Genomic DNA, 220,301 nt, shown 5'->3' with positions numbered 1-220,301 from the left:
AGCTGGTGATAATGAAGCAGGGTTTTCTTCAAACAGGTTTGGTCGATGTCTCTGATTATCATTTGAAATGTGTCGGGATGGGCTGTGACTTGTCTACAGACGAAATTGCAGAGTGTCGCAAGTGCTTGCTTATACTTGGCCACTGGTGGTATATAAACTGCAGTCAGGATCACAGATAAGAACTTCTGAGGCAAATAGAGTGCTTTGCATTTGATCAATGGCTACTCCAAGTCAGGCGATCAAAGTTCGATGTAATTGCCACGTCAGTGCACCAAAAAGAAGGCTGATCCATTCTGAAAATCTTTCTGGAGTGACTGGTTTTCACTCTTTCTCAGTGGGAGACTCACATTACAGCCTCCCTGTGTCACAGAAGAAATCAATCTTGAAGAACATATCAAGGAAGGATCTCTAGCTAGTGAATGTTCAGAGTGCAATGGCTACCATTCATGCCACAGCCCACACTCACACCGGGGAGGAGTGAGTTCAGGGCCCCAAACAGTCCTTCCAGGTGAGGCATCACTTCACCTGTGAGTCGACTGGGGTGATATACTGCGTCCGGTGCTCCCGATGTGGCCTTTTATATATTGGTGAGACCCGACGCAGACTGGGAGACCGCTTTGCTGAACATCTACGCTCTGTCCGCCAGAGAAAGCAGGATCTCCCAGTGGCCACACATTTTAATTCCACATCCCATTCCCATTCTGACATGTCTATCCACGGCCTCCTCTACTGTAAAGATGAAGCCACACTCAGGTTGGAGGAACAACACCTTATATTCCGTATGGGTAGCCTCCAACCTGATGGCATGAACATTGACTTCTCTAACTTCCGCTAGGCCCCACCTCCCCCTCGTACCCCATCTGTTACTCTTTTTTATGCACACATTCTTTCTCTCACTCTCCTTTTTCTCCCTCTGTCCCTCTGAATATACCTCTTGCCCATCCTCTGGGTCACCCCCCCCCGTCTTTCTTCCCGGACCTCCTGTCCCATGATCCTCTCGTATCCCCTTCTGCCTATCACCTGTCCAGCTCTCAGCTCCATCCCTCCCCCTCCTGTCTTCTCCTATCATTTTGCATCTCCCCCTCCCCCTCCAGCTTTCAAATCCCTTACTCACTCTTCCTTCAGTTAGTCCTGACGAAGGGTCTCGGCCTGAAACGTCGACTGCGCCTCTTCCTATAGATGCTGCCTGGCCTGCTGCGTTCACCAGCAACTTTGATGTATGTTGCTTGAATTTCCAGCATCTGCAGAATTCCTGTTGTTTACCAGAAGGAAACCCTGTTTCTGAGAAGAGGTCTCCAACTCTGAACCACTTCCTAGTCAACATCTCGTCTGCTCAGATCATGGGGGTCTTCCATCGAGGATCATGCTTTTCCAATGGTTACTTTTTTCTTCACAATGATAACTTCTTCTTTTTCTGACCTGTACTATCATTCAAAGTTAAGTGGTGTGTACTTATCAGAATTGCATTTGCTCGCATGGAGTGTTAAATCCTGTTTTCATTGATGAAAATGTATTGTATGTACATACCCAGTACTTGTGAAATTCCTACAATAGCTGATGAAGCAATAATCGCCCTATGTATTAACAACCAATAAAGAACATCCACCATTATCAAAATAAACTGAGGAATTTTCCAGGGTGACTCTCTAAGCCCACTATGGTTTTGTCTAGCTCTAAACCCACACTCTAATTTACTGAAACAGATGAAAATAGGCTATCAAATCAGAAATAACTGAATGAATTATACCTTCACACACCTTCTATACCTGGACAATGTGAATTTGTGCACTGCTTCATCAGTAAAGCTAAAGCAACTAATTCAAATAACAGAACCATTTTCTAAGGATACAACTAATGGATGGATATGAAACATGCTGTACATGTATCTGGGATACCAATAGGCAAAGAAAGTAGATCATAGTGCAATAAAGGGAAAACTTTTGACAGAATTTACTTCAATAATTAAGAAAATCTCTCAGAGCTCAGTTATAAAAATATAACAAAGCCAATAAACATTTTCGCTCTACCTATATTAACCTATTCTTTTGACAGAATATCTTGGTCCAAATCTGATCTGGGAAATTTACATAAATTTCTTTAAATTTGCCTCTTCATCTGCATCTTCTGGATGGTGTGTGGCTGCCTGAGTCTGTTGAGCTTCCCCCTGCCCAGGTTTAATCTTACCCTTTGAACTTCTGCACTTTTTAGCTAAACGTCCCTTTTTGCTACAAGCATGGCAGACGGTGCCTTTGAATTTGCAATCATTTGCATAGTGCATCCCTCCACACCAAAACATTCCACCCACTTTGCCTGTTTACCAGTCTCCCTCCTGACTTGGTGCACTGCCGCTGACTGCAACCCCCCATGTCCTTTCTGGATATCCTTGACATTATTAGCAGCCGTCTCCATGCCTTGGGCAATCTCTAAGGCTTTCTTGAAAGTCAACGGTGGGGTTTCCCCTAACAGGCGGCATTGTATGCTGTCATTAATAATGCCGCATACCAATCGATCACGGAGCATGTTATCCAACACCGCTCCGAAATCACAACGCTCTGACAACTGCCGAAGATTGGCCACAAAACTGGCCACAGACTGACCTGGCTTCCTGAAATAGCTGTGAAACTTACACTGTTGGACTATCACAGAAGGTTTCGGATTGTAGTGGTTCCCCACGAGCTTGACCAGTTCGTCATATGGAAGGTCCCCCGGTTTCTGCGGTGCGACTAAATTCCTTATTAGCTTGTAAGTCTTTGCCCCACACCCACTCAGGAGAATAGAGCGCTTCTTAGCCTCCTCAGTAATTCCATTAGCACAGAAAAGGTGTCCCAACCTTTCCTCATACTCCGGCCAGTCCTCCATTAACTCCACAAATTCAACGATAGTCCCAAACGTGACCATCTGAACGTGAGGCCCCTTATCAGCACTGCTGCTCCCACTCGAACCATGCCGACACGTCCACAAAACCAGTTTACCTCGTCGCCAAAAGTATGTGGTAACTTCTACTTTGAAAATGGCACACTTGACAAATTCATACCCGAAGAAACAACTTTATCTCGAACGTCAAAACTGTTATGTATATAGAGAGGCTTTCACAACCCGTATGGCATGGCAGGGACACTATATACAAAGCACACCGGAAGGAAAAAGAACGGAAGTAGAACCCCCCCATTATCCTAATTAGTATTAACTTACTTTTAATAATGCTCACATTACAATATCACAGATAAGAACTTCTGAGGCAAATAGAATGATTTGCATTTGATGGATAGCTGCTCCAAGTCAGGGGAACATAAGTTTGATGTAACTGCCACATTGGTGCACCAAAGAGAAAACTGATCGATCCTGAAAATCCTTCTGGTGTGACTGCTTGTCCAGTATATCCACAGATAGCCAAGTCTCGCTATGGCAAACGTTTGAGGTTTACCTCATCTGCCTCTGATACTGTAGCCTTGCCCTCAGATCAACAATTTTATTTTCCAGTGACTACACATTCACCAACAGGATGGAGGATGGAGGAGACGTCATTCCTCTGCGTTTCGCCCTGGCATGGATCCCCGCTCTCCTGCTGCGCTTCCGCTCACGGCAACGGCCCTTGAAGGTGCCGCACTCGACTGCTCTGCGTTCTTTTGTCTATCGCGAGATCTGAAGATCAGTAACATGATTTCAAAGTCTGTTGTTAAGAGGAAGATTACATGCTGCTGATTTCAGTGGAGGCAATTCAAAAGAAGTATATTTAAGAGGAAATCTAGGACAATTTTGTGCAGCCCACAAAAAGTCACCGATGATCGCTGGCACCATCTTAAAATTCATGATTACAGATAGGACAATGTTATTGGTAGTCCTTCGGATTCGAAGAAGACACTCTGAAACCCGTGCGTGATGGAGTTTTAAGTGGAATAGCTGTAGCACAGGGGCAATCCCACTTTCTGGGCAGAAGAGACCTTGATCCAGTGGCAAGGACAACCGTTCCGGCTGGAGACCTCTCCTGCTGCAGTGGATGACCAGGACGTCTAAGTGCCTTGTCGTGCTCTTAGCGCTCCACAAACTCCAGCTGGGCCGGCCTTCTTGACTGTTGGGCCATTAATTGATCTCCTCCGCTCAATCTGCCATGGCCAGACTTCACACACTGGGACAGACAGATCCCCTACCTCACTGAGGGCCGACAACCCATCAGCTGCCCTCACCTGGTTTGGCCCGTCTGCTGAGACGGTTTACCGGGGTGTGGCCGCTGCGCGTGCTACAGCTACTTGGAGCCACAGGTGAGAGCTGAGCACCAGGTGGGGACGAAAGGTGAACGAGCTGTCCTGAAAAGAGCATGGCAGGCCCCCCCACCAGAGGCACTACCCCTCCCTGGACACCCCATACAGGACAATACATAATAGCCATCAGGATATGATATTACAGGATAAACAAGCAAGAACAATCTACTCAATAGATACAGCCATTCCAAACACAAATAAGATACAGAATTGTCAGCCCCCAACCAACATATATTCCACTCTCCCCTCCTACCCCTCCTCACAGTCCCCCACCCTGCTCTCATGACTATACCCCTTCCCCACACGAAACCACCACTGTGGGCTTCACAGCTCTACAGGTGAGAAGACAGCTGAAACGTCTCAACCCAAGCAAGGCTGCAGGACCGGATGGTGTCAGTACCAGGGTGCTCAAAGCCTGTGCCCCTCAGCTATGTGGAGTACTTCGCCATGTATTCAACATGAGCCTGAGGCTCCGGAGGGTTCCTGTATTGTGGAAGACGTCCTGCCTCGCCCCTGTGCTGAAGACGCCGCGCCCCAGCGGCCCCAATGACTACAGACTGGTGGCATTGACCTCCCACATCATGAAGACTTTGGAGAGACTTGTTCTGGAGCTGCTCCGGCCTATGGTCAGGCCACACTTAGATACCCTCCAGTTCGCCTACCAGCCCCGACTAGGAGTTGAGGATGCCATCGTCTACCTGCCGAACCATGTCTACGCCCACCTGGACAAGCCAGCGAGCACTGTGAGGGTCATGTTTTTTAACTTCTCCAGTGCGTTCAACACCATCCGCCCTGCTCTGTGGGGGAGAAGCTGACAGCGATGCAGGTGGATGCTTCCCTGGTATTATGGATTCTTGATTACCTGACTGGCAGACCACAGTACGTGTGCTTGCAACGCTGTGGGTCCGACAGAGTGATCAGCAGCACTGGGGCTCCACAGGGGACTGTCTTGTCTCCCTTTCTCTTCACCATTTACACCTCGGACTTCAACTACTGCACAGAGTCTTGTCATCTTCAGAAGTTTTCGGATGACTCTGCCATAGTTGGATGCATCAGCAAGGGAGATGAGGCTGAGTACAGGGCTACCGTAGGAAACTTTGTCACATGGTGTAAGCAAGATTATCTGCAGCTTAATGTGAAAAAGACTAAGGAGCTGGTGGTGGACCTGAGGAGAACTAAAGTAACGGTGACCCCTATTTCCATCCAGGGGGTCAGTGTGGACATGGTGGAGGATTACAAATACCTGGGGATACGAATTGACAATAAACTGGACTGGTCTAAGAACAATGAGCCACCTCTGACTACAAGAAGAGCCAGAGCCGTCTCTATTTCCTGAGAAGACTGAGGTCCTTTAACATCTGCCAGACGATGCTGAGGATGTTCTATGAGTCTGTGGTGGCCAATGCTATCATGTTTGCTGTTGTGTGCTGGGCAGCAGGCTGAGGGTAGCAGACACCAACAGAATCAACAAACTCATTCGTAAGGCCAGTGATATTGTGGGGATGGAACTGGACTCTCTGACGGTGGTGTCTGAAAAGAGGATGCTGTCTAAGTTGCATGTCATCTTGGTCAACGTCTCCCATCCACTACATAATGGACTGGGTAGGCACAGGAGTACATTCAGCCAGAGACTCATTCCTCTGAGATGCAGCACAGAGCATCATAGGAAGTCATTCCTGCCTGTGGCCATCAAACTTTACAACTCCTCCCTTGGAGGGTCAGACACCCTGAGCCAATAGGCTGGTCCTGGACTTACTTCATAATTTACTGGCATAATTTACATATTACTATTTAACTATTTATGGTTCTATTACTATTTATTATTTATGGTGCAACTGTAACGAAAACCAATTTCCCCCGGGATTAATAAAGTATGACTATGACTATGACTATGAAGTGAAAAACACCAGAAATATGCTGAATTAAAAAGAGGAAATTGAAAAACTATGGAACATGAACAGGGTACACATTGTCCCAATGGTAATATCCACAACTGGTACTATCCCAAAGTCACTACACAATATCATTAAACAATTAGGGCTACGCAGCAATATTTATGCAAATCTCCAGAAAGCCACAATACGGTTGTGTGAAATGTACACTCTGAGGAGTTTGAAACTATTTGCAGTTTCCACTGCTGTGTCACCGATGTAAAGGTGGGTGTGAGGTCTGCGAGTTCTCCTGAAGTCGATAACCATCTCCTTTACCTTGTTGACATCAAGGAGTTGGTTATTTGAAGGTACTAGGCCTCGAGCTCTTCCTCTGGCTCATTGTAGTTGATGATAAGCCCCACCACTGAGCAGTCAATAGCAAACTTGACAGTGTGATTACATAGAACAGTACAGCACAGTACAGGCCCTTCAGCCCACAATGTTGTGCTGACCCTTAAACCCTACCTCCCATATAACCCCCCACCTTAAATTCCTCCATGTATCTGTCTAGCAGTCTCTTAAATTTCGCTAGTGTATCTGCCTCCACCACTGACTCAGGCAGTGCATTCCATGCACCAACCACTCTCTGAGTAAAAAACCTTCCTCTAATATCCCCCTTGAACTTCCCACCCCTTACCTTAAAGCCTTGACCTCTTGTACTGAGCAGTGGTGCCCTGGCGAAGAGGCGCTGGCTGTCCACTCTTACTCAAGTGTTTGGCCACACAGTCACGTGTGAGCAGAGTATGTAGCAAATGGCTCAGCGCACAGCCCTGGTGTGTGGGGTGGGGGCATCCGTTTTGAGATTGATGGAGAGCGAGGAGTGGTTGTGCATCTTGACCATCTGAAGTCTACATATTATGAAGATCAAACATTGTTGGTATTCTGAGGGACATTGTAAATGAATCACTGAAATTATATATGCAGGTAAAGCAAGAGTTAGAAAGCCGGATTGTATGTTAGTCTTTATTGCAGAAGGGTTTGAAAATGATAATAAGGTCTCCAAGTACATTTGGCTCAAGTAAAACTGTATCAAGAATGTTGTGTTCAGGTCTAGCATGAACTAACAGAAGAAGTGGCCCGCTAGGGATGACAGAAGAAAGAAGAGATTTTATAAAATTTGTCAATAAAGCTTACAAATTTGTCATATATTGCAATTGGCAAGTGGCTGTGTCATGGAACTCTGCATAAAGGGGATAATGAAATGGATAAAGGAAAGACAGAATAGGAAGATAAACCAACAAGATACATAAAACTGCACCGCACAGTAAGATCTTTACCAGAACGTAAAAAGGAAAACACAAGCCAGACAAATATGAGTCACTTTACAGACAGTAATGAAAGAATTTATAATTGAGAATAAGGAACTAACAGAGAAATTAAACAAACAGTGGAAGACTTCATGGAAAATGATATAACTCTGCCAATTTATTATTAATTTAAATTAAATTTTGAAACTCTAGAGAGATGCTCTTGGCTATAGCAAGCCACTATGGGTACAGCTATTTGAAGAACATATTAAGTCAGCTTCCTCCACTACAAGGAAACAATGCTTTAAAGAAGTAATAGGTGCAGTCTGTTCTTCAATTCCTCTGAGGAACTGTTGCATGTTTTCCATTCTCTCAGCAGCTTCTCTTTCTTACTTCTGGTTTTTCCCTGGCTCTGTCACTTTGAACTTAATATGAACGACCAGATGTCTGAATTACAATTCATATTTCATGCATTTCTAGCCCTGTTCTTCCTTCTTGCAAATTGACATATCAAAATTTCTCACTCAGACCGAGTCTTTCTTTATGAACACTGTTATGTTTGCTCTTAATATAGACAAATTTAGCATGGGTAAATACCAGAACATTTTATTACTGAGTTACTGTTAAACACTGAGTGTGTGCGACCAGGTCACCATTGAAGCTTTCAGTTCCGGGTGAACCGCTCACATTGCCCACTGGGAACTGGAGTTCTTTATTATGCACACATAATGACACATCTTTCCCCTTTAAAGAAAACCAAACATAATGCTACGTCCTCATAAACCTGCAAAGAACAATAACCCTTTTCAACAAAGTTATCTATGTGAAAAATGGTCTCATGCTTTCCTGGTGTATAGGAGTAATAAGTTCTTCTCTGGCTTCCAGCTGAGCACAGGTACTGTATCGATTTTAACTGATGTTTTGAAGACAAACTCTGCCATCTTCATCAGGGATGATGCCTGGGCACATGTAACCTGGTGATATTTATACCCGTGCCATCCATCTCTCTTCATTGGTTAGTCCTCATCCAATCAGGATTCCGTTGTCCCATCTTGTTTACAATTTAATACCAACCAATGGCTTTTGGAACTGCCTGGTGAAGGAAGCCATTGAAATAAAACTAGAGGAAAAGAATTTTAATAAAGATAAAAGTCTTGCTCTAAGTGAGAACTGGAATTTGATTGTAAACAAGGTGGAAAGCTGATTGAATGAATACCAACCAATCAGGAGGGACAGACAACGGGGGTGTAAATACCACCAGACTACACATGCCCAGGCATCATCCCTGATGAAGATGGCAAAGTTTGTCGTTGAAATCAATACCCGTACCTGACTGGAAGCCTGAGAAGAGTTTATTCTTCAAAAATATCTCCACTGCCAGCCCACCAACTGGAGAATGTCATGGTTAAGGGTCGAAACTCTTGGTGAAGGTTGGGAACCACCTGATGACATCTGCTCCTGGCTGAAGGCTACGGTTACCTTATAAGGTATCTGGAGAATGCACCCTAACAGGTGTATGTAACAAGTAATCTCTGGTTTGTACCAACGGCTTCCAGGAAAGACTGGATGGCAACCGAGGAAGGTTGGTGACGCTGGAGAGACAGCTGACTTCCAGGAAAGACTGGCACGGGCTCACAAGGCTAGCAACCTTGTGGGCAGAGCTCGCAAGAGGGCACCACTCAAGCTACGACTGAACATGAAGAGCAGTACCCCCCGAGTCTCCCGAGAGGGGGGGAGGATGAGAGACTCAACAGGATGGTCATACTGGCAACCACCAGGATAGGAAACACGACTACGAGGAAGCTAAAGCAAACAACACTGACCGGAGAGGAATTCACGGTAAGATGTCACTGCGGGAAAGTCTGCAAAAACATCAGAGGGCTCAAGATACACCAGAGCAGGTCCAGATGTGGATCGATGGTGACCCAAGTGCAGCGCACGGACTTAGTCTCTGGTGAGACGAAGGAGAATTCCAGCCAGGAAGGAACCCACAGAGCTGAAGATCTCTCCACACTTGAGTTGCCTCAACACCAAACAACAGACCTAGTGAGTTCCTCTTCGGCTACCCCAATCCATTCGTCAAGGAAAGACAGGATCAAATGGTCTAGATCGTCAGACAACATTGCCTGGATGCAGTTCGATGATGATCTTGACGGCATCCTGGAAGTTGCCTTAGCAGGTCCAGTACACAGAAAGATCGACTCACTCACAGCCATAGCACACAATCTAGCTAAGGAACGATTTGGCCCAATGGAGTGGAAAAGCCAGCTGGAGTTACCGCGGCAACCAAATAGGAGGGAAACGGAGATTCGTCGCTTGAGAGGCAAATTAAAGGCACTCAACAAGAGGTTTAAAACCAGCTCACCGGCCGAAAAAGAAGGATCAAGGACTTAACCAGAATGCTGCGGGAGAAGTTGTGCAAACTCCGGAGGGCGGAACATCTGCGACGGCAAAGAAGGAAGAAAGAGAAAAGGCGAGCGCAGTTTGTGAGAGATCCATTCAGCTTCACCAGGACTCTTCTCGGCCAACAAAAATCTGGTATACTATCCAGCTCGAAGCCAGAGGTAGAGTTCCTGCGGGAGGCACACAGCGACGCACGGAGGGGTCAGGGACTAGGAACCAATCGGGCTGTGTGTAGACCGGAAAAACCATCAATTGAGCTGAATGTGAAGGAGCCTACATGGCAGGAAATCCAGGACATCATCCGGAAAGCTAAAGCATCAGCTGCCCCGGGCCCAAGCGGCATACCTTATAAGGTGTATAAGAAATGCCCAAAGCTTCTTCGGAGGCTGTGGAAGGTCATGAGAAAGATCTGGGCCAAAGGTACTATTCCATCAAGCTGGAAATTGACAGAGGGATGCTTTATTCCAAAGGAAGAGGTTTCTTCCACAATTGCCCAGTTTAGGACAATTTCTCTCCCGGATGTGGAATGTAAGATTTTCTTTTCTGTGCTTGCAAGAAGGCTGACTTCTTACATGACGCAGAACCGCTATATTAACACATCCATTCAGAAAGGCAGTATTCCAGGCTTTTCGGGGTGTCTGGAACACACCTCAATGATTAGCCATTTGATCCATGAGGCCAAGCAGAAAAAAGGTGACCTAACAGTTGTCTGGTTAGACCTCGCGAACGCCTACGGGTCTATTCCACATGATCTCATCCCAGAAGGACTCGACCACTACTACATCCCATTGGCTATTCGAGACATGATCACCAGCTACCTAGGAGGATTCAGACTCAGTTTTACAACAGCCCATTTCACAACTAGTTGGCAGGACCTCCAGAAGGGGATTCCAACAGGGTGCACCATCTCCCCTATCCTATTTATTATGGGAATGAACCTCCTATTATCAGCAGCAGAACATGTAACCCGTGGTCCGACGCTGGAGTCAGGCATTGTTCAGCCGGCTATACAAGGGTTCATGGACAACATTACCATAGCAACTGTGTCACATGTCCAAGCAAGATGGGTATGGGAAACCCTGGACAATGTAGCCACTTGGGCGAGGATGTCCTTCAAGGCCAAGAAGTCCAGGTGCATGGTGATCAGAAAGGGCAAAGTTACTAGCAAGTTTAGCCTCCAGGTTCAGGGTATGGTCATCCCTTCCATCGAAGATAACCCGATAAAATGCTTGGGGAAGTGGTTTAATGTGTCACTGACAGATGGGGCCAATGTCACCAATGCTGTGAAGCAGACAGAAGAATGACTGAAGAAGATCGACAAATCCGGACTTCTGGGTAAATTCAAGACCTGACTGTACCAATATGGCATTCTGCCCAGGCTTCTCTGGCTCTTCACACTTTATGAGTTCCCCATGACTGCCGTAGAGGGCATCGAGAGGAAAACCAACAAGCACTTGCGGAGATGGTTGGGAGTTCCCCCAAGCTTCTCTTCAGTGGGCCTCTATATTCGATCTGGGCAACTGCAGCTTGCCCTGTCATCTGTTGTGGAGAAATTCAAGGTGGCAAAATGCTGAGCATTATTAAGCTTGAGAGATTCTAATGACGTCTTGGTAAAGCAAGCAGGCGTTACAACCAGATCTGGGCGTAAGTGGGCAGCCAACGCAGCTGTGGAGGAGGCAGTGTGTCCTCTGAAGCTGCGAGATATCATTGGCAACCCCTGCGTCAGGCAGCAAGGTCTCAGCTCAGTTCACTTCCAGCAGTGGGGAAACGCAAGCATAAGGAACAGGCGAGACATGATACAGGCAGAAGTATGGATCCGTGAGGAAGAGAAGCGGATTTCAAAGGCAGTGGAACAAGGGTCCCAGGGAGCCTGGACAAAATGGGATCTGCCCAAGCGCAAGATCTCATGAGCAGAGTTATGGAGACTGGAGCCCTTCCGTATTTCCTTCCTCTTGCGATCCGTGTATGACACCCTTCCTTCACCATTACATCTGCACACTTGGGGGACGAGAGAGGACCCGAACTGTAAGCTCTGTGGTCAAAAGGGGACACTGGTTCATATACTGTGCGGGTGTAAAACAGCTCTAACTCAAGGACGGTACAGGTGGCGCCATAATAAGGTGCTTCTGGCTCTTGCTGACACACTAGAGCAGGAGAGATGCAAGAAGAGGACAGCTGGCACAGATTTGAGGAAGGCCATCACCTTCATCAAAGAGGGAGCTAGGCCTTTCGTAACCAAACAACCAAAGCCCAATCTGCTGCTAACGGCCAGCTCCTGGGAGATGAGGGTCAATGTGGGAAGGAGGTTGCAATTCCCGGATGTGGTGCACACAACCCTATGCTCAGACATTGTACTGTGGTCAACCGAAGACAAGAAAATCATTCTGGTTGAGTTGACAGTGCCATGGGAGGAGGGATGGGAAGAGGGTCCTCTTAGCGATAAGCTACTGTTGGTGATAATCCATAGGTGGATTCTGTTGGAGTAGCCTGTGGCCACCACTTTGAGATGTCCTGTAGCTGAATTCGGGTGTGGTACCACTTGTGTTGAAAGGATATTTGTTGAAGATCACTGTCGGTGATATTTCGTGTGTGGAGTGGAACAACTTCGGAGATAAAACCTACTACTATTGTTATCTTGTATTGCTGTCGTGTAATCTGTGGAACAGACATTCACCTTTGGATTACAAACATCGCGCATTAATTAACCTGGCCATCACCTTCATCAAAGAGGGAGCTAGGCCTTTCGTAACCAAACAACCAAAGCCCAATCTTCTGCTAACGGCCAGCTCCTGGGAGATGAGGGTCAATGTGGGAAGGAGGTTGCAGTTCCCGGATGTGGTGCACACAACCCTATGCTCAGACATTGTACTGTGGTCAACCGAAGACAAGAAAATCATTCTGGTTGAGTTGACAGTGCCATGGGAGGAGGGATGGGAAGGAATCTGTTATGTACCCCCAGGGTTTGTATTTTCTGTGGACTGTCACTTTAAGATGTCGGGAGAATGAGACTGACTTTCGGACACTGTTTGGAGGGGGAGAGAAAGAGAGAAAGAGAGAGAGAGAGAGAAAAGGAGAGAGAGAGATAGAAATTGAGTTATTTGATGGACAATCGATGTTATGGTTTCTCTGCAGATTGTTTTGAATATACAAGGACACACAGACACACACAGTTAGAGTCAAGATGGATTCAGTCAATAGAAAACACCAGTGAGTCGGTCGCTGGTTTAAAGTTTCATTAGCCCAAAAGGGGTGAGTTGAGATCAATCCTGAGTATTGATAAGTGGCTCTCACAAGTTTTCTGCAACTAGAACAAGTTTGCAGGAAGAGAAAAGAGGAGAGATAGGTTTGAAACAGGAGGAACTTAGTGACAAAAAGATCACTGTTTGGATTCTCTCTCTAAGTAGACCGAGAGGGTGAGTTTGTTTCCATTCGACTACGAAAGTGTGATTGTCACTTAGTTAATCCCGAGGAGTGGGTTCTCTGGTGAGGGGAAAACCTTTGTAATTAACCTGTGCACCTGAACTGAACTTTTCTTACCTGCCGTCATAAGGCTGTATCAATTACCACCTAAGTTTGAAGAAGTTTGGGTTTTGTATTTACACACCTATATATGCATAAACTCTGCTAACCTGTTTGATTTATTTGGTTTCATCCTCTATCCTGATCAAAAAAGCACAACAGTACCTTTATTTCCTGCGGAGCATCAAGAAAGCTCACCTCTGTCCCAGGATACTGACAGACTTTTACCGCTAACACGAGGAATTCTGCAGATGCTGGAAATTCAAGCAACACACATCGAAGTTGCTGGTGAATGCAGCAGGCCAGGCAGCATCTCTAGGAAGAGGTACAGTTGACGTTTCGGGCTGAGACCCTTCATCAGGACTAACTGAAAGAAGAGCTCGTAAGAAATTTGAAAGTGGGAGGCGGTGGGAGAGATCCAAAATGATCGGAGAAGAGAGGAGGGGGAGGGATGGAGCCAAGAGCTGGACAGGTGATTGGCAACAGGGATATGAGAGGATCATGGGACAGGAGGCCCAGGGAGAAGGAAAAGGGGGAGGGGGAAAAACCCAGCGTATGGGCAAGGGGTATAGTCAGAGGGATAGAGGGAGAAAAAGGAGAGAGAGAAAGAATGTGTGTATATAAATAAATAACAAATGGGGTATGGGGGGAGGTGGGGCATTAGCAGAAGTTAGAGAAGTCAATGTTCATGCCATCAGCTTGGAGGCTACCCAGACAGAATATAAGGTGTTGTTCCTTCAACCTGAGTGTGGCTTCATCTTTACAGTAGAGGAGGCCGTGGATAGACATATCAGAATGGGAATGAGATGTGGAATTAAAATGTGTGGCCACTGGGAGATCCTGCTTTCTCAGGCAACAGAGCGTAGGTGTTCAGCTGTACTTTTACCGCTGTACCATTGAGAGCCTACTCACCAACTGCATCTCGGTGTGGTATGGAAATTGTCCCGTATCAAACCGCAAAGCACTCCAGCATGTGGTGAAAACTGTCCAGCAGATTATCGGCACCCAATTGCCTACCATTGAGAACATCTACCATAAACACTGCCTGAGCAGGGCGAAAAGCATTATCAAGGATGCATCTCACCCTAACCATGGAATTTTCACTCTCCTCCCATCCGGTAGGCGCTACAGGAGCCTCCGCTCTCGCACCAGCAGGCACAGCAAGAGCTTCTTCCCTGAGGCTGTGACCCTGCTGAACCTCACATCACAGCGCTAAGCAGTATTGCACCCATATTGTACTGTCTCAGTACTTCTATATTTGTGTGCTGTAGCACTTACTTTTTATTCGCAGTTATCTTGTAAATAACACTATTCTTTGCATTTCTGGTCAGATGCTAACTGCATTTCATTGGCTTTGTATCTGTACTAGGCACAATGACAATAAAGTTGAATCTAATCTAATCTAATCTAAATTTATGTTACTTTATTGCGTAGTTACTAATAAAATAGAGTTAGTAAACAGCAAAACCAGACTCCAAGTGTGTTCATTTCTGCTGGTTCTTTAACCCATTACGGGGTATGTAACAACTCAAATTCACAGCTGGAAAATAGTGGACCACCTCACATGGAATTCCGAGTTGCAAGCACAGCTTTCTGGAAAGTGATTATCACTTTGCTGGACGTTGATTGTAGTTTGCACCTCCGGGTAATTGGAAAAATAGTCTGTTACACAATAGTGTGACTCTTCCCATTACATTCAAACAAATCCACTCCAACTTTGGCCTCTCTGGTGTAGGGTGTGGTGTAAGCAGTTCTGCTTGCTGCTGTGTTCTGTAGTTGAGGCAAATTTCATGTGAAGCAGCAGTCTGGCTGATGTCTAGGCTCACTCTTGACCAGTACATCCCTTCACGGGGTCCACATTTACATTTTTCCTCACCAAGATAACTTTTGGAGTATTTCCTTGCATAGCGTCACTGTAATCACAAACCGGTTCCCTTTGAAGACCCTATCTTTCACTACTGACAGTGCGTCATAGATATACTGATGGAATCTTTCATATGCATATGTGCTGGCAAGAAGCTCTTTCTCTATCCATGCTTAGTTGGCCTCCATACTTGTTAAAGCCCTTGATGTATAGGCCACAGGATGCACTACTGCTCCAAGGCCGTACCAGGACACATCAGCCAAGATCCTAGTACACCTTTCCGCAACGTAAAACTTCTACACGAGCTCTTCAGTTAAGACTCTTTTCAGCATCTGGAAACACCCTTCTTGCTTTTTTAAAAAATATATTTATTCATTTAACATATGTGGGCGTCGCCAGCTAAGCCAGCATTTATTGCCCATCCCTGGTTGCCCTTGAGAAGGTGGCGAAGAGCTGCCTTCTTGAACCGCTGCTGTCCCTGAGGTGTAGGTGCACCCTCAGTGCTATTAGGGAGGTAATTCCATGATTTTGACCCAGTGACAATGAAGGAATGGCGATATGTTTCCAAGTTAGGATGGTGAGTGACTTGGAGGGAGATTTCCAAGTGGTGGTGTTCCCAGGTACCTACGTCAGGATGCTGTACATCGACTATAGCTCAGCATTTATTACCGTCATTCCCACAGTCCTGATTGAGAAGTTGCAGAACCTGGGCCTCTGTACCTCCCTCTGCAAACGGATCCTCAACTTCCTACACGAAGACCGCAACCTGTGCGGATTGGTGATAACATATCCTCCTCACTGACGATCAATACTGGCACACCTCAGGGGTGTGTGCTTAGCCCACTGCTCTACTCTCAATATACACATCACTGTGTGGCTAGGAGTAGCTCAAATACCTTCTATAAATTTGCTGATGATACAACCATTGTTGGTAGAATCTCAGGTGGTGACGAGAGGGCGTACAGGAGTGAGATATGCCAACTAGTGGAGTGGTGCCGCAGCAACAACCTGGCACTCAACGTCAGTAAGACGGAAGAGCTGATTGTGGACTTCAGAAAGGGTAAGAAGACTTGTGTCTGGCCTGAAGGGTAACCTGGTCCCAACATATCGTCGACTGTACCTCTTCCTAGAGATGCTGCCTGGCCTGCTGCGTTCACCAGCAACTTTGATGTGTGTTGCTTGAATTTCCAGCATCTGCAGATTTCCTTGTGTTTGCACAACATATCGATGTAGTTATAAAGAAGGCAAGACAGCAGCTATACTTTATTAGGAGTTTGAAGAGATTCGGCGTGTCAACAAATACACTCAAAAACTTTTATAGTTGTACCGTGGAGAGCATTCTGACAGGCTGCATCACTGTCTGGTATGGAGGGGCTACTGCACAGGGCTGAAAGGAGCTGAAGTGGTTGTAAATCTAGTCAGCTCCATCTTGGGGACTAGCTTACAAAGTACCCAGGCCATCTTTAGGGAGCGGTGTCTCAGAAAGGCAGCGTCCATTATTAAGGACCTCCAGCACCCAGGGCATGTCCTTTTCTCACTGTTACCATCAGGTAGGAGATACCAAAGCCTGAAGGCACACACTCAGCGATTCAGGAACAGCTTCTTCCCATCTGCCATCTGATTCCTAAATGGACATTGACTCCTTGGATACTACCTCCCCTTTTTTAAAAATATACAGTATTTCTGTTTTTGCGCTTTTTAAAAAAATCTGTTCAATATATGTAATTGATTACTTGTTTATTTATTTATTTTTTCTCTGCTGGATTATGTATTGCATTGAACCACTGCTGCTAAATTAACAAATTTCACGTCACATGCCAGTGATAATAAACCTGATTCTGATTCTGTTCTCGTCCTTCTATATGGTAGTGGTCATGGGTCTGGAAGGTGCTGCCTTACGAACCTTGGTGTGTTGCTGCAGTGCATCTTGTAGATGGTACACACTGCTGCTACTGTTCATGGATGGTGGGGGGACTGGATGCTTGTGGAAGGGGTACCAATAAAGTGGCTGCCTTGTACTGGATGGTGTCGAGCTTCTTGAGTGTTGACAGAGCTGCATTCATCCAGGCGAGTGACGAGGATTACACTCCTGACCTGAGCCTTGTAGATGGTGGGCAGGCTTTGGAGAGTCAAGAGGTGAGTTACACACTGCAGGATTCCTAGCCTTTGACCTGCTCTGATAGCCATGGTGTTTTTATGACTAGACCGTGTTTGGACCAAGAAGGTGATAAGGTCAGGAACTGAGTGGCCTTGACAGAACCCAAACTGAAACCATCTTATCTATCACAAAGTTTCTTCTCCCTTCTGTTCCAGAATCCTGAAAATTCTATTTCAACTTTCACATTTTATAGAGAAGTATTTTTAAGGATTTCAACATGTTACTGTGGGAAAGGCCAACTCCCTTGATAAGGAATATGAAGCATACTGGTAGTGAAATCTTTGGTCCAGAGAATAAATTGCATGGCAGAACTGTATTTTGTTTTAAACGCTCTGTGATCCAAAATCACTTTTATTTGGACTGATATTATTGAATGTAGAACAGAACAGCAAAGTACAAGCCCTTCGGCCCATGATGTGCTAATCTTTTAACCTATTCTAAGATTAATCTAACCTTACCCTCCCATATAGCCCTCCAATTTTCTGTCATCCATGTGCCCAAATAAAAGTATATGAAATATCCTAAATGTAACTGCCTCTACCAGTACCCCAGGCAGCACATTCCATGTACCTAACACTGTCTGTGTGGAAAAACTTGCATCTGTCAATTCCCTTTATACTTTCCTTCTAATACCACAAAAGATGGTTCCTTACATTAGCCATTCCTGTTCAGGGAAAAATGTCTCTGGCTATCCACTAGATCTACGCCGCTTGTCATCTTGCACACCTCTATCACCCTCCCTCACTCCAAAGAGAAATTTTGAACCTTTGAAGAGAAAAGCCTTAGCTCATTCATCCTATCCTCAAACACCTGCTCTCCAACCCAGGCAGCATCCTGATAAAACTCCTCTGCACCCGGTCTAGAGTTTCCACATCCTTCCTATAATGAAGTGAGCAGGACTGAACACAATATTCCAAGAGTGGTCTCACCAGAGTTTAGAGCTGCAACCTTGCCTTGCAATTCTTGAACTCAATCCCCCAATCAGTGAATGCTAACACCCAATCGACTTGTGGATTTCCAGATGAAACTCAGTCAAATGCAGAATTTAACCATGCATTTCCAATCACAATCCACATTAACATGTTGACTTTTCCGCAGTGTTTTGGAGAGGCTGATCTGGGTGAATGCTCAATTGTTCTTTATATCTCTTGATGGATTGTGGTTCAAGTACTTCTGATTTTGTCCCAGTTAATACTGATGCTGTATCAATCCACACACTGATAGTTCCTCCTTATTATGTCATGTGGCCTTAAGTATACTGTCCTCATCATAAAAGGCATATGAGCCTTTATTGCAAGGGGGTTGGAGTTTATTAAAAGGGGAATATTTTCACAACTGCAAAGGGCAATGGTGATGCCACATATGCACCACCTTGTGCAATTTTGTTCTTCTTTCAAAGAAAGGGTATGTTAGCACTGGAGGCAGCCCGGAAGGCATTCAATGGTCGATTTCCTGTGGTAAGGAATGGGTAAAAAAGTAAATAGATCTATATTCTTTGGAGTTCAGGAAAATGAGGGATGATCTTATTGAGGATGTTCATGTTTTATTCAGTGATATTTGATTTTTAAGAGTACATTTTATTTAGTTTATTGATTTATTTTTGAATTTACTTTAAAGAGGTTACAAAGGATATGTAACGTGGAACATAAGATCCTATGGGGACTTGATAGGGTAGATGGTAAGGTGCTTCCACAAGATGTTTTTATGCTGTACATTGTAACTCTATAATTTTAAGAGCAAGAGTCTCAAACAAAGAGATTATATGTAGCTACAAACTAAGTGGTGGTCATTTAAAACTGAAGGGCATAGGCATTTCTTGACTCATGGGGTGATGACTAGGAAGATGAGTGCAGTTTTGAAGGACCAGGGAATTGATGGCTATGTGGAAACAACACGCAGTTGAGGCCCACTACAGAGCAGCCTCAATTATATTAAATAACAATAGAGGCTTGAGGGGCCAAGCGGCCTACTCTTCTCTGTTTTCTTGTGAAAACCATAGGATTGAGGATGAATTGCTTCAACTCCAGTTCTATCACATTTGAAGTAATTGATCAGGCCAGTGCAAGAACTGCAGACTCTTCCAGACTTGAGAGGCAGGTATAGAATTGGCAAGATGACGCACCCCTTCACCACTTATGCAGAGCCCCATGTATGGGTAGTTTCAATGCCATCCCCGAATGTTCCTCCTCCACTCTGGGTGATCATAGCCCAGGGATTTCCAGGAGTCTATAAGAATAGCTCATTTTATCAAGGAGACTTTGGTCACATCCTTGAGCCTTTCCAATATTCAACTGGCAATACTTTGTGCAGGTACAATGTTAGCAATTATTTCATTGGTATCTATATGATTCTTCAACCTGTCATCTTCGCTCATCTCTCTAGACTCAAAGACATTAGTGGCATAAATCTTTAGTGTGTGCTAATATTGCTGCCCAGAATGTTAATGAGATAATATATCTACAGACGATGGAAATTATGCTGATCATGTTCCATATTAGGCACCCTTTGTAATCTCTTTGAAGCAAATCCAAAAATTAGTACTCTAGACTAAATAAAACGTATTCATATTAGAAGATTCTGCAAGAGATCACTTAATAAAACATGAACAATTGATCTTGATAACACATGAAAGTCTTTTGTAAATGGACTTTTGCCATTTGAGGAAAAAGTCTATTCTTATTCTAGAGGCACTTTAGGTGTGACAGTGCGAGCTCAGGTATCATGTATATAAATGTGACTCATTGTAATCTCTTGATAATAATGAGGTAGAGCTTGAAACTTTGAGAGTTGAATCAGTAGCAAAGAAATGAACACATGGGAGAACAGAATAATATCCTCTGCACATGTCACATTGGTTTGGGAGAAAGTTCAGTTTTATGTATTCTCTTAATGTAAAATTAATCTAACCAAGGAATATTTGAGCAAACTGCAGAAGCCTTGATAGTGACTTAATAGCCTTTAGTTTAAAATGTTTATAGAGCTAATCAGCATACTCTAGATTCAGTAGTGCTTCATTCCCAGATGGATATAATGATAATCTTACAGCATTAGAAGCAGTGCAGATGGAAGAATTAAACTGAAAAGATAACATAGATGCAAATGAGAAAAAAAACTATGACTAATCAATTTCAATTAAGCAAGTATAAAACAGCAAAGTCAGTGCATTTTCTAAAAGGCTACATTGGCCTTCAGTGCTGTGCCTGTGCATGGTCTTGGTAAGACCCCATTTGCAGAATTGTGTGCAACATTAGTCTCCCTATCAAAGGAAAAATATACTTTTGTCATGGAGGGAATGCAATGAACGCTTACCAGACTGTTTTCTGGATCTGCAGGAAAGATGCATGAGGAATGAGTGGAGACACAGGCAACTGCCCTTCAGGAGGACCATAACCTTGTCGTGGTTTGGAGGCTTGCGTGCCTCAATGAACCAGAGAGCTGTGCTGGCTGGAGTCAGGGCTTTATGCTTTGGCTCTTGATAGGGTCGCCCATGCCAAACAAGTCAAGGGCTAGAGGCCAGACTAAGAGTGGTCTACTAATCCTCCAGGTTCAGGGTTTCAGTTCAGGACTAACAACCTTGACTGGTCAAACAAAATTTATGGAAACAGCAATGAAGAATCCTTCTGGATCTCAGTTCAATGGTATTCCTAATTCTCCACCCGGGATTTGCATTGCTGATGGTAAGGCGAGAGGAAGCTACGGACATGAAGTAATTTGTGAATAGTTCAGGAGATGAAAGACCTTCACTGCTGCCCTAACCGCTAGTGTTGTAAAGGGCAAAAGAATAAGAAACAGGCAACTACAGGTGCTGAAATATAGAGCAAAGATAAACTCCCAGAAGAACTCAGCATCTGTGGAGGCAAAGAGAAGGTCAGTGCTTTGTGTCAAAACCCTAGTTAAGGAATGAGAGTGTAGAGGGAAGGTAGCCAGTATGTAAAAGTGAGAGGGAGGCGCTGGTAGGTGAAGGTGGAAATTGAATAATGGACAGATGATGGGAAGGTGGAACTAGATGGGGAAGTGGATAGAACAGGTGAACCAGAGAAAAGAAACACAGGTAGAGAGGTATGTGAGTGATGGCAGGTGGGGCTGGGTGATGAGTCTAGGCAATGAAGAGCGGACGGGGTTAAAAATGGTGGACAAAGGAGAGAGAATTTAGTTGGGCTTGTGGGATGGGAAAGTGCCAGAGAGGGCGTAGATTTCCCTAACTTGGAAAGTTCAATATTCATACCATTAAGTAAACTACAACATAGGGAGCCCTGAAAGTGTGGAGACCCTGTGGATTTTTTTCCTTTTATTCATTTACAGGGCATGGCTGTCACCAGCTAAGCCAGCATTTATTGCCCATCCCTGGTTGCCCTTGAGAAGGTGGAGAAGAGCTGCCTTCTTGAATCGCTGCAGTCCCTGAGGTGTAGGTACACCCACAGTGCTGTTAGGGAAGGAATTCCATGATTTTGACCTAGCGACAATGAAAGAACAGTGATATGTTTCTAAGTCAGGATGGTGAGTGACTTGGAGGAGGATTTCCAAGTGGTGGTGTTCCCAGGTAACTGCAGTTTGTGCCCTTCTAGATGGTAATGGTCAGAGTTTGGAAGGTGCTGCCTTAGAAACTTTGGTGTGTTGCTGCAGTGCATCTTGTAGATGGTACACACTGCTGCTACTGTTCATGGATGGTGGGGGGACTGGATGCTTGTGGAAGGGGTACCAATAAAGTGGCTGCCTTGTACTGGATGGTGTCGAGCTTCTTGAGTGTTGACAGAGCTGCATTCATCCAGGCGAGTGGCAAGTATTCCATTACACTTCTGACTTGATGGTAGATGGTGGACAGGCTTTGGGGTGTTAGGTGGTGAGGATTCCTAGCTTTGACCTGCTCTGGTAGCCATGATGTTTATGGCTAGACCAGTTCAGTTGCCTGTCAATGGTAACCCCAAGATGTTGATAGTAGGGGATTGAGTGATGTTGATGCGACTGAATGACAAGGGGCAATGGTTAGAGCCTCCATTGTTGGAGATGGTCATTGCCTGGCACTTGCACGCCTCGAATGTTACTTGCCACTTGTCAGCCCAAGCCTGGATATTGTCCAGGTGCTGCTGCATTTGGGTATGAACGGCTTCATTATCTGAGGAGTCACGAATGGTGCAGAACATTGTGCAGTCATCTGCGAACATCCCCACTTCTGACCTTATGACAGAAGGAAGGTCATTGATGAAGAAGCTGAAGACGGTTGGTCCTAGGACACTTCCCTGAGGAACTCCTGCAGTGATGTCCTGAGGATGAAATGATTGGCCTCCAACCACCACAACCATTTTCCTTTGTATCAGGTATGATTCCAACCAGTGAAGGGTTTCCCCCAAATTCCCATTGACCCCATTTTAGCTGGGGCACCTTGATGCCATACTTGGTCAAATGCTGCCTTGATGTTGAGAGTTATTGCTCTCACCTCACGTCTGGTATTTAGCTCTTTTTTTGACCAAGGGGGTGATAAGGTCAGGAACTGAGTGGCCTTGACGGAACCTAGGCTGGGCATATGTAAGCAGGTTACTGCGTGATAGCACTGTGTATGACCCCTTCCATTATTTTGCTGATGATTGAGAGTAGGCTGGTAGGGTGGTAATTGGCTGGGTAGGACTTGTCCTGTTTCTTGTGCATAGGACATACCTGGGCCATTTTCCACATTGCCAGGTAGATGCCAGTGTTGTAGATGTACTGGAACAGCTTGGCTAGTGACACGACAAGTCCAAATCCACTGACTTTGCTGTTCAAGGAGTGACCTAGGTGGTGCTGCCACAGTAGATAGTTGAGGAATGAACTTAGCCAAGTAAGTACCATCCCCAGGAATCAGCTCGCCTCCTCTTTGTTTTGGGGCCTCTCCACATTTTCAATGGCTGACATCTTCCTTGGGTCGGGCTTATCTCCCTCTTCCATTATGGTATCTCCTATGAAGGTCAGTGTCTAAACACCAAACTCACATTTCACTTTATTTAATTTCAAGTTGATATTCCATGACACATCTAGCACCTGCCTCAGTCATGCATCATGTTCATCCTTGATGGACCTCCAGGCAATGATATCATCCACCATGGTCTCAACATCAGGTATGCCCTCGAAGATCATGTGGATGGTTTTATGGTAGACTTCTGCTGTGGACAGATATGGTAGCCAAAGAAAGCGATATCTTCTCTCTGGAGTGTTAAAAGTACACAGTCTCGAACTTGCCTTGTCAAGTTTCATCTGTCAAAATCCGGAGGATGTATCGAGCTTGCAAAAGTTAACTTCTGTTTGATTCTGGGTGACTTACTTTTTTTTATTCTAGGTGACTTTTTTTTCCACTTTATTTTGTAATTATCCATGGATAACAGATTCACTTGGGCTCTGCTATCAAGCTTGAATGGAATTACTGTCTCATTCACAGTCACTGAAACAATCCATTCTGTTTTTCCAGCACCAGCAGTCTGTAGAGAATCCACAAAGACTTCCCTTATTTCCTCATGAACTGTCTGCAGCTTTCTCTTCATAGCCCCAGCTCTGCAGTACTTTGCAAAATGGATTTGGACAATTATTGCAGGACTTTACATAACCAGAACATGTCTTTGGAATGTGACTACTTCCACAGTTGTTGCATTTGCTGTTTGAACCTTTCCTTTTGTTTTACTGTTGCTTTGGAAAATGCCTTGTGCATTAACTCTCTGTTTTCACACCGTGCACTGTTGTATCTTCCCTGTGCAGCTCCTTAGCTTGTGCTCATGTGGTCTCCACTGCCCTACACATACTCACAGTTTCTTCCAGCATCAAATCTTTTTCATGCAGCAATTTTTCTCTGAGCCCATTATCTGGGATTCTGTAGACTATTCTGTCTCTGACTAGTGAGTCTCTCAAATCTCCAAACTCACAGGACTTACTCAGTGTGTGAAGCTCACCTAAGTATTGGTCAAAGATAACATTTTGTATGTTTTTTCCATGTGACCAGAAACATCTCAAACTTGATGTTTTTACTTGGGACAAAATACGCCTCAAATTTTGTCATCACAGAATCCAATGTAAAAGCTGCCTCACCAATTTGAGAGCTGTTATAGATGTTCAAAGCATCTTCGCCAATTACATGCAGAAAGATAGATGCTTTCAATTTTTCATCAGCCCCTCCCCTTTCACCAGACGCTAAACATGTATTGAATCGCTGTTTGAAGTGTTTCCGACTATCCATTAGATGACTGCTAAACTGCAAAGGTGTAGCGGGACTTAGGTTATCCATGGCAGGAACTCTTGTCCGCTCACCTGGATTTCTTGGTGAATTTGGTGACTTCTGGAACACTCACTTCTCACTGTTACTAGCATCTCTTTCTCAGTTGCACACGGTTTTCATTTACTCTGTGTTCAGACCGCATGCTGACTTCTGACCCAATGTTATATTTGTTCTTAATAAAAACAAACTTGGTGTGGGAAAACGCGAGAACATTTTATTACTGAATTAATGTTCAGCGCTGAGCGTGTGTGATCAGGTCACCATCGAGGCTTTCAGTTCCGGGTGAACCGTTTGCTTTGCCCACTAGGAACTGGAGTTCTTTATTATGCACACATAATAACACAAACACAAGTATTAAGAGCATGATTAGGCCACTCATCCCCTTTCACCTGTTCTCTCTTTCAATGAGATGAGGGCTGATCTGATTGGAACTTCATCCAGTTTCCTGTCAAACCACAAGAACCTCTCATCCTCTTGTTTACCAAGAATCTTCCTTACCAACATTCAAAGGCTCCTCTTCTGCCAGCTATTGAGGTGGTGAGTTCCAAAGATATGTTGCCCTCTGAGAAAATTCCACACACTCATCCTCCACACTCTCCCAAACCCAACTCCATCAAAGATTCTTCCACAAGAGGAATCATCGTCTTCACATCAGAATTAAAAACTGGTTTAATATCACTGGCATATATCATGAAATATGTTGTTTTGAAGTAGCAGTATATTGTAATACATAATAAAACATATAAATTACAATAAGAATCTATCTATATACTGTATATTTAAATGAGTAAAAAAAGAAAGAGAATTGTGAGGTAGTGTACATGGGTTCATTGTCCATTCAGAAATCTGATGGTAATGAGGAGGAAGCTGTTTCTAAAATGTTGAGTGTATGTCTACAGGCTCCTGTTCCTCCTCTTTGATGGCAGCAATGAGAAGAGGCCATGTCCTGGGTGATGGGGGTCCTCAGTGATCGATGCCGCCATTTTGAGGCATCGCCTTTTGAAGATGTCCTCGATGCTGGGGAGGCTAGTGCCTGTGATGGAGCTGGCTGAGTTTACAACTTCCTTCAGCTTTTTCCCCATCCTGTGCAAGCCACACAAACCACTCAATACCACTCAGGGGCGTGGATATTTCACTCGAGTCCCTTCCTACTCTTGTCAGCTCCAGCTGATGCAAATTGAGCTTGGCCTACATAAAACAGCCCCATTCATTCCAGGTAATAGTCTAATAAACTTTCAAAGTTCAGAAGTTCAATGTAAATTTATTGTCAGAGTATGGATATTGTATGTCACCATACACTACCCTGAGATTCATTTTCTTGTGGGCATTCAGAGTAGAAGAGACAAGTACAATAGAATCAATAAAAAATTACACACAAATACTGACAAACAGCCAATGTGCATTTCTCTGAGCTGCTTCCAATACATCAACATCCTTCCTTAAATAAGGAAACCAATGTTGTAGACAGAATTCCAGATGTGATTTTGCCAATGCCACAGGTGACTGGAGCATAATTGCACTCTCTGAGCACTCAATTTCTCTGAAACATAGGATATTATACTCAGCTAATCTGGCAACATTTGTGGAAGGATAAAAAGACAGAAGAATACCATTCCCACTTTTGGTGGAGGCTGAAGGCTTGATGGAAGGAAGCCAATGTACAGTAGTCAGATTCGCAAAAGACATGAATATAGATGGAACGGTAAGTTTGTGAGGAGGGTACAAACAGTTTAGAGAGAAATTTCATGGCTAGGTGAATGGGAGAAAGTTCAGCAGCAGGAGTGTTATGTGGAAGTCCTTCATTTTCAAAGGAAGAAGAGTATTTAAATGGAGAGAAAAAGAACTGCAAAAAGTTCCAAACCGACAGGATTTGAAGGTCCTTGTGCATGAAAGATAGAAAGCAAGCACCTGAGTAGCACTGTTAATAGGAAAGGCAAATGGAATATTTGTCCTTATTTCAGGAGAGTTGGAGTGCAAAAGTGGGGAGTTCTAAATGCAGCTCATGAGATCACATAAAGAGAATTGTCAACAACCTTGTTCTCTCTATGTAAAGAAAGATTTTATTTCATTGGAGGCTACTCAGAGAAGGTTTAATTGAATAATATGGAGGATTTATTCAATGGGAAAAGGTTTAACACATTTGGACTCTGCTCATAGGCACTTAGTAGAATAAGAGGTAATCTTACTATTTCAGCCATCCATTTGAATATTGATCTCAAAGTTACACGGTGTGAGTTTTAACAAAGCAGTATGAAAATAATGTATTATACTCACACTGCACAAGCTGCAACGCTGCCACTGTAGATAAATCTAGAGAGAAGCTATTGTGTTCATATTGTTTATTTAACTTTTAACAGTTATACTTCCAAAAATGACAAAGGAGAGCCATAATGGATTCCATTCTTTTCCTTTTACATGAGTCTCTCCGAATGGCTCACTCCATCTGCGTTGATTCTGCAACGTACCAGCATGGCTCATCCCTCCAGTTTGCTTCACCTTCACTCACCCCTTCATTGTTTGCAGTGATAATTTCCTTCAGAAAAGGTGTTTTTAGTTGAACTGCTTGCCTTTTGAACTACCAATGAACTTTTGCACATTTGGTAGCACCATCTTAAACCGGAACTACTCAGACCACTTTATTATTTCCCTAATCCTGAGCCAAACTGTTTCCAATATCCCTGTCCTGCTGAAGGGTCTCAGTCTGAAATGTCAACTGTGCTCTTTTCCATACAAGCTGCCTGGCCTGCTAAGTTCTTTGCATTTTGTGTGTGTGTTGCTTGGATTTCCAGCATCTGCAGATTTTCTCTTGTTTCCAATATTTCTTACTGACTTTCTCCAAAAGTGAACTGAGTCAATCAGGTAGCCACATTGTCTTTCCCACTGTCCCACCCTTCCATGCTTCTGCAGTGAGGAAGTTGGACAATGACTTTGAAACTGTAGACCTCTGATCCACTCCCACTTGGAAAGCAAACCTGCTCCCAGGTCTGCCTTTCTTATACACCCTGAGCTTTGGTCTTTAATCCAACTGTGAACCAAATTCAAGTGCAACTAGTACTATGCACAACTGGGTTGGTTATGTCTCCTTTGATAGGCCAGATTCTATCAAATAAGGGAACTGGAGCAGGAGCTGGATGACCTGCGGATCATTCCGGAGAATGAGGAGATTATAGATTGTAGCTACAGGGAGGTAGTTACGCCAAAGGAGCAGAGGACAGGAAACTGGGTCACTGTCAGGCAAGGGAAGAGGAAAGGGCAGGCAGAGCAGGGTTCCCCTGTGGCCATTCCCCTCAACAGCAAGTATACCGCATTGGATACTCTTGGGGGGGATGACTTACCTGGGACAAGCTGCAGTAGCCGGATCTCTGGCACTGAGTCTGGCTCTGCAGTGCAGAAGGGAGGGTGGAAAAAGAGGAGAGCGGTAGTGATAGGGGACTTGATAGTTAGAGGTGCAGACAGGAGGTTCTGTGGTCGTGACAGGATGGTTTGTTGCCTCCCGGGTGCCAGGGTCAAGCATGTCTCTGATCGATTGCATGACATTCTGAAGTGGGAGGGTGATCAGCCAGATGTCGTGGTGCACATCGGTACCAATGACATAGCAAGGAAGAGTGAGGAGGTCCTGGACAGTGAGTATAGAGAGCTTGGTAGGAAGTTGAAAAGCAGGACCTCGAAGGTGGTAATCTCAGGATTGCTACCTGTGCTACGTGCCAGTGAGGGTAGGAATAGGATCCTCTGGGGGATGAACAAGTGGCTGAGGAACTGGTGTAGGGGGCAGGGTTTCAGATTTCAGGATCATTGGGACCTCTTCTGGGGCAGGTGGAACCTGTACAAGAGAGACGGGTTACACTTGAACTACAGGGGGACCAATATCCTTTCAGGGAGGTTTGTTAGTGCTATTGGGGAGGCTTTAAACTAGATTTGCAGAGGGATGGGAACCAGAGTGCCAGAGCTGACAGTGTGGCTGGGGTGAAAATAAATGATGTTAAAAGTTCAAGCAAATCCACTAATAGAAAGGTTGTGAGTGGTGGTAAAAATCTTCTGAGGTGTATATATTTCAATGCTAGGAGTATTGCGGGAAAGGTGGATGAGTTGCGGGCGTGGATTGACACGTGGAATTATGACGTTATAGCAATTAGTGAAACTTGGCTACAGGAGGGGCAGGACTGGCAGCTTAATATTCCAGGGTTCCGACGTTTCAGATGTGATTGAGGCAGAGGAATGAAAGGTGGGGGAGTAGCATTGCTTGTTAGGGAAAATATTACAGCAGTGCTCAGGCAGGACAGATTAGAGGGCTTGTCTACTGAGTCCTTGTGGGTGGAGCTGAGAAACAGGAAAGGTATGGCCACATTAGTGGGATTGTATTACAGACCACCCAATAGTCAACGAGAATTGGAAGAGCAAATCTGCAGAGAGATAGCAGGCAACTGCAGGAAACATAAAGTTGTGGTGGTAGGGGATTTTAATTTTCCATATATTGATTGGGACTCCCATATTGTTAGGGGTCTAGATGGTTTAGAGTTTGTAAAATGCGTTCAGGAAAGTTTTCTAAATCAATATATAGAGGGACCAACTAGAGGGGATGCAATATTGGATCTCCTGTTAGGAAATGAGTTAGGACAAGTGACGGAAGTCTGTGTAGGGGAGCAATTTGGTTCCAGTGATCATAACACCATTAGTTTCAACTTGATCATGGACAAGGATAGATCTGGTCCTAGGGTTGAGGTTCTGAACTGGAAGAAGGCCAAATTTGAAGAAATGAGAAAGGATCTAAAAAGCGAGGATTGGGACAGGTTGTTCTCTGGCAAAGGTGTGATCGGTAGGTGGGAAGCCTTCAAAGGAGAAATTTCGAGAGTGCAGAGTTTGTATGTTCCTGTCAGGATTAAAGGCAAAGTGAATAGGAATAAGGAACCTTGATTCTCAAGGGATATTGCAACTCTGATAAAGAAGAAGAGGGAGTTGTATGACATGTATAGGAAACAGGGAGTAAATAAGGTGCTTGAAGAGTATAAGAAATGCAAGAAAATACTTAAGAAAGAAATCAGGGGGGCTAAAAGAAGACACGAGGTTGCCTTGGCAGTCAAAGTGAAGGATAATCCAAAGAGCTTTTACAGGTATACTAAGAGCAAAAGGATTGTAAGGGATAAAATTGGTCCTCTTGAAGATCAAAGTGGTTGGCTATGTGCGGAACCAAAGGAAATGGGGGAGATCTTAAATAGGTTTTTTGCGTCTGTATTTACTAAGGAAACTGGCATGAAGTCTATGGAGTTAAGGGAAACAAGTAGTGAGATCATGGAAACTGTACAGATTGAAAAGGAGGAGGTGCTTGCTGTCTTGAGGAAAATTAAAGTGGATAAATCCCCGGGACCTGACAGGGTGTTCCCTCAGACCTTGAAGGAGATTAGTGTTGAAATTGCAGGGGCCCTGGCAGAAATATTTAAAATGTCGCTGTCTACAGGTGAGGTGCCGGAGGATTGGAGAGTGGCTCATGTTGTTCCATTGTTTAAAAAAAGATCAAAATGTAACCCGGGAAATTATAGGCCGGTAAATTTAACGTCAGTAGTAGGTAAGTTATTGGAGGGAGTACTAAGAGACAGAATCTACAAGCATTTGGATAGACAGGGACTTATTAGGGAGAGTCAACATGGCTTTGTGCGTGGTAGGTCATGTTTGACCAATCTATTGGAGTTTTTTGAGGAGGTTACTAGGAAAGTGGATGAAGGGAAGGCAGTGGATATTGTCTACATGGACTTCAGTGAGGCCTTTGACAAGGTCCCACATGGGAGGTTAGTTAGGAAAATTCAGTCACTAGGTATACATGGAGAGGTGGTAAATTGGATTAGACATTGGCTCAATGGAAGAAGCCAAAGAGTGGTAATAGAGGATTGCTTCTCAGAGTGGAGGCCTGTGACTAGTGGTGTGCCACAGGGATCAGTGCTGGGTCCATTGTTATTTGTCATCTATATCAATGATCTGGATGATAATGTGGTAAATTGGATCAGCAAGTTTGCTGATGATGCAAAGATTGGAGGTGTAGTAGACAATGAGGAAGGTTTTCAGAGCCTGCAGAGGGACTTAGACCAGCTGGAAAAATGGGCTGAAAAATGGCAGATGGAGTTTAATACAGACAAGTGTGAGGTATTGCACGTTGGAAGGACAAACCAAGGTAGAACGTACAAGGTTAATGGTAAGGCACTGAGGAGTGCAGTAGAACAGAGGGATCTGGGAATACAGATACAAAATTCCCTAAAAGTGGAGTCACAGGTAGATAGGGTGGTAAAGAGAGCTTTTGGTACATTGGCCTTTATTAATCAAAGTATTGAGTATAAGAGCTGGAATGTTATGATGAGGTTGTACAAGGCATTGGTGAGGCCGAATCTAGAGTATTGTGTTCAGTTTTGGTCACCAAATTACAAGAAGGATATAAATAAGGTTGAAAGAGTGCAGAGAAGGTTTACAAAGATGTTGCCGGGACTTGAGAAACTCAAGAGAAAGGTTGAATAGGTTAGGACTTTATTCCCTGGAGCGTAGAAGAATGAGGGGAGATTTGACAGAGGTATATAAAATTATGATGGGTATAGATAGAGTGAATGTAAACAGGTTTTTTCCACTGAGGCAAGGGGAGAAAAAAACCAGAGGACATGGGTTAAGGGTGAGGGGGGAAAAGTTTAAAGGAAACATTAGGGGGGCCTTCTTCACACAGAGAGTGGTGGGAGTATGGAATGAGCTGCCAGACGGTGGTAAATGCAGGTTCTTTTTTAACATTTAAGAATAAATTGGACAGATACATGGATGGGAGGCGTATGGAGGGATATGGTCCGTGTGCAGGTCAGTGGGACTAGGCAGAAAATGGTTTGGCACAGCCAAGAAGGGCCAAAAGGTCTGTTTCTGTGCTGTAGTTTTTCCACGGTTTTCTAATGATGCTCTTCTCTGCCACAATCAGCTAACAGAATGTAAACAAAAGCAAGTATCTGTGGAAAGAGAATCTTAAAAGAACAGCGCTTTGTCATTTTCTCTGTTATGTCTTCATCATCTCCATAGTAAATTGAATGTACTACTAGGATCCTTACTTGTAAGAATGAGATCATTGGTTGAAGCGCCCCTCCCTCCTACCAAATCAAATTCACCTTAAGGTCACCTGCACTCCGCGTCATCTCCAGCCTGAACTTTCACCCTTCTCCAAAAGAAACCCGTTGATGTTGAAATAAAACCAGGGAATGTGGGAAACACTTAGCAGATCACGCAGCTGACAGAGAGACCCACTTTCACTTCGTTGACTTTACCACCCGACCTATTGATTTTGAGACGGGGAAAGCGCATATCCAGACAGTACGTACTCTATCCTGACTTTACATTCCCGCCATTTGGTAAGGGGCGGAGGGGAGCTTAATAAGGAATTGTTTAGTCTTAAATGAACGCACATGCGTTTCAATGTATGTTAACCGATTCCTAATTAATGTTCTGCCAGCTTGTTTGGAGTGTTTAAGCAACTCACGATGATACAGGATAGGAGGCATTGGGTGTAATAGTTACAGAATAGAGGCGCGTTGGGAGCGCTTCTGGGAGGTGTTTAAGATTTTGGCATTTCAAGGACCCGACCAAAAGTTCTCCAGTTTAATAACCCACTGTAGTTGACTTTCACTCTGAATTCACGCCATGTTTAACATTTGATCAAGACAATGTAGTTCCGATTTTGTCTGTCAGTATATGTGACTGCAAATGGTGGATTGTGCGCAATATCTGGAACAACTTTAAAACAACAACTGGTCTCAACGCTAAGCGGGTCAAGTAGCAAGGCTGTGTAGAAATAAGCCTAGTGTTAGAACAACAACCAAGCACTGAAATCGTCGGTTCCGGTATCTTCCACCTCCGCCAGCGACTGATGGTGGAAAATGGATTGGGATTCGTTCCACGAAAGATCAGAGCCAGAATGAGACAGATAAAACATGGTTCTCGAGAGAAGGTGGTATTGTTAAATCTTTTTCTCTCTTCTACCACTAACTATGCCGGTCCCGGGTCTCTCAATGTGTGGAATTCAATCCAGTGTTGTAAAAACGGCGTGAGCGGCCGTTTTCGTTGTTTCTACAGACTGTGCAAGCTCCGCGGGCGATGTCGGTACACACGGAGTACCTTCGCGAGGGACGGCGTATAAACTGAACTGTCACCTGGAGCTGTAGGCGTGAGTTCCGCTAGCCTGAGCGCTGGGTCTGTGAGTACCGAGCCTTTGACTGTCCCTTTCATTCCCTCGCCTCTTCTCCCCGTGAGTGTCGGATGTTGTGCGCAGAAACAAGGAAGCGCCTCTCGGCATAGCTCACCTCCTCCCCGTTCAGTCACTACAACTTCATCGCCTCAGTCAGCCTAGTGCCCTGATATTCGACCTGTATGCTGACCAGAAAATCCCGAAAAGAGGACTGAGCCTTTACTGAGTCGAGCATTTGGTTGCTTGCGACAGAAAGTGAGGCCATTTCGCCCAGCGAGACCATGCTGGCTCATGGAGCAAATCGGTTCCTTTTCTGTAATTTTTTTCCTGTAGCTTGCTTTCCACATTCTCATCGATTCTGCCACTCGCCCTACGCTCGGTGCAATTCATCGTGGTCAGCTAAACTACCGACCCGCAGATCTTAGTGAAGTGGGAGAAACCCCACGTGGAGAGAAAGAAGAGAGCGCAAATTTCGGAGAGACAACACCCGTGGAGGAGCTGTGAGGCTCTTCTCTAGCAGACGGAAGCGCCTCTTAAACACGGCAAGCATCGCTAGGACTAGAGCCAGTGATAGAGGTGAGTGTCAAGGAGGTAGCTTTTTAATAGAGTTGGAACAATGTCTTCTATGCATTACATTAAATTATGAATCCAGAGACGAGGATTAAGTTTCGATAGGTTATTCTGCAGTTCTTGCTACCATATTGCAATTTTGACTACCAAGGAATTCTCCTTGAATTTCTGTGGAACAGTTTCTTAATTTCTGAGTGTCCACATGAAACATTTTAAACAAAACCCATCAAGGCTTCTCTCTTTATCTCCCTCATACTCGATGTATTTCAAAAGACATGTTCCATAACTGGGCTAAGTCTCAGGTCACCAAATTGTATTCATGTGCATTTAAAAAAAAATCACAATTACAACTTGCGTGTCTTTACCCCCGCCCATTGCTGCCCCTCTCTACCACACACCAGTGTCACCTTGTCACCCTGTCGAATGCTCCAGTACTTTTGATTTGACATGTTGCTCGTCTAGAGTCGAGAATTGATTCAATTTGAAATAGGGAGGTCCAAAGTTACCCGTGTCTCTAAACTATTCCTAAGCAAACACGAGGAATTCTGCAAATGCTGGAAATTCAAGGAACACACATCAAAGTTGCCGGTGAACGCAGCAGGCCAGGCAGCATCTCTAGGAAGAGGTACAGTCGACGTTTCGGGCCGAGACCCTTCGTCAGGACGGATCATTCCCAAACAATTTATTTTCTCTTTCCTCGGCTGAGGTGGAACTAGATTTTTAGCCCCAGACTGCTCATGTAACCTCCTGCTAAACTGAGGCTGCACTGAATATCTATGTCAGCGCTGCGAAGGTTCACCTAAGATGCAGAGTAGAAATCTGAGCCAAGTTATGCCGTGATTTCGGTGAAGTAGAATTTTAATATTGTCGTCAAGCACACATCAAATGAAAAGAATGGAAAATGCCGGCAAATTTTTCAAATGAAATTTAATTGCTAGTGTAAATCAAAGGGGAAAATTAAGCTGAATCATAACATCAAAAAAATGAGAGCGTATTGGAAAAACAGGCAGACTTCGGGTGATTGAAAACAAACATCAACATTAGCTATCAATGTTGTACATGATACTAGGACACTAGGCAATCCTGAAGACGCCTGAGGGAATTTGGGTTTCTCTGCTCTCCAAAAGGACGTTAGTAATAAGATCACACTCTAAATCATACCAACATAAACATCACTAACATAAGAATCAGCAGAGTAATCCATGCCCCAGGGTAACAATGGCTTTGGCGAAGACATTAATCACCAAGACAACATGACAGCTGTGTATCCCAGTGGGTGATAGGTATTTCGCTGCTGCTTTGCAACATTAGCAAAAACTTTATTAATAAATGAGCTGTACATGAAAACTATTGCAATTTGAGATATTGGTTCAAAATTATGTCTGACAAAAGTGATGGAGGAAGAAGGAAATAACGAATTGAATGATGATCAAGAGCAGAGTGATCCGTAGGAGGAAGAGTTGGGCAATTGTAAAATATAGAACCTGGCCTCAAGCCTGCTCTACACCATAAATGAATACTTTTTCCCCTTTGCCTTACCCAATCTTCTTGCTTATCTTCATTGTCCATAGGTTAATGAGCTTATCTCTGAACATAAAAATGCTGGAGATTTATTGTTTGGAGAATTTGGAAGAATTACAGCTTCCGAGTAAAAATGTGTATTCTGGATATTGCATCCTCGTTTTTGTAATCTTGTACTTTCCAGTCAGAGAACATAATCCACATGTATCAGCTTTGTTATTCACTCACAGAAACTTTATTTCTGTTTTTGTCAGGCTACTAACAATTCTCCTGCTAAGTTCTAGAGAGGATTGTCTTAACCTTATTCTTCATGTGTCCATGAATCATATTCCCCACATATTGAGAGAATTCTTGTACTTTGGACAATTTACACCACCTTCCTCCCCCCCCCCCCCCAAAATCACCTTGAGACATAAAAATTGAAACCATTTAAATCTGGTCTTATCAAAGCTCTGTTCTATCATTTATCCACTTTTAACTCTTTTCACTTTATTTTTTTAATGTAAGAGACTCTGCTGATGCTGAAAGTCCAGAGCAACGCACACAAAATGCTGGAAGAGCTCAGCAGGTCAGGCGGCATCTATGGAAATTAGTAAACAGTTGATGGTTTGGGCTGAGACCCTTCATCATTTTATATACTACCATCTACACCTACAAATTTTGTTTCATGATCCTCTGTATATCAGCTTTTCCTAATTTCTCAACTTCTAAACAATTGGAGTTAGAGGAGATAAGTTGGGCTAACCTCATAGTTGCCCCATATTACTCTATCTGCCCCTCATCCACTCACTTTACTTGTCCGAGCCTCTCTGCAGATATTTTACAGCCTCGCAGCTTGCCTTTCTGCTCTGTTTTATTATCAGCAAGTTAATTGCAGGGGTGGATGCGAAATCACAGAAGAACTGTTCAATCCATGCCATCATCAGGGCACATTTTAATCATCATCATCATCAGGTGCCGTGCCCAGTTTGAGCTTTGACTGCCATGGCCCACACACTCCTGTTTCAGGTCAAGTGGGTCAATTCATTGGTATTTATTTCCAGTTCTCTGGTTGCTGTCTCCATCATCATTTGTCATTGTTTTCCTCTTGCTTTCTTCCCTTCAATCTTTCCCATAATTACCATGCATTCTAACTCCTCTTTACTAATCACATGTCCAATGAAGTTACATTGCTGTTTCATGATCTCATACATTATTTCTCTTTTTGTGTTTGTTCTGTTCATGACATCCTCATTAGATATTCGTTTTGTCCATGATGTTCTTTGCATCCTCTTCAAAAACCACATCTCTGCTTCTTCAATTCGTTTCCTCATGTTACTAGATATTGTCCAACATTCTGAGCCATATAATATAACTGGATAAACGTAACATTTTAGTACTCTGAAGTGGGTTGTCATGCCTAGTTTAGTATTGGTCAGTATATTCTTCATTCTTGTAAAGGTGTCTTTTTTCAAGTTTTAATAGAGATCAGAATCTAGCAGCAATAATTAGGCAAAGCTTGGGAATGAAATGTGTTAATATTGTGAAGACCTGTGACACCAATTCATGAGTCTGAAGATCTGAGAAAGAGAAGATCTTTTGACATTATGAGAAAGTTGATTGTAATCACCCCATGAACTCCCCTCCCCACCAGGTTAGCAGAGGTCCATGCAAATTACAATCCAGATAATTAAAATGTTACTATAAAATTAAGTTATAACATAGTCTAACTTATAATTTAAGAAGATAAAAGGTTTTAATTTCTTAGCAAAAGTTTTCTAAGGATTCAGTGTTTATTTCCCTTATATTAGCATATTATTGGTATTTATCGGCATAGACTGCTGAATGGATCCTGACCCAGATCTGGGCCGTACCGTCCAAATATCCGGACCTGCCTCGGTTTTTTTGCACTACCTTACTTTCTCTTTTCTATTTTCTATTTATGATTTATAATTTAAATTATTAATATTTACTATCGATTTGTACTCCAGGAGTGCAAAGCACAGAATCAAATATCGCTATGATGATTGTATGCTCTAGTATCAATTGTTTGGTGACAATAAAGTAGTAGTGGAGTAATCTCAGTTTAGTCAGTGATACGTTACGCACAAACAACTGCACCATTTTTTGCTGCAATTTATACAAATATATGAATTGGGAGCAGAAATAGGCTATTCATGTTTTCTGTTTGGCTGCATCATATAATGAGATCATGATTGATCTGACTGTAAACTTGCTCTACATTCCAGCCATCTTGGGATTAATTTGCTTGCTTATCAAGAATCCATCTTCTGTAAAAAAGAAAAAATGTCAAAGTTTGTGTCTACTGCTGTTTGAGAACTGGGGTTCTGAATGCACTCAATTCTGAGAGGAAAAACAATTTCCTCAACTGTCTGTAATGGGAAACCCTGTATTTTTAAATAGGAACCCAAAGTCCTATATACCTCGGAGGAAACAAATTCTCTGCATTTATCCTGCCAAGATTCCTCAGTACCTTGTATGTATCAATCCAATCACCTTTCACTCTTAACAATTTTAACACCACATTTAGCCTCTTGATTTATGCTTTTCAGAAAAATAGTAAGAAACTGAGGCCTGACACTGATATGTATTTTACACCTGTTGTTACATCTTGCCAAAAATATTATTTATGCATTCTCTCAGATTTCTGTTGCCCAGCCAATCTTCCATCCAAACTGATGTGCTATTTCAGAGACAACACACTTTACAATTGAGAGCCAAAATAATGTCACCGGGCAGGGAGAGTTAATCAGATTGTTTGGGAAAATAATATCATTTTCTCTGTTTTCTCAAAAAATTAGGAAGTTTCTTTTCCATAGGGTATTAGATAATGTAGAGTTTTTTTTAATTGACAATTCTGCGTTCCTTTGGGATCACTCTCTATGTGACTCCCTTATCCTCTCATCCATCCCCACTGATCTCACTCCTGGCACTTTCCCTGGAAGAAGGACCAGTACCATATCTTCCCCTACACCTCCTTCCTCACCACCATTTATGGCCCCAAACAATGCTTCCAGGTGACGTACTCCCGCTGTAGTCTTCTCTACATTGGTGAGACCTGACATAGACTGGGGACCACCTCGGCGAAAAAATTTGCTTCATCTGCCACCCCTTTCAATTCAACTTCCCATTCCTGTATGTCAGTACATGGCCTTTCTACTTCCAGAATGAGTCCAGACTCAGGTTAGGAGCAACATCTCATATTTCATCTAGGTAGCCTCCAACTTGATGATGTGAACATTGATTTCTCTAACTCTCAGTAATTATCCTCTCCTCTTCCCCCATTCTCTTTTTCCATTACCTGTTTTGGTTCCTCTGTCACCCCTTCTCCTCCTCCATATCTGCCCATAACCTTCCCCTGGTGCCCCTCCTTTCCTTTCTTCTGTGGCCGACTGTTCTCTTCTATCCTCCTTCAATCCTTCACCTCTTCTACCTTTCATCTCCCAGCTTCCCACTTGATTCCCCATCTTCCCCTTCACCTCCTTTCACTTATCACCTGCCAGCACGTACTCTTACCCCTCCTCCCACCTCTTTTTCCCCCTTTCTTTCTGGCCTTGATGAAGGGTCTCAGCCTGAAATGTCGACTGTTTATTCTCCTCTATAGATGCTGTCTGGCTTGCTGAGTTCCTCCAGCACATTGTGTAAGGTGCTCTGAATTTCCAGCAGCTGCAGATTCTCTTGTATTTAATAGCTTGAAGGCACCCCTGTTGATGACGTTGACTCAGGCCTGAGAGGCCAGCGTTGGGCATTTTCATGCCTTACAAGGTGTGGAATGAGGGACTGTGTGGCGCGCCACTCCTCATACAGACACAGACACTTTTATTGGTGGCAGTTATATATTTGCAATTTTTATTTAAACTCCCCAAGAGATGTGTTTAGCATGTGTTCCCTGGCTCTTTCCTTTCAAACCTTTGGATTTCTAGCTCTGGCAGGGGTAAGTTTTTTATGCAGAGAGTGGTGAGTGCGTGGAATAGGCTGCCGGCAATGGTGGTAGAGGTGAATACGACAGGGTCTTTTAAGAGACTGCTGGACAGGTACATGGAGCTCAGAAAAATAGAGGGCTATAGGTAACCCTAGGTTATTTCTAAGGTAAGGACATATTCAGCACAGCTTTATGGGCCGAAGGACCTGTATTGTGCTGTAGGTTTTCAACGTTTCTATTAAACCGAGAACGTGTTCAGGCCTTGAGAGCCCCTAGTGAAATGTAAGATCCATTTTCCTAATTTCAGTTTTCAGCCTTGTACACATCTGAGACTTGCTTTCTTGCAGACATTCTCAGTAAATCCATGAACCATAATAGAATGAATGAAAGACCACACCCAAATGGGCAGACAAACAACCAAAGTGCAAAAGACAATAAACTGCAAATACAAAAGAGAAAATAATAATAATAAATAAGTAAACAACAAATATCGGGAACATGAGATGAAGATTCCCGTGAAAGTGGGGCAAGTGAAATTAAATGAAGTTATCCCCACTGGTTTAAGGGGCTGATGGTGGAGGTGTGATACTGTTCCTGAATTTGGTAGTGTTGAGTCCTGAGGCTCCTGTACCACCTTCCTGATGGCAGCAGTGAGAAGAGAGTATGACCTATGTGTTGGGGGTGTCTGATGATGGATGCTGCTTTCCTGCAACAGCACTCAGTGTAACTAGAGATGCTTAAAAAAAATTGTACAGAGTTTCAGTGTATTTTAAACTGGAAAGTACCTCAATGTCTCAACATTGGATGTAAGTGATTCAAATGTCACTGCTGTATGATCACAATGACCAGTTCCAATTCTAGCAGAGGGAGAAAGGCTTGCATCACAATCTCCAAAGACAAGAGTTTCTTTCTCATGAGAACCCATGAGAACTGCCTTCTCATTCAAACTTTGGGTTAATTAAGTTCCAATTTAATCCTGTACCATTAGTTGAGACAAAGAGGATTGTTATGTTCAGGGATAATAGATGAGCTTGGATTTGGCACAAAGAAAGAAAAGATTATGCCTGTGGGTGGAGCAATAAGGAGAAGATGCACACTAGTATAGTTCAAATAATTGATTTTTGTCTTTTTGTCTATAGAAGGATCTAAACTACGAATTGGTGTGTTCTCTTTGCAAAAGTCAAAGAAATCAGCAAAAATTCCTGAAGAATGTCCACTGACGGCAATCAGAAGCAGCAATATCCTTTCATGAATACATGTTTAGCATTAAGGGGTACTACAAAGAATCACTTGTGCTTAAAGTTGTCCATGTGCCTTTTGTTTTCATTGAAGTTGTTTATTTTGATTATATTAATGCTTTACTACAGCAACAAAGGTGATTTACGATTTCAGGGTGTGAAGTACAAGGTATCCAACCACATCAAATGTCCACCCGTTGACATTAATTTTGGGAGAAATGCTTCATCTCTCACTAAAAGTAATACGACTATTTTCTTTTTGGAGACCTCCAAACGAACCAACCCAACATTTTTGACCATGTGTTCTGTGGAATCTGCTGCAAGGTCTCACCCCAAAGCCAAAGTTGTCTTTTATATGAAGGGGCTTACAGCTACAGGTGGTAAGCAAACCCTAGAGATGTCTCTATTGAACTGCTTTCCAAATGTTGAGATCAAGCCAATAGATCTGAAAGAGATTTTTGCAGATACTCCATTGTATTCCTGGTATTTGCAACTGAATACATGGTGGCAACCCTATCTTATAACAACTATTTCTGATGCAGCAAGGCTTGCTGTAATTTGGAAATATGGTGGAATTTACTTGGACACTGATATTATTGTTCTTAAAAATCTGCTAAATCTTACCAATTCCATTGGGAGAGAACAAAAATATTTAGTAAATACAGCTTTTCTGGCCTTCAATCAACACCATGACTATATTGGACGTTGTTTGAAAGATTTTGTTGAACACTATAATGGCTGGATCTGGGGTCACCAGGGACCTCAGCTGGTAACTAGAATGCTTAAAAAGTGGTGTCAAAAGAACAGTGTAACCAAGATACAACAGTGCAAAGGAGTTAAAATGCTAAATCCTGAGGCTTTTTATCCAATCCGTTGGCAGGACTGGAAAAAGTACTTTGAAGTTGTAAGTCACTCAGAGGCTCAAGAGTTACTGAAGAATTCTTATGGCGTGCATATCTGGAATAAAAAGAGTCATGGAACTCGATTCCAGATAGGATCCAAAGTGATGATTGACCAACTCAGCTCAGTTTATTGTCCACTCTCATACAAAATGATGAGCTGGCAGGAAAATATGTAAAGCAATTATTATTACTTCAAGGACATTAGTATTCAAATCAGATTTAAAAATTATTTGATTTCAGATGAAATCTGCAAAATTGTTAACTTCAATTTAAAGTTTTGCTCCATGTGTTGTATTTCCTGCAAAATAACTGGTTGTTAATATCTTGTATAATTCTGATGATAATAAATTATATGTTTTATCAAAACTAAATTTTGTTGTTTAAGAAGAGGTTCAAATATTGGAGACACTTCAGACTTATTGACGAGTTTTGAATATCCTTGCCTGGAGTTTCATTCTGAACTTGCATTTCCTTTTGTGTTTAACTTGCCGAGAATGTGGGGCAATCCATAGATCTATCTTGTGCTTTATTATAATTAATATCTCAATGCCCAGTGCTTTCTTTTAGATAGAGAAGCACAATGGTTCACAACTACTAGAAGAAATTTCTCCACATCTATCTTAAATGTGCATTCCTTGATGCAAGGTTGGTCTCCTTGCCTTTGATTTCCCTAGCAAGGGAAGACATCCTCATACTACAGCCTCTTTTAAACCTCCTCAATGCTTATGAGTCAATGAAATTGCTTCTTTCATTTAGACTCCAATTAACCTTCCCTTATATGGTAACCTTCTATACCTTTTACCTATCTAGTGTACTTTGTCTGAGACAGGTATATTTGTCAAAGAACAACAAAACTGTATGGTTTCACCTGCTGGGATATTTCCATTGTTTATTCCCATTAAACAATGACTTTCAACTATGCAGTCACTTCTAAGATAAGGATTGGGGTATTTGTCAGATTTTAGTAGCATTAGTTTCTCCAATATTTTCTACTGGTGATCTGCTTCCTTTTTTACTCTAATTTATTTTACATTGATGGAAAATATTTGATTAATGTCTCTACCATTTCCTTATCTTGCATCATTAACCCTTCTGCCTTGGGGGCCAGCATCAATTTTTGCTTTATCCTTGCTTGTACAAACTCTGTTCTCTTGGGTTATCATTATTCTTCACTGTTAGGAGACTTTTTTAATCCAACATTTCTTTAACTTTTAAAGTTAGGCATGAATGAATTACCCTTCCTATAGAATTTTATTCTTTATTGGAGATGTTAACATTGGGATAAATGGTACTTACAAAATCTGCCAATGCCCTTTTGATCTAATTTCCCCAGATGACTTCATATACAGGAAATGGTGATGACTTAAGTTGAAAAGCATAAAATGAGCTGCTGGAGGAAATTAGTGAGTATATATGTGGACAGCTGAGATTTCACATTCAGCCTGATTGACAAAGTGGAGGGACTATAGGCAGTGTAGAGTGGAGAGGTATGGTTGGAGCGAGAGTTGGCAGTGATAGGTGGATCTAGGTGAGGAGGGCAGGTGGTGAAAGGGGTGGCTGGCAGGAAACTCGTACAGTGAAGGGGAGAATGAGTAAACTGCACACAAACTTCCAGTTGCAAAAATCTTTTTGTAAATGATGTTAGATCATGGCCAGTTATGTATTTGTGCCATCAATTTGCATTTTTTTAACAAATTCTTGAGCATTTAAATAGAGCCGTTAATTTTCCCTGCTTGGTCCCTGTTACTGCTACACTCTTACTGTTATATGTTATGTCCCTTTCAGTTATTCTCTGCTAATTATTAACCACTTTATCTCATTACACTCCATTCTCAAATTATCCTTTTTAATTCTTTGAGTGCAAGAAGGACGAGACTGCGCAGGCGCGTGATGTCAACAGGACAGCGGGGAGAGTTTAAGAAGGAGACCACTACAGCGGGCAGTGGAGTGAGCGGTAGCAGAGTGTAGGGCTTTGGCTTCAACGGGCTTCGGCGGTAAACGGGAAGAGGCGAGAGTGAAGCACCAACTCTTTTTTTTTCTCTCTTCCCCCCGCCCCCCCTTTCGCGAATCGGCCCGGACAGATAGGAACAGCAGGGCTCTCAGCTAACAGTATGAGCTAACGGTTTAAAAAGTTCATCTGTTTGGTGAGGTAAGTGGGTGAGTAGACTTATTTTTCCGGTTTCATTCCTGTAGAATTAGATAGCATGCCTGCAGGGTTAGTGCTTTGTTCAGGGTGTCAGATGTAGGAATTCTGGGAGACCGGCAGCCTCCCTGATGGCCACATCTGCACCAGGTGCACCGAGTTGCAGCTCCTCAGAGACCGTGTTAGGGATCTGGAGCTGCAGCTTGATGACCTACTGCTTATCAGGGAAAGTGAAGAGGTGATAGACAGGAGCTACAGGGAGGTAGTCATCCCTAGGCTACAGGGGTCAGAAAACTGGGTCACTGTCAAAAGAGGGAAGGGAAATGCCCAGATAGTGGAGAGCACACCTGTGGCTGTCCCCCTGAGCAACAAATATCTTGTTCTAGATGCTGTTAAGGGGGTTGACCTGACAGGGGACACCCACTGTGACCGGTTCTCTGGCACTGAGCCTGGTGCTGTTGTGCAGGAGAGAAAGAGGGAGAAGAGGAATGCGGTAGTCATAGGGGATTCCATAGTCAGGGGAATGGACAGGAGATTCTGTGAGCCTGATGGAGATACCCGCATGGTGTGTTGCCTCCCAGGTGCCAGGGTACGGGATGTCTCGGATCGGGTCCTGAATATTCTGAAGGGGGAGGGTGAGCAGCCAGTTGTCTTGGTACATGTTGGTACCAATGACATAGATAGGACAAAGGAGGAGGTCCTGAAGAGAGATTTCCAGGAGTTAGGAAGGAAGCTGAGAAGCAGGACCTCCAGGGTAGTAATCTCGGGATTGCTACCTGTGCCACATGCTAGCGAGGGCAAGAATAGTAGGATCAGGCAGATGAATGCATGGCTGAGAGACTGGTGCAGGGGGCAGGGCTTCAGATTCTTGGATAATTGGGATCTCTTCTGGGGGAAGTATGACCTGTTCAAAAAGGACAGGTTACACCTGAACCTGAAGGGCACCAATATCCTGGCAAGAAAGTTTAATAGAGCTGTTAGAGAGGGTTTAAACTAATTTGGCGGGGGATGGGAACCGGAATGACAGAGCGGAGGAAGGGGAAAACAGAAAGATAGTGAGCAGTAAAGATGTCAGGAAAGACAGGCAGGTGATGGAGCAAATTTGTAACCATTGGGATGAGTTGTAGTGCAATAAAGTTGCAGAGAAATCAAAGCGAAAAGTACCAAATACTGGTCTTAAGGTGTTATACTTAAATACATGCAGCATAAGGAATAAGGTGGATGATCTTGTCATACAGTTACAGATTGGCAGGTATGATATTGTGGCCATCACTGAGACATGGCTGAAGGATGCATGTCTCTGGGAGCTGAACATCCAAGGATACACGGTGTATCGGAAGGATAGGAAGGTAGGCAGAGGGGGAGGCGTGTCTTTATTGGTAAGAAATGATATTAAATCATTAGAAAGAGGTGATATAGGATCAGAAGATGCAGAATCTTTATGGGTTGAGCTAAGAAATCGCAGGGGTAAAAGGACCCTGATGGCAGTTATTTATAGGCCTCCAAACAGCTGCAGTGATGTGGACTACAAATTACAACAGGAAATAGAAAAGGCTTGTCAGAAGGGCAGTGTTATGATAACTGTGGGGGATTTTAACATGCGAGTGGATTAGGAAAATCAGGTCGGCACTGGACCTCAAGAGAGAGAATTTGTAGAACGTCTATGAGATGGCTTTTTAGAACAGCATGTTGTTGAGCCCACTAGGGGATCGGCTGTACTGGATTAGGTATTGTGTAATGCAGCAGTCCCCAACCACCGGGCCGCAAAGCAAGCACTACCGGGCTGCAAGGAAACGATATGATTTGGCGATAGGAGTCAGCTGCACCTTTCCTCATTCCCTGTCACGCGCACTGTTGAGCTTGAACGCACGCGAGGTCATTACGCGCGTGTCATCCATGTCAGCGCGGGAAGGAGATCAACTCCTCGAGTTTGCAAGTGACGGCGGGCTGAAAAGTATGTTTGACATAACATCTCTGCCGGCATTCTGGATCAAAGTCAAGGCTAAATATCCTGAGATAGTCACGAAAGCACTGAAAACGTTGCTTCCATTTCCAACGTATCTCTGCAATGAATGCAACGAAAACTAAATTGCGGAATAGACTGGACATAGGGAACCCCCTTCGAGTATCACTGTCTCCTATCACCCCTCGATAGGACCGTCTTGTTGCAGGAAAACAAGCCCAGGGCTCCCACTGATTCAGCGATATTGGTGTGTTGCAATGATTTTATATGTTCATACGGGGAAAATATGTGCTGTGTGTTTAATATCCAAACGTTACCTAAAATGTTATGATGCTATTGACTTGTAAGTGACTTGTATAACCATATAACAATTACAGCACAGAAACAGGCCATCTTGGTCCTTCTAGTCCGTGCCGAACGCTACTCTCACCTAGTCCCACCGACCTGCACTCAGCCCATAACCCTCCATTCCTTTCCTGTCCATATACCTATCCAATTTTTCGTTAAATCATAATATCGAACCTGCCTCTACCACTTCTACTGGAAGTTCATTCAACGCTTACTTCAAGCTCCGCTGATAATTGACTTATCGCTATATTCATGCGAGGAAAATATGCGGTGTGTGTTTAGTATTAAATTCATCAGATAAACCCTTTTAGAAACAAAATTGAGTGTATTAGCCACGTATCACCTATATTCCGGTCGTGATTAACCCCCCCCCCCAAACAGAACCGCCAGAAACAATTTGAAGATCGGCACGTACGCGCATGCACACTGGTGCCCGTGCAAGGCTTCGTGGTCATTGTAGTCTTTCTCGGGGTAAACAACGTATTTGACTGCCACTCTTATCTGTTGGTAACCCTCCCCCCCCCGCCCCCCGCCGGGGTGGCCGGTCCGCAGGAATATTGTCAATATGAAACCGGTCCACAATGCAAAAAAGGTTGGGGACCCCTCGTGTAATGAACTGGAGGTGATTAGAGAGATTGAGGTGGAGGAACCCTAAGGAGGCAGTGATCATAACATGTTTGAGTTCACTGTGAAATTTGAAATAGAGAAGCCGAAATCTGATCTGTCGGTATTTCAGTGGAATAAAGGAAATTACAGTGGCATGAGAGAGGAACTGGCCAAAGTTGACTGGAAAGGGACACTGGCGGGAAAGACAACAGAGCAGCAGTGGCTGGAGTTTATCTGAGAAGTGAGGAAGGTGCAAGACAGGTATATTCCAAAAAAGAAGAAATTTTTGAATGGAAAAAGGATGCAACCGTGGTTGACAAGAGAAGTCAAAGCCAAAGTTAAAGCAAAGGAGAGGGCATACAAGGAAGCAAAAATTAGTGGGAAGACAGAGGATTGGGAAGTTTTTAAAAGCTTACAAAAGGAAACTAAGAAGGTCATTAAGAGGGAAAAGATTAACTATGAAAGGAAACTAGCAAATAATATCAAAGAGGATACTAAAAGCTTTTTCAAGTATATAAAGAGTAAAAGACAGGTGAGAGTAGATATAGGACTGATAGAAAATGATGCTGGAGAAATTGTAATGGGAGATAAGGAGATGGCAGAGGAACTGAACGAGTATTTTGCATCAGTCTTCACTGAGAAAGACATCAGCAGTATACCGGACTCTCAAGGGTGGCAGGGAAGAGAAGTGTGCGCAGTCACAATTACGACAGAGAAAGTACTCAGGAAGCTGAATAGGCTAAAGGTAAATAAATCTCCTGGACCAGATGGACTGCACCCGTGTGTTCTGAAGGAAGTAGCTGTGGAGATTGCGGAGGCATTAGCGATGATCTTTCAAAAGTCGATAGATTCTGGCATGGTTCCGGAGGACTGGAAGATTGCAAATGTCACTCTGCTATTTAAGAAGGGGGCAAGGATGCAAAAAGGAAATTGTAGACCTGATAGCTTGACATCGGTGGTTGGGAAGTTGTTGGAGTTGATTGTCAAGGATGAGGTTGCAGAGTACCTGGAGGCATATGACAAGATAGGCAGAACTCAGCATGGATTCCTTAAAGGAAAATCCTGCCTGACAAACCTATTACAATTTTTTGAGGAAATTACCAGTAGGCTAGACAAGGGAGATGCAGTGGATGTTGTATATTTGGATTTTCAGAAGGCCTTTGACAAGGTGCCACACATGAGGCTACTTAACAAGATAAGAGCCCACAGAATTATGGGAAAGTTACATACGTGGATAGAGCGTTGGCTGATTGGCAGGAAACACAGAGTGGGAATAAAGGGATCCTATTCTGGTTGGCTGCCAGTTACCAGTGGTGTTCCACAGGGGTCCGTGTTGGGGCCGCTTCTTTTTATATTGTACATCAACGATTTGGATTATGGAATAGATGGCTTTGTGGCTAAGTTTGCTGATGATACGAAGATAGGTGGAGGGGCCGGTAGTGCTGAGGAAACGGAGAGTCTGCAGAGAGACTTGGATATATTGGGAGAATGGGCAAAGAAGTGGCAAATGAAATACAATGTTGGAAAGTGTATAGTTATGCACTTTGGCAGAAGAAATAAACGAGCAGACTATTATTTAAGTGGGGAAAGAATTCAAAGCTCTGAGATGCAACGGGACTTGGGAGTCCTCGTACAGGATACCCTTAAGGTTAATCTCCAGGTTGAGTCGGTAGTGAAGAAGGCGAATGCAATGTTGGCATTCATTTCTAGAGGAATAGAGTATAGGAGCAGGGATGTGATGTTGAGGCTCTATAAGGTGCTGGTGAGACCTCACTTGGAGTACTGTAGGCAGTTTTGGTCTCCTTATTTAAGAAAGGATCTGCTGACGTTGGAGAGAGTACAGAGAAAATTCACTAGAATGATTCCAGGAATGAGAGGGTTAACATATGAGGAACGTTTGTCCGCTCTTGGACTGTATTCCTTGGAGTTTAGAAGAATGAGGGGAGACCTCATAGAAACATTTCGAATGTTGAAAGGCACGGACAGAGTGGATGTGGCAAAGTTGTTTCCCATGATGGGGGAGTCTAGTACGAGAGGGCATGACTTAAGGATTGAAGGGCGCCCATTCAGAACAGAAATGCGAAGAAATTTTTTTAGTCAGAGGGTGGTGAATCTATGGAATTTGTTGCCACTGGCAGCAGTGGAGGCCAAGTCATTGAGTGTATTTAAGACAGAGATTGATAGGTATCTGAGTAGCCTGGGCATCAAAGGTTATGGTGAGAAGGCGGGGGAGTGGGATTAAATGGGAGAATGGATCAGCTCATGATAAAATGGCGGAGCAGACTCAATGGGCTGAATGGCTGACTTCTGCTCCTTTGTTTTATGGTCTTAATTCATCTATTTAGAAGTTCATCCCAAAGGAACCACTCCCTCTTTCTGCAGTACTGAATTGAAACCCCTCTCTCCTACACAGTTCTCTGAGCATGTATTTAACTCGAATTTGTTTGACTCAGTGCATACTTACATGTGACTCATTGTAATTAAGATGAAAGTCCACTAGATTGACATTTCTATGGTAAAAGATTTTGTAGATGGAACAAAATAATTAGAAGCTGCTGTAGACTTATAAGTTTTCTGAACCATTCATTAGGATCTCTATTCCATTTTACTGCACTATCCCTTGTTACGTACCCTGTAACTGGGTTGCCAAACCAGCAGAAATGGATCACTCAGTTGGAGTCTGGATTACTAGAACTAAGAAAGTTTTATTAAAGAAACAAGCAACACAGTAATCGAAAGGATAATAAATGCAACAGTTCAGCAATGATAACCACACATGTGCACAGAATTAAGATAACAGCATCAATCAAGCTCTATCATTGTCTAGGGGTAAATGACCAAATTTCAGAGTGACTCAAAGTTCAGTCCAGTTTAGTAGTTCAGTTCGCAGTAATCATTGCCATGGCGATGGACAACGTGGGGGGAGAGAGAGATAGAACAGGAACAACTGATCATTCAGACACGGCTTCACTCACAGACCGGCGAGATGGCTCACAAACAGCTTTTGGGCGGGTCCTTGGTGATGTCACCTGAGGTCACCGACTGTGACCCCTCCTCCAGATGCGGTCGATCCTCTGCAGTGAACCCGGCACCCAGGCAAGGGCGGACACACACCGGGTTCCCGCTGATCGTACCTTTCCACCCTGGCCGTTGTCTGGTACTCCCCACCGACTCGTGAGAAGCGTACCGCTTCCAGGGCCTCGTTACCTCGGGTGGCGTGTGTGTGTGTCTTAGCGAACCGGTCCCTTTTTATCCCCCTGCTGGGATATCGCCTGTCCATCACTTCAAACAGTTCAAGGTTCAAAGGGGGGAGCCGCTCCAGACAGCTCTCTCTCCCACGTCCCTTCATTACATGTCTCCAGACGCTGCTCCATTGTTCCTTATCTCTCCTTCCCCTGAGGGCAGGTGTCAGGCCACTTGCTGATGTCACTGATGCTAACCCAGGCTAGCAAACATCTTAATTTTATGTGTATTCTCGTCACACCCTTAACGCTCTTAATATTTCAAATGGACTCAGTGACTGAATTTGCACAGCATTCTGGTGTAGATCATTCCAAAGATTTACCACCTGAGTGAAGAGGTTTCTATTCAGACGTTTAATCTGGATCAGTGACTTACAGTTCCTGATTGCTTAAGCAAAGTAAACATCCTCCTTGTATCCACCAAGTTGAGCCCCATAAGAATTTTGTGTATTCTGAAAGAATACACACATAATTTACTTAATCATACATCAAAGCTATTTGCTATACTGACAAGTATAGCTTTTATTGGCAATATTCCTTGGAACATAGGGATCAAGGAGTGACCTCACTATGGTATATAAACCCATGAAAGGCAAAGACAGTGTGAATTCATAGTGATTTTCTTTGAGGAAAGGGACAAAAACTGGAGGCCTAGATTTAAGGTATGAGGGGAAAGCTGTAAAAGGGACCTGTGGAACAATGACTTTATGTAAAAGGTGGAGGATATATGGAACGAGCTGACTGAAGAAGTGGTTGCATCAGGTATAATAACATTTAAAAGATACTTTTACACTTTCATAGATTGGAAAGGTTTGGAGGTATATGACCCAATGGGAATTGCTTGGATGCTCACCTTTGCTAGTGTGGTCTGCAGGTCCAAGTTCTATGATGTACAACTATGTTCATATGTGTGTGGAAGAATGTAATGATTCTGTTAAAATTAATGAGGCTAGGTTGCTGTTTTCCTGACAGGAGGTTGTTAAAATATGGATCACATATTCTGTAAAAATGGATTGGTCTTTTGGGACTGAGGTAAGGATAAATTTCTTCTATGTTATTTACTTTCTAAACATAACTTTTCAATGTAAAGGAGATGGAGCTTTAAGCCTTAAGGGAATGGTAACAGGGAGAGGTTTATGGTATAAAGGGCAGGGATGAAAAGGTCAACCCAATATTGAATTTACATCAGGCTTGAAGTGCTATAAAGCCAACCTTCCATTCTTGATTCGTGTGTTCTTATGTTACCTCTAATGTCTCCTCCACATAACATCAAGTAGCTCCAAACTCTCAAATTAGCTGACCAAATAGTCATTGGGATTGTGTCTTAACGGTGTGCATTATGCCCATTATCAGGATTTTGAGTTACAAAACCAGAAGGTAAAATTTTATTAGATCAGCAAGTTGAAACCAGACGTATAGGCTTATTAATTAATTTCAAATTTCACACAATGGCCTTCAATCCCATTCATAACCTGTTTTTGGGTTAATCTTGAGGCCAGTGGATTATTGGCACCCAATTGCCCACCATTGAGAACATCTACCATAAACTTTATACTTTATTGTTGCCAAACAATTGATACTAGAATGTACAATCATCACAGCAATATTTGATTCTGCGCTTCCCACTCCCTGGAGTACAAATCGATAGTAAATATTAAAAATTTAAATTATAAACCATAAATAGAAAATGGAAAGTAAGGCAGTGCAAAAAAACCGAGAGGCAGGTCCGGATATTTGGAGGGTATGGCCCAGATCCGGGAGGTCAGGATCCGTTCAGCAGTCTTATCACAGTTGGAAAGAATCTGTTCCCAAATCTGGCCGTACGAGTCTTCAAGCTCCTGAGCCTTCTCCCGGAGGGAAGAGGGACGAAAAATGTGTTGGCTGGGTGGGTCATGTCCTTGATTATCCTGGCAGCACTGCTCCGACAGTGTGCGGTGTAAAGTGAGTCCAAGGACGGAAGATGAGTTTGTGTGATGTGCTACGCCGTGTTCACGATGTTCTGCAGCTTCTTCCAGTCTTGGACAGGACAACTTCCATACCAGGTTGTGATGCACCCTAGAAGAATGCTTTATACGGTGCATCTTTAAAAATTAGTGAGGGTTTTAGGGACAGGCCAAATTTCTTTAGTTTTCTCAGGAAGGAAAGGTGTTGGTGGGCCTTCTTGGCAGTGGACTCTGCTTGGTTGATCAAAGTCAGGTCATTTGTGATATTGGCCCCCAGAAACTTAAAGCCTTTGACCTGTTCAACTTGCGCACCACCGATGTAAATTGGGTCGTGCGGTCCGCTACTCCTTCTGAAGTCAACAACCAATTCCTTCATCTTGCTGACGTTGAGGGATAGGTTATTGTCGTCGCACCATGCCACCAGGTTCTTAATTTCCTCTCTGTACTCACTCATCATTACCCAAGATACGGCCTACAATTGTTGTGTCACCAGCAAATTTATACATTGAGTTCGATGGAAACTTGGCTACACAATCATGGGTGTACAGTGAGTACAGCAGGGAGCTGAATACACAGCCTTGTGGGCACCGGTGCTCAGAGTGATTGCAGAGGAGAGCTTGTCCCCGATTTTACAGCCTGGGTCCTGTCTGTGAGGACGCTGCCTGGGCAGGGCGAAAAGCATTATCAAGGATGCATCTCACCCTAACCCTGGACTTTTTACTCTCCTCCCATCCAGTAGGCGCCATAGGAGCTCCGCTCCCGCACCAGCAGGCACAGGAAGAGCTTCTTCCCTGAGGCTGTGACTCTGCTGAACCTCACATCACAGCGCTAAGCAGTATTGCACCCATGTTGTACTGTCTCAGTACTTTTATATTTGTGTGCTGTAGCACTTTTTATTCGCTGTTATTTGTGGACACCAAAGAATTTGAAGCTTGATACACGCTCCACTACAGCTACGTTGATGTAGATGGGGACGTGAGTGTGGCTCCTAGCATGCCTGAAGTCCACAATGATCTCCTTGGTCTTCTGGATGTTAAGGGCCAGGTTGTTGTCGGCACACCACGTGGCCAGGTGCTGGACCGCGTCCCTGTAGGCCGTCTCGTCATCCCCTCTGATCAGGCCAACCACAGCGGTGTTATCTGCGAACTTGATTATGGAGTTAGAGCCACGTACAGGAACGCAGTCATAGGTGAAAAGGGAGTACAGAAGAGGGCTCAGCACACAGCCTTGAGGCACGTCAGCATTCAGAGTGAGAGTGCAGGAGGAGAGGTTGTCTAACTTAACTGATTGGGGTCTGTTAGTCAGAAAGTCCAAGGTCCAATTGCAGAGGGATACGCTGATACCAAGCTGGTGAAGTTTGGCGATCAGCTTGGAGGGGATCACAGTACTGAATGCCGAACTAAAGAAGTAGTAAGACAATTCCGAACTGGTTTGCTATCTGCAGTTTCAAGCATTCAGGTTTGGAGATGCCAGAAATGGCTGGGAGTGAAAAATAAAATGATTTCTCTACTTCGGGTGGCGGGATGGAAATATATCTCTACCTTCCCTCCATGAGTCTGCAGGTCACCCTTGGACAAGGTGTAGCACCTGCCTGACCCCCCCCCACCCCCAATTAGGGTCACGTGAAGCCATGGGAGCAGGTGGTGGATGATCATTAAGCAACTGGTCACAAGTCCTGGTTATGTGACCAACAATGCTAGGCAATTTCTGAAAGGAATTGATAATGGCTGGGGTCACCTCTCTTGTAAAGACCTGCCCAGAAGGCAGCAATGGCAAACCATATCTATACAAAAATTTACCAAGACCAATCATGGACAGACCATGATCAGCCACATCATGTGATGCAGCACAATGAATGAACAAACAAACTTCAAGTTAAACATTACAAAGAATTTGAATGTAGTGATAATCATCAGAAATGTTACAATGAAAATGAAAATTTAAAGGATGCATTCATTGACAGTATTTTATTTTGTAACTTCAAAACATAAAACTATTTGAAAGAAAAACATGGAGCCAGGAACAATGTGTCTTGGCAACACTCACAACACGCTGGAGGAACTCAGCAGGTCCGGCAGCATCCGTGGAAATGATCAGTCAATGTTTCGGGCTGGAACCCTTCATGAGGACTGAAGAGGGAAGGGACAGAGGCCCTATAAAGAAGGTGGGGGGAGGGTGGGAAGGAGAAGGCTGGTAGGTTCCAGGTGAAAAACCAGTAAGGGGAAAGATAAAGGGCTGGAGGAGGGGAAGCAGGGAGGCGATAGGCAGGAAAGGTGAAGAAGGAATAGGGGAAAACACAATCGGTAGTAGAAGGAGGCAGAACCGTGAAGGAGGTGATCGGCAGCTGGGGGAGGGGGCAGAGTGAGATGGAGATGGGGGAAGGGAATTACCAGAAGTTGGAGAATTCTATGTTCATACCAAGGGGCTGGAGACTACCTAGACGGTATATGAGGTGTTGCTCCTCCAACCCGAGTTTAGCCTCATCATGGCGGTAGAGGAGGCCATGTATGGACATATCCGAATGAGAATGGAGAGTTGGTGGGTGGCTACCGGCAGATCCTGTCTGTTGTGGCGGACGGAGCAGAGGTGCTCGACGAAGTGATCCCCCAATCTGTGTTGGGCTTCACCGATGTAGAGGAGGCCACACCGGGAGCACCGGATGCAATAGATGACCCCAAAAGAGTCGCAAGTGAAGTGTTGCCTCATCTGGAAGGACTGTTTGGGGTCCTGAATGGTGGTAAGAGAGGAGGTGTAGGGACAGGTGTAGCACTTACACTTACAGGGATAAGTGCCGGGTGGGAGATCCGTGGGGAGGGACGTGTGGATCAGGGAGTCGCAGAGGGACCGATCCCTGCGGAAAGCGGAGAGGGGTGGAGAGGGAAAGATGCGCTTAGTGGTGGGGTCCTGTTGAAGGTGGTGCAAGTTGTGAAGGATAACGCGCTGGATCCGGAGGCTGGTGGGGTGGTAGGTGAGGACAAGGGGAACTCTGTCCCTGTTGTGTTGGTGGGAGGATGGGGTGAGGGCCGAAGTGCGGGAAATGGAGGAGATGCGGGTGAAGGCATCACTGATGATGACATAAGGGAAACCACGATCCTTAAAGAAAGAGGACATTTGAGATGTCCTGGAATGGAAAGCCTCATCCTGGGAGCAGATGCAGCATAGACGGAGGAACTGGGAATAGGGAATTGCATTTCTGCATGTGGCGGGGTGGGAAGAGGTATAGTCGAGGTAGTTATGAGAGTCAGTGGGCTTGTAGAAGATGTCAGTGGACAGTCTGTCTCCAGAGATGGAGACTGAGAGATCAAGAAAGGGGAGAGAAGTGTCTGAGGTAGACCAAGTGAATTTGAGGGCCGGGTGGAAGTTTGAAGTAAAGTTGATGAAATTGATGAGCTTAGCGTGGGTGCAGGAAGCAGCACCAATGTAGTCGTCAACGTACCGAAGGAAAAGTTGGGGAGCAATACCAGAATAGGTTTGGAGCACAGACTGTTCCACATAACCAACGAAGAGGCAGGCATAGCTGGGGTCCATGCGAGTTCCCATAGCTACATCCTTAGAATGAAGAAAGTGGGAAGAGCCAAAAGAGAATTATTAAGTGTGAGTACCAGTTCCACCAACTGGAGGAGGGTAGTGGTGGTTGGGAACTGGTGAGGTCTATTGTCCAGAAAGTAGCGGAGGGCTTTGAGGCCTTCTTGAAGGGGAATGGAGGTGTATAAGGATTGGACATCCATAGTGAAAATGAAGCGGTCAGGACCGGGGAACTGGAAGTTATTGAAGAGGTGGAGGGCATGGGATGTATCCCGGATGTAGGTGGGGAGGGACTGAACTATGGGTGACAAAATGGAGTCCAAGTAGGCAGATACAAGTTCGGTGGGACAGGAGCAGGCAGAAACTATGGGTCTACCGGGACAGTCAGGCTTGTGGATCTTGGGGAGGAGTTAAAACCAAGTGGTATGGGGTGTGGGAATTATGAGTTTAGCGGTTGAGGATGGAAGGTCTCCGGAGTTGATAAGGGTGGTGATGGTATGGGAGACAATGGGTTGATGTTTTCTGGTGGGGTCCTGTTCCAGGGGTAAGTAAGAGGTGTTGTCAGAGAGCTGCTGTTTGGCCTCAGTGAGGTAGAGGTCCATCCGCCAGACTACTACAGCACCACCTTTGTCAGCGGGTTTGATGGTGAGGTTGGGATTAGTGCGGAGAGAGTGGAGGGCAGTGCGTTCAGAGGGAGTGAGGTTGGAACTGGAGAGAGGGGTGGTGAAGTTGAGACAGTTGACGTCTCGACGACAGTTGGAGATGAAAAGATCGAGTGCAGGTAGAAGGCCCGGGCAAGGTGTCCAGGAGGAGGAGGAGGGGTCAAAGCAATCCTTGTACACCTGCATTCCCCATCAAGAAGGCCTCAAAGCCTTTCGCTACTTTCTGGACAATAGACTTCACCAGTTCCCCACCACCACTACCCTCCTGAAGTTGGCGGAACTGGTACTCACACTTAATAACTTCTCTTTTGGCTCTTCCCACTTTCTTCAGACTAAGGGTGTAGCTATGGGAACTCGCATGGGCCCCAGCTATGCCTGCCTCTTCGTTGGTTATGTGGAACAGTCTGTGTTCAAACCTATTCTGGTACTGCTCCCCAACTTTTCCTCAGCTACATTGATGACTACATTGGTGCTGCTTCCTGCACCCATGCTGAGCTCGTCAATTTCATCGACTTTACTTCATACTTCCACCCAGCCCTCAAATTCACTTGGTCTATCTCGGACACTGCTCTCCCCTTTCTCGATCTCTCGGTCTCCATCTCTGGAGACAGACTGTCCACTTGCATCTTCTACAAGCCCACTGACTCTCATAACTACTTCAACTATACCTCTTCCCACCCTGCCACATGCAAAAATGCCATTCCCTATTCCCAGTTCCTCCATCTCCGCCGCATCTGCTCCCAGGATGAGGCTTTCCATTCCAGGACATCTCAAATGTCGTCCTCCTTTAAGGATCATGGTTTCCCTTCTGCCGTCATCAATGATGCCCTCACCCGCATCTTCTCCATTTCCCGCACTTCGGCCCTCACCCCATCCTCCCGCCACCACCACAGGGACAGAGTTCCCTTATCCTAACCTACCACCCCACCAGCCTCCGGATCCAGCACATTATCCTCCGCAACTTCCGCCACCTTCAACAGGACCCCACCACTGAGCACATCTTTCCCTCTCCACCCCTCTCCGCTTTCCGCAGGGATCGGTCCCTCTGCGACTCCCTGATCCATACGTCCCTCCCCACAGATCTCCCACCCGGCACTTATCCCTGTAAGCGTAAGTGCTACACCTGGCCCTACACCTCCTCTCTTGCCACCATTCAGGGCCCCAAACGGATTCCTGTCACAGTTTGTGGACAGGCCGACTAGGGGGAATGCATACTAGATCTAGTACTAGGTAATGAACTGGGTCAGGTCACAGATCTCTCAGTGGGTGAGCATCTGGGGGACGGTGACCACTGCTCCCTGGCCTTTAGCATTATCATGGAAAAGGATAGAATCAGAGGACAGGAAAATTTTTAATTGGGGAAGGGCAAATTATGAGGCTATAAGGCTAGAACTTGAGGGTGTGAATTAGAATGATGTTTTTGCAGGGAAACGTACTACAGACATGTGGTCGATGTTTAGAGATCTCTTGCAGGATGTTAGGGATAAATTTGTCCCGGTGAGGAAGATAAAGAATGGTAGGGTGAAGGAACCATGGGTGACAAGTGAGGTGGAGAATCTAGTCAGGTGGAAGAAGGCAGTGTACATGAGGTTTAGGAAGCAAGGATCAGATGGGTCTATTGAGGAATATAGGGAAGCAAGAAAGGAGCTTAAGAAGGGGCTGAGAAGAGCAAGAAGGGCATGAGAAGGCCTTGGCAAGTAGGGTAAAGGAAAACCCCAAGGCATTCTTCAATTATGTGAAGAAAAAAAGGATGACGAGTGAATGTAGGACCAATTAGAGATAAAGGTGGGAAGATGTGCCTGGAGGCTGTGGAAGTGAGCGAGGTCCTCAATGAATACTTCTCTTCGGTATTCACCAATGAGCGGGAACTTGATGATGGTGAGGACAATGAGTGAGGTTGATGTTCTGGAGCATGTTGATATTAAGGGAGAGGAGGTGTTGGAGTTGTTAAAATACATTAGGACAGGTAAGTCCCCGGAGCCTGACGGAATATTCCCCAGGCTGCTCCACGAGGCGAGAGAAGAGATTGCTGAGCCTCTGGCTAGGATCTTTATGTCCTCGTTGTCCACGGGAATGGTACCAGAGGATTGGAGGGAGGCGAATGTTGTCCACTTGTTCAAGAAAGGTTGTAGGGATAGCCCGGGTAATTATAGACCAGTGAGCCTTACACCTGTGGTGGGAAAGCTGTTGGAAAAGATTCTTAGGGATAGGATCTATGAGCATTTAGAGAATCATGGTCTGATCAGGGACAATCAGCTAGTCAGCATGGCTTTGTGAAGGGCAGATCATGTCTAACAAGCCTGATAGAGTTCTTTGAGGAGGTGACCAGGCATATAGATGAGGGTAGTGCAGTGGATGTGATCTATATGGATTTTAGTAAGGCATTTGACAGGTTTCCACACGGTGGGCTTATTCAGAAAGTCAGAAGGCATGGGATCCAGGGAAGTTTGGCCAGGTGCTTTCAGAATTGGCTTGCCTGCAGAAGGCAGAGGGTTGTGGTGGAGGGAGTACATTCTGATTGGAGAATTGTGACTAGTGGTGTCCCACAAGGGTCTGTTCTGGGATCTGTACTTTTTGTGATTTTTATTAACGACCTGGATGTGGGGGTAGAAGGCTGGGTTGGCAAGTTTGCAGATGACACAAAGGTTGGTGGTGGTGTAGATAGTGTAGAGGATTGTCGAAGATTGCAGAGAGACATTGATAGGATGCAGAAGTGGGCTGAGAAGTGGCAGATGGAGTTCAACCCGGAGAAGTGTGAGGTGGTACACTTTGGAAGGACAAACTCCAAGGCAGAGTACAAAGTAAATGGCAGGACACTTGGTAGTGTGGAGGAGCAGAGGGATCTGGGGGTACATGTCCACAGATCCCTGAAAGTTGCCTCACAGGGGGATAGGGTAGTTAAGAAAGATTATGGGCTGTTAGCTTTCATAAGTCGAGGGATGGAATTTAAGAGTCACGATGTAATGATGCAGCTGTATAAAACTCTGGTTAGGCCACACTTGCAGTACTGTGTCCAGTTCTGGTCGCCTCACTACTGGAAGGATGTGGAAGCATTGGAAAGGGTACAGAGGAGATTTACCAGGATGCTGCCTGGTTTAGAGAGTATGCATTATGATCAGAGTTTAAGGGAGCTAGGGCTTTACTCTTTGGAGAGAAGGAGGGTGAGAGGAGACATGATAGAGGTATACAAGATAATAAGAGGAATAGATAGAGTGAATAGGCAGCGCCTCTTCCCCAGGGCACCACTGCTCAATACAAGAGGACATGGCTTTGAGGTAAGGGGTGGGAAGTTCAAGGGGGATATTAGAGGAAGGTTTTTTACTCAGAGAGTGGTTGGTGCGTGGAATGCACTGCCTGAGTCAGTGGTGGAGGCAGATACACTAGTGAAGTTTAAGAGACTATGAGACAGGTATATGGAGGAATTTAAGGTGGGAGGTTATATGGGAGGCAGGGTTTGAGGGTCAGCACAACATTGTGGGCCAAAGGGCCTGTACTGTGCTGTACTATTCTATGTTCTATGTTCTAAACAGTCCTTCCAGGTGAGGCAATACTTCATTTGTGAGTCTGTTGGGGTCATCTATTGCATCTGGTGCTCCTGGTGCAGCCTCCACTACATCGGTGAAACCTGGCGTAGATTGAGGGGTCGCTTCGTCGAGCACCTCCGCTCTGTCCGCCACAACAGACAGGATCTGCCGGTAGCCACCCACTTCAACTCTCCATTCCCATTCCCATTCCCATTCGGATATGTCCATACACGGCCTCCTCTACTGCCATGATGAGACTAAACTCAGGTTGGAGGAGCAACACCTCATATACCGTCTAGGTAGTCTCCAGCCCCTTGGCATGAACATAGAATTCTCCAACTTCCGGTAATTCCCTTCCCCTCCCTTCCCCTATCCCTATGTCACTCTGCCCCCTCCCCCAGCTGCCTATCACCTCCCTCATGGTCCCGCCTCCTTCTACTACCCATTGTGTTTTCCCCTATTCCTTCTTCACCTTTCCTGCCTATCACCTCCCTGCCTCCCCTCCCCCACCCTTTACCTTTCCCCTTACTGGTTTTCACCTGGAACCTACCAGCCTTCTCCTTCCCACCCTCCCCCCACCTTCTTTACAGGGCCTCTGCCCCTTCCCTCTTCAGTCCTGACGAAGGGTTCCAGCCCGAAACGTCGACTCATCGTTTGCATGGATGCTGCCTGACCTGCTGAGTTCCTCCAGCGTGTTGTGAGTGTTGCTTTGACTCCAGCATCTGCAGAGTATTTTGTGTTTACAATGTGTCTTGGCCTTGTTTTTACTCTAAGTGAGGTGCACAATTATGACATAATAATGTATGCCATCCACATGCTTTGTACATATAACCCATAACGAATTATTTAAACAAAGAATGCTTAATCAAAACTATATTTACAATATTAGTTAAATATTACTGAAATATTAAATACACAACACTCCTCCATGCTTAGCTATAAACAACTCAAATAAGTAACGCTTTGTCATCTATTCAATATATATACATACTCAGCAGGGATATTGTCAGTGTCAGGGGACTTGTTGTTAAGGGAATGGACTGCTGATAGAAACCTCCTGGAAGGTTGGTGGTAGACTGAAGTCGTGGATAGCAGGAAGTTCAGGCAGTTCTTCCAGGATGGTGGGGTCTGCATCAGAGCCTGATTAAGCAGGGTGTTAAAATACTCAGCCCACCTCAGCAGAATGGTATTCTGATTCCTCAGAAGTGTTAGACCGTCTGCTGTTTTCAGGGGAGTAACGCATCGATTTATTGGGCTGTAGATGGTTTTGCTGGCATTGTAAAAATTATGCATGTCATTATTACCGGCAAAGGGCGTATTTCATGTGCCTTTTCAGTCCACCACTCATTTTGTATGGCCCCTATTGCCTTTTGCACTTTCCTCCGAGCTGCCCTGATGCTGGTGGACGAAGGGTTGTCTAAAGTTGCCCGGTGTGCTTTGTGCATGTCCTTAAGCAAGTTGTGGATGGTGTCTGAGTTATCGTCAAACCAGTCCCAGTGGTTCCTGCTCTTATGGCCGATGGATTGGGCTGCTGCCTCATAGAGCACAGAGCTGATATAGGTCCACTGTTGTTCAATGGTATTTTCTGAGCCCAGACAAGGTTCCAGCTCCCTTAGTTTCTCAGCTAGGATGCGTCGAAAATCACTTCTTGCTTCTGTGTTTCTCAGGAGGTTGCAATTTAGCCGCTTTTTATTGGGTTTTTGCAGCCGCAAGGGGGTCGCAGTTTCATATGGAGCTTGGCCACAATCATACGGTGGTCAGTCGAGGGTACATGTGTATGCACACCCTCTACCAGTACATCACCAAAGCCTGGACTGATGAGAACATCCCACAGCAATGGAGAAATGCAAACATCATTGTCATTTATAAGAACATGGGTAACAAGGCCATCTGCGGCAATAGTAGGGGCATATCACTCCTTTCTGTTGCTGGAAGGGTCCTGGCTAAGGTGATGCTTCAGAGACTCATCAGTAACATCACTGAGTCGATGCTGCCTGAATCGCAGTGTGGATTTAGGAAGAACAGGAGCACGATCGACATGATCTTTACAGCCTGGCAGCTTCAGGAAAAGTGTCGGGAGCAATATCAGGACCTGCTTATGGCCTTTGTCAGCCTCTCCGAAGCATTCAACACTGTGCAAAGATGCTCTTATGGGATGTCCTCCTCAGGTTTGGCTGTCCCAATAAATTTGTTAACATCCTCCACCAGTTCCACGATGGGATGACTGCTTGGGTGACCATAGGAGGACAAGAGTCCGAGCCCTTCCTTGTACGCACAGGGGTGCGTGCTAGCACCAGTGCTCTTTAACATCTTCCTCTTGTGTGTTAGCAAGCGTCTCCACAACAAGATTGAAGACAGCAGCGGTGTGGTAGTGGATGTCAGATTAGATGGCAACCTCTTTGACATCAGGAGGCTCTATGCAACCACCAAATTCAGTAGAGAACATGTCCTGGAGCTGCAGTATGCAGACGACTGTGCTCTTGTGGCCCATACTCTGGAGGATCTTCAGACTGTCCTTGCTGTGGTGGTAAGAGCGTACAGCAGGATGGGGCTGACTGTTAACACCACCAAGACAGAAGTGGTTTGCCAGTGGAGTACCAGTGTCCCACCCACTCTACCTGCGTTCACTGTTGGTGATGAAAAGCTGTCAGTAGTGCCATCTTTCAAATATCTGGGGAGCATTCTCTCTGAGGATAGCAGCATTGACAACGACATCCAGAGCCACATTAAACAGGCATCAGCTGCCTTTGGGAGACTTCGGCGTAGAGTCTTTCAGAACAGGAGCCTTCGTCCCCCCACAAAGGTCGCCGTATACCAAGTGGTCTGTGTCACCACTCTCCTTTATAGCTGTGAAGCTTGGGTAACCTACAGCCATCACATCAAGTCCTTGGAGTCCTTCCACATAAGCTGCCTCCAGCGCATCCTGGGAATTACCTGGCGTGAGTGGGTGCCTCACGCTGAAATACTTGAAAAGACCAACTGCAGAAATATTGAGGCCATGATCACCCAGCGTCAGCTGCAGTGACTGGGGCACGTGATAAGGATGCCCCCGTGTCGGCTACCCCGCAGAGTGTTGTACGACCAGCTACACCATAGTCGTCGCTCAGCTGGAGGGCCGAAGAAGCGCTATAAGGATCAGATGAAGAATGCTTTAAGGAAGTGCAAGATCAGACCCGAGGACCTGGATGGGGTTCGTATTCTGGAGATGGAAAGAACAACCAGAAGACAACAGAAGAGAGCCAGGAGAAATGCAGCCATGGTTGCCACCACTACCACATATACATGTCCCACCTGCAACAGAGCTTGAGTCCAGGATAGGACTGTATAGTCATCAAAGATCACACCGTTAAAGGAGTGGACGTCGTCATCGGATTTTGATCGACAACCTAAGAAGATATATATATACATATGCTCACGTATATGTGTACCAACACATGGTACACTATAATAATACAACTACTATACAGAGGTCCACAGCATAGTAAATTTTTAATTATCCCACTCAGGCCCAAAGATTTAATCGCTCTGGATGATTTCTCACTCTTGGGGGATGACAAGGGAAGTCACCCTGCTTGACAGGTGAGACTTGTGGCTGTGAAACAATCTCAGTTTCCAGGACCTCCTCTGTGGTGATTGTAGGAGTTGACCCAGGAGCTGCAGGAAGTGGTTCTGACAGCTCTGAACACCTTTCTTCTGGATGTGCTGTCATCCTGAACAGGGCATGGCAAGCTGCTCGATCTGCAGATCTTTCCTGGGCCACCAGAGCTGACACCTTCATTTTGACCAGGCCTAGAAGACCAGCTTGGATGGTAAAACTCTATCTCCACATGAGGCAAGCCCCGTCAAAGGCAAATTCATCCTGGTGCCAGTAAAAATAGGGAATTTGGGATTTCTGCTGCACATTCCAGTTATTTTGTGTTGCTATGTAGACCTGTGACAGTGTGGGGTCATTCTGTCTCTCTTTTATTAGGGAGAAGTGTCCTCTTTCATAAATTTTTCATGCATTTCCTTTTCCAAGGGTACATAGGACAATCCGTCAGCATTTGGAAAAGCAGGCCTTGTATTGTGAGTTTGAGCCACTCCCCTGAAGCCTAAATGGTATTTATATGCATTATTCAACAGCTTCTTTTGAGTGAGATATTAAACCAATATCCAAACAGTTAATAGAAGAATAAAAGCCATCTGGTTCTTTTGATATGATTTCTTCCTATGTTATAATGTCACTTTATACACTTGGTGACTACTTTGTTAGGTACACCTGCTTGTTAATGCAAATATCTAATCAGCCAATCATGTGGCAGCATGCAGACATGGTCAAGAGGTTCAGCTGTTATTCAGACCAAACATCAGAACAGGGAAGAAATGTGATAGAAGGTCATGCACGGAATGCTTGTTGGTGCCAAATGGGGTGGTTTAGGTATCTCAGAAACAGCTGATCTCCAGGGATTTTCACAAACAACAATTTCTAATGCAAGGGTTCCCAACCTTTTTATGCCATGGACTCCTACCATTAACTGAGGGGTCTGTGGACCCCAGGTTGGGAACCCTTGCTCTAGATTTTGCAGAATGGTGTAAAAAAACAAAAAAAAAAATCCAGTGAACGGCGATACTCGGTGAAAATGCCTCAATAATGGGAGAGGTCAAAGGAGAATGGCTAGGTTGGTTCAAGCTGACAGACAGGCTGCAGTAACTCAAATAATCATGGGTTACAGCAGTGATGTGCAGAAGAGCATCTTTGAAAGCACAATAGGAGATAAATAATTCTAATATTCTTGGTGTTATTGTGGATAGCATTTTGGATGTCTACCTTGGGCAGAGTTATGTGAGCAAATTTAGATGTGAGGGCAAATTTGAATGTCAATGCAGGCATTCAAAAATAATAATCAATGCCCATTCATAACTAGTGCTGTAAATATTCCACTTATCATTATAACAAAGTGAAAACAGTGTGGCTTTTTCACAGCTCCAGACACCTGTGCTTCAGTCTGATCTTTGTGCAGTCCATGCAGAGTTTACACATTCACCCTGTGACTACATGGGTTTCCTCTGGGTGCTCAGAATTCCTCCCAAATCAAAAATGTGCTGGTCAGTAGGTTGAACTGCTACTATAATTTCCTCGTTGGGCTGGTGGATGATGGGGGAAATTGAGGGCAGGGGTAAATGGGCAATGTGTGAGAGAATGGGTAACAGGTAAATAAACAAAGGACTGAGATTAATGGAGTACAGCAAGAGTTGGTGAACATTTGATAGGCCAGATAGACTCCGTTACTGTTGTTGGTCTGTTGAATCTGGTTCAGTATTTGTTCTAAACAGACCAAGGTAACACCTCTGAATAATGGCATCCTGTCACACTCAGCTCAATAATAAGTAAATGCTTTGAGAGGCTGGTCAAGGACCACATCTGCAGCTTGCTACCTGCTACACTTCACCTACCGACACAACCGATCGATTGATGATGCAATAGCCACTACTCTACATACCGTTCTTACACATCTGGAGAAGAAGGATGCTTATGTGAGAATGCTGTTCTTGGACTACAGTTCAGTATTCAACATCATAATTCCATCCAGGCTTGACAAGAAGCTCAGAGACCTTGGCCTTCACTGTCTTGTGTAGCTGGATCCTGGACTTCCTGTCAGATTGCCAGCAGGTGGTAAGAGTGGGCTCCCTCACCTTTGCCCCTCTGACCCTCAACACAGGTGCCCCTCAGGGCTGTGTTCTAACCCCCCTCCTTTACTCTCTGTATACCCATGACTGTGTTGCCACCCACAGCTCCAAGCTGCTAATTAAATTTGCTGACAACACTACACTGATTGACCTAATCTCAAATAATAATGAGGCAGCCTACAGAGAAGTCATCACATGACATAGTGGTGTCAAGAAAACAACCTGTCCCTCCATGTGACAAAAACAAAGGAGCTGGTTGTGGACTATAGGAGGAATGGAGACAGGCTAATCCCTATAGACATCAATGGATCTGGGGTTGAGAGGGTAAACAGCTTTAAATTCCATGGCATAAACATCTCACATGGTCTGTACATACTGGCTGCTTAGTGAAAAAGGCACAACAGCGCCTCTTTCACCTCAGACAGTTGAAGAAGTTTGGTATGGGCTCCCAAATCCTAAAAACTTTCTACAGGGGCACAATTGAGAGCATTCTGACTGGCTGCATCAATGCCTGGTATGGGAACTGTACTTCCCTCAATCGCAGGACTCTGCAGAGAGTGGTGCGGACAGCCCAGAACATCCATAGATATGAACTTCCCACTATTCGGGTGTGTAAAAAGGGCTCGAAGAATCATTGGGGACCCGAGTCACCCCAACCACAAACTGGTCCAGTTGCTACTATCCAGGAAGTGGTATCGCAGCATAAAAGCCAGGACCAACAGGCTCCGGGATAGCTTCTTCTACCAGGCCATCAGACTGATTAATTCACGCTGATACAATTGTATTTCTATATTATATTGACTGTTCTGTTGTACATACTATTTGTTATAAATTACTATAAATTATAAATTGCACATTTAGATGGAGATGAAACACAAAGATTTTCACTCATGTATATGAAGGATGTAAGAAATAAAGTCAATTCAATTCAATATACCAAAAGTACTGGCTTTTAATTATCCCTCAATTAAAATGATATAGAAATGTTATCTGGCCATTGCAACTTTTTTTTAAATGGGAATTTTCTGTACACAAAATGGGCATTGCACATAAGGTAGTGACTACATTTCATAATTATCTCATTAACAAGCAAATATTGGCATACAAATCTGGTATCAGTGAAATACTGCCATGAAGTATCGTAAAGTTATTGGAATATTATTGAGCGCCTTCGTTCCATCTGCAAAAGGCAAAGTTTCCCAGTGGCCAACCATATTAAATCCAATCCCCATTCCCATTGACATGTCGGTCCATGACCTCCTCTTGTGCCATGATGAAGCCAACCTCAGGTTGCAGGAGAAGCAACTTGTATTTCATCTGGTTAGCCTCCAACCTGATTGCATGGATATTGATTTTTCTAATTTACAGTAAATTTCCCCTTCCTCTTTCCTTTATTCCCCACTCTAGCTCCCCTCTTAACTCTTCCCTTCTCCTTACCTGCCTATCACACCTACCCACAGGTGACATGACTCAGTGTTGTATCTAAAATCCAAGGTATACAGGGTATACCTTTTAGCCAGAGGTGAATCTATGGAATTTGTTGCCACGGGCAGCAGTGGAGGCCAAGTCATTGGGTGTATTTAAGGCAGAGATTGATAGGTATCTGAGTAGCCAGGCCATCAAGGGTTATGGTGAGAGGGCGGGTGAGTGGGACTAAATAGGAGAATGGCTCAGCTCATGATGGAATGGCGGAGCAGACTCGATGGGCTGAATAGCCAACTTCTGCTCCTTTGTCTTATGGTCTTATGGTAAACAGGAAGGGAGACAATGCAGTCCCTTGTGGGGCCCCAGTGCTACTTATAGCAATCTCTGACCCACCGCTCTGAAGCAGCACCAGCTGTGGTCTGCCAGTCAGGTAGTTCCTTATCCAGGATACAGTGGAAGTGCTAACCTGCATTGAACAGAGCTTACCCCCCCCCCTCGGGTAATGAGGGCTGTATGGTGTTGAAGGCACTTGAAAAATCAAAAAATATGATCCTCACAGTATTGTCCTGCTTATCCAGTTGGGAGTAGGCTCTGTTCAGCAGATAGATGACAGCATTGTCGACTCCAATGTGCTCCTGGTAGGCAGACTGGAGGGGATCAACAGCTGATCTGACCAGGGATTGGAGATGAGCCAGGACCAGGACCAGCCTCTCTAGGATCTTCATGATGTGTGAGTCAGGGCTACTGAACAGTAGTCATTCAAGACTTTTGGTTGGCTCTTCTTAGGTACTGTGAGCACACATGATGTTTTTCCACTCAGCTGGCACCCTTTCCAGGCTGAGAATCGGACTAAAAATGCACCGGGAACTCCACACAGTTGCTCAGCAGTATTAAGGGCAGTATTGTTGCCATGAGCATGAACAATCCCTACATCTGAATTTGGTGGTCTTATCAGACTTTTGCAAATGAGATGGAGAAACAAATGGATGTAAATTAGAACAGTAAATCTATAGTGTTTACCATCAGATCCAAGGAATAATTAATGCAATAATATAATTATTTTCATAGCTGTATCTTCAGGTGCAAATCCACAATAGAGTTAGTTGACAAGAATGTTTCTTCAGGATAAATGATGCTTAAACTATTATTGTTGCTTTAAAAGAGAGGATAAATAAAATAACTAAGAACACAGGTTTATTTTTTGTTGCAAAGAAGTTAACAGAATCAAGTCTGAGACAATATGACAGGTTAATTGAGGTATTATGTATTTTTAAGGGATGGTGATGTTTGCTAAATGAATAAAATTTTTTGAGTAAGTAAGAAGAAAACTCCATGAGGTAATGTTTTTGATGTAATCGCTATCAATATTCAAAGATTCAAAGGTCCAATTTAATGTCAGAGAAATGTATACAATATACATCCTGAAATGCTTTTTCTTCACAAACATCCACGAAAACAGAGAAGTGCCCCAGAGAATGAACGACAGTTAAACGTGAGAACCCGAAAGTCCTCCCCCCCAGCCCCAGCTCCCTCCTCCCACACGTAAGCGGCAGTGAGCAAAAATCCTTTTGGAAGGCTTTTAAACACGTAACGGGAAAGTTAAACAAAAATAAATAAGAGTGAAAGTTCATAGGTCCATACAAATTGTAGAACACATCAATAAGATAGTTAAAAATAAATTGAGATTGTCTCCTTTATAGTTGAAGCTTGCAATATAAAAACAGGAAAGTTTTGATAGAATTGGATGAGGGAAGTTGAAGGGTGAGTTTGTAGATTTGCGGATGACATGAAGGTTGGTAGAGTTGTGGATAGTGTAGAAGGTTGTCACAGGTTACAACAGGACATTGATAGGATGCAGACCTGTGCTGAGAAGTGGCGGATGAAGTTCAATCCAGAAAAGTGTGAACTTTTGAACTTGAAGGCAGAGTACAGGGTTAACAGCAGGATTTGTGGCAGTGTGGAGAAATACAGGGATCTTGGGGTCATGTCCATAGACCCCTCAAAGTTGCAATCTAAGTTGATAGGGCAGGTCAGAAAGGATATGGTGTATTGGCATTTATCAGTCAGGAAATTAAGTTCATGAGCTGCTATGTAATGTTGTAGCTCAATAAAACTCTGGTTAGGTCACACTTGGAGCAGCGCATTCAGTCCTGGTTGCCTCATTATAAGAATGATGTGGAAGGTTTACGGATGGTGCAGAGATTTACTAGGAGGCATTTATAGAGTGAACAGGCAGCACCTTTTCCCAAAGGTGGAAATGCCTAATATAAGGGGCATAATTTGAAGGTGACTGGAGGAAAACATAGGGGATTATGCCAGAAGTAGGGATTTTTTAAAATACAGAGAATTATGTGTGTGAGGGGATCCAGGAGTGCCCCTATTAACTGTTTGAAGAGAGACAGAGAGAGACATTCATCATTGATGGTTTGTTTGGAAAGGAGAGACAGACAGAGTTATTTACTTCCGATATGTTGCTTTTGAAAAGAGAGAGAGAGAGAGAGAGAGACGAAGATTAACGGTTGGACTGTCACTTTAAGGCATTGGAAGTAACTTTGGATTTCTACTGAGTTTGGAGTTGGAGACAGTACTGAGCAGCTCGTAAGTTGCTATGGTGACCGAAGGCAGTGTTATTTACTGGACACTTGATGTTGTGATTTTCAGCAGGTTGTTGATATTTCTTCAAGGACAGTTCGCCTGCTTGTACATTTCTTCACAGACAAAGGAACGAGGGGCTCTTTGAATGACAGGTGATGCTCAGCACAGAGAAATAAGTAGGAGGTCAGATGATACAGACCTCAGACACATGATGTGGACACTGAATAAGCATTGTTGTGCCTGCAGAGAAAGTGGGTTTTGGAGGATCGATCAGGCGGATCGATCCAAATTGCTATTCCAGCGTGAAGAAGGGGTTGACTGGTGGGGAGTTGTCTATGTGTCCACCCTCGCCTGGGTGATAGCTCCGGTCCCCCTGGTTAAAGTCACAGTCAGTGACTTGTAAAGGATTTTGGAGGATGACGAGAAGATCGACAGCATCAGCTCACCTGAAGACTCAACTCTCTCTCTCTCTCTCTCTCTCTCCATCACTACTCAACTAAATACCACAAACTGAACTGAACTGAACTTTACTCAACATCGTAAGACTATCTTTTTACCCCTAGACTAAAAGAAGCTTGGTTTTCATACATATGTATATATTCCACACTTACTTTTATATATAATCATTGCTAACCTGTTTGATTTATCTACATTTATATTACTGTATTGCATAGTTACTAATAAATATTAGTAGTTTATAGCAATACGAGACTCCAAAGTGTTTTCTATTTCTGCTGGTTTCTTAATCCCCGTCACGGGGTACGTGACATGTGCAAGGAACACATTGCCACAGATAATGGTAGAGGTATGAGGGACACTTAATAGACTCTTGGATTGGCACATGGATGAAAGAAAAATGGAAAGCCATGTGGAAGGGAAATGTTAGATTGATCTTGGAGTGGATTAGACATCAGCACAACATTGTGGACCAAAGGGCCTGAACTGTGCAGTATTGTTTTATTATTGTATCCAAAACTACTTAGGCCAGAGCTTAAGAACAGCGCACCCTTCTGGTTGCCAGATTATACTACAGACGTGGGTTGCACTGGAGGAGATTTGAAAGAATGCCATCAGTGCAGTATTGGAAAACTGTAACCAAATGGAAACATTGTGAGGGATTGTTTTCTTCGGAAGACAAGGCTATTGAGATGGGAGATAATTGAGGTACACAAAATTTTCAGGGCCTTGATTGAGTAACTTGAAAGGACCTATTTAAACTTAAACAAAGGTCAAAAAGCAAGGACATAAATTTAAAATCATTGCTAGAGGTTTTGGAAGGGAGACAAAGTGAACATGGTCCACCCAGATAATGATAGTAAAATAAAACTTGTTGCCAGACAGGGTGACAGGAACTCTCATTTATAAGGTACTCAGATTTGTATCCAAGATCCACAGAGCTACATAACCAGCATTGGAAGAGGGTTTAGCAGGGACACAATGGGTTGAATGTTAATGGCCTATCAGGGAAATACTAAGACTATTAGAATATTTGGTTGTTAGGACACAAAGCTGAACTATGGTCTTAAGTTTTCTCCTAGGTCCACTTGTCAGGGCTTTCTAGGCAGCACCTCTACTGAATTACACCACCTCAGGTCAACTATATTCTCACGGCATCTCAGCAGTGTCTCCACAATTCAGAAACCCAGCAAGGCTTCACTTGCACATTAATCCCAGGGTGTACAAATGGACAGCAGGCCTGATCCAGCACAATATCACTCAGTGATCGTGTGCATGGAAGAAGGAAAAATCAGATCACAAAAAATGTTGAAGCTTTGCTGCCACCTACTGGTGTTAATGTGCAAAAACTTTAAATACACTGCAACACACTTAAAAGTTGCTGGTGAGGCCAGGCAGCATCTCTAGGAAGAGGTACAGTCCACATTTTGGGCCGAGACCCTTCTTCAGGACTAACTGAAAGAAGAGATAGTAAGCGATTTGAAAGTGGGAGGGGGAGGGGGGAGATCCAAAATGATAGGAGAAGACCGGAGGGGGAGGGATGAAGCCAAGAGCTGGGAAGTTGATTGGCAAAAGGGATATGAAAAGATCATGGGACGGGAGGCCTAGGGAGAAAGAAAGAGGGAGGTGGGAATCCCAGAGGATGGGCAAGGAGTATAGTGAGAGGGACAGTGGGAGAAAAAGAGAGAGAGAAAAAAAATTTTTAAAAATATAATAATAATAAATAAATAACGGATGGGGTACAAGGGGGAGGAGGGGCATTAATGGAAGTTAGAGAAGTCAATGTTCATGCCATCAGGTTGGAGGCTACCCAGACGGAATATAAGGTGTTGTTCCTCCAACCTGAGTGTGACTTCATCTTGACAATAGAGGAGGCCGTGGATAAACATATCAGAATGGGAATGGGACGTGGAATTAAAATGTGTGGCCACTGGGAGATTCTGCTTTCTCTGGTGGACAGAGCGTAGGTGTTCAGCAAAACGGTCTTAAATACACTGTCCAGTCTATTATCAAGTTAAAAACAAACCTGTCAAATAATTTGTTAATGAATCAAAATTAATTTTTAAAGTTCTTCTCTCCTTTTAAGTTGCTTCCTGTTTCTCAGTACACAAGTTCAGAGATGAGTAATTCTCTCATTTAAAATATTGATGTTCAGCTGGGTTGAAGCTGTGGGGTCTAATGGGCACAAATTTATGTTTCACTGCTCTGTCACACTGTGCCACATCAAAGTCAAGTTTATTGTCATATGTACAAGTACGTGTATGCACAGGGGCAACAGAAGACTTCAGAATCACATTTATTATCACTGACCTATCCCTGTGAAATTTGTTATTTTGCGAAAGCAGTAATACAGTAAGAGCTATATAAAGAAGTAAATAAATAGTGCAAAGAAAGGGCAAATAATGAGGTAGTGTTCATGGGTTCATGGACTATTCTGAAATCTGATAGTAGAGGAGAAGAAGCTATTCCTAAAACATTGAGTGTGTGTCTTCAGGCTCCTGTACTTTCTCCCTGAAAGTAGTAATGAGAAGAGGGATGGTGAGATCCTTAATAATGGATACTGCGTACTTGAGCCATCACCTTTTGAATATGTCCTCGATAGTGGGGAGCCTGCGATGATGCTGGCTGAATCTATGTGCCTCTGCAGCTTTTTTTGATCCTGTGCACTGGACCCTTCATACCAGTTGGGTATGCAACCAGTCAGAATGCTTTCCACAATACATCTGTAGAAATTTGACATACCAAATCTCCTCAAACCTCTAAGGAGGTGTAGCTGCTGGCGTGCTTTCTTTATGATGGTATCAATATGTTGGGCCTTTGAAACATTGACACATGAATCATCTCCTTAAGCTCCTAAGAAAGACACTGGTGCACTTTCCTTATGATTGCATCGAAGTGGTGGGCCCGTGAGTTTAAAGTTGTTCTCTCTATTGCCGATTTCCCAACATAGACTGCTGCATATTCGCCTTCCTTCTCTTTCCTGATGTCAACAAGCAGCTCTTTAACATTACTGATGAGCGAGAGGGTGTTGTTTCCCTAAAATTATTCATGTTATTTTTGACTTTGCTTTTATTCTTTTCTCTCCTTAACTGCCTCATTGCTTTGCCTTATAGTATATAATAATCTAAAATGGTTGTGTCACCTTTATAGCCAACCATGTATAAAAGAAGCAGAGAGGCAGCTTTCTCCCCCTTTTTGCATTGACATTGCCTCGTTGCACTTATCATCAAACTATCCACAATTCAGCTTACAAAGTTCTTATCAGAAGGTTTCCTAAGTTATGGCAGTAGCATCTTGGAGAGAGAGGGATGGTAATGTGAGGTAAGATAGAATTGTGCAAGGAAATATTCCTTCCAAATTGACCAAATAAAATTATGCAGTTGAGAAAAAGATAACAGTTGAATACAAGAGCTACCAAATTACTTCGGACATCAATTTTCATAATTAATCCTAGCTTTAGCAGGTACGCTGGGAGGTATTCCAACAGATTTGATCATGCTGTGTCTGACTGTATTCGTGTTTAATTTATTATTTATTTAGAGATCCAGCCCTTACAGCCCATCGAGCCATGCCAGCCAGCAACCCATCTATTTACCCCTAGCCTAATCACAGGATAATTAATAATGACCAATTAATCTACTGTCTTTGGACTATGGGAGAAAACTGGAGCACCCAGAGGAAACCCACGTGGTCATGAGGAGAACGTACAAACGGCGCTAGACTTGAACTCCAAACTCCAAGCTGTAGTACCATCGCGCTAACTGCTTCGCTACTGTGGAAACCCACGTGGTCATGAGGAGAACGTACAAACGGCGCTAGACTTGAACTCCAAACTCCAAGCTGTAGTACCATCGCGCTAACTGCTTCGCTACTGTGGTGCCCCAAACTTGCACTTACTTTCACATTGTGTATCAGCTCACATCTACCTCACCTTCAGGATCACATGTTTATGTCTACTTTTTACTCACTAAACCAGCACTGGCCAAAGTATTTCAGTGAAGTAACCTCCTTCGTGGTGGATTACTCCATCTTCTTCCATTGCCTTGCCTGATACAGCTAAACTAAATAAAAACATTGTGGATAGTGGGCTTAATGAACCAAAGGTCTTTAGTTTGAAACGTATTACTATGTTAAAATAAATCTATCAGCGATACTGACCAGATGAGTTGTTTATAATGTCAATACACTTAGAAGTTAAGAGTTTATCCTTCTCCTATACTTACTAAAGTATAGGGGGAACAATAAACTATGAAGTACTATAAGGTATGAAGCTGCTGAAAAATTATATATTTGGTATCTCTTATGTTGTGTGGTTACAGACATCTTTAGCTACCAAAATCTCTTTATTACTAAAGAATTACATTATCAATGGTACAAGATATCTTTATGTTTTTACCAATCTGATACCTGTCTATACTGACAATGTATTCCTATGATAATAAAGAGATTTTACTACTGGTGCTGCACCCATGTAAAAAAAAGTTTTACTGAGATTCCAATATGCTTTTCCCAGAACAGTGTTCATGGAGTTGCATTCAAATGCGCATAGCATTCAGAATAAGGTGGACGAACTCGTAGCGCAACTGGAGATTGGTCGGTATGACGCTGTGGGCATCACTGAATCGTGGCTGAAAGAAGGCCATAGTTGGGAGCTTAACATCAAAGTGTATACTTTGTATGGAAAGGAGAGGCAAGAAGGCATAGGCAGTGGTGTGGCTCTGTTGGTAACAGATGGAATTACATCATTAGAAAGAGGCGAAATAGGGTCAGAGAGTGTCGAATCTTTGTGGGTGGAGTTAAGAAACTGCAAGGGTAAAAAAAAATTATGGGAATCATATATAGTCCTCCAAGTAGTAGCGAAGATGTGGGGTTGAGATTGCAAAGGGAGCTGGAAAAGGCATGTAATTAGGGAAATGACACAATTGTCATTGGTGTCAGATCGCAAGACAGGGTATTTGTTGAATGCCTATGAGATAGCTTTTTAGAGCAGTGTGTGCTTGAGCCTATACTCAGGGAAAAGCTATCTTAGATTGGATGTTGTGTAATAACCCAGATCTTATTAGGGAGCTTAATGTAAAGGAACCCTGAGGAGGCAGTGATCATGATTGAGTTCGTACTGCAGTTTGAGAGAAAGAAGCATAACTCACATGTATCTGTATCACAATGGGAATTACAGAGGCAGGAGAGAGGAGAGGTGCTTTCCCAGCTGGATTGGAGGAGGATACTGGCAGGGAGGACAGCAGAGCAGAAATGGCTGAATTTTCTGGGAATAGTTCACAAGGCGCAGGATAGATATGTCCCACAGAGGAAAAGTGAGTGGAAAATTGGATGATTGGGAAACTTTTAAATTCCAACAGAAGGCAACTAAAAATGCTGTAAGAAGGAAAAAGTTGAAATATGAGGGCAGACTGGGCAATAATATAAAGCAGGATACCAAAAGTTTTGTTTTAGTTATATAAAGAGTAAAAGGGTGGTGAGAGTTGATATTGGACCGCTGGAAAATGATACTGGTGAGGTAGTAATGGGGGACAAAGAAATGACAGATGAACTTAATGGGTATTTTGCATCTGTCTTCACTGTGAAAGACACTAGCAGTGCGCCAGAAGTCTGTGAATGTCAGGGAGTTGAGTGAGTGCCATTGCTATTACAAGGGAAAAAGTGCTAGGCAAACTCAAAGGTTTAAGGTGGATAACTCATCCAGACCAGATGGACTACATCCCACAGTCCCGAGAGATGTTGCTGAAGAGATAATAGATGCACTGGTCATAATCTTTCAAGGATCACATGGTTCTGACACGGTCCTGGAAGACTGGAAGATAGCAAATGCCACTCCACTCTTCAAGATAAAATCCTATGGTGTTACAGGAAAGATACTGGCATGAATGGCAGAATGGCCGACAGGCAGGAGGCAGCAAGTGGGAATAAAAGGAGCCTTTTCTGGTCGGCTGGCGGTGACCGGTGGTGTTCCTCAGGGGTCAGCATTGAGACCACTGCTTTTCACATTGTTTGTCAATGATTTAGATAATGGAATTGATGGCTTTGTGGCAAAGATTGCGGATGATACGAAGATAGGTGGAAAGATCAGTAGTGCTGAGGAAGCAAGGCGTTTGAGTGGGACTTGGACAAATTGGAGGAATGGGCAAAAAAGTGGCAGATGGAATACAGTGTTGGGAATTGTATGATCATGCATTTTGGTAAAAGGAACAATAGTGCAGACTATTATCTAAATGGGGAGAAGGTTCAAACATCAGAGGTGCAGAGGACTTAGGAGTCCTCACGCAAGACTCCCAGAAAGTTAATTTACAGTTCGAGTCTGTAGTAAAGAAGGCAAATGCAATGTTGCCATTTATTTTAAGGGGAATAGAATATGTTGAAGGAGATAATGTTGAAGCTTTATAAGAAACTAGTCAGGCTGCACTTGGAGTATTGTCATCAGTTTTGGGCTCCATATCTCAGATGTGTTGTCACTGGAGAGAGTTCAGACAAGGTTCATGAGGATAATTCTAGGAATGAAGGGATTAACATATGAGGAGCGTTTGGCAGCTTTGGACCTGTACTCACTGGAAGTTAGAAGAATGCAGGAGGATCTCATTGAAACTTACCAATGTTGAAAGGACTAGATAGGGTAGAGGTAGAGAGGATGTTTCCTCTGGTGGGGGCATCCAGAACTAGAGGGCACAGCTTTAAAACTGAGAGGCGACCCTTTGGAACAGAGGAAAGGAGGAATTTTTTTAGCCAGAGAGCACTGAATCTGTGGAATGCTCTGCCACAGCCTGTGGTTGAGACCAAGTCCGTGAGTATATTTAAGGCAAAAAAATGATAGTTTCCTGATTGGTCAGGGCATCAAAGGATATGGTGAGAAGGCAGGTGTATGGGGTTGATTGGGATCCAGGATCAGCCACGATGGAATGGCAGAGCAGACTCCATGGCCTGAATAGCCTAATTCTGCTCCTACATCTTATGCTCTAATAATCAGGTTCCTATAAATGGATCTTTTGACCTCATCAATTTTGCCCTCTTTCCATCATAATAAACACGGAGATCAGTGAATTGAATTTTCTCATGCACTCCAGGCATGAGTAAAAAGCACAAAAGGATTATGTGGAATAATTCTGTAAATCATGTGTTGCAGATAAACATAAGCATTTCCTCTATTAATACTGGACTGTGGGGCTCTATTTATATGCTTTAATCCAATTATGCCTATTCATTAGAAGTAACCAATATAAAGCTACTTATATTAAAGGAAAAATGGCTGTTTATTCATTTACTTTTCCAATATAATTGAAATCATTTATTACAATCTTTCTGCAAATGAAATAGAGTAGTTTTGCTGGACTGCTTTATAGAAAAAGTTTTCAAAAGTAGTGTGATAATGCTTTGTCTTTTTATTCACATCGGAAGAAGCTCCTGATTGGATGTATTTTGGTATAAAGGATCAACTCCCAGGTTTTCTCATTAAAGGAAATCTCTTGCTGTGTTTAACCTGAGGAATGAGGCTTTTGCTGCTGCTTCTTCTGTAGATCCAACTGAATCTCTTCAGGGAACAGTTCCATGTGCTTCTTAACACAGGGGATACAGAAGCGCTTTGTGTAGAAGAGGCTACATTCCTAAAAAGATTATTAAAGGGGAGAAAATCAGTAACTGGCAAAAATGCTTTGCTGAAGTGCAAATATGATTTTGTACCCCTCCCAGCAACACACAGCTCCTATCCCCAGTTTTCTATCTTACCAATACACGCATATCTAAGTCTAATGACTCCATCCATTCAAGATATTCACCTTTTCTAAGATTTTAATGCAAATGTCTTTAGTGCTATGACAAATGCATTGTTCAAACTGTGATTTTCATTTTGCAAAGCATCATACAAAACTTGTCAAAAATATGATTTTGAGGAATTAGGGCTTTTTGAATGGATGTCATGGTGCACTAGTCAAATAGCTGGTTTCATGGACAGAAAGCAAAGGTCAAATTCAATGAAGACTCTGATAAAGCCATCTGAAGTCAAGTTAAATCAAGTTTATTGTCATTTAACTATATACATGTATACTGTCAAATGAGATGAAGTTTTTCCAAGCCAGGGTGTAAAGCACAGTAGCACACATAACACAAAATAACTTAGGTAAGTAAGGATAAAATCTACAGATGAATTATGCATAAATAAACAAAGTGCATATTAAATATTATCAGGTACGGAACTGATTAACCAGTAACACTTCAAATGCCATGTGGCAGGGAGATCAGAAGCCTAATAGTCTGTGGAAGAAACCGTTTCCCATCCTGACCATTCTTGTTTTTCTGCATCGGAGTCTCCTGCCTGATGGTAGAAAGTCAAAAAGGATGCTGGATGGAATGGGTGGGAAGAGGGGGAAAGCAGCCAAATAAAGTTAGCATAAGGTCAATGAACAGCACAGATGAAGTTAAGCCTGTGTACAATCTAATACTCTAAAGTATAGAAAAGGTTAAATAGATAAGGAAGGAAAACAGAATACCAATCGACCCTCAAGAAGACCTTACCAGTTGCAAGGGCAGCAAATGCCTATTAGAATAACACAAAGCAAGGTCAATTTATGAGATTCAAAAGAAAAAGAGACTTTCATGCAAGTTTATTTAAATGACCAAGACAGGTTCTGCAAAAGAGGGCAAAGAGAAATAGTGAAAAGGGAAGACTTAAAACTGAAGTTGCTAGTTAAATATACCAACAAGAGGGAGATGTAAGAGTCACAATGCACTTTCAAAAATATATTCTGTTCAGTATGAACCAAGTGGTTATGCAACCACTGCTGAGGAAGAAATTGTGATACACTTACTTGTCCAACACATACAATGCTGTTGCAAAGACTACAGTGAGATCCAATAATAAGAAATCTGTCCTTTTGAGATGTGAATGGATCATTCATGGTGTAGCACTCCTCTAGCAGTCTATGCAATCAAAAAAAATATTATTTGTACAAAATGTCGAATGGCTGAGTAAATTTTTTGTTCCAATTCAGCAGAAATCATACTATTTTTGTTATCAATGTTAATTTTCAATGTTGGTTCAGCTTGTAGCATCAAGCTTATGCTACTTGGTCCATTATTTTTAACCTTTGTCTTTATATCTAACTCGTCATCTAGCATTACCCTGCACAAAAATAACACCAAAATACCAATAAAGACAATAAAAATATTTATCAACTACGGAGTGAGATTCATCATGTTGAACAATGTCATTCATGACTAAATGCTTCTTCACGAAACAAATTTATAGTTTATTGAGAAGTTTCAAAATAATTTCTGCTCAGATTTGAAGACAGGCCAAGTTGTTACAAGACATGTGAGGCAGCAACACATATGGACTTGTGTGGATCTCATGCGACATTTTCCACTCTCTTTAGTTCTGTATGGAATAGTAGAAACTCGTGGAATGCAATGGATTCCTGTTTCAGAAGACCAAGGAATAAAAAAAATGATGTAACAATCAGGTATCCAGAGTACGAATCTTAATTGGCAGTCAGAAATCCAAATATAACAGGGTCTAGCACAGCACAACATTTTCAATTGCTCCATGTTTTGAAATTTTTATTTTAAGTAAATGCCCACAGAAGATTATTTGCGAATGCTCTGCATTGTTTCTGAATGTTGTGTGCATATGATGCCTATTTTCACTGAGGTCACTGGTCACAACGAGAAGCTTGAGACTTGCTCCAGTTTTATCTAAAAGTTCTGTCATCACCTGGGGCTCTATCTACGGTTCTAAGGCATTAATTTTCTTTGATCAATGTTCCTTTTTCATTTCTGTATTCATAATGATCCCTGACTTTTTTCCCGCACCTCTATTCCCTGCTGTCTTCCAGGCTCCTTGACATTTTCTCATTCAGTGCCATATTTTATCCAGTATGACCACCTTTTATCTGATTCTTTGATCTACCTCATCCTACTGCTTATATTTCTCCTTCCAAGAATAGAGCGATTGTAACTTCTTCCCTGCCACAAATTATTTCAGCAGTTTCCCTCCTTCGATATCCAAACCTATTCCCTCATCTCCAATCCTGCTCTTCTTTTCCCCACCTCCCACCCATCCTCCAACAGGTTCCTTACTCATTCCACTCTTCTCTAGCAGTCTCTGCAATTTCCATTCTCTACAATGGTGAGAAGTTACTGAACAATTGACCTGAGTGTGATAATGTATCCAATATCCCTCTGAGATATACTGATGGTCAGAGGAAGGTTAAGACACATGACTGTAAGTGAATGGGGTAATTGGAGTTCATACAGCATAGTACAGAAATAACGCTCTTTAGCCCATCAAATCCATGTCAATCATCAAGTGCCCGTTTAATCTGTTCTATTCTCCTCACATTGTCATCACCCCCTCCTGAACTTTACCACTAATATAGTAACTAAGGACAATTTACAATGCCCAATTAACCTGCCAACAATTTAGAGGTGTGGAAGGAAGCCAAAAGCACCTGGAGAAAACCCATACGGCCATAGGGAGAACATACACCGTCTACACAGACAGCAGCACAGGTCAGGATTGTAAGGCAACAGCTCTACTAGCTGTCACCACGGTTTCACTCCAGACTTAGTGCAACTGAACACTGACATTCTTCACAGACAATCTAGGTGGGAAGTAGTTGTTTAGTCTTGCTTTCACCCATTTCCAATTACTCTGCTGCATGCCACATAGCTGTCCTTTCGATGGTTATGAAATCTGCTCTGCTGGAAAACTGCAATGCTCTTCTCGAGTATACAGAAGGCAGAGACATCATTTCAGGGAGCTCAAGTCAGCTGGTATAGCAAACTGCTGTAAAATGAAGGCACCATCTGTAATACCAGGTACAGGTGGTTTTGTGATCCCCACAGTAGTCAGAATTGTATTTATAATGCAACCTTCTATAAGGCAAGGTTCCTTAGGAATACAACTCCGCCTTTTTAGCAGATCAACTTGTTGAAATGACTGAAATGAAAAAGCATCAATGGCTACATGCATGTAAATAGTGAGGATCAGAAATCTCTTTCGGTTAAGTGTGGAGTCAATCTACAATTTTCACAAATGCATTATGTGTCCAGTCAATTTTACCATGAAACACTCCGACTGACTTCACCTACAGCGTGAAAGCCATTTTCATACCTAGATAGAACCACAGAACCATAGAAACTACAGCACAGAAACAGGCCCTTTGGCCCTTCTTGGCTGTGCCGAACCATTTTCTGCCTAGTCCCACTGACCTGCACACGGACCATATCCCTCCATACACCTCCCATCCATGTATCTGTCCAATTTATTCTTAAATGTTAAAAAAGAACCCGCATTTACCACCTCGTCTGGCAGCTCATTCCATACTCCCACCACTCTCTGTGTGAAGAAGCCCCCCCTAATGTTCCCTTTAAACTTTCCCCCCCCTCACCCTTAACCCATGTCCTCTGGTTTTTTTCTCCCCTTGCCTCAGTGGAAAAAGCCTGCTTGCATTCACTCTATCTATACCCATCATAATTTTATATACCTCTATCAAATCTCCCCTCATTCTTCTACACTTCAGGGAATAAAGTCCTAACCTATTCAACCTTTCTCTGTAACTGAGTTTCTCAAGTCCCGGCAACATCCTTGTAAACCTTCTCTGCACTCTTTCAACCTTATTTATATCCTTCCTGTAATTTGGTGACCAAAACTGAACACGATACTCCAGATTCGGCCTCACCAATGCCTTATACAACCTCATCATAACATTCCAGCTCTTATACTCAATACTTTGATTAATAAAGCCCAATGTACCAAAAGCTCTCTTTACCACCCTATCTACCTGTGACGCCACTTTTAGGGAATTTTGTATCTGTATTCCCAGAGCCCTCTGTTCCACTGCACTCCTCAGTGCCTTACCATTAACCCTGTATGTTCTACGCTGGTTTGTCCTTCCAACGTGCAATACCTCATACTTGTCTGTATTAAACTCCATCTGCCATTTTTCAGCCCATTTTTCCAGATGGTCCAAGTCTCTCTGCAGGCTCTGAAAACCTTCCTCACTGTCTACTACACCTCCAATCTTTGTATCATCAGCAAACTTGCTGATCCAATTTACCACATTATCATCCAGATCATTGATATAGATGACAAATAACAATGGACCCAGCACTGATCCCTGTGGCACACCACTAGTCACAGGCCTCCACTCAGAGAAGCAATCCTCTACCACCACTCTCTGGCTTCTTCCATCGAGCCAATGTCTAATCCAATTTACCACCTCTCCATGTATACCTAGCGACTGAATTTTCCTAACTAACCTCCCATGCGGGACCTTGTCAAAGGCCTTACTGAAGTCCATGTAGACAATATCCACTGCCTTCCCTTCATCCACTTTCCTGGTAACCTCCTCGAAAAACTCCAACAGATTGGTCAAACATGACCTACCACACACAAAGCCATGTTGACTCTCCCTAATAAGCCCCTGTCTATCCAAATGCTTGTAGATTCTGTCTCTTAGTACTCCCTCCAATAACTTACCTACTACTGACGTTAAACTCACCAGCCTATAATTTCCCGGATTACTTTTCGATCCTTTTTTAAACATCCTTTTTAGATGGCACCTAAATAATGAATGCACCCAATCCAATTCTGTATATGTGATGCTTAAAGAGTAACTATATGCTTTTCATATATGTTAGGAAATTATACAGGCTTTAGTTCAAACTGGGCTCTAGAAGGGCTGTTTCCATGCTATAAGACTCTATGACTAAATGTCAAAAGTCACTCACACAATAGAACGTGCATTTGGTGGCTTTTGTCCATGGTAGTTAAACGGTGCTCTGAGTCCACATAAACTACATTCAAATACTCCCGGCTCTGGCTCTTCAACGCATTTCATCTGAAACAAAGGTATCAAGAATCATTTCATTTCATTAAGAATCATTTCACTTAAGATAACTGACTTCTATTTACATACACATTAAGTATAAAGGTTTAATATCTTAAACGCCTAGAAATGAGTAGTAACATCTTAGAATTTAACTTCAATTTTAATTACTGTAATTGACTAACATGAGTAAATTTAAGTTATTTCACCTGCAGTCATAACAAAATGTTTGTGCTGCTATCTGACCTTTGCTGAACTATTTAACACTTGGTGTACCATTCCAATCTATGATTAAAGAAAACAGATTATGGGTCTAAGTTTTCAATTGATCTTTTGGAAACATATTTCTGTGGAAGTGAAGGAATGGGGTAGGAATGTGAAAAGGATTTGGTGTTTTCCCAGCATATATGACGAATAAACTCTTCTCAGGCTTCAAGCCAGGAAGAGGTATTGATTACAACAGAAATTTCAATGACAAACTGCCACCCTCTTCAGGGATGATGCCAGGGCAAGTCTAGTCCAGTGGTATTTATACCTCCTGATTGGTTAGTCCTTATCCAATCAGGTTTCCGCCCTCCCACCTCGTTTACAACAGAATTCCTGTTTTTACTTAGAGTGAGACTTTGGTCTTTGTTTTCCTCTAGTTTTATCTCAATGGCTTCCTTTAACAGGTGATCCCAAAAGCCATCCCAAAGTCCATGAGACCACACTACGAAGGTGTCATCGACACATTTGAAGCAACATTTGGGGTGTAAGGGCGATGAACTCAGAGCCCTCTCCTCAAAGTCCTCCATGGAGAAATCAGCAATAGCTGGCGACAAGGGGAATCCCGTGGCCACTCTGCCTATTTGTTCATTGTAGTTCCCCTTATAGAGGAAGTATGTTAACGCAAGGGTCTGTTCAAAAAGGTCAATGGTATCCTTATCAAACCTTTACCACAGGAGAACCAATCTGGGAACTCTCATGAACACGGACACCATGATGAAACTGGCCATTATGTATTCTGCTTTCAGCTGGATGTTGATTATTGTTTCACTGAAGTCATTTGAATTTGTGATGTAATTCTCACAGCCCTCAGCAAAGGAAGACAGCATGGTCGTTAAATGCTCAGCGAGATAATAAGTCAGACTGATGTTAGGCCTCAGGAGCAGCCCCGCTTGTGTACCTTAGGGAGCCCATAAAGTCTTGGTAGTACTGGCACCTGAGGCAGAAGTGTCCTGCATGTGTCTGCTGGCAGTCCGGATTTCTTCAGTAAAGCAGAGGTCATCCTGACAAGCGAATCCGTGGAATCCTGTTGTAGAACTCTCTAGAGGGGTCATCCAGAATCTGTTGGACTCTCCTGTGATTTTCCTTGGAGGACAGCAGGGCCAGTGCATTTCCTTTGTCCACTGGTAAAATCATGATGGCTGGGTTTCACCATAATGCCTGGAGGGCCATGCACTGTCCTTTTGTAATGTTCGGTTTTGACAAAATGACTCGATAAACAAAGCAAAAATTTGGAATGGAAATACCAAGCTGAATTTTTTGAGAGATTGGCTCTGAGCAGGTCCCACACCATGATTAATACAATGTGTTTCAAGGATTAGATCAATATCTTAATGTTGTATTTTATCCACGACATGGATGTTTGGTCCAACAAGAAACATCATTACAACAAAACCTTTTGATACCAGAGAGACATAGGCCACGGAATGAAACGAAGATTGTAAGTATGGGAATAAACTACCAGAGACTACGAGACAGGTATATGGAGGAACTTAAGGTGGGGGGTTATATGGGAGGCAGGGCCTGTACTGTGCTGTACTATTCTATGTTCTATGTTTTAAACTGAGATTAGAGGCAAGCATTTAAATAGTAATTGGTTTAATCTATTTTAAGTAGTTCATTTATAATTCATTTTGAGTGCAGATGCTACATTTGATGTGTCAAAGTTGTAATTTGCTAATGATAAAGACAGGTCCTCTCCAAATTTCAAAAAGGTTCTATTTCTGTGAATTGCTAGCCATCTGAACAGCTCACAGGTCGGCGATGAGACCAGGTCCTGAGTTCCCAATTCCTGCATGAACTGAACATAAGCCAAGCATTTGTAAGCTGTGGAGGACATGTCCTGACAATATTCAAGGTGATTCATTTGAAGACTTGTAGCAAGATCTCTAATAGTAAAGGATTTCAGAAATGTACAATTGGGAGAATAGGCTACAATTCCATTGGCACTGTAACAAAGATCAGTAAAATTCAAAGTAGGTGGTTATCTCATACCTGTATATAGTACATAGATCAACTTTATTAACCGCATTTCCATTTTATTTTCAAGATGGTATGTGTTTCATCTTGAAAATATCTTTATATTTGTGCAGTAATATAAATCAGGAATAGCTGAGGGCCAGCCCATCAGACAAATTAATAACACTGCAAGGGGAAAATAGCTTGTTTATTTTTATCGTCTTTTTTTTCCCTTCAGCCAATCTTCCTTCCATGCAAATTCCATGCAACAGTGCTTGCCCTTATTTTATGTTACAACATTTTTATGATGCTTTACCAAAAGCCTTTGGAAAATTTAGACAGATGACTTCCAGTGGTTTTCTGTCAACTCTGCAAGTTACACTCTGAAAAAGATTTTATTAAATTTTTCTAAACATTTTTAAACACCATGGCTGTCAAATCATACTCAAACGATGTGTCATGCCCTTAATGATGGATTCCAGCTTTGAACCATTATATTAATAGACCATTGTTCCATATTTTTTTCTTTCCCTCCTTTATTAAATAAGGCTGTCTATTTGAAAGATTTTTTTGCTCTTCTGAATTTGGAAGGCGTATATTAAAACTATTTGCTCACCAACATGGGAGGAAAATAGATCCATAGTACAAACATAAGGAACCACAGGAATAGATCAATTGTTCCCTCAGGCCTACTCTATCATTCGCTTAGATTGTAGCTGACTTTTACCTCAGCACTACTTTCCTGCATTAAATCCAAATACTTTGATCTCAATATCTAAAAATCTGTTAATCTCTGCCTTGATCAGACTCAGTGACTGAACCCTCATAACCTTCTAAGTTGGAAAATTCTGAAAATTTGCACTACTTGACTAAAGAAATTTTCTTTTAAACTCAGTCCATACGACGACTCCTTGTTGTAGACTCAATATCATGGGAACATCTTCCCTGCATTCACTCTGTCATAATCTGGAAATAGTAATCTCTGAGCCAAAATAATCTCTTTCTTCTCACGGGATTCCTGACACATCCCAAAAAAGTAGACAAATCAAGAAAATATACAGTAGGGATGAGATGCAAGTTTAGATTATAAGCAACTTTTTTATCTGGTTCAAATTAGACTTTAGGTTTTAATAATTCTACTTCTTGTTCCACCCTACTTGGATGCACTTGAAAAACTAGAATGGCTGAATGAGAAATAGTTTAAAGATTATAACAGGATAGAATTATTGAAAAAGATTATAACAGGATAGAATTATTGAAATGTATTTCTGCTTGCAGTCAAGACCAGAACTAGGAGGAAATTAAAAGTTGGTTAGAATGTGAAACTTTCCACAAATAGTAATAAAGGTTAAGAGCATAAAGTACAGTGGCATGCAAAAGTTTGAGCACCCTGGTCAAAATTTCTGTTACTGTGAATAGTTAAGTGAGTACAAGAACAACTGATCTCCAAAAGTCATAAAGTTAAAGATGAAACATTCTTTTTAACATTTTAAGCAAGATTAGTGTATTATTTTTGTTTTGTACAATTTTAGAGTGAAAAAAAGGAAAGGAGCATCAAGCAAAAGTTTGGGCACCCCAAGAGATTTGAGCTCTCAGATAACTTTTACCAAGGTCTCAGACCTTAATTAGCTTGTTAGGGCTATGGCTTGTTCACAATCATCGTTAGGAAAGGCCAGATGATGCAAATTTCAAAGTTTTATAAATACCCTGACACCTCAAACCTTGTCCCAACAATTAGCAGCCATGGGCTCCTCTAAGCAGCTGCCTAGCACTCTGAAAATTAAAACAAATGATGCCCACAAAGCAGGAGAAGGCTATAAGAAGATAGCAAAGCGTTTTCAGGTAGCCGTTTCCTCAGTTCTTAACGTAATTAAGGAATGGCAGTTAACAGGAACGGTGGAGGTCAAGTTGAGGTCTGGAAGACCAAGAAAACTTTCTGAGAGAACTGCTCGTAGGATTGCTAGTAAGGCAAATCAAAACCCCCGTTTGACTGCAAAAGACCTTCAGGAAGATTTAGCAGACTCTGGAGTGGTGATGCACTGTTCTACTATGCAGCGGCATCTGCACAAATATGACCTTCATGGAAGAATCATCAGAAGAAAACCTTTCCTGCATCCTCACCACAAAATTCAGCGTCAGAAGTTTGCAAAGGAACATCTAAACAAGCCTGATGCATTTTAGAAACAAGTCCTGTGGACTGATGGAAGTTAAAATAGAACTTTTTGGCCACAATGAGCAAAGGTATGTTTGGAGAAAAAAAGAGTGCAAAACTTCATGAAAAGAACTCCTTTCCAACTGTTAAGCACAAGGGTGGATCGATCATGCTTTGGGTTTGTGTTGCAGCCAGTGGCACAGGGAACATTTCACTGGTAGAGGAAAGAATGAATGCAATTAAATACCAGCAAATTCTGGAAGCAAACATCACACTGTCTGTAAAAAAGCTGAAGGTGAAAAGAAGATGGCTTCTACAACAGGATAATGATCCTAAACACACCTCAAAATCCACAAAGGACTACCTCAAGAGGCACAAGCTGAAGGTTTTGCCATGGCCCTCACAGTCCCCCGACCTAAACGTTATCGAAAATCTGTGGATAGACCTCAAAAGAGCAGTGCATGCAAGACGGCCCAAGAATCTCACAGAACTAGAAGCCTTTTGCAAGGAAGAATGGGTGAAAATCCCCCAAACAAGAATTGAAAGACTTTTAGCTGGCTACAGAAAGCGTTTACAAGCTGTGATACTTGCCAAAGGGGGTGTTACTAAGTACTGACCATGCAGGGTGCCCAAACTTTTGCTTCGGGTTCTTTTCCTTTCTTGTTATTTAGAAACTGGAAAAGATGGAAATAAAAAAGTAATCCTGCTTAAAATATTAAAGAAATGTGTCATCTTTAAATATATGCGGGATGGTTTTCTGAACCAACATGTCGAGGAACCAACTAGAAAGCAGGCCATTCTGGACTGGGTATTGAGCAATCTTGTCGTGTGAGGCCCCTTGGGTAAGAGTGACCATAATACAGTGGAATTCTTCATTAAGATGGAGTGACATAGTTAATTCAGAAACAAAGGTTCTGAACTTAAAGAAGGGTAACTTTGAAGGTATGGGACGTGAATTAGCTAAGATAGACTGGCAAATGATACTTAAAGGGTTGACGGTGGATATGCAATGGCAAGCATTTAAAGATCACATGGATAAACTACAACAATTGCTCATCCCAGTTTGGCAAAAGAATAAACCAGGGAATGTAGTGCACCCGTGGCTGACAAGGGAAATTAGGGATAGTATCAATTCCAAAGACGAAACATACATATTAGCCAGAAAAAGTGGCACACCTGAGGACTGGGAGAAATTCAGAGTCCAGCAGAGGCTTAATTAGGAAAGGGAAAAAAGATTATGAGAGAAAGCTGGCAGGGAACATAAAAACTGACTGCAAAAGCTTTTATAGATATGTGAAAAGAAAAAAGATTGGTTAAGACAAATGTAGGTCCCTTACAGTCAGAAACAGGTGAATTGATCATGGGGAACAAGGACATGGCAGACCAATTGAATAACTACTTTGGTTCTGTCTTCACTAAAGTGGACATGAATAATCTTCCAGAAATAGTAGGGGACCGAGGGTCGAGTGAGATGGAGGAACTGAGGGAAACACATGTTAGTAGGCAAGTGGTGTTAGGTAAATTGAAGGGATTAAAGGCAGATAAATCCCCAGGGCCAGATGGTCTGCATCCCAGAGTGCTTAAGGAATTAGCCCAAGAAATAGTGGATGCATTAGTGATAATTTTTCAAAACTCTTTAGATTCTGGATTAGTTCCTCAGGATTGGAGGGTGGCTAATGTAACCCCACTTTTCAAAAAAGGAGCGAGAGAGAAACTGGGGAATTATAGACTGGTTAGCCTGACATTGGTGGTGGGGAAAATGCCAGAGTCAGTTATCAAAGATGTGATAACAGCACATCTGGAAAGCGGTGAAATCATTGGACAAAGTCAGCATGGATTTGTGAAAGGAAAATCATGTCTGATGAATCTTAATTTTTTGAGGATGTAACTAGTAGAGTGGATGGGGAGAACCAGTGGATGCGGTATATTTGGATTTTCAAAAGGCTTTTGACAAGGTCCCACACAGGATATTAGTGTGCAAACTTAAAGAACACAGTATTGGGGGTATGGTATTGATGTGGATAATTGGTTGGCAGACAGGAATCAAAGGGTGGGAATAAATGGGACCTTTTCAGAATGGCAGGCAGTGACTAGTGGGTACCGCACGGCTCAGTGCTGGGACCCCAGTTGTTTACAATATATATTAAAAGATTTAGAGGAGGGAATTAAATACAGCATCTCCAAGTTTGCGGATGACACAAAGAAATCCTCTTCCTCAGCACCCTTACCAATTTGGTTCACCCAATCTATATGTAGATTGAAGTCACCCATTATAACTGCTGTTCCTTTATTGCATGCATTTCTAATTTCCTGTTTAATGCCATCTCCAACCTCACTACTACTGTTAGGTGGCCTGTACACAACTCCCACCAGCGTTTTCTGCCCCTTAGTGTTATGCAGCTCTACCCATATCGATTCCTCATCCTCCCAGCTAATGTCCTTCCTTTCTATTGCGTTAATCTCCTCTCTAACCAGCAATGGTACCCCACCTCCTTTTCTTTCATGTCTATCCCTCCTGAATATTGAATATCCATGAATGTTGAGCTCCCATCCTTGGTCATCCTGGAGCCACGTCTCTGTGATCCCAACTATATCATATTCATTAATAACTATCTGCACTTTCAATTCATCCACCTTGTTACGAATGCTCCTTGCATTGACACACAAAGCCTTCAGGCTTGTTTTTACAACACTCCTAGCCCTTTTACAATTATGTTGAAAAGTGGCCCTTTTTGACTTTTGCCCTGGATTTGCCTGCCTGCCACTTTTACTTTTCACCTTACTACTTCTTGCTTCTACCCTCATTTTGCACCCTTCTGTCTCTCTGCACTTGTTCCCATCCCCCTGCCACATTAGTTTAAATCCTCCTGAACAACAGTAGCAAACGCTCCCCCTTGGACATTGGTTCCAGTCCAGCCCAGGTGCAGACTGTCCTGTTTGTACCGGTCCTACCGCCTCCAGAACTGGTTCCACTGCCCCAGAAATTTGAATCCGTCCCCTTTGCACCATTTTTCAAGCCACATATTCATCTGATATATCCTCCTATTTCTACTCTGACTAGCACGTGGCACTGGTAGTAATCCAGAGATTATTACCTTTGTGGTCCTACTTTTTAGTTTATCTCCTAACCCCCTAAATCCACCTTGTAGGACCTCATCCGTTTTTTACCTATATCGTTGGTACCTATGTGCACCACGACCTCTGGCTGTTCACCCTCCCACTCCAGAATGTCCTGCAGCCACTCAGAGACATCTTTGACCCTTGCACCAGGGAGGCAACGTACCCTCCTGCAGTCTTGTTTGCAGCCGCAGAAATGCCTATCTATCCCCCTTACAATTGAATCCCCTATCACTATAGCTCTCCCACTCCTTTTCCTTCCCTCCCGTGCCGCAGAGCCACCCATGGTGCCATGAACTCGGCTGCTGCTGCCTTCCCCGATGAGACATCTCCCCCAACAGTATCCAAAACAGTATATCTGTTTAGGAGAGAGATGACCTCAGAGGACTCCTGCACTACCTGCCTGCTGCTACGCTGTCTAGTTGCCACCCATTCCCTTTCTGCCTGTGTGGCCTTTACCTGAGGTGTGTCCAACTCACTGAACGTGCTATTCACAGATAGGTTAGGTGAGTGGGCAAATTCATGGCAGATGCAATTTAATGTGGATAAATGTGAGGTTATCCACTTTGGTGGCAAGAACAGGAAAACAGATTATTATCTGAATGGTGGCTGATTAGGAAAAGGGGAGGTGCAACGAGACCTGGGTGTCATTGTATATCAGTCATTGATAGTGGGCATGCAGGTACAGCAGGTGGTGAAAAAGGCGAATGGTATGTTAGCATTCATAGCAAGAGGATTCGAGTACAGGAGCAGGGAGGTTCTACTGCAGTTGTACAAGGCCTTGGTGAGACCACACCTGGAGTATTGTGTGCAGTTTTGGTCCCCTAACCTGAGGAAGGACATTCTTGCCATAGAGGGAGTACAAAGAAGGTTCACCAGATTGATTCCTGGGATGGCAGGACTTGCATATGATGAAAGACTGGATCGACTAGGCTTATACTCACTGGAATTTAGAAGATTGAGGGGGGATCTTATTGAAACATATAAAATTCTAAAGGGATTGGACAGGCTAGATGCAGGAAGATTGTTCCCGATGTTGGGGAAGTCCAGAACGAGGGGTCACAGTTTAAGGATAAAGGGGAAGCCTTTTAGGACCAAGATGAGGAACAACATCTTCATACAGAGAGCGGTGAATCTGTGGAATTCTCTGCCACAGGAAACAGTTGAGGCCAGTTCATTGGCTATATTTAAGAGGGAGTTAGATATGGCCCTTGTGGCTAAAGGGATCAGGGGGTATGGAGAGAAAGCAGGTACAGGGTTCTGAGTTGGATGATCAGCCATGATCATACTGAATGGCGGTGCAGGCTCGAATGGCCGAATGGCCCACTCCTGCACCTATTTTCTATGCCTTTTGGAAATCAGGTCATCTTTTACTCACTTAGCTATTCACAGTAACAGAAATTTTGACCAGGGGTGCCCAAACTTTTGCATGCCACAGTATATAAAACAAAAGAAGTTGTTTGAAATACTCTACCGGAGAGGCACAATTTGAGGGGGAAAAAAACAAATGGCAACTCCAGAATAATGACTTTCTGCAGAGTGGAAAAAAATAGATTTAATAGATTTTGAATAAGGAAGAACAAAAGGCCAGGTTTGTAAAGCAGTGAAAGACAAGAGAAATTAAATATCGAAAGATATGATAGTGCAAAGTAGAGTAAATGGCACACTAAAAAGCAAGAGTGCTGCTTAGACGAGGGATACATAGAACTAACTGAATCAATACCAACTAGAAAAATAAGAAATTGTAGGTCTAATTCAGATACAAGTTCAAAAGGCTGCAAGAAGCTTGATCAAAATATTCCTCCAGATTACACTAAAATAACTAAAATAAAAGCACAGGATATTTAAAATGGAGAAGCAAGAATGGGCAGAGGAAAGTAAAATGACAAGCTGAGAAACACTTGTTGGAAAACGCTGGATCATGCCTGTGACTGAATGGAGGTTTTCCACAAAGCAAACAGACAATGCAAGTTTAGACTCACCAATTTACAGGAAACTAAATTGTAATAAGCATAGAGTAAATTAAATGGGTAAGTAATTGTATTTAACCTGGATGAAGTATTTGAGATCCTGAACAGCAGGAAGAAGTAAAAAAGCTCAAGATGCATCTACTGCACTTACACAGAAAATTATATGAGAATGAGATGACTTGCTGGTGATCATTTAAAAGTAGAACAGGTTGTGGAAGAGGATAAGGTTAAAAGTGAACTGGCAGAAAAGACCAACATACATATGTTGAATTAGTGTGTGATGAATTTAAGAATATATTGAGGATGAAATAAGGTGGCTTATGTAGCTCAGAACTTTCACTTCCAAGCTGTATGTACCTCATAAAAATGATAGTGAGGCTAATCAGGATATAGTAGCTAAAAATCAACTTGATGAATGATAACTATCACATTGGTGACTTTGTGATCTTACTTTCGGAGGCCAATGTCAGAACATCCTTCTATAGTGCGAACGCTTGCAAGGAGTCGGGTCCTGACGGTATACCTGGCAGGGTACTGAAAACCTGTGCTGACCAAATGGCTGGAATGTTCAACCTCTCACTGCTATAGTCTGAGATTTGCATCTGTTTCAAAAGGGTTTCAATCATACATGCCCAAGAAGAGCAAGATGAGCTGCCTTAAAGGCTATTACCCAGTAGCACTTACATCATCTGTGATGAAGTGCTATGACAAGTTGGTCATGGCTAGAATTAATTCTTGCCTGAGCAAGGACCTGGACTGACTGCAATTTGCCTACTGCCACAGCAGGTCTATAGCGGATGCAATCTCACTGGTTCTTCACTTGGCTTTGAAGCATCTGGACAACAGCAATATACATGTCAGGCTGTTGTTTATCGATTAAACCTCAGCAATCAACACCATCATGCCCTCTGGACATGATGGTGTCCTGAGCACTGTGAAGCTTCAAAACCTGGGCTTCTATACCTCCCTCCGCAACTGAAATCTTGATTTCTGCATTAAGAGACCACAGTCAATGCAAATTGGAAATAACATCTCCTCCATCACTGAAAATCAACACAGGTGATTGTCAACGACGTATGCTTAGCTCACTGCTCTACTCTTTCCAAGCTCATGACTGTGTGGCTAGGTACAGCTCAACCACCATTCATAAATTTGCTGATTTATATGTTGCCAGAATCTCAGATCATGACAAGATGATGTGCAGGAGTGAAAAAGATTTATCTTATTAGGTGGAGTCACACCACCAACCTTGCACTCAACATCAGCAAGATTAAGGAATTGATGTGAACTTCAGGAATGGGAAGTCAGGAACACACACCAGTTCTCATTGAGGAGTCAGTGATAGAAAGGGTGAGTAGCTTCAGATTTCTGGACATCAGCATCTCAGCAGATCTATCCTGGGCCCAACACATTCATGCAATCAGAAAGACACTCCAGTGCCACTACTTCAGTAGGAGTTTGAGAAGATTTGGTATGTCATCAAAGACTATAGCAAATTTCTACAGATACAAGGTAGAGATTCGTTGCGTCAGCACCTGTATGGAGGGTCCAATGTACAGAATCATAAGAGCTTCACTGTCATAGACTCAGCTAGCCCCACAGGTACAAGCCACTCCACCATCAAGAAGATCTTCAAAAGGTGGTGCTTCAAGAAGATAGAATCCATCATCAAGGACACTCACCATCCAAGACATGCCCTCTTTTCATTACTACCTTCAGGGCACAGGTATACCAGTGTGAAAACCCATACTCAATGACAAAGGAACAGCTTCTTCCCATCCACCATCAGATTTCTGAATGGTCCGTGAACACTACCTGAAATACTTCTTTCACACTACTTATTTAGTCATTGTAACTTTTTGTAATTATGGCTTGCATGGCACTATTGCTACAAAAGAACAAATTTTATGACATACAGTACGTCAATGATAGCCAACCTGATTCTGATTTACTTTGAAGGTGAGAAAAAAGTTATTAGAGACTGTTATGTGCAAGTACTGATAAGAGAGCACTACAGTAATCCCATATTGAGTAACACATTTTAACAGTCATTGGATTCCTTCAGGTGCTGCAACAATTGTGGTAACAAGAACTAAGCTTCAAGATTTCCACTATGCATAATCTGTGAGCTATATAATACATGTAGTCCCAAATTAACACTGACAGGGCCTTGGGTGTAGATGATACGTACTCCACTAAGATCCTAAAACTGGGCAGTGAAGAGCTTCAGACACAAATCTACAACCTCATCGGCCACATTTGGGATAAAGTTCATAAGTCCATGATGAGCAGAGATAGGGTGGATAGTCACAGTCTTTTCCCAGTGTTGGAGAGTCTAAAACTAGAGGATAGGTTTAAAGTATGAGAGGAAAGTATTACAGCGGACCTTTAACACAGGGCATTGTGTGTATATCCATTGCAATAAGCTGCCAGACGAAGTGATAGAAGCGGCATTTAAACAGGCACACGGATAGGAAAAGATTAGAGTGATAGGAGTCAAATAGGACTAGCTAAGTCAGCAACTTGTTAGATATGGTGTATAATTCTACGTCCATGAAAAATTCAAAACCTCCTAAAATAAATACAAAATAACCATAGACTTCTGGAAATCCCAAGCCTACAACCATTAAAAGTGGAAAAGAAGCATTCAAGATGATTTGACAACCTGAAATCCATGCATTAGGAACACACAGAGGCTCAACCAGCTCCATCACTGGCACCAGCCTCCCCACCATCAAGGCCTTCCTCAAAAGGCAGTGCCTCAGGAAAGCAGAATCCATCATTAAGGACTCTCACCATCTGGGACATGCCCCCTTCTCACTACTACAGAAGGAGAAGACCATCTCAGAAATTAACTGCTCAGCCTGGTGTGTGGAAAAGTTTGTGTTTCCCACATTGGTGTCACTAGCCCTTTCAGAACCCAGAAAACCATAGCGGAAGTAAATCACCTTCAATCCCAAGGACTGTCCAAGAGGAAGAAAAACATCTAGTTGGGCAGCATAGATCTGTTCAGGGAGCGTTGCATCTGACTAACGACTGACCAGCAGGTAAATGCCATTGCAAAGGAGGCATGGCAGTGCCTCTATTTTCTATGAAGTTTATGCAGATTCATCATTTCACCTAAAACTTTGGCAAACTTCTATAGATACATAATGAAGAGAATCCTGTCTGCTTGCATCACGGCCTAGTATGGAAACACCAATGCCAAAGAACAGAAAACCCTATAAAAAGTAGTGGATATAGCCCAGTCCATAGCAGGAAAAACCCTCCCCACCACTGAGCACATCTACAAGGAAGCAGCATCCATCAAAGACCTCCACCATCCAAACTCTCTTCGTGCTGCTGCCATTGGGAAGGAGGTACAGGAGACTTGGGACTCAGGTTCAGGAAAAATTATTACCATTCAACCATCAGGCTCCTCAACCAGTGTGAAGAACTTCACTCACCTCAATGCTGAACAGATTCCACAACCTATGGACTCACTTTTAAGGACTCTCCAACATGTTCTCAGCATTATCTATCTATTTTCAATGTTCGTATTCTTTTGTAAATTGGTTGTTTGTCAACCTTTGTTTGTGTCTAGTTTTTCATTGATTCTATTATAGCTCCTTCTTCCACTGTGAATGCCTGCAAGAAAATGAATCATAGTATGTGGTGTCATACACACATTTTGATAATAGATTTACTTTCAATTTTGAACCAGCTGATTGACTCATGCAGAGGTGGTGAATCTTTTTGATTGAATTATCTGCAATTTGGCGATAATCTAAAATTTTTCTTGCAAGCCATGGTAATTTTGAGTAGAGATTATTATTTAATAAATTAGTAAAATAATTATGGACATTTTTTAAAGAAAAAGGATGAATCCTGTTGCTTATTTACATGTATTCATTGTTTTTACTACTAATATAAGAGACAGACTGAAATAAAGGAAGCATTTTAGAAAACGGGTTCAAAAATTAATCTTCCAAACATCTCATGGTTCTTGGTTTGTAAAATATCTTTTGCTGCTTCATTTGCCAATAAAGATAATCATCATGTATCTTTTTATTATGCATGGGGTTTAAAGAATCAAGGAGCGCTCTACATGATGTGTGCAAGTAAAATATTTTTACTTGCCATCTTGGGTGCACAAGGCATAGGTTTGTTACCACAAAATAATCTGCAGATGCTGGGGTCAAAGCAACACTCACAACACGCTGGAGGAACTCAGCAGGTCGGGCAGCATCCGTGGAAAAGATCGCTCGACATTTCGTCGGAACCCTTCGTCAGGTTTGTTACCCCTGGACTAGTGTATGTCATTGCACAATGCAATATTTTTTGTTTGCTTTAATGATTATGAAGCACTGTGCCACCTGCCAGAAGGTTTCATGTTTCCACTGGACAACAATGGGGCAATTTGATGCAGTTTGAAATAATTCAACCAGATAGGATTAAGGAGATAACATTGCAGGGCAATATATTTTATATGGTCTCTGGATTGTAGCATACCTTTTGACTAGGTCCAAATAGCAAGCTGATTTGAAAAGAGGAAGAGGGACAAATTGGAGCCAAAATTATCTCAGGAACAAAAATCAAAGGGAAATAGTTCATTGCCATTTTTCAACATGTTGACTGTTTTCAACGGTGTTTCATAGGGCTCAGTATTTAATCCCTTTCTTGAATAGCATATATTAATAGTTTAAATATAAATGAGAGGCATGATAAAAAGTTTATGGAGAGAAAAAATAGCTATGATTGACAGTGAGAGAGCGAGCTTTGGAATGCAGGAAGGTATTGATGGTCTGTCCAGAGAAGTAGTAGGAGGAATTCAATCTACAGAAGTGTGAAGTTATGCATTGTAGGTGAACAACAAGGCAAAGGAATACTCAATAAATGGAGGTGGGGATTCTGAGCGGTTCGGAGGAATTAGCTTAGAGTGCAAGGCCTGAGGGAGTATGACTCATGATTCAAGTGGTGTAAAAAAAAAAGCACAGGGAATTCTTTGCAACACACAAAGGAGCTGGAGGAAATCAGCAGGTCAGACAGCATCTATGGAGGGAAAGGAATACTCATTGTTTAAGGTGAAGATCCTTTATCAGTCCTACATTAGCAGATAGTAGAACTTCAATCACAATGTGCTCAAAACAGATTCATAGATGTTTGCACAGTAAAGGAGATATGTTCCATACCAATGTTTATTTTGCACATTAGTTACATATAATCTATGTTGATTTATGCATGCCTTCGTCTTGTAATGCAGGGGTCCCCAACCTTTCTCGCACTGCGGACCGGTTTAATATTGACAATATTCTTGCGGACTGGCCGACCGGGTTGGGGGGGGGGGGGGTAGGGTTGCCAACGGACGAGAGTAGCAGTCAAATACGTTGAGTTTACCCCGAGAAAGACTACAATGACCATGAAGCCTTGTGCGGGCACCAGTGCACATGCGTGACCTACCGATTCCCGATTCCACCCCCCACAAATCATTTTCGGTGATTCTGTTCGGGGGGGGGTGTTAATCACGACCGGAATATAGGTGATAAGTGGCAAATACACTCAATTTCGTTTCTAAAAGGGTTTATCTAACGAATTTAATATTAAACACAGCGCATATTTTCCGCGCATGAATATAGTGATGTCAATTATCATGGGAGGACAGGGGAGCTTCAAGTAAGTGTCCAACGAACTTCCACTAGAAGTGGCAGAAGCAGGTTCGATATTATCATTTAAAGAAAAATTGGATAAGTATATGGACAGGAAAGGAATGGAGGGTTATGGGCTGAGTGCAGGTTGGTGGGACTAGGTGAGAGTAGCGTTCGGCACGGACTAGAAGGGCAGAGATGGCCTGTTTCCGTGTTGTAATTGTTATATGGTTATATAAGTAAGTCAATAGCATCATAACATTTTAAGTAACATTTGGATATTAAACACACAGCACATATTTTCTCCGTATGAACATATAAAATCACACCAATATCGCTAAATCAGTGGGAGCCCTGGGCTTGTTTCCCTGCAACAAGACGGTCCTATCGAGGGGTGATGGGAGACAGCGATTCTCGAAGGGGGTTCCTTATGTCCAGTCTATTCCGCGATTTAGTTTTCGTTGCATTCAATGCAGAAAACTCCGCTACGCAGAAAAACGCTGGAAAGGAAAGCAACGTTTTCAGTGCTTTTGTGGCTATCTCAGGATATTTAGCCTTGACTTTGATGCAGAATGCCGGCAGAGATGTTATGTCAAACATACTTCTCAGCCCGCCGTCATTTGCAAGCTCGAGGAGTTGATCTTCTTCCCGCGCTGACATGGATAACGCGTGCGTAATGACCTCATGTGCGTTCAAGCTCAATAGTGCATGACAGGGAATGAGGAAAGGTGCAGCTGAGTCATATCGCCAAATCATATCGTTTCCTTGCGGCCCGGTAGCACATGCTTTGCGGCCCGGCACCGGTCCACGGCCCAGTCATTGGGGACCGCCGTTGTAATGCACTTGTAGCACTTGCATCCACTGTGATGAAGTGCTTCAAGAGGTTAGTAATGAAACGTATTAACTCATGACTGAGGAGTGACTTGGATCCGCTCCAGTTTGCCAACTGTTGTAACAGGTCATCAGCAGGTGCCGGTTCATTGGCTCTCCACCAGCTCTGGAACACTCTAAGTAGGCCTTTCAATATTCAATAGGTTTCAGTGAGATTCCACCCTCCCCCCACCAATTCTTCTAAATTCCAACAAGTAACAGCCCAAAACTATCAATCACTCCTCATACGATGAACCTTTCATTTCCAGAATCATTCTCCTGAACCTCCTCTGAACCCTCTCCAATGTCAGCACATCCTTTCTTAAATAAGGGGCCCAGAACTGCTCACAAAACTCCAAGTGAGGCCTTGCTAGTGCTTAGCCTTACCATTACATCCTTGCTTTTACATTATAGTCCTCTTGAAATGAATACCAACATTGCATTTGCTTTCTACACCTCTATACTCAATTCGCAAATTAACCTTCAGGGAATCTTGCACAAGGACTCCCAAGTCCCATTGCACCTTGGATATTTGAATTTTCTTCCCGTTTAGGAAATAGTCTACGATTTACTCCGTCTACCAAAGTGCATGACCATACACTTCCTGACTCTATATTCCATTTGCCACTTCTTTACCCATTCCCCTAATATGTCTAAGTCTGTGGTTTCCAACCATTTTTATGCTATGGACGCCTACCATTAACTGGGGGGTTTTTACCCCAGATTGGGAACCCCTGGTCTAAGTCCTTCTGCAGCTTCCCTGCTTCCTCAATGCCACCCATCTTCATATTGTCTGCAAACTTCAAAGTCCAAAGTACATTTATTATTGAAGTATGTACAGTATACTTTATACAACCTTAAGATTAGTCTCCTTAGAGAGCCATGAAGAAACCCAATAGAAACAGTTTAAAAACTAGAACCGGCCTGGCCCTCGCCTCCAGTCCCAACACCCTGGCCACAAAATCTCAGCCACAGTGCCATCAATTCCATCAACCAATTCATTAGCATACAACACAAAAAGAAGTGGTCCCAACACTGACCCTTGCGGAATACCACAAAGCACCAGCACCCAATCAGAAAAGGCTCCCTTTACTTCCACTCTTTGCCTCCTCCCAATGCTCTATCCATGCTGATATATTTCCTGTAATACAATGGGCTCTTATATTGTGGTACCTTGGGAAAGGCCTTTTGAAAATCCAAGTACACGGCACCCACTGTTTCTTCTTTGTTATTTCCTCAAAGAATTCCTTCAAGAAACCAAGCTGACTTTGGCCTATTTTATCATGTACCTTCAAGTATCCCGAAACCACATCCTTAACAATTGACTCCAACCTCTTCCAACCACTGAGGTCAGGGTAACTGGCCTATAATTTCCTTTCTTCTGCCTCCCTCCTTTCTTAAGAATGGAATGATATTTGTATTTTCCAATCCTCCAGACCATTCCAGAATCTAGTGATTCTTGAAAGATCATTACTAATGTTTCCACAATCTCTTCAGCTACCTCTTTCAGAACCCTGGGGTGTAGTCCATCTGGTTAAGATGACTTACCAACCTTCAGACCTTTCAGCCTCCCAAGGATCTTCTCCCTAGTAATAGCAACAGCACTCACTTACTGATGCCGAATACAGGGCTACAAAAGGAAACTTTGTCATATGGTGTGAGCAGAATTATCTGCAGCTTAATGTGAAAAAGCCTAAGGAGCTAGTGGTAGACCTGAGGAGAGCTAAGGTACCAGGGACCCCTGTTTCCATCCAGGGGGTCAGTGTGGACATGGTGGAGGATTATAAATACCTGGGGATACGAATTGACAATAGACTGGACTGGTCAAAGAACACTGAGGCTGTCTACAAGAAGGGTCAGAGCCGTCTCTATTTCCTGAGGAGACTGAGGTCCTTTAACATCTGCCGGACGATGCTGAGGATGTTCTACAAGTCTGTGGTGGCCAGTGCAATCATGTTTGCTGTTGTGTGCTGGGGCAGCAGGCTGAGGGTAGCAGACACCAACAGAATCAACAAACTCATTCATAAGGCCAGTGATGTTGTGGGGATGGATTTGGACTCTCTGACGGTGGTGTCGGAAAAGAGGATGCTGTCCAAGTTGCATGCCATCTTGGACAATGTCTCCCATCCACTACATAATGTACTGGTTGGGCACAGGAGTACATTCAGCCAGAGACTCATTCCACTGAGATGCAACACAGAGCGTCATAGGAAGTCATTCCTGCCTGTGGCCATCAAACTTTACAACTCCTCTCTTGGAGGGTCAGACACCCTGAGCCAATAGGCTGGTCCTGGACTTATTTCCTGGCATAATTTACATATTACTATTTAACTATTTATGGTTTATTACTATTTAATTATTTATGGTGCAACTGTAATGGAAACCAAATTACAGGCTGTTGTTCAGAGGCCTGTATATAACTATCAGGATCTTTTTACCCTTGCAGTTTCTTAACTCTACAACTCAAGGATTCTACATCTTCCAGTCTTATGTCACCTCTTTCTAAGGATTTGGTTTGATGTTTTTAACTGACAGAGCCATGCCACACCCTCTGCCTACCTGCCTGTCCTTTCGATACAATTATTCCCGCGTTCGATCCAGTGACGGACCACTCCCGAGCGCGCTCTCCACCCGTGTCCAGCTCGCAACTCAACCTCGTAAAAAAAAACACTGCCACCTCCAGTTTAAATTCCCACGCAGAATATTGTGGTGGATCAAATACCCAAAATACCCCGCAACAAGCAGGGGATAATTTCACTCACCCAACACTGAACTGATTCAACAAACCATTGATTCACTTCTAAATACTCTACAACTCACGTTCTCAATATTTATAGCTTATTATTTCTTTCATTGTTTTTACAGTTTGTCTTTTGCACATTAGTTATTTGTGTGTCTATCATGTGCAGGTTTCGCTGTGTTTCTTTCTATTTACTATGAATGTTTGCAAGAAAAAAAAGGGTAGTATATGGTTAGCTACATGAATCAGAATGTTTTAAAATCACCAGCATATATTGTGAAATGTGTTAACTTAGCAGAAGCAGTATAATGCAATACATAATAAATATAGAAAATAAATCAAATCATATATGTACATTAAATAGTTAAATTAAGAATAGTAGCGCAAAAATAGAAATAAAAAGGTGAGGTAGAGTTTATGGGTTCCAATGTCCATTTAGAAATAGGATGGCAGAAGGGAAGAAGCTGCTCCTGAAACGCTGAGTGTGTGTGTCTTCAAGCTTCTTTTTTTTTAATATAATTTTTACTGAGTTTTCGAAATGATTACATAGAATGATATCTACCCTCTGCCCCCTTAACCCTTTCCCCCCCATATATACACCTACCTGAAAGAAAAAGAGGAAAAAAAGAAAGAAGAACTGCCTGGATATTGGAAAGTTTCCACATCTCCATGGGATTCAAAATAAATTTAGTATATTTATTTATTACTTTCCCCAAGGGACCAACATCTTTATCATCGGAGCAACTAAATATGCCATCCTATCTTTTGTAAATATGGGCGCCAAATATTCAAAAATGTATCATATTTATCTCTTAAATTATAAGTAATTTTTTCCAGTGGAATACAACTAGAAATTTCATTATTCCAACGATCCATACTTAAATATGAATCCGATTTCCAAGTAACTGCTATAGCCTTCTTGTGTAAGTGAAAAGGGGGTTAGACTACAGGATAGGAAGGGTTAAATGGCGTATGTGACCTGGAAAATATAGCAGGGGCGGGAACTAGACAACAGAACCGGGCACGGTTAGGATATTGCAACCGCATGCTCATCTCTTAGAATAGAAGCGCTTACTGACCTGTACCTCTGTACGTGAAGCTATTGTGACCATGATGAAATTGCTAACCACAAAGCCGTCATAAGCGTGGACAGGTGAAACAAGTGCTAACTGAAACTTTTTTTTGGATATAAATGTAATCTTGTACTCGTGCTAGGCAGAGTTGATTGCCAAATGTGTATGGTGGTTGGTTACCTCTCCGCGGATCGAATTAGGTAAAGAATTGATCGAGCAAAAACGTGGCCTCTGAGTGTTTTCTCCGACTGAGTAACGAATCCGTATGGACATTCCTGCCTAATGCCAATGCAATTTTTATAAATTATTTCTGATATTTATTCAGTTTAAGTTTCGGTTTTATCCCTTCAATATCACCTAATAGAAATAATATAGGGTTATGTGGAAGTTGCGTTCCAGTAATTTGTTCCAATAAAACTCTTAAATTTATCCAAAAAGGTTGAATTTTGGAACAAGACCAAATAGAATGTAAGAAAGTACTAATTTCTTGATTACATCAAAAGCATTGATCAGATAAGTTTGAATTTAATGTTTATTTTTTGCGGTGTAATATATAATTGGTGTAAAAAAATTATATTGTACTAATCTAAGTCGAAAGTTTATTGTATTTGTCATACTGTCAAGACACAGTCTTGACCAATTTGTTAAATCAATATTAATATTCAGACAACACACATCAAAGTTGCTGGTGAACGCAGCAGGCCAGGCAGCATCTATAGGAAGAGGCGCAGTCGACGTTTCTGACGAAGGGTCTCGGCCTGAAACGTCGACTGCGCCTCTTCCTATAGATGCTGCCTGGCCTGCTGCGTTCACCAGCAACTTTGATGTGTGTTGCTTGAATTTCCAGCATCTGCAGAATTCCTGTTGTTTGCGTTAATATTCAGATCCGTTTCCCATTTTTGTTTTGACTTGTGGACTTCTGTACCTCCTTCCTGACGGTAACAATGGGAAGAGGGCATACCCTCACTGATGGGGGTCCTTAATAATGCTACCGCCTTTCTGAGGCACGCCTCCTTGAAGATGCCTTGGATGTTACGGAGGCTAGTACCCAAAATGGAGCTGACTAATTTTACAACTTTCTGCAGCTTTGTACTTTGACAACTTTACTTTGAACCTTGAAAGTGAGTTTATGAAATAATATACTGTTGAAGTATCTATTCCTACTTCGCAATCCGTCTGGAAATTCAAATTCCCACCTCCCGGGAGGAGGTTCTGCCGTTAACCCTTCAGTGCCGTTCACTCATCGTAAGCACAAAGGGTGCTGGGCTTTCGACGTGACAGCCTACAGACACAGCCTGACCTTCCCGCATCTGTCGGTACGAAAGAGTTGACCCATTCACTCATTCATCCGCCGGCCGCTCTCCCTCCCTCTCTCCCCCGCAATCGCCATCCTACCTCCAACACGCCACAACCACCACAGGACAGAAGCCGTCGGCGCTGCTTGTCCGCACGTCATCCTACACCCTCGCGAGAGTTGGGGTGCGCGGTGACGCGCCCCTCTCCCGTAACATCACAGCCGTTCCTGGTTGAGCGTGATATCTCGCGGCTGGTGAGATCGGGTAACCGCTATCTCGCGGTAATTAGGCACACTCTCGCGTGTGGCCCCGCCTCTCAGCCCTCTGCCCCTGGCTCGCTTGGAGGAGCACACAGCCGATGCTGGGCTACTCGAGGCAGCAGCGTGAAGTGGCGGCGACGTCGGCTCATCCACGCTCTGCTCTCCCCAGTTCTTCACCCGAGCGGAGCGGACAGCCTCGCTGCCTGGCTTAAGATGGACGGCCAGAACGGCGATTTTAACATCCTGCTGGCCACTGATTCGTACAAGGTAGGCGCCGAGAGGTTGCTCCCACCGGCTCCGGGGACGGCGCGCTGCAGGTGTGTCGGTGAACTCTCACCGTAGGCCGCGTTCGGAAAGGTTAAATCATAATGGGTCAGGCGCTTCCCTACCCCCCGCCCTCCTCCCCCACATACACACGCTGCTTATGAGAGATCAAGTATCCGGAGGACCTAGGCCTCGCCTCGTTGCCCCAGGGATGGACAGACACGGGGAGAACTGCCCGCCTGTATCTGTCGGTGTCCCAGTTAGAATGGTAGTAGAACGGCGGCAAAATACCGCCTGAATTCATTGAAGCTTTTCGGTGTACGGGTTACATCACGTCCGCTGTTCGCCTGATCTAGGAAATCAAAACTGAAACCTCTGTCGACGTGAGAGATTTTGTCAATGCTGGAAAATCTCGAACAACAGAATATGTTCAATCCCCCGAAAAAGGCGTCTCGTATCCGTTGATATTGCCAATTTTAGGTGGGTGGTGGTGGGAGCAAATGTGTAGCACATGAGGTCCCGAATTGTATGACTGAAAACAAAGTTTAGCCGAGTGGACTATTTCGCTGGAATGGATTAGGCAACTTGTGGTTTGAGAGCTCAATTCCAGTAATTGCATTAGTAGTTGGAAATCATGTCCCTTTTTATCATTGTCTTTGTGAATTGGAGTAAAAGAAACGTAAAGTATGATAACTTTTCAATCGCTCTTTATCCTCCGATAATTTTTGTTTTGTATATGATTGTGTTAGATTTTATTCGAACTACAATGTCGACTAATTAAGATTCAGTTACCATGAGGAGGCAGTATTTCTCGGCTTTATATAGCGAAAGTAAATGACCTAACCGGTAATTATTATCGGTGCAGTTTATGACAGCATTGAGTTTGGTTTGAAATATATCTTTTACAATTTAGAACATTTTTCTAATCCATTAAAAAGAATGTTAATTCAGTTAATACTATTGATTTGCATGAGCCATTAAAAAATTAAAACCACCTGTGAGTCTCGCTATAGTAAAATATAAAACTAATGTGAAAATAATGCGTTTTGCGAATTTCATATACCTTTTTCATCAGTTGCTTAATATGGGTGATATATCATCATAGTCCAATGGCAAACACAATATTTTCTTTCAGAGCTGCACTGACAATTCAAACCCTTCTGAAGAGCATTATTTGTTTTAAAATCTGTATTACAAGATTCCATATTTTAACCATGTACTAAATTCATGAGTACTAAAGTTCACTTATCGCTTAGTTTCTGTAACGATCAGTTTTTTATTTAAAATGCTGGAAAACTTGACCAGTGTTTGAAAACATAATTTGGTTGAAATCATTTCACAACCCTAATCTATCCTGAAGATTCAGTGATTGACTTCTGATGCTGCCTATAACTCTTGGGGGTTTTATAATACTTGCTATTAAATGAAAGCAATATAAATTTGCAACAGGATTAAAGTACAGTTCTTGGAGATAGTTTTCAGAAGATTCTGTTTATTGTTGAATGCAATACTTCAGAGTTTTCTTTTGTATTGACTGCTATTTTGTGTTAAGACTTGGCAGAGGAATTGCCATAAATGGAAGAAAGCTGTGTGTTTTACTCCTAAAGCATTTCAGAATCAAGGAAACTGTACAAATTAAACAATTTCTATGGAATATTTGCAGCAGAGAAGGTCAGGGTATTGCAGGTCGGCAAATTCAGGCAGAACTCTGTTTGGTCGGTTCTAGTGTTAGCTGAATATGAAGTGTCAGTGGTGGTGAAGTTTTTTTCATGTTTTGTTCAGTGTATATCAAGTACTCAAAGAAGATGATGGGAACACTCAGTATTTGACATGTCACTGGAATGGCACCCAGGCTTATCAAGTTTTGCTGACAAGCCAATTGTGCCCATTTATACCACAATTTCTATATAAACTCACTTCAAAAACAACAGAGCCTACTGCTAAAGACTTATCATGTTTTTCTTTATAAGTCATAATTTATTCAAGGCTGAGAGATATTTCTAGTCTATGGGAATGTTCAGGGTTATGGCCAAGATCAAATGGGCAATGATTTTTACTGACTAGTAAAGCAATCCTGGTTTTTCTTATGTTCTTTGAATGTTTGCTGTAGAAGGGGCTTAAGAAGTTTTAAAAAAAATCAAAATCACAGTATCATATCCAGAATTAGTTCCTTTCTCTTGATCATTGTGTACTGAGTTATTTTTCCATTTTCAAAATCCAATGGTTGCAACTAGGTTTTAAATCAAGACACACATGTTAAAGAGAAACATTCAAGAAACTTAGAATTCGTTGTTAGCATTTAATCACTGGAAAATATTGGCATGATTTTCCCCCCTACTTTTCTGGGTGCTGGTTTTTGAGGCTTACTGTTAACAAGTGTAGTAATTTTCAGAATTAGTCTTACTGGTTCAGTGAGTGATTCGCCTTTGACTATAACAGTGTCTAACTCTTCTAGTACATATGAGCTAATCATGAGGGTTAATTGTTAAATTTTCATAGCTTGGTTCAGTGTCTGGGTGTGCATTTATACATAAAATAATTGCTTGATTTTCAACTCTGAGGAGGACAGCTCAAAAAACAGGTTTAAACTGTTACCAGCAGTTTTCCAAGTTGTTTCTTCACTGGATAGTTAATTTTGGTGGCATATAAAGAACATACTAGGTTGAGTTGGGTTGAGTTGTTCTCTGATCTTGGGAATTTCGTGCTAATAGTTTGTCTCCATGCAAGGAGACATAATAGAACATAGAAATCTACAACACAATGCAGGCACTTCGGCCCACAATGTTGTGCCAACCATGTAACCTACTCTAGATACTGCCTAGAATTTCCCTCGCACATAGCCCTCTATTTTTCTAAGCTCCGTGTACCTATCTAAAAGGCTCTATTGTACCTGCTTCCACCGCCGCCGCCGGCAGTGCATTCCACGCACTCTGTATGGAAAAACTTGCCCCTAACATCCCCTCGGTACCTATTTCCAAGCACCTTAAAACTGTGCTCCCCTCGTGTTAGCCATTTCAGCCCTGGGAGAAAAGACTCTGACTATCAACCCAATCGATGCCTCTCATCATCTTACACACCCCTATCAGGTCACCTCTCATCGTCTGCCGCTCCAAGGAGAAAAGGTAAAGTTCACTCAACCTGTTCTCATAAGGTATGCCCTCCAATCTAGGCAACATCCTTGTAAATCTCCTCTGCACTTCCTCTATAGTGTCCACATCCTTGCTGCAGTGGGGTGACCAGAACTATTACTCCAAGTGGGGTCTGACCAAGACCTTGTATAGCTGTAACATTACCCTACTGCTCTTGAACTCAATCACACAGTTCTTGAATGCCAACACACCATATGCTATCTTGACAACACTGTCAACCTGCACAGCAGCTTTGAGTGCTCTATGGGCACTAACCCCAAGATCACTTCGATCCTCCACACTGCTAAAAGTCTTATCGTTAATTGTATATTCTGTCTTCAGATTTGATCTACCAAAATGAACCACTCCATATTTATTTGGGTTGAAGTCCATCTGCCACGTCTCAGCCCAGTTCTGCATCCTATCGATGTCCTGCTGTAACCTCTGACAACCCTCCACACCACCCCCCAACTTTGTGTCATCAGCAAACTTCCTAACCCACCCTTGTACTACTTCATCCAGGTCATTTATAAAAATCACAAAGAGGAAGGGTCCCAGAACAGATCCCTGCGGAACACCACTGGTCATCGATCTCCATACAGAATACGAACCATCTACAACCACCCTTTGCCTTTTGTGGACAAGTCAATTCTGGATCCACAAAGCAAGGTCTCCTTGGATCGCATTCCTCCTTACTTCTGAAGGAGCCTTGCATGGGGAACCTTATCAAATGCCTTACTGAAATCTATATACACTACATCCACTGTTCTACCTTCACAAATGTGTTTTGTTACATCCTCAAAGAATTCAATAGACAATAGGTACAGGAGCAGGCCATTCGGCCCTTCAAGCCAGCACCGTCATTCACTGTGATCATGGCTGATCATCCGTAATCAGTATCCAGTTCCTGCCTTATCCCCATAACCTTTGATTCCGCTATCTTTAAGAGCTCTATCCATCTCTTTCTTGAAAGCATCCAGAGACTTGGCCTCCACAGCCGTCTGGGGCAGAGCATTCCATATATCCACCACTCTCTGGGTGAAAAAGTTTTTCCTCAACTCCGTTCTAAATAGCCTACCCCTTATTCTTAAACTGTGGCCTCTGGTTCTGGACTCACCCATCAGCGGGAACATGCTTCCTGCCTCCAGCGTGTCCAATCCCTTAATCTTATATGTTTCAATAAGATCCCCTCTCAGCCTTCTAAATTCCAGAGTATACAAGCCCAGTCGCTCCAATCTTTTGACATGACAGTCCCACCATCCCGGGAATTAACCTTGTGAACCTATGCTGCACTCCCTCAATAGCAAGAATGTCCTTCCTCAAATTTGGAGACCAAAACTGCGCACAGTACTCCAGGTGTGGTCTCACCAGGGCCCTGTACAGCTGCAGAAGGACCTCTTTGCTCTTGTACTCAATTCCCCTTGTTATGAAGGCCAGCATGCCATTAGCTTTCTTCACTGCCTGCTGTACTTGCATGCTTGCTTTCAGTGACTGATGTACAAGAACACCTAGATCTCATCATGCTTCCCCCTTTCCTAACTTGACTCCATTTAGATAATCTGCCTTCCAGTTCTTACTACCAAAGTGGATAACCTCACATTTATCCACATTAAACTGCATCTGCCCACTCACCCAGCCTGTCCAAGTCACCCTGCATTCTCATAACATCCTCCTCACATTTCACACTGCCACCCAACTTTGTGTCATCAGCAAATTTGCTAATGTTACTTTTAATTCCCTCATCTAAATCATTAATATGTATATTGTAAGCAGCTGCTGTCCCAGCACTGAACCCTGCAGTACCCCACTGGTCACCGCCTGCCATTCCGAAAGGAACCCATTAATCGCTACTGTTTGTTTTCTGTCGGCCAGCCAATTTTCAATCCATGTCAGTACTCTGCCCCCAATACCATGTGCCCTAATTTTGCCCACTAATCTCCTATGTGGGACTTTATCAAGGGCTTTCTGAAAGTCCAGGTACACTACATCCACTCGCTCTCCCTTGTTCATTTTCATTGTTACATCCTCAAAAAATTCCAGAAGATTAGTCAAGCTTGATTTCCCCTTCGTAAATCCATGCTGACTTGGACCAATCCTGTTACTGCTATCCAGATGTGTCGTAATTTCATCTTTTATAATTGACTCCAGCATCTTTCCCACCACCGACATAAGGCTAACCAGTCTATAATTCCGTTTTCTCTCTTCCTCCCTTCTTGAAGAGAGGGACAACATTAGCCACCCTCCAATCCACAGGAACTGATCCTGAATCTATAGAACATTGGAAAATGATTACCAATGCGTCCATGATTTCTAAAGCCACCTCCTTAAGTACCCTGGGATGCAGACCATGAGGTCCCGGGGACTTATCAGCCTTCAGACCCAATAGCCTATCCAACACCATTTCCTGCCTAATATAAATTTCCTTCAATTCATCCATTACCCTAGGTCCTTTGGCCACTATTACATCTGGGAGATTGTTTGTGTCTTCCCTAGTGAAGACAGATCCAAAGTCTGCCATTTCCTTGTTCCCCATAATAAATTCACCCTCTTCTGTCTTCAAGGGCCCAATTTTGGTCTTAACTATCTTTTTCCTTTTCACATACCTAAAGAAGCTTTTAATATCCTCCTTTATATTCATGGCTAGTTTACCTTCGTACCTCATTTTTTCTCCGCGTATTGCCTTTTTTAGTTACCTTCTGTTGCTCTTTAAAAATTTCCCAATCCTCTGGCTTCCCACTTGTCTTTGCTATGTTATACTTCTCTTTTATTTTTATACTGTCCATTACTTCCCTTGTCAGCCACAGCCTCCCCTTAGAATCTGTCTTCCTCTTTGGAATGAACTGATCCTGCACCTTCCACATTATTCCCTGAAACACTTGCCATTGCTGTTCCACTGTCATCCCTCCTAGGGTACTGTTCCATTGAACTTTGGCCAGCTCCTCCCTCATAGAACCATAATTCCCTTTGTTCAACTGTAATACTGACACTTCCGAGTTTCCCTTCTCCCTCTCAAATTGTAGATTAAAACTTATCATATTATGGTCACTACCTCCTAATGGCTCTTTTGCCTCGAGGTCCCTGATCAAATCCGGTTCATTGAATTTACACTAGATTTAGTGTTGTGCAATCAGGCTCGTAAGGCACGATCTGCCCTTGACAAAGCCATGCTGACTATCCCTGATCAGATTATGTCTCTCCAAATGCTCATAAATCCTGCCTGTCAGGATCTTCTCCAACAACTTGCCCACCACTGCAGTCAGATTCACTGGTCTTATAGTTTCCTGGGTTATCTCTACTCCCTTTCTTGAACAAGGGAACAACATTTGCAACCCTCCAATTCTCCGGTACTTCTCCCGTCCCTATCAATGATGCAAAGATCATCACAAGAGGCTCAGCAATCTCCTCGCTTGCTTCCCACAGTAGCCTGGGGTATTATTTCATCTGGTCCCGGTGACTTATCTAACTTAATGCTTTTTAAAAGCTTCAGCACATCCTCTTAATGTCGATAAGAAATGTCTATCATCAGTGGCATTGTTTATTGTGGTGTGTCCTTTGAATTTTTGGCATTTATATACTTTTCAATCAGCTGATTCTACATTTTGGAAATTCAATTGTGATGTGGGGAGGAAGTACCATGGCTGATTGGCTATGTGCTGAACTTCGTGGTCTGGAATTTTTCTCGTATGGACTCGTAAATAGGATCAAGATCTACGTGTTTGTGTACAGAATTGCTGATGGAACGCCATGCTTCTAGGATTTCTCTTGCATGACACGTGCTTGCTTGCGCTATGACTCATTGCCCAGTTGAATGCTGTAAAGTGGCATGACCATCTCTCCTTAGTCTCTATCCATAAAGATCAAGAGGGGCACAAATTCGACTGGGCATCAGTGAAAGATCATGGGTTGATTCTGAAATTAAAGGAAGTGCTGGTAGTTACACATGGAATTGTGGGCATTTTTTTTCTGTGAGTTCGATTCCAACAGCAGAGTACACACTTAAGTCTCTGGCACTTAAGTAGATCTAGCGAGACTAGGACCATTAATTTGACTGAAGCAAAACGAGTATTAACGACAGATTATAGTTATGTTTTGAATCATCTGTGTTTCTGTTAATTTTACCACTCTTTAATTGTTTAATAGGCATTGACAAGTTTGATACTTTTGAAAGCTGGTTAATCCAGTGGTGATGAGGCTTGTTCTTGCCTCCCTGCCCCTTCCATGTGCTGAATTGCATCATACAAGACCTAGCCACTGCATAGAACTTTGCTATTAAGGAGTTGGCAAGTTCAGACATGGTGGATCCCTGAAAAGGTAACATCTTGCATGCCATGTAGGTCATTGATGAGCTGGCAGCAAGTTCTGACCTATACATTTGGCTCTGATTCCTCTACCTAACTTCAAGAGGCAACATTAGGAAAAGCCATCAATACTCTGCAATTTTCTATAAAATCGGGCAAAGTCTGCAAGTTTGTTGTGAACGAAGTATAGCCTTTTTTAACTTTATACTTTCAAAGTTTCTGACACTACATCCAAGCTGCTGACTTCATTTTTTTAAGAATCTATTTCCTTTGAAAGGAAATATAGCTGGTTGAGGAACAGAACAAGTCTCCAAATGGTAAATTCTGGGTTTATGTTGTCAAGCAGAAGGAAACCATTTGAGCTAATGTGCATTCATTGGTTTCTCTAAAATTATAACTATTGTCCTTCTGAAACATTAGCTTTTGTGTTGCCTTTGCAATTTGCTGAATATCCTCCATCTGTCACCTGCTATTTGCTGGATGATTGCACTAAACTGGTCTTTTAATCAAGGGATCTGTTCAACATGAAATAGTTTGCGAAGCATTCCCATTAGATCAAATGACAATATTTCTCAGAATTGTGACAGTGCAAATTATATTGTACTGATATTGCACATTAGCTCAAATGGATCCCTTCTGCTTGACAACGTAGGCCCAGAATTTACCATTTATTCAAGAAAATGGCAATACAAAAGAAAGGGTTGCATTGTTTGACTTGCTGAATATTAAGTGTCTAAAATCAAATTTATACAATTGTGAATATTGCTCCTACTGATTTTAATCAAATCGTTCATTCAACATAAGCAGGATTTAGCCATTTGAACTTTTTGAGCCTTTGCCACCATTCTGTATAATCATGGTTGATTATCTATCTCAATACCACATTCCTACTCTCCCACTATTGTCCACTGATGCCTCATACCTGCTGATACCATCAGTTCTGTAATTGGTCATTATTCTCCTTATTTAGTCCAAATTAAGCATTATCTACATTATGAGTTTGTACATAGAATTGGCACGTGTTTACCTTGTTATATTATTCTAATCAAATCCTGGCCAGAGTTGAAGGAGCAGCTGGTGATTGTGAACTTTGCTTCTTTTTGGCATCTGTTGTGTTTCCAAAGATGTTCTGAACCAGACCGAGGTGCCTGTACACACTTTGTTTTAATCCAGTAAAAGTAATCAGTTTCATGTGGAGATGAGCTGTATTTATTGTCTTCCATTTTATCTATTTCAAGGTGACTCATTATCAGCAATATCCACCCAATACAACCAAGGTCTATTCTTACTTTGAATGTCGCGAAAAGCGGACTGAAAATAAATCCAACAAGGTGCAATATGATGAAACTGTGTTCTATGGTTTGCAGTACATTCTGAAGAAATATCTAGCAGGTATGATTTTTTTTAAAAGTATGGTCTTGATAAATCAGTACTTCTTAAAATATTTACAATATTATTTATATTGAACCTCCACTACTAGCTCTGATTCTACTTGGCCTGATATTTTCCTGTTTAGGTCAGATTAGCAATCTTCAGGTTTCAATTGATTGCACAGTAGCACAGTTGTTAGAGCCAATGCTTCATGGTACCAGAAACCTTGGTTTAATCCTGATCTCCAGTACCGTCTGTGTGGAGTTTGCATGCTCTCCCTGTGATGCTGTGGTTTTCCTCTGGATGCTCTGGTTTCTTCCTATGTCCCTAAGACGTGTATGTTGGTAGGTTGATTGAGCACTGTAAAGTGCCCCTAGTTTGTGGGTGAATGATGGAATCCATGAGAAACTGATAATGTAAGAATAATAATAAAAAAGAATTAATGTAAATGGATGGTTGATAGTTGGTGTGGACTTGATGGGTCAATGGGCCTCTGTCTCTGACTCAAATAAGGCCTAACCAGATCTCTAATTCAAATCATTTGTACTATTGTTGCTGTGTATGATTCTGTACAGAAATTATTAACATTAATTATTGGGATTCTTTAATTCTGTAAATTGAATACAAAATCACACACCAAAAGATAGCTTAATGTGTTTGTGTATATGGTCAAAGGTTCCTAGATCTTACGGTCACTAAATTTGTATTCAAGTACTGTATAAAAATCCATTTGAGGCTTTTTCCAGTTGAGCAGGAGTACATGCAACTCTGTGGATTGATACTGTTTAATGTTGGTCATTTGCAAGCCTTATCCTGCCTTTTGCAGTCAGCATCAAAACTATTCCAGTTTTTGGAGCAGCAGCTTGCTGTCCCTTTGCCTCTGATCCTGTGAGACAAAATTTATAAGGGAAATCTGCTCATCAGACTTGTATTTTAAATTAAAGTATTGTCAAGAACACAATACAGGGGAAAATGGGAACAAGACTAGGTCACCTGGTACACTCAAGCCTGCTCTTGTACCCCATCCTTTCCTCATCCCAGTTCTATATAATCATGACTGATGTAACTCCAGGCTTCACCTCCTCTATACTAGATTCCATTACTCTCAATTCCCCAGTATTTCACAAAGTTTTAATACCTCTGATCTCACCTCCACAAGTAGAGAATTCAAGAGACCCCCTCCCCCCGCCCTTTAGAAGAGGACATTTTGACATAGTTTGGATTTAAATAACTTAACCCTCATTAAGAAAACATTATGATGTCAATCATGTCACACTCACTTCAGATCTTGTAAGATCACTCCTCATTTTACAGAGTACAGGCCCAACTTGTTAGCCTCATTTGATGACAGCAAGTATGAAGTTGGATGTAGAAGCTCAAATTTGAAAGTATATTAAAAGTAATATTTAGAAGAATGTGTGGGAGTTGAGAGAAGGACAGAATATTTAAGGGTGATACATGTCAGTTGTCTAACATCTACTTCAAGATTCCATGTGCACGTTAAATTATCAGAAACAGAACATTTTATTTTTGGTGGGAAACATCAATGAACATATTTACTTAACTATGATTTCACCAATTCTTTAGTTTTATCTAAGCTATGGTACTTACTAGCTTCTCAACAATCTCCTCTGTTCTTATTTAAATCTGTTGTTTTATTTATCTAAGTTTTCCAGCTTTTGTAGTTTTGTTTCTTGATGTGGAGGCACAGGAGACTGCAGATGCTGAAGTAACAAGTAAAATGCAGGAGGCATTCAGCAGATCAGGCAGGCAGTGTGTATAGAGGGAAATGGACAATCAATACTTATTTTGTGGTCATCTAGTCTAGATTGTGAGTCTGGACCCAAAAAGGTGATTGAATACTTTTCTCCACAAATGCTGCTTGGCCCTCTGATTTTCTTGATCTATTTGATGGTCTTGTGTTGTACGTTTTCTTATAAACAACAACATTGTCGGTCTATCTGCTCTAACCAAGCTATTTTCATTTTTTTAGACTTCAACCAGGTCTCCCCTCAACCTCCTTTTGTAGAAAGAAATCCCATCTCTTAAGTATTGATGTTGGTGAGGCTGTATTGCAGCCTGTATCTTTGACTTAAACTTGTAGATCTGAAGGCATAACATTCGAAGTATGAAATACTGGAAGCTGCTGCCTGAGTACTCCTAGCACTGCCATTGTTCCCTGTATGTTTTATTTCTTTATCTAGAGATACAACATGGAACAGGTCCTTGCAGCCCTATGAGCCACACCCCCCCCAGTAACCCACCTATTAACCCTAGCCAAATCACAGGACAATTTACAATAACCAGTAAATTAGATCTGCTTTTAACTTACCCAATTGAATAAAAAGATAAAAGTCAGTTTTATGTTCATGGAGATAAAATGGGTAAACTGTTGGCTAACCAATTAAAGACCTCTATAGTTAAACTCCAAATTAAAGAAATTTGTAAAGCTAATGGTGATAAAACATCTGATCATTTAGAAATAAATGATACTTTTAGAGAATTCTATTCTAAACTTTATAGTTCTGATCCTCCTAAAGATAATACTGTAATGAATAATTTCTTAGATCGATTAAACATTCCTACACTTTCTGATGATAATCGAAAATTGCTGGATCAACCCATTTCTTATGAGGAAATTGCCGAGGTTGTTCACTCTTTGCACTCGGGGAAGGCTCCGGGTCCTAATGGATTTTCTGGAGAGTTAGGCGGCTCTTTCCTCTTTGCTTATTCCTCACTTATATTCAGCCCTTTTGGACTCTTTTAAATTAGGTAGGTTAGCACAATCTTTTTATGAAGCCTCTATTTCGCTTATTCTTAAAAAGAATAAAGATCCAACTGAATGTTCTTCTTATAGACCAATTTCCTTACTTAATGTTGAGGCTAAAATTTTGGCTCATAGGATTGAAAATATTTTGCCATCTATTATTTCTAATTATCAGACTGGATTTATCAAAAATCGATACTCCCACTTTAATATTCGTCGTTTATTTAATGTTATTTATTCTGCTTCTAAAGAGATATCCGAATGTGTGATATCCTTAGGTACTAAGAAAGCCTTTGATTGGGTTGAATGGAATTACTTATTTAAAACTTTAGACAAGTTTAACTTTGGGCCCGATTTTATTCAATGGATTAAATTACTTTACTTATCTCCCTCTGCTCAAGTTCTTACTAACTCTCAGAATTCCAAACCATTTAAACTTAAACATGGAACCCGACAAGGTTGTCCTTTGAGTCCTTTGCTTTTGATTTGATCTTAGAACCTTTAGCTATTGCTTTCTAGGAACCTAATGATATCACTGGTATTTTAAGGAGGGGTATTACTCACAAAGTGTCGCTTTATGCTGATGACCTTCTGCTCTACATTTCTAATGTGGAGTCTTCTTTACCTTCCATACTTCCTTGACCCTGACCCTTACCCTTTGTAAGCTTCAAACATCAGCGGTGCAGAGGAACTTGGGAGTCTTCATGCAAGACTCCCAGAAGGTTAATTTACAGGTTGAATCTGTGGTAAAGAAGGCAAATGCAATGTTGACATTTATTTCAAGGGGAATAGAATATGAAAGCAAGGAGATAATGCTGAGGCTTTATAAGACACTAGTCAGGCTGTACTTGGAGTATTGTCAACAGTTTTGGGCCCCATATCTCAGAAAGGATTTGTTGTCATTGGAGAGAGTCCAGAGGAGGTTCACAAGGATGATTCATGAGGGATTAACATGTAAAGAATGTTTGACAGCTTTGGGCCTATACTCACTGGAATTTTTAAGAATGTGTGGGGACTTCATTGAAGCCTACCGAATGTTGAAAGGACTAGATAGGGTGGATGTGGAGAGGATGTTTCCTGTGGTGGGGGTATCCACAACCAGAGGGCACAGACTTAAAATTGAGGGGCGCCCTTTTAGAACAGAGGTAAGGTGGAATTTTTTAAGCCAGAATCTGTGGAATGCTGTGCCGCAGATTGCAGTGGAGGCCAAGTCCGTGAGTATATTCAAGGCGGAAGTTGGTAGTTTCCTAATCAGTCAGGGCATCAAAGGATATGGCGAGAAGGCAGGTGTATGGGGTTGAGTGAGATCTGAGATCTGCCTGATGGAATGTCAGAGCAGACTTGATGGGCAGAATGGCCTAATTCTGCTCCTGTGTCTTATGGTCTTTGGTTTGTGGGAGGAAACCAGAGCACCCAGAGGAAACTCGTGCAGTCACGGGGAGAACGTATGAACTACTTGCAGGTGGCACTGGAATTTAACTCTTGACGCCCCAAGCTGTAATAGCATTATGCTAATGCCATGCTACTGTGGTGATTTGAGTAGTATCATCTTATTATCCACTTCTGCCTTAAATTTCAGAATGCAGAATCTATACTCTTCTCAGCGCATGCTGTTTCCAATTGCTGTCTTTAAACTTTTACATGTTCTGCAGACATGTCCATTTAGTCCAAAGAGCTCTGGGTTATCCCAATATGGATATTTCCTTTATTAAGCCCTGTCTGTTTGATTGGTTGTGCACTGCTACTCTAATTTGGATGTTCCATGAAGTTTAGGTTTAGAGCAGGAACCGGACACCTCAGAATGATTTGCTAGTGGTTAATTTGCAGATAGCAAGTAATTTAGAAAGGTAACAATGTGATCATTTATTGCAGTAGAAATGAAGGGAAGTTGTTTTTCAGTTATATGGGGCATTGGTCATATCATATCTGGAGTATAGTTTACAGAATTGGTTTCCTGGGTTAAAGATGCTAATGTATTAGGAATAGCTCAAGAAAAGTTACGAGGCTAATACCTGGGATGGTATCTTTCCAAGAGGAGTTTGGACAGTTAGATTTGTATCGTTGGCAATTTAGAAGAGTGGAATGATGTAGAATCATGAGGGGCCTTGATAAAGTGAATGTGGAGAGATGATGCCATAGATGCTGCCTGACCTGTGTGTTTGCTGTGGAAAGATGATTCCTCTTGTGAGAGAATGCGGAAATGAGCGTCATTATTTTGAAAATGAGTTGCCCAAATTGTTATCCACTTAAGATAGATAAGACTGTATTTTCTGAGGATTAAGAGTACTGGAAACTGTCTTCCTGAAAAGTTGTTGGGGGTATAATAATACTTTGAAGGAACTGGGTTCTTAATAAGCAGGGTGTGAAATGTTCCTGTGGATAGACAAAAATGCAGAGTTCTTAGACTTGCATGGAAAATTTCCATGATGATGGCCCTCAAAAGAAATTTGTATTCATTTCCATCTGCTCAACCCTTCCTCATAAGACATCCCCCTGTGTTAGAATCAACCCCTGAACTGCTTCCAGGTGTAAATATGGTTTTGTAAAAGTGATGGGACAACCCTATGGGTTGTCTTCAGAACTGTTGTAAGACTTTCCTATGTTTGTCACCTTAATTACTGATATACTTGTTTGTATGCTGCTTTCATGCAGTCTTGTGTCTGAGGACAGCAATGTTTACCTTTTTACTGAAACAATAGTCTTATTTGTTTTCTTGTTATTTAATATGGATAGCCTGAAAATTTCCCTCATTATATTTCAGTTAACTAATTACTTACTTCATGCAATTTATATCCCATTATTTCTCCATCAGACCTTCTCAGCAAATTTAGTTGCATCATGCCAACCTGAAAGCAGCCCATTATTTTTCATGTCCAATTCTCTGCCCACGTTAACACAATGCTCCATGTTGTAAGCTCTTGTTTTCTACTGTAATCTTTTGTGGTCCTTTAGTGAATACTTTTTGGAAATCTGAGCACACATCTGTAGTTTTATCTTTACCCACCTTGTTGTTAACATCTTTAAAAGTTTTTATTAATTTGTCATGAACTCCTTCCCTTTGATTAAAAAAACACTTAGACCCTGCTTCATTATTTGGATTTTATAAATGTACTGTTATGACTTGTTTTATGATGAACTCCAGCTATTCCACAAATGAGTTGCTTGGCTAAATAGTTTATAATTTATTGCTACTTGGTCCAATCTTGAACAGGGTGTTGCATTGTTTTCCAAGATGGTTACAGAATCTCCAAGTGGTTTTGGAAGATCTGTTATCCAGTGCATCGTAAATCAGCAAGTCATCATACTCCGAGGACTTGCAAATTAGAAGTAACCCATTCTGCCTCAAAGCCTGTTCCTTCTCTTAAGTTGACCATTACTGACCTGCTTGTAACTTAATTATGTATCTCCCTTTTTCTCTCTGCCACAGAAATCTCTTGCCACTTGTATCAATTTACCTCTGTCTTAATACACTAAAGACTCCGCTACTTCCAAACTAGAAATTCTGTTGATGCTGGAAATTTTGACCAACACGTACAAAATGCTGGAGGGATTCAGCGAGTCAGGCAGCAGCTATGGAGGGAAATAAACAATCAGTGATTTGGGCTGAGTCCCTTCATCTGAAAGGGAACAGGAGCCAGAATAAGAAGCTGAGAGGGAAAGATGCATGAGTGGGGGGAGGGTAAGTCATAAGAAGCTGAGAGTGGACAGGTGGAGGATGTAAAGGACTGAAGAAAAAACTGCAGAATGGGGACATCGTCAGGCATAGCTACATGTTTCAATTTAACTTCCCATTCTCCTTCTGACATGTCTCTCCATAGCCATCTCCACTGTCACAGTAAGAAGGTTGGAGGAGCATTACCTCATATTCTCTCTGGGTAGCCTCCAACCTTATGGCATGAACATCATTTTCCCTAACTTCTGGTAAATACTTCCCCTCCCCCTTCTCTCTTTTTTAAATCCCTTTTTGGTTCCTCTTCAATCTTTCTCATACTCTCATCTGCCAATCACATCCCTCCGATTGTTTTCCTTCCCTTTGTCCTTGTCTATTAGATTTCTCCTTCTGCCATTTATCTCTTCCACCTATGACATGCCAGCTTGTGCCCCCCCCCCCACACCTTAATCTGGCTTCCTCCCTTTCTGTGACCTGATATCAAGTTTTTAATTATAGTTTCTAACATTTTCCTAACAACAGCTGTGAAACCAACTGGCCTGTAGTTTCCTACCTTATTTCCTCGAAGGAGGGAGGAGGTGGGAGTTATATTTGCTGTTTTCAAATCTAATGGAGTCCCATCTGTAGCAAGATAATATTGAGAGTGTGAAGTCATCACATCAATCATCTTGTAAGAATCAAGGATAAAGTACATATTGTCAGTGTCCTGCATTGACACTTCACTGGGTTCACTTCCCTGATGGTGCAAAATTTTTGATTCCTTCCCAATCCCACTTTCAGTTCTAAGTAACTTCTGAAATATTACTTGATTCTCTATTATGGAAACTGAAATATGTCTTCTGCCATCACCATTTTTATTCAGTACGAATTTTTTGGCCTGTACACACTTGTACAAAAGTATACTTAATACTTTTTTTAATCAGGATGGTGCATTGATTGTAATAGTTACCTTCAGCAAAAATCCCTTTTACTTGGAATATTCTCCTTAAAAGTGTGTCATTGCATCTTGACTCTCTTTGCAGGTCCTGAACTTACCTGTTAGTTAACTTTGCTTTCATGCCCTCAAAATTGCCCCTGTTTAATTCTGCCTCTAGTCCCATCAGATTGCTTTATAATTTTTCCCAAGTACTTGTTTTAAGATTCTTCTTTTAGTATGCCTTCTGATTATTTTCCTGGAAAGAATTTAATGACTTGCATCTTAAAGATCAATGGAAAATAGATTCAAATTTCACATGTAATTTTGATTTTGAATAGTGTGATGAACTGTATATTAATAGTTCTGATAAAGTATGATTAATATCTTGTTGATTTCTTGTTGATTACAGAAGAATTAGTATTTAGCACTAGGAACAAAATGGCCTAATAACTATAATCAACCACTGCAAATGATCTCTTCTGGGTGTAGATGTTTGTTTTTGTACAGCTGTAGTTTTGAATGCTTGATCTAAGCAGCTTTACCATAAGTACAATGGAAATCTCACACTTGGATCAATCTGTACATGAAAATGCTGTTGTCTAATTTTTAACAGGCAAAGTTGTAACTAAGGAAAAAATTCAAGAGGCGAAAGAGCTCTACAGAGAACATTTTCAACATGACGTTTTTAATGAGAGTGGCTGGAATTATATCCTTGAGGTGGGTGATTCAAGAATGTCAAGAAACTATTTTGCTTCAGCAACCTTTCAACTGTTAATTCACTGTTCCACTTTCACCTTCCCCACCACACACACCTTTACTTCAAATCATTTAATTATTGCTAGGATTCTACAGTTGCATTATTCTACACACGAGCCTTGGTAAACATCCTGGACTCTTTGGTGAAATTAAACTTAAAAACATTTATCTTCCATTCCTGGATAATCTTTCTTGAAAAGCTGTTGGGCTCAAAGGTATTTAAATATTTTGGCTCATCATACTGTGTACATTTTTAAATTGGCTGCTGAAGTCACAGTTACTGTCTTTATTTAGTTATGGGTTATTTGCCCAGAATTGGTGCCTTTGCTGATTTCCATGGATGAAAATACTATATTTGTGCATGTTGTTTTTCAGCAGCTTTTATATAGGCACTTAATGTTGTTTTTGAGACCATAAGGCAGAGGAGCAGAATTTGGCCATTTGGCCAATTGAGTCCGCTCTGCCATTTCATCATGGCTACTTTATTATGAACCCCATTCTCAGTCCTTGAATTTTGAGACTAGACAGCACTCTGGTCCTATACTTTCCCTATAGTGGAAACATCCTCTCAGTGTCCATTATCTTTAGGCATTTCAATATTTGGTAGGTCTCAATGAGATCACTCTCATTCTTCTAAACTCCAGCAAACACAGGCCCCAGAACCATCAAATGCTCCTCGTACATTAACCCTTCTCATTCCTGGAATCACTCTTGTGATTCTCCACTGGACTCTCTACAGTGCCAGCACATCCTTTCTTAGATAAGTGACCCAATAGTACCCCAAATGTAATCTGACCAGTGCTTTATGAAATCTCAGTTTTACATCCTTGTTTTTGTATTCTAATCTTCTCAAAATGAATGCTAACATTGCATTTCCCTTCCTTACTTCTGACTCGACCTTCAAGTTAACTTTTTGGAAATCCTGCACTTGGGCTCCCAAGTCCCTTGTACCTCTGATCTCTGAATTTGCTCCCCAATTAGAGAATAGACTTTGCCTTTATTCCTTCTACCAAAGCATGTGACCATAAACATCCCTGCACTGTATGCCACTTCTTTGCCCCTTCTCCCAAACTACCCAAGTCCTTCTGCAGACTCCCTGCTTTTTCAATACTACTTGTTCCACTTATCTTTATACCATCCACAAATTTGGCCACAAAGCCATCAATTTGTCATCCAGGTCATTAACATATAAAGTGAAAAGAAGTGATCCCAGCAGAATACTGATGGTCACCAGCAATAAAATCTAAAAAAGCCCCCTCTTTATTCCCACTCTTTGCTTTCTGCCAGTCAGCCAGTCTTCTATCCATGCTAGTATCTTTCCTGTAATACTATGGTCTCTCATTAAGCAGCCTCGTGTGTGGCAGCTTGTAAAGGCCTTCTGAAAATCCAAATAAACATCATTCTCTGACTCTTCTCGGTCTGTCATGTCTGTTATTTCCTCAAAGAATTCCAACATATTTGTCAGGTAAAGTTTTTCCTTGAGGAAACCATGCTGACTTTGGCCTACTTTATCATGTGCTTTCAAGTATCTGGAAACCTCATCCTTAATATTGGTTCAAATATCTTACCACAAATGCCATATTTAAGTTTGCTGATGACACCTCTGTCATTTGCTGAATTAAAGGTGGTGACAAATCAGCATATAGAAAGGAAGCTTACTCAAGCTCGCTCAATGTCAGCAAAGCCAAAAAGCTGATTATTGACCACAGGAGGAGGAAACCAAAGGTCCATGAGCCAGTCCTCATCAGATGATCAGAGATGGAGAGGATCAGCAACTTTAAATTCCTGGTGTTATCATTTCAGAGAATCTGTCCTGGGCCAAGCACGCAAGTGCCATTACAAAGAAAGCATGGCAGCATCTCAACTTTCTTAGAGGTTTGCAAAGATTTGACATGTCATCTAAAACTTTAACAAACTTTTAAAGGTATGCAGTGGAGAGTATACTGACTGGTTGTATCATAACCTGGTGGGGAGTACCCTTGAACAGAAAAGCCTACAAGTAGTGGATATAGCCTAGTCCATCATGGGTACAGCCCTCCCCACCATTGAACACATCTACAAGGGTCAGTATTATAGGAAGGCAACATCAATCATCAAGTACCCTCATCATCCGGCTTATGCTCTCTTCGCTCTTCTGCCGTCAGGAAGGAGATGCAGGATCCTTAGGACCAGTACCACCAGGTTTTAGGAACAGTTATTACCCCTTAACCATCAAGCTCTTGAGCCACAGGGGATAGCTTCACTCAGCTCCACTCACCCCATCACTGAACTGATTCTACAACCTATGAACTCACTTCCAAGGACTCTTATCTTGTGTTCTGGATTTGATTTGATTTTTATTTATTTATTTATTTATTTATGTTGTATTTTCTTTTTGTATTTGCACAGTCTCCTGTCTTTTGCATATTGATTGTTTATCTTGTGTGCAGATATTCATTGATTCCATGGTATTTCTTTGTATTCACTGCAAATGCCTGCAAGAAAATGAATCCCAGGGCTTTATATGGTGACATATATGTACTTTGAAATGAAGTCGGGCTAACTGGTCTATTGCCCTTATACAGTGCAATGACATTTGCAAATTTCCAGTCCTCTGGAACCATTTCAGAGTCTAGCAATTCTTGATTGATCACTATTAATACCTCTACCATCTCTTCAACAACCAATGTTTGGAATTTGCCCTGCTAGGGGTAAAAAAAAATTACTCTTGTTCCGAGACAAGTGTCAAGGAATGGACTTTAACATGGAAATTTCTTAATTTGTCAAAACAAATGTGTTCAAGGGGAAGTGAATTAGGTTATAATTGGTGAAAAGGGAAGCAATTAGATTCTTAGAATGTACTCTGTCAGTTACGTAAGACTGATTTACTTGTCAATAAAAGGAAGACTTGCGCTTCGTGATCTGGAATGTTCCAAATGTATTTGGGTCATAAAAACAGATGTGCTCGTTAACTAATTTTTCAATTTATGACACTGGGATATTACAAAAGTGGACAGTTTGTGCCAGTCAACTAACAACTTTCCCATCTCATGCTATCTTCCAGCACAAGCACTGTAGTCTTACAAATCTGTACTCTTCAAGTACACATCCAATTATTTTTAAATGTAGGTTGAGGAGGGGAGAAACGTTACAGTTCTGCCATGCTCTTTCTGGGTGAAAAAACAAAATTCTTGATTTCCTCTTAGTGTTACTAGATACTTTAAACCTATTTCCTCTGGTTTCGACCTTTGCATAATTTATACATCTTCACCAAAATTCCTCAGTCTCCCTTTTAGCTCAAGCATATACTTCCCTGTTTTTAACTTCTAATTCTCTTCTGCACCATCCAATGTAGTTGCATTCCTTCTGTAATGAGCCTGGAATTGCATGGTACACAAGCTGTTAGTTAGCTTAACTGACTTGTGGTAATTTCTCAGCTGATAAGCAATTAATTTGTCACTTTAATTTCTTTATTCTGTTTGTTCTGCCATAACTAGAACTAGAGGACATAGCCTCAAGAGTCAGGAGAGTAGATTTAGTACAGAGGTGAGGAGGAACTGCTTTTCCCAGAGAGTGGTGAATCTGTGGAATTCTCTGCCCAATGAAGCAGTGGAGGCTACCTCAGTAAATATATTTAAGACAAGGTTGGCTAGATTTTTGCATAGTAGGGGAATTGAGGGTTATGGGGAAAAGATAGGTAGGTGGAGATGAGTCCATGGCCAGATCAGCCATGATCTTATTGAATGATGGAACAGGTTCGATGGGCCAGATGGCCTACTCCTGTTCCTATTTCTTATGTTTTTATAAGGATTGTCAGCTATACAGTTAAAGGTTCCTTGGTTCTTTCACACCATTCAGTATATAAGAAATGGCAGAATATTCTTTAGCTTTATTGCATCTCCTAAAATATGTTATCCCATAATCAAAATTAAATTTCAATTTCTTCTCTCCTGACAAACTGGAGACAATTTGCATCTTTCAGCGGGATTCTGGCATTACTAAGCTGGTGATGTGGATCTTTTATTCAGCTGAGAGGACAACTGGAATCATAAATTTAAAAACATTTTGTCAGTCTATATTTTATGCTCAGCTCTGAAACACAACCTTTCTGACTTTAGGGAAGAGTGCTACGAATTGAGCCACTACTGATAACTGAAAAGAACTTACTGAAATGGTTTAAAATTACTCGTTCTTGTGCATTATAGTTTTGAGCTGTTTATTCTTTTGGCTTCTTGCAAAATCTTATTGAAGTCATTTGAGGGATATATATATTAGCCAGGACACCTAGCCCTCAGGTACTGACATCTGCTAGGTTCAACTTGGGGATTCGATGGGACATCAGTTCAATATCTAATCTAAAAGTAAGTACACAGTATAGCATTAAAGCTATGGACGCGTTTAGAATGTTACATGCAGTGATTAGTATCCATCGTCATTGTTGTTTTCACAGAATTTCTAGCACAGGCATAGAATGTAAACAATGTATTAACGTCAAGGAGTATGAGTAATAGAAGCAGATGTAGTCTGCTATTTCTCTGCACTCCACCATTCAGAATCATGAGTTTATCACACCTTTCCTGCTGAAATACCATAATTCTTTGATTGCCTTTTAATATCAAAACATCAACAATCAGATGGTATGTCTTCTTGGATAGAGAATTCCAAATATTCATTGTCTTCTGAGTTAGAAGGGTTTTTCTCATCTTTGTTTTAAATGGCCGGTCCCCATATTGTGAGACTTGTCACTGGTTCTTGATACCCCAGCTTGGGGAAATAGCATTTCACATATGCCACTTTGAACTCCATAAAAACTTTGTAATTTAATTCTACAAAGAAAAAAGACTTTTAGCCCAACTCATTCATGCTGATCAAGGCGCCCATCTAACCTTGTCCCATTTGCCTGCAGTTGGCCCATGTCCCTCTAAACTGGGGAGTTCCCAACCTTTTTTATGCCATGAATCCCTGCCATTAACCAAGAGGTCCGTGGATCAGGGGTTGGGAACCCCTGATATAAACCTTTCCAACCTATGCCTGCAAGTCTGGAGAAAATAGGCTGAATTTACCTAATCCCTTGTGGCAACCTCATCATCAATCTGGTGAACCATTGCTGTACTCTTGTTTCAAGTGTTTCCTTCCTCAAACAGTGTACTTGCATCCTCTGGTCAGAAGGCAACATACTGTTTTGCTGTCTTTAATTGCCTGTGGCATGTGCATTATAACTTGCAGGGATTTGTGTGCTTGATACCTAGGTGTCGCTGCACCATCACCTTTGGATCATTTTGCTTCCCAAAATAGATTTTTTTTTGAAATCTTCAGTGAACGCAATTCTTGCAATATAGAGAAGTGCTTTCGAGGGTGGTTGGTAGATGATGATTTTGTGTTGCATAAGAGACTTGCTAAATCATCAATGATATTGGGGAAAATATTTTTAAAAGGGGAAACAATGTTTTAATAACATTGAAGAGGGAGGTTGGGGTGTTGCAAAGTTTGGCAGAAATGCGTATTTGAGGAAGCTGAATTGCACTGGTGTCCAAAGAGAATATTGGTGCCTGCAATGGGAAAGAAAGTTTGATCATTGGGGATTTACTGCAGTTAACAAATCTGGTAACTTAGAGTAGAAGAAGCTGAGGAAGTTTTTAAACCACAGCTTTCTTTTTCCTCTCGTGTCCAGGCAAATTTCCAAACTATTTTGTTTTAATTTTGGTTGTTGCTTTTTTTGCTCAGTAAATGGAATGAATGATGTTGCTGATGGGGGTGGGGGGTTTGTATTTCACTTTTGAATGTATATAGCCAGCATTTTTCATCGTTTTTCCCATAGTGTATTAAAATGTACTAGATTTGGATTTTAATTAAAAATGCTGTTATCTTGTTTTTTGGTTACGATTTTCCATTACAGAAACATGATGGTCACCTTCCAATAGAGATCAAGGCTGTACCTGAAGGAAGTGTCATTCCACGGGGAAATGTTCTCTTTACGGTTGAAAATACAGATCCTGAGTGTTATTGGTTAACTAATTGGGTTGAGGTATGTATGCAGTTTTTGTTGTTTTGGGCTGAAAAACATTTGCAGCTTCCAGATTTTTGTAGACGTTCCCTTAATTCCCATAATAGTTTGCACACCAAATATTCTTTTGTGAAGTGAACTTGTATTTTCTTTTTGGTTTCTAGACTTGCCTTGTTCAAACTTGGTATCCAATTTCTGTAGCTACTAATTCCAGAGAGCAGAAGAAAATTTTGGCCAAGTATTTAATGCAGACTGCTGGTAATTTGGATAGACTAGAATATAAGCTTCATGACTTTGGCTATCGAGGTGTTTCCTCTCAAGAGGTAAGACATTTATTTTTCTAAAAGAATTGGAACTGAATAATTAGAGACTTAGCCAAGAGATCAGCCAGATGAACAAATTGCTTGAAGTTTTAAATTCATTAAAGTTATTTCCATTTTGCATTCATTACCAAAGGGTGAATTGTGGTGCCATGGATTTAGGAATTGTTACGTAGGTGTGAAGCAAGAATGATAGAATAGTGTGGTTAAATGTTTTTACTGAATCACATTCTTGTTCTAAGGGTCAAGATATCAGTAGGGCACAAGATTTTAAGGAGAAACATAGTTAGGATAAGACTCATGGCAAATTAACTTCCTTGCTCATGCTGATTGTTAACACAGGGTACATGAGACTCCAGATTACTTTCAATTAATTGAATTTAAATTTATTTATTTAAAGTTAAACTATACTGATATTATTGCTTTTTAAATACGAATTTACGTAGCAGAACTATTTGATCCTGCTCTGCCATACAGTAAAGATCATTGCTGATGATGAACTTCATGCCAACATCTTGTCCCCATATTTCTTGATTCGCAAAACATCCAGGAATGTCTTGATCATTAAATCAGGTGAAAATTGAGTGCAATTAAATGCTAAGCTACCTCCTCACTCTGAGGTGAAGAATTACAAATATTCAGAGTCTCTTTGTATGAAGAAATTTTTCCTTGATTCAGACCTAAATGCACTCTTTCTTTGGAAGCAATGGCCCGTAGTCAAGATAACTGGGCAAAGGTCACGTCCTCCTTGGATCTGCCATTCTGAGCTTCCAAGAATTTCTGGACATTTCAATGAGGTTGCTGCAGATTCTGTATACTAGAAAGTAGAGACCGAGTGTATTCTACCTGTCCTCGTATGACAGGCCCACTATCTCAGGAGCCGTTCTTCTGAATCTTATGCTACAATATCTCAATGACAACTATCCCCTTAGATAAGGTGCTCAAAATTGCTTGTTACACTGAGGACCAACATAAGAGTATTAAGACATTTTTGATATTATATTCAAATCTTCTTGCAATAAAGGTTAACATAACCATTTTATTTGTTGCACATGTGATTATTGCACAAGGACATACAGAATTCTTTAAACATCAAAATTCCCAACTCACTGTTTAAAGCAAGTGTTATATCTTGTATGCTTCGGTACGTTCGCCCAGGTTTCATAATGTAAGTTCTCCTTTTAGACGGCAGGAATAGGGGCATCTGCTCATCTAGTAAACTTCAAAGGAACTGATACGGTTGCAGGAATCACAGTGATCAAGAAGTATTATGGAACAAAGGACTCCATGCCAGGCTTTTCAGTGCCAGCAGCAGAACACAGGTAGATACCTGGATAATTAAACTTACTTTTGTACAATAAATGTTTTATAATGTGTTGTGAAGGAAATTTGACTTTGAAACTGCATCTGTGGGGAAAGATTACTTATTAATCTATATATTATTGATCTAACTGAATATTCATATTTGTGGACATCGCTTTATCACTTGAATCTTGAAACAATACTTGTACTCTAGCCAAGTTGTTATATTTAGTTGTTTTGAAACTCGATTTATTTTGAATTTTCATTTATGTTCAAATTTCAAATCTCACTCCTATCCTTCAGAGTAGAAATGCGTTCTTACAGATGTAAGAAAAAGTTTGTGACCCTTTTGCAGTTACCTGGTTTTCTTCATTAATTACTCATAAAATGTGTTCTGATCTTCATCTAAGTCACAATAATAGATGAACACAATCTGCCTAAACTAATAGCACACAAACAGTTGTAATTCTCATCAGTACTCAGTACACCATGTAAACAATCACAGTCTAAGTTCAATAAAGTATATGAACCTCTGGGGTAATGCCTTCTAAAAAAAGCTGCTTGGAGTCAGATGTTCCAATCAATTAGGTGAGTTGTAGGGGTGCCCTGCCCTATAAAAAAGACACATTAAAGTCAGGGTACTGACAGAGCGTGCTTTTGGAAAGATGTTTATGTGCAAAATGCCTTGATGAAAACAACTTTCAGAGGACCTTAAGAGATGAAAAAGAATCCAAGGGTAACAGCAAAAGACCTGCAGAAATCTCTGGAACTTGCTAAAGTCTCTGTTCATGTCTCCGCTATAAGAAAAACATTGAGCAAGAATGGTGTTCATGGAAGGGCACCACAGAGGAAACCACTGCTCTCCAAAAAAACATTGCTGCACATCTCAAGTTTGCACAAGACCACTTGGATGTTTCACAATGCTTCTGGGACAATGTTCTATGGACAGATGAGACAAAAGTTGAACTTTTGGCAGAATTGCTCTCCATTTTGTTTGGAGGAAAGGGGGCACTGTACACTTACACCAAAACCTCATCCCAGCTGTGAAGTATGTTGGATGAATCATCGTGGTTTGGGGCTGCTTTGCTGCCTGAGGGCCTGGGCAGCTTGCCATCATTGAGGGAACAATGAATTCAAAATTGTATCAAGACATTTTACAGGAGAAAGTGAAGGTAGCTGTCCATCACCTGAAGCTTAATTGAAGTTGAATGACACAACAAGGCAATGATCCGAAACACAAGAGTAAATTAACAACAGAATGGTTTAAGAAGAAGAAAATTTGTGTTTTGGAATGCCCAGGTCAGAGTCCAGATCTTAACCCAATTGAGATGCTGTTGCATGACCTGAAGAAGGCTATTCATGCAAGGTATCCTAGAAATATTGAAAAAAACTGAAACAGTTTTGTCAAAAGGAATGGTCTTTAAAATTCCTCCTTGCTGTTGTGCAAATCCTTTCAGCAGCTACAGGAAACATTTGGTGGAGGCTATTGTTGCTAAAGGAGGTTCTACCAGTTATTAAATACAAGGGTTTACATGCTTTTTCCAGCCTGGACTGTGAATGATTAAACAATGTTTTCAATTAAGACGTGAAAAGTATAATTTTTATGTTATTAGTTTAGGCAGATTGTGTTTGTCAATTAATGTGACTTAGGTGAAGATTAGGCCACATTTTATGAGTAATTAATGCAGAAAGCCAGGTAATTGCAAAGGGTTCTCAAACTTTTTCTTGCAACAGTAATTACTCCCTTTGAGATTTACATTGAGAGCTTCTAAGAATATTATTGTATAGGTTTTATATTCTCCATGTTGTGTAAACTTCAATTATGGTACCAATCTCAGCAACAGTCTGTTTAAGAAATTGATGTTTTGATCATTTTTTATCACTTGCTCTTTATTTTAAAAACTCTTGTCAGTTTATCCAATGAAGTTCTTTTGGATTATAATTTAGTTCCTTGCTTTCACATAATTTGTTTGTACTATTGGGTCATCCTCTTCCTGCATGTGTTGTGAAGAGCTAAATTTTTAGTACCTTTGTTGCATTTAAAATATCTGTAAGCACTTGACAAATAATGAAGTGTTCCTAAATCACAGCCCAACTGTTATGTAGAGAACTTGGCAGATAATTTATGCCCAGTAAGTTCTCATAAGCACCACCAAAAGTAGTGTGATAATGACCAAATGATCTGCAAGTAACGTTGAATCGAGGTAAAAATACCAGGTAACAGGAATAAATGGTGCCCGATGATTTTTTTTTTCCTGTGTTCATTTGAGAGCATAAAATAATCAACCTTAGATAAAATTGAATGAGATCAACGTGACGCCTCATCAAAAAGGCAACCTCATTACACAGTGGTAGTATTGATACTTGAGGTTAAATCTCTGGAGCAGAGTTTGAATGTGTTAGATTCTGACGGGCTAACTATTACCAACTGAATCAAAACATAACTGAAAATAGCTGTTGCCTAGACCTTATATGTTCCATGTGTCATCATTTTGAGGATTTCCTTTTTAACCTAATGGGGAAAAAACAAGAGAAGTAAAAGCCATATTTACTAACAAGTAATTCTGACAAAAAAGTAATTAGCTGTGCTCAGGAATTATTTTTTAATTTGTATTCTGAAGCCATGGCTACATTTAGGCTATTTTGTTTTTGTTTATATGTAATAAAATTTATTTTAGTTATAGGTGTTTTATGGTTATCAGTTTACAGTTGTATACCTGTTTATCATTTCGGTTGCTTCTTGAATAGTTTCTATATTTCCTTTCTATGAGCAGTACAATTACAGCATGGGGAAAAGACTGTGAAAAAGATGCCTTTGAACACATAATGAAGAAGTTTTCTACTGTGCCTGTATCAATTGTCAGTGACAGTTATGATATATATAATGCTTGTGAAAAAATCTGGGGTGAGGACTTAAGAGGTTTGATAGAAGGAAGGAGTCCTGAAGCTCCACTCATTATTCGGCCAGATTCAGGAAATCCACTTGATACAGTTTTACAGGTAACTTGTTTCTCTTCTTAGAATATAGTTTCTAGTTTAGAGGTGTTTGAATGATTTGAATATCTCCTAAAAAAAAAAAATTGTACTAAAATTACAAAGCATACGTCAGAAATATATAAGAAAAATTGGGAAGGGCACATTAAATACATCTATGTGGGAACTGAAATGGTAAAATAAAACATTTTATATGGAAAACTCTGATAATCTGGCACCTTGGGATTTTGTTAGTTCTGGACTGGCATATTTTCAGGACTATTGGATATTAATCCAAATAATACACAAACAATTTTTTTTCTGCATCATTTGTGCATGGTGTACGGTAATACAAATTTTCAAAGTGAATCCCAAGTAATTTAAAGGGAGTGCAAAATATACAAGTGCTCTGGACCGTGGTTCTACTGGCACCCCATCCATGTTCATGATTCCTAGTGCTTCAGGCTCACACCTAGCTTATCTGGATCTGGCTGCCCTGCTTGCCCTCTAGATCTCTGCCTCACATTCTGTATTAATAAGTGAACCAAATGCCAGATCATGAGAATTTCTGACTATTGGGAGAGTATTAGAATTTTATTGTAGTTTGTTTTTAGAAATATAGTTTATATATTTCATTTTATAAGAATTTTATTTAATCTTGGTTGTTTTAGCTGACAAGGTTCCACTTGCTGTTTGACTAGTTCCAATTGCACCTGAAACTGCTTTTTTAAAATAAGTTTCTGTAAGCAGACTGCTGTTTGGTATGCTCTAGAAATGAAACAGAAAGCAGATCAGAACTCAATCTACTAAACAGTTTTTTTTTGAGTAACAAAATGCTTCATAACACAAGCATTTCAGTTTAAGGTGTGAGTATTCAAAGTAAAGTGAAGCTAGATCATGACTGGTTGTGTAAGGATTTCCTGTACTGTCAAATTCTGCATTTACAGGGACATTTGAGCTACACAGCATGGAAATAGACCCTTCTATCAACTCATTCATGCTGACTAAGTTGCCCAAATGATCTAGTCCCCTTTACCTGTTTTATGGCCTGTATTCCTCTAAATCTTCCGCATCCGTGCAATTCCCAAATGCCTCTTAAATGTCATTGTATCTGCCTCTGCTACTTTCTCTGGCAGCTCATTTCCCATATCCACTACTGTCTGTGTGGAAACAAATTCCCTTCAGGTTCTTTCTTAAATCATTCCCCTCGCTTTAAACCTATGCTTCTAATTTTGGACTCCCCTGCTCTCGAGTTAAAGATTTTGTCTATTCATCTTGTGTAAGACCATAAGACATAAGAGCTGAATAAGGCCATTCAGCCCGGCGAGTCTGCTCCGCCATTCCATCATGGTTGATCCTGGATTCCACTCCACTCCGTACATCTGCCTTTTCGCCATAACCTTTGATGCCCTGACCAATCAAGAAACTATCAATTCTTGCTTTAAATATACCCACAGTCTTGGCCTTCACAGCTGTCTGTGGCAGAGCATTCCATAGAATCATAACTTTCTAGATTAAAAAAAATTCCTCCTTCCCTCTGTTCTAAAGGGTCACTTCTCAATTTTGAGGCTGTTCCCTCTAATTTTGGACACCCCCACCACAGGAAACATCCTCTCCACATCACCTTATCTAGTCCTTTCAACATTCAGTAGGTTTCAGTGAGATTCCCCACATTCTCATAAATTCCAGTGAATACAGGGCCAAAGCTGCCAAGTGCTCCTCATATGTTGACACCTTCATTTCAGGAACCATCCTCATGAACCTCCTCTGGACTCTCTCCAATGCCAACACATCCTTTCTATGAGATATGGGTGGCCAAAACTGTTGACGATTCTCCAAGTGTAGCCTGACTAGTGTCTTATAAAGGTTCAGCGTGATTTCCTTGTTTTTATTCTATTCCCCTTGAAATAAATGTCAACATAGCATTTGTCATCTTTACCACAAACTCCACCTCTAAATTAACCTTCTGGGAGTCTTGCACGAGGACTTCCAAGTCCCTCTGTACCTCTGATGTTTGAATTTTCTCCCTATTTAAATAATTACACTTTTTTTTCCTTTTACCTAAATGCATTATAATACATTTCCCAACACTGAATTCATACATTTACCACACTTTTTGCCCATTCTTTCAACTGATCTAAGTCCTTCTGCAATCACATTTCTTCCTCAGCATTACCTCCACCTATCTTCATATCATCTGCAGACTTTACCACAAAGCCATCATTTCCATAATCTAATTCACTGGCAAACAATTTGAATAGTAGTGGTCCCAATACTGACCCCTGAGGAACACCACTAGTCACTGACAGCCAATCAGAAAAGGCCCCCTTTATTCCCACTCACTGTTTCCTGCCTGCCAGCCATTCCTCTATCCATGCCTGTATCTTTCCTGTTCTGGCATGGGATTTTATCTTGTTAAGCAGCCTCGTGTGGCATCTTATCAAACACCTTCTGAAAATCGAGGTAAATGACATCCACCACCTCTCCTTTGTCCGCCCTGCTTGTCACTTCCTCGAAGAATTCTTAACAGATTTGTCAGGCAAGATTTCCCTTTACTGAAACCATGCTGACTTTGACTTATTTTGTCATTAGTCTCCAAGTACTCTGAAACCTCATCCTTAATAATAGATCCCAACACTTTCCCAACTACTGAGGTTAGGCTAACAGGCCAATACTTCCCTTTCCTTTGCCTTCCTTTCATCTTAAGAGTGGAGTGACATTTGCAATTTCCAGCCATCTGGGACCATGCCAGAATCAAGTGATTCTTGAAAGATCATAACCAATGCATCTGCTGTCTCCTCAGCAACCTCTTTCAGAACTTTGGGATGTAGTCCATCTGGTCCCCCTTACTTGTCCACCATAAGACCTTTCAGTTTGCCTTGCACTTTTCCCCTTTGTAATAGCAATGACATTCACAACTGCTCCCTGATGCTCTCAGACTTTTGGCACACTGCTAGTGTCTTCCACAGTGAAGACTGATGCAAAGTACTATTAAGTTCAACCACTATTTCTTTGTCCCCCATTACTACATCATCAGCATCATTTTCCAGTGGTCCAATATCAATTCTCGCCTCCCTTTTCCTCCTTCATATAACTGAAAATAACTTTTGGTATGCTGCTTCATATTATTGGCTAGTTTGCCCTCATATTTCATTGTTTCCTTTCTTCTGGCTTTTCTAGTTATCTTTTGTTGGATTTTTAAAAAGTTCCTAATCATCCAACTTCCCACCCACTTTTGCTACATTAGATGCTCCTTCCTTGGCTTTTATGCAGTCCTTAATTTCTCTTGTCAGCCACGGTTGCCTTCCCCTGCCATTTGAGAACAACTTTTTTTGTGGGACATATCTATCCTGCACCTTGTGAGCTATTCCCAGAAACTTCAGTCACCATCCACTTTGCCATCATCCCTGCTAGTATCCCCCTCCAATCCTCCTGGGCGAGCTCCTCTGTAATTCCCTTTATTCCATTGCGATACTGATACAAATTTCAGTATGAATTCAATCATATTATGATCACTGCCTCCTAAGGGTTCTTTTACCTTAAGCTCCCTAATAAAATCTGGGTTATTACACAACTCCCTGACTAAGGTGGCTTTTCCCCAAGTAGACTCAAGCACAAGCTGCTCTAAAAAGCCATCTCGTAGGCATTCAACAAATTCCCCCTGTTGCGATCTGACACCAACCGATTTTCACAATCCCGTTGCATATTGAAGTGCCCCATTACAAATGTGATGTAACACTTAGTACATGCCCATTCCAGCTCCCTGTGCAATTTCAATCCCACAGCTTGGCTACTGTTTGGCTATAACTAGTAAACCTGCCTACAATGATATTGGTACCCATCGGATTCAAGTGTAACCTGTTACTTTTATACAGGTCACACCTGCCCCAGAAGAGGTCTCAATGGTCCGGAAATGTGAATTTCTGCCCCCACTTCAATTCTTGCCTCTTGTGGTTTTATAAGCTTCTACAAATTAACCCCTCCCCAGCCTCAAGGGAGAAATTCTAGCCATTCCAGCTTCTGCTAAGATCCTAAGCCCTCTAGACCTAGTAACCTCCTTGTGTATTTTTTTGCACCGACTTATTAATGTGCTTCCTATAGCAGGGTGCTCAGAACTGCATTTAATACTCCAGGTGTGGCCATAACAACCTCTTGTATGACTGTAAGAATGAGACTTAAGATTTATAAGAACTCGAATATTGAAATAGTCAATTTATTTAAAGAGGAAACTGAATTGATATTTGAGCTATATCCTTCCATTGACACATGAGACCAGAGATGAGTAAGATTAAGTGCTGATTGCAATTGCTCATTCCTGATTTTTAAAATAAACAAAATTCTTTTTCAGAAAAGATGATAAAACAAACTGAATAAACTGCAGAGATACTTGTAATGAGCAGCGTAATGGAACTGATTATTGGGAACAAAATTAAGGATTAAAATTAATATTTTTATCAGATGGGCATAGCAGATTCTGCTGTACTATATTGCTTTTTTGCATATTAATTCAATGGATATGGCTTAACAATTCGATATTGGGTGCTCTGTGCATAAAGTCCTAATTAAGTCTTGTACTAAAAGTTTCTTTGCAAGCTTAAAGCCTCAGTTATCATGGTGTTAAAGAATTAACTGAAAGGGATTAGAAAGAGAATGTTGGCTGGGCGACTGCATTCAACATGATACTCAGAAATCTGCAGCAAGGATTCCTTTGAGTTACATCAAAGTAAATTTGCAGGTATTAAGTGATTATTTAAAATTTAGGAAAGCAACTGATGAACTAGAGAATTGGATTCCAATCTCCAGAATCAACTGTCATATGCACTCTTGAAGTAAGAGGCAATTAGGGATAGTTTTGCCTTGTTGTAAACCCACAAGAGCTTTCTGAACTCAATAGAAAATTGTTTGAATCTTCTGGATTTGTTCCTGAAGTTTGCATTTGTGTAATTCAATACTGGTATCTGCTTTTCACATGCATGTTCTCAATTCCCTTAAAGTAAATTGTTTAAATGGTTGTCTTTTATAGAATTATCAAAATCTTAAATTGTTTGATCAACAGGTTCTTGAAATTCTTGGGAGGAAATTTCCACCAATCGAAAACTCTAAAGGCTATAAAGTATTTCCACCATTCTTGAGGGTCATTCAGGGAGATGGTGTGGATATCAACACTTTACAAGAGGTAATAGTGGTTAGTCCAGAAAAGTAGTCACTTGTACCTATTTCTTCTTTCCTGAGTGCTGTTTGTAACTAGAACTGTTTGTAAGTCAGAAATGAACAAAAATAGTTTGTGGGAGAGGATCACAGAATTAGTTCTGACAGAAGAGCAGCTGCCAACCAGCTTTACTGACTCCATGAGCAAGTCTGCTCAGTGCTCGCTGCTCTGCTGGGTTCAATATTAGCCCCTAATTATTGAACTTGGTGATGGTGGGGCACTCGGAAGTACCCCATTCTCCTCCACCCCTACCAAAGTGCGAACAGCCCCCAACATCTAACAGCCTTTTAAATCGCACTGTCGTAACTTCTTCCATTACCACCTCTGGCAGCCTGTTCCAGGCATATACTACCCTTTTTTTTAAAAGAAAAGACACTTGCTCTCAAACTTCCTCCTCTCACCTTTAATGCTTGTCTTCTAGTACTTCTTTTACCCTGTGCATTTCAAAATGTTATAAACCTTTATCAGAACTGCCCTAGGCCTCCAATACTCTAGAGAAAACAACTTCTGCACCCTTTCCAAAGCTTTCACATTCTTCCTGTAATGGGGTGACCAAAATGGCACACAATGCCAGAATTGCACATAATTGTGCAAAATAAAAATCAAGTCAGATTTAGAAATTAATTGACCTGATAGCGATTGCCAACTCAAATTATTTAATATCCTTTACAAGTGGAAGCATTTTTCACTTTCCTATTCAAGAAAGGCTCTGTCTGAAATCGTTAAATTCAAAATTTTATTCCAAATCATGCATGTGCTTAGATAGAAGATAGGGTGCTGTTCCTCGGGCTTGAATTGGGTATTAATGGAGTAATGTAGAAACTAAAAGCACAGAGGTCAAGGTGGACTGGGATGGAGAATTGAAGTGACGGAAAACTGGAAGCCTGTGGTCATATTTGAAGACTAATGACAACATTCTGCATTTGTTTTCTTTGATACAGATGTGATGGCATTGTATCATTGCCATTTTAATTGTTCATTATACAAAGTTTGTTATTGTTCATTGCAAGAGCATGTGAGTACAAGTGTAAAGACTTGTTGCTCCGTTTATTCAGAACCCTGGAGAAACTACATAAGAATCTTGAGCAAAGTCTAGTCTCCCTAATGATGAAAGGTTATACAGTAGATTCTGGTTAATTGGGACAGAAGAATTCTGCAGAACAGTTTCTAACTATTGTCAGTCACGTGCACTTCTGTGGCTGTTAGACACTTTACCATGGTTAGAATGAACAGTTTTTAAATAGCATCAGTTCCATGTTTTTGTATTCAGAAGGCAGTTATATTTGTCACTAATAGTTGGTAAGAAATAAGCAGTAAGACAATTTCAGAACTGCCAGATTTGGTAGATGCAGTTGTTGAAAGCATTGTGTTACGTACCCCGTAACTGGGTTGCCAAACCAGCAGAAATGGATCACTCAGTTGGAGTCTGGATTACTAGAACTAAGAAAGTTTTATTAAAGAAACAAGCAACACAGTAATCGAAAGGATAATAAATGCAACAGTTCAGCAATGATAAACACACATGTGCACAGAATTAAGATAACAGCATCAATCAAGCTCTATCGTTGTCTAGGGGTAAATGACCAATTTCAAAGTGACACAAAGTTCAGTCCAATTTAGTTCAGTTCGCAGTAATCGTTGCCATGGCAATGGACAATGTGGGGGGAGGGAGAGAGAGAACGAGAATGACTGATCATTCAGAACGGCTTCCACTCACAGTCCTGCGATATTGCTCACAAGCAGCTTTCCTTGTGATGTCACCTGAGGTCACCGACTGTGACCCCTCCTCCAGATGCGGTCGATCCTCTGCAGTGAACCCGGCACCCAAGTGAGGGTGGACACACACCGGGTTCCCGCTGATCGTACCTTTCCACCCTGTGCGTTTAAGGCTGATCCCTCGATCAGCCGTCCAAGAGCTTCCAACCGACTCGTGAGAGGTGCACCGCTTCCAGGGTCTCGTTACCTCGAGTGTCATGTGTGTCCTGCCATAGCGAACCTGTGCCTTTTTATCCCCCTGCTGGGGTATCACCTGTCCATCACTTCAAACAGTTCAGGGTTCAAAGGGGGAGCCGCTCTAGACAATACCCAGACTGATGGCTCCTTCTTTAACATCTCCAAATGCTGCTTCATTGTTCCTTATCTCTCCCTCCCCTGAGGACAGGTGGCAGACCACTGCTGATGCCACTGGTGCAAGCCCAGGCCAGCAAACATCTTAATTTATGTGTATTCTCGTCACAATTGTATGAAGGTGGGTCCGTTATTTGTGCTAGATGTCTGCGCTGAATGTTTTCATTTACGGTTAATCAAAAGAATGGCAGTGTACACTGAATTAATTTCTATGTTAATAACTATTAGGAACCAATACAGTTTTATGGTACTGTTATTAGTATTAAAATGTTTTAATTTGTTCTGTATCTATACCTTTTAAACTGTTTCCATGAAACTTCAGCTAATTGGAGCAGTTGCTAATTGAGACAATGTACTGGTCCTGATTTGTCCCAATTAACTGGAATCTACAATATTTACAAGATTGGCCCTTGGCATGTTGAGTTTGTTATAAGCAGAGAGATTAAGCAGACAGGACCTAAGCTTTTTGAAGCTTGATGAAAGGTAACCTCATTGAAATATACAGGATTCTTCTTAAAGGGCTAGATTATTAGAGTGAATGGCAACAAGTTTACTCTACTGGAGTGAACAGAGGTGTTCTGCAATCAGGTCACCCAATAAGGTGTTTATTATTCAGGAAGGAGTTAAGAAGAAAAATTTTCTCACAGTGAGTAATGAATTCTCTATCTTGGGAGAATTATGGAGATTCAGTGGCTGGGTATTTTCAAATATTTAGGAATTAGGCAACTGGTGTTAGTTCAGGAAAATGAACTGGGGAGATTTGATAGAGCTATACAAAATTGAGCCTATAGGTGCAGTTGATGCAATCAAAAGTTAGGCTGGGCGAGACTATCACTAGAGGTCGTAAGTCAAGTTTGAAAGGTGAAATACTTGAGGGGTAACTTCACTTAGGGTGGTGCAAGTGTGGAATGAGCTGCCAGTAGGAATGGTGGATGGGGTTCAATTTCAACATTTTTAAGAGAAGTTTGGATAAATACATGGCTGGGAGGAGAATGGAAGGCAATGGTCTGGGTGCAGGTCAACTCGGCAGAATAATTTGGTATGGATTAGATGGGCTGAAAGGCCTGTTTCTGTGCTGTAATGCTCAGACTATCTGATCTGCAGGATTCCCTCTACCTACACCCACCCACACACACACACCCCCAGCAGCTGCTGTATTACAACACCTTGTTTTCCTCTCCTTTGTCCATGCTTGTCTTTCCCGCAGTGCATCTCCTATAAACAATATTGCAACACGTATTCACACCACTGGCATTTGTCACTTAACCACCTTGGTCTTTATCTTACAAAAAAGGTTCTCTTTGTTCTGTCTACTCTTCTCTGCAGCTTCAAACATCAGGTATCTTGATCATCACTAGCATTTTCTGTTTTTATTTCATTTTCTAGCATTTATCTTTGGAGGTTGAATGTAAAATATCACATATGAACAGACTTGTGTAAATTATAGTATCTGTATTCCTAGATTTATTTAACCCTTGCTCTGTACAGTAATTATGCAATTAAAGTAAATTCTGTTGATCATTCTTTTGAATAAAGTTGCATCAGACCAATAAGATTACTTGGGGGGGTGAGGGAGTAAAAGATTATCCTCTTCTGGTTTTCTGGAAAACATAGAAAACATCTTAAATGGACTAAACATTAAGATGAGATATTTAAATTTGTTCATGTGGAAAGGTATAGGAAATGTCCATTCAGAGTGCTGCATCAAGTGAGGAGAGGACTACATCAAACAAGCAGACTAAATCACTCCTAATTTTTATAGGGATGATTGGAAGGTTACAATCTGATAAAATTATAAAATGGCAGAGAAACTGTTGGCTGAAAGACTTGGCTTTAATGTCTGTAGAGATGTTTATGTTCAGAGGAAAATTTAATGAATGGATTTCTTGTGAGATACTACATCAGGAAGCAGAATATAAGAAATTTTTAAGAAACCAAATTGATGTAGCTTTTACCCTGTATGTCTGAGTCAATAAGCCACATATTGTACTGTCCCTCTGTAAATGGGTAACAGTGGCATGTTTTGTTTTTCAGATTGTACAAGGAATGAAAGAACATAAATGGAGCATTGAAAACATTGCCTTTGGATCGGGTGGAGCTTTGCTGCAGAAGATAACAAGAGATCTTTTGAATTGTTCTTTTAAATGCAGTTATGTGGTGACCAATGGTCTCGGGGTATGTTACGTTATATGTTATATTTTTTTCTTTGACTAGAGAAACTTGGGCTTGATATCCGATAAGTTTGGCTCGATTCCAAAAAAAAACAAAAAGCAAGCTGCTGCTGAATTAAATTTGATAAGGGGAGGGAGGGAGGAAAGGGGATCGTCAGAGCCCAGTGTCAGGCATTTTTCATTCCTTACAAGGCGCACCTCTCCTCATACAGACATAGAGAAATGTGTGGTTAAGTGCCTTGCTCAAGGACAGAACACCTTGCCTCAGCTAAGGCTTGAACTGGCGACCTTCAGATCACTAGACGACCACCTTTGAAAAATTTGATAAACAACCTTTTAAATGCAGGATTGATGTTCATTATGTGTACTTGCACAGTTGATAATTTCTAATATAACAGTGCATTATAAAACACTGGAAATCAGTTTACAGTCATGTTGCACAATCTTAAAAGAGTATAACTGCAATCATAGAATGTCTGAGAAGCATCCAATGAACACCAGTGTAGCGAAGCAGTTAGTATGAAGCTATTACAGCTCGGGGTGTCGGAGTTTGAAGTTCAGTTCTGGCCTTCTCTCTGAGGAATTGCTGTACGCCCTCGCTGTGGAATAAGTGAGCTTTCCCCAGGTGCTCTAGTTTCCTCCCACATTCCAAAGACATGCTGGGTAGATTAATTGGTCATTATAAATTGTTGCATGATTGGGTTAGGGTGAAATCAGGGTCGCTCGGGGGTTCCTGGGGCAGTGCAGCTGCAAGGGCCTGTTCCATGTTGTATCTCTAAGTAAATAAATATGCACTCTTGATTGTAGTTAAAATCATTCTTGTATAACATTTAATAACCTCTTCAAAGCCAGCTTCTAAATATCTTTTGAAAGAATTTAAGAACTCTTGAGCTTGGTGAAATATGGTAGTCAATTTGTTGGCTTGTTGCAAAAGTAACTGGACCTCAAAACAACTTGGCTGTTGGTTGTTTGGGATGTCATGAGCTAGAAGACTGATAAATATAGCTTGTTTTCTTTGCCAGTAATTAGCTGTCTGTGGCAACTAGATATCACTGGTTCACTTGGTCAAGTAATAAAATTGTAGGCATAGCCAAAAGTTAATTTGAAAATATTAAAAATAATAATCAAGTCATCAAATTTATTTATAAAGCACACTTAAAAACAACCCATTTGACCAAAGTGTTGTACAAACCATAACAGGTAGTTAAAATCACAAATACAAGAAACACAAATATAAACAACAAGGCACACAGCTTGTAGGCACAAAATAAACAACACATGAGCCTAGGCACAAGCCAAAAATCAGCCACATCAGGAAGATTGAAATGCTAGTGAATAAAAGTAAGTTTTGAGCCTGGACTTAAAAGAGTCAGTGGAGGGGTCAGATCTGATTGGGAGGGGAATGCTGTTCCACAGTCTAGGGACTACAACAGCAAAGGCGCGGTCACCCCTGAACTTAAATTTAAATTGTGGGAGAGCCAGGAGCCCCAAGTCACCGGACTTCAGGGACCCGGATGTAGAATAAGGAGTTAGAAGGTCTGCGATATAGGAGCAGGCCAGCCCATTTAGGGCTTTATAAACAAACAGGAGAACCTTAAAATCAATTCTAAACCGTACTGGTAGCCAGTGGAGAGAGCCAAGGATGGAAGAAATATGGTCCCTCTTCCAGGCACCTGTCAGGAGCCTGGCCGCAGCGTTCTGGACCAGGACAGGGACGACTGACTAATCCCAGTATATAGGGAGTTGGAGTAGTCCAAGCGGGAGGATATAAGGGCGTGGATGACTTTCGTGAGATCTTTGAAAGAGAGAAACGACTTGATTTTGGCAATAGAACGAAGCTGGGAAAAAAACTGGCTTTTACTACTGCATTAACTTTTTTCAAACTTAAAGGCGGAATCAAATATCACACCAAGGTTTTTGACATGGGGTTTGACAAAGGTGGACAGGTTACCAAGACTGTTGGTAATCACTTTGATGGAGTCAGGGGAGCCAAACAGGACAACTTCAGGCTTGCCTTCATTCAGCTGTAGGACGTTTTGTGCCATCCAACACTTTGTCCCCAAGGCAGTTCATGAGGCTGACTAGATTTGACTGGTCATTTCCTTTCAAGGGGAGATAAAGCTGTGTGTCGTCAGCATAACAATGGAAGGAAATGTCATGTTTTTGAATGATTTGACCAAGAGGTAGCATGTATATAGAGAAAAGAATAAGACCTAGGATGGAACCTCATGGGACCCTGCAGGAGAAACTAGAAACTAGCTGCAAAAGAGGAAAATTTGCCTATATTGAAGGAGAAGCTTCTAGTTTTGAGGTAGGATGTGAACCAATTCAAGGCAGTGCCACCAACCCTGCACTGGAGACGGTCTATTAAAATGGCATGATCCACAGTATCGAATGCTGCGCTGAGGTCAAGAATTAGGATGGCAGAGTCACCTGAGTCAGTAGAAAGGAGATCATTGTACACTCGGCAGGGCAGACTGTGTGCTATGATAAGCCTTAAAACCTTACTGAAATCTTTTCAAGATGTTGTTTTGGTGTAGGTAGGCAGCAATTGACTAAGAATAACCTTTTTGAGAACCTTTGACAGGAATAGAAGTTTAGAAATAGGTCTGTAGTTACTAGGTAAGGTAGGGTCTAAGTTGGGTTTTTTCAGGAGGGGCTGGACCACGGCGTGCTTGAAGCAGGTTGGAACAGTACCAGTGGCCAGGGAGCTGTTGAGCTGTTGATAATAGAGAGGATGTGTCAAAGACATCCTTCAGGAGGGCAGTGGGGACGATGTCAAGAGGACAGGTTGCAGGTTTCATGGTGGAAACCACCTTTGTAAGGGAGGGTAGCGTGATGGGTTGGAAACAGTCCAGTTTAGATGAACAGACCAGTGAGACAGTTAGGTCACGGGTTGGGGGGAGGGGGGGCGCGGAATGTTCATTCTAATGTCTTCGACTTTGCTAATGAAGAATTTTAAAACTACTTCGCACTTAACAGGGGACACATCTAAACTAATACAGGTTTCCCCCGCCATCCGAAGGTAGAGCGTTCTTATGAAACGGTTCGCTTTTTTGTAACAGTGAAAACGTTCTGAAAGCGAAAACGGTACTAATGTAGGTCTTTCGTAACAGTGAGGTTTCGTAAAGCGAACGTTCGAAAAGCGAGGGACACCTGTACCGGGCGCGAGACAAATGACAGAATTTATGGTACTGAATAATACCTTGGGATTATGAGAGTTGTTAGAAATTAGGTCAGAAAAGTATTTTGCTCTCGCAGCCTTAACTGCATCCTGATATTTGTGAAGATTGTATCTCAAAATTTCAAAGGAAATTTGAAGCTTATCACCCTTACACTTCAGTGCATCCTTTTCTGGAAGAAAAGCAATGTTCAAATTAATTTGTTCTTCTCAGTTTCCTGTTAAATTACTTATTGGTAACTGCTGCACAAAATCTTCTGTTACCATATAGTAGAGATTTAATAAGCAGTGAGTCATTCTTGTTCAATAAATAGTTTACACTTAACTATTCTTCCACTGAAGCTGCCAGTACAAGTACCAGACGTCCAGTAAGATGGCAGCGTGCTTGGACACAGTGGCCTCTGCAGGGCCAACCAAAGGTTTTTTTTTCTTAAATGCCTTTTTTTTTTACTATCACAAAATTCAGCTGAACATTAAGAATTTCAGGCTCTGCAGGTCCACCCCAGCAGCAAGTTGCTTGTTAGTGGAGGAGCTAGAAGGACTGGACTTGGTGTGGACCTTGTTACTACAGAAAGGCGTCGGGAATCAGTGCCTAAAGGCGGTGTGCAGTTTTACATTTACAGCGAGTGATTATCTTGGATGGTTTTTCTTGTGATTGCAAGACCCTGTTGGACATTGGTAATGTAGAATACTGCAAGTCCATTTCGCAGAGACCTGCGGCGGGGGAGCAGTGTGTTCTCCGTTGTGTGGACTAGGCCTCATCCATGATGTCGCCTGTTGCAGCCGACCAAGAGCGGAACTGCCATAGGTGTCCGTACTGGTTTGGGGGCTGGCCCCTCCCATCGGTGCCGCCCTTCAGTGTTCACTTGGTGGAAGACAAGCTGGACTACAAACCAGAGAAAATCAGCAGGTGCTGGGAGTAAACAGTCGACGTTTGGACTGAGACACTTCATCAGGGCTGGGAAAAAAGGTGCATTTGTCTGAACTGCTGCAGGCTTGTTCTTGCCGACAACATCCATGGACTGATTTTTGTGTGACTGTGTTTACAGTATTTTATGTGTGCCTTGTGCTGTGTATGACTGTGGGGACTGTTTTGCACCTTGGCACTGGAGGGACGCTGTTTCATTTAGTTGTATTCATGTGTGGTTGAATGACACTTGAACTTGAAATTCAAGATTGATTTGTCTCTTATTTATTGCTCCTGATTTACTAGGCTGTGTTACTATATTGGGGACTGTTCAAACTGGAAAATGATGGCAGATTTCCTTAGATGTTAGTAAACCCAATGTTTTTTTTTGAGACAGACTAGTGTTTTTAATGATGACTATTTATCATTCTAGCTCTTATGATTTTTGTTAATTAACCAGATTTTTAAAGTCCACGATTGTTGTGCTGGGGATTTGATCATTGTTTTAGCATTATGGATTGGTGATCCAACAGCATAAATGTCCTTGCCATACCTGCACTCAAATTATTTTAATGGTAACAGTTTAGTTATGTTTCCAATTTGGAGAAATGTTTTAAGTTTTTTTTGAGAGTACTTGATTTGAGGTGAAAGTGATTGCTCTGAGTAGTTACATTATAAGACAGAGGTTAGGAGGAAATGTAATCTTTTTAAATTTAAACAAAGGCTTTAATATTTGCTGCAATCCTAATTAATTGTGCTGCTTTTAAGTGATGTTTCATACTGTTATAGAATCTATTCTAGTCTGTAGCAAAATATTTTCTTCTGCAGTAACCTTTGAAGTTTGCTGTTACATCCTTGCTGAAGTGTGAATGGGGATTTATGATGTTGGATTCATTTGATTCTTGCATTCCAGTTATAAACTTGGAACCTTAAAGATTTTGTGGTTTAATGTCAAAAAAGTTACTTGTACGGATATCTTAATGAAATAGTTAATTGCTGAATGAATTGAGTTTAAAAGCAATGCTTATCATTGATGTAATTTTTGTTTATATTCAGGTAAATGTTTTCAAAGATCCAGTTATGGATCCAAATAAGCGATCCAAGAAAGGGCGTCTGTCTTTGCACTGCACTGTTTCAGGGGATTATGTTACACTCGAAGAGGGTAAAGGTGAACTAGAACAAAATGGGCCTGTAAGTGACTTTGTATCTTTGTTTTTCACTAAACAAAACAAACTTATTAGCCTTGGTATTGATTAAGAATAATTCCTTTGGATAGTAAAATTGCTGTTCACTTGCCTATTTCAACAAGATGAGGGTAGGAAACCAGGAAACTATAGATCAGCTGTCCCCTGTATCCAACTTCAATAAATCACGAGTTTATACTAAAGGATATTATTTTAATATTAGTTTTTAGTTGATCACTAACAGCTGGGATTTTTGAATATTTGGACATGCTATTGAGAGCTTCTTATTGTAAAGGGTAGGGAATATCTGTAGAGGTTACTATGACTTGCATAGATATTTAAATAGAATTCTTGCCAAGAGACTGTTAAAGTTGGACCATATAAAACTAAGATAAATTTGCTGAGCAGAAAGAAAGAATGGGAACTCAAACTTGCAGTTCTTGACTAATGGTGTTCTCAAAGAACCTGTGTTCAAGTTGCAAATATTTATAAATTACTTTAGATGAACATTTTCTGTTTTGCCCATGTTACTGTGTTCGGTTTCTGTGTTCTTAGTGGCCCCATTAATATATCACAGGAAACTGAGCCTGACTAGAATCGGGTTTAGGTTTAATATCACTGGCATATGTCGTGAAATTTGTTTTGTGACAGCAATACATTTCAAAACAGAATTTTAAAAGAAACTAAATTTCAATAAAAATCATACAGTTAAAAGAAAGCAAAAAAAAGGGTAGTCTTTACAGGCTAATTGTCCATTCACAAATCTGATGGCAGAGGGAGAAAAGCTGTTCCTGAAACATTGTGTGTCTTCAGGCTTCTATACCACCTCCCTGATGGTAGCAATGAGGAAAGAGACTCTAACTGCCTGCCAGCATTTATAACTCTGGATGCAGGGGAACAAGTGAAGTGATCTTCCACAGCTGAGGGAACTGGTGAAGTCTGCTCCATAGGACAAATAGATTTCAGGCAGTGTACTGCCAAGATACCACCTCTGGAACATGCTGACAGTTTTGGAGAACCTGTCATTTTCCTGAACTGTTTTTGAATGACACTGATTACCTAATTGTTACTGTCATTTAAATGTCGAAATACCAGAACTTCTGTTCAAAAGCTGAATTTGGAAATGAGGTGTATTTGCATATTTGGAGTTGTCTAGTTTGAGTGAGGGCAATTGGAGAGAACAAAAATCAGAAGAACGTGCTGGAATAGACGAGCATTTCTATTCTGGACTTTTCTGTCCTCTAACTGTCCTTGCTTATATAGTAACTAGATAACTGAAAGTAATTTCCATCTGGACAATTTTAGTGTCCATCCTAGCACTCTCTCCACACTTACCACCCTCCACCAAACTTAAAGCACGCCTATCTTCTCACTTCAGTTTGATTAAGGGTCACCTTACACAGAATACTGTCTGACTGATTCAGTATTTCCATTATTTCACTTTTTTCAGATTTATAAACACCTGGATTTTAATTTTCAATTTAAGTTATACACAATTTGTTGTCTGTCAGCAGTATCAAAGCATCACTGTTCTTGTAACTGCCCTACACAATCATGTAATCGCTGATATGATGTTGAGAAAGGCATCAGGTTTCAGGTATTTAGTCATTCACAAACTAACTCTCAGTTCCTAAATTTTAGTTGATCCATGCGTAGTGATTTGTTATTATCTAGATTGCTTGAATTGAACATGACTTTGTTCTCAATTTACAGGATCTACTACACACAGTTTTCAAGAATGGCATAGTTGTTAAGAGCTACACCTTTGATGAAGTGAGGGAAAATGCACAACTGAAGAAAAAAATGGGAAGCTCCCAAATCTGTGAATTCAAATAAATGTCTGCAGAATGATGTCCTATGTCTGCTGCAGATTCCGTGCACAGATGTGTGTATATATTCGGTTTTAATTTGCCTATTAAATCTAAACATTTATAATTATATGCTGTACCATGTAAACAGCAAATGATGATCAAGCGTACAGTGATCAGCCAGTATGGTTTGTATTTTTAACACTGTACACAGTATGAACAATTTATTGCTTTGAACAGCTGCTACTTGTGTTTTTAAATGTAAATTGTAAGGTAAATAGTGGTTACTAGGAATTATGAAAATATTACAAATGTTGGCCCATGTTTGTCATGCATTTGGACTGGATCTCCACCTTAAGTAGTAAAAAATTTGGCCGATGTTGGAAATAATTTAAAGAACTTTTTTAGTGTACATATATACCAAGCTTTTTTTATCTTCATGTTTTGTTTTTCCTTAAATGGGATTTCAGACACTGTTCCTGTTTTGGAATAAGGGCAACTTTGCAGAATAAAAAATAGGGTTGTGCCAAAGTACAACCGTTTGATATTGTGTTGAACAAAGCCTTTTTTGCACACACACGATTAGATTTTGAAAGGTTGGATAGTTAATGGTCCACTTATTTTTTAAACCTGTGTGTGCTGAAAATGCAGGCTTTTTAAGAGCAAACATGGAGGGTGTCCACTCTAATTAAAGTTGCTCTTTGCAACTGTCAGAACTAAATTAATGCAGAAGGTGTTTTTCTCTCTCTCTCTCTCTCTCTATCTCTCTCTCTCTCTCTCTCTCTATCTCTCTCTATCTCTCTCTATCTATCTCTCTATCTCTCTATCTCTCTCTCTATCTCTGTCTCCCTTCCCCCCCTCCCTCTCTCTCTCTTCCCCCCCCCCCTCTCTCTCTCTCTCTCTCTCTCTCTCTCTCTCTCTTCCCCCTCTCCCCCCTCCCTTGAATACACTGATTAATTTTGATTGGACTTTCATGCACTTGAGCTTATAACTTCTGAAATTGATATGAAGGTGACTTCCCTTGAACACTTTATTTCTTTTTAATTCAATTTACTTTTTGCTGAATCACTACTAGTTGTTTCTGAAGTAAGATAGGGATGGAAGATGAAAATTGGTATGTATTATATACATCCCCCCCCACCCCCCGTAGAAAGTTGGAGTAAACCCAATCTGTATTGGAATAAGAAATGGAAATGGTAATTAAATATTGTAAATCTATAGGAGTGAATGTAAATTCGATCGTGTCCCATTAGAGTTATCATTTCTGGAGATAATTTTGCGCACCAGTAGCGTGTAATATTTTTTTTCTGTATGATTGTTTGACGTCTCCAGTTTCAGATTATACTTGTTATATTTTATATTTTTTTACCACGGCAACAAATCTAAATATTAAATACAGCCTTGGACTATGCAGTTGGATTTTTTAAAAAATTTCTTACATGCACATACTGATTGCATTCATCTAAAACGTAATGGTTTAACAAGAAATTTAAGAATAAGTTGAAAATAAACACCTTTATAGGTGTAATTGATTCTCTTTGTTTCGTTCACCCATATAATCATGAAGTGGAAGTACAATTGTTATTAGTTGTATTTTTAAAAGAAGTGTAACCTTAAATAATTCATTGAACTGATTGGTGCTATTTCTGTGAAGTGTGGCTTCCTCTTGATATTAATTCCACACTGATGATAGTCTGTCAAGGAAAGAAACAGGAATAATGTTGTACAATTATTCAAAACTGAGATCAAACAGAACAGCAAGTAGAGGGAACAAAGTTACAAATGATTAGAACATTTTAAAATATTTGCTGTATGATTGTGTAGTATTAAACTCAACACCAAGGTGTTTTCATTTCATAACATTTCTGTTTTCAACCTACTTTACATTCTTTAAAATAAAAGGTTGTTCAACTTGCATTGAATAAAATGCCAATCTCACTTGACACAAAATTTATTTGTTATGTGAATGTTACATAGAACCCTGGCAAGGAACTTCTGTTGGGGGTTCAATCAATGCATAAACTTCTACAGCGTAAGAGCACAGTCTGGATGCAAAAAAAAAATCCATTGTGCTGTATACAGAAATTTTCTATCAGATGTTCATGAATGAACTGCAGTGTTAAGCTGGGGTTGAATGGTTGTGACAATTATAAATTCAAGTATCTAAGAATTGAAAAGCCTGAAAGGAGAGTTACCTGCAAATCAGTCATGTGTTACAGTGACCCATTGAGTAATGCATCAAGCAAACTAGCTTACTACAATGCAGAAAGTAACTGCTTGGCCCATCAAATCCATGCCAGCTCCTAGCAGAGCAATCCCATTATTCCTCAGCACTGCAATTTCTCTGTCTCCCATGCCCATCAATTGTCATTTGATTCCATAAACTACACCAAGGGGTAACTAAAGTGCTAGCTCAATTTTGAGATAGGAGAAAGCCAGGGCACCTCGCTCAAATTCGTGCAGTCAAGGAGAACAGACAAACTTCACAGCTGGCACCAGAGGTTAGGATCAAACCTGGATTGTGGGAGATGAATCAGCACTAATAGCCGCACCACTAATGCCACCCAATTTTGTATTTACTTTTCTTTAACCACTGCCCCCCCCCCCAATTTGGTCTTTCAAATGGGCCCAGTAGGCCTGAGTGTAGCGCCTTTGATTCAAGCCTTGTCATCATGTATTAGTTTATAACTTCTCACCTTTTAAATAAATTATTAAGACAATATTATTTTCAAGGAATATCTCTTGGCAGGGATGGTTTCTGAGTTAGAGCTGCTAATCCAATTTTCAATGTAGTTTGCACCTTTAAAACAGTTAATGTTGTCCTCTTTCCTAATGCCTGCAGAAATTTTGTAGGTATCTGAGACAGCCTTGTTTTCAGAATAACTAAATTTTATTGATACTGGTTTTGTCAATAAGTCTGAGCACTTACCCTTTTATAAATGTAATAAACTGGACTACAAAGCCATCTCTTATTTTGTATACAAATTTGAGGTGGTTAGCTATCCTAAATACCTCTTTTTAAATGAATTTTTTTCCTTGTGTATTGACTGATCAATGAACTTTAAATAATAAGGCTTTGTTTTACACAATGTATACTTTGTCAATTGGAAAATCTTACTGCATCTCTAATTTTGCATAATTGCTTACTTTTGCTGAACTTGATGCCATTTGCTGTTTCTCAATTTCTCCTATAAAATATATTTTTCCCATAAACCTGAAACCTATCTGAAATATTATTAATAAAATGTTTCTTTTGATCCCTTTTGTTGCTATCAGCAATGTGTTTTTGTAAAAAGATAAAATATCGAACATACCTTGATAAAGTGGAATTCGGCTTAAGTTTCTATACACTGTATTGCATTGTTCAGTAATTCCAAAAATAATTAAATATGCCCATCTCTGATTGGGTTTAATGGTCTGGATTCTGTGGTGAATAACAAAGATAACTTGTACAGAAAACAAACTAAATTAATGATAATGGACAAGTAATATCAAATCAACAGTAAAAAATTCAAACAAATTCTACAGGTTTGGGGCTATATAGAGTGAGGCAATATTTTCAGCAGCAAATGAATTACTTGGCAGTCATTATATTAGTATGATTATAATTCAATTACAGTTTATTGCACCACCTAAGCTTTCTGGTTTGTTTCAAACTTCAAAGTAAATTTATTATCAAAGTACTACCTTGAGATTCTTTTTCTGCAGGTATTTACAGGGGAAAAATACTGTACAATAGGAATTTTACAAAAAAAAGTTAACAGAGCAAGACTAATAAACAACCAAAGTGCAAAGGAGGACAAAACTAAATAAAAATAATACAGAGAACAAGAGTTGTGACAAGTCCTTGAAAATGAGTTTGTACGTCATAGAATCAGTTCAGAGCAATGAGATTATCCACACTGGTTCAGGAGCCTGATGTTCAAGGTAGTAACTTCCTGAACCTGCTTGTGATAGGCCTAAGGCTTCTGTATCTTATGCCCTATTGTAGTAATGAGAAGAGGGCAGACCTGGAGGGTGGGGTTTAGTAAATGATGCAAGATAGCATTTCAAGTCTTTGCATGTCTGCCACTGAAGCTTCTTCATGGCAAAAGTTGTAGAGGTATTCAGCAAATTAAATAGTAATTAATGGTTTTCCTTGTTTAGCATACACGTGGACTAAGTTGAAAGCAGTTTGCTGCATGAGAAAAGATCACTTGAAAGAAGTTCCTATGCAATTGCAGGAGAGGCAAAACATGTTCTTTTACTTCTTCCCAGGTGAAGCAGTAGTTTGCACTTCCAGTCTGGTGTACTACATTCATTGCTTATAATATGCATAGTCTCTGCACTGGAGAATTCAAATAGAAATTGGGTTATTGCAGAACACCTGAGTTCTGTCTCCAGGGTGACCCTGTTGCCTGTCACTTTAACTGTCCATTCCACTTCCACCTGTTTATGATCTCCTGCACTATTACAATTTGCTTTATGAAGAGCAGTTCATTTTGCACCTTGCTGGATTCAATAATCAAACAACTTAAGGTAACTTTTTTTAAAATGCCCAGCTCTTCTATAGGTAGTCCACTTGCAATATTGGTACAGTTTTTCTCATTATTAGCATTGACTTTGTGTATTTCCTACAGCATTGTAGTTCATACCTTTTATGTCCTGTTTTCTCTCACTGCTGCCATAGATTTATTTTCTTTTGTTCACAGTCTTTCTCTTTAACCAGCCTCATTAACCTGTCAACTGCGTGACTTCAACTCTTAACATCCCCAACTAGTTTTATACTTTTCCAGTTTTAATGATTTGTCTTCAACCTGAAATGTTAATTCCATTTCTCATTCCAAACTTGCTGCCTGACATGCAGTATTTGCCGCAGTTTGGCCTGAGGACATTTCAATAGATAATGCCCTTAACTGAATAAAGGCCAGCAGTGTTACATTCTGTTTTGCCATTCTTAATTGAACATCTTAAAGAACACTCCCTTGGAAAATGTTAAGTTTACCCTTTCATTTATAATAATTGGGACTTGGGGAAAATGGATGCTACTGGAGTGAAATACATGTTAGTAGGGAAGTGGTGTTAGGTAAATTGAAGGGATTGAAGGCAGATAAATCCCCAGGGCCAGATGGTCTGCATCCCAGAGTGCTTAAGGAAGTGGCCCAAGAAATAGTGGATGCATTAGTGATAATTTTTCAAAACTCGTTAGATTCTGGACTAGTTCCTGAGGATTGGAGGGTGGCTAATGTAACCCCACTTTTTAAAAAAGGAGGGAGAGAGAAACCGGGGAATTATAGGCCGGTTAGCCTAACGTCGGTGGTGGGGAAACTGCTGGAGTCAGTTATCAAGGATGTGATAACAGCACATTTGGAAAGCGGTGAAATGATCGGACAAAGTCAGCATGGATTTGTGAAAGGAAAATCATGTCTGACGAATCTCATAGAATTTTTTGAGGATGTAACTAGTAGAGTGGATAGGGGAGAACCAGTGGATGTGGTATATTTGGATTTTCAAAAGGCTTTTGACAAGGTCCCACATAGGAGATTAGTGTGCAAACTTAAAGCACACGGTATTGGGGGTAAGGTATTGGTGTGGGTGGAGAATTGGTTAGCAGACAGGAAGCAAAGAGTGGGAATAAACGGGACCTTTTCAGAATGGCAGGCGGTGACTAGTGGGGTACCGCAAGGCTCAGTGCTGGGACCCCAGTTGTTTACAATATATATTAATGACTTGGATGAGGGAATTAAATGCAGCATCTCCAAGTTTGCGGATGACACGAAGCTGGGTGGCAGTGTTAGCAGTGAGGAGGATGCTAAGAGGATGCAGGGTGACTTGGATAGGTTGGGTGAGTGGGCAAACTCATGGCAGATGCAATTTAATGTGGATAAATGTGAAGTTATCCACTTTGGTGGCAAAAATAGGAAAACAGATTATTATCTGAATGGTGGCCGATTAGGAAAAGGGGAGGTGCAACGAGACCTGGGTGTCATTATACACCAGTCATTGAAAGTGGGCATGCAGGTACAGCAGGCGGTGAAAAAGGCGAACGGTATGCTGGCATTTATAGCGAGAGGATTCGAGTACAGGAGCAGGGAGGTACTACTGCAGTTGTACAAGGCCTTGGTGAGACCACACCTGGAGTATTGTGTGCAGTTTTGGTCCCCTAATCTGAGGAAAGACATCTTTGCCATAGAGGGAGTACAAAGAAGGTTCACCAGATTGATTCCTGGGATGGCAGGTCTTTCATATGAAGAAAGACTGGATGAACTGGGCTTGTACTCGTTGGAATTTAGAAGATTGAGGGGGGATCTGATTGAAACGTATAAGATCCTAAAGGGATTGGACAGGCTAGATGCAGGAAGATTGTTCCCGATGTTGGGGAGGTCTAGAACGAGGGGTCACAGTTTGAGGATAGAGGGGAAGCCTTTTAGGACCGAGGTTAGGAAAAACTTCTTCACACAGAGAGTGGTGAATCTGTGGAATTCTCTGCCACAGCAAACTGTTGAGGCCAGTTCATTAGCTATGTTTAAAAGGAAGTTAGATATGGCCCTTGTGGCTACAGGGGTCAGGGGGTATGGAGGGAAGGCTGGGTTCTGAGTTGGATGATCAGCCATGATCATAATAAATGGCGGTGCAGGCTCGAAGGGCCGAATGGCCTACTCCTGCACCTATTTTCTATGTTTCTATGTTTCTATGGTTGGAATTTAGAAGATTGGGGGGGATCTGATTGAAACGTATAAAATCCTAAAGAGATTGGACAGGCTAGATGCAGGAAGATTGTTCCTGATGTTGGGGAAGTCCAGAACAAGGGGCCACAGTTTGAGGATAAAGGGGAAGCCTTTTAGGACCGAGATTAGGAAAAACTTCTTCACACAGAGAGTGGTGAATCTGTGGAATTCTCTGCCACAGGAAACAGTTGAGGCCAGTTCATTGGCTATATGTAAGAGGGAGTTAGATATGGCCCTTGTGGCTACGGGGATCAGGGGGTATGGAGGGAAGGCTGGGGCGGGGTTCTGAGTTGGATGATCAGCCATGATCATAATAAATGGCGGCGCAGGCTCAAAGGGCCGAATGGCCTACTCCTGCACCTATTTTCTATGTTTCTATTTGCATCAAATTGCAAGAGCCAATTGTTCTCCAGACATTATTAGATATTTCCTTCAACCTCAAATGCTAGTGGTAATTTTTTTTTAAATGGGTGAATTATTTCCATTTTGCTACTGGCTCCACAATATTGGACAGCAACTTCATTCAGATGTTAAAAAGCCCCATAGAAGAACTGGCCAGTTTACTGGGAAAGCAATTACAATTCTTGTGTGTACACCCATTAAACAATTGGGAACATATGCACAGTAAATTCTTGTCTCTATAAAGCTGTCAAATAGGTTTTATAGTCACAAAAGAAACCCCCTTTGGAAATAGTGTCTGTATGGAAATGCTGCTATATTTCCAAATGTAAAATTAAAATATTAACAAAGAAGTTCCTAAGGTGTTTACCCTTTGATTCTGCTTGAATCAAAAATCTAAAATATATGTCTGTGTCTCTATTTTAAAATTAGCCCTTAATTAAGAGATAGTCCAGTATCACATTAACGCCTATAATTTCTGGACACTGAAGTGTAGAAAACTAAACTGCCTTCCAGTTTGCTTTGAACTTGTGGATAACAATTACATGAAGATGTAATCAGAGGCAAAGAAAAATAAAAACAAGGAATCCTATAATTGGGTAGTTGTTATTCTCAGGATGTACAACTCATCCGGTAATATTTGTCAATATATTGAGTTTGCTTATTGTCAAAATGTTTGACCTTTGACTTCATTTCTTCCCCTCCCACGCTTTCTCTCAAGAGTTGGTCAGAAGCCAAAGTTGTCCAATCACAAACAAGAGAAAATCTGTAGATGCTGGAAATGGAAGCTATAGACAGAAAATGCTGGTGGAACTCAGCAGGTCAGGTAGCATCTATGGGAAAGAGTATCATAGACATTTTGGGCCAAGACCCTTCATCAGGACTGGAGAAAAAAAGATGGGTCAGAGTTAGAAGGTGGGGGAGGGGATAAGAAACACAAGGTGATAGGTGAAATGGTGCGGGTGGGGTGTTGAGGGTGAGGTAGAGAGCTGGTAAGTTACAGACGTCAAAGTTGCTGGTGAAAGCAGCAGGCCAGGCAGCATCTCTAGGAAGAGGTACAGTCAACGTTTCAGGCCGAGACCCTTCATCAGGACTAACTGAAGGAAGAGTTAGTAAGAGATTTGAAAGTGGGAGGGGGAGGGGGGGATCCAAAATGATAGGAGAAGACAGGAGGGGGAGGGATGGAGCCAAGAGCTGGACAGGTGATTGGCAAAGGGGATATGAGAGGATCATGGGACAGGAGGCCCAGGGAGAAAGACAAGGGGGGGGGGACCCAGAGGATGGGCAAGGGGTATAGTCAGAGGGACAGAGGGAGAAAAAGGAGAGTGAGAGAAAGAATGTGTGTATAAAAATAAATAACGGATGGGGTACAAGGGGGAGATGGGGCATTAACGGAGGTTAGTAAAGTCAATGTTCATGGCATCAGGTTGGAGGCTACCCAGACAGAATATAAGGTGTTGTTCCTCCAACCTGAGTGTGGCTTCATCTTTACAGTAGAGGAAGCCGTGGATAGACATGTCAGAATGGGAATGGGATGTGGAATTAAAATGTACGGCCACTGGGAGATCCTGCTTTCTTTGGCAGACAGAGCGTAGGTGTTCAGCAAAGCGGTCTCCTAGTCTGCGTCAGGTCTCGCAAATATATAGAAGGCCACATCAGGAGCACCGGACGCAGTATATCACCCCAGCTGACTCACAGGTGAAGTGTCGCCTCACGTGGAAGGACTGTCTGGGGCCCTGAATGGTGGTAAGGGAGGATGTGTAAGGGCATATGTAGCACTTGTTCCACTTACAAGGATAAGAGCCAGGAGGGAGATCAGTGGGGAGGGATGGGGGGTACGAATGGTCAAGGGAGTCGCGTAGGGAGCGATCCCTGCGGAAAGCAGAGAGGGGGGAGGGAAAGATGTGTTTAGTGGTGGGATCCCGTTGGAGGTGACGGAAGTTACGGACAATAACATGTTGGACCCGGAGGCTGGTGGGGTGGTAGGTGAGGACCAGGGGAACCCTATTCCTAGTGGGGTGGCGGGAGGAGTGGGAGAGATGCGTTTGAGAGCAGAGTTGATGGTGGAGGAAGGGAAGCCCCTTTCTTTAAAAAAGGTTATCTCCCTCGTCCTGGAATGAAAAGCCTCATCCTGAGAGCAGATGCGGCAGAGACAGAGGAATTGCGAGAAGGGTATGGCATTTTTGCAAGTGACAGGGTGGGAAGAGAAATAGTCCAGGTAGCTGTGAGAGCCCGTAGGCTTATAGTAGACATCAGTAGATAAGCTGTCTCCAGAGATAGACAGAAAGATCAAGAAAGGGGAGGGAGGTGTCAGAAATGGACCAGGTAAACTTGAGGGCAGGGTGAAAGTTGGAGGCAAAGTTAATAAAGTCAACGAGCTCAGCATGCGTGCAGGAAGCAGCGCCAATACAGTCGTCGATGTAGCGAAGGAAAAGTGAGGGACGGATACCAGAAGAGGTACGGAACATAGATGGTTGCACAAAGCCAACAAAAGGGCAGGCATAGCTAGGACCTATAGCTACACCTTTAGTTTGGAGGAAGTGGGAGGAGCCAAAGGAGAAATTATTAAGTGTGAGGACTAATTCCGCTAGACGGAGCAGAGTGGTGGTAGAGGGGAACTAATTAGGTCTGGAATCCAAAAAGAAGCGGAGAGTTTTGAGACCTTCCTGACGGGAAAGGAAGTATATAGGGACTGGACATCCATGGTGAAAATAAAGCGGTGGGAGCCAGGGAACTTAAAATCATCGAAAAGTTTAAGAGCATGAGAAGTGTCACGAACATAGGTAGGAAGGGATTGAACAAGGGGGGGATAAAACCGTGTCGAGGTATGCAGAAACGAGTTCAATGGGACAGGAGCAAGCTGAGACAATAGGTCTGCCAGGACAGGCAGGTTTGTAGATCTTGGGTAGGAGGTAGAAACGGGAAGTGCGAGGTGTGGGAACTACAGGGTTGGTAGCAGTGGGTGGGAGATCCACTCTGCTCTCAAACGCATCTCTCCCATTTCAAGCACATCTGCTCTCACTCCATCCTCCCGCTACCCCACTAGGAATAGGGTTCCCCTGGTCCTCACCTACCACCCCACCAGCCTTTGGGTTCAACGTATTATTCTCCGTAACTTCCGCCACCTCCAATGGGATCCCACCACTAAACACATCTTTCCCGGGTTCCCCCCTCTCTCTGCTTTCCGCAGGGATCGCTCCCTACGCGAATCCCTTGTCCATTCGTCCCCGCCCCCCCATCCCTCCCCACTGATCTCCCTCCTGGCACTTATCCTTGTAAGTGGAACAAGTGCTACACATGCCCTTACACTTCCTCCCTTACCACCATTCAGGGCCCCAGACAGTCCTTACACGTGAGGCGACACTTCAGCTGTGAGTCGGCTGGGGTGATATACTGCGTCCGGTGCTCCCGATGTGGCCTTTTATATATTGGCGAGACCTGACGCAGACTGGGAGACCGCTTTGCTGAACACCTACGCTCGGTCCGCCAGAGAAAACAGGATCTCCCAGTGGCCACACATTTTAATTCCACATCCCATTCCCATTCTGACATGTCTATCCACGGCCTCCTCTACTGTAAAGATGAAGCCACACTCAGGTTGGAGGAACAACACCTTATATTCTGTCTGGGTAGCCTCCAACCTGATGCCATGAACATTGACTTTACTAACCTCCGTTAATGCCCCATCTCCCCCTTGTACCCCATCCGTTATTTATTTTTATACACACATTCTTTCTCTCACTCTCCTTTTTCTCCCTCTGTCCCTCTGACTATACCCCTTGCCCATCCTCTGGGTCCCCCCCCCCTTGTCTTTCTCCCTGGGCCTCCTGTCCCATGATCCTCTCATATCCCCTTTGCCAATCACCTGTCCAGCTCTTGGCTCCATCCCTCCCCCTCCCGTCTTCTCCTATCATTTTGGATCTCCCCCTCCCCCTCCCACTTTCAAATCCCTTACTCACTGTTTCTTCATTTAGTCCTGACGAAGGGTCTCAGCCTGAAACGTCGACTGTACCGCTTCCTAGATATGCTGCCTGGCCTACTGTGTTCACCAGCAACTTTGATGTGTGTTGCTTGAATTTCCAGCATCTGCAGAATTCCTGTTGTGAGCTGGTAAGTTGATTGGTGAAGGAGGAACTCACCTTCTCTCCCCACCCCCCAGTTTCATCTATCACCTTCTGTTTCTTCCACCTGCCACCCCCTCCCCCATCTTCTAATTCTGACTCCTCATCTTTTTTGCTCCAGTCCTGAAACATCAACGGTACTCTTTTCTGTAGATGATGCTTGGCCTGCTGAGTTCCTCCAGCATTTTGTGTGAAGCCAAAGTTGGTTTGTTATATTGAGGCAACATGGTGAGGATAACAGCCAGTAAAGCTGTGTAGGTTTTGCTGTTCTTGTTTCTCCACAGCTCCTAAATTTGTGGGTTGGGAAGTTAATTGATCATTGCAAGTTGTAACTTGTATGAAGTGAGCAGTGGTGTCTAGCTGGATGGAGCTTTTGGGACTGTGGGGGAAAATGGATAATAAAATAAAAGAATCAATGTAATTCACTCCGAGCTGCACCAAGAAATTATTGAGATTATTAGATTATTAGATATAAGAACAAACAACTTTGCAACCTGCACTGCAAAACTAGCTGTACCTCTAGCAAATTGTTTTTAATATCAGCTTCAACCTGCTAATGGAGTTCCTCCAGTATTTAGTGTGTGCGCTTTGGATTTCCAGCATCTGTAGACTTTCTCCTGTTTATAATGTAGAATATTGTCCAGTTATGAAATGCTCTCAAATTGCTCGCAGCGGCCACTCCGGTGGTGATGACTGTTATCTGTCAAGTAGGGTGCCGTGCACAATCCTGATTTGATGGAGACGGACGTGACAGCACGGAGGAACATCTGGTAAAACTTCTGAACTGCTTGCTTCGCTGCTGCTACTGCTACTGTGTGGTCCAGAATCTCTGGAGGAGAAGGCCCCGAATCCTCAGCTTTGCTTGTTGCCCGGCGGCCAGGACGAGGTCAAAGCACTCGGCAAAGGATGGTGCTCGGAGAGGTTGTATCGGAGGGTCTGGTTGGAGATTTGAAGTTTTCGGACAGACTCAGAGTCGGCTGCGGTCAGGTGCTTCCAATGGTGGTGCATCAGGAAGTTGGCGGCGCTTGGAGGTTCATGGCAGAGAGAGTTTCTCCCTTCTGCCACCTACGTGAGATGATGAGTCTATCAGGGATTTCAGACTTTTTTTTACCATGCCCATGGTCTGCTCTTTATCAAATTATGGTATTGCTTTGCACTGTTGTAACTATATGTTATAATTATGTGGTTTTGTCAGTTTTAGTCTTGGTTGTCCTGTGTTTTCTTGTGATATCATTCTGGAGGAACATTGTATCATTTCTTAATGCATGCATTTCTAAATGACAATAAACAAGGACTGAGTGTCCTCATAATCTTAAAAAAATACCAGGATAATTCCTATCTGATTAATGATTGCATAATATTCAATTCCATTTACAACTCCTCAGAAAATGAATCAGCTCATATCCACAGGACCTAGACAATATCCAGGCATCGACTAATAAATGACAGTCAACTTTCTCACCACAGTAATGCCAGATAGTGATTATCTCCAGCAAGAGAATCAAACCCCTGTTCTTAACATTCAATGGCTTTGCCAACTCTTTTTACCAGTAATGTCCTGGGGTCTCCACTGACCAAAGGACCAACCATATACAAGAAGTCTGAGGCTGGGTATTCTGATGTGAATGGCTTGCTTCCTAATACCTTCCAAATCTCTATCACAAAGAAAAACAAGGGCAGTAGATACAAATGTTTGAAAATGTAGGTACATGGGATACAACCCGAGAATGTGGCCTCCAAATCGTACACCATTCCTTACCAAGAAATATAGTATTATTGTTTGTCAATATGCCTCAGTCACGGAACTTCCTCACCATTAGTACTGGTAAGGATGCAGTGGTTGAGAAAGTCACTTACCATTGTATTCTCAAGGGCAATTATGTATGTGCAATAAATACTCACCTTTCCAGCAATGCCTGGGTCCTGAAAATAAATAAACTTAATTTGATTGATTGATTCAAGATGTACTGAGATTCCCCGCCTACAATGTTCCTTTCTTTGCCTGCGCAAACTGCGGACAGTCCTGAAAAACTGTTAGATGGGGATACATTTTCAAAACAAAATTATAGCAGTCTTCTGTGGTGCAGTTGTGGGGAATGAAGCAATTAATTAGTGGTGATTCGTTGGCAATGACTAGATAGAAAAGAATTTAAATGCTGGAGATAAATGCTATGTCAGTCAATGTCCATGGAGAAAGAAGAACTGCTAGCCTTTTCATAGCAATTGGCCAATTCTGATGAAACCTGGAAAAGATGATTTTCCAGAATTGTTGAATTTGATATTGAGTTACATAGCCTGTTAACGTGCCTGGTTGGAATATATTCCTCAGGCTTACTTTCAATTTCAGTGGAACAGTGTAAGAGGCCAAAATCAGCATAGGGATGGAATGGAGAATTAAAGCAACAGACAAATGTGCTTAGAGCTATTTTTGCAGACTGAATGTCAGTGTCCTGGTTAGTTCTGATGAAAGATTGCCAATTTGACCTTTCTATCTACAGATGATATCTGATCTGAGTATTTCCAATATTTTCCATGTTTCTTTCAGATTTCTAGCATCAATTTTTTTTGTACTTTGAGTTAAGAATCAAATGAGGAGAGACTGTCTCACTTAATTGAATAGTGGTTTAGAAAAAGGGTGGTGCCATTACCTTGGATCCATGTTTTGGGTGCTAAATGGATGCAAAATCAAGTGGCTCCCGAATTTTTCTACCCCACTCATCCACATAGCTGAAGATCATTCCATCACCCTTCCAGTTTGTAGGTGGTGGAAAGGTAGTCCAGACATACCTGATGATAATCTGGCCTCAGCATTTATTTGCCATATCTATTCAAATCTATATACAGTATCTTTCATTTAAAAGAGTGGTGATAGTACTTCAAAGAAAGATGGCCAGTTTGAGAGAGAAAATCATTTTAATGGGGTCCTGGGTGTCAAAGCTGAAGATAAGCTGAGTAGAAACAGAAAATGCCTGCATAGTCAGTGGGTTAGGCAGCACCTGTGAAAAGAGAAACTTAGTTTTACATCCAGGGCCTTTCACCAGTTTTCTTTGCACAGATATGACCTGACCTACTGAGCTTTTCCATAACACATAGGAGCAGATTAGGTTCTTGGGCCCATTGAGTTTGTTCCAACATTCCATCATGGCTGACTTATTATCCCTCTTAAACTCATTCTCCTGCATGCTCCCTGTGATCTTTGACATTCTTACTAGTCAAGAACCTATCAACCTCTGCTTTAAACACATCCAATGTCTCGGACTCCACAGACGTCTGTGACGATGAATTCCAGATTCAACACCCTCTGGCTAAAGAAATTCCTCCTCATCTGTGTTCTAAAGGGATGTCTTTCTATTTTGAGGCTGTGCTCTACGGTCCTGGACTCTCCCACTATTAGAAACATCCTCTCAACATCCACTCTATCTAGGCCTTTCAATACTCGATAGTTTTCAAAAGGAACCCCCCCCCCCGCCATTCTTCTAAACTCCAATGAGTACAGGCCCAGAGCCATGAAACTCTCCTCGTATGTTAACCCTTTAATTTCTGGGATCATACTTGTATTTCCCTAGTTGTTTCAAATCACTGTCCCTTGATTCCAGCGTGTTTAGTTTTTATTTTAGGTTCCAACGTCTGTAGTTTTTTATTTTCAAGATTCAAAATTTAAGACTGCTTAATGTCATTTCTAGTACAGTACACAAATAAATGTTACTCAGGATCCGATGCAGCACAAAAAAATGCACACACAAGATAAAGAACACAATAATTAAAAAACAATAAATATAAACACATAAGATAGCTTATACACAGTACATTGATTCTATGTCCATAGTGATATTTGGTACAGGAGTGTCAGTATATAAGATGGCTGATAGGAAGTGATAAAATAATGGTGGTGGGGTGAGATAGTGGGTGCAGGTGTTGATCATCCTTACTGCTTGAGGAAGGTAACTATTTTTGAGTCTGGTAGTCTTGGAGTGGATGCTGCATTTCCTCCTCCCTGATGGGAGTGTCATAAGGAGGTGGCTGGGAATGGACCCAAGTGCAAGACACAGACACTGAAGTACTAGAGACAGGACTAGGATACAGGGTGAGGGCTGGACGTGGACATGAAAACCCGGAACCCAGAACAGGACTGGACAAGAGAGCTAGGAGCCCGGGCTTAGACTCTGAGCCAGAGACAGGACAAGGACCCAAAACCTGGGTCTTGCCTCTGGCTTGGACCCCAGAACTATTCAAGGACATGACTTGGCTGGCAGGCAAGACGAGGCTTGAGCCCAGAGACTTGAGCCGAGGCTTGAGACCAGAGACTTGAGACGAGGATTGAGACGAGGCTTGGGGTCTTGAAGCTTGGCTTGGGGCGAGGCTTGAGGCTTGGGGTCTTGAAGCTTGGCTTGGGGCGAGGCTTGAGGCCTGGGATCTTGAAGCTTGGCTTGGGGTGAGGCTTGAGGCTTGGGGTCTTGAAGCTTCTCCTGGGGCGCGGTACTCCTGGGCAGGGCACAGATCTCCACCCGACGGAGGCGAGGGACAGGAAGGGACAGATCCAACCGCAGGATAATGGCAATCTGGCCTGCCTTACCTGACGGAGGCAAGGAACAGGAAGGGACAAGACCCACCGCAGGGTAACGGCAATCTGGCCTGACTTACCTGACGGAGGCAAGGGACAGGAAGGGAGCTAGGTTCAGGGTGGCTCCAAGACAAGACTTCAGGTGAGACGAGGCAAGAGTTACCAGCAAGACAAGGCAAGGCTTCAGGCAATGCAAGGTGAGACAAGAACTTCAGGCGAGGAGAGAGTTACTGGCAAGACAAGGCAAGGCTTCAGGCGAGGAAACAGAAAACAGAGGTAGGGATACGAGGAGTAAGGACAAGAACAATCCAGCAGCCACACCCTGGTCTCTGGAGGTATTTATGCAGCCAGCCCCAACAAGAATCAGCTGCCTCAATTAGTGCTCGACAGGAACAGAAACAGGGTAGACAGGAAACTCTGGAGCAAGGGTCGATGGACCAGACTGTGAACCAGAATACGGACTTCATGGACTGGACCATGACAGGGAGTGGAACAAACAGTTCGTGAGCACAGTAGGTGTAATCCTTCATGGTGTTACTGGCCCTTTTCTGGCATTGGGCATTTTGACTACCAATTGCAAAGCCTTCCAGCCCACCACAGTGCAGTTTCCATACCATGCAGTGATACAGCTTGTTAGGATGCCCTCTATTGTGCATCGTAGAATGACGTGAGTATAGATGTGCATAGGCCAGCTCTCATCGACCTTCTCAAAAAGCAGACACATTGGTGCGCTTTCCTGATTCTACAGAATGACTTCTGGAATCATGAGGGGTTGTGCGAGATGTGCACTCCCAGGATTTTGAAACTGTGAGCAGTTTCCACTGAGTAGATTGCTCAGAAAATTTGCTGCAAATAGAAACCCAAAAGGTTTGTAGCATAAATTTAGTAATTATAAATACAAATGAACTAGAAGATCATTTTTGTCCAGATATTCTTGGAGGAGGGGGAGGAGCTGGAGTTGTGAGTTTCGGGGGAAGTTGTAGAGTTGGGAGTGGGGTGGACGAAGAACAATAAAGAGAAATAATCAGAGATTCTTCGTGATTGTACATCAACCAGCTCCATCACAGGCACAATTCTCCCCACCCCCCCCCACAGAGGACATCGTCATGGCGCAGTACCTCAAGGAGATGTGATAGGAATTCAATGTCCAGGGTCAGGCGCCTTTTTTGCCAAGCTCAGCTTGCTAAGCACAGCAGCTAACACTTCTAAAAATCAAAAAGATGTTTTTGAATAAGTTAAGATTTCAAACAATATTCTTTTTTAGCATCTTTTTGTAAACGGGAGCCAGTCTTCAGTTCTTGATGTGAATGGCCAGCAACAATCAGTCTGAAATTAAAAGGTCAGCTTTGCAAACAAACAGAACTGTCCATAGAGCATAGACTGTTAACCCATGGCAAGATAGCTGCTCAGGAGATGCAGAGTAAGACAATGTGGTTATGTTAAATGGGCTTCCATCAAACCATTGGCGAAGTTACTTAGTTAGTCAAGAAAGCTTACACCAGATTAATACTATCACTTGGCACATCAAAAGGTTGATCTATCAATAGTTGGAAGATTTGTGGACACGGCATTAATTGGGGATATCTGGAAACTCTGTCCCCAGAAGCTATTAGGCCATCTATCTAAAAAGGTATCTGAAAAAATGTCACATTTGTCTGAAGTCATCAGAGGATCAGAAGTGGAGAAGGTTAGCAACTTTAAATTCTTGGGTGTACCATTTCAGAGGACTTGTCTTGGAACCTGTGCAATTGCAAAGAAAGCATTGCACTGCCTCTACTTCCGCAGGAGTCTGTGGAGATTTGGCATGGCATCTAAAAGTTTGACAAAACTTCTATAGATGTGTAGTGGAGAGTGTATTGACTGGCTGCATCATGGCCTGGTATGGAAACACCAATGCCTTTGAATGGAAAATCCTATAAAAGATAGTAAATTTGACCCAGTACATCACAAGTAAAGTCCTCTTAACCATTGAGCACATCTACATGAAACACTGTTGTAGGAAAGCAGTATCCATCTTTAAAGATTCCCATCACCTAGATCATGCTCTCTTCTCACTGCTGCCATCAGATAGAAGGTACAAGAGCCTCAGGACTTGCGCCAGCAGGTTCAAGAACAGTTTTGACCCCTCAGCCATCAGGCTCTTGAATAAAAGGGGATAACTACACTCACTTGCCCCATCATTGAAATGTTCCTACAACCAATGATCTCTCTTTAAGGACTCTTTATCTCATTATCTCATGCTCCTGTTATTTATTGCTATTTATTTATATTTGCATTTGGACAGTTTGTTGTCTTATGCACTCTGGTTGATCTTTCATTGAGCCTGTTATAGTTATTATTGTATAGATTTGTTGAGTATACCCACAAGAAAATGAATCTCAGGATTGTCTATGTTGACATATATGAACTAATAAAATTTTCTTTGAACTTTTAAGTCAAGTGGCAAAAAAAACCAGTATAAATGTAAGAGAGCAGTCAGGCTTGTTAGGAATGGTCCAGAAACATCAAGAAGAATAACAGAAAGACAGGGTGAATGAGAATCCATTCTTCTGCCTTTTTTCTGTGATGGATAACTTATTTGTCTGCAACTCATTCGATTGTTTGTTAGATATAGGAATTGTACCTGTGCTTTGGAACTTCTTCGAGTTTTAGAGATCATTTGCAATTTGGAAATCTTTTATAAGATAGAAATCATCTTTGAGTTTTAAATGTGTTTTAAGAACTTTATCTAAATTTAAATATTTATCATTGAAAATAAATAAAACTGTGTTTACACTGCTTTGTGAGCGGCAGGTAGTTCCTCCTTGGTAGGGAGCGGGACCCACCACTGAAATAGTGGGTATTGGCAGCTAAACTCGCTCTGGATGATTAATAGGGAAGTGAACTAGGTAGCTACAGTAGAACCTCCCTTTAGTTATCTATATCGGATTGGGGTTAAGATCTTTGAGTTTAGAACTTCGCGGCCAGCAAACCCAATACCGCCACAAAGATGGCATCATCATTCAGAACCTTCACCATCTAGGAGATGTCTCTTCTCGTTTCTACCACCAGGGAGGAGATACCTGAAGACCCACGCTCAACAATTCAGAAACCGCTCCTCCTCCTCCGCCATCAGATTTCTGAATGGACCAAGAACACTACCTTGATCCTTTTTGCACGTGTTTTTTTTTGTAACTTTATGTCTTTGCACTGTACTGCTGTCTCAAAACAAGATATTTCATGTCAAATGTCGGTAATAATACAACTGCAAAGTAAGACAGAAGATGAACGTTAGTGGAATCACTGAGGGTGAGAATTCACTGAGCTTAAAGGCTGAGTGAAGAGACGAACAAAAGCCATGCAGTCGTGAGTGTTGCACTGTCTTTGATGCCATTTGGAAAGAGTTCCACGAAATAGTTGGAAGGAAAAGCAGTGGGAGCTCCGGCAACCCACGCGGATGCCCCGGGACCCACCCCGGCGCTGCTCGGAGGCGGGGCTGCTGACAGGAAGTTGAGGCTTGGAGGCGGGGTCGAGTCGATAGCCGTGTCCCTCTCCCGCAGGAAGTGGTGAGAGGACGGGCGGACAGGTAGAGCGGCGCCCCCTCGGCTGCTCGATACTCTTGCTTTGCTGCTCTCGCTTGTTCGCTGCACGGAAATGGCCGCGCTGCAGCTGGACTTCGGGCCGCTGAAGGAGCCGATCGGTTTCATCAAGCTCCTGGAGTGGGTGAGTAGGTTGCTTTCGCGGTAAAGATGGCCGGGACGCTGGCAGCATTATAGGGTGGGACGTACCTCAAACTGGGGCCTAGCGGTGAGGGGAGGCCGGGGTTGGAGCGTGGATACTCGGGCTGGGCAGGGTGGGGTGCGAGTGCTCTGTGTTCGGCCCTGCTTTGTTATCAGCCGCATGGCCTGGTTCCCGTTCCAGCAAGATCCTCCTTTTTCCGAGGGAAGGGGAGGGAGGAACAGGCTGGCAGGATTCTAGGAATGTCAAAGCAATTCCCACTTTTATCAGTAAAACGGGACCTCTTACGCACTTTTTTTTTAGTGAAGATAACCCTTGTTTCTTCGTGAAACAGACGTTTTGGTCATTCGTTTGGAAGTAGATTAGACAGGCCTCAAAGTATTGAATTAAACGTGAAAAATGCCCAGGGCGGGCTGATAGTGCAACGTAAGAGGAAGGTTAATATTTTCAGTCCACTGATCTGTGTGATGAACGCGCTTTGTAGGGTCGTATATTCGCCCTCTAGCTCTCTCGCTTCCTATCCACAATTTTGCAGCCTTTTCAGTTTTTGCTTCACATTTTTGATACTTGTGCTTTTAACAGCAAATGTCTCTTGGTGTGCTTCCATCGGCTATGTCCTTTTATATTTTTCTTCTGCTGGCCAAGTCTGTGGCTACTTTGATGTAGTTGCATCACATCCTGGAAGCCCATTGAATTAGGGCTCAGTCCACTAAGCATATTTACTCTATTTAATCTGATGAATGCTGATGGTAGAATCATAAACCTAATAATAATAATAATAGAAATGGAACCCTACTTTTTTTTTGAAAAGGAAGACTGTTTTACTGGTGACATTGTGGTGGCACACTCCTGCTTCAGATGAGAGTAGCTCATGGGTTTATTTTCCTCTCACCAGTTGCTGATATGTTGTGCACACTTGGAGTAAAGATACTCTGGTGTTATTGAAAACTTGTGAAGGCAGGATGATTGTGTTGAAGTTGAGTGAAATTTGAAACAACCAGATGGTGAACTTGTATAACTGCCATTTTTGAAGGCTGCTTCCTGTTTGGTTATTTCATGCTTTTAAGATTTTCAGTTCGAAATCTCAATAAAACAAATTTTATTAGTGGCATATTCAAGATTTCTTAATATATTACTTCTGCGTTAAGATTTATTCAATTTCAGTATGTGATTGTACTACCCCTGACACTGGTGGACTTAAGATCTTGAAGGTGTACTGGTGAAAAATATTGTGGCCAATCTTGTGGCGCTCTGAAAATGTTTCTGCCTAGTACATTAATTAAGTTACTGCAAAATAAACTAAACGTTTTTTATCCTACCATTGTTCTTTGATTTCAAGCCCAAAGTTTCAGCAACACGAGCATACCGATTGAACAGCAGAAGAACATACTCTTCAGCCCATGATGTTAGTGCCAACACTGTCAATTTAAACTAACCCATTTGCCTGCACATGGTCAACATTTCTCTATCTTCTGTCTGTTTATGCGCCTTTCTGAACGTCTCTTGCATGTTTCTATCATATGTTTCCACTACTTCCCCTGAAAGTGTATTTTAGACATTGCCACAATGTAAATCTATATTTAAAACTAGGTTCACAAAACTTTCAGACTTTCTCCCTCTCACCTTAAAGCTATAGTTTACACTATTTGACATTTTCAACTTGGCCATCAACGCCATCTAAACTCCTCATAATTTTATATTCTACTTTCAGGTCACTCCTTCAGCCTCTGATGCTGCAGAGAAAACAGTCCAAGTTTCTTATAACTAATACAGGCAACTTCCTGGTAAACTACTTTTGCACCTGCTGCAGCCGCCATGTCCTTCCTGTAAAGTGGTGACAAAAACTGCACACAATACTCCAAAAGTGACCCAATCAAAGTCATGTATGGCTGCAACATGATTTCCCAACTTTTAAAATTGCAAAATGCAACAGCTCCTTTGATTCCTCTTTATTAAAATTTCCTGACACTTGGGAAAATTGGATTTTTTTAAACAAGTAAGAAAACCTACTGTTTAATCTAACTAATTTCACCTCATGAAATAATCATTGACACTTTAAAAGTCTCCGTGGAAAAATGAAATTCACAGTATGTTTGGTAATGCTTTCCATCATTTAAAATTTGTTGCTTCATCTGTAAAGCATGCTGAAGTGTGCTGCACACTCTTTAGAGTGAGGTCACTCAAGATATTGTGTCTTGGTCAGTCTCAAAAAGGACTCCCTTTAATCCCACACCAAAAGGGGCTCATTTCTCATGATCCTACAGTTTTGATTTTTCTTCTAAGGAATAAATCTAACAGTCCTTAGATTACCATTACATTTTCTACCATCTTTTCAGAGGTGCAGTATTAACAGCCAGTTAGATATCTTTCTACTCAGTTTTCCTGCAAGGTTTCTTGCTGTTTGTCTTAGGACTACAACCACTGGCTTCCAACCTCTTCATACCACCAGAGAAACCAGCTTCCCACTTAACCTCATAATTTTGAGTGTTTCATGTTGGTTAATCCATGTTACTTCAAATCAAAAATGATGGTAATTGTCTTCTGCTTTCCAAGACCATCAACTCTTCCTCTAAATCCTTCTTTCTCTGCCCTTCGTTGAGACATACCAAAAAACCTCCCACTGAGTTTTTGCTCATTTGCCCTACTATTATTTCAAATCACTTTGAGTAAGCCATTCAGCTCCACCAGAATTTGCAGGCCAGTTTTTACCCCTGCACCTCACAGATGACTGGTCTTATGAATCTTTTTCATCTTCGTGCCCAGCAGCATGGTTTGAGTTGAAACTCAGCCTTCAGTGAGAAGGCACTGCTCTCAAAATCCATGACAGCTGATACAGTTGAAGGCAGGAATTCACTGGCTCTAAAAACTAAGTAAGTAATTTTCTGATAACTGTTCGTGCCATTCAGAACTTTAAATATTGTTAACCATAGAAACCATAGAAACTACAGCACAGAAACAGGCCTTTTGGCCCTTCTTGGCTATGCTGAACCATTTTCTGCCTAGTCCCACCGATCTGCACACGGACCATATCCCTCCATACACCTCCCATTCATGTATCTGTCCAATTTATTCTTAAATGTTAAAAAAGAACCCGCATTTACCACCTCGTCTGGCAGCTCATTCCATACTCCCACCACTCTCTGTGTGAAGAAGCCCCCCCTAATGTTCCCTTTAAACTTTTTCCCCCTCACCCTTAACCCATGTCCTCTGGTTTTTTTTTCTCCCCTTGCCTCAGTGGAAAAAGCCTGCTTGCATTCACTCTATCTATACCCATCATAATTTTATATACCTCTATCAAATCTCCCCTCATTCTTCTACGCTCCAGGGAATAAAGTCCTAACCTATTCAACCTTTCTCTGTAACTGAGTTTCTTAAGTCCCGGCAACATCCTTGTAAACCTTCTCTGCGCTCTTTCAACCTTATTTATATCCTTCCTGTAATTTGGTGACCAAAACTGAACACGATACTCCAGATTCGGCCTCACCAATGCCTTATACAACCTCATCATAACATTCCAGCTCTTATACTCAATACTTTGATTAATAAAGGCCAATGTACCAAAAGCTCTCTTTACGACCCTATCTACCTGTGACGCCATTTTTAGGGAATTTTGTATCTATTCCCAGATCCCTCTGTTCCACTGCACTCCTCAGTGCCTTACCATTAACCCTGTATGTTCTACGTTGGTTTGTCCTTCCAACGTGCAATACCTCACACTTGTCTGTACTAAACTCCATCTGCCATTTTTCAACCCATTTTTCCAGCTGGTCCAAGTCCCTCTGCAGGCTCTGAAAACCTTCCTCGCTGTCTACTACACCTCCAGTCTTTGTATCATTGGCAAATTTGCTGATCCAATTTACCACATTATCATCCAGATCATTGATATAGATGACAAATAACAATGGACCCAGCACTGATCCCTGTGGCACACCACTAGTCACAGGCCTCCACTCGGAGAAGCAATTCTCTACTACCACTCTTTGGCTTCTTTCATTGAGCCGATGTCTAATCCAATTTGCCACCTCTCCATGTATACCTAGTGACTGAATTTTCCTAACTAACCTCCCATGCGGGACCTTGTCAAAGGCCTTACTGAAGTCCATGTAGACAATATCCACTGCCTTCCCTTCATCCACTTTCCTGGTAACCTCCTGGAAAAACTCCAATAGCTTGGTCAAACATGACCTACCACGCACAAAACCATGTTGACTCTCCCTATAAGTCCCTGTCTATCCAAATGTTTGTAGATTCTGTCTCTTAGTACTCCCTCCAATAACTTACCTACTACCGACGTTAAACTTACCGGCCTATAATTTCCCGGATTACTTTTCAATCCTTTTTTAAACAACGGAACAACATGAGCCACTCTCCAATCCTCCAGCACCTCACCTGTAGACAGCGACATTTTACATATTTCAGCCAGGGCCCCTGCAATTTCAACACTAGTCTCCTTCAAGGTCCGAGGGAACACCCTGTCAGGTCCCGGGGATTTATCCACTTTAATTTTCCTCAAGACAGCAAGCACCTCCTCCCTTTCAATCTGTACAGTTTCCATGATCTCACTGCTTGTTTCCCTTAATTCCATAAACTTTATGCCAGTTTCCTTAGTAAATACAGATACAAAAAACCTATTTAAGATCTCCCCCATTTCCTTTGGCTCCTCACATAGCCAACCACACTGATCTTCAAGAGGACCAATTTTATCCCTTACAATCCTTTTGCTCTTAATATACCTGTAAAAGCTGTTTGGATTATCCTTCACTTTGACTGCCAAGGCAACCTCATGTCTTCTTTTAGCCCTCCTGATTACTTTCTTAAGTATTTTCTTGCACTTCTTGTACTCCTCAAGCACCTGATTTACTCCCTGTTTCCTATACATTTCATACAACTCCTCTTCTTCTTTATCAGAGTTGCAATATCCCTTGAGAACCAAGGTTCCTTATTCCTATTCACTTTGCCTTTAATCCTGACAGGAACATACAAACTCTGCACTCTCAAAATTTCTCCTTTGAAGGCTTCCCACCTACCGATCACATCTTTGCCAGAGAACAACCTGTCCCAATCCACGCTTTTTAGATCCTTTCTTATTTCTTCAAATTCGGCTGCCTTCCAGTTCAGAACCTCAACCCTAGGACCAGATCTGTCCTTGTCCATGATCAAATTGAAACTAATGGTGTTATGATCACTGGAACCAAAGTGCTCCCCTACACAGACTTCTGTCACCTGTCCTAACTTGTTTCCTAACAGGAGATCCAATATTGCATCCCCTCTCGTTGGTCCCTCTATATATTGATTTAGAAAACTTTCCTGAACACATTTTACAAACTCTAAACCATCTAGACCCCTAACAGTATGGGAGGCCCAGTCAATATATGGAAAATTAAAATCCCCTACCACCACAACTTTATGTTTCCTGCAGTTGCCTGCTATCTCTCTGCAGATTTGCTCTTCCAATTCTCGTTGACTATTGGGTGGTCTGTAATACAATCCCACTAATGTGGCCATACCTTTCCTGTTTCTCAGCTCCACCTACAAGGACTCAGTAGACAGGCCCTCTAATCTTTCCTGCCTGAGCACTGCTGTAATATTTTCCCTAACAAGCAATGCTATGCTTGAAACACAAATTTAAATAGGGCAAAAATAAAACAAAAGCAAATGGATAAATGAAAGTATTAGTGACTTTGTATATATAAGCATAGAGACTTTCTGTACTGTCAGTTCACAAATCCATTACCTTATGTTCTGGATTGAAACCACCACATTTTCAGATCTGAATCAGGTCCAAGTTGGATTCAGTATTTAAGAAGTGTTTACCATCACCAAGCATCCCCTACTTCTCCTGCAGTAATGTTGGGGAAATCCCAGGAAGATTTAGCTCCATGTGAAATTCAACAGTTCAGTCTGACAGGTTCATCATTAAAAATCGGTCATTAAGTCAAGGACTACATGCACAGAAGTCCCAGACTCACCCTAGTATAAACCACAAGGTTGAAGGTTTTACTGGAACAATTGGCATTTACCAGTGAATTTCACTATGTATCTGGGATCTTTTGGGTAGGGAAGATGTGTTCAGTTAGGTCTGTTGCTGTCAAGTCACAAGTTTAGAACATTATATAAAATGATGTTACTTCATACAGTTTTTTAGAAGAGCTTGCCACATGCAAGTGGTTGCCACATTTGAAATAACGGTGTTTAATTTTCTTTAAAGCACTTGGGGTTGTCCTGAAATAGTTTAGGGTGTATTACAAATGCAAGTTTTTCCTCAAAAGTGTGTTAAAACTTCCTGTATGATTAGTGACCTTTCTGGTGCAAAGCATGGTCATACTTGGTGGATGTTACTGCATACAACTTTTCTTCATTTGGATTCTGCCTGGTTTCTGCTTTTTCATGTGTTTTCATGCTTTTTCAGTTTCCATTCAAGGTCAGTGTATTTCAAATTTTGGCAAACTGGACTTAGGATAGTTTTTTTTCACTGCTTCTATACCTGCATTTACTGGGCTGTTGAGGAAAGCTGTTTGGGAATATGGGGACCAGTTTTGTTTTACATCAGTTGTGGTCACCATTGGGTGAACTGAAATTGAAATTCGATGAGTTCTGATAACCAGTGTAACCAGTATAGGAATTGAAATTTATCCTGTGGTGTTGAGGTTGTTGGTTTTAGGGTTTAGTTAATTTTGAAATATGTGACATTCAGCTGGGCATTTTAAATTGATGGAACTGTTTTACTTTAATTTTGCTTGAAAAGATAAGCTCAGTAATCAGTACCTTAAATCATTAACAATTCCACAACTTTTTTCCTGAAAATATGTCACTTGTCTAAAAATTGTTACTGCTTTTTAAACCCTATTTTGCTATTCCTGCCATTCCAGACAGCTTCATCCAGTTTAGTTAAATTCTTTCTCTTTATGTACTTTGTCTCAAATATGGTTACATGGGCAGCATTGTAGATGTCGACTATAATCTTTAAATGGAGCAGGTTCTTTCTAATTTACCTTGACACACATAGTGGGGAAGTTAAATAAATCGTTTTGTAATGAGCTGATAAACTTTATTCTCCATGTTTCTGCGTGGACCTGAGGCCAGAACAGATGGCAGGGTGTATTTGTCCAATCTGTAACGGTTCACTTTCATGCTTCCTGCGTCAGCAGTGAGAGTGAACTGCAGATTCGTTTGTGGTTGTGAAAAAGCAATTGACTGTGTGGTCGCTGTACCAGGAGGGAAGCTCATGAGGCACTCACCAACAAAGGAACCCTTCAATTATTATCATTAAGTGATAACTTCGCTGCTGTTGCTGCATCAGCCTGGAAGAAGTTAACCCTTTGAATTTCATCGTGTTTAAAATAGTGGCTGCAAATGGGAAGGAAAATACAACAGTGCATTTTATCATAGTGAGGTTTCTGGTTCTGCTTTGTTCCTCTGTGCGTAGGGACTATGAAGTACGACGGATAGCTGTGATTGGCAATCAGTGAAGATATTGGTAATTTTCAACCTTGCTGGCTGGGTTAATCTAAAAGTGATTGTACAGCTAGCAATTGATATCAGTTTCGATTGTTAAATTTACTGCTCCTTAATTCAAATTACAGGAGCGCCTGTAATTTGCTCCCACAGAATTTGTGTCAGATTCTTTTTCAGCTTCCATCTTCTTGACATGCAGATGACATAGTTTCACATTACAGAAAAGCACAAAAGGGATGGTGTACTGAGAACACCCCCCCAGATAATATGGGGCAGCTGTTGCGTTTGTAGTATAACTTTCTGCTGCTGGATATTTAAGTTTTGTGCAAATGTGATGAAATTATCTCAAGGCAGGTGTATTTGTACAGGTGTTTAATTTGATTCTCTTTAGCTGTGCTGGTCTGTTATACAATTGCATGAACAATGTACTTAGATAAAGGACATTAATGTGCAGTGTAAATTGTGTTAAGTCTTCCTAGCAATCATCTGTATAATATTGTAATCTCCATTGGTACTGTTGTGGGATAATAAATTGAATTAATTCAAGCCCAGAGAATCATCTGGGGAAAGAATAAAGTTGAAGAGTTGCCTGCAGAGACATTGGTACACTCAGACCCCACATAACAGCATGCTGCATAGTGCTGATTCGTTACAAAGCAGTGATTCAATTCTTCATTGAAATTTTTAAAAATATCAAAAAAAATCATTCCAGACATCACTTAAAACTGCTCAAGTGGCCGCCATTTGAGTCAGCCAATGAATTGAAACATTTAGTCAGCCAATGCAAGTGCTTTACATACACTCTGAGCCATTCACAGCCAATCATGTATTAGTTCACACTCTGCCTCCTCCTCCTGTGTAAAAATTTCTGCTCACTCACCAACATAGTCCATTTCTTTCACCTGTAATGTCTGCAAAACTGTCTGCAACTTCCAGTGAGGGTAGTATATCTAAGACGTCTAGGAAAAGCATTAGCATGGATGTGAAACTGCAAGTGATACAGGTTTCCTCTGCCATCCGAAGGTAGAGCATTCCTATGAAACGGTTCGTAAGCTGGAATGTCGTAAAGTGAAGAAGCAATTGCCATTTACTTATATGAGAAAAATTTGTGAGTGTCGCAGACCCAAAAAATAACCTACCAAATCATGCCAAATAATGCACAAAACCTAAAATAACAGTAGCATATAGTAAAAGCAGAAATAATATGATAAATACACAGTCTATATAAAGTAGAAATACTTTTCTGCAGTCGTTGCCGCACTGTCCACCATAGCGAAAATCTCACGCAACTGCTCTCGGCAGAAACACTCTCTCTAGTAACTTTTAAGTTATGTTGCTGCCAAATCATACCAAATAACACATAAAAATACACAGCCTATATAAAGTAGAAATAATGTATGTACAGTGTAGTATTACCTACCGGAATTGGGACGACAGCGCCGAGCACACTGATGGTGTGTTAGGCTGAGCCGTCGGAGGTTGGGGTGGTGCAGTGGTCCCCAACCTCCAGGCCGCGGACCGACACCAATCCGTGAAGCATGCAGGGGTGCAGCAGTGGCCGGGACGCACCCGGCGCATCTTTTAAGAAAAAAGCCGAAATAAACAAGCTAACTAATTAGGTGCCGCCTGGCACGTAAGTGTTGGCCCAGATCAGAGGCGATGCAGTCGGGCAGCACCTAATTAATTAGCATGTTTATTTTGGTTTTTTTCTTAAAGATGTGCCGGGTGCGTCCCGGCCACCGCTGCACCACTGCATCGTTCGCAGCAAAGTATTGGTCCACGGCCCGGAGGTTGGGGTGGTGGGACATTGGGGTGTCATCTCATCATCATCTATTTCCACCAGGGCAGGCAGGTTATCTTCTCCTATGTCTGCCTGTCTCGATGTCGAAGGTTGAGGTTCGTTGTCTGCTGTGGCTGATATGGAAGGCTTGAAAAACGACAATATGCTTGACTGCTTAGCCTCGCGCATTTTTCTATCATACAGTTCTTTGTAAGCACTCGAACCATCCTGCAAATATGCCCTAAACCAACGTACCCTTTCAAAATTAAAGTCGTACTTTTCTGCAATCATCGCAGCGAAAATCTCACACAGTTGCTTCACGTTCAGTTCCTGGATGACTTCACTTTTGGTCCGTTTGCTACTGCATTCGGTTTCGATTGTTATCCTTTCCTCTTCCAATTGCATCAGCTCTTCATCTATCAGTTCTTGGTCATGGGATGCCAAAACCTCTTCAACATCATCTTTGTCAACTTCCACAAGCCAAACTCACTTTGTCCTTACTTCGTTCACGATGATTGAAACGCTTAATTATGTCTAGTTTTACGCTAAGTGTAACACCCTTGCGAGCTCTTTTAGGCTTTTCTGATACCTTAGAACTCATCTTGCTTACGGATGCTCAAAATAAATGGACATAAAGCACAGATGCTCACAGGCACGTGTTTAAGCAATGCCAGCTAGAGTGCAATTCCGAGGGAGGAGCTTGGCTGCTCGGGGTGTGCACTGCCTTTTTCCTAACAGTGAAGACACTTTCTGTTAGCGAAAACAAGTAACTAATGTAGGTCTTCGTAACAGCGAGGTGTCTTAAAGCGAACGTTCGAAAAGCGGGGGACACCTGTACAGTGTTTGGAACGCTGGTGAGTGTCAGGTTGATGTTAGCACCTCTTTGAAATTGGCTATATTGATCAGAATGACCCTGACTGGGAGCGAAGCAATAGGGCAAAGAGAGATGTTTTCGACATGATTTCCTGCTGCTGAGAACAGCTTCATGAGAGGAAATCTGAGAAAAAGCAGTCAAATCTAAAAGCCTACTTGAAAAAGCCGAAGTTAAAGGAGGACCCACAGCCTGGTTCCTCCTCTAAGATGTAACCACCACTCGCTTCCCTCTGCTGCTGCTGCTGCTGTGATGTGTTGCTGCTGCACTGATGGTTAGGCCTATTTGTGTGTTTGTTACTCCATGAATTACTGTGTTTACAAAAAATAACATGTATCTCAGGTTTAATTATTTTTATCAGGCACACATGTCCATTTAAGTAATGTTATAATGACCCCGCGTTGTGCTGGTTTGTATAGCGCTCCACCTCCAAGGAATGCATCCTCAGTGTTAAGTGGGGTCTGGCTGTATTGGCCATTGACATCACAGCTCTTGAAGTCTGTACTCCTGTTGAGTATGTTGTATCTTAATCTAATCTACAGTCATGGTCAGTTTATTAGGTACAGGAATGGAACCCAGTGTAGTCTTCTGGTGCTGTAGCCCATCCACTTCAAGGTTGGCTATGTTGTGCATTCATAGATGCTCTTCTGCACACCACTGTTGTAATATCACACACAAAATGCTGGAGGAACTCAGTAGGCCAGGCCTATTTGCTAATTTTGATTCTGAGATTGTCGGACTTCTGGAAACTGGGTGACTGGCTATATGGAGTTAGGTTATTGCCTGTATTTTCTTGGTATGGACAATATGGTTTCATCCAGCTGTATTTGCTCAATAAATTGTAATTGGTGCAATGGTGCAATACTGGGTGTAGTTATGGGCAATAAGGAAAAGCTTCTAATTGTGGATATTTTTAAAAATTGGCTTCTTTCCTTTTAGGGTTTAAACTGTCTATTGCAGGCAAATCAAATGACATCTGTTCTTGATGCTATCCTTTTGCTTCAACCTCTTCAGAAATTTTAGAAATTGTCAGATGAATTCACCAGATGTTATGGTGTTCTGTCAGTGCTGAGTTGTGAAATTTGTTTACACAAGCAAAGTATCATCTGATGTTTTCTTGCATGTTCCCATATTCCAGTGCTATGGAGCTACGTGTGTGGTTCGATGAAACATAGCTCTTAGGACATGTTGCAATATTGAAAGTGAGAATAACTTAGAGATGTTGAAAGTGTGAGGGACTCAGAGATTCAAGTATTTTTACAATGAACGGTAGATGAATGCCTGCATTTGAATAGGGCTAAGTACCAGTGGCTTTGATGTTAGTGGAAAAATCCCCAATTTTAAAGCATAATGCTGATCACTGCTTTATATTGAACCAGACTGGTAGACCTCCAAATAAAACATGGCTAAAGTGACCCTAGTCGCACAGTTTGGAAGTGTTGTTATTTGCATTTCACCAAGCTGAAAAGGCAATTTATTCATAATCAATTGCGATGAATACTTCCTAATGGCAAATGTTTGGAAAATTCCATTTCAAAACAATATCCATCCAGTGATGCTCCAATGGTCTGGAATTATGAAATAGTCTTAATGAACTCTTAATTACTGTAAGAGGAAGTTGTGCTAGAGTTGCAAAGCTGTATTCTAAAGTGAAAACATTTAGAAGTTCAGCAGGAAAATGTTACAGCCATAATCACATTGCGATGTAATCACATGACATAGTTTTGGGATTAAATTTAGTGGCTTCCTGAAGTTTATGTGAAGTCGACATTCCTTGTTCAAGCCACCGTGATTGAGCTCTCTATCCTGTTAATTAATCCCTCATGAACCATACAGTCACCTTTAGAAAGAAATAAAATCCCTATTCATAAGGGGAAAATTGATTGCTTGAAGAGAGGGAAGAAGCGATTAAAATCAGTCCTGGCGATTACATGAACCAAGTGTCACTTTGAAAAGAAAAGTTTACATGATGTAATCTGGTCCTTGTAAATAGCATTGACCACAGCAGTCAGTAATACATTTTGAAGACAGTGCAGTTGTAGCCAGGTTTTGGCTCTACTTTTGTTTCTGTGAATTATAGGAGAATATTTTAACTTTCCAGTGATATGACAGATCTCTGAGTGGCTCCAACAATTACCTCTCTTATACTTGTAGTGAGCAAGGACATTTTGTCTGCCCAGGAATGGAGAGAATAGGACCAGGTATTATCACTGTCCACATGGTGATAATACTAACTTACCTTTCCAGTTGAATGAAGATTTGTACAAAAGAACTGATGGGAATAAAATTATGCTGAACACAGCATAAAAATGCTGGTAGGTGCTGATTGAAATTCTCAATTAAGGACTTGGATGTCAAATGAATTATACTAAGTATACAAGAGTTGGCACAGAACCCTTGCGAGCATTATGAGAACTACTTTCATCAAACAATTTTTTCCCCTAAATCTTTCGTTATTTTCCCTTCACAGTTATTGTTCATAAGAATGTAAGGGATGGAGCTAGGTGAAGGTGCCATTCATTGATTGTTATCTCATTGCTGCTCTCCTGTAATAATCCCATATCCCTTGATTCCATTATTATCTAAAAATCTGTTGATCTGTTTTGACAAATCTAAGAAACTGGCCGCCTTTGTTCTCTTTTTGGAGAATTTCAAGACCTGCTTTGTTCTGGGTAAAGATACTCCTTAGTTCTGAAGGGCTGAACTCTTGTTGTGAGGTTTGGTTCTAGACATCTCATCCAGAGAAAATGTCTCAAGCTTCATGTTCCAGTGTGTTTCTCCTAAACTCTGAAGAGTAAAGTTATGTAATTCTTAGTCTTTCCTCATAAGGATAAGCCACGTGTACCAGGAATAAGGCTGTTGGATTTTTTTTAGTCACAGAGCACTACAGCACAGAAAGAGACCCTACAGTGCATCTAGTTCATGCCAAATTGTTTTTCTGCCTGTTGCCTCAACCCGCACCTGCGACATGGGCTAACATACCCCTCCTATCCATGTTCTTATCCAAGCATCTGTTAAATGTTGCAATTGAACCCACATATACCATTTCTGCTAGCACCCTAGTCCACACAAGCACCACTTTCTGAGTGAAGAAGTTCCTCTCTGGTTCCACTGAAATATTTCATCTTTCACCCTTAACCAATGAATTCTAATTCTAGTCTTCCCCAACCCTATCTACACTCCACATAATTTTGTACACCTCTATCAAGTCTCCCCTCATTCTCCCATACTCCAGGGAATGAAAGTCCTAATCTATTCAGCCTTTCCCTATCGTTCAGGTCCTCAAGGCTCGGCAACATCCTTGTAAGTTTTCTTTGTACTACAGGTTTCCCCCGTCATCCGAAGGTAGAGCGTTCCTATGAAACGGTTCGTAAGCCGGAATGTCGTAAAGCAAAGAAGCAATTACTATTCATTTATATGGGGGAAAATTTGTGATGCAGACCCAGAAATAACCTACCAAATCATGCCAAATAACACATAAAACCTAAAATAACACTAACATATAGTAAAAGCAGGAATGATATGATAAATACACAGCCTATATAAAGTAGAAATACTTCTCTACAATCATTGCCGCACTGTTCTCCGTAGCGAAAATCTCACGCAAGTGCTCTCGGCAAAAACACTCTCCAGTAACCTTTAAGCTATGAAGCTGCCAAAGCATACCAAATAACACATAAAAATACTGAGCCTATATAAAGTAGAAATAATGTATGTACAGTGTAGTATCACTTACAGGAATCGTGAAGAAATCGAGAACACTGATGGTGTGTTAGGCTGAGTCGTCAGAGCCGAAATAAACAAGCTAATTAATTAGGTGCCGCCCGGCACGTAAATATCGGCCCAGGTCAGAGCCGATTGCATCGCCTCTGATCTGAGCCGACATTAACGTGCTGGGCAGCACCTAATTAATTAGCCTGTTTATTTTGGCTTTTTTCTTAAAGATGTGCTGGGTGCGCCCCAGCTACCACTGCATTCTCCGTGACCTGGCTACTGCTGCAGCAATGTATCGGTCCACGGCCTGGGGATTGGGGTGGTGGGACACTGGGGTGTCATCTCATCGTCATCTGTTTCTATCAGGGAGGCAGGTCGTCATCTTCTATGTCTGCCTGCCTCGATGACGAAGGTCGAGCTTCGTCATCTGCTGTGGCTGATTGGAAGACTTGAAAAACGACAGTATGCTTGACTGCTTAGCCTCGCGCATTTTTCTATCATACAGTTCTTTGTGAGCACTCAAACCATCTTGCAAATATGCCCTAAACCGACGTACCCTTTCAAAATTAAAGTCGTATTGGATCATTGCAGCGAAAATCTCACGCAGTTGCTTCACGTTCAGTTCCTGGATGACTTCACTTTCAGTCCGTTCACTACTGCATTCAGTTTCGATTGTTATCCTTTCCTTTTCCAATTGCATCGGCTCTTCATCTATCAGTTCTTGGTCATTGGATGCCGAAACCTCTTCAACATCATCTTCGTCAACTTCCACAAGCCAAACTCACGTTGTCCTTATTTCGTTCACCACGATCAAAACGCTTAATTATGTCTAGCTTTATACTAAGTTTAACACCCTTACGAGCTCTTTTAGGCTCTTCCGATACCTTAGAACTCATCTTGCAAACGGCTGCTCACAGGCACGTGTTTAAGCAATGCCGGCTAGAATGCAGTTCCGGGGGAAGAGTGGCTGCTCGGGGCGTGCGCTGCGTTTTTTCATAACAGTGAAAACACCTTCTGTTAGCGAAAACAGGTAACTAATGTAGGTCTTTTGTAACAGTGAGAATTCTTAAAGCGAATGTTCGAAAAGTCGGGGACACCTGTATGTCAATCTTGTTGAATTCTTTCCTGCAGATTAGTGACCAAAACGGAACACAATACCACAAATTTGGCCCCACTAAGTTTCTTCTCCCTTTATTAATATATACTCTTTAGGTTGTTAGACTCCAGCTCTGTATGCAATATTCTAGATGCCCTTTCACCATGGCCCTGTCTAAGTGCAGTGTGACATCTTCCCTCTTGTATATACAACTTGCAGTATAGGACAACGGTTTGCCATCCAAATTACTACCTTTACCTATCTTCAATTATGTGAAGAAAAAAAGAATGACAGGAATGAAGATAGGACCGATTAGAGATAAAGGAGGGAAGATGTGCCTGGAGGCTGTGGAAGTGGGCGAAGTCCTCAATGAATACTTCTCTTCGGTATTCACCAATGAGAGGGAACTTGATGGTGAGGACAATATGAGTGAGGTTGATGTTCTGGAGCATGTTGATATTAAGGGAGAGGAGGTGTTGGAGTTGTTAAAATACATTAGGACGTGTAAGTCCCCGGGGCCTGACGGAATATTCCCCAGGCTGCTCCACGAGGCGAGGGAAGAGATTGCTGAGCCTCTGGCTAGGATCTTTATGTCCTCATCCACGGGAATGGTACCGGAGGATTGGAGGGAGGCAAATGTTGTCACCTTGTTCAAAAAAGGTAGTAGGGATAGTCCGGGTAATTATAGACCAGTGAGCCTTACACCTGTGATGGGAAAGCTGTTGGAAAAGATTCTTAGGGATAGGATCTATGAGCATTTAGAGAATCATGGTCTGATCAGGGACAGTCAGCATGGCTTTGTGAAGGGCAGATTGTGTCTAACAAGCCTGATAGAGTACTTTGAGGAGGTGACCAGGCATATTGATGAGGGTAGTGCAGTGGATGTGATCTATATGGATTTTAGTAAGGCATTTGACAAGGGTTCCACACAGTAGGCTTATTCAGAAAGTCAGAAGGCATGGGATCCAGGGAAGTTTGGCCAGGTGGATTCAGAATTGACTTACCTGCAGAAGGCAGAGGGTGGTGGTGGAGGGAGTACATTCAGATTGGAGGATTGTGACTAGTGGTGTCCCACAAGGATCAGTTCTGGGACCTCGACATTTCATGATTTTTATTAACGACCTGGATGTAGGGGTAGGAGGGTGGGTTGGCAAGTTTCCAGACGACACAAAGGTTGGTGGTGTTGTGGATAGTGTAGAGGATTGTCGAAGATTGCAGAGACATTGATAGGATGCAGAAGTGGGCTGAGAAGTGGCAGATGGAGTTCAACCCGGAGAAGTGTGAGGTGGTACACTTTGGAAGGACAAACTCCAAGGCAGAGTACAAAGTAAATGGCAGGATACTTGGTAGTGTGGAGGAGCAGAGGGATCTGGGGGTACATATCCACAGATCCCTGAAAGTTGCCTCACAGGTGGATAGGGTAGTTAAGAAAGCTTATGGGGTGTTAGCTTTCATAAGTCGAGGGATAGAGTTTAAGAGTCGCGATGTAATGATGCAGCTCTATAAAACTCTGGTTAGGCCACACTTGGAGTACTGTGTCCAGTTCTGGTCGCCTCGGTATAGAAAGGATGTGGAAGCATTGGAAAGGGTACAGAGGAGATTTACCAGGATGCTGCTTGGTTTAGAGAGTATGCATTATGATCAGAGATTAAGGGAGCTAGGGCTTTACTCTTTGGAGAGAAGGAGGATGAGAGGAGACATGATAGAGGTGTACAAGATAATAAGAGGAATAGATAGAGTGGATAGCCAGTGCCTCTTCCCCAGGCACCACTGCTCAGTACAAGAGGACATGGCTTTAAGGTAAGGGGTGGGAAGTTCAAGGGGGATATTAGAGGAAGGTTTTTTACTCAGAGTGGTTGGTGCGTGGAATGCACTGCCTGAGTCATTGGTGGAGGCAGATACACTAGTGAAGTTTAAGAGACTACTAGACAGGTATATGGTGGAATTTAAGGTGGGGGCTTGTATGGGAGGCAGAGTTTGAGGGTCGGCACAACATTGTGGGCCGAAGGGCCTGTACTGTGCTGTACTTTTCTATGTTCTATATGTTAACCTGCTGTGATTTCTGTTCAAGGATGCCTGTGACCTACTGAAAAACACTTCATTCTCTCACCATTTAAAAAGAAAATAGACCATCTTTCTGTTTTTTTTCTATATTATATTTAGTTTTCCCATCCTAGTTTATTCATTTAGCTGATCTGTATCTGCTTGAAGGCTGACTACATCCTCACAACCCATTCTGTCATCCATATTTTTATCATCAGCAAACAGTTATACTACATTGGTTCCCTCGTCCAGATCATTGATATAGGTTTTGAATTGTTGAGACCTCACATTGGTTCCAGCAACATCCTACTGGTCACAACTTTCCGATCTGAAAATGGACCATCTATTCTTAATCTGTTTTGTTGTCCAGCCATGAACCTATGCTACATATTGCCATCAATCCCAAGTGCTTTAATTTATTTACTAACCGCCTGTGTGACATCTTACTGAGAATACTTTCTCAATGCAGCATATGCATTGGTTAATCCTTATGTATTCCACTAGATACATTCTCAGAAAACAAATGCATTTGTTAAATATGATGTTTACTTTTATAAACCCACAGTGCCTTTGTCGAATGCTTTCTAAATGGCTTGTTAGCACTTAATAGATTTAGAATCAGGTTTATTATCACTGAGGTATTTAGTGAAAGTTGTTTTGTGGCAGCAGCACACTGCAAAATAAAAAAAAATACTGAGCTAAATGAAAAAAACAAATAATGCAAAGGAGGAATAGTGAGGTAGTGCTCATGGACCGTGATTGTTGAGGGGAACAAGCCATTTCTAAGACGTTAACTTAAACTGTTCTACAGCTCCCTATTTTCTCTTTTTTTTTAAATTGTGGGGCTTACATTTACCAATGTTTAATCTGTGAATTTGTGGAATTCTGGATGTTGAGTGACTGCACTATTTCCTACATTTCATGGGATGTCATTCCTTTAATTTGCCAAATATCATTTTTTAAGCTAATCCCCTAGCACCTTTCTTGCTCTAAATCTGCTGCTTTCTACTATTTCAAGGGTGTTTTCTATATCTTCCATGAAGAAGGGCAAACAGTTTCTTTAAATTCTCTGCTATTCATTATTGTATATCTTTCTATTTGTAAATGACAAACATGAACCTTGTAAACCTTAGTATTTTTCGATATATAAAAAAAAGCAATCATCTGTTTGTTTCTTGCTCAAATTACTATTGTATTTTACTTTCCCATTATTGTTGCCCTTGAATTTTTTACGTAAAGGATTAATGTTATTTGGAATGAGCTGCTAGTGGAAGTATTAGAGACAGGTACAATTAAAGGCAGGTATTTAGTAAAGGTGTAAGAACATAATGCAGGCAAATAGAATTTGCATTGATCAACAGGCATGGGTTGGAGGGATATCGACAATGTTCAGGTCGATATGTAATTTGAATAGTCTTTATGGATGGCACAGATGACATAAGCTGAATGGCCTCTTCCTGGGCAGTACTGTTCTATTATGGATAGGCATTATAGTTGGTATGGACAAAGTGGACTAAAAAGGCTTTTCTGTGCTACAGTCTGCTCTCTTCATTGGAGTGTAGCTCAATAAAAGAATCCTTTTCTGGTTGGCTGCCAGTGGCTAGTGGTGTTCCGTAGGGGTTGGTGTTGGGACCACTTCTTTTTATGCTGTATTTCAATGATTTTAGATGATGGAATAGATGGCTTTGTTGCCAAGTTTGCAGATGATACGAAGATTGGTGGAGGGGCAGGTAGTGTTGAGGAACAGACTGCAGAAGGATTAGATAGATTAAGAAAATGGGCAAGAAAGTGCCAAATGAAATACAATTTTGGAAAATGCATGCATGTTCATGCACTTTGGTAGTAGAATAAATGTGCAGATTATTTCCAAACAGGGAGAAAATCCAAAAATCTGACATGCAAAGAGACTCGGGAGTCCTTGTGCAAAAACCCTGATGGTTAACTTGCAGGTTGAGTCGGTGGTGAGGAAGGCAAATTCCATGTTAGCATTCATTTCAAGAGGTCTGGAATATAAGAGCAAGGATGTGATGCTGAGGCTTTATAAGGCACTGGTGAGGCTCACCTTGAGTATTGTGAACGGTTTTTGGGCCCCTCATCTTAGAAAAGGCATTGGAGAGGGCCCAGAGGAGGTTAACGAGGATGATTCCAGGAATGAAAGGGTTATCATATGAGGAATGTTTGATGGCTCTGGGTCTGTACTCGCTGGAATTCAGAAGGATGAGGAGGGATCTCATTGAAACCTTTCGAATGTTGAAAGACCTAGACAGAGTAAATGTGGAAAGGATGTTTCCCATGGTGGGAGAGTCTAGGACAAGAGGGCTCAGCCTCAGGATAGAGGGGCACCCTTTCGAAACAGAAAGGTGGAGAAATTTCTTTAGCCAAAGGGTGGTGAATTTGTGGAATTTACTGCCACATGCAGCTGTGGAGGCCAGGTCGTTGGGTGTATTTAAAGCAGAGATTGGTAGGTTCCTGATTGGACATGGCATCAAAGGTTATGGGAAGAAGGCCGGTAACTGGGGTTGAGGAGGAGATAGAAAGAAGGATCAGCCGTGATTGAATGGCGGAGCGGACTCAGTGGGCCAGATGGCCTAATTCTGCTGCTCTGTCTTATGGTCTTGTGGTCTAATTCAGGCCAGAGTTTGATTCAACAGAACTGAATTGAAGAAAAGCCAAGCATTTCCAAAAGTTTGAATTGGTTAAATAGCTGACTCCACTTGAGTAAAATAATCTTGTGTTCATTAGTTTAAGAAAGGCTTAAATTTTGATGGATCCTTTCATGTTTTTGCATCATCCCAAAGCTCAAAGTCTTAAAGTACTATTGCAATGAGGACAATTTGTAAAACAAGCCCGTGTACTGTAATTTGATACAGATCAGAAGCTTGGACGTGTTGATTATTAGCAAAGACAAATTCATTGCTCCACTACAGGATCAGGCAGGGCCTTTGGTGTGCTTGTCTCCAGAAAGTGACTTCACTTGGTTTTCCTCACTTGCTGAAATGACTGTTACCCACTCAACCACAGCTGCTTCTGGCATGCTAATTGATTGCAGCAAAACCAAGTTCGTTTCTGCTTTTTACTAGATTGCATGCAATTAGTGGCTGAATATCATTTATTTTTGGGATAGTTGAAACGTTTGGTAAATAGACCCATTAAATCATTTGCAAACAAGGGATTGGGATTTTGCCATACTTATTCAATGTGCTAAACTGAAAACTTACACACATCTATCATGATTTTACAGGGCTTTTTGAGAGATCAACTGTAGATTTGTTGATCCTGGGATATCAGCAATGTAGAATATAAAATGATATGAATATCAGTTTCCCCTTTTGGTAAACTTTTTTCCCCCTCCCCCTCTCCTTTTTCTATTCCCCACTGTGGCCTCTTACCTCTTCTCACCTGCCTATTACCTTTCTCTGGGTCCCCTCCTCCTCCTCTTTCTCCTATGGTCTATTCTCCTCTCCTATCCGTTTCTTTCCTCTGTGGCCGTTTACCTTTCCTAGCCACCTGGCTTCAATCACCTTCTACCTATCCTCCTTCCCCTCCCTCCCCTGTCCCAATCTTTTTATTCTGGCATCTTCCCCCTTCCTTTCCAATCCTGAAGAAGGGTCTCGGCCCAAAACGTCAATCGTTTATTCATTTCCACTGATGCTGCCTGAGCTGCTGAGTTCCTCCAGCATTTTGTGCATGTTGCTTTGGATTTCCAGCATCTGCAGAGTTTCTTCTGTTTAAAATATATGACCAAATTTCTGCAGAATGAATAGCACTGTAGAACCAGTCCTGCTTTCTTTCGAACAGGCATGAGTTGTGATGTAAGGAATGAGCATCTGCTACCAGTTCTCACAACTTTTCCTTTCATGTGATCTTTATACTTTCAGATATTTGCAGTTTTTGGATTCGCAACATGTGGTGGGTTCACTGGCCATACTGCATTGAAAGTGAAATGCAAAAATGGCAGTGGTCCTATGGAATATAAAGCAAACTTCCAATATCCATTCAGGTTAGTGTGTATTGTGTTTTGTTTGAAATGGTATTACCAGTGTCAAGTCAAATTGAATGACCTTCATTTTGTTGTGTAGCTTTTGACTTTGTGCAGAACAAATAATATTCTCTCCAAGCTGAATTAGTCATGTAGTTTTGAATGTTAATTAGCAAAGTTTTCAGTAACTTTGTAACCAAGTATCTGTCTGTCCATTTTGCAGCCATGAAAATTAATAAAATTTCTTAAATATTTTAAGTTTGTAGAATTTTTTTGCCCTTTTGCAGCAATGAATATTAATATCTTCAATTGTTTCTCAGTCAGTGATAAAGTTGCCTTGCATAGTCATTAACAGGGACTAAATAGTCATGTTGTTCCTATGGCTGCAGCACATTGCAAAACAGGTAAACTGTCCAGGCAATTGTGATTCCTTCCATACTTACTACCCTAGAAGTTGGAAAGTGACTTAACAGGTGAACATTATGGAAACTAATGCTTTGTACAAAAGAATAAGTATTTAGTATTTTTTTATAATTTCCATGTTATGTTGTTATTGACTTATTTTTCAGGCTGAATACTGTTATTCTGCTACCCCAGAAGACATGCAATAGTACTGTAGCAACCCATCTGGTAGGAGATTTTTCATCCTCTGCTGAATTTTTTGTTGCCATCGCTGTCTTAGCCTTCCTCTATTGCATGGCTGCTCTTCTTATCTACATTGGTTACCTCCATGTGTATCGTGAAGGCAAACGTGGTCCAATAATTGTGAGTATCTCAGCATATTTCTACAAAGGTTATCAAGAACTTTATGCATAGTTGTCATATGGTTATTTTAATAAATTGTATTTCATCTTCACAGGCATTAAAATTGTAGGGTAGTGATAAAAGCAGGCCAGGCAGCATCTCTAGGAAGAGGTGCAGTCAACGTTTCAGGCCGAGACCCTTCGTCAGGAGTCCTGACGAAGGGTCTCGGCCTGAAACGTCGACTGCACCTCTTCCTAGAGATGCTGCCTGGCCTGCTGCATTCACCAGCAACTTTTATGTGTGTTGCTTGAATTTCCAGCATCTGCAGAATTCCTGTTGTTTTGGGTAGTGATAAATAAGTTTATATAGAGGAAGGAAAAGGATTGATGAGAAAGACGTTAAGCAAACGTGTGCCCTTAATGCCGGCTTGATGCACCTAGGTGTATTGTAGGCCATCAGGAGCTTTACTTAATGTGTTTGACCTTGGGCAGAATATCTCAAGTAGATTTTCACCTGTAAGTAAGGAATTGCTGCATGTGGTTTCACTGCAAATGTACATTTTGCAGACCTATTTAGCCATAAATGTTGGATTATTGGATAAATGTATTTTTGGTAGATTGAAATTTCTTCTCTTGTTGCAAATTCCTTTCTTCAGCTGGCAACAATCTAATCACTGAGCTTCCTCTGAGTGAGGACCTGTGGGTACTTTGAATAGAATTTCTGTCATGTGCCCAAGCAAAGATCTAAACTTCAACGGAGTTTTGAAGTTTTTATTGCTGATTCAGTGTCAAAAAGAGAGACAATCTTAAGTACTTTTCATTTGTTAATGTTAATTGAGAAGTTAAAGGGAATAAAACCTGATGTCTTTCCTGATCTGATGGCTCAGTTTAGGATTCTGAAAGAAGTTATCAGAGAAGTAGTGGCTATATTATTGAAAGTTAGCAAGTATAACTTGGTTATTGAAGAAAGGAAGGATAGAGAACTACGGCCCAGCTAGCCTGATCCAGCTCTTAGGAGAATAGAGAAATATATTAAGTAAGTGGGAACAGGCACCTAGAAATCAAAATATGATTGGGGCAGAGTTGGTATGGTTTTAAGAGAGAAAATAGTATATTAACAAATCCTAAAACATTTCAAAAGATAAAGCTCACTTCATAGATAAAGAGCTATGTTTTGAACACTTTGAGGCAGAACGTCAAGGGGCCTTAAATCTTGATAGAACTAAGGTGAGGAATTTTTCTCCAAAGGGTTTTAACTTGGAGTTCCTATGACAGTGCATTGGATCCTTAGTCAAGATGTCAAGATTGACGTAAAGGATCAGAAATGATTTTATTGAACAGTGGAGCAGGGTTGCAGGACCACCTATACTAGACCTTTTCTTTATTTTAATAAATTTCAGGGCTTAAAGAGGAGGATGGAAACATTGTGACTGAGGCTTGAGGAGATGAGCTTTCTATTATAAGGCTTGTTAATGTTTTCTGTTTTACTCGTGACCTATACTGGCATGAAATTCAATACCTGCTTAAAAGCTTGGTGTCATGCTTCATTGCCATTAATAGCAAAGTGTGATTGCATGCTGCTAGTCTTAAACACAGCTATGAAGTTCAACCTGGTACAATTTGATGAGTGCCTTGGGATTCTCTTGCAATTTAGTTAAAACAAGGAAGTTACTACCTACACACATCAAAGTTGCTGGTGAACGCAGCAGGCCAGGCAGCATCTCTAGGAAGAGGTACAGTCGACGTTTCAGGCCGAGACCCTTCGTCAGGACTAACTGAAGGAAGAGTTAGTAAGAGATTTGAAAGTGGGAGGGGGAGGGGGAGATCCAAAATGATAGGAGAAGACAGGAGTGGGAGGAATGGAGCCAAGAACTGGACAGGTGATTGGCAAAGGGGATACGAGAGGATCATGGGACAGGAGGCCCGGGGAGAAAGACAAGGGGGGGGGAACCAGAGGATGGGCAAGGGGTATAGTCAGAGGGACAGAGGGAGAAAAAGGAGAGTGAGAGAAAGAATGTGTGTATAACAATAAATAACAGATAGGGTACGAGGGGGAGGTGGGGCATTAGCGGAAGTTAGAGAAGTCGATGTTCATGCCATCAGGTTGGAGGTTACCCAGACGGAATATAAGGTGTTGTTCCTTCAACTTACTACCTACTCTGGTGCTGTGGGTAATATTTTCTGCATAATCAACGTGATTTATTTATATTAAAATTGATCTATTGTACTCTGGTACAGATTCAAAGAATATTGTAATTTTAAATAGCTTGTTCATTTAAGACCCTTATGAACTAAGAAATCATTCAGAATTATAATGATTTTCCATATATTGCTTTGGTAACTACTATTCAATATGGAGAACAAATGTTGAGAGACAAGCATTAATCTTTGATATCTGTAATTTCAAAGTTCAAGGTAAAATTTATTATCAGAGTACATACGTGCAGCACATACAACCCTGAGATTATTTTCCTAATTTGTTAATCTATTCAATGCAACTTGATGGAAAGCATTTATTGTACCAAGCTGCGGAATTCGGTGTGGTCTTCTGCTGCTGTAGTCTATCCACCTCAAAAAGGCTCAGCATATTGTCTGTTCAGAGATGCTCTTCTGCACACCACTGTTGTAACATGGTTATTTGAGTTACTGTTGAGCTCCTGTCAGCTTGAACCAGTCTGACCATTTTTCTCTGACTTATCTCATTAGCAAGACATTTTCACCCACAGAACCGCTACTTGCTGCATGTTTTTTGTTTTTTACACCATTGCTCTAGAGACTGTTGTGCATAAAAATCCAGGAGACCAGCAGTTTCTGAGATACTCACCCTGTCTGGCACCAACAATCATTCCATGGTCAAAATCACTTTCATCACATTTCTTCACCATTCTGATCTCTGATCTGAACAACAACTGAACCTCTTCCTCAAGATGGCGCCGATAAGTGTTGACTCTTTGTGTGCACCTCAGATGGAAATCATCAAATATTCCCATTTAGAACCAGTACAGCTAAAATTCAGTCATAGCCATGGATACTTCATTAAACAACATCATTTTAAAATGTTAAAATGTATATATTGATCCTCAAAACCGATGAACCCCAAGCGACAGATTCAGGTTGTGAGTGCAGTTCCCATTTAAGGAAACAGAAGCGAAGAAGGTGTGCTGGGCTGCAGGCACGGTTGAAATGCAGAGGCCTTATACCCCCATGCCCGACTGCCCTGCTGGCAATTGTACAGTCTCTGGAAAATAAAACTGAAGACCTCAAAGCAAGACAGAGGGATATCTGGGAATGCTCTGTACTTTGCTGCACAGAAACATGGCTCACCTCTGCCATTTCAGCCCGACTTCACTGTTTTCTGAAAAGACAGGTCAGTTGAGTCTTTTAAAGGTAGAGGAGGAGGAGTCTACTTCATGATTAACTCATTGTGGTGCACAGATGTGATGGTTTCATTCTCAGTCCTGCTCACCCAACCTGGAACATCTAATGGTCACTTGTCACCCATTTTATCTGCCAAGGAGTTTTCTGCTATCATCTATAGGGGTGTACATTCTACCTCAGGCCAATGTCAGTTAGGCACTGGAGCAGTTGAGCATCGTGATCAGCACTCACAAAAGAGTGCACCCTGATGCCTTCTCTATTATTGTGGGGTATTTCAACTAGGCCAGTGTGAATAGGTCTCTGAACGATTTCCAGCAACATATCACTGGAAACTGGGGAGCCAACAGACTTGACCACTTATAGCACTATCAAGAACACTTGCTGTGTCATACCTGTGCTTTGCAAAGTCCAATTATCTGGCTGTACATCTACTCCTGGCATATATGCAGAGACTAAAGACTGCAGCACCAGTGGTAATGACTAAGAAGGTATGCTTAAAGGAGGCAGAGGAGCGCCAACAGGACTGCTTTAAGTTAATGGATTGGACAGTATTCAGGGATTCATCTTTGACTCTGAATATGTCACAGTTGTTACCAACTTCTTCAAGACCTGTGTGGATGACTGTGTGCCTTTGGGAATATACAGAATATACCCAAACTACAAGCGTGGATGAACCAGAGGATTCATAGTTTTCTGAGGGCTGGATGTGTACAAGACTGGTGATCCATACAAGAAGTCCAGATGCGACCTACAGAAGGCTATTTAAGAGTGCCGGGGGGCGGGGAAACAATTCCAATTGATGTTAGAGACAGAATCAGATGCACGTCAGTACTAGCTGGGTTTGCAGGCCAATACTTAGAAAGCAAAACCTAGTATCTTAAATGATTGTGATTCTTCACTCCTGGATGAGCTAAATGCCTTTAATGTATGCTTTGAAAGAGAGAATAAAACTACATTTGTGTGATTCCTTGCCATCTCTGGTGACCCTGTAACCTCTGACTCAAAGGCCAGTGTCAGAACACATTTCATGACAGTGAATCCTGATAGTTTACCTGGTGGGGTAATGAGGGAGTTTTCAAGGACATCTTTAATCCCTTGCTGCTAGAGTCGGAGGGTCCCACCTGTTTAAAAAGGGCAACAATCATTCCAGGGCCCAAGAAGAGCATGGTGAGCTACTTCAATGGCCATCACCCAGTGGCATTCACATCTGCTGTAATGAAGTGCATTGAGAGGTTGGTCATGGTCAGAATCAACCCCTGCCTAAGCAAGGACCTGGACCTTCTCCAAATTGCCTATTGCGCAATAAGTCAACAGTGGATGCAATCTCACTGGCTCTCCACAGATCAGAAATAACAACACTGGCAGACTTCATGGATATGTGCTTAACTCACTGTCCTATCTCTCTGCACCCTTGACTGTGTGGCTAGGCACAGCTCAAATGGCATCTATAAATTTGCCCATGATACACTATTGGCAGAATTTCAGATGGTGACGAGGTGGTGTGCAAGAGTGAGATAGATCAGCTGCTTCAGTGGTGTTGCACTAACAATGTCAGTAAGACCAAGGAATTGATTGTAGGCTTAAGGAAGGGGAAGTCAAGGCTCACACTAGTCTTTGAGGGTTTAGCGGTGGAAAGAGTGAAAAGTTCCAAGATCCTGGGTGTTGCCATCTCTGAAGATCTCTTCTGAGCCCACTTGGAATTTGAGGAGACTTGTTGTGTTACCAAAGCCTCACAAATTTCTACAGATGTACCGTGGAGAGGATTGTAACTCGTTGCATCACCGCTTGGTATGGAGGGGCCACTGCACTGGATGGGAAAAAGCTGCAGAAGGTTACAAACTCAGTCAGCTCCGTCAATGGCACTAGCCTCCCCAGCATCGAGGACATCTTCAGAAAGCGATGCCTCATTAAGGAGCCCCATCACCCAGGATGTGCCTTCTCATTGCTGCCATCAATGAGCAGGTAGACGAGCCTGAGGGGACACACTCAACATTTTAGGAACTGCTTCTTCCCCTCTGTCATCAGGTTTCTGAATGGACAATGAACCTATGTACAATACCTCACTTTTTTCTCTTTTTTTTGCTTTTTTTGCACTACTAAAGTTTTTTATTGTAATTTATAGTTTTTGTGTATTGAAATGTACACAGAACCACATTTTTCCACAACATATGCCAGAGATAATAAACCTGCTTCTGATGTCTGCATGCTTTTATGCATTGAGTTGCTGCCACATAATTTGCTGATTAGATATTTACATCACCAGGTGTACAGGTGAACCTAGTAGGGTGGCCACTGAGTGTATAGTCTCTTTCGTTGTTATTTTCACTTGATGCTGTGGCTGTTTCTTGACGGATCAGGCCTTGACTTACAGTCTGTAAGTCAGGGTGGGTGTGTTGAAGTGATTACTTACAAGCAACTTTCATGCAGCTATAATAGTTGTTTAGAATCATAGTGATTCAGTCTGAGAAAGTTTAACCTATCATATTCGTGTCAACTTTTTGTTGGAGCTCCTGCAGGTTTCCTTACATCCTATAAATGTTTCTTTTTGAATCCACTGCATGTTTTATGTTGAGAATTTGTTGGTGATAAGTATTTTCACTGTTTTTAAAGATCTGCATTTTTTAATATATGCTTTCTGGAGAATTAAATGGTATCCCATTTAGTTAAAACTGTGACATATTTACCATTCAAAGTAACTTGTGATTTTATTTCCTGCTATACAATACAAAGGATGAATTTATATTCTGGTAAGTTGCTTGATTTTTCATGGTACACCAATTCCTTTTGTTTAATCTGTTTAATCACAAGGCTCTTGAAGCTATAAATGTGTGCTTTAATGCTTGTCTTCAAAGTTCTGTCTCTTGGAGGGTGTTTTAATTATAAAAGCTGTGGTTAAAGTTAAAGTCTATCCTGAGCCTTGCGGCCCATCAGGCTGGTGCTTATGCCGGTTTCTGTGACGTGAAGCGACTGAGAGTACGAGACCCCCCCCCCCACCTTGTATTTAGTAGTTGTATCCATGATGAAGATGTAATGCTGTAAACTTATGTGAATCAATGGGCAACATGTGCTGAGGTGGAGACTAGTTCATCTACACCTCTGTGTCAAGATGCTTTTAATAATTTCTGGGCTGCTGCAGCACCTTTTTGGCTTTGTCAATTTGTCATGCTTATGTTTTGTCCACTCTGATTTCCTTCATGACTTCAGCTGTTTAAAAATATTAGTTAGTACAAACACTGTTTTGAGAATTTTAACTCTTATTGTCATTGATTTAACTATCTCCTGTCTCCAGCTGAATATTTGCAGGACATTTGCATTCTTCTTGCTCAGGAGTTCCCAATCTTTTTTATGACATTGACCCCTACCGTTAACTGAGAGGTCTGTGGACCGTAGGTTGGGAACACCTGTTCTAGCACATCTGCCTTTTTTGTTTGACTTCCAGCATTCGGGACTTTTTTCCCTCTTGTTTACTGTATATCATTTCCTATGCTTCTGAGGGAGATATTTGCTGTTGCTAATGCGTATACTTATTAGAGTGCTGTATTTAAAATGTGACATTACTTGAATGATCTGTATTTATCTATACTCCATCACTAATACTGAAGATAAGAAATTTCCAAAATCCTAGGCTCTCCCCCCTCCCCCCTCCCCGTTACAATACAACAACAGACATTTGGCCCAACTAGTCTGTACCGGCTCTTTGCAAGAGCAGTCTGTCTGTTCCTGCTCCCCGTGGCCCAGTAAAGATGCTTGTCCAGTTTCATTTTCAACACTGCAGTAGAATTGCTAGGCTGGCAATGTATTAGGCCCTCATCAGTCACTGTACTTTTTCATAATTTTCCTCAATCTCTTCTAATTGTATTTCACAATGCTACAGGGGATCATATTCCTATCCTTTTTCCCCTCCTGTATTTATGTACATGCTGTTTCATCTCATCAATGTCACCTAAGAACTTTTGCTATCTGTTTCTATGGACAGTGGCAACACAAAGCTGTCACGCACAGTATTTTTCATAACTTTACAACTTTTTCTAAAATTATGGGCTACTTGTCAGGCATTCAATACTGAGTGAGCAGCAATCTTCTCTCAAAATATTGAGAAGATAAACATATTGTTATTGGTGCCTGTCACAATATCCATTCCTTAGACACCAACTCTACCCTTATCCCTTTGAACTGTTTAAAGCTGAATTGCACAGTTCATGACTTTGGTGTCATAGTTGACCCTGAGAAGTTTCAAGCAATCACCAAGACTTGTACCTTCAACAATGATCTTCTCAGTTCATTTTTACTGAAACTCTGTAGCCTCTTGTCTGCTGCCTTCCCATCAACCTGAGATCACCCAAAATCTTGCTACTGTTACGTACCCCGTAACTGGGTTGCCAAACCAGCAGAAATGGATCACTCAGTTGGAGTCTGGAGTACTAGAACTAAGAAAGTTTTATTAAAGAAACAAGCGACACATTAATCGAAAGGATAATAAATGCAACAGTTCAGCGATGATAAACGCACATGTGCACAGAATTAAGATAACAGCATCAATCAAGCTCTATCGTTGTCTAGGGGTAAATGACCAATTTCAAAATGACTCAAAGTTCAGTCCAGTTTAGTAGTTCAGTTCGCAGTAATCGTTGCCATGGCGGTGGACAACGTGGGGGAAGAGAGAGATAGAATAGGAACAACTCATCATTCAGAACGGCTTCACTCACAGACCAGCAGGATGGCTCACAGACCAGCGAGATGGCTCACAAACAGCTTTTTGGGCGGGTCCTTGGTGATGTCACCTGAGGTCACCGACTGTGACCCCTCCTCCAGATGCGGTCGATCCTCTGCAGTGAACCCGGCACCCAGGCAAGGGCGGACACACACCGGGTTCCCGCTGATCGTACCTTTCCACCCTGTGCGTTGTCCGGTACTTCTCACCACTCGTGAGAGGCGCACCGCTTCCAGGGTCTCGTTACCTCGGGTGGCGTGTGTGTCTGTCTTAGCGAACCTGTCCCTTTTTATCCCCCTGCTGGGGTATCGCCTGTCCATCACTTCAAACAGTTCAGGGTTCAAAGGGGGGAGCCGCTCCAGACAGCTCTTCCTCCCACATCCCTTCATTACACATCTCCAGACGCTGCTCCATTGTTCCTTATCTCTCCTTCCCCTGAGGGCAGGTGGCAGACCAACTGCTGATGCCACTGATGCTAGCCCAGGCCAGCAAACATCTTAATTTTATGTGTATTCTCGTAACACTACCTTGTTCTATTTCATATAATAGTTTACTCATCAACCTTCTGGACACTTTGCTACATTGAGTGTCATTGAATGCCTCATTTTGTTTTCAAACTCTATTGTGATGTTTCCATTTCCTGCCTTTGCAATGTCCTCAACATTGAGATATCTACTCCATCAACACCGACCTCTTGAGCACCCCTGGTTTGAGTTAGTCCACTACTGTACTAAAAACAGTGAACACACATCAAAGTTGCTGGTGAACGCAGCAGGCCAGGCAGCATCTCTAGGAAGAGGTACAATTGACGTTTCGGGCCAAGACCCTTCATCAGGGCTAAAAACAGTGACATCATTTGTCAATGCTAGTTAATTTTTTTTACCAGATCTTTTTTCCTTTTTCTTTGGACCATAAGACAGGAATAGAATTAGGCCACTCGGCTCATCAAGCCATTCCATCATGGCTGATTCTCCTCAACCCCATTCTCCTACCTTTCCCCTCGTAACCTTTGATGCCCTGATTAATCAGGAACATATCAAATGCTGCTTTAAATATACTCAATGACTTGACCTCCACAGTTGTCAGTGGCAATGAATTCCACAGATTCACCACCCTCTGGCTAAAGAAATTCCTCTGCACCTCCATTCAGCATACACTCAACCTGCAAGTTAACTTTTAAGGAGTCATGCACAAAGACTACCAAGTCCCTTTGCACCCTAATTTTAGAATTTTCTCCCATTTAGAAAATAGTCTACCTATTTATTCCTTGTACCAAATAATTCCTTGTACCACAGGGGTCAGTATTAGGACTGCTTTTTTGGATGATGGAATTAATGGCTTTGTGGCCAAGTTTGCAGATGAATCAAAGGTAGGTGGAGGAGCAGGTAGTGTTGAGGAAGTAGGGAGTCTACAGAAGGACTTCGACAGATTGGGAGAATGGGCAAAGAAATGGGAGATGGAATATACTGTAGGAGAAATTCATGGTCAACTACCAAAGACCTGAATAATGGACCCGTACATCTTCCTAAACAGAGGTTAGGCTAACTGACCTATAATTTCCTTTCTTCTGCCTCCCTCCCTTCTTAAAGAGTGGAGTGACATTTGCTATTTTTCAGTCCTCTGGAACCATTCTAAATTCTAATGCTTCTTGAAAGGTCATTACTAATACTTACACAACCTCTTTGGCTATCTCTTTCAGAACCCTGGAGTATAGTTAATCTGGTCCAGGTGACTTACCTACCTTCAAACCTTTCAGCTTTCCAAGCACCTTTTCCTTAGTAATAGCAACTACACAGTCACTGTCAAATTTCTGGCTGACTGTTGGTGTCTTCCACAGTGATGCGAAATACTTATTAAGTTTATTGCCATTTCTTTGTCCCCCATTACAACTTCTCCATCGTTATTTTCCAGTGGTCCATTATTTACTCTCACCTCTCTTTTAATTCTTCGTATATCTGAAAATACAGGTTTCCCCAGCCATCCGAAGGTAGAGCGTTCCTATGAAATGGTTCGTAAGCCAGAATGTCGTAAAACGAAGAAGCAATTACCATTAATTTATATGGGAAAAATTTGTGAGTGTTCGCAGACCCAAAAATAACCTACCAAATCATGCCAAATAAAACATAAAACCTAAAATAACAGTAACATATAGTAAAATCAGGAATGATATGATGTATACACAGCCTATATAAAGTAGAAATACTTTTCCACAATCATTGATGCACTGCTCTCCCTAGCGAAAATCTCACGCAAGCGCTCTCGGCAGAAACACGGTGCAAGCGCTCTCCAGTAACCTTTAAGCTATGAAGCTGCCAAATCATACCAAATAACACGTAAAAATACACTGCCGATATAAAGTAGAAATAATGTATGTACAGTGTAGTATCACTGACGGGAATCGGGAAGACTTCGAGCACACTGATGATGGCGTGTTAGGCTGAGTCATCGGAGGCTGGGGTGGTGCAGTGGCCCCCACCCTCTGGGCAGCAACCCGATACCAATCCGTGAAGCATGCAGGGGTACAGCGGTGGCCGGAACGCACTCAGCACATCTTTAAGAAAAAAGCCGAAATAAACAAGCTAATTAATTAGGTGCCGCCCGGTACGTAAATGTCGGCCCAGATCAGAGACGACGCAGTCGGCAATCGCCTCTGATCTGGGCTGACATTTATGTGCCGGGCGGCACCTAATCAATTAGCTTGTTTACTTCGGCTTTTTTTTTAAAAGATGTGCTGGGTGCCTCCCGGCTACCGCTGCATTCTTCGCGGATCGGTATCTGTCCGCAGCCCGGGGGTTGGGGTGGTGGGACACTGGGTTGTCGTCTGTTTCCATCAGGGCAGGCAGGTCATCTTCTATGACTACCTGCCTCGATGTCGAAGGTCGAGGTTCGTCGTCTGCTGTGGCTAATGTGGAAGGCTTGCTTGACTGCTTAGCCTCATGCATTTTTAGATCATTCAGTTCTTTGTAAGGACTCAAACCATCCTGCAAATATGCCCTAAACCGATGTACCCTTTCAAAATTAAAGTTGTACTTTATCATTGCAGCGAAAATCTCATGCAGTTGCTTCACGTTCAGTTCCTGGACGACTTCACTTTCGGTCCATTCGCTACTGCATTCGGTTTTGATTATTATCCAATTATATCAGCTCTTCATCTATCAGTTCTTGGTCATGGGACGCCAAAACCTCTTCAACATCATCTTCGTTAACTTCCACAAGCCAAACTCACTTTGTCCTTACTTCGTTCACCATGATCGAAACGCTTAATTATGTCTAGTTTTATGCTAAGTGTAACACCCTTACAAGCTCTTTTAGGCTTTTCCGATACCTTTGAACTCATCTTGCTAACGGATGCTCACAGGCATGTGTTTAAGCAGTGCCGGCGAGAATGCTGTTCCGAATCCAGGGGAGAGTGGCTACTTGGGGCGGGCGCTGCTTTTTATCTTAACGGTGAAAACACCTTCTGTTAGTGAAAACAGGTAACTAATGTAGGTCTTTCGTAACAGTGAGGTTTCGTAAAGCGAACATTCGAAAAGCGGGGGGACACCTGTATATAAAGTGTAAGCAGCAATAAGATTGGATATTGGACCGCATTTTACATTGCCCCTTAAATCCTGCTACTTTGTCCAACCCCTTGGTGGATTGTTCTAGTATTAGTTCTGCTTGAGTTTTGATCCTGAGAATAATTTACTTTGAATGTTATAATAGGTGTGTAACCTTGACCATTTATTATTTAGAATCCTCTACAAACGAATAGACAGTTGTACAAGTCATTTTGGGTTTTGTGCACTTCACTTTGGAGAAGGAAGGGAAAAATTGACTTGAACAAGTTTTCACACAACCTGGTACTATGTACATATTTACAGCTGCATAAAGGACACAAAAAACTTTTGGAATTTGAAATTGTCACTAATAACCTTTATTTAGAAATCATATTGAAGACCTTAGAAGATGTTTTATTTCCAGTTCTTTTCTGCCTTCTCAAAAGAGGTGCTACATTAGTGTAGTGGCTAACACCATGCTATTACAGCTCAGAGCGTCGGAGTTTCAAGTTCAATTCCAACACCATCTGAAAGAAATTTGTGCCGTCAGTTTGTTTGTGCTCCAGTTTCCACCCGCAGTATAAAGACTTACTGGTTAGCAAGTAATTGATCATTGTAAATTACCCCGTGATTTGGCTAGGGTTAAATTGGTGGGTTGCTGGTCAATGCTGCTTCCTGAACTGGAAGGACCTACTCCACACTACTCCTAAATAATGATTTTTTAAAAAAATGACAATAAGATTGATCAATTAGCACAGTTTTTTTAATCTTCCCCAGAACTGAAGTATTTAATATTGTGATTAGAATAAATAAAACAGGAATTATAAAATATGTATTAAAAAACACAATTTTGTTCGTCACTTTAAAAAAAAATTAGGGAAGCAATTACATCTGTCAGTTGAATCGCTGTGTCCATCATTTGGCTGCCCAACAAACTCTCATAGAGAAGGTGTATTTACTTGCTTACTTCACATCACCTCGGCAATGAATTCTATTTCAACTAAGAAAAGACCTGTATGTGACTAAATTTTTACTGTTAGACAGATTTGTCTAAACTTTATGCTAGTTGTGTAAAAGCAAATATTGAAAGATGCATCAATCTGTGGTTACCAATTAATTGAATTTTTATGCGTAGGTAATCTGCATTAAATATCAAGTGTACTTAAAATCCTTTTAGATTTTTGGCACACCAACACACTCTCCGTAAAATTCACCCATACATTTTTGGTTGACACTTGCTTTTTCATGATGTATGTAAGTAACTTGGATGTAAATACACGGGCCACAGCTGGATACCAAAATTGGTAGAGTGGTTGAAGATGAAGAAAGTTCTTGATGATAGAAAGATATCAATGGACTGGTTAGATTGTCAGAAAGGTTCAAAGGAAATTTTTCCTAGAGAAGTGTGATATAATGCATTTGAGGAGAGAAAAGAACACACAAACGGAAAATAATATGTAGAAGAGAACAGGGACCTTGTCATACATGTCCATTTAACCATCAAGGTTGCATATAAAATTTGTCAAGAAGGCATAAGGACATTACTGGTCAGAGCAGAAAATGCAAGAACAAGGAGGTTGTGCTAACACAGTAGAAAACATTAGGTTAATGTTATGGGCAAAATTTTAATTGTAACACCGTAGGAAAGTTGTAATAGCACCAGAGGGGTAACAAGGAAAATCCATGAGTATGCTGCGAGGGCTGGGGAATTGTCAGATGGGCATGATGCCCACACCAGGATCAGCTTTCCTTCCTTCCCCCTCCTCCCCTAAGTAGAACACAGATTTGTACTGGAGGTATATAAAATTACCCAAAGCCTAGAAGTGGTAAATGGGATCTATTTCCCTCAGCAGAGAGGTCATTTATAGGTGATATGCATTTAAGCTAATTGGTGAAGGTTAGAAAAAAAAGTTTAAAAAAAAATTCTCACACACAACTGCCAGGGCTCTAGAATTCACTATACTGAAAGGGTGGTAGAAACAGCCATGTGACTTAAAATGTTCCTGAAGAGTCATAACCTACAGGTGAGGTTCCAGGAACTGGGAAGTGGGATTAGTCTAAAGTCTACATTTAACTGAATAGCTCTCTGTGGTTTTTGATGCACAAAATCCTTGTGTTCCTTGTGTTCTGATAATCTTCCCTCTAAATACATCTCTGTTGTCCTCAATTACTCCCTGTAAAGGAAAGTGCTTTCTAATTCAACTTGGAGAAGTTTCTCTCTTCTATAAGCAGAAATTGAGCTCCTAAATCAGCCAGTATGTATTCAGCTTTTTTTAAGACCATAAGACATAGCAGAATTAGGCCATTGAGTCTGCTCCGCCATTCCATCATGGCTAATCCTGAACCCCACTCAACCCCCATACACCTGCCTTCTGTCCATATCATTTGACATCCTGACCAATCATTTTCCTTTGTTAGTATTTTAATTACTGCGAACCTTGCACTTATGTAAGAGGACATTGTGTTCCATGAAACAAAAGCAATTTGCAGTGGGTGCAAGTTATCTGAAATAGGAGTCAGCAGGTCAAATGTCTTCTGAGATCACAGAAACTTAATGTTTTATGTCTGAGATGTTTCATGAGATCTGACCAGGTGTGTATCTCAACATACTGTGTCATTGTAATGGTCATCTTGGACTTCAATGTAGTAAGCCATTAATAAACTGATGAGTTTTTCAGTTTTCTTGAATATTTTGCAGTGCTCATATGTTTCTTTATTTTTATTGCTTTTCAGGACTTCATTGTAACAGTAATTTTTGCCTTCTTGTGGTTGGTCAGCTCTTCAGCTTGGGGTAAAGGCCTCACTGATCTCAAATACAGTACAAATCCAGATGTCCTCAAGGACCAGCTTGAGCTCTGCAAGAGTGAGGCTGAGTGTACTCCTTCAACCGTGTCTGGCATGGGAAGTTTGAATGTGTCTGTGGTATGTGCACTTGTTATTTAATCCTCCTGTTTCCTCTATTATTCTTGTTTGGTTTGCCCATAATGTTTCATGGGATACCCACTCATTAAAACCGACCTTGTGTTAAAGGTTATTACAATCAAAGATGAGTTGCTGAAAATCACCTTGCGGCAGACTTCTGGCTGATTTTTTTTCCTTTAGATACTTAAAATCACACATTGGTGTTCTTCCAGTTGTGTTTTTAAAAAAGATCCCTGTCATGTCTTTCCTAATGGAAGCTTCATACATATCACATTCAAATGTTTTTAAACAAACAGGTTGAGAGTACCTGCTGGGATCTGTGAGATGGAGTGCAGCAGTGAACCCAGCACCTTTTAAGACTCTATAGATTTGGATCCCATTTGTGTAGGAGGAATGGGGTGGGCGGATGGAGGGTCAGTGTCATAGCAGGAGACTCGTGTGTCGTTGGGGAGACCAGAAGATCTTTCGCTGTGAGCCCAAAGACCCAAAATCTTTGAGATCTTCAGGCATAGAGCTCGTAAAAAGTGACAAAACTGATTTTTAACATCGTAAACCAGTAGGTTGTTGTTATGTCTCCCGTTCGCTGTGAAAGTGGGGGACACCTCCCTCTCCCTTATTAGGGAGAGAGAGAACCTGTGGTTTGTTGAATGCCAGATGAAGTGCAATAGTCTTTAGGGTAACCGCAACTCTGTCTTTGCTGTCGCCTAGCTCATGCTTGTGCTCGATAGTGGGTGCCCCTTTTTTTTTTGCTGGGGGGAAGGGGGGATCATTGCTTGCTGCTGCTTACGCGTGAGAGGGGGGAGCTGGGGGAAGGACTTTAGGGTTCTCATGCTTAACTGTCGTTCATTCTTTGGGGCACTTCTCTGTTTTCGTGGGTGTTTGCGAAGAAAAAGTATTTCAGGATGTATATTGTATACATTTCTCTGATGTTAAATTGGACTTTTGAACCTTTAAAGCATCCATGGGAGCTGAGTTCTAATGAAGAAAGAGGGGTAGGAAAGACCAAGTGAGAGGAATGTGGGGGAGGGGGCAAAAACTGAGCCCGGATTATTTTGAGAGGAGTCTGGGGAAGAGATGAGGCCCTGCTGAGATTGGAAGAAAATTAGCTTTGTCACATGTACAAGGAAACATTGAAATATATAGTGAAATATGTAGGATGTGCTGAAGGCAGCCCACAGGTGTAGGCATGATTTCAGTGCCTACTTTGTATGTCTTTGGAATGTGGAAGGTAACCAGAGCACACAGAAGAAACACATGCACTCACGGGGAGTATGTACAAACTCTTTCCAGACAGCGGTGGGAATTGAATTCCAATTTTACAGCTGGTGCCATAAAAAATTAAACTAACCACTACCATTGGAGAGCAGTAGGAGTGCCTGGGTCCTCATGAATTTGAGAAAAGTACCAGAGATTGAGCCTTAGGATATTTAAATAAATATTGGTTTTTAACGGGTGGGCAGTACAAGTTTATTCACAGTAAGGAAAACAGTTTTGAGTTGAGTAGTTCTAAGGTTCAGGGTAATGCTAAACAACCACAGAAAACTTAGGAGGGTGAACAGTTGCAGGTCATGATTCACATCGTTATCAATAACAAAGTGAAAAACGTCTAAGGCCCTGCTGGCAGAATTTCAGAATCAGGTTTAATATCACTGACGTATTATGAAATTTATCAATTTATGCATCTTTACCTCTTTCCTTCTCACTTATCACTGAAAGTGGAAGAAGTGCTACACCTGCCCATTCACCTCCTCTCTTATCTCCATTTAGGGCCCCATATAGTCCTCCCAATACTTCACCTGCTGATATGTTGGGTTGTCTATTGTATCCAGTGCTCCCAATGTGGCCTCTACATTAGTGAGACCCGATGTAGATTGGGTGACCACTGCTTTGTCGAGCATCTTCACTCCATCCACAGCAAGCAGGATTTTCCAGTGAACAACCATTTTAATTCCAGTCCCCAATCCCATACCAATATGCCAGTTTGTAGCCTCTTCTACTGCCACGATGAGGCCACTTTCAGGTTGGAGGAGCTACACCTCGTATCTTGTCTGGATAGCCTCGAACCTGACGGCATGAATACTGATTTCTCTAGCTTCCAGTAATATATTCACCCCTCCCACTATCCTCTTCTTCCATTCCCCGTTCTGGCTCCATCTTACCTCTTTTTACCTCACCTGCCTTGGACCTCCCCCTGCTGCCCCTCCTCCATCCCTTTCTCCCACAGTCCACTCTGAGCTGTTCTTAGATAAAGCTGGTGTGGATTTGACAATTTCCTGTGTGGTTACCATTGCAATTCAGGAAATGCTGCCTGCTATTATCTTCTGGGGCTTTGAGGTTCATTGCCATCTGATAACAAGTTTCACATTTCATTGAGACATACATGAGTACTGTTTGCAGCTGGCATTGCTTATTTTTGTCCCATTCTAATCCACACTGGTTGGCAGCAGCAGAGGAAGAGTTGATACTAATCCGCACCATTTAGAATACACTCTTAATATTGGTGCTTAAAAGGCACTTCAGTTTCTCCTTGATTTAATACGGAACCTTTTACTTTCAGTACCTGGGAGTAGGAAGTTGCCAATTGGTTTCCTATTTCCCAGGTAAACTCCATCATTCTCCTAGGAGGCTTGAAGTCAAAAAAGGTGTAGAATTTGTTTAGCAGCTTCCTGATGCAGGACAAAAACTAAAATCATAGATAGACTGTGCGTATGTTCCTCAGTATTCACCAGGTTCCTTTCTTTGTTCAGAACCCTAAGATCTACCTAGCACATATTCCCATGATTGTTACTTTGCTTCAGAAAGCCACATAATCAAAGTCAAGTTTATTGCCCTGTGTAGAATACAGGTATGCACAGGTGCAGTGAAGGACTCGCAGCAGCATCACAGGCACATAGTATCAGATTCAGAACATTGACAAGCAAAACATAAATTGTACAAGAAGAAACACAATTAGAACAAAAACAAAAGTCACTTGTAATGCACGGTGGTCATAGTGTTGCTATACTGAGGTAATAATTAGGAGTGAGCAATTTGGTTCAAGAACCAAATTTTTGATGGGAAGTAGCTTTTCTTGAACCTAATGCCATTGGACTTCAGGCTTGCCAGGGTTTGCACAGTTTACTATCAACAAGACTTTTAAACAGCTTTGAAGTTGCGGCTAATGGTGCATTCTTTCATGCATTGATTGCCATTTGATGATTTGTATCTCCTTTACAGGTGTTTGGCTTTCTTAATCTGATTCTGTGGTGTGGAAATGCCTGGTTTGTGTACAAGGAAACAAACTGGCATGCCGAGCCAGCACAACATCAGGATCCAGGGAATGTGGCACCACCAGCTCCAAGTTCGTAGATGGCAATTAAAAGATTGTTGAGGAGTGTGTTTACAACCTCTACAAATGATTCGTTTTGCTTATAACACTGCAGAAGCTTTTTGGGAAACTATCTATCATACCTGTTGTATTCACTGTTTGTGCTGTTGTATCATGTGCCTTTTTGGAGCTGGATGAAGGAGAGAAGAGAAAAGGAACATGTGTAGTCCCATTTAAGTGTTGAGGTTTCCAGTGCAAGAATATTCAGAGGCATTGTCAATAATACATTTAGTGATCTCTTACATCACAAGTACATAATATAGTGGAGCCCTTTCAGAATATCTATTTTCTCCCTGGGTTGCTGTTCCCAGAAGAGTATTTATCATGTACACATACAATTCAGTGAATATTTGCCAAATACGCTGTTCTCCTATTTGAACTTGATGGCAAATTTGAAAGAAGATTTGTATGTATCAAACCATTATTGAATTGAGAAAATCTCTTTATTATGATGTACAATTTGATTATTAAGTACACAGTTGGATTCACGTGGTCTGCACTGTACTGAAAGCAATTTTTTTGCACAGGAGATGTTGCTCTTTAATGGGCTGTGCTATGAAACAATTTAAAACATCACATTAAAGAACACTTCCTTTACATTATTCTGGGCACCGTTTTTTTTTCTGTTTCCTACAGAAATTATAAAGAATTGATGCCATGTGGCTTAATCTGTATGTTTTATTTTCATGGGTGTTAAATCAAAACTTTCTTTGCTTAATGATAAATGTCACCTTTTCAAATTTCATGAGTTCTACCCTAAGCTGGTCAAATTTAGTTTTAGTTGAGGGTAGTGGCAAATGTACTTGTCCTTATTGCTCATATTAATTGTGAATGATAAAATGAACGTCTGCCATCAACTTGAAAATATTTATAAATCCAGGTCCTTGCTTGTTTTTCACGTCACAATCTTAAAACGCATTTGCTTCTGACTGGTGCTGTTAGTCAGTGACTAAGAATTGCCTGCAAAATACTGAATGTATTTCAGTTTTTTTTAATCTTGCATACACTGCTTCTATATTTTATTTGGAGTTATGCTTTTGTTTGTTAATCCTCTGCCTAGCAGGAAGCTTGTGGAAGAAGGAGCAACGTGAAATAGGAAGAGAAAACACTGATTTGCCACAGTGCCTTATCATTTCTTTCAATGTCACAAAAATTCCAAACGTTTGCTGAATTTCCAAGATCTCTCATCAGCAGACTCTGGCTTGCATTTTGAAAATTGAATTCTTTGAATAATCCATGTGATTTATTTGGCGCTGCTGAATTATGTAGTATTACTTTAAAGATGCACCAGGTCTTTTGCCAAACCTTGGTAAGCATTTTGACCTCTTTAAATGTATTCAAAGGCTGTTATTTAAGCATTTGAGGAAGATAAAATGAGCTACTGGTGACAAAGACCTTTTGTGTTTTTCATATTTGTTGCAGAAGCAGATTGGTTAATAGCACACAGTCAAACTTGTATTTTTTTTTAACTTTTATTAAAACCTGAGTTGTACAATTGCTATTTGTTTTTTTTTCTTTGCATTATTCATAATTATTTCCATTCATGTGGGAATCTTGTTTTCCTGTTTTTTTTCTAATTTTGAATTGCTGGGACATTGAATGTGGTGTGCCAAGTAAAAATTTTTTGCACATCTTTATGCAATATCTGATTTTAAAACAGATAAATGAGAATTTGTGGATCTATTTTATACTGACATAAGCTTGTGAGTTTTTTTAGTTATCAGAAATCACTACCTTTTAGAAATGTAGTTATCAGAAAGCAAAAGTCAATTATTTAGTGTTTCAGTGCTATATAAAAGATAATCATAAGGCAAAAGTTGCAGTATTTATAAAATGGCACTGAGCAACAGATACAAACACTCATTGTCTTTTAAATCTCTGAACAAATGCTTTGCATTGTTACTGCATTCCATTATTCAGAACGAGTTGGCTCATTTTTTAATGAGCTCATGGGCTAACTCACAACATGGTGACCATGTCTGAAAAATATGGGCTGAAAAAAATCTTCATTTTAAAGATACAGATTTTTGCATTTGCTGTCATCTCAAGGCAAGGCACATGATAATATCTCAACATATCAAATTAGAATAAACATCAATGCATCAAAAATTTTCTTGTTGCCCCTTGTAGTTGAACTCTGTTGCTAAGATTAAGTGTTGTTCTGCTGAGAGATGGCAGCAAAGGCAAAGAATAGCTGAATTCTGAGCATCAGCAAACTGGAGAGCAATGGCTTAAAAGTCATCTTCTATAAATAAGCTTGTAAAAAAATTTAAGAATGTAACTTCACAGTGCTGTTTTTAATACGCAATCCTGAGATTTAAGAGTATAGCTGTTAATGTGGAGCTGTTTTATGATGCTTCAAATGTGTAGATTGCAAATGTGCAATAAGTGCTATTTGGATTTAGAAGGATACTAGTGTAAATGTTGAGCCTGTGAGAGGTTTTCCCCAAGACAGTTTTATTCCAAATCTTCTTGTCCAATTGAGATTTAATTTTACCACTTGCAAAATCTACCTGAGCTTCTGCAACTACTTGAGTAACCATATTTGTTTCGTTACTGTTGCACGAACCAGGTTATGGTGAAAAGCTTGTCTTGCATATAGTTTATAATAGATCAATTCAATATACAGTGCACTAAGCTTGAATAAGGTACGACAATAACAATGCAGAATAAAGTGTGAAAGCTACTGAACAAGTGCATTGTAGGCGACTGATAAAGTGCAAGATCATAGATTACGTATCTTATAACACAAGGTTCATTCAAGAACCTATGCTTAAATCTGGTGATATATGCTTTCAGGCTTTTGTATCTTCTACCCAATGGGAGTGGGGGAAAGGTGGAATTTCCAGGGTGGGTGGGGTCTTTGATAATACTGGCTGATTTATTGAGGCATGAGAAGTATAGGCAGAGCCCATTGAGGGGAAGCTGGTTTCTGTGACTTGTTGAGTGGGTCCACAGTTCTCTGCGGTTTCTTGCAGTTGCATGCAGAGCAATTGCTACACCAAGCCATTATGCATCCAGACAATGCTTTCTATGGCTCATTGATAAAATTTGGTAAGAGTTAAAGGAGGCGTGCCGAATTTCTTTCACCTCCTGAGGGAGTAGGGGTATTGGTGAGCTTTCCTGGCATTGACATCAATGTTGTTGGACAAGGACTATTGGTGATGTTGTCAACCTCAAGACTGTTGGTGTAAATGGAATGCGTGCACCAGTACTCTTTCGGATGTCTACACCCAGATCCGTTGGCCTTGAGGGGAAGGTTGTCATGACACCATACACTAAGCTCTAGCTTCTTCCTGTACTCCGACCCACCAGTATTTGAGATGCAGCCCACTACAGGGTCAGGTCATTATTTGATTTCAAGCAGGTCTTTTAAAATTTGCAAGTTTTTCTATATTCATACCCCATTGCCTAGGATCTGAAATTGCATTTAGGCCAGATCAGGGAAGAGTTTCTTCTACAAAAGTAATTGTTGAATTAGTTTTTTTAATAAAGTAGCAGATTTGAGATGATAATTGCTGATGATTACTGATCATTTTATTGAATTTAAATTCCCCAGCTACCGGGGTAGGACTTAAACTCCTCTCCCTGGAAATGAATTATTGGCTCAGTCCTCTGGATTCTGATGCAGTAGAAGAGCCAATATGCTTGTTGGTATTGCATGACTGTGCAATTGGCTTTCATATTTCAAATGGACTGGATGGCCTCCTATGCAGCAGTGAACATCTATTATTCCAAAGCTGTCGAGGATCCAATATGCATGGGTCTTGCTGTCTGCCAGATTTATCTCATGTGCTCCTTTCTTACTAGCTGCAATAGGAACATTAGAATAGTGTTTATGTAGTTTCCCTGATCACAAGGAACTTAGAACGTTGTATGTATACCTGTCTCAGATTTTCATCCTTGGGCATGTAGCCTGGAAAGACACGGGGAAGTCAACATTTGCAGTTTGTGCGCTTTTATTTTTTTAATTAATTAAATCAGTTTTCAGCGAGTGCACTTAAACTTATGGAAAATCAAAATAGTCTAAAAATCATTCAAAGGTTTTCTGTATTGTACTGAGAGGAACTTGAAGAGCACTGTAATGCACACAATGCAGCAGTAATTCAGCAGGTCAGACAGCCACCTAAAGGGGAATGGACAATCACCATTTTGGCTGAAACCTTTCATCAGCATTGGGAAGAAAGGGGAGAAGCCAGAAGAGTGGTAACTTGTAATTAATCTGAGCATGGATTTAAGGGCAAAATTGAAATCAGTAACTCCAGATAATATGCACCATAAAGAAAGAAGGATGCAAATAGATAATACAGCTAGAAGAATAATATGTGAAGTCTTGTTCATTGCCAGACCAATACATTTGACTTCAAGATGGTATAGATTTATAAGTGGTAGGAAATTAAATAGGGGGCTAAAGGAGATTTTCTTTTACACATACACATAAAAGTTGCTGGTGAATGCAGCAGGCCAGGCAGCATCTCTCGGAAGAGGTACAGTTGACGGTTCGGGCCGAGACCCTTCGTCAGGACTAACTGAAGGAAGAGCCTGTACGAGATTTGAAAGTGGCAGGGGGAGATCCAAAATGATAGGAGAAGACGGGAGGGGGAGGGATGGAGCCAAGAGCTGGACAGGTGATTGGCAAAGGGGATATGAGAGGATCATGGGACAGGAGGCCCATGAAGCAAGAAAAGGGGGGGGGGGAACCCAGAGGATGGGCAAAGGGGTATAGTGAGAGGGACAGAGGGAGAAAAAGGAGAGAGAAAAAGAATGTGTATATATAAATAAATAAATGGATAGGATACGAGGGGGAGGTGGGGCATTAGCAGAAGTTTGAGAATTCAGTGTTCATGCCATCAGATTGGAGGCTACCCGGACGGAATATAAGGTGTTGTTCCTCCAACCTGAGTGTGGCTTCATCTTTACAGTAGAGGAGGCTGTGGATGGGCATATCAGAATGGGAATGGGACGTGGAATTAAAATGTGTGGCCACTGGGAGATCCTGCTTTCTCTGGCGGACAGAGCGTAGGTGTTCAGCAAAGCGGTCTCCCAGTCTGCGTCAGGTCTCGCCAATATATAAAAGGCCACAGCGGGAGCATCGGACGCAGTATATCACCCCAGCTGACTCACAGGTGAAGTGTCGCCTCACCTGAAAGGACTGTCTGGGGCCCTGAATGGTGGTAAGGGAGGAAGTGTAAGGGCATATGTAGCACTTGTTCCACTTACAAGGATAAGTTTCAGGAGGGAGATTGATGGGGAGGGATGGGGGGAATGAATGGACAAGGGAGTCGCGTAGGGAGCGATCCCTGCGGAAAGCGGGGGCGGGGGAGGGAAAGATGTGCTTAGTGGTGGGATACCGTTGGAGGTGGCGGAAGTTACGGGGAATAATATGTTGGACCCGGAGGCTGGTGGGGTGGTAGGTGAGGACCAGGGGAACCCTATTCCTAGTGGGGCTGCGGGAGGATGGAGTGAGAGCAGATGTGCATGAAATGGGGAGATGTGTTTGAAAGCAGAGTTGATGGTGGAGGAGGGGAAGCCCCTTTCTTTAAAAAAGGAGGACATCTCCCCCGTCCTGGAATGAAAAGCCTCATCCTGAGAGCAGATGCAGCAGAGACAGAGGAATTGCGAGAAGGGGATGGCATTTTTGCAAGAGCCTGGGTGAGAAGAGGAATAGTCCAGATAGCTGTGAGAGTCAGTAGGCTTATAGTACACATCAGTAGATAAGCTGTCTCCAGAGATGGAGACAGAAAAATCTAGAAAGGAGCTTTCCTTCCTCCACCATCAACTCTGCTCTCAAATGCATTTCCCCCATTTCAGGCACTTTTTGTTGGCTTTGTGGAACGATCTATGTTCCAAACCTATTCTGGTATCTGTCCCTCACTTTTCCTTCGCTACATCGATGACTGCATTGGCGCTGCTTCCTGCACGCATGCTGAGCTCGTTGACTTCATTAACTTTGCCTCCAACTTTCACCCTGCCCTCAAGTTTACCTGGTCCATTTCCGACACCTCCCTTCCCCTTCTAGATCTTTCTGTCTCTATCTCTGGAGACAGCTTATCTACTGATGTGTACTATAAGCCTACTGAATCTCACAGCTGTCTGGACTATTCCTCTTCTCACCCTGTCTCTTGCAAAAATCCCATCCCCTTCTCGCACTCCTCCGTCTCCACCGCACCTGCTCTCAGGATGAGGCTTTTCTTTCCAGGATGAAGGAGATGTCCTTTTTTTTAAAAAAGGGGCTTCCCTTCCTCCACCATCAACTCTTCTCCCAAATGCATCTCCCCCATTTCATGCACATCTGCTCTCACTCCATCCTTCCGCCACCCCACTAGGAATAGGGTTCCCCTTGTCCTCACTTACCAGCCTCCAACATATAATTCTCCGTAACTTCCGCCACCTCCACCGGGATCCCACCACTAAGCACATCTTTTCATCCCCCCACCCCCGCTTTCTGCAGGGATCGCTCCCTACACGACTCCCTTGTCCATTCGTCCCCCGCCATCCCTCCCCACTGATCTCCCTCCTGAAACTTATCCTTGTAAGTGGAACAAGTGCTACACATGCCCTTACACTTCCTCCCTCACTACCATTCAGGGCCCCAGTCAATCCTTCCAGGTGAGGCAACACTTCACCTGTGAGTTGGCTGGGGTGATATACTGCATCCAGTGCTCCTGATGTGGCCTTCTATATATTGGCGAGACCCGACGCATACTGGGAGACCGTTTTGCTGAACACCTACGCTCTGTCGCCAGAGAAAGCAGGATCTCCCAGTGGCCACACATTTTAATTCTACGTCTCATTCCCATTCTGATATGTCTATCCACGACCTCCTCTGCTGTAAAGATGAAGCCACACTCAGGTTGGAGGAACAACACCTTATATTCCGTCCGGGTAGCCTCCAACTGAACACTGAATTCTCAAACTTCTGCTAATGCCCCACCTCCCCCTCGTATCCTATCCATTTATTTATTTATTTACACACATTCTTTTTCTCTCTCCTTTTTCTTCCTCTGTCCCTCTCACTATACCCCTTTGCCCATCCTCTGGGTTTCCCCCCATCCCCCTTTTCTTGCTTCATGGGACTCCTGTCCCATGATCCTCTCATATCCCCTTTGCCAATCACCTGTCCAGCTCTTGGCTCCATCCCTCCCCCTCCCGTCTTCTCCTATCATTTTGGATCTCCCTCTCCCCCTCCCACTTTCAAATCTCTTACTAGCTCTTCTTTCAGTTAGTCCTGAGGAAGGGTCTTGGCCTGAAACGTCGACTGTACTTCTTCCTAGAGATGCTGCCTGGCCTGCTGCATTCACCAGTAACTTTTATGTGTGTTGCTTGAAATTCCAGCATCTTCAGATTTTCTCGTGTTTTCTTTTACACAAAGTGTTTTGTAATCTAGACTGTAATATCTTTAGTAGATGGTGGAAACAGGTTTTTCAACAATCTTTAGATCATAAGATATAGGAGCAGAACTAAGTACATTTGGCCCATGAAGTCTGCTCTGCCATTTCATCATGGCTGATCCATTTTTTTCCCTCAGCCCCAAACTCCTGCCCCCCATATCCCTTCATGCCCTGACCAAATAAGAACCTATCAACCTCTGCCTTACATCTACCCAATGACTTAGCCTCTACAACAGCCTGTGGCAATGAATTCCAGAGATTCACCACTCCATGGTTAAAGAAATTTCTCCACATCTCTGTCTAAAAGGCACCCTTCTGTCCTGAGGCTGTTCTCTGGTCTTAGACTCCACCACTAAAGGAAACCGCCTCTCCACATCCACTGTATCGAGGCCTTTCACCATTCAATAGGTTTCAATGAGAACACCCCTCAATCTTCTGAATTTCAGTGAGTACTGGACCAGAACCATAAAATGTTCTTCATATGACAAGCCTTTCAATCCCAAGTTCATTTTTATGAACTTCCTTTGAACCCTCTTCAATATCAACATATCCATTCTTAGAAAAGGGGCCAAAACCTGCCAACAATACTCCAAGTTAGGCTTCATCAGTGCTTTTTAAGCCTGAACATTACATCCTTACTTTTATATTAGTCCTCTTGAAACGAATGCTAATATCACATTTGCCTTCCTCACCACCGACTCATTTTTGGAAATCCTGCATGAGGACTCCATCTGCAACTCAGATTTTTGAATTTTCTCTCCATTTTCGAAAATAGTCTATGCTCTATTTCTTCCACCAAAGTGCATGACTGTACACTTCCTGATATTGTATTTCATCTGCCATTTCTTTGCTCATTCTCCTAATCTAAGTCCTCCTTTCTCAAAACTACATGCCCCTCCAATCTTGGTATTGTCTGCAAACTTTGCCATTAAACTATCAATTCCATCATCCAAGTCATTGACATATAACATAAAAAGAATCGGTCCCAACACAGAGCCCTATGGAATACCACTCATTACTGCCAGCCAACCAGAAATGGCTCCTTTTACTCCCACTCTCTGCCTCCTGCCAATTAGCTACTGCATTATCCATGCTAGAATCTTTCCTGTAATACCATGGGCTAGTAGCTTGTTAAGCAGCTTTGTGTCGCACTTTGTCAAAGGCCTTCTGAAAATCCAAGTACACGCCCTCCACTGATCCTCCTTTGTCCATCAACCATGCTGACCATGGCTTATTTTATCATATGCCTCCAAGGACCCAGAAACCATTCCTTAACAATCAATTCAACATCTTCCCAATCACTGAGGCCAAGCTAACTGACCTATAATTTCCTTTCTTCTGCCTCTCTCCCTTCTTGAAGAGTGGAGTGACTTTTGCAGTTTTCCATTCCTCCAGAGCCATGCCAGAATCAATTGATTCTTGAAAGATCATTACCAATACCTCCACTATCTCTTCAGCTACCTCTTTCAGAAACCTGGGGTGTATACCATCTTGTGCAGGTGACTTATCTACCTTCAGACCTTACAGTTTCCCAAGAACCTTCTGTCTAGTAATGTTAACTTCACACACTTCATGACCCCTGACACTATGGAATTTCCACCATACTGCTAGTGTCTTCCACAGTGAAGACTGATGTAAAATATGTATTCAGTTTGTCTGCCATTTCCTTGTCCCCCATTACTACCTCTCCAGCATTATTTTCCTGCAGTCCTATATCCACTCTCGCCTCTCTTTTGCACTTTATCTGAAGAAACATTTGATATCATCTTTAATATTATTGGCTAGTTTACCTTCTTATTCCACCTTTTCCTTCTGAATGACTTCTTTTTTAGGTATCTTCTGTTAGTTTTTAAAACTTTCCCAGTACTCTTAACTTCCCACTAATTCTTCCTCTATTATATGCCCTCTCTTTGATTGGTATGTAGACTTTGACTTCTCTTGTTAGCCATGATTGTGTCATCTTGCTTTTAGAATACTTCTTTCAGATGTATATATCCTGTACTTTCCAAATTGCTTCCAGAAATTCCAGCTATTGCTGTAATGCTGTCATCCCTGTCAGTGTTCTTTTCCAATCATTTCTGGCCAACTCCTCTCTCATGCCTCTGTAATTCCCTAATACTGATACTTCTGACTTTAGTCCCTCTCTTTTTAAAATTGCAGGGTGAATTCTATCATATTATGATCACTTGCTCCTTAGGGTTCCTTTATCTTAAATGCTCTAATCAATTCCAGTTCATTGCACAGCACCCAATCCAGAATTGCTTATCTCTTAGTGGGCTCAACCACGAGCTGCTCTAAAAAACCATCTTGCAGGCATTCTAAAAATTCCTCCATTGGGATCCAGCATCAACCTGATTTTCCCAATTACCTACATATTGAAATCCCCCATGACTATTGTAACATTGCCCTTTTGGCATGCATTTTCTATCTCCCATTGTTATTGTTTGGGGCCCATTAAGATTTTTTTACCCTTGCAGTTCCTTTGTTCTACCCACGATTCAACATCTTCTGACCCTATGTCACCTCTCTCTAATGATTTGATTTCATCTCTTACCAACAGAGCCACGCCACCCTCTCTACTTTCCTACCTATTCTTTTGATACAATACCTATCCTTGGACATTAAGCTCCCACCTATAATCTTCTTTCAGTCATGATTCAATGATGCCCACAATGTCTTACATGCCAATCTGTAACTGTGCAACAAGTTCATCTACCTCAAGTTATTCAATAAGACTTCAATTAGTCTTTTACTTCAGTACAACTTTCATGCATTAATCCCAAACTCCAAATATCCAAAATTCCTCACAATTCCCATTGCCACAACTTTTACATAAAACCAGAAGACAGAGGAGCAGAATTAGGCCATTCAGCACATCGAGTCTGCTCTGCCATTCCATCATTGCTGATCCCGGATTCCACTCAACCCCATACTCCAGTCTTCTTGCCATATCCTTTGATGCCCTGACTGATCAGGAAAAAAGCAACTTCTGCCTTAAATATACCCACAGACTTGGCTCCCACTGCAGTCCATGGCAGACCATTCCACAGATTCATTACTCTCTGGCTAAAAAAAATCCTCTAAACTCTGTTCTAAAGGGTCACCCCTCAATTCTGAGGCTGTGCTTTCTAGTTCTGGATACCCCCACCACAGGAAACATCCTCTCCACATCCACCCTATCTAGTCCTTTCAACATTCGGTTGGTTTCAATGAGATCCCCGCACATTCTTCTAAATTCCAGTGAGTACAGGCCCAAAGCTGCCAAACGCTCCTCATATGTTAACCCCTTCATTCCCAGAATCATCCTCTCAAACCTCCTTGAGACTCTCTCCAATGACAACACATCCTTTCTGAGATATAGGGCCCAAAACTGTTGACAATTCTCTAAGTGCGGCCTGACTAGTGTCTTATAAAGGCTCAGCATTATCTCCTTGCTTTTATATTCTATTCCTCGTGAAATAAATGCCAACATTGCATTTGCCTTCTTTACCATAACTCACCTGTAAACTAATGTTACTGGAATCTTGTACGAGGACTCCTAAATCCCTCTGCACTTCTGATGTTTGAACCTTCTCCCCATTTAGATAATAGTTTGCACTATTGTTCCTTTTATAAAAATGCACTATCATACATTTCCCAACACTGTATTGCATCTGCCACATTTTTGTCCATTCTTCTAATTTGACTAAGTCCTGCTGCGATCGCATTGCTTCCTCGGCACTATCTACCCCTCTGCCTATCTTTGTATCATCCGCAAACTTTGCCACAAATCCATCAATTCCATTATCTAAATCATTGACAAACAATGTGAAAAGTAGTGGTCCCAATACTGACGCCCTGAGGAACACCACTAATCACTGGTTGCCAACCAGAAAAGGCCCCTTTTATTCCCACAGGCTGCCTCCTGCAGTGTCAGCCAGTATCTTCCCTGAAACACCACAGGATTTTATCTTGTTAGGCAACCTCAAGTGTGAAACCTTATTATATATCACTTTGAATGATAGGAATGGTCTCCTCATCTCTATCAGATCATGATGTTCACGAGAACAATCCTCTGAATAGAAGGGTTTACTCATGAGTACTGTTTGATGACGCTGGACCTGTACTCACTGGGGTTTAAAAGAATGAGAGGGGATCTCACTGAAACCTATCAGATATTGAAAGGTCTGGATAGTGTGGATAGTGAGAAGATGTTTCCTATAGTGGGGGAGTCCAAGGCCAAAGGGCACAGACTCAGAACTGAGGAGCATCCATTTAGAAAAGAGATGAGGAAAAAATTCTATAGCTAGAGGGTGGTGAACCTGTGGAATTCTTTGTCACAGACAGTTGTGCAGGCCAAGTCATTAGGTATACTTATGGCAGAGGTTGATAGGTTCTTGATTAAACAGGATATTAAGTTTAAGGAGAGAAGGCAGGAGAATGGGATTGAGAGGGAAAATAAATCAGCCATGATGGACTGGTGGAGCAGACTTGTTTAATTAATCACATAGATTGCAAACAGCTCCCTGTGGCTCCCATTACTTATTGACCCCAAACTTCAAATACGTCATTTATTCCTAAAGTCTGCTTTCTATCCCAGGTTTACTTTTCATGGAGGGTCATTGTATTGGTTCTGACCCCTTGGAAATATAATCCACCTCCCATTTTTCCCAGAAATGATCCCAGATTTTTAACTGTCTGGCTAAATAAAAGCCAATTGTGCAGGAAACTGGTTTAGCAGTTAATGAGAAAATGATGAAGTGCTAATTAGTCGAACACCCATTCAGATTACAGGAGAGAAGTTTAAATATAGTGCAAAATGTTTCCTATATTGTATGGAAAATATTTTTCCATGTATGTAGTTGACTTTTTCGAATCCAACACTTTTTCCACTGGGGTTGGGTAAGACTAGAGCTAGAGGTCATGCGTAAAGGGTGAAAGGTTTAAAGGGAACAGGGCAGGAAGCCTCTTCGTTGAGAGGGTGGTGAGAGTATAGGACAAGCTGCCAGCGGAAGTGGTGGATACAGGTTTCATTTCAACGTTTAAGACAGGTTTGGATGAATGGGAAGGTTATGGAGGGATATGGTCCAGGTAGATGGGCTGAAGGGCCTGTTTTTGTGCTGTAGTGCTCCATGTCTCTATAAGAGAGGCCACAGTATCTAGGCAGATGGTCGACACATGGAGCTGGTGCTAGTGATCCTACAGTCTTTCTGCAGGTCGGGGTACAGCCCTTACATTGAGTTCTGAGTGATTCAAAGAGTGTTATACAGCACACACAGGCCTTTTGTCCCATCGCATTCATGCTGACTCATCTCTACGACTCCTATTTACGAGCACTTGTTCTGTGGTCTGCCGTGCCTTGGTGATTCAAGAGCTCAACCAGGTGTTTCTTAAACATTGTGAGAGTGCCTGCTTCCACCACCCTCATGAAACATTTCAGATTGCAACCAAATCTGGAACAGCACAATAGCATAGCGGTTACCGTAATGCTTTACTGCGCCAGTGACCTGGGTTCCTCTCCTGCTGCTGCTTGTAAGGAGCCTGCATACCCCGTGACCTTGTGGCTTTCCGCCCACATCTCAAAGATGCACAGATTAGTAGGTTAATTTGTGACATGGATGTAACTGAGCAGCACGGGCTTATTGAGCTAGAAGGACCTGTTACTGTGCTAAATAAAATAAAGAAAACCACGCAACACACATAAAAGTTGCTGGTGAACGCAGCAGCAACTTTTATGTGTGTTGCTTGAATTTACAGCATCTGCAGAATTCCTGTTGTTAAAGAAAACCACTCTCAGGGTGAACAACTATCCCTCAGATTCCCTCCAAATCTCTTACTCCTGACTTTAAATTGGTCCAAGTGGTCTTGGGCTCTTCTGCCCCGCAGAAATATTTCTTACTAGTTACCTTATTAATCCCTGTCACAATTTCATATATTTCTGCCGGCTCCCCCTTCAGCCTCCTCTGCTCCAAGGAAAACACACTTCATGTGCAATTGCTTCTTATAACTAAAACTTCCCATCACCAGCAATATTCTGGTGAATCTTCTCTGCTTCCTCCCCAGTGTAATCACATCCCTTCTGTATTGGTGGGGGGAACCAGAACTGCACACAGTATTCCAAATTTGATCTAACTAATGTTCCATAAAAAAAGGTTCTAGTGCTTTCTTGGCATAAATGACAAATAAATTCTTCTCGGGTACAGGTATCGAATATAACCAGTGTTTCAATGACAAACTCTGCCATCTTCACCAGGGATGATGCCTGGGCATGTCTA

The 220,301-nt window shown here is 41.9% G+C and overlaps 4 protein-coding genes across 12 annotated transcripts; 3 read left to right on the top strand and 1 right to left on the bottom strand.

The window, feature by feature from the left end:
- The first annotated feature begins 22,582 nt into the window (after window positions 1–22,582).
- Window positions 22,583–41,495, top strand: LOC134351691 (lactosylceramide 4-alpha-galactosyltransferase-like). Of its 7 annotated transcripts, XM_063058199.1 has the most exons (4): window positions 31,815–31,938; window positions 32,698–32,818; window positions 33,143–33,385; window positions 39,962–41,495. In XM_063058199.1, exon 4 carries the CDS (start codon window positions 40,032–40,034, stop codon window positions 41,136–41,138), a length of 1,107 nt encoding a protein of 368 aa, XP_062914269.1. In that variant the 5' UTR covers window positions 31,815–31,938; window positions 32,698–32,818; window positions 33,143–33,385; window positions 39,962–40,031; the 3' UTR covers window positions 41,139–41,495. The 7 variants fall into 7 exon arrangements, with proteins under 7 accessions (XP_062914271.1, XP_062914266.1, XP_062914269.1 ...); XM_063058198.1 differs by having other exon boundaries at window positions 32,698–33,385; XM_063058201.1 differs by lacking the exons at window positions 31,815–31,938; window positions 32,698–32,818; window positions 33,143–33,385 and adding an exon at window positions 22,583–22,696.
- A 34,800-nt stretch (window positions 41,496–76,295) lies between these two features.
- cdpf1 (cysteine rich DPF motif domain containing 1) lies at window positions 76,296–103,198 on the bottom strand. Of its 3 annotated transcripts, XM_063058194.1 has the most exons (5): window positions 103,059–103,195; window positions 94,803–94,983; window positions 81,797–81,906; window positions 77,872–77,983; window positions 76,296–76,671 (listed from the first exon to the last, which is right to left on the bottom strand). In XM_063058194.1, the coding sequence occupies exons 3-5, from the start codon at window positions 81,904–81,906 to the stop codon at window positions 76,543–76,545; spliced, it is 351 nt and encodes a 116-aa protein (XP_062914264.1). In that variant the 5' UTR covers window positions 94,803–94,983; window positions 103,059–103,195; the 3' UTR covers window positions 76,296–76,542. The 3 variants fall into 3 exon arrangements, with proteins under 3 accessions (XP_062914264.1, XP_062914265.1, XP_062914263.1); XM_063058195.1 differs by lacking the exon at window positions 94,803–94,983 and having other exon boundaries at window positions 103,059–103,198; XM_063058193.1 differs by lacking the exons at window positions 94,803–94,983; window positions 103,059–103,195 and adding an exon at window positions 86,887–86,910.
- A 93-nt stretch (window positions 103,199–103,291) lies between these two features.
- Window positions 103,292–150,810, top strand: nampt1 (nicotinamide phosphoribosyltransferase 1). The gene is made up of 11 exons (XM_063058191.1): window positions 103,292–103,485; window positions 112,147–112,300; window positions 120,246–120,349; window positions 126,264–126,392; window positions 126,536–126,694; window positions 127,877–128,013; window positions 130,768–130,993; window positions 136,023–136,142; window positions 140,337–140,477; window positions 145,618–145,752; window positions 147,459–150,810. The coding sequence occupies exons 1-11, from the start codon at window positions 103,432–103,434 to the stop codon at window positions 147,579–147,581; spliced, it is 1,482 nt and encodes a 493-aa protein (XP_062914261.1). The 5' UTR covers window positions 103,292–103,431; the 3' UTR covers window positions 147,582–150,810.
- A 16,044-nt stretch (window positions 150,811–166,854) lies between these two features.
- sypl1 (synaptophysin-like 1) lies at window positions 166,855–207,253 on the top strand. The gene is made up of 5 exons (XM_063058192.1): window positions 166,855–167,043; window positions 187,896–188,017; window positions 188,566–188,761; window positions 203,101–203,289; window positions 206,506–207,253. The coding sequence occupies exons 1-5, from the start codon at window positions 166,975–166,977 to the stop codon at window positions 206,635–206,637; spliced, it is 708 nt and encodes a 235-aa protein (XP_062914262.1). The 5' UTR covers window positions 166,855–166,974; the 3' UTR covers window positions 206,638–207,253.
- The last annotated feature ends 13,048 nt before the right edge of the window (window positions 207,254–220,301 follow it).

Source organism: Mobula hypostoma, chromosome 9 (assembly GCF_963921235.1).
Source record: "Mobula hypostoma chromosome 9, sMobHyp1.1, whole genome shotgun sequence".
NCBI classification, from domain to species: Eukaryota; Metazoa; Chordata; class Chondrichthyes; order Myliobatiformes; family Myliobatidae; genus Mobula; species Mobula hypostoma.
The sequence above is the reverse complement of the archived record's forward strand: the minus strand, read 5'-3'. Positions and strand labels throughout refer to the sequence as shown.

Excerpts from the sequence above, each read along its gene's own strand:
- nampt1 (XM_063058191.1), top strand. The coding sequence starts at position 103,432 with ATGGACGGCCAGAACGGCGATTTTAACATCCTGCTGGCCACTGATTCG. Across the intron at positions 126,393-126,535 it reads GGTTAACTAATTGGGTTGAG|ACTTGCCTTGTTCAAACTTG; the intron begins GTATGTATGCAG and ends TTTGGTTTCTAG. Across the intron at positions 130,994-136,022 it reads CACTTGATACAGTTTTACAG|GTTCTTGAAATTCTTGGGAG; the intron begins GTAACTTGTTTC and ends TTTGATCAACAG.
- LOC134351691 (XM_063058201.1), top strand. The coding sequence starts at position 40,032 with ATGTCCACTGACGGCAATCAGAAGCAGCAATATCCTTTCATGAATACA.
- cdpf1 (XM_063058193.1), bottom strand. Across the intron at positions 77,984-81,796 it reads CCAAATGCACGTTCTATTGT|ACTGCTAGAGGAGTGCTACA; the intron begins GTGAGTGACTTT and ends TTGATTGCATAG. Across the intron at positions 76,672-77,871 it reads GCATTGTATGTGTTGGACAA|GAATGTAGCCTCTTCTACAC; the intron begins GTAAGTGTATCA and ends TAATCTTTTTAG.
- sypl1 (XM_063058192.1), top strand. The coding sequence starts at position 166,975 with ATGGCCGCGCTGCAGCTGGACTTCGGGCCGCTGAAGGAGCCGATCGGT. Across the intron at positions 167,044-187,895 it reads TCATCAAGCTCCTGGAGTGG|ATATTTGCAGTTTTTGGATT; the intron begins GTGAGTAGGTTG and ends TTATACTTTCAG. Across the intron at positions 203,290-206,505 it reads GAAGTTTGAATGTGTCTGTG|GTGTTTGGCTTTCTTAATCT; the intron begins GTATGTGCACTT and ends TCTCCTTTACAG.